The sequence below is a fragment of the Centropristis striata genome, chromosome 9, assembly GCF_030273125.1.
Source record: "Centropristis striata isolate RG_2023a ecotype Rhode Island chromosome 9, C.striata_1.0, whole genome shotgun sequence".
NCBI lineage: Eukaryota > Metazoa > Chordata > Actinopteri > Perciformes > Serranidae > Centropristis > Centropristis striata.
The window spans coordinates 18679524-18940289 of record NC_081525.1 but is presented as its reverse complement, the minus strand read 5'-3'; the positions used below and the strand labels follow the sequence as shown (position 1 = coordinate 18940289).

The 260766-nt window shown below is 39.5% G+C and overlaps 12 protein-coding genes and 1 long non-coding RNA gene across 23 annotated transcripts; 6 read left to right on the top strand and 7 right to left on the bottom strand.

Annotated features, from left to right (window-relative positions):
* Positions 1-3907: 3907 nt before the first annotated feature.
* Positions 3908-12208, bottom strand: spata18 (spermatogenesis associated 18). Its single transcript, XM_059341434.1, has 12 exons — positions 11863-12208; positions 10248-10353; positions 10036-10151; positions 9421-9539; positions 9197-9292; positions 8983-9117; positions 8298-8529; positions 8031-8189; positions 7769-7944; positions 6866-6989; positions 6681-6749; positions 3908-5598 (listed from the first exon to the last, which is right to left on the bottom strand). The coding sequence occupies exons 1-12, from the start codon at positions 11947-11949 to the stop codon at positions 5542-5544; spliced, it is 1476 nt and encodes a 491-aa protein (XP_059197417.1). The 5' UTR covers positions 11950-12208; the 3' UTR covers positions 3908-5541.
* Positions 12209-13334: 1126 nt separating this feature from the next.
* Positions 13335-17591, top strand: sgcb (sarcoglycan, beta (dystrophin-associated glycoprotein)). The gene is made up of 6 exons (XM_059341211.1): positions 13335-13376; positions 14723-14932; positions 15032-15217; positions 15332-15523; positions 15932-16063; positions 16520-17591. The coding sequence occupies exons 1-6, from the start codon at positions 13362-13364 to the stop codon at positions 16718-16720; spliced, it is 936 nt and encodes a 311-aa protein (XP_059197194.1). The 5' UTR covers positions 13335-13361; the 3' UTR covers positions 16721-17591.
* A 5254-nt stretch (positions 17592-22845) lies between these two features.
* Positions 22846-31053, top strand: LOC131977776 (uncharacterized). Its single transcript, XM_059341205.1, has 3 exons — positions 22846-22950; positions 23034-23110; positions 29425-31053. The coding sequence occupies exons 2-3, from the start codon at positions 23100-23102 to the stop codon at positions 30335-30337; spliced, it is 924 nt and encodes a 307-aa protein (XP_059197188.1). The 5' UTR covers positions 22846-22950; positions 23034-23099; the 3' UTR covers positions 30338-31053.
* Positions 31054-31098: 45 nt separating this feature from the next.
* Positions 31099-37772, bottom strand: dcun1d4 (DCN1, defective in cullin neddylation 1, domain containing 4 (S. cerevisiae)). Of its 5 annotated transcripts, none has more exons than XM_059341210.1 (11): positions 37642-37772; positions 36246-36316; positions 36071-36143; positions 35796-35883; positions 35484-35572; positions 35274-35344; positions 34805-34896; positions 34530-34638; positions 33908-34012; positions 33693-33795; positions 31099-32951 (listed from the first exon to the last, which is right to left on the bottom strand). In XM_059341210.1, the coding sequence occupies exons 1-11, from the start codon at positions 37658-37660 to the stop codon at positions 32896-32898; spliced, it is 876 nt and encodes a 291-aa protein (XP_059197193.1). In that variant the 5' UTR covers positions 37661-37772; the 3' UTR covers positions 31099-32895. The 5 variants fall into 5 exon arrangements, with proteins under 5 accessions (XP_059197193.1, XP_059197189.1, XP_059197191.1 ...); XM_059341206.1 differs by having other exon boundaries at positions 36104-36143; positions 37642-37767; XM_059341208.1 differs by having other exon boundaries at positions 35980-36143; positions 37642-37676.
* A 3776-nt stretch (positions 37773-41548) lies between these two features.
* Positions 41549-44672, top strand: ociad2 (OCIA domain containing 2). Its single transcript, XM_059341459.1, has 7 exons — positions 41549-41733; positions 41808-41892; positions 42943-42996; positions 43114-43161; positions 43244-43385; positions 44054-44128; positions 44345-44672. Exons 1-6 carry the CDS (start codon positions 41635-41637, stop codon positions 44124-44126), a joined length of 501 nt encoding a protein of 166 aa, XP_059197442.1. The 5' UTR covers positions 41549-41634; the 3' UTR covers positions 44127-44128; positions 44345-44672.
* Positions 44673-46980: 2308 nt separating this feature from the next.
* On the top strand, positions 46981-125952 carry fryl (furry homolog, like). 2 transcript variants are annotated; one of them, XM_059341516.1, is made up of 63 exons: positions 46981-47138; positions 52075-52144; positions 73229-73437; positions 74841-74894; positions 76128-76267; positions 76810-76906; positions 77640-77719; positions 79024-79104; positions 79216-79384; positions 80761-80853; positions 80961-81059; positions 81477-81578; positions 84397-84441; positions 87090-87193; positions 87569-87677; positions 87997-88083; positions 88168-88339; positions 88431-88563; positions 88645-88752; positions 88857-89094; positions 89217-89393; positions 89477-89563; positions 89651-89919; positions 90265-90469; positions 90619-90743; positions 90851-90908; positions 91004-91095; positions 91199-91371; positions 91491-91651; positions 91751-91861; positions 92759-92913; positions 93007-93106; positions 93202-93370; positions 94495-94763; positions 94863-95003; positions 95092-95260; positions 95365-95449; positions 96165-96277; positions 96789-96939; positions 97025-97128; positions 98226-98408; positions 98939-99140; positions 99479-99600; positions 99708-99895; positions 100865-100959; positions 101072-101667; positions 102144-102412; positions 102501-102641; positions 103966-104166; positions 104277-104438; positions 105774-105884; positions 106053-106229; positions 107525-107725; positions 109819-110010; positions 113456-113883; positions 116261-116468; positions 116612-116761; positions 116992-117090; positions 117912-117980; positions 120833-120850; positions 121685-121795; positions 122634-122827; positions 124007-125952. In XM_059341516.1, exons 3-63 carry the CDS (start codon positions 73318-73320, stop codon positions 124245-124247), a joined length of 9303 nt encoding a protein of 3100 aa, XP_059197499.1. In that variant the 5' UTR covers positions 46981-47138; positions 52075-52144; positions 73229-73317; the 3' UTR covers positions 124248-125952. The 2 variants fall into 2 exon arrangements, with proteins under 2 accessions (XP_059197499.1, XP_059197498.1); XM_059341515.1 differs by lacking the exons at positions 46981-47138; positions 52075-52144 and adding an exon at positions 65490-66060.
* A 721-nt stretch (positions 125953-126673) lies between these two features.
* Positions 126674-129273, bottom strand: zar1 (zygote arrest 1). The gene is made up of 4 exons (XM_059341521.1): positions 128555-129273; positions 127435-127527; positions 127090-127164; positions 126674-127007 (listed from the first exon to the last, which is right to left on the bottom strand). The coding sequence occupies exons 1-4, from the start codon at positions 129245-129247 to the stop codon at positions 126864-126866; spliced, it is 1005 nt and encodes a 334-aa protein (XP_059197504.1). The 5' UTR covers positions 129248-129273; the 3' UTR covers positions 126674-126863.
* Positions 129274-129388: 115 nt separating this feature from the next.
* Positions 129389-132768, bottom strand: slc10a4 (solute carrier family 10 member 4). Its single transcript, XM_059341520.1, has 3 exons — positions 132245-132768; positions 131775-131985; positions 129389-130405 (listed from the first exon to the last, which is right to left on the bottom strand). Exons 1-3 carry the CDS (start codon positions 132766-132768, stop codon positions 129884-129886), a joined length of 1257 nt encoding a protein of 418 aa, XP_059197503.1. The 3' UTR covers positions 129389-129883.
* Positions 132769-137358: 4590 nt separating this feature from the next.
* slain2 (SLAIN motif family, member 2) lies at positions 137359-158277 on the bottom strand. 3 transcript variants are annotated; one of them, XM_059341517.1, is made up of 9 exons: positions 157592-158277; positions 153132-153274; positions 143935-144102; positions 143669-143842; positions 143224-143577; positions 142998-143147; positions 141694-141780; positions 139083-139293; positions 137359-138167 (listed from the first exon to the last, which is right to left on the bottom strand). In XM_059341517.1, exons 1-9 carry the CDS (start codon positions 158074-158076, stop codon positions 138104-138106), a joined length of 1836 nt encoding a protein of 611 aa, XP_059197500.1. In that variant the 5' UTR covers positions 158077-158277; the 3' UTR covers positions 137359-138103. The 3 variants fall into 3 exon arrangements, with proteins under 3 accessions (XP_059197500.1, XP_059197501.1, XP_059197502.1); XM_059341518.1 differs by lacking the exon at positions 141694-141780 and adding an exon at positions 139719-139757; XM_059341519.1 differs by lacking the exon at positions 141694-141780.
* On the top strand, positions 137791-141066 carry LOC131978024 (uncharacterized). The gene is made up of 3 exons (XR_009394925.1): positions 137791-137928; positions 138074-138175; positions 140947-141066. It is a non-coding gene; the product is annotated as an uncharacterized LOC131978024 (long non-coding RNA).
* A 644-nt stretch (positions 158278-158921) lies between the features above and the next one.
* anapc4 (anaphase promoting complex subunit 4) lies at positions 158922-173169 on the bottom strand. 3 transcript variants are annotated; one of them, XM_059340673.1, is made up of 29 exons: positions 172988-173169; positions 172836-172913; positions 171901-172016; positions 171706-171811; positions 171491-171623; positions 171318-171392; positions 171199-171225; positions 171050-171094; positions 170679-170763; positions 169700-169807; positions 169442-169612; positions 168331-168395; positions 168143-168185; positions 166462-166538; positions 166268-166368; positions 166136-166187; positions 165968-166023; positions 165258-165304; positions 165105-165161; positions 163507-163563; positions 163328-163421; positions 163137-163234; positions 162086-162147; positions 161958-161996; positions 161764-161865; positions 160820-160897; positions 160566-160733; positions 159698-159821; positions 158922-159272 (listed from the first exon to the last, which is right to left on the bottom strand). In XM_059340673.1, exons 3-29 carry the CDS (start codon positions 172006-172008, stop codon positions 159033-159035), a joined length of 2418 nt encoding a protein of 805 aa, XP_059196656.1. In that variant the 5' UTR covers positions 172009-172016; positions 172836-172913; positions 172988-173169; the 3' UTR covers positions 158922-159032. The 3 variants fall into 3 exon arrangements, with proteins under 3 accessions (XP_059196656.1, XP_059196657.1, XP_059196658.1); XM_059340674.1 differs by having other exon boundaries at positions 173001-173169; XM_059340675.1 differs by having other exon boundaries at positions 173045-173169.
* A 3318-nt stretch (positions 173170-176487) lies between these two features.
* Positions 176488-248767, top strand: palld (palladin, cytoskeletal associated protein). 2 transcript variants are annotated; one of them, XM_059340677.1, is made up of 22 exons: positions 176488-176844; positions 180002-180991; positions 205652-205827; positions 206836-206902; positions 208082-208199; positions 208342-208404; positions 212148-212289; positions 212413-212436; positions 213232-213351; positions 214473-214923; positions 234533-235222; positions 235958-236102; positions 236403-236504; positions 237865-237903; positions 239482-239703; positions 240127-240276; positions 241092-241180; positions 242111-242243; positions 245060-245267; positions 245364-245529; positions 246104-246237; positions 247042-248767. In XM_059340677.1, the coding sequence occupies exons 2-22, from the start codon at positions 180003-180005 to the stop codon at positions 247200-247202; spliced, it is 4389 nt and encodes a 1462-aa protein (XP_059196660.1). In that variant the 5' UTR covers positions 176488-176844; position 180002; the 3' UTR covers positions 247203-248767. The 2 variants fall into 2 exon arrangements, with proteins under 2 accessions (XP_059196660.1, XP_059196659.1); XM_059340676.1 differs by lacking the exons at positions 176488-176844; positions 180002-180991; positions 205652-205827; ... (5 more) ...; positions 213232-213351; positions 214473-214923 and adding an exon at positions 226903-227036.
* A 2918-nt stretch (positions 248768-251685) lies between these two features.
* On the bottom strand, positions 251686-257259 carry cbr4 (carbonyl reductase 4). Its single transcript, XM_059341307.1, has 6 exons — positions 257150-257259; positions 255447-255609; positions 254873-254993; positions 253987-254123; positions 252953-253087; positions 251686-252846 (listed from the first exon to the last, which is right to left on the bottom strand). The coding sequence occupies exons 2-6, from the start codon at positions 255589-255591 to the stop codon at positions 252668-252670; spliced, it is 717 nt and encodes a 238-aa protein (XP_059197290.1). The 5' UTR covers positions 255592-255609; positions 257150-257259; the 3' UTR covers positions 251686-252667.
* Positions 257260-260766: the final 3507 nt, after the last annotated feature.

Genomic DNA, 260766 nt, shown 5'->3' with positions numbered 1-260766 from the left:
GAAACCTGGTCTCTGTGGTCAGCGAGAAAGAAATGGTTTCATCATTTTGCTACCAGAATACAGCTATATCTAAATGTAGAAGCTTAAAGGTGTCATATGACATTTGGAACATTATTATATCAGTAAATAACTATTTTCTATGTAAATATATAGTGGAGTAATGGTATCCTGAGCAGAGACTGAAGTCACAATATTGTAATCTGAGTTTCTCCTTTTTGTTTATGGTATTATGATTCTCATATAAATGCTTCTGCTGATAACGGCCTGGCTTCTGGCTTACACCATCCCACGACTGTTAGCTCTGTCAGAACTGCCGCCTTTTTTTTTTTTCCACTGGAACCCCTGCTAATAACAGGTCACTGCAGTAAGTGTGAGTTAACCCCCTTATATTGTTAGCTCTGTCCGAACTGTTGCCATTGTTAGTGTGTATGCTGCATTCACATTACCAGAGACAAAGCGTTATAATACTCTACAAGTCATTTTCACATGAAGCCAGTAACATATAGCGACAAACTCTAGTCTGTAGTATTGTAGGGAAGCTGGACTCTCTGGTGACAGTGAGAGAGGAGAACATCCAACAAACTGCTAGCTATTCTGGACAATGCCAGCCACCCTCTCCATGCAACCAGAGGAGCTTGTTCAGTGACAGGATGCTCCGTTATTAACACTGCTAATAGGAGCTAGTTTACCCTCTAACTACCTGGACCAGTGTGCTATTATGATGATTTCAATACAAAGGTTTCTGCTGATAACGACCTGACTTCTGTGATTACGCCATCCCGCCACTGTTAGCTCTGTCAGCACTGTTAGGATCATTAGCGCTGTTAGCCGCTGCAATTTCGGCTCAGCCACATCCATGTTTGCTTTTCACATCAGAGGTGAGGGCCGTGTGGAGCCAATCTTGGCCCAGATTCTGAATGTCAATCAAACTCTGAGGAGAGCCATGTAAAGGCAATCCCAGCCCAGACTGCATTTCATTCCAAAAGTTGTGTACAGCACCTTTAATGCTCTCTCTCTCTCTCTCTCTCTCTCTCTTTCTTTCTCTCTCTCTCTCTCTCTCTCTCTCTTTCTCTCTTTGTCAAAGAAAGGAAAATACCTACTAACTCAAGGTGAGTGTGTGGGCCATGACAGCAGAGATGGTGCTTTATTGCAGTGCTTCCCGCACAACCATTAATGATCTTGTTTCTCTTCTCCATCCATCCACACCCTGCAGTCACTTTGTCCATGACCACAGTTGACCACAACACACCTGAGTAAATAACCCCCCCACCAGGCTCACAGGAGGACAACCCAGCTGAGACAAAGTCCACAGGCTCCCTCCCACTTGTATCATGGTAGCAGGACCTGGCCTGTGTCCCAGGAGCCTGGACCTCTGTGAACCGCTGCAGATCAGACAAGAAGCTCATTGTGTGGGAATGTGATGAGGAGGCATCGCGGAAGTTTCCATGACATGGTTTTCTGCATATTCTACGAGTTTCTTTTCCAAATATATTCTCCAAGTCTCTCTGTATTCCTGATTCAAGTGTTAACAAAGGATTTTCTGTATTTTTGTACTTTAATTTGGATTTCGGCCTCCGGATAAGTGGCACATAACAGTGTGGGTTTATGATTACACTTAAATGACACTGAAATTACAACACATAGTGTGGTCCTCTCTGTGGGTAAAAGCACAAGATGACATTTTATGCAGTTCTTAGCATTATGAATACTTTTTTGTTGTTGACACAAAATCCCAGCAGCATATACTGATATGATGCTAATCACTGCAGCTGTATTTGTGCTGATATTAATCAATATCAGCACAAATACTGTTCAGCTGAGCATCATCACAGATAAATGAATTTCCATCGAACCCAAAAACCTATTTTCTATTTAATAATCCAGGATAGCAGTACATTAACAAGAGCACTATACCTCATTTAAAAGGCCTAAAATGCTTAAAATTGGTCAATTAAAGTCTGTTGATACATATTAGAGCATAATATGGCCAGAAATTACAGAAAAACACCATATTATGCGATGTCCAAAAACTGAAAAAAAGGTAAAATTTTAAAAGGCCTAAAAACGATACAAATGCGTCAATTATAGTCGGTTGGTACATGTGTTAGTATAGTTTGCCCAAAAATAGTGAGAAAACACCATATTATGGGATGTCTAAAAATAACCCCCTCAAAAAAAGTCATACTATAGCATGTTCATTTTTGTCAAACACAGTCAAATTTTAAAATGTTAGAAATGGGTCAGTTATAGTCTGTTAATACATGTGGTAGTATAGTTTATCAAAAAAATAGCAAAGAAACACCATATTATGGGATGTCTAAAAACGCCCCCCTCAAAAAAAAGTCATACTATATTATGTCGATTTTTGTCAAATTGTCAAATTTTAAAATGCCTAAAATGCATCAATTGTAGTCTTTTGATACATATTACAGCATAATATGGACAGAAATGACAGAAAAACACCATATTATGCGATGTCCAAAAATTGAAAAAAGTCATAGGCTACTATAATATGTCCATTTTTGTCAAAAAAAAGGGTCAAATTTTAAAATGCCTACAAATACTGTTGATACATGTGGTATTATAGTTTGTCGAAAAATAGCGAGAGAAAAAAACGCCATATTATGGGATGTCTAAAAATGACCCCTCAAAAAAAAAGTTTTATTTTAAAATGCCTAAAATGTTTAAAATGGGTAAATTATAGTCTGTTGATACACATTACAGTATAATATGGCCAGAAATGACATAAAAACACCATATTATGCGATGTCCAAAAACTGGGGGGGAAAAAGTCATATAGTATACATAAGTGTCAGTGAGTGAATCTGTTAGGACTGTTCTTAAGGACTCAGGGGTCACAGGGGCCTGCTAGAGTTCAGCTTCTGCTCTGCAGAGCAAATGTCTGAATTTAGATATTAGATATGGTTTGAAGAGCCAGCAGTATAATTGGCATGCCTGGTGAGGCAGACGGGTGCAGGACTGGGCAAAGCCTGGAGGCCTAATTAGATGGCTGAGAATGGCTGAAACATTTTACAAAGCATCACGACTGAGACGTTGCTGCTGGGATTCCCTCAAGGAACTCATTCAAATGTAAATTTGCTGGTGCATTCACACTTACACACAAGGGTGATGCACGATGACTAAGATGGCTTTTCACATATTTTAAATAGGCCTCTATCTGGATATAGTTTAGGCTTGTAGTATTTATTTTCAATGTATCATCTGTTTGATATTTTACACATAAATATGCTCTTTGAATGTGTACAGAAACAACCGTAAGTGGATGCCAAATCTTTTTCTTTTGGTTTTGCATGATATGATGCCTTGCTATATATTTTTGATGTTTCGTATATAATAACGTCATGTAATACCGTGTGGGGTGGTTATAATGTTTGAAAAAATTAACTAACTCTTCAGAGAGTTGGGTTGCAGAGACTCTGTCCTGAACCCACTGCACTGTTTTTAACTCTTGGGTTCATTTAAGTGATGGAGTCGCAGCACCATCTAGTGTTAAAGCGGGGTCAAAAAATGTAAATTGGGGGAATTTTTGTGTCTATTGTGGAAAAATAACTATAGTGGAATTCTTTGTCAGCCCGAAACACAAGAGAGAGCAACATTCATTGGTTAAAAAAATGGTGTGCTATATTTTTCTCCCTGCATGTGTTTAATTTCAATTGGTAATTGCATTCCAATTGCAGTCCAACATTGGATGCATATGAGTACATAACTTTAAACCATAATTTGTTTAATAGACATTTTACATTTTTTGCAAGGTGAAGCAGTGTTTCTAGGTACTGTCAGGTATTCCTACATTGCTGGTAAGGCTGCAGAAGAATAAAAAACATCCATGGTCAAAAAAGAAGAAGACACATTAACAAAAAAAACCATAACAGCTTGGAATTGCAGGACACTAAAGTTCTGTCATTTATTCTTTAAAAAGCAACCATAAAAGGCACAGAAAAATAATATATTCATCACACAACACAAATTCATCCTACACGCTATCATTTTGTAAATTCAAGAAGTACAGTACTATTGTTGACTATGTAAGTGATGGTGTACAGTACTGTGTAAAAGTCTTAAGCAGGTGTGAAAAAATGCTGTAAAATAAGAATGCTTTTAAAAGTTGAAATGTTAATAGTTTAATTTTTATCAATTAACAAAATGCAAAGTGAGTGAACAGAAGAAAAACCTAAGTCAAATCAATATTTGGTGTGACCTGCCTTTGCCTTCAAACCAGCATCATTCCTTCAGGCATTTTTTTCACACCTGCTCAAGACTTTTGCACAGTACTGTACATTAAGCTGGAAAAATAAAATAAATAGAACATATTGAAGTCATATTGAATGCATACAGACATTTCTGCAAATAGCTAGTGGTGCTATTCTTGTACACAATAACAGTATGAAAATATGTGATTAAAAAAATATTTTGAATGTAAAAAGCAAAACCATCTAAAGGTATTCAGGTCATAAACATGTCACGTTAAATGTTCCTAAACCTTATTTTATGTCAAAGAGATATCCAGAATACAAAACAACAGCACCAAAAAATAAAATCACAGCAACCACTGACACTAAAAATCACAATGACCAATGTCACTCAAGTACTGGAGGAGTTGGAATTAGCACTTATCATTAGCACCATATTGTTGTCCAACAATACGCCTAAATTATTCTGATACATAGACATTTTGCTAAAAATAAAAGAGTGAAGTAAAGGTTTAATATGTTTTCTACAGCTAGTGGTCAGACTATGAAAGTGCTACTGTGCAGGTCTAGATTTCCCCTGAAAAATGCACTTTTAAGTTTCTGATTATCACTAAAAATACCTACCCTGCTCCCCAAAAATTGCATTCCCATACAAAAAAACTGAACTCTCAATTACATTTTCAGGAACACGTATATTCTCCCAGATTACAGTCACAGTTTTAACACATGGATACGGAAGCCCTGAAAGGTAAGGTGAAAAAGACATTTCTGGGCATTGTTGGCCAAAACCTAAGTTTTATCTTGGACGTAAAAAAAGTTTCACCTTGAATTTCAGGGCTGGGTACTTGGTAAGGTTTAGGAAAAAAATATGGCTTAGGTTAAAAGATGTTGTTTGACGGATCCATCCACCTGACCTCCCCCTTACATGAAAATGTATTAGTTTTTGTGATAAAAACAAATGTGTTTTCCATAAAACATAATTGAGAATACAGCTTAGTTGTTTGAACATCATTTTCAGGAGGCAGGGTTGAAAATACTGTTAGTATCATCTATGTAAGAGTAAATATAACAAACTAAGATGACTGTTCAGTAATCTATATTTGCTTTATCAATATAATGTACTGACCTCTAGTTACTGTCAATTTCAACTACCCTCCAACAATGTAAACTCTGAGCAGCCCTTGGCTGGTACAATATCTAAGGATTTCATTGCTTTATTTGGTGGAAGCATAAGTGTAACCATACATGTGTAATCAGAAATAAAAAACTTTATTTCATTGACATCAAGTAAAGGTGTAAATTCTTGTCATGTTGACAGAGAGGCCAGAGTTCACAGATGGCTAGCTCTGAGGCGTTCAGGAGACAGGCTTCTTTTGCTGTTAAATGCCTATTTTTTAAAAAAAGATGACATTATTGATTATATTTACAAATATTGAGTCAAATAGATAAGGCTAGGATTTTCAAAGTACATACCCTTAAGGCCATGGGTGTGCATGCATGTTTTAAGTGGAAAAAGTGATACATCTCAGTTCGAAATTAATCTGAATTTTATTATTAGCATTAAAGAGTCAATATCACTATAACGTGCCTTTTGGTGTCCTTGTCAGAACATAGATGGTCAAACATTTACACACATATCAGTACAATGATAAGTCTCCTAAAATGTGTTTCCTTCATTTTATCCTGTTTTTTTCATTGGATGTATGTGATATTGGCATGTCCCACATACTGCTCCACTTACTACAGTGTGTGTGTGTGTGTGTGTGTGTGTGTGTGTGTGTGTGATCACTGGTTAAATGATACTATTTCAGAAAAAATGGCAAGGATATATTGTCCACAACAAGTTATTTGATAAAACGAGTAATTTTGATTATATATATATTCTATTTTCATAATCATATCAACGATGACTGACGCTCTCAGTAACATTTTTCCTGTCAATTTGTCTTTCTTTAATGGAGGCTGAAACAGTGGCTAGTTGCAGAATAAGTATTTATGCTAATATTTTGTAATTTTCATCACATTATGTGAAGCTGAATTGCTTATTGAGCTGAATGTTGTCAAGCTTAACATGTCCACCCTTTCACAGTGAAATATAAATAAATATAAAAACCTTTCTGAAATTAGGAATATATTTGCTAAACAGTACACAGTGGACGTGCTAACTGAGTCATGTTGCTAACTGAAGCTCCATCCATGCTAAATGAAATGCTAAAATTATCATAAAATGATCTGCCTATAGTTAATTTATAAAAAAAAAATTAAAAAAAAGTGTGTGAGCTTAACCAACATGCATTTCTAACAACATAACATCTACTTGATACAATAAATATGAAGTTCAATGAAAAATCTCAGCTTTTTTTTGGAAATGGGGAAGTCTCAAATGCACCTTATTGTGATATTGACTCTAAACCTAACAAAAGTCTTTCTGTATGTTTGGTTGCACTGTCAAATATTATAGAGACTTACAAGACTGCGAGTTGGGCTGAGAGAGCGAGAGCGCACAGGGCTAACACTCCTGCTCCGGCTTCTACTCCACTGCAAACACAAACACATCAGCAGTAAACACATGAGCCTCTCCGGGCACTTTCATTATTCACCAGAGCACACTTAAAATTAATTATGAGATGTTTTAAGTATTAAACAGTCAGTACCTGAGCACCCCTTCTAGTCACAGCCTCGCCCTTCACTACCACAGCATCTCCTTCCACCAAGGCTGGCCACACATGGTACATGACCAGAGGAGCCGTGAACTCAGAGTCATAGCTGCGACGATACCTGTAGGACACAGACAGGAGGGAAGAGTGAGGGAGAGCTGGGAGGATCCTTGTGTGTGTGGGTGACATCTACTGGTCTAAGTGATGTGCTGCACTTCATAGGGTCATGTTTTACAGTGATGTTTTGAAATGTGGCATGATACCAGTGGTGGAATGTAACTAAGTACATTATATTTAAGTACAATTTTGAGTATTTACATTTTATCTAACTTTATACTTCTACTCCAATACAGAGGCAAATATTGTACTTTTAACTCCACTACATTTAGCTGACAGCATTAGTTACTTTTCAGGTCGAGATTTAACATAAAAAACATGATCAATTTAGAAACGATTATGCATGTTTATAAACTGAACCACATAAAAGTATATTAAGCAGTTAAAATAAGCCCTATATGACAACAGTAAAATGCTGCTTACAAAAATATTTCAATAATAATAATCCACAGTATATTTTACATCATATACATACCAATCTGAGCTCTGCACACATGACATTCTGCATAAAGAGTACATTTACTTTTACTTTTGATACTTTAAATACATTTTGATGCAGGTACTCTTGTACTTTTACTGAAGTAAGTTTTGAATGCAGGACTTTTACTTGTAGTGGATTCATTCTGTAGTGTGGTAATAGTACTTTTACTGTAAGTAAGGGATCTGAAATCCTGCAGAGTAAACCTTTAAACTTAAACCACTGACTAGAAAGACAGAATGACTCAAAAGAAAACACATTTTAGGCAGCTTTGATACAGAATTTAGACTGTACAAAGTACTGACTTGTTGTCAATGTAAAGTTCTCCATCACTGGAAAAGGCCAAGTCAAGCGGGGGGTCCAGTGTCTGCATGGCAAAGGCCACCCTGCATGTCTCCCTGATTAAGGCACTGATGAGGACAAAGTCCACCTCTGGCGGGAAAGAGATCCGAGGGTTCACGTTCATGGCATTGATCACATCCTGGGGAGATGAAACAGACAAATACACTGCCTTTATAAGCATCAAAGTATATTAATTAGTTCACAAATGCTGCCATTGAGTCTTACATTGATGCTGGCCTGAACGTCATAGAGGTCCAGGTTTCTGACAATGTAGTCCACAGCTGCATCCTCCAGACTTTCAAGCCCAAAGTGGGATGAGGACAATGTCTTTCTCACACGCAGCTTGAACTGACGGTAAGCCAGTTTTGCTGTCTTAAAGGCTTCCTGCGAAATAACATGAAAAAACTACATTTTAAAAATCAACTGGTCCACAAAACAGCCAGTGATGCACAACAGATTTGGTACTTATCTCTACAATAATGACAGTCATACCACAACAGCAATGAAGATGATTTTCTGGACCATCTCTAAGTCAGCGATGTAACGTCGAAGCAGAGTCTGGGCCTCCAGACGCTCCACAGCATACAGGTCACTGAAGCGTGACACGAGGCGTGCGTAGCGGGAGGAGTTGGTCAACTGAGCTCTGGTGGGCGACTCACTCCTCATGGGGCTGGAGGAGCGACTGAGCCTCGGCAAGGGGCTCGGAGAACGGCTTCTCACCAACCTGGGAGAGGCAAGACAAGGCAAGTTTATTTGTATGGCACCTTTCATCAACAGGGCAATTCAAAGTGCTTTACAAAAAACATTAAAAGCATTTAAAAGAGACATATATTTAATGACATTCAAATATAGAAATTTAAGACTAAAAACAAGCAGATAAAATATTTAGGAAAAAATATAAAAGTAGCCTACATTCAAATATAAAAATTGAGAATTGAAAGCGAGCTGATTAAGGGACTCCTCTCGTTTAGTGATATGAGTAGAGAATTTGATTTAAAAAAAAAAAAAAATATATATATATATATATATATATTATATATATATATAATTTTTAAAATATTGAATTCTCTACTCATATCGCTAAACGAGAGGAGTTTAGCGAAAAGAGAATCACAGTAACATTGTTCTGTGTAGTGGTGTTTGTGTGTGTACATACAGGGTTTGCATGTGGACATACCTCTCCTGCAGCATGGCCTTATCAGTGCTCAGGTAGGACACTTCATCTCTCAGCAAGCGAATCTGCCGCTCATAATCATCAAGAGTCTCCAGCTTCCTCTTATACATATCAATCTGCTCATGTGCGGATCGTAAACTGAAACACAACAGAGGAGGACATGCTGCATATTGCATATAAAAAACAAATAATGGCAGTATTTCAGTGTATCACTCACTCTGCTTTCAGTTGCAATATTTCATCTTCAGTGGCCAGCAGAGTGGTTGCTGATTTGCTCTTTGTCTCATCCAGTTCCTTATGAGTCTCAGACAATCTGATAAAATAAAATAAAAATTCTAAAATGTAATAGTATGTTTCATTTATACATCTAAACATGAGCCATGCAAGCTGGGGCGGAAATCCCTGGTTCTACTTCTACTGTTTTATATTTCTTCGACTCACTCTGCTCTGACAGAGTCCAGCTGCAAGCGAGTGGAGCATAGCTGAGTGTCCATCTTCTGCATGTCACTGTCATGGGAGGCAGAGAGCTCCCTGATCCTCCTGTCCTTCTCTACTGACTCCTGGTAACAAATGACAATACAGTCCAAATGATTTACAGTAACTACAACACCAGAGGACAGTAATATGGAAGTTATGTGAATTTTCTATCTATGGTAAACTGTTACACTGGATGAAATATAAATTTTTTGATGGATAAATTTACAGGTGCATCTCAATACATTAGATTAGAATATGATGGAAAAGTCCATTTCCAATAGTTAAAGTCAAATAGCCTCAACCAAGTATTGAGTGCATATAGATGGACATACTTTTCAGAGGCCAACATTTCCATATTAAACATACTTTTTAAAATTGGTCTTTTGTAATATATTTTTTGAGACACTGAAATTTAGGTCTTCATTAAATGTAAGCCATAATCATCATAATTAGAAGAAATAAATAAATTAAGACATGAAATGTTTCAATCTGTGTAATGGATCTATATAATGTGTTATTTCCACTCATGCACCTGTATGAGTACATTTTGTTATTAAGCCTAGTAACAGATGAAGTCACCTGGATGAGCTGTAGACTGGTGTCGTCAGTAACTGAGGACCTCGCCATTGAAAAACAGGTCCCAAGCCATGGCAGAAGACGTGTTTTGAGAGTGTCCACTCCAGCATAGTGTCCACCTGAGTCATAAAAAATGTGTGTTGAGTAGTTTATGATTGACCATAACCTAGTCAACACGTTTTTAAATGAATACAAAGACCAAATGTAAATTTTACCCTCAGCGGCCGTGAGGTTGAGGATGGCGAACAGTTGGCCCTGGATCTTGGCTGTTAGTTCAATAAGCTCACAACATCTGTTTAGGTTCTGGTCACAGGAAATCACCTGGAAGGGTAAATATGACAAACTGTAACAAACAGTAGGCTAATGAAGAAAACAAAAGTAAAAGACAATAGGGCTTTTGTTATAGCCTAGCTAAAATTATAATGTTCTAATAGTAGAAATGTTTATCATGTTTCTATAAAAAGATTTTTTATTTTTTTTTTACTAAAGAGAAGAGACCAGATTTAGCACCCACAGACCAAAGGAAAGAGTCAGAAAATATCAGTGAAAAGCAACAGGTATTCATGTTTGCAACATAGCAAAATGTTTAATGTGCATTCATATATGTTTTTCAACCCGTTCTCCAATACAAAAAAATGATCAACAAAGTGCCCTTACATTCTTAGCAATAACAAAAACTTAAAATAACAATACAATAAAGGGATAAAATAGCAATAAGTCACTCCATCTTTAAACTAAATCTCCAGGTCCTCCTCTCTCTGTACATAATAACCACCTGTCTTCTACCATCATGTTCTTTCTCCTGTCTTCGAAGAAGAGGACAAAAAGAAAGAAAATTCCAACAATATACCTTGGCGCTAATGGGATTACTCCAGTCCAACACAGTCATGAAAAAAATTACTATTATTTTCTTCTATTTTTTGTTCATTTTAATGCCTGGTACAACTAGGCTAAAGGTACATTTGTTTGGACAAATATAATGATAACAACAAAAATAGCTCATAAGAGTTTAATTTAAGAGCTGACATTTTCCATGGTTTTCTCAATAATGATTATGGTTATTTTGTTGTTATCATTTTATTTGTTCAAACAAATGTACCTTTAGTTGTACCAAACATTAAAATGAACAAGAAATTGAAGAACACAAGGGTGGTCTAATAAAAAAATTTCCACGACTGTATCTGCCTTTCCTAACGATGTTCCGAAAAGATTGACCTCCATCCCCCTTCACATATGCAGTCAATCTTTTCAAATTAGGACTTTATCATTTTATTCTGTGCATTTGTAGTATACCCTACAAGACATCTCTGTTTTTAAAGTTTAGTGAATTAACTTCCTGTCCCCCTCCAACGCTCTGTCCCTGTGTAGGTGCCTAGAAAACTTTAACAGGAAGTGACAGGAAGTGAACCATCTCCATGAAGTAGAAGATCTTTGGAGTATTCCAACCGTAGCCATGACGACTGGCGTCCATAGCAACCAAACTCTACCGGGAAATCAATGTCATCTAAACAAGTGCATTCCTCTGCTGTGGTGTTTTAAGTTATTTCATGCATCATTCAAAACACTCTGCTTACACTGTATTATCCATGTAAAATAAAATTGCGTAAAATAAATGTTCATTTTTCGAGAATAAGTGGAAAAAAATCACCAGTCGACTGGAGTAAACAAATCAATTCATAATGTTTGCAGGACTAAAACTGAAACACTACTGTAACTTTTAGCCACTGCGTTAATTAATGAGATAAACCACCGTGCAACCGAGGCTAACCGAGGCTCTGATGAAGTGCTTTGGTCAGATTTAGGTCGCTCATTACTTATTGATGAACTTACATGATAGTCTTTGTGCCAGCTCTCAAGCTTGTCCTGTAAGACGCTGAAGGAGCAAGTATTAGTCAGTCTCCGCAGTGTGTCGGCCATGTCTGTCCGCAAAAAACTAATACTCGGAGGTGTGACTGGCCCGGGAGGAGGACGACAGCCGCCGGGGGTGTAATCTCTCCGTGCAGTGCAGTAAAAATTCCTGTCCTGGCTGCTTTCTCCACCTACGACACAGATGCCAAGCACTGCCTCAGTTGTGGCAACCAAGTGAGGAGACGAGCCGACAACCTAAAACCGCACAATGCTTTCAATAAATAACTCGTGACGGATAAACTACGAGCACGACTCTCTGTGTCACTGCCCTGCAGCTTCTGTTCTCCTGTGATGTAAATACGATTGTAATGTCATACTGTCAAACGACACCAAAGGCCCCCAGAGTAAACCCTGTGGCCCAGTAACGCAGATATAGGCTACATGATGAACATATCTTCTGACTAAGTGGCTGTGTTGGATTAAATCCGATTATATTTCAGTAGCAGGGAGTTTTGTCAGATTAAAGCAGATTTAGGAGTGCAACAAGTGGTCTAAATTACATGATCACATGAGTCATTTTATCCTGAAACAAAGAACAAGGAGCAGAGTACCGCATAGGTGCAAGCCACAGGCCTAGATGTATTGTTTTATTGCTAAACTATACTAATGCCCATTTCGGGACATAGGCCTATTTATATTTAATATAGGTATAATAGTAATAATCTTAGTAGTAATAATAATATAATAAAACAAAATTACTTAATTGTTAGTTTATTAACAGTAAGTAACCATAACAGGCAAAAAAGTATTAAAGTGGTATATATTTTTATTATCATTATTATTATTATTAAAAATATATTTATTCCATATTTATGTCGCATAATATCCATATTGTAAAGTACCTGTACAGCATTACCTTTTTATTTATTTATTTATTATCATTACTATTATTATTATTATTATTTCACACAATTCGCTGTCCAATTCTAATCTGCAGAAGCCACATTCAAAAGATAGATAATCTTATTATAATTAGAGCTGTGTTATTATTGTTCCTATTTAATAGGTTTGTTTGTTACTTTTTACCAAACACTGCTTATATTTTATTGTTAAATAATTGCATAGACTATAAATAATAGAGAGAGCTTGGATGGGAGTGTTATGGCCCGCTTGGCAGTTTACGTATGGAAAATATGAATGGACATGTTTTTCTATTTTGGGATCCTTCCGTCATTGGCTGGTTGAACTTGGAATATACCATCTTTTATTATCATAGAAACGTACTTTTTGGAGCAGGTTCTGTGCAAATAAAAATCGCCAAAGGTTTCTTCTTGTTCGTACTCACATTATATTTTTATTCATAAGCAAAACAATGAACCACTGACCCTTTAATAACTCACAACATAAAAGTATTTTCCGCCCTCTACTGTGAAAAGTGGTATGTCCCCTGTCACTCTGCTAGCAGGAGAGGGAGGGTCAACATGGCGTCTGAACAGGTCCGTTATGTTCAATATTTGTTGTTTTTATTGCATTTTACTCCGTCTTTTCAAAGGTGTTTGTCAAGAAAGCAATGCTGTATATTCTGGAATAACCTAAAGTTATAAATATAATCATACCGGGGGGTTTGTCGGCCCTATATGTAATAAATACCGGCCTTCGCTTTTATTATAGCTAACGTTAGCGTTATATGGTAATAAAAATGCTATTATTCTAGCAGACTAGATGTTAGACAGCAAAGTCATTTTGCTACTATAAAGAGCGTAGAAGATAAGTGATATTGAGGCAGTTGAGTGTCTTGTGTTTCTATTTTGCTGCTAAAATGAGTGCAGTTTATTTTTAGTTCTGGCCACAGACAGGCAGTCGAGGGGCATTTAACTGAGATACATTCCAACAGAGCAGAGCACAAGAAACACTGACAATAAGTCGGAGCTAAAACATAAAGTTTTATATAATTACAGACAGTTATTGTACATTGGTGGTTCATTTCATACACAGGGACTGCCACATATTTTTTAAAAGCAGAGACTATATTACCTTTTTGTGTATGATAATTAAACTGTAATTTGGGGGTAATAATGGAGAGGTGGATTTGATTTTAAATTCTGGTCTTAATATAAAACTAAGTATACATAAGGAAATAGATAAGTTTATGTGTAATTTAATGATATAATTAATTCCTAATGGTACTCCTTACTAGAGGTGTGAATCAGCAGAGGCCCCAGGATACGATTTTATTCCCGATACTTGAGTCAGGATACGATACTATTAACTACATTTTGTGTCCACAAAATTCAATTCAATCAAGAATTGTTTTGTCAAATAAGAGAAATTTTTATTTATTTTTTTATTTCCCCACAATGACAGTCAAACCCACAGGCCGACCAACAAAGGATTCAGTCAAACTTAATTTAACTGACATCAAACATGTATGGACGACAACAATTGCAGCATTTTCTCAAACTTTCCTCAACTTTAAGCTTCACTGCTAAGAATTTTTTTGAATGAAACATAAAATAGCCTAACTTTGCAGCGTTATTTCGACAATTTCCCGACACAATATCCTGACACTGTACCTATAGATTCCTTAGATCTTCTAGTTTCATATGATACCAGTATCTCCAGTATATTCCTAAAAGTGAGCCCGCTACGACATCCAAAAAAAAAGGCAAACACCGGCTATCGGAACACTAAATATCGATACTTGGCAGCTATGAATTGATATAATATTGCCACGCAAAATACCGCTATACTATGTTGAATCAATGTTTTCCCCTACTTCTACTCCTTACTGCAAAAAATATACATTTTAGTGTCACAACTCAGAGATTGTTTTGCCTTCCAGGAGAGCTCCAATGGGCCGGTGAAGAAGTCCATGAGGGAGAAAGCTATAGAGAGACGCACTATTAATAAGGAACACAACAGTAATTTCAAAGCAGGCTATGTACCCATAGAAGAAGAACGTCTTCATAAGACAGGGCTGAGAGGACGCAAGGGAAACATGGCTGTTTGCATTGTTGTCCTCCTCTTCCTCCTCGCCTTAATTAACCTAATTGTGAGTACTAGAATGTACTTGATTGCACATTTATTGATCATTATGTGTTGTTGCATGTATAATGGTCTTTTTAAATGCTATTATTTTACTTTCCCTCAGATCACTCTGGTAATATGGACAGTGATCCGTATTGGTCCGAATGGGTGCGACAGTATGGAGTTCCATGAGAATGGTCTGCTGCGCTTCAAACAGAAGGCGGACATGGGCATTGTTCACCCACTGCACAAGAGCACAGTAGGAGGCCGCAAGGACCAGGACCTAGTCCTTGTCGGCAACAATAATCCGGTGAGAAACAGAGTACACTTAGAGTATGTAAGGAATTTATCGAATGTGTGATTGATTGAGTTATCTTGTCTTCTGTTATCTTATTGTATCTTATCTTAACTTATCTTGTTCTAGGTTGTGTTCCAGCAAGGCACCACTAAGCTGAGTGTGGAGAAGGACAAGACCTCAGTCGTCAGTGATGTTGGCATATCTTTCACAGACCCTCGCACACAGAACACATACTTCAGCACAGACTTTGAAAACCACGAGTTTCATTTGCCTAAAGGAGTCAAAGTTCTCAGTGTTAAAAAGGCTTCAACAGAAAGGGTGAGTATATTGCTAATGATGTCTGATGGGTGTTGCAAAAGAATAAATAAACTAATTTATTATTAGAGACCATTTTGGAGTATCTTCAGAATAAGTATATGAATGTCCCTGAGTGTCCCAACCAAAGTTTGCAATTTGCCATTGCTGACAAAGTGTGAGAGAATGTGAAAGATAAGCAGGTGTGCAAAGCTGATGAATAGGACTCAAAGCTGTGTTCCCTGATGGAGATGTTTTTACAATGCAACAGAGCGAAAGCCGGAATTTTTAAAAAAAACTTGCCTTTACATTGTACTTTCGGCATATTCTGTGTCATGGCAGATTGATGCAAATATGCTGTTGTTTGTGTTAACAGGGCCAGGCAGCACAATTTTGACAATTTCAATTTGCATGTTTTTTCTCTGATTTTAGATCACCAGCAATGCAGCAAGTGACCTGAACATTAAAGGGGACAGCAAGGCCATCATTCGTGGAAACGAGGGAGTCAACATCATGGGCCGGACTGTTGAGTTTAAAATGGGTGGAGGCATCGAGCTCAGGGCTGTAAGTATGAAGTGTAGCAAGGTTTTCCACTTTGGTACAAATCCCCTTTTTTCTTTTAAAATGTAGATTTTTCAGATAATTCAAAGTCAAATTCAAATTCAGCTTAATTGTCAATTCTGTGAATAGTGAAGACAAGACAAGACATTTTTAACACTTAAAGTAAACAGTAAAGTGCACAACCACAACAAATAGAGACAAACCTATCCTAACACTAAAGTAGACAATAAATAAAGTGCACAGTGGATGAAGACATTTAAAAATAAACAATAAGAGAATAAGAGTTCACTGTGTAAATTTAGGAAGTAGCAGAAAAGTTATGTATAAGTTAGAAGTTATAATAGTGCAAGACAGTCAATATTAGCAGCATAAGTTTTTCTGTTTGACATAAGTGTGCAGAAAAAAAATCATTGCATGATTACGGTTCAAAGCTGTTATATCTGAATTTTCTGTTTGCAGGAGAACAGCATCGTCCTCAATGGATCGGTTATGTTCAATGCCACACGCATCCCTAACTCCGCAGGAGACGTGTATTTCGATGAAGGCATGGAGAGGTACAAGCTCTGCATGTGTGCAGATGGGACTCTGTTCCGTGTGCAGGTGAAATATCCCAACATGGGCTGCCAGACTTCAGATAACCCATGTAGAAGAAATCACTAGGAGATTTAACTGGAGTCTGCTTCTATATGTCCCTACAGTATGTCACCACTGAAGTTACATTACAAATTTGCATACATAAAAAACTCTGTAGGACATTATTGCACATAATAATACCTCTGCAGTTCACCTGACAAATTCTGTATTCCTCATTTTGTTCACCAAACAAGAATTGTGTTACAGATTATTGCCACTTGGCCAAAGATATGAACAAACTTGTAATCGCTGAAGTATTTTTATTGTTCTGCAGGTGTGCCAACTTTATCTAAAAAAAATCCTAATGCCATATCATTACATAACACTCCTACATTTCACATCATACTGTGGTATACACTGCTCAGTGATAGGAATTAGAAGCTACAGTGTTACTTTCTGCCTTACCGTCCAGTATTACTAAAATACAACACCTTGTAGAGGGGTTGTGTAAGATTTTATTTGTTCATTGTTTTTGGCAGCTTTGTTTGATTTTTTTCATGATTTTATTCACTGACAGGTATGAGACACTACATGATTACAGTGCTGTATGTAAAATTTAATTTTGGATAAAACACAAGATCAAGTGATTTAATAACACTAAAGCAGAGTAGGTCTCTCTCTTGGACTGTCTATCATGCACGTGCCAATGGATTCACAAGGGATGATACAGAATATCATATATATGTAATATTCTAATTTTGTTGCAAAACCTTTTTTACATTGAAATAATACAATATTGAAAAACAGAAGGAGAGTGTGTGCTACAGAATAATGCAAATCTCTTTAAAGTGTTGATAAATATCAGGAAAGTTTAAATCAGTAGTTTGGTTTGAAGCCTTTATTGAGTGGTTTGAATTTTGTGCAATATAATATAAAATATTTGACTTTTATTTCACATTGGATTGTCTTTTCTGTTTTATAACAGTGCTGATGTTGAAATGTCATAAAGTATTTGTTTTCAGAGTATAACAGACCTGATGTTTGTTGTGTATTTTTCATCAACTAAATGAAAGGAAAAAAAAAACAAAGAAAATGGCAATCAGCCTTATTTGAAAAAATGTCCAACATTTCATTGCTATGTTTGTTTCAATAAAGAAACATGTTGCCATGTGAAACTTCTTATCATTGGTTTCAGGATATGTCTCGTGTTAACATGGTCATTTAAAGCCATAAAAGCATACTGTGCCTCGTTATGCTGTTTTATTATCTAATAGAATGTGCAGCCGGGGCATGGTTCTCTTCGCCATAAACTTTCAGTATCATAGTTATGTGTCATACTTGAAGAGAGAAACAATCACAGTAAGACATTAACTCGACGTGTAAATGATTGAATAAATCACAGAATGGCATCTTAAGGGCAGGTGCATGTTTAAGCTCGACGCAGCAAAATTACTCTTCAGACTTTGATCAGAGCTGCCAGAGACAGTCAAAGTCAATACACTGGAAGTAGTGGGTGTGAAAAGACAGTCACAAGTTTTCCTGTCAGCTGGGTATAAAGTGGACACACAGGTGAGTGATGTTTTTTTAGTTATTTTGCTGTTAATATTATTGTACATCAGTGAATTCTATAATTTTATGTTAATTTGTTGCCATTATGAGCCATGTAAGTTTTGAGTTTTGTCTTATAGTGATTTTAGCATTTATTATATTGTTCATACACAGTGGTGGAAAAAGTATTCAGATCCCTTAGTTAAATAAAAGTACTAATACCACACTGTTGAATGACTCTACTACAAGTAAAAGTCCTGCTTTCAAAACTTACTCAAGTAAAAGTACAAAAGTATCAGCATCAACATGTACTTAAAGTATCAAAAGTAAAAGTACTTGTTATGCAGAATGGACCAACTCAGATTGTTTAATATATATATTCCATATATATTATTGAGTTGTCATTATTATTGATGCATTTATGTAAGCAGCATTTTAATTTTCTCAAGGTAGGATTAACTTTATCTTTTTAACATACTGTTATGAGGTTTAATTTGAACAAATGTCATATCACTCTAAATGTATGGTTTTTTTAATGTTAAATCTCGACCTGAAAAGTAACTAAAGCTGTGAGCTAAATGCAGTGGAGTAAAAAGTACAATATTCACTTCAAAATGTAGTTAAGTACAAGTTTAAAGTTACATTAAGTGGAAAACAACAAAGTACAAGTACCTCAAAATTGTACTCAAAAAAGTACAGTTCTTGAGTAAATGTACTTAGTTACTTTCCACCACTGTTCATACAACATTCTAATGTTAATAATTAATTTTTGAATCTCATATGAATCACTCATGATCTATGTGTACTCTCAGGACAGGGTGTGATGGCAGGGGCACAGGGGCCGTTTCTGGCTGCTGTGCTGCTCCTCGTCTCCTCTGGGCTCCATTGCTCCTCTCCCCTCCCTTCCTGTCCAGAGTCCTGCACTTGTCAGACAGGTCTTCTCTTGAACTGCTCCTCTGCTGGCCTTTCCTTGGTGCCCCAACACATCCAAGACTCTATCACTGATCTAGACTTGTCCCACAACCTCCTCGACTCTGCAACTCTCGACCGACCACATCCCAACCTCAGGAATGTATGGCTGGGAAACAACAGTATCACACATTTGTCTCTCTGCATACGGAGAAGCGTTTATGTCAGAGGTAGACACCTACATCGCTTGAGACCTTGGAGAGGACGCGGATGTGTATCTTGGGCCCCCACCCTGCAGCTGCTATCTGTTGAGAGGAATCAGCTAGAGGAACTCCCACAGGGTGAGTCAGTGTAGTATGGAAATACAGCCATATATAAAACACTGTCACAGCACCTGAAGGGTTTTAAAGCACAGCAGTATTAGCAGTAAGAGCACTCATTAGACAGAATTACCCCTGTTGATTATTAGACATTGGTTGGTCAAGGTGGAGATAATTTAACTACTTTATACAGTCATATAAAAAATGATTAGACCACCCTTGTTTTCTTCAATTTGTTGCTCTTTTTAATGCCTGGTACAACTAAAGGTACATTTTTTTGGAGAAATATAATGGTAAGAACAAACATAGCTCATAAGAGTTTAATTTAAGAGCTGGTATCTAGTCATTTTCCATGGTTTTCTTGATAATAACCAAAATAGATATCAAGAAAACCATGGAAAATGGCTAGATATCAGCTCTTAAATTAAACTCTTATGAGCTATGTTTGTTCTTATCATTATATTTCTCCAAAAAAATGTACCTTGAGTAAATGTACAGTTACTTTCCAACACCTGACAAAATACGTTCTGTATGAAAAGTTATAGAAACTAATAATCCTACATATTATACCACACAAAACTTATAGAATATAATCAATAATCAATAGAATTGCTATACTGAGGCCAAGTGCTTTTCGCAGCAGGGATTCGATAGAATTCAAGCCTTCAATCCCCCCCCCCCCAAAAAAAAATAATATAAAATATAAATATTATAAAATATAATATAAAAATATAAAAACCTAAGTTTAATATAAAAAATAAACTTAGGTTAGCCAAACAGAACCATAGAAATTGAATGAGAGTAATCAGTCGAATTAACATACATTGTAGCAGTACGGTCAGAGTGACAAACATTTTCATGTGTACTGTTCCCACTGCAAAGAACTGGCCATTGTAGCAGGCTAACTTCTGTGTGACAACATTCACCCATTTCTTTTAATATAGTCAAATGAACACGGAAAACTGCTTAATGTCCGTTTTACTCTCATTTTCTCTGTAGTAGGAACTCATATAGACTTGAGTTATGTAGTGTTCACAAAAGTGCATTGTGTCTCATAATGACCTACAAAACACACCCAATAGGCCTGGGTGTACACCCACAATAAACATATATTGCAATATCTCTAAGGTGTGTAAACAGGAGATGAACAAAGTCTTAAGGAATTTTAACCCAGATGAAGCTAAACCATCACAACCAAATTTTGGTTGTTTGAAGCATGTAGCCTATGTTCATGTGTGAAGGCAAAATGTGTAATGTGATTGGTTTAGGTATATTTCCTGTGCAGACTACATATATGACCGCACGTGAAGCTGCCATTCTCTTTATTTAGTGGCTCCCAGCTTTTGACCTCTTAAAATAAAGCATCATGGCTATGAGTTTGTCCATCTTGTGAATTTGAAAGGTATGTTCCTTTAAAAGGAACAGAAAAAAATGTGTGTGGGGGTGATTAAAGATTATGCATCTGATAATGAAGTTGCAAAGTCCACTCTATGCGCACCTTTAATTGCCCTCTGGAGTGCCATTGAGAAATGTCCATGAGTCAGACCTGCAAGGTGGGGTCAACTCCTTGGCCCTAAGGTGGTCTTAAGTCTACTAATAAATTTTTGAGTTGCGTGTGTTGCTGTTACTGCCCGTTCATTTGATTCTTGGGTATGAACAGACCCCCTATTGATATCCTTTATCTTTAGTACTTTGCTCCACTCAGAAATTATTAAACCTCCGAAGATAATGACACTGTACACCCTTCAGTCACAGTTTTTTATTGACATTCCAGTGGCTCAAAGAAACATGCAACTTTTCAGTTTCCGCCTGCTGCATAGTGTTATTCCATAGAATCCCTGTTGCTTGGTTGAACATATGTGTTTGAAAGAAATGCATTCACTATGGTTCCTTTAAAGGCATGTGTGGATAGCCCATTTACTTAGCACGAGCTGTGTTGACAGTCATAGACTTCTTTCCTGTTTGGTATTCAGCTCACAGCACCCTCAGTGCCTCTCTAATGAAGCACAGACCCACAGTGACTTACTTCAGCCCAGCAGTCTCAGGGAGATTGTCTCAGACTAGTGAAAAGGAGGAGACAGCTAGGAATGAGCGCCACAGAAAGATTCTCAGCCCCTAATTAGTCATATTGTAAGAAAGTTCACAGTGAAAATAAGCCAGAAGAATTTGGACTCATATTCAGGGGAAGGGGTGTTCAGTTATTTGGACATTTAACACATCTAGATGTCCAGAGAGAGAGGAAGAGAGGCCTGTAGTTGACAATATTCATTCTCAGCATTAAAATCACTGCAGTCCTGAGAATAAATTGACAGTTTTTCACCTTGTAAAACACAGTGAAGAATGCAAAGCAGTATAGGACTGAAAGAACAGACCAACTGTTATTACCATAGAAAACCTGTAGCAGAGTACATTCCTTGGTCTCTTCAGGAGCCATCCCATCATGGTTATTGTTGTAATTGTTATAATTATACCTCTTGTTTTCTACCATCCAGGGCTGGAAGCAAGTGAGTCCTTACAGGTTCTGCAGCTCTCCTTCAACAGGATCTCAATGCTACGACCAGGAGATCTTAGCCACCTCCGACAGCTAAAAGAGCTAAACCTACAACATAACCTCATCACAAGTCTCCATCCACAGATGTTCGAGGATTTAGCCCAGCTCCAGGTAACACTGGTCTTTGTATCTAACTAAACATGCACAGAGAATTAAATGTTCAAACAATAAACTCAATGATGCCACACATTCTGGCAAAGTTGGCAATAACCTTATAGCTTCAAACATTGCAGTGCAGTGTTTGAACCATTAACTGTCTTGCTTTCAATGTCAACAGTTAGCCTCAAAGTTAGCAACAACTTCCACCCAGGCTAACTTAAGGTGGACTGACTTTTAAGGTGAACCAGCTATTCTCATTTTAGTGACAAGGCACTCCCCCGAGTTGACCTTAGTGTGGTACATTCCCCATAAATATGCAGTTATATTACACTTGATACCATATGTATCTTTTGAAAGAATTTGAAAATTAAAAATGTAAATGACAGTTGTCAAGTTATTACACCAAGTTCTCAAGTTATTATTGATGTTTACAAATCAAGACTCAATACTCATGTAACAATGGCATTGCCTTCAGTACTGAAAAAAAAGAAAAGTATTCTCTAATCAAGATAATGTAGCTTTTAGTCTTAACATTTATTTTATGTCCTCTTCAAAGATCCTTGATCTGAGCTTCAACATGTTGACCAGCGTCCATCCTTTGATGTACCTTACTCTGCGGAATATCGGCACTCATGTTGATCTGGGTGGGAACAGGTGGCAGTGTGATTGCAGCATGCGCAGTCTCAGAAAGCGGATGGTCTATGACAGCAGCAGAGGCCAGGAGGCCTGGAGCGTGGTGTGTGCTTCCCCCTCCAACCTCTCCGACAGAGAACTGCTACAGTTGGAGGAAGATGACCTGAACTGTTTTAGTGCTGAAAACATGCCAGAGCTCCACCAAGATGTGACGGTCCTAAGTGGCTCTGACATAACGCTGTCTTGCACTATACAAGGTAACACAGTAGTAAGTGTCAAAAAAGTAAAACATAAAAAAGGATGTTGGTCAGTCTAATTTTTAATATTGTTTTTCTTGTAGATTCAAAATGGTGGACACCTAGTGGTCAAGCACCTCTGAGCCAACCTCAGGCCGGTCTGCTCATCAATGACATCACAGTGAGAGATGCAGGACTATATGTATGCGTGTCTGAAGAACATGAAATTGTGTCTGTGTTTAACCTCCAAATCAGTCAAATAGGAGGTGCAAGGAGAAAAAGTAGAAGTTTACCCAGAACCAGTCGAGAAATAATCTCACAAGACACGCAAAATAGCCTCCAAGAAAGGAATCAGAGAGCTACACAGCCTGACTTGCCCCTTGCTGTTTGTTTGTCTATTTTCATCACATTTCTGATAGCTTTTATCCTAGGAGTCGTAGCAAGACCTTGTGTTGATGGACTTTGGAGGAGGATCACCAAGAAGGAAAACTCCTCTGCAGCCAACTCTGTCTCCTCTGTAGAGCGAAGACAATATGACAATGAGGCCTACTTTAATGAAGAAGACCCAGAACACATCGGCCGTCACAGGGAAAGGAGAGTCACATTTAGCAATGTGGACTTAAGAGAAGACAGCAATGTGCAATATTATGATACCGTAGCAGGTGCCAATCAGGAAAGTATCATTAGTGATTCAATGACTGAATGTGAAGGTGGCAGGGACCTCAATGCAGGCCACACACACAAAACAGAGTATGAACACATTCCAGACCCTGATGAGCTGGAGAAGAGGAGAAGCATGTCTTCAAGTTCAGATTCTTCACTATCTGACAAAGTAATCAGTGAGGACCACATGACCCCGGACGACCACTCAACACCCAAGACTAATCAGCTGACAGAGAATTCTGTTCAGCAGAGAGCCGATTCCCCGGCAACTAGAAAAGAAGAGTTGCCACAAATTTCCATAGAGGGCACACACATAGAGGGTGAACTTCCTGGATTTTCTTCAGAGCCATTTGCACATTGGTCACCACATACAAATAACCCCAACCTAACAGACCCTGATCTGTGGCAGGAGAATGAAGAACAATTTGAATTTAGCGATTCTGTTCGAAGCACATCTGCAAGGTCCAGTGGTGTGCATGGTTCATTTAATGGTTCAAAACTGATTGTGGTACCCACTTCTAATAAAAAGACAGATGATTTGTCCAGCTCCAGTTCGTATGTCAGTGAGGATGAGCCAACACAATACATTGTGAACTCAGACCAAGAGGAGGAGGTTATCGAAAGTAACCACAAGAAACCTGAGGTCACTAATGCTGGCCTTAAACAGGATACTAGTTTTGAACAGCAGATCAATATTGTAAACCCTGTCCCTACTTCAGTCCGACTTAATCAGGGTGATTACAGATATGACACACAAAGGCCTACAGTGAGACCAGAAGACTCCTTATCCTCTCATTCCAGTGACAGTGATCAGAAGGACTACATAGTCAAAAAAGGGTTTGTACCCAGTTTGGTTACTAGTCATGGTAAGAACCTGGATACCAAAACATCTTCTCCAACTGCAGCGTATTCATCCTCTTCAAGCAGTGATAGTGAAGCAGAAACCACAGACCTAAAAGTGAAACAAAATAAAGGCAGTGTGAACAAGTCGATGACTGACCAAGAAACACTGTCAACTGACCTGGATCGCCAATGTATCCCTCAAATCAAAAGCCGTGTGACTATTAACGCTCCCCTAACAGCTTCTGATTCATCTTCAAGTGATGAGAGCATGGATGAAACACCAAAACACACCAAGAAGCAAGAGCAAGGACCACTAGGCATGTTAGGGCTTCCAATTAAGGAGTATCAGTCTGTAAGCCATGATGCCGTGAAACCACAACGGCCTACTCTAGATCTTGACCGTCCTACTCCCATCAAGAGGCGAGCCCCATTACCACCAACAAATTCTTTTTCAAGTGGTGAGAGTGCAGATGAAACGATAAACCACATGCAAAAGCAGAATCAAGGAATGACGCACATGACGAGTCTTCCAATTAAGGTATCTCAAACAGTAAGTCATGATTTTGACACACAGTGGCCTGCTCTAGATCTTGAGCATGTTCCTCGCATCAAACGGTGTCTAGATATCAAAGCCCCATCACCACCTCCGGATTCATCTTCTAGTAGTGACAGTGGAGAAGAAACAACAAACTACATGAAGAAACCAGAGCAAAAAGTCAAAAGTCATCTAGATATAAAAGCACCATTGCCAGGTACTGATTCATCTTCTAGTAGTGACAGTGATGATGAAACAATAGGCCATACAGAAAAGCAGAGGCATGCGAAGATAGAAATTACAGGACTTCCATTTAAAGAAACTCAAACCAGAAGCCGTGATCCGGACACAAGTTGGCCTCTCCTTGATCTTAAGCATACTACAAGCATCAAGAGGCGCCTTGATATCAAGGCACCATCCTCTGACTCGTCTTCTAGTAGTGACAGTGAGGATGAAACAAAACACCACACAAAAAAGCCAGGGATGGTGGACATTGCAGTGCTTCCATTACAAAAATCTCAAACAGGGAGCCATGATCCAGAAACAAGGTGGCCTGCTCTTGATCTTGAGCATATTCCTTGCATTAAACAGCGTCTAGATATCAAAGCACCATCCCCACCTCCTGATTCATCTTCTAGTAGTGACAGTGAGGAAGAAACAACAAAATACATAAAGAAACAGGAGCAAGGGGAGTTGTCTATTGCAAGGCCTCCAAGTAAAGTATCTCAAACTACAAGTTATGACCCACAAACACAGTGGCCCCTCCTTGATCTTGAGCATACTAAAAGCATCAAGAGGCGCCTCGATATTAAGGCACCATCCCCTGAGATATCTTCTAGTAGTGACAGTGAGGATGAAACAAAACACCACACAAAGAAGCCTGGGAAGGTGGACATTGCAGTGCTTCCATTACAAAAATCTCAAACAGGAAGTCATGAAAAAAATCCAGAAACAAGGTGGCCTGTTCTAGATCTTGAGCATATTCCTCACATCAAGAGGCGTCTAGATGTCAAAGCACCATCACCACCTCCGGATTCATCTTCTAGTAGTGACAGTGAAGATGAAACAACACACCACACAAAGAAGCCAGGGAAGGTGGACATCGCAGTGCTTCCATTACAAACAGGAAGTCATGATCCAGAAACAAGGTGGCCTGTTGTAGATCTTGAGGATATTCCTATTATCAAGAGGCGTCTAGATGTCAAAGCACCATCCCCAACTCCGGATTCATCTTCTAGTAGTGACAGTGAGGAGGAAACAAAACACCACACAAAAAAGCCAGGGATGGTGGACATTGCAGTGCTTCCATTACAAAAATCTCAAACAGGGAGCCATGATCCAGAAACAAGGTGGCCTGCTCTTGATCTTGAGCATATTCCTTGCATTAAACAGCGTCTAGATATCAAAGCACCATCCCCACCTCCTGATTCATCTTCTAGTAGTGACAGTGAGGAAGAAACAACAAAATACATAAAGAAACAGGAGCAAGGGGAGTTGTCTATTGCAAGGCCTCCAAGTAAAGTATCTCAAACTACAAGTTATGACCCACAAACACAGTGGCCCCTCCTTGATCTTGAGCATACTAAAAGCATCAAGAGGCGCCTCGATATTAAGGCACCATCCCCTGAGATATCTTCTAGTAGTGACAGTGAGGATGAAACAAAACACCACACAAAGAAGCCTGGGAAGGTGGACATTGCAGTGCTTCCATTACAAAAATCTCAAACAGGAAGTCATGAAAAAAATCCAGAAACAAGGTGGCCTGTTCTAGATCTTGAGCATATTCCTCACATCAAGAGGCGTCTAGATGTCAAAGCACCATCACCACCTCCGGATTCATCTTCTAGTAGTGACAGTGAAGATGAAACAACACACCACACAAAGAAGCCAGGGAAGATGGACATCGCAGTGCTTCCATTACAAACAGGAAGTCATGATCCAGAAACAAGGTGGCCTGTTGTAGATCTTGAGGATATTCCTCTTATCAAGAGGCGTCTAGATGTCAAAGCACCATCCCCAACTCCGGATTCATCTTCTAGTAGTGACAGTGAGGAGGAAACAACAAACTACATAAAGAAACAGGGGCAAGGGGAGTTGTCCATGGCAAGGCCTCCAAGTAAAGTATCTCAAACTACAAGTTATGACCCACAAACACAGTGGCCTCTCCTTGATCTTGAGCATACTAAAAGCATCAAGAGGCGCCTCAATATTAAGGCACCATCCCCTGAGTCATCTTCTAGTAGTGACAGTGAGGATGAAACAAAACACCACACAAAGAAGCCTGGGAAGGTGGACATTGCAGTGCTTCCATTACAAAAATCTCAAACAGGAAGTCATGGTCCAGGCACCAGGTGGCCTGCTCTAAATCTTGAGCATATTCCTGGCATCAAGAGGCGTCTAGATGTCAAAGCACCATCACCACCTCCGGATTCATCTTCTAGTAGTGACAGTGAAGATGAAACAACACACCACACAAAGAAGCCAGGGAAGGTGGACATCGCAGTGCTTCCATTACAAACAGGAAGTCATGATCCAGAAACAAGGTGGCCTGCTCTTGATCTTGAGCATATTCCTTGCATTAAACAGCGTCTAGATATCAAAGCACCATCCCCACCTCCGGATTCATCTTCTAGTAGTGACAGTGAGGAGGAAACAACAAACTACATGAAGAAACAGGGGCAAGGGGAGTTGTCCATGGCAAGGCCTCCAAGTAAAGTATCTCAAACTACAAGTTATGACCCACAAACACAGTGGCCTCTCCTTGATCTTGAGCATACTAAAAGCATCAAGAGGCGCCTTGATATCAAGGCACCATCCCCTGAGTCATCTTCTAGTAGTGACAGTGAGGATGAAACAAAAAACCACACAAAGAGGCCTGGGAAGGTGGACATTGCAGTGCTTCCATTACAAAAATCTCAAACAGGAAGTCATGGTCCAGGCACCAGGTGGCCTGCTCTAGATCTTGAGCATATTCCTGGCATCAAGAGGCGTCTAGATGTCAAAGCACCATCACCACCTCCGGATTCATCTTCTAGTAGTGACAGTGCGGATGAAACAAAACACCACACAAAGACAGATAGGCCAAGAGTGGTAGGAACTGCAGGGCTTCAGTTTCAAGAATCCCAAACAGCAAGTCAGAATCCAGAAACACAGTGGCCCTCCTTAGATCTTGGTAATATTACTCGCCTCAAGAGGCGTTTAGACATCAAAGCCCCATCACCACCTCCTGATTCATTGTTAAGTGGTGGAAGTACAAGCAAGACAGTGGAAGGGAAGAGAGAGGAAGCTATCAAAATACGTCCCCGTCAATCATCAAGCAGCTCAGATGAGCAACAGGTGGACATGAAAGATTTAAAATACCCAACAACAACAGTAGAACCAAAGCCAGATTCAAGATGGCCTCGACTGGATCTCAGCAACGCCCTCCATGTCAAAAGGCGTCTGGATATCAAGGCACCTTCACCTCCACCTAAGTCATCTTCAAGCAGTGATGACAGTGAAGGTGGGATTACAAGCCTGTCTGTAAAAGTGGAAAGGCCCAAAATTGAAGAGGGGATTACAAGGTATCAACCAGGGAGAAAGTTGCCTGAAATGAGTGTTCCCCCTGTAAAGAGGCGTTTAAATATCAAAGGACCATCTCAACCAGATCTGTTTCCTAGTAGTGCATCTCAAGGTTCTCGACAATCTTCCAGCGACAGTGAGGATGAGTCCAGGGACCAAACTAAACTAGGACTGGGAGTATCTGCCATATCAAATACCACTGAAAAGAAGTTAATCGGATCACAGAAGGCCCCAGTGATAAACATTCCTCACAATCCAAAGACGGACCAAAATGTCAAATTAAAAAATTCTACAGTTATTACAGATGAAGTTTGGGACAAAACAACAAGTAACAAGTCAGTCAGCACAACACCTGAGATAAATCCAGAACTTCAGTCACGGTGGGCCACAATGAATCTGGGTGTCTCCCGCTTCAGAAAGCGTCTTGAAATCACATCACATTCACAAGAACCACCAAATCTGCCTTCAACACCTCCACCTGACTCCTCTTCCTCTTCCAGCAGTGAAAGTGGAACTGGGAGTAAAAGCAGCAGCAGAAGAACAAAGAGAATAGGAGTTGGAATGCAAGGATCATCTCTAACCCCTGAAACCAAACAAGTCACTGTTTCTCTCAGTACTACACATCTTAGCAAGAGCAATATTGAGAATGACATAAACAAACATGGTGTTCCTGACCTGAGTCTTGGTGTCCCACGCATTAAGAGGCGATTGTATGTCAAGGCACCATTACCAGAGCCAAGTAATTGCCCATCTTCCTCCAGCGAGAGCGAAAAGGAGGTGGCAAGATACTCTGAAAATCAAATGTCAGATATGACAGACAATGACTCCCTAATCATGTATAAGCGTTTAATTATCAAACCTTCATCACCACCAAGTTATTCTTTCTCCTCCAGTGGCAAGGGTCAAAATATAGACCACACAAGACAAAGACTTCCCAGTCTGAGCTTTGACAAGCATACGAAAGATGTGGACCTGCCATCTGAGATAAGGTGGACTGCCGTCGGTCGTCAGCTGTCTGATCGTCCAATTCCCAGTATGAGGAGACATCTGGATGTAGGCTTATCGTCTCCAAAGCAGCCTCCACTTTCTAAGCCAGAACTACTCCCATCTCACTCCTTCAGCTCCTCCAGTAGTGAAAGTGATGACAACATAAAGCAAGACAGAGGGAAAGCAGATGTGACACTGATGCATAAACACTCATCTCTTGGTGCCAATAGTATGTCTTTTGTATCCAGCAGAGTTCTTGACAAGTTTGACACACCACCCAGCAGCACAAATGAGATTTTGAGGGCTGTATCTGTGGACAGTAAGGAAAGGAAAGGCCTCAGTGCCCTAAAAGCCATGTCTTCAGAGAGACGAAAGTGGGACACACTTGACGGGAAGTTAGATATAGGTCCATCTCCTTTATTTGATGACTGTGGATCACAGGGTGACACCAGTTTTAACTATCGCAGGTCTGAGAAGGACATTAAGCCTCTGGTCAAACAGTCACTAACACAATCGCACCTTTCCTCTACTCCAGTAGATGAGAGAAGAGCTACAGATTTGTTGTATGGAATTCCCTACTACAGGAGGCACAACATTGGGGGAATTGAACCACCAAAGGAGGCTCCACCTCCAATTCCATCAACACCACCGCCATATGAGGCAGTAGGTCTTACATGGAGATCTGCTCAGAGTAGCAAGAAACAAGAGTTGCAAGGCACCAGATCCTATCTGCAACAGAGCAGAAACACAAAGGAATCTGACCCACAAAACCTGGCAGTCAGTTTTGACTCCTCAAATGTGAATATTAGTGAAGTTTGAGTGTTTTATTTTTTATTACTGCTTCCTGAACACTGACAAAACAAGCAAATGAGCATTGTGGAATCTTAAATTAGCCAGCATATGACACAAATTTTGTGAATTATATTCAATTTTATTAGTATAAAAGCTTGAAATGTAATGTAAATATAAATGTATTGTGTGGAAATGTTGCAGAGTAACATAAAGAGCATCATTTTAATCTTTCAGATTTGCCTTATTTCTGTAAATTGCTTTTCATAAAGCATCATAAAGATGTCCTTTCTATTCGATATTGCAATGATAATCTGTATCATCTTAATGTAATGTTTTATTAAGACACTTATGAGACCTTAATAAAACCATAATACTGGACAATGCAGAGCTTTCATTTGTACAAAATAATTACATCCAAATAACGATAGCAATGGCAGCATTACTGTAGGATGGTACTATGTTTTTTTTAATCAACAAACTATTAACTCAAGAGCCAAAATATAAGCCAGTAAGTTAATAAACCCTTTTATTTATGTATATAGACATAGGTTATAGTGAAAACAGACATATAGACACTTACATAGTTTACATACATATATACATTTGGGACAAGGGTGTTCATCCTCCTGCATTGTCATGGGAGAATACTAAAACATTGATCTCTACACAGTATTTGGTAAGCAATCCAACAATTACCTCAATCTTAGATGTGATGCTGATGGTTGATGTATTGTCATGACAATAGAGGCTTTCATAGTTTCAGCTGCAGTTGATTTTAACGACATGAGAACTGATGTATTTTGTCATCACAGCAAATTTTAATGTCTGTGTATCATGACAGAGTGAATAAAATAAATAAAATCACATCCTGTCTGCAGCTACCTTAAGCTTCACAGCATGTGTAGGGATGTGTAAGATGGGGCAAATGCAGGAGGGAACTCCTGCTCCACCGTGAGGTTACAGGTGTGTTCCAGGTCTTAATAGACACAATCATGTTGTTCATCAGAATTAAGAGAACATGATTGTGAATATCAAATTAAGCACAAAACACTTGCACAAATTCCTGTACAAAACAAAAACGCGTTTTGAAAAATGTTTTCAAAAAATCTCATCCATTCACAAAAGGCTCTGTTGGAGCATGCATGCAAATATTAAATCTGACAATTCAGCATCACACCACAGCCAAAGACAAAAATTTATACAGGTGTTACAAGAACATTATACTAGGCGAAAAAGAACAGCATAGCATCATCACACAGTTCCAAACTGTCAGTGTCCATTGTTTTGATTAGATCCTACGGGTGGTACAAAGCAACGCTTTCAGCAAACCTACCTTCCAACTCAAGCCTTAAGGACCTCGTCCTGAGAGGGTCACTGGTCTTCCACTGTAGTTATATTAACACTGTCAGTGTTGGGAGAGATGCTACTAGTAAGAGGAGACTATCAGTGGACTAAGGAGGACAAAACAGATGCCACATATCAAGACAAAATGGACACCAACAAGCTCTATGTCAACTTATAACACAGCCCAAACAGTCTGAATTCATCCTGAAGTAATCCCTGACCACTCAGTGTGTCTGTATCTGTATGTGTGTGTGTGTGTGTGTGTGTGTGTGTGTGTTGTATGTGTTCTCACACATGTATATACATTTGGGTTTGTTGGTATGTGTGTGGGACACACAAAGTGACTTCCATGTTTTGAGGCACAATAATACTCTTACCTACACAACGTAGATACATATATCGATCATCAGACCGATAAATGCTGATCAGAGCACTAGTGGCTCACCGCTGTACTGATAAGAGTTAGTAAGCAGCAATGCTGATTTGTTTGGTGTTATGAGGTCTGAAGCCTTTGCAGGGGGGTTAGCAAACTGTTAGCATTAGCTGGAGCAAAACAGCAGGAAGGAACAAAAACTGGAGGGAGAAAAAAAAAATCACTGGCACAAATCAATAGTAAACAGCACAGGCACCAGAAACCTGCGATCAACCATTTGACACAGTGTGCTTCTTGAAGAACTCCTAATCCAACTCAGAATATGACAAACAAAAGTGCCATCCGTCCAGAAAAGCTCAAGTTCAAGTTCATTGCACAGATATATAATATTTAAATGTGCCCAGGTCAAAGTGACCCTGTTTAAGACTCAGACACAATGCATGAATGGTCACTGTTGGTTTCTCTGTGTTGAAGACAAGGGGTGAGGGGTGGTTCTCCCACACAATACCATTTTGCTTCAATCGTCCATGTATGATACCATGTTATCCTAACACAGACAGCAATATGACATGTCACAGTGAGAGAGAGCAATGCCACCGGGGATTGCTGCAAGCTTGCCCACTTTGCAACTTCGGTAGGTAACATAACTCCACAATGGCAGCCCTCCGCCTCCGCGCTCTGGGCAGCATGCACCCAGGCTGCAAACCCAGTGCCCCCACCCTTGCCCACCCACAGAACCCCCTCTTCTACCAGGAAGCACCCACAGTCACTGCTTTACCATTTTTGTATTGTTTACTTATTGGTTGTTGATTTTCATAGTCGTTGTTGTCACAGTTGTATTTTTTCCATTTTCCATTCTGCTATGTGCCTATGACATCTGTCTTTCCTTGTACCATTCCACAAACTCGTCCAACAAAACTGGCCCTGATGAGGAAATAGGAGAGTAGAAGTCATTAGAACACACTTATTTGTGTACATGAGGCACTGTTGTCATGTTCATGTGTAGATATGCAGTCACCATAGAGACAGAATAAGACAAAAACAGACTGTTGTGGTGATTTGGATGGTACATAACAAAATGGCAACTGTTCTTAATTGTTACAGGGCCATAAGGGGTAGTCAGATATGGAGACGGACGTCTAGCTGGGTAGCTATCTATCGCTGCAGTAGTCTCCTAGTGGAGTTGACTGAGGTTGAGGGACCAGACCCAGCACTGCTGCTGTCACCAGCCTGCTGTTCAGCTCATTTTCTGTAACTAGTGTGGGATGACAGTATGGTGAAACTGGCAAGCTAGCACGCTAACTAGCTAGACATGTGCTACTTAGCTTGATAGGTTGCTAATTCCACCATGCTTTCATGTTACATTGGATACAGAAAATGAGCCAGACAAAGTTGTCAGTCATCTGGTGCTAGTAATGTGCTTTCCTAGGCTATGGCAAGAGTGTGTAGATGAAGCAATAAGTTAATAAATGTTACTCTTCTACTCCACTGCTAGTTTGGTTGTTACTGCAGAACCTCACCTCACTTTTTATACAAAGTTGGCCCGCTACAACAGGTTGTTATGGAAATGATTAACATGGCCATCGCTCTGACCATCCTGCTATGTTGATTTGAATGGAAATGTCCGTTCAAGTTTAATTTTATATATCTTTGGCGTTCACTTACAAGCACCATCCTCATCGTAGTTACTGAGGTCCAGGTTGATTGTCCTGCTGAACTCTAAAACATTGCACCATTGGTCTTTGTTGATGACTTTGTACTTGGATTGCTGAGGAATAATAATCAAACATACAGCAACCTTTTAGTTTCAGTAAGCCTATTCAAGGCCAAACAGGATGATTTGTAGAATTGTAGAGGACATTTGTGAACGTGACACCTACCTCTAGAAACTGATTAAACACAGGAAACAGAGGCCACGTCTTTCCAAGAAGAAGCCCCAGCATACACTTGGCTGTGTTCAAGTCCAAACTCCTCTGATCCTTTTCCTGTCCAATCAAAACACACACACAGCTTCATGAACTCAATGAAAAATGTCAGCCACACTTTAAACAGAGGGCATGTCTAGTAACACCATTATCATCAATATTAGCCCAACACATAAACAGGCTGGATCCCTTAACCTACTGCTGTTCCTGTGATTAAAATATAACACTGACATCACAGCATCATGTTTTCATTCACCATCTTATTTAGTCAGTTGCTGTCCTTAAATCATAGTTCAATGTCTGCAGGAGAGAAAAGGCAGGCTATGTAAACATTTAACACACTCGATAAGTGCTTTCCAACTCCAAGTCAAACTGGAAAATAAACTTGACCTCCTCAAAAACATCAAGATTGGTGTGAACACTGGCTTGAATATGACCTTATAAGAATTTCAATCAGGCACACTTTTCAAACAACCGTGTTCTACAGGGATTGCACTGTTCAAATTAACTGAATTCAATTTGTTTTACAATTCCGTGTATGTGTGCATAGGAGCAAAAAAGTCTTCGCTTCACTCACCCGGGCAAAATCAAAGGCATATCTATAAATGAGCTTAAAACTGGTGCTGTCGTTTAGCACAGATCTCAGGTAGTCGAGCGAATTCCTCAGCCGCTCTGTGGAGTCGCACCTGACAACAGCAGAAAAGAGCCTTAGACATACTTCCCTACCTGATCTACTGAGTACCAAGGGCACTCTACTGATAGACATAACTACAGGCGGAGCAAACACAGCAGCAATGCAAAAAATCAATCTCGAAAACAGCATGCAAAAATACAAAAAGATAAATGACATACTGCAGCAGGCCCATGCCTCTGAGCCACTCCTGGAGAGTGAAATATCCCATACTCTGGGCATCCAGTTTCCAAGCAAGAACCAGCATCACCACCTGGGCACAGACAACAAGCTTTATAGCCACAGACATCCTTGAATAGAATATGTGTCAATCTATATTATCAATCTGTCAACTGAAACGACAACTGACCTCAATAACCCATAAAATAAAGAATGGGTGCATAGAAGGAGTAACCTTGAACTAAAGCTGCATATTTTGGTGAATAACTAACTACTGATATTTTTAATGCCAACTGTTCATGTTTATAAAACATTAAATGATGAGAAAAGCCCATTTGAGGTAACACAGCCAAAAAGGTGTCCAAACGACTTGCTTAGTTTGACTGGCGGGCAGCCAGAGATAGAACAAGAGTAAAAAGCAAGCAAACTGAGACCAGACAGATGTAACTGAAATGCAAGAAATCTGCTTACATTCTCTGGCTCCACTCCAATGTCCTCACAGAACTTCTCCATGCCCTCTGGGCCCACCACGTCATCACAACCTATTTCAGACAGACAAGTGTGAAGCCACATATAGCTTAAATCTCACATGTGGAGCTAAAAACCTAATGTCATTGATCAGTGCTCAAATGCTTATGAATACATGTGACGTGAGTGGAGCGATTGCTTGCACAAATCTACCTGCATATTCATAGAACCACTCCAAGCATCTTTTACTGGAAAATGTCTCCTCCTCGCGGATTTGTGATGTTTCATGTTTTCTGAAAACACTGCAGATGAAAAGAAGGTTTTAGTCACAAGCTGAGCAGCAACACTGTAAGCTCAGTACATAATTTCAAAGTAGTCAGTGGGATTTACAATGCCTTTTTCTATGGTGCCTTTCATAACTGCAAAATAAATATGTCATGCACTCATTCCTCAATAAACCACAATAGTCAAGGGCTCCTGCATAACTAACAGAATGAAACAGTCTTCAACAGAGGGATGTCACACCTGTCCTGGCGACTTTTCTTGGCTGACATGTCATCTCCAGCAGAGGGTCTCCTCTTTTTTCTAGGAGGCATGGCTCTGGAGCAACAAGCTAGGGAGGGAAGTGGAAGACAGAATGAAAGAGAGCTACTTATAAGCAACACATAGAGGATGCATATTTTATTTTGCTAAACATGCATGTACTCACAAAAAGTCAGCAGAAAGACACGTTGTTTTGGCAATAGCTGAATGCATGACAGTCTCAGAAATTAAAGCAATAACAGTGTTTTGTATTGAACTATGAAACATACAAGGATCTGTTGAATTATTACCTGAGGGGTGGCTATCCTGTCCAACGTCTTCTGTCAGGTTCTATCAAAACAGATACCACATGCTTGTAAGCAGGATACACATATACACACTCACACACAAACTAATATATATGGAATTTATAAGCTGCCAATGTGTATTTACCAGCCTGTGCAAGGTGTGGTGGATCTTATGAATGCTGGCCAGTGTAGTCAAGTGGGAATTCAGCTGAAAATCTGTTTTCATTTAAAAAAAAAAAAAAAAACATCAACAATTCAAACTCAGGCATAACACACAACCTTCAGCTCCTAATTAAACTAATACGCTTGGTACAAGTACATGGGTACAAACGGGTGACATCATCGTAGCACCAACAGGAACCTATGATTTTCATTTTTGCCAGGATCAATATATATTTTAACGAGCTGAACTTACTTTCGTGTATGTTCTACTTTCAAGGTTTGCCTTTCAGAAAACGACAGACATATATCTCATACGACTGAGGGAGTGACTCTCTGCATTCCTCGAAAGACATGCAAACTCGCTAATATTTGATCATGCATGCTACCTTCTCCCCAAATGTCATCTATACATTTCCGATTAAAAGCTGTCATCGAATCCGGATGCGTTTAATTTATTTCTAGAGGCCAAAAACAGCCAAAAAAACACACACTGCCGAGCAGATAGCACTAGCTGCATACCTAAAATAGCAGTGCAGACGCGCAACTTGCACAGAGTTTACAAAGTATCTAGAGAGTTGTGCGTATGGGTGTTGTAGTCCATTTCCTTCAAAGAGGCCATTGAAAACCTTGCTCTGGTTGCGAAGCCAAACTACAATTCCCAGGCTTAACAAAACAACTATTTCTTTCAGACCCCTCTACCCCCCAACATTTACCCCAACTGATTGAATGCAATTTACATTGTCTTAAAAAAATCTAACATCATATTCCTACTGGTACATAACCATTGCGCAGACGTTTTGCTGCAGCTGATGTAGGTGTCGCAAAGCCCGACAGCACTGCTGCAGCAGGCAATGAAAGATGTTTTACACAACTGCGTCACAATTTTCATTCTCTGTTATAGTCCGCAGTTGACCAGAAAATTGACCTATTTACAATGGCATTACATTCGTGCAAAGTTTGAGTAGAAACGCATAGTGTATCCTGAGTAAGGATGAATAGAAACAACACAACGCACAGATTACCATCGAAAACCTTCTGGATTTAACTAACGTCGGCTGCTTTCAACTCAGCATTGCTAACGCTACAGAAAAAATAACTTCAGCAAGACTGCCGTGTCAAATAAAACCTCCTGCATGTTCAAAACAACTGAAATTACACTAGCTATCCTTCCTTTGTTATCGCCCAAGACAGCACAGGCAAATACAAAGGGACCAGCAAATAGCACGGAATTCATACGTTCTCATCTAATCCTACAGAAACACAGGCTAAAAGTAGATGTAGAAACACAAAGCGTCTGTTTGCTTCTCTTCGGCAACCTCCTCAGCATCCGTGGAGTTCGTAATTTGATGCAGAAAAGCCTCTAAAACGTTACTACTTACTTGCCGCATCAGAGTGCATTTTTATGAAACATACAACTGTCTGTGGGAAGTCCGGAGACCGGCCAATAGGCGGGCCTTGTCAACGTAAACCACGCCCACAGACGATGATTGAAACTGGGCCTGCTTGGTCTCCGCCTTCGGCTGCTAACGATTGGCTGTTCAAGGTGTCTTGTCACAAGTAGGAGGAAAAATAAATAGGCCCCTCCCATAGTCAAACATGATTGGCTAGAATTCCCAAACAGGCTGCATTACCTCTGTTTCTGATTGGTCTAAAGGTTTTTATGAGCACGCCAATCAACAAAATTTCCTCGTGCAAGCCCGAAACCAGCCCACGATGGAATCTGATTGGTTGATTCAGTCACAAGTTGACCTCCCACTGAAAGCTGCCGTTTGGATTCGTTGGATGTCAACTCTGCCGGGCGGAGGTTGGTGGCGGTGCATTTGGCAGATGGTATGAGCATAAGCTATCAAAGCCAAAGCCGGTGTTTATCTGTCAGTGTTGGCGTTGTCACAGGTTATTAGATGTCAGTAGAAGGCTGGGATGTGCGCAGATCTTCTGTCTCCGAGAATGCCTCAAGTTACTGTAACGTTACAAAGTTTAGCAACCGAGAGCGTTTCATGTCAGGTGACTGGAAATCCTAGTTTGTAGTCAAAACAAACGGACACATTTAGCTGCAGTTATGCTGTTGGCCCCCAATTTGTTTTTGTTTTTTATATAAAGTCATGGAAACAATTATTAGACCACCCTTATTTTATCCTTGCTTTCCTGGTCTTTTAATGCCTGGTACAACTAAAGGTACATTTGTTTGAACAAATATAATGATAACAACAAAAATAGCTCATACGAATTTAATTTAGGGCTGATATCTAGCCATTTTCCATGGTTTTCTTGATAATGATTTTGGTTATTATCAAGAAAACCATGGAAAATGGTTAAAGTATATATATATATATATATATATATATATATATATATATATATATATATATATATATAAATATATATAAGTGTATATATATACTGAAGTGAAGTGACTGAAGTGATTTTTTCCCCTGGGTAAAACTAGCAGAAAACAGAGCATCAATGATCGGGCATTGAACATGGCTGGTGTTGGTTAAAGACTGATTGGTAAAAATGAAATGTTATGGATATATAGGTATATATAAATGTACCTTTAGTTGTACCAGCCATTAAAATTAACAAGAAATTGAAGAGGAAAGAAAGTGGTAAAAAATTTTTACATGAATGTATGAGTAACATTGAGACGTATTATGACTCTGTTTAACATGCCCATTAGTTTGCTTGTAAACCTTACTAAATCTTAGAGTATGTATCACAAGTTGGCTAGCACCCAGAATGCCACTATTTTCAGTAAATGCATTATCTTAATGGTGGAAGTGTGCAAAACACCTGCTGAGTAGACCACTGCAGTGACTGTTATGTCTGCTTGTACTGTACCTGTTGTTCCCTGCAGGAGTACAGCACTGTTAATTAATTTCATGTTTATTGTATAGGGACAAGCATGAAGCACAAACCAACACTACTTAGCATTTATGGCATAGGCTAATATGCAATGTCTGTCTCTAGGTGAGCCATTAATACAAACAAAAAAAACCCTCAACAACAAAGCACAAACTCAACAATAACTATGTACACCTTATTACTTTTGCAGTGTCGATATTAGATTAGATTCAACCTTATTGTCATTGCACAGAGTACAGGTACTTAGACAACAAAATCGACTTTAGCATCGAACCAGAAGTGCAAAAAGGCAGTAAAGTGCATATGTACAGTGATATATATAAATGTAATATACATAAATACAATAGGTTTTAGCAGCAAATAACAGTAGGTAGTGCAAATAGATAAGTATAAATAAAGTGGAGTAAAGGGTATATGAATACCCTACAAGGGATGAATACAGTGCTAATCAGATCAGTGCAGATATGGTGGAATGCATTACTTCTTTTTATAGGCCTTCTTTATAGTTACTCCGTTAAATTTCAGAAGCAATTATTGTATGTCTTATTGCACTAAATTTATCTGACAGTTATAGTTTACATGCAAAATAGTATGGTGGCTGACCTTTGACTTAACACTGACAGGCTTAAATATGCATGTGAGCCAAATGTATGTTTTTTGTTTTTGTCATGTATGTGTTCCTGTTTTGTCTTTTGAAAATTTAATAAACATATATTTAAAAAACAAAAAAACACTGACAGGCTGCAAGGCACTTTTCCACAATGTGTGCTTTGGTATACAAGAAAATACATACATTTGGATGAAGAAAGGTTCAATTAACCCATAAGAACCCATGGTGACACCCGTGTAACAAACACTTTAAATCTTCTATAATCTGCCATATTCAGCTTTATTCTTCACATTAACTCATTAAATCCCTAAGCGACGTAACTCAACACCCTGGTGTGGTGGTCATGTGACTTCTCCAAAATATGTGTGTGACTGGAAACAGAAATGTGAAAAGTAGCTAATTTTAAAAAGCTTATTTTTTGTTTCGAGGCTAAATTGAAACCCATTTAACAATTCTAATCCGTTAACAGGGTGTTCTTTATTGCATTTAACTTGTTCTGACCATATTTCCCAAACAAATTAAAGTCACAATTTTGATAAATGTTATGGAGATGCAAAAGAAAAAGGCGAATTTGTGTCTCTGTAAACAGAAAATGTGTCTATTTTTCCCCCATTTTAAAATAAGAAATATCATAAACATAAATACCATAAACACCCATTGCAACGTATATTTCACATCACAGATCTTTGAGATTTAGGGGTAGTATATTTTTTTTAAAACATCAGAAATGTGTTCTATGTGGTTCACTTATAGAACACATCCTTTAAGGATAACTGGGTCTGGGTTCTTATGGGTTAATAGTCAACAGTCAGATTAATAAAGGTGTTTCTGCATAGTGAAACAAGAGGAAGGGCAATCCTGTTGAAATGTTCTTTGGCAAGACGATTAATTTGTGCCAGTATCAGTGACACTGGCTGTGATATCATTGTATTTTTATCAGTGGTAATAAACCATTCTCTATTTTAACTTCTAATAGTCACGTTGCCGGTACCTATAATAAAACATGTCCATGAACTTTGTTACATGACTACTGGAGTGTGCTACTAATCACAGTAACATACTTCAATACTCTTTTCTCCTCTGTTATAAAGGATACATTACTATAACATGCTTTCATATTTTGCTTTAATCATATTCAATAAAATTAGAGTAATGTTAATATAAGGAAATATGTATGTTTTTGTATAATATCCATCTTGGGTGTGAGGCAGTGTGGTAAACTGTATGTTCAATGGGTTTGATTTCATAATGCAGTAAGCCTATGTGGGTGGATTTTAGACCTGAGTGTTGTACATCATTATAAATGTTTAACAAGACTGCCAAAAGCATGAAAACTTGAAGAGAAACTGATTGCTTCCATTTAATTTTAGTCTAATGTGAAGATTATCATACCCTACTTGTTCACTTGCTTATATAATTGGGAAATAATGTTTTACCTTTACCCATACTTGGTAGACAATGTTATGAAAGAAACGACTAATCCACATAAAGGTGTGTCTTACTTGAAGGTGTGGATAGGTGTACAGGGGTGAGCAGAAACTGGAAAATTGTAGGCCATAATGTGTGTCTTACATCTACAGATGAAGATTAGGGCCAGGTAATAGGAAAAAATGAAATCATTATTAAGTTCGAGAAAAATTGAAATACAACGTCAAGAAATAAATAATTTAATACAATATATGTCTAAAAAAACAATTTTAACCAACTTTAACCAATGTCTTATTTGATTCTTCAATAGAAAAGGCCTGTGGATTGTTTAAGGAGGCGGGGTTATAAACATAGGGAGGAGCATTTAAACCCACCCAGTTAGATTAGAGGCACTGCAAAGGAGGAAGTGAAGCAGCCAGAGAAAGTTGCGCAGTTCAGGTTAAAAAAAGAAGCTGGAATAATCTCCTGCATCATGAGCTCTGAAACAACTGGACAAACTATAACAGTGAAGACAGGGGAAGCAGAAGCTGCTGCTGCTGCCGGTCCAGCTGCAGTGAAAGGAGAATGGAAGGTGAGAGGCAACAAACAATGTGAGCCATTATGACCATCAGATAAGATACCTGACCTGTCCTTTTTGTCTTTCAGTGTCCCATGGGTGATCGTCACATCCACAGAGAAGATGTGAAAAATGTTTGGAAGGAGTGCCAAGAGGAAAGCTTCTGGTACAGAGGTATTTACTTCTATACATTCAACATATATACTCATACTTCTTTCCAATCACTGTAGCAAACAGCCACACCAACAGAAGACTCAAGGTGTGTAACCTCACTGTGCTGCTGGCTTTAGTATTCTTCCATGTGTAGCCTATTGGAAAACTTTAATACTAGAAGCAAGGGGCAGGGCTCATCTGTCAACACCCTGCTCACTTAGCGCGGCGTGTTTACATTCTACTCTGTGGAATTCTTATCTGGGGCCCCCAAAAACACTCCCATTTGGGTACACGTCAGACATTGTGAGTATTTTCTGTGCTTGTTTGTTTATCCTTTTATTCAGTAAAATATAATGACCATGCAGGTCCTTAAAGTTATTCCTCCTGATAATATCACGTGTAGGTTGGGTGGAGCTTGGCCAGGAGTGTCCTCAGGTCACCCTTTGCCAAACTGAATCCTTAAAAAATGAGCTGCTCCAACAAGTGTAACAAAAGATTTAAGATATGTCAGTTATGCTGCCCACACAGTTCTAATGCCACCGTCAGACCAGTATTACTATAGCAAGATGAAGGTTACTATGAGTATTGTGAGCAGAAGCTGTGAGCTAGCTTAGCTACGATTAAGAGTCCACAGACTAAAACAATGACCCCTGTTTTATGTGTCAACACTTTATTGACTTAAGCCTCGATCCCTGTCCTTCCAGTCACCGCCAGCCATGCAGCTGCTGCTCGTGTTCTCTCACTTTGATGATATATAAACATGAAACAGCACAATTTGTAGGGCAATTCCCCAGAATGAGAAGTCGGTCCCATTCTTTTGTTTAAATTAAGCAAAGGAATTGTTGACTCCTGATACTTCACAGGTCAAAGATCGCTGAGATTAAGCTCAAGTCAAACAAGGCAAGATCAATCCAAGACAGGGAGCGATTGCACCTTGGCAACAAGGCAAACTCAAGTGTTTAGTTAATCAAAAAAGAAAAAAACCAACCAGGCTTTGATCAGCTCCCACCATTGACTGTATTATTTGACTTTGTTCCCTTTCTCTCTTTCTTTTTTTCTTTTTTTTTTTAGCTCTACCCTTGTCTCTGGGTAGCATGGCTGTCACTGGAGGCCTCATCTACAATGGTAAAGCATTAACATTCAGACTCTGTTCATACACAAGTTCATTATGGCACACTTTAAGTATTCATTCTTGTATTCCAGTGTCCAATTTAGTTTAAGCTCAAGTTTATTTCCCTGCAGGCGTTTGGAAAGCATCAAAGCGATTTGGTCCATTTCCAAAACTAGCAGGTGTGTATCCGGTAGTTTTGACCTTCTAAGTAGCAATGCTTTAAACAATCACTGATCCTTTACTATGATTTTTCCCCTTCAGTTGCTGGGATCCTTGGTTTTGCAGTGGGTAAAGCATCTTATGTTGGAACTTGTCGAAGCAAGTTTCAGAAGATTGGCATTGAGGGTGGGCCAGGATTTGGACGAGGTTTTGGACCTTGGTCTGAGGGGGGTCGTGGACACAGGTAGGGTGTACGCCGAATTTGATGGTGGAAATGGTGGGACATTCAACATGTGAGTGTGTGCTGTGTTAAACTAATAAGTAACAAATGTACACTGACTATTCTAAAAGCAGGAGCGAAAATCTGAAGATATGACTCAAAAAGGGACGGTTCACCCCAAATATATATATATTTTTTTTTTGTGCGACCCATAATTCTCTGTGCCAGTCTAGATTGTTTTGGTGTGAGCTGTCAAGTGTTGGAGACATGAACAGCAATGTATTTTTCCAGAAATCATGACCAGGTTAATTAAGATAATTCACAGAACTTGTTATGATCAGTTTCATATACTAGCTTTACCAGACAGAAAATAGTTCCTACATTAAAGTGCTCACATCAAGATCTGTGGATTACTTTTATTAACCTGGTCGTAATTGGCGACTCACTCCAAAATAATCTAGATTGATAAATAGCATCTGTATTATTGATTTGGGGGTAAACTGTCTCTTTATCATAACATTCTTTGTACAACTTCCTTTTTTGTTCACATTGCACAAGATGCATGACTTTTTATCCATTGATTTGATAGTTAAATCTGTCATATTTGTGCTGTAACACTTGTGCTTAAAAATAAAATAAAATCTGAATAATCATAAATTAACTTGTCACTGATCAATATGTTACTCCAACAGATCCTGCCACCATGTGTGTGAAGAATGTAAGAAAAAAGCTCCAGATGCACCTGCAGAACAAGTGAAAATGTAGAGGTAAATTCATCCTATTGACAGAGTTATTGGAAACAGAAGTTGGCCAGGTGTTGAATACTAGTACTCAAAAACACATAAGAACACAAAATAAATTGCAAATGTTCCCAATAAAACCTTTTTCTGACACGGCAAACTAGACACATTTAAGTACTGGTCCCTATTGCCAGTGCACAACAATCAGAATGTGCTTTTTATGTATTCCGTTTTATTTTTCAGCCTCATCGGAAACTCTTAAGGATTGTCTGTCAGTGTGGATCTATGAGTTGCAGCTATAAACATCATTAAAACATGCATATAATTTGTTTAAAGTATATGTTTTGATTGTTTTTGTGTATTGTACTATACGTCACATTCATTAAGTAGAAACCATGATGTGCCACTAGGTGGAGCTACTACCCTTTCAGTCAAACATCTTTGTAATGTATTTTCAGGAGCACAAAGTCTCTTGTAGTGGGTGCAACATAAGGATAAAGTTGATTTCATAAATGGAGACAATATACTTTTATAACAACAAACCAGCAAAATAAATGTTGCTTAAAATATTAAACAAGTTGTCTGTATCACTTACTATTATTCGTTTTTAGCTTTTGCAAATGAGCAATGCAGATCAGACCAGCATAATGTTTTGTTTTTTTTAATCATTCTATGTATTCTAATTTTTTAGAAAAAGCATATTTGTCCCATATGTCATCTTTTTAAATGTAAATGGCAGTATGTTCTTAAATTAGTTCTGAACAGCAAGCAAACTAGTTTGGAAAGTTTATAGCACAGAAGCAGATCTTTGATTTGAAAACTGAAGTTAGGTGTTGAGCTTTTTTGTCTCAGTAAGAACTCGAGCAGTAGAGCTCTGAATGGGCTGAGCTGTCTGACTGACCTTTCAGGGATCCTGTAGACACCAGTACAATAGCCTCAATAGCCTTAATATAGATACATGCTTTGAGATGTCTAGGTTTTATGTGGACATAAATTGCTTCATAATAACTTTTTTGAAGGTGATTATAATAAGTGATGAATTATAATTTTTATGTAGTTTTCTTTTTTCTAAATACAACTGAAATATATTTCAGCTCCAGGATTTATCTTATCATCTTCTTTTATTGTTCAGGATTCAAAGTGAGCACTGACTTAGCATTTTTCCTTTGAGAGCTCAGTTCAATTACGGCTCATTATTCATTCGCCCTATGTACTTTAGTAGTTTCATACAGCTGTGTGAATCTAAGATTCATTCACAAAACTATGGCAAAAAAAAAAAAACCCAAAAAAACCCCAAGCCAACTTTTATATGGACCCTTCTGTGAGTCTGAAATAATGACTGATGATGACATGCTGCTTATCATAATTTCAGCAACTGTGCAAAGATTGAGAGTTCAGTGAATTGACCTTTGGGGTCTTGAATGCAGGAACTGAGATTTTTCTCTGTCTATGTTTTTGTCTATAAAAATATCTGTGTTATTTAACATCTTGACTGGAGCAGTCTCTGTGCTGCAGTCTAGTGAAAATGCCAGAAAACATTAGAACTATTGTTTGACGCCAGCAGAGAGCTGAGTTGTTAGAAAACAAAATAAAATAATTATAATTAAATATTAATGTACAAATAATGAATTAAAATAATTATACTTAAATTATCAAGTCATAGATAGCACTTAAGTGCAATATTCTAACTCTTTGTGAAACAGCCTGGCAGACTAGACCTGTGCTAATGATAATATATACTTTTAAATATCATAATATAAAAAAATAATATAAATGCTAGTTAAATAGGTGGTAAAAGATCTTGCCATGAGTTCTAAATTGTAGTTGTCTTTTCCATAGTAAACTTTTATTTTCATAACTTTTAGCATTTTGTGCTGTATAAGTGTGCTTTTTACCTAAAAGGAAGTCTTTATTTGAGCCTAACCCTAAGTCATTTTTTGTCCAAATTGTTTTTTTTTTTTTTACCTAAATCATCTCCTCATGACGCTGGCCACCTATGGTAAAATCGCCTACATCCTCAGTTGATCAGATCATGTGATTTTACCCCTTTAAGATCATCACTTCTTTGACAATTTGCCACATTCATAGGCATCAGATAAGAACCCAGCAAAGAAGAGCTAGAGGGAGATTGTTTAGTCATCAGTTTAGTTTATCAGTGTTTTATTGTTGACACTAATATTGGTGACACTTTACTCTAAAGTGTCTACATAAGAGTGACATGAGCGTGTCATAAACATGACATGGGATGTGTCATGAACATTAATGACACTTTAAAGTAACATTAATGCTCATGATACTTGTCATGTCATGTTTCTGACAGGCTTGTGTGACTCTTATGTAAACACCTTCAAAATAAAGTGTTACCATATCTTGCTTAAGTCACAAAGGCATGTTCAAAAAAATGCCTAAGTTATTTATTTCTCTTAAGTTACATAATTTACACACAGTGTTATTACTATACCAATAGCCATCCTTTGTTACATCCTTTTTGAGTGAAATGATCAATAAATGTCATATGTTACACTTTTGTTTAAGTTTTTTGTGTTTCCTGCAAAACTTAAACAAATGACGATATGAGGCCAGGAGCTATGTACTCACAGCATTCCTTCAAAGGTGGCTTTAGCCCACTGTACTGCAGCCGAGCCCGACTCCAGAGAGTACCCGCCCACCCAGTGCAAGTTCGGTGTACGCCGGTTCAAATGAAAAGTGGACCCATGAGAACGTCACCCAGGACGTCATCCAATCAACAGGTCTTTTTCTCCGGATTGCCACGTATTTGGTGAAATAGAAAGCTGTATTTTATGTAGGCGTACATCGTCACGGCCAATCAAAATTAAGGAGGCGGGACAAACAGGCTACCGTCTGTTCTGACAGTGGAGCTCTCCCAACACCGAAACAGCCTAAGAGAAAAAAATCACACCACTACGCAAATCCTTCCCATGGAGGAGGGCCAGGACGGTGAAGCTTGTTCGGCAAATGAAAAGAACGTCTGCAAGCTAGCTACCTAGCTCAACTACAGGGAGAGGAAAGAAAAGTTGTGAGTAACGTCAGCTTTACGAATATTGAAGTAATTGAGGACATGGCGGATGCAATCTAATGTTGTTAACGTTGTCTTACGCCAAGTTCCGTGATTAACTTTGCCGTTGAGGTTAACGTTAGCACTCCAACTGTGGTACAGAATTGGCAACCGTAGCATGCTAAAGAAGGAGTTTGGCTCCTCTGCTAGTGTGACTTAATCGCCTAGCTGCCCTGCAAGTTAAATCGTAAGCACCGTTTAAATTCATTGTCATTAGTTTTAATGCTTCCAAGTAGCTAGCTGGGTTGTTAACATTGCTATCGTACCAGAATATTGAACGTTAACTTAAAACGTTAGTTGATAACTGGCAGGTCAGCTAAACTGCTGCTGCTAGCTAGCCTTCTGCTCAACATTAGCAGTTTGCTCAATACAATATTAACACCAGGCTAGTTGCTAACTTAAAGCTACCATGGACGTTACCTTACCAGTGCAAGCCAGTTTTAACCTGGCTATGTGCCTTTTTGGTTGTCTTGGTGGTATTGATATTGACGTCAGACAACAAAACTATCATCAAAATATGTTTACCCGCAATATCCTATCAAAATAACCACGCACACACAGATAATTCAGTGAACCTAATGTTTTTAAAGCACTAGATACATTTGGGACTTACAGGAGTGAAATAAAGCTGTGTTATTTTGCCTTTATCCTAGAGAGCACATGTTTGTGTGAACTCCCACTTTGAAATATGGTGTGTTTGAAGGTATCAACTAAGCCATAACATGCCAAAGCATGGTGGTTCTTATACATTGGCACAACAGTGAGAGAACTGTCAGCTTTGCATCTAAAATTCCTCTGTGGACTTCATTCTCCTTGTTTAGAGTGCATCAGACACACAATGAAGCATTTGTTCGTTTTCTGTAGAGACACAAGCAGTGGCACAAGCACACAGACAGAGAGGAATCTGGTCGGTCTGCTGTGTGGCTGGAGGAGGAGATAGCCAAGCTATTTCAGAGGAAAGCACAGTGACAGAAGAAAAGTCATTTTGTGTTCAATCATGAGCCCACATGAGTGTGGACTATGCTATGAGTAGTGAGAACTTTGTTGTGCATATTTGGATTAAAAAGTGAGGTTATTAGAATGTGAATTCAAATTTAACTTTTGCTTTTTCTAACAGTGGTTGATTCTGCTGCAATGTACCATATTGAAAGGCCACTGCAGGGGTGCTGCAAAGTAGAACGCATAGTATGGGCATTTATACACAAGACTTAGCAATGTTGTGCTTGCCTCAGCCTGCTAGATCATTGGTCATTGCAACAGGCGGATCCCCCTTCATCCATGCCAGGATAAGCTTCTGATGGCAGTACAGATGTGTAGTGTATGCTCTTGAGCATGCACAAACCAGAGGGAATCCCCCTAGAATGCAGATGGCTATCTATTTGTGGTCATCTGGGGCATAATTCCAGTGAATTAGTGTGTTTGGTTTAATCTGGTAAGACATTAATGGCATTGAAGAGCATGGGGATGAAAAACCATGCTCTGTAAAACACCCCTACAGTGGCCCCTCACTAAGCTGCCCCCTGCAAGGATTAACTGTTAACTCAGCATTTCAGTGGTGACTACAAAAATATTATGTAATACAAAAATAACAAATTGATTTCTTAATTTGTGTTTTTCATATAACATCTAACTCTTTTGTTTTTGTGTCTCGTGGTGTGTTTGAACTCTGCAGCAGTGATCAGTTGATACAGTTTTTTGGTGTCACATTACCAGTGATGTGCATAATGGCAGCATTTTCTTCAGCAGTCGTTTTCTTTTTCCTTTTGAAACTTGCAAATGCACAAATATCTTGGCTGGTTCAGCACCTGCTTCTATGCCCCTTGACCTCACAGTGGTTAACCCGGTTCATAGGAAAATCTTGTTTGGTCCTCTCTAAACTATCTATCTATACATGTTAAAGGATATGAGCTTTCACTTATTGGAGCAGATTACAGCGGATGACCTCTTATCTAAACCTAGACTGACCAGTTGGATCCAGGTGTGTGGGTTTGCATTTGCACATGGCTAAATTATTAACTGGACAACTGAACAAATAATACATTGAGGAACTGCACACAAATTTGGCTGAATAATATATTGTCCCAAACCAATCCATCTCAATGGTCGCATTAGTTTGCACTGAGCATTAAACCCAACACCAATTGTATCTCAAGAGAACTTAAGATTGAACAGCATTGCTGTGACTTTTCATTCTGTTTGTGGGAAATTCACTGTGAAACCGTGAAGATAAGAATATTCATGAGTTGGTAAATGATTGAACGTGGTGATGGTGTTCCAAAATGGTTCCAAAAATGTAAATAAATTGGTTTGCTTTGTAATAGGTAGTATCCCACATAAATTGGGACAAAAAGATTATGTTTACAAAAAATGTTTGGTTTGCATTGATACTGTAGGTAAGACTGTAACTGGTCATTGACAGTCAATGACCACTGCGTCCATCAATGTGATTTTAAAAGCCCGCAACCTTTTCACACCAACACTGGGTTTGCAGGTTTGTGGTGGTGCTAACATGATTCACTGTGTACTTTTTAAAAGAACAACAATTCTGATATATCCCAAAATCGTGATCAAACTTATCCAAAGAAAAAGAGACAGTCCCTCAATAAATCGTGTAATATTGCACTCTTTTAAAATGTGTTTATTGTGCAAGGTGAGATCGCAATGATTAAAAAAAAGATATAAACAGCCTTACTTCCCAGTACAAAGTAAATTACAGCATAACACTAGTTACGCTGATTTACATGTATACAGCATTCTTTTCATTGAGTCAGTTGAAATACTTGGCGTGATGTAGCACACAATAAGGTCTGAGTCTAGCTAGAAATAACCCATAATTGAGCCCTGCTGAAGAAGATTATCCTTGGCTTTGGGAGAGAGGTTTTGGAGCATAATTGATGTTTGGGTCTGCCTTCGCCAAAGAAACCACCCTGCCTTTGCCCTCAAGACGGCCTCAGTGGAGTTTCCAGTATTTCTGCCATGTTTAGATCCATTGACGCTACAACAATAAGTCTTCATATTTTCCGGCTATACATGTCACCCAGAGCAAGATAAAGATAAGAGGGATATCTGTCGTAACATGCAAAAATATGTTTGTTCATACACTTCCCTTCCCAGTCGGAAGAAGCCAGTAATGTTTCTGCTGAAGAGGTAGTGATTACAACAGGGTCTGGCCTGTCATTTAGTGTTGGAGGGAGCCAGATATAGGCTATCCCTCTTTTGTCTAATTTACTGTCGCACTCGCTGCTTATTTCTGACTATAAGCGATTCAAAATTCTTCAAGACAAGTTCAGCGAATACATCACATTAGACACGCTTGTGTTTGTTTTTCTAAATTTTGATGTTCAACTGTGATTCATTCATAGGGTGAGCTTGAAGGAAACTGTACAGCTGTTGCAGGCTGCTGGAAATCGATATGTGGCAGAAAGCTGAAGGGAACACAGCGAAATGAGACAGGACAATCTTGCCTTTGTCAGGGCTCTTATTTCCTGGATGGACTATCTGCCTCCTATTTGCAGCATCCTTGCTGTGTGCAGGGTGATATTAGATGAGTCAAGTTAACCATTGATCGGATCAGTTCTTCTCCGCTGACCTTTAGCCCTTCCCGCGTGTTGCAGTTACATCAAAATGTACAATGTTTAGACTCCTTATCCTTGACACAGAAATGCATTGATTTAGTAGAAGAATTTTGGAGCTATGTGGAGATAAAAGATATGTTTTTGCACCACCAGAGAACTGCGTGTGTTTGAGAGCCTAAATATAGAGCAGGAGCTTAGTCTGTGGCTGTATTTCGCTACAGCATTCAGGACGTGCACAGGGTTTGGCTTACCCTTTTTCTGTGGTCACACTTTTTTTTGTTCTTTGGAGTCGCTTCGTTGGAACAGGAAGCCAGATGTATTATTCACAGGTCTGTCAGCGTGAGAAGTGAGTGATTGCATCTGAGAATTTTCTTTTTTTTACTGTGTTTGTGGTGGGTGGGATAAGGTATGTGTGATGGTATATTGCCGCGACATGGCTTTTGGGCCGTCGAGGTTTTTGTTTAGTTTAGTTTTGTTTTGACTTGATATCAACGGTGACCTGTTCTCACCATCTGTCCTCAGTGCTAGGGTGGAAGTTCTCACACCTCAACTTCTCAGTCTGGCTGCTGTGTGACTCGTTCTTCCTTCCTTTGTTTCACAGCAGTTTGATAATGGTTAAAGTTTCTCTTATTTATGTCGGTCTAATTCATGTACTGTACCCTACCCTTTTTATCTTTCTTGTTTTTAAAGTTATGAATATGCTACATTCTGTTCTAAGAACGACAGAAACAATTGTTTGGATAGGTGTGAGACTACCTGACTATAAAAGGAGCCCTTTTCAGCCACTGTGATGATAAACTGGAGGGAAAGTACAGTTTTGGAGGCTCTGATCGCTTACGTAACTGCCTCTTGGATGTAGTGGGTAATCTTCAGATTATTACTCTGCTCAGGAGGTGGCTTTAATCCTGTCCCCAGCACAGGGCAAACCAGGCTGAAGTCAACAGTCGACCTATTACTTTGCTGTGATCAAGAGTCTGAACCGTCCAACCGCACTCCGCCTTTACAGCTCAGTCGTCATACAGGAAGTTGTTCTGTGTCATGACTGAACAAACTTAAATAAATGTAGAATCGGATCTCTTGAAAGTAAGGCTGCAGACTGCCACTCAAATACATTATTTCCTGTGTCAGTAAGAAAGTTCAAAGCCAGAAATGAAAGATATATTTCCACAGATGCTGATTATATGACTGCTGATGTTTTAATGTTTTGTGACCAGTATTATGTACTTGGTAGTGATAAATGACCAAGATCATTTTTGTCTCTGTTTCCTAGTCAGTGTGCTGCTTCGTTGTTTAAGACATGGTTTCTGTGCTCTCTGTTTCAGATTCTTGTGCAGTGAACTTGTGGACCCTCCTTTCTCTTTCCAGTTCCAGCCCCTGCTCTATGGCCTTAAGGTACGTCACACGGGTTAAGTGGGCAGTGTTCCACGGTGCGGTGTGGTTTAGGTTTTACTGAGACTGCAAGCTAAGTAGTGTGGGAATGAACAGGGTGTTGGATTAATCTCATTGTTTTTCTTTTGCTGTATTCTGAAAGTAGAAATTTCAGTCTTTTCATGCAGGCATTTAGTTCCCAAACACTACTTTCAGTATTGCTTGGACAATTTCACTTCATTCTGCCAATAAATGTTGTCCATGCTGCAGTCATAAGGTGACAAATACCTCATTCTTCTCTGACTAGAGTTATGCAGTAACTCCATATAGGCCAAATGGTTTAAAGTACTTTCATTCCAGGATCTCCTTGTCAAGTATATTTGTCAGACCTGTAATATGGGACAGATTTTTAATATGGCTGCTGGTATGGCTAATAACCTTGTGACAGAAAAATAACAACTTTATTTATGTGCTATTTTAGTGTTTGCATATCATATTTAATTACATATTTAAGTAACAAAAGGAGATAACAGGAAAACTGGTAATCTAAAAAATTCAGAGTGAAATTCAGATGGTAAGATTAACAACTGATACACCAACATTCTTTGGTTAACTTCCCTCAAAGTACACAGAGCAAGCTTTTGACAAAAGGAACAAATGGAGTGTGTTTATATCAGATCAAATAACATTTGTGCTTTGTAAAAGCAGCAACCAGATAGATCTGATTAGTAGAACGGATGCTTGGGGAGTCTTCTGTCGAAGTGGGAGGATAGGTTGGGCTATTTTATGTTTTTTATTTTAGCTCTAAATGTTAAATACAATATTTGGAAAACTTTTAGTGGATCATAATAACAAAATGGCATTCTGGGTGAGACATAACCACCACAGTTATAAAGTAGGGCATGGATTTCATTAGCGTAGGTATTATGCTTGTGGTAGTTAGTTAAGTAGTGAAGTAACAACATGCTTATAACCACTATTCTGCTATGCATGTTACCCTCAGTTGAAGTCCTAAACATCAACATCCCATGAAAAAACAAGGCTAAAAAAAGTGGCCTGTGGTTTATTCATGTTGCTTGAGCAAGGAACTGTAAAGGTTGTGAAGTAGAATTGCACCGGTGTGTTCCTCTTATTGCTGTTTTTGCATATTATTGCGGCCTCTGGGAGAGGAGTGCCATTTCAGAATGATAATTGGTCAGGTCAGAAGAAGAGGATGATTTGGATGCAGGGTCTAGTCAGGTCACATTCTCACATTCTTCAGCAGTGACAACCCAGTTCTCTGTGGGTTGCCTCACAACTGTCAATCAGGACTGGCCGGAACCAGCTTGATCTCTTTGTCTCTGTGTCTGAATGTTGAACATTGCGTTTCTTGTTCCTGTTTGCAGATGAAACACCCTTAGAAACGTAGCTTGTAGGTTCCCTATTATGTTGATAAACAAAGTAGCACGAATCAAAGGGGGTTGTGTAGGTATGTTATAAGCAAGAACGAAAAGGATGTATGTTTCCTCACCCAGGTCGTTTCTGTACAAAGAAGTCCCCGTGTCTTTTCAAGTGGTGGTTTTGTTATGGTATACACAAGCATACAGTTTTAGATACTGTATATAAACTATTTCATTTGGGTTTCCATAATGGAATGTATAGACGTTCATCGGCTGAATTGCCAGAGTTTATTGACGGCAATCTGAGAGCAAGCTTTAGTAAGAGAATTTAATCTTGAAATTTGAAGTAGGCAAAATAAATTGGTATTACCATGTTGACTCTAAATACCTTAAATGCATAAGAATTTGCACCAAGGCAGTCACATACACATGAGCAGAAATGTAATTTCATTGCTTCATAATTTCAGGTTACACATCAGAGGCCTGCAGACGAAGGCAGGATTGTGGGCTATGGTGTGGTGGCTGTTTGCACCATTAGAGGGCAGTACAACATTGTTTTGGTATTCAGTTTGCCTGACAGAGCCCCCAAACTGTTTACTGACTTCCAAGTGGTCGAGTAGCAGTTCAGATATATGCATACCCAGAGTGATCAACATGACTGAAGCATTATTGTGCTGTCAGGGTACTGGCTGACCCTCCCAGCTGACTGCAAAACGGACTCTGACTTCTGGGCCCCAGCCCACTAGTTTTCCTGTTTTCTCCTGCTTGAAAGCAGAACAAGGCAGAAGCGGGTGGGACCCAGAATGGCATAGGAACGCTGCACATTGTTCCCAGAGCTTCCTCTTCCACATTCCTGGGCTGATTGGGATCTGGGCCTCCTGTGCAGGAGCATTGTTCTAACTCAACAGCACCACAGACCTGGCCCCAACAAACCACAGCTGCCTCCACTGACCATTGTGGTGCTCAGGCCGGGTGATGGCTATCTTTGCCTCATCAGTCATCCCTCTCTATCTCTCTCTCTCTCTCTCTCTCTCTGACTCATTTAGTGATTCGACCAGGATCTGCTGCCTCAGCTTCTCTGCATCTTTGCTTCGGCCTCAGTCTTGCATTATACCAATAAACATCCCATATACAACTTAAAGCAACATTTCTCGTGTTCTCTGGTGCCTGACGTGATTATGTTTTGTCTGTGGCAACATAATTGTTTAGAAAATATAGACCCAATATTTCACTCACCTTAGTAGTTTTACTTACCAATTGAATTGAGTTCAGTGTCGTTTTGTCAAAACCAGAACAGACCAGTTGGATAATAACATTGACAATCGGACAATCGAAGTTTTCGATGTGATTTTATGTATAATGATAATGGACACACTAATTTGCAGTAGTGTTGGTGACAGACTACCATTTTTTGAGATTGCTTTTTTTATTCGTAGGCCTTTCAAGTTGTTTCCTTTTGATTCACAACTTTTTCTGTGGGTTTTAAAGGTTGAAAATGGATTTATCAGTCAATGAATGTCATTTTATCAGAGAAAAAGTACATTTCGTTCAACAAAAAATTGACAGCTCTGGACAAATGGAGCGTTTTCAGAGTCCAGCCTTTTGCAAATGTGTTTGTGAGCCAGAGTCCAGCTCTAAAAAGCCTTCTGGTGGTGTGCCATCAAATCTTGCTGAGCGTTTTCTTTTTTTCCCAGCAAACTGGGGCTTGTCAGTAGATTTCAACAATTAGTGCTGCTCGCTGTGCTTTTCTGCCAGCTGGCCTCTAGAGGGCAGAGTTTTCACAAAACTGCTGCACTGCATTTATCATTGCATTCTACCACTTTGTGCTTACTCTGCAGGTAAGGTTTGGTGCTGGATAAATGCAATATGAAAGCACAGTTGAATAAATAACTACTGTTTTTGTATAGCGCTTTGAGAAATCACACAGGGGAAGAAATGGAGAATGGTGATTTTTGTTTTTCTTGTACTTCCTCCCTTCAGGCTCTCGTATACTAAAACAGTTACATCATCCCACTGAAATTTTCACACGCTGCAGTAGTGCAGGGGTGTAAGCACTTCCTTTAATACATTTCTGACCATACTTACTGGTCTTACACACAATGCATTCTTTTCTTCCCTTACTATCTTTACTTTAAGAAACAGTTGTCTCTGAAGGAGATGGTAGCTTGGGCATGAGGATATGTAAGAGAAATAATATCATACCAAAGCATAATGTTATCCACTTTACAGTGCTAACCACAATTGATATAGCACAAACTGGAATGGTATTATATGTCTGTTTGGGAAAGAGTCTCACATTAAAAGTTAACCACTATAATACTTCTTGACGGTGCCTTGACTGCATCTTTTAGTTTTTTTTCACCTCTTCTGTGAAGTCACTATCACATCCCTCCTGTTGCTGCAGATGTTATATGGATAACTTACAGTCATGGAAAAAAATATTAGACCACTATTGTTTTCCTCAAGTTCTTGTTCATTTCAATGCCTGGTGCAACTAAAGGTACATTTGTTTGGACAAATAGAATGATAACAAGAGAAATAGCTCATAAGAGTTTAATTTAAGAGCTGATATCTAGCCATTTTCCATGGTTTTCTTGATAATGATTTTGGTAATTATCATGAAAACCATGGAAAATGGCTAGATATCAGCTCTTAAATTAAACTCTTGTTAGCTATTTTTGTTATCATTATATTTGTCCAAACAAATATACCTTTTGTTGTACCAGGCATTAAAACAAACAAGAAATTGAAGAAAACAAGGGTCTAATAATTTTTTCGATGACTGTATTTACATATTTAATTTCAATAGTTTATCCCTTTTTTCTGTTTTTGTATAATGTCACTTTTTAATTTTATTGTTGTTATGCATTGTTATATAAAATTCAAACCGGCCTTACTGAGTTTTTTACCCTGTGGAGCAAAATAAACTTTAATTAATACACTTACCGCAATGAAACTGTTCTAATAAGTAACCAAAACAACAAGCTTTGATTTGACTTTCAATTTGTCGGGTGGATGTCTGGGCGGGACCTTAATACTGCAGCTCCGCCACCCACTGCTGCACAGACTCTGGCTCCAAATTATGACACCAGCACAAGATGGCAGTGCCCATATCCAGGATATTTTGGTTTATTTTGGTTTAATTTTTGTACAGTCCATAGGTCTTCCCATCTTTTATATAGAGTGCAAGACAGATGACGTCCACCTATCTTTTCCTGCTAGAATTAAATAATGAGTGTTGTATAAGAGTGGTATGGTGAGACTCACATGGGACTCAACCATAGGGTCTATGTGTGGCCACAGAACCAAAAATGAGTTAAAAGAGCCTGAAGCTGCAAGGCTGAGCTTTAATTCCCATTGGGTTCTATAGCACTACCAGCCCTTGTACATTACACACATAGTCACTTAATTCAATATTAATGTTAAAATGCCTAATGGAGTCTTCATTAGAGTGAGATAAAATTGTGCTGTTTTGTATTGTGCAACTGTGTTGTTGTGGTGCATACTTAAGGATGACTCAGCAGAAAAGGCTAATCTTAAAGGTGTTTTAACAATTAGCTGCACACTGGTGCTACAGTCGTCTTTAATTTTTGTTGAGTGTAACAGCTTTGTATTGCTATTGAGGACTGGCAATGTTGCTGCTTGGATGGCCTATTAATTTTTGCACTCAGTCCCTTAGAACAGCAAATTGATGATTTCTTTAGGCAGCAAGCTTTTATGAGAGTCAGCACAGTGTAGCTCTTCTCACTCCTTAGCGAGGGATATTTGGAAGGGTATGAGTTTGCTGCAGGTACAAGCTGTGCAGCCAAGCAGAGCACAGCAGTCTGTCATCACCCCGTTTCACAGACCCCATCACTTTGCTCATTCTGCTTCTCTTCATAATAGCTCTGCGCAGTCGAGCAGAAGTGAAAGCAAGGGGACGGATGCTCTTGTTATTTGAGTAAGTTAGTAACAAAGCATACAAACATTTGAGTTTGTGTATGAATGCTAACAAGTAACACCATTCCGACAGTGATAAGCGCTATCACTGAACGCAGGCGGGCCAGTGCGGCCAGCTCTGTGGAGCTTTCCTACTTTTTCTAGTGTCTGTCAATCTTCTTCCTCCTCTCCTGGTCTCTTTCACTGGTGAGCAACACAGGCCGGCAGGGTGTGGCTTGTATCGTCTCTGTTGTGATTGGCTGGTGGCCCAGGCCTGTGTTATCTACTGTGGAACATGTTCTAGTCCCACCCCAGATAGTGCTTGGCACTCAAACATAGCCCTGCCCACTCACAATTACATCACGGCCCATGAAAATGCCATGTCTGCTTGCTTTCTCTATTCACAGTGAGCAGACAGGTAATGTTGCAGCGTAAGAAGTTTCTCACTCTGTCTTAACTAACTAGAAGAACTGAAGCTGTTTACTGTAGCTAGTCAACGTGACAGACAACTTTTAGAGAGCCTGACAGGTAGTGTCTCTCCTGGTCTTTAAGGGGAGATCTCAGGGCCAACACATACAGGACTTGACAGAGAGTGGATGTGGAGCTGCTCCGTATAGGTAGCAGCTGGAGACGGGAACTGCCCTGTCTGCTTGCTTGTCTCTAAATGGGGTAGATAAAGCAGACCGGTAGTTTGTGTTGGGGAATGGCATGGCGCAGGCTATTGGACTACACAACAGAGTGAAAGACAGGAAGAGTCTTGTTGAACATGGAGTTTTTGAGAAGCCTGGTCCCGGCTGTCATCTCAGGGGAGGGGTCCATTGAACATGTGGGAGCCTTACCCAGGGAGACAGGTCCCCGGCTCCTTCGTATGAAACGATTGGGCCTGCTAGCCATGGGACAGACCATTGAAGAGGTTCCAGGAGATCCAATGATGACGGTAGATCCTGGTATCAGGTCCTCCACACCTGGCCGCAGGAACCAAATTCGCCTCAAAGGTACAACTAACTCACCCTCATATTGATGCAGAAAGGATCTCATGATTTGTTCATCTTTGCTAAACCCATTTCATGGGTGCTTTTTGTAATTTACATTTTTAGTTTAGTGTATGTTGAGCTTTGTTAACATTTAACCAAAGGTTGGCTTTATCACCACCCCATCCCCATCCCCTTAATGCGTACATGCTAACAAGTACATACATAGAATGTATAGATGCAATACTGTATACAGGCTGAGGTTGCACACGAATGGATTAGATGCACAGCAATGGACACTGACTATAGTGCTGCTGTTGGATTCAAATGCCACAGAATCTAATTCAATAAAAAGATCCATTATAAACTCCTCATGTAATGTGTAATTGGTGTACATTCAATCCCATGTCTGTTAAAAGCAAGAACACAACATAATGAACAGCTGAGAGTTACTTCATTAAAAATTGGAGTATTTCTTTAATATTAATGTCCAATACATTGCACAGAATGAAAAAAGTTTGTTTGTTTCAGATCTTAAAGTGGAGTATCTTGCACTGACAAACATCAAGTTGAATAATATTATGTTTTTTACCCTAGTTAGTGAGCCCCTCCCCAAAATGTGCCCTTCAGACATTTTTTAAGAGACAGCACTGGGTGTTAGCTGCTCCTCTGTCAGACATGTGTAGGTACGGTCACACCACACTGGCTAGAGGAAGTAGAATTTACATCATAACCCATATTTAGTTTTCTTGCCACAAAAAGAAGATGATGGTGATGGTTATTTCTTCAGTTGTTAAAAGTTTATATGATCGACATAACAGTGACTAATGTATATTTCCAAATTTAAATTTGAATCCATTGACTACCAATGACCAACTACAGTGTGAAAACATTGTTGGCAATGGTGAACATATCCTATTATCCACAAACGAGCTCTGCTTAACTAACTTTACTCAACACCAAATGGTAGAAAAAGTTATTGAACATCTAGCAAACTAAAGACTTGGAAATGAAAAGTGGATTTAAGATTGTCAGCCGGCCAAAAATTTCCAAATGCTAATGTTGTGGGCTGCCTGCTGGACGTGGACAGTGTAGTGAATAGGCAATTGTTTGCTCACAGGTCACTGGTAAACAACTGTATATGATGATGTTGTAAGCTGTATGTTTGCCAGCTTGCTTTGGAGTCTGGTGAAGAAATGTATTAAAGCTGCTTTAACATCACATAACCTGTGGTCAGTTCTGCTCTGTTTATGTATTTATATTTCCCCTTCTATATCATTTGGTTATACAGTATATAGGCATTCGATTTTGTGGGTTGTCTTGTGATGCACATGTTGAATACTTCTTTGATTATTAATGAAGAGTGTTGTAACACAGCTGGTGTTTTTTTACTTGCTTGTTTTGTATGTTCGTCCATACATGGCATGCATGCCCTTTAGCATTGGAGAATTGCTGTCATGGATGGTATCTACTTGATGTGGTCCTACATCATGCTGGACGGAGGTAGTGATATCTGAAAAACAGATAAATAAAATGCTTGTCTTGCTACAATACCACAGGAACTGTAAGGAACAGCCTGGACACCTGTATGCACGTTTTTTTTTTTCAACCTAACAACTCTGTTGAAACAGAGCATCTAATATTGATAGTATTCGCAACAAGTTTGAGGACTGCAAAGTTGTCACTTTTCCTTTCTCTCCTTTCACCTTTTTCTGCACCTTTTGTGTGTGTGCGTGCAAAGCCCTGCTCCAGTTGACATGCAGAGATCGGAGGAGGAGAGAAAATGACAGCAAACAAGTGATGGAATTAAGGTTCTAAGAATTTTTCCTGACCACGAGAGACGGTATGAAAAACCTGGATGACAATTTACTCTTTCGGTCAGGAAGGATGACATAGAATGACAGTTATTGATGTAACTAAGGGTCTATGAATTCTGGATGACTGCTTGAGTTGTCATCCAGATGTTTCATTCTGTCTCAGACGGTCAGGAAAAATAATATATATATTGTTTTTGTGGGTTTTTTAACCAAGGTATCAAATTGGCTATCAAGAAATGTTGAATTTCACTGGTATTGGTAAAGACTATTACAGGACATCCCTAGTAAACGTTATGGGGAACCATCAATGGAAAACTGTGATGCAATTTTTTTCCCCCATAATGCTTAGCTATTTCGCTGGCTAAGTATGCCCTGTACTGCTATAATAAATAGGAAAAAATAAACAAAATGTAATTAACATGAATATCAGATCACACTATCGTGGCCTGCCTTCAATGGAGCAAAAATTTGACAGTTGTTTCTAAAGAATGAGTTGTGCTGACAAGGTTAATCCTTTGGAGTAGGTCTACGATTGTGCCTATGGATACAGTAGTTAAAGGTTTACTGAATGTGTGTCCACATATGAATTATGTGTGCGTGCAGGCCAGCCAGTGTGCATCAGCAGTGGGGTGATGGCTTGTCGTCAGTATCTCAGTATGGCTTTTATGCAGTGCTACCTGTCAGAGCATGCTTGCTCCGTGTTTGCTCATGGCTAAAACATAACTCTCCCTTCTGCTCTACTTGCCTAGCCTCTGAGAAGGGGACCTGATAAGATAGCTAGCTAAACTAACCCACAATAACAATGAAGCTTGTTTGGGCTTTGGTTTGGAGACTTGTTGAGCTGTAAAGCCAGGTGCTTTTGTATATGTGTTTATGTTCAGCTTAGGCTGCTGGTGATATGTTGATATTTATATGAAAAACAGTGAGATCACATGTCCACAGACTGGATTGGGCATATTGTTTTCAAATCTTTCCTTTCTTTCTTTCCAACTAGGAAACATCCGTCATTTTAGACAATTCTCCTTTTTTCATCATGTTCGTGGTGGCAGGGGTCACAAGGGTGAGTTATGTAATAAAAGAAGTGATGTGATGGTAAGGAGAGGTATGTAAGGGATGGTATTCTGGTGTGTTCATACCTCAGCTCTGATTTAAACGCAGGGTTAATTATCCTGAGTGCCACTCCCTTGTTGCAGAACTGGCATAGCTTGAGTTGGCTTTTAAGGTGGTGCTGCTCTTTTCATTCTGTCATTTGTCTTTCTTCGCACACAGTGACATCAGCCAGTTGCACGACGTACAGCTGAGTTTTTGGGAAGGGTTTGATTGGGACAGTATTTGGTTAATGGGTGCAGCAGGTTTCCTGTTTGTGATTTGGGAGTGTTTGGAGCATGTGACTGTACATGAGTGTGCACTGGTGGGTTGTTCATCTGCTCTGAAGGTCTGGACAGCCTATAGGGTGTATCCAGACAGCCTGGATAGACTTATTCATCGGGTTTCTTAAATAGTTATTAGCCAACTGTAGTGAAACAAACCCCATAATGGTGCAGCTCAGTGCAGACTCGGCACTTAGTGGGTATATGGTGTCATAGCTGGGAAGACAAATGCTGTGAATCATTGTTAGTGCTTTTGCTCCAACCAGTTTTCCCAATAAATGCTCCTCTGTAGTGAACAACTTGAAGACAGCTAATTTTAAGAAGTGCTATGAGTAATGAGCTGACCTTTTTGTACCCGTTTTAAGATGAGTTTTAATTCAGATTCTGCTCTGTCATTCCTCAGAGACAATATGCTTTTGACCCAGGAATGACTCTTTGTTGAAATGAGTTGCCTCTTGATTTGCCAGGCAAATCTGAGAAATGAGTTTGTTCATTTTCCTGCTTGAGCAGAGGAAAAAAGGTTCTGTCATTGGGTTTGAGTGTGTCTGGTTTGTGCAAGGAGTTATTTATAAAGATGTTTTTGATTATTCACCCTCACACAGCTACAGAGGAAATTGGCCAGGAAAAAAAATGTGTGTCAATATGTGTGTAAAATGTTTAAAATCTAAATGTGCAGAGTTTGTGTCCTGATAATTATTACAAGAAAGTATGAAATTGCTGGTTCTCAAGGGAGTGTGTGTAAGTGAGGAGCTGTGCAGGCTGCAGAGTTGTGCTGCATACCCAGACTGCTGTGATGGATCTAAATGGCGTGTCCTCTGCAGCCCAGGCACCACTGGGGAGGTCAGGGATTGAATTACAGCTCCTATCGATTATTGTTCCCACCACTGCCCTTCAGAGAGGCCAGGACAGGAAATGCATCCTCCACCCTGTGGGCTCTTGGGAGGAGCAGCTCCCCTATACCGTCTGCAGCCAGGATGGCTAGCTGTCAATCACTGCTACTTTGTGAATGGAGCTACTATAACATGCCTTGGTTGTGCATTTAGTTGAGATTATTCAATCAGTGAGCTCCTCTTTCCAGGAAGTCGGTTATAATGTTGTTTATTTGAGGTCCTCAACTTACGTCAGCTGTGTTGGACAGTAGCTCTTAGCTGTAATGTTCCCAGAGAGCTGATGCTGTTGGTTATTCTGCTGCATTCCTCAAACAATAAAGCTGGTTTACAGAAAACAGCACCGGAGGTCTCTGAATGTTTGTATGTGAACTGGTTTGCTGATAAGGATGACAATATGTGCTCTAATTCTGTTTTTAAACATAATGTGTACACATTAGGCTTCTGCCAAATACGTCTGCCTTTCAGCATTTAGCTAGTGCCAGTTACAGTGTGGACTCTGTGGGACATAGGGCCTGGAATTGGGGATTTCTTCTTCAATTACATTTGAAATAACGAAAGTGTAATTGCCATATTTAAAGCTATATTATGCTATCCAGCTGATTTCTCGTGAGCCACTGCACTTACGTTGGGTACATAGACTGAGTCAAAGAAGTGGACATAGCTGTGGTGTCAACAATTGGCTTGTGGACTACAGTTACAGCCTTAAGTTTGCCATTTTGTTTGACTTTGGCCATCTTGGCTTTTTGGAGACATAAGTGACCATATTTGGACAAGAGGTTGGAGCTAGGAAGGAGGACGTTATAGGAAGTTATCAGCGAATGGTAGCATTAGCTAGATAGTTAGCAAGGTGCATTGGCTAATCAAATTTACATCCTCCTTAGAGTGTCTTTTAGACATTTTTAAGGCAACCAAAATGTTACAATTAACTTTTGTGAACTAAAAACCAACTGTGAAAGAGTCAAAGTTTTAACACAAAAACATGATGTGCTGTGATAGCAACCTGTCAACCACAAACTAGCTCTGCCCTAAAGCATACCCTGCTTGATCATCTATTTTACTGTAAATGGGACCATAATTTGCCATATGAATATCATGCTGTATTGAAGAAGACTTGAAACTCGCAAATGAGACCATGAGCTTATTAGGAAAATGTTTACTGAAATAATAAATCAATTGAGAAGTCGGGTAATTTTCTGGTAGACTTCTACACAATATGACTTATTTTTGCAATTGAAGCAGTCGCCTCCTCCTGGCCATTAGAAAGAATGCAGGTTTAATGCACTTTTGCATTGGCATTACTTTTGAGGCACGGAGATTGCCTCTTGGTTGGTTAATAGAACTTAAAATAAAAATATCTGCAGAATCGTGGTGGAGCAAAACAGTATCTGAATGAGGTAAATTCAAAATACTTTGGATAGAAAAACTGCATACATTAGATAACTGAAACAAAATATAAAACGCCAATGAAACAAAAATGTGCAAAGGAGTTCCAAACCTCTGGTTCTGTTGTTAATCATGTGGTTGAACACAGGAGTTATCTGACATTTTTATTCACTCTTGGACAGAGATGAAGCTGATATTGACCTTCTAACTTAACTCTCAGCAAGTATAGGCAAATTTCCCAATATTGCGATCTAGTCCTCTTAATATTTGAGAATGAAATCTGTCTTACATTTACAAGAATGAGACTTTTGTTGATCACCAAGAACCTTTCACATTGAAATGTCTCTCCATGATTTACAAACCGCATGTAACTGTATCCAAAACCTCCAAGATGTCATCTAATGAAATAGAGCAATATGTAAATTGCTGCAAATGTGCACTGGGTCTGTGCTTGTTTATTACAAGTTTCACAGTGAAAGCCTGCATCAGGGCAGCACCAGCCAGGGCTTGACAAAGCATTTGCTTGTGTTGTGTTTGTTTGCAATGAGCTCTGCCTCATTTTGCATAACTTGTGTAGTGGAGGACATGTGACAGAGGGAGAGACTGAGGGCGAGAGAGAAATGAAGACTAAACTAAAACAAGACAAAGAACAGTTGTCTTTTTGCAGCCTTCCCAGTGCTGTTAGCCTCCAAATATTTTGTTAACAAACTTAATCCTGCGCCTGACTACAAATTGCTTGATGTCATGTGGATCTGTTTTTAAGTCCCTGTGAGAGCAGGTAAAACTGCCATCAACAAAAGATTAAAATATCACATGAATCAGATGTCTGTGTCTCTCTCACACACATTCACACAAACTCAGTGGGATTTTTTTTCACTGATGCATTGTGTAGTGAGTTTGTGCATCATTCTGTTTGTTACTATGTCTGGTAGCTTTTGGACAGAGCAATGATGTAATGCCGATGACTCCACTGGGTGTGAACGGTTAGTTTAACAAATAGATTAACTTGGATCGCTATCAGCTGAGTTTAGAAACCATGAACATACCTCAGTGCAGCTAGAGTACAATTGACTTTGTTTTGAATATTGTTGTACATGGCACATTATTTAGGAACATTTTTTAAAATTATTTTAAGGCAGAGATTAGAATAAAGGTAGGAATACTAGTTGCGGTGTGTGCACCCCCCCATGTTCAGTTTATCCTCCCTTTTTTCTTTCTTTCTTCCATCCTCCCATTCTTTCCTTTGCCTCCTACTGCAGTCAGGGATGACGCATCAGTATTGCTGTGGAGCTTACAGGAAGTGTCGTTTTGATAGGCCAGGAGAGAGGCAGAACAGTAGCAGCTCTGACATGCGTATGCATTGCTGAGCCACAGCCAGAGAACACTCGCAGCATTTTGATGACATCACCCACCCCCACACTCTGCTCCCCCCCCCTTCTGTTTGCTGTTGAAACAAGCTCGCTCTCACTCAGAGAGAAAAGAGCAGGCATCAGTAAAAGAACAAGAGCTCACTGGGAAGAGGAGGGGCTGCTCATGAGCGAATGGAGAGAGAGAGAGCTTTTGGGGGAGGCGGAGGGTGGCTGACAGCGCTAGTGGGCTAGGACTGGCACACACACATACACACACACACACAGGAAGAGAAGAGGAGAGGGAATATTGCCGTGCATTGTTAAGACTTCTGTCGCGTACTGCTGTTTCTGCCCTATCTGGAGCAAAAGTTCTCACGCAGTTTTGTCCTTCACCTCTGGATTTTTTTGAGCTGAAATGGGGATGAGAGACTCTGTGGATTGGCAAGTGGGCATCGGGCGCTGGGGTGGAATACTTCTCTAACTCGCTTGGCTATGCTCTCTCTCCTCTTCTCCCAGCGCAGTTTTACTCTTCGGTGAACTAGGTGGCAGAGGAAACGAACCGGTAGCACTTCTTGGGTCTCTTTCTTCAGCAGCTGCTCACGTTGGCTTTCAAGATGCTGCGTTTAACTAGCACCTGTGGAGGGTAGTATCAAGTCCGGGGGAGGCGTATGAGAGGTGTATATTATTCGAAAAGAGTGGAATGTTTGGGTTTCATGAAATGAAAGTGACGGGAGCCGTGTAGAATTTATTTGTGCCTTTTTCCGGTGAAGCATAACTTTTGAGAGCCACCATGCTGAGCCTGCAGGATTCGGTCTTCTTTGAGATCAGCATCAAATCTCTGCTCAAGTCTTGGAGTAGCAGCTGTGAGTACATCGCCAAGCGTGCACACATGTTTACATACCACACTTGGCCACCAGACTTATCTACCACACACAGCCAGCAGACCTGTGCAGCGGTGTACATGCTTGCATGCAATCCAATCTATGCTCAGAGATTTCCTATCTTCTTCCTGTATAAGAAAAGCGGTTATTAATGGAGTTGTCAAGATGACTGATTATGTTTAGTCCAGGTTTAGCCAGGCTTGTTTGATGTGTGTGCAGGTGGCAGCAATTAACCTCCTTCTTCAGCAGAGTCTACCCTCCTCCCCCTGCCCATCATCATTCTACTGGCTCCTGTTTGTCCCACAGATAATGTTTCTATTGATGAGCATCTGCTGTTACAGGACACAGGTGGATTTAAAGTACTCTCTGCTGCTCCCAGCTTACCCTTTCCATCTTTGTCAACTTTTAAAAATATTTTAACATCCAGATCTCTTTCTTTTCCTCTAGTAGCTCTCCACACAATCCTCCTTATCTCCTCCTACTTTTATACCCTCCTCTTGCTTCCCTCTGGGGCAGCTAATGTTTCCCTACTATTGATCCGTCTCCTGGTTCCCTCCTATTATTAGCTTCCCATTTAGCCCATATTACATCAGAAATCAAAAAGGAGCTGCCTCCTCAGTCTCGCTGAAATGTAGTGATGGACAAAGGTGGACACAGCAGTTTGCCAATTGTCCAGCTGCTGCTGCTTCTGCTGATTCATCACTCTAGTTTACTTGCATTAATACTTATACATATACCCAACTCTGCTTTTTGTGTATCTCAAAAACACAGTTTCAATATTGTTGATGCATTAAAAAAATCATATCTGACTGCCAATAGGGGTTTCAGTTGTTGTGTGAGGTACTGGTACAATACATAGCTTTGCTGTGATTGAAGGACTTTAGCTGCACAAACTCCAACCAAACATTAGACTTGTCTGAATAAGGAATGTATGGTTTGCCTTTTTCAGGGACTCACATTGGTCTTACTTGGATTTTGGTATCCTCTATCAAAGTATCCTGCACATACAGTTTTGAGAGATTTTCTATCATACATTTTGATGAGAGCTTCACATCGGCTTTCTCTCTCCCTCTCACAAATGCACACACACACACACACACACACACACACACACACACACACACACGCACACAAACACACACACACACACACTTTGTGATAGCGGTTGGGAATGTGCTGTAAAAGTTTGCTCTAGATATGGCAGTTTTGAAGTCTGTTCTAGATATGGAAGTTTTGAAGTTTGCACTAGATATGCGCTACATGGTAACCAAAAGTGATTAGAGATAGAAGTGAGATTTAGTTTGGTGGTAAACCATGTATTGATTTATATACATACATAATTGTTTTTAAGAAATCTGTTCAGTTTTTAAGAACTTGTTTGACTTAATTTCAGTCATTTTTGCCAACCAATTCAGGACTGTACCAGAAAGTTGAACCTAGTTTTCTAAAGTATATCAGTGGACTGTGAATGCAGCACTCTGGTCTAGTGGCTAAAATTCTGCCAATGTTGACATTTATATATATAGAATAAAAAAGAAGTGATGAGGTTGGACTGAAATTGTAGCTTTTCTGTGTGGAGTTTGCATGTTTTCCCTGTCTTTGCATCCGTTTGCTCCAGGTGCTCTGGCTTCCTTACAGTTTAAAGCTATGCAGGCCATGCAAATAATAATCACTTCATTGCCCATAGATGTGAACGTATGTTTTAATAAAAATAAATAAATGTTACTTTATTCTTGCAGGCACTTGTTGCTACTGACACACACACACACACACACACACACACACACACACACACACACAGCGTCTGTATATATAATTGCCCTGTGATAGACTGGAGAGTCATCCAGGATTGTGCTTGCTGGAATATAGGCTTTAACACCCATGACTTTGAACAGAATGTCATTTAAAATGTGTATTTATGTATTTATTGTTTTATGTATGGTCTAATCATAATTCAAAGACGCATTTCTCAAAAAGACATAGAAACCATTGATTTAAACTTGGAAACCATGAAAAAACCCAACAACAACATGGAGGAGCAGTATACATTCCAGGACATATTGTATGTCTGCATTCTCTCCCTCAAGGAAATGCATACTTGAGAAATGAAAGTAATACATAAAAATGCTTGTACCGTGGACCATCTGATCCCTAACGTTGAAAAGGGGTCTGCATTACATATGTTCTGTTAACTTAGCAGCAAAACATCCACCTGTTGAGTAAACAGCTTTCCTCCATGTGTCCCTCTTTCTGATTACCGCTCCCCTCACCCCTCTCCCCCCTATCCTTTGCTGGTTGCCAGTTTTTCATTGGGCCTCTCAAACAAAGAGGGCCTAATTTCAGAAGCCTTTCTAAGCCGCAACCCAACTTCCATCTATCTAGTCTCTCTGTGTGACGATTTCCCCCCATGTAATGAATACAGAAAATGTTACTGAATGTTGTTGTTTACCTCGTCTTAAGATGTACTGATGTTCACTTGAAACACCCATTAATATTTTTAGTATTTACTGTTAATACATGTGATGAGGCCCTAATGCATTTTTGATTCATGATGGAGCATGTTTATTGGTTTCTCAAGCTAGCCCTGTAGTACAGATGTTTTTGTATCTTTTTTCATTTTTATTTGGAAGACATATTGGTGAACTAGTAGTAACTCGTCAGAGACTGAGCATGTTGAGACACAATGGCAGAATTGGCACTGCCACACCACATAAACATTGGCAGTGATTCCTTTGTCTCTATCTTAAAAAAAAAAAAAAAATGGACGCACTCACGGGCCTGCATTCCAGCAGTATGTGTGTGTTTGTGCTGTTGTTTCTGGTTGTCCTGACAGGGGAAGTGAGCAGGCGTTTGGGAGGGTTTTATTTTAACTGTGACAAGGTGGAGTCACTGCTCTAATAGTTGTGTAATCCTGCAGAGTGCTCCATTTCTTAAGCACAACTATGGAACTCTGGTAGAGTGGGGCTTATAGGCCTCTCTAAACAAAACACAAGCATTTTCTTATACCGCAGTAGCAGCTTGTCAATTCTTTCCATAAGAACTGCAGATCTTAACATCTTTTAGGATGTGCTGAATCTCATAGATACCAGCATTGGAGCAGATCTTAAAGCTTTCAGGCTAAGACGGACAACAGTTTTTTTTAGTGGTGTAATGGTAAACAAAGTAATGGTTTAGTTCATATCCCAGTTTAGAAGTCAATGTTTACTATAAGTTTGGGAAGAGCAAATGCACCAGGATTTTTTCTGGTGCAGTATCTTTTAGAGCAAAATATCTGTCAAAATACTGTTCTCAGTTAAGTATTGTGGTGCTGCACGACATCCTGGTCTACAAATTTTAATTCTACAGATTTAAGAAAAAAATGTTTGGCGCCAAGCCTCCGAACAAAAAATCCATGATTATTTATAGTTTTTGTTTTTGAAAACGAGAATAATGATGCCTCAGTGATTATTCCTTCCAATATTGTTAATCATATCGCAATTACGTTATCAGTCAAAATAAATGCAAATAGATTTTTTTTTCTCCAAATTGAGCAGCCCTTTCTTTTTCTTTTTTTTTTTACATTACTGCAAGTGTCAAGTGAAGCACACAATCCTCTTGCTGGGGATTGAGGTAAAATAATAAAAACTAAAAGATATGCATTGGGAGGAGTGTTTCAAATAATTCAATGTTGGTTATATTTTTGAATATTGTGAATACAGTGCTGACAATGTCTGACAGTAGAGCCACAAAGAGCTACAGAATAACACTGTACTTGAAATACGAGTTTTCTTACATATTATTAGTAAAGCATGCTTGAACTTTTTGCATTTAGATTTGAATTGAAAAAGATGACATGACCTTCAACTCAGAGTATCAGACATTCCTGGCATTAAACACTGAGGAGTTTTTTGTGTTTTTTTCACAGGTTTTTTTTTAATCCATTAGATTTGTGCAGTGGGGTCAGCTTTAGAAGGGAATCGTAGTTTGGCATGCCACAAATAGCTGGCATGTCTTAGGAAGAAAAAGCGCGCGAGGAGGACTAATGCATAGAAAAGGCGGCCTTGTCGTTTTTTTTTTCTTCTTGTTTTGTCGTTAAATTGAAAAGTACAGTGTTGGGGTATTCATTCGTGTGAACCTGTCAACAATCTAGATGGCCCAGGGTGGGAAAGAAAAGAAGGATGGAGGGGGTAGAGCAGACATGGCACTGATTGGATATTAGGAGCTGGCTATGTGACATCATTGGGGGTGTTGGTGCAGCACAGTAAACAAAGAGGGAAATGCTTGAAAGGCTCTCTGTGCTGCTGGACAACATGATCACAACACAGCTAACACTTGCTACCACACTGCCCCAGCCACCTCCCCTAACTTCATTTGCACTATAAAAAATATCATGACTATCAATTTCTGATTTATTTAATCATAACAGTAAATTACAGCACGCTTTAGGATTTTTTCATATTGTATTATTTTGTTTTTTGTTTTAATTTTAAAAAATGTAGGGGGTCAGAAGGAAGGGTCTAAATATGTATTACATTGTCAACCTATTTTACAAATGAACACTGAGGAATCAAAGACTCAATAAAATAAATAGCTAAATAAACATCAGTGTATATTCAGTATCTGTCTATTGCTGAACATTAAAATAAAGAATACATTAAAATAAAATAAATCACTATGTGACACCATTTCTAAATCACTACAAAACATAGTTTTCTGTATTATATGTTTGTATCAGCACATATATGAAAATATGCATATGAAAAAAGTACACAAAACCATCCCATAAAGCAGTCAGTTATTCATCTCAGTCAGCCTCAAGAGGTCTAGCTTCTTAATATATAAGCCTACATAGTATTTCACAACTTGAGCACATTTTCATATTTCTGTCATACAAAAAAGCTTCACATGTGAGGAAACATATTTTTTCCTGCACTTCTGCTCCTCAATGGTATTCAGACTACAAAGAATGCATGTGAGTGTTTCTGTGACAACCAGGAAGAAACAGAACAAGGCTTTTCCTGGGAGGGAATGAGGTAAAGGGTCAGTTCATGATTGGCTGGACTGGAACCATTGTGGACTGGACTGGAAGTTGCGTCCCAGCTGTAGCATTAATCTCCGGAGCGCTATTGAATGTTATGAAGCCTTGTTCCGTTAAATGGATAGCAACTTGGCTGTGGGAGTATGTACCTAGATAAGCATTTCATGATGACAATGCAATTTTCATGCATTTCATTAAATGTTTTGGGTAAATAGCAACTCGTATGGTGCTGGTACATTAGTGCTTTTTAAGGTAATTTATTGTTTGTGCGTGTGCACATACCTAGCTTTCATTCTATTAAACTCTTCATGATTAAACAGTTAAGAGTGACTGAATTAGATATAATAACCTTCAGTTTTCTTAGAGACTTGCAACTCTGTTTTCACCTCCTTCTTTCTGTATGATACATACTGTAAGGACTTGATTGAGCATTATAACTTTATGCACTCCCAACTCCCTGAACACCAAACCCTAAAGATTTGCTTACACTATTTGAATATGATGACCAAATGATCTGTGCCGCATGCAAATTTGCAGAGCTCTGGGTTCTTGTTGTGACCCGAGATGAATGTTTTTCAGGAAGCCAGTCTAAATGCTATTGAAGGAGCCCTGTGGACATTCAGTGTTAGTGTTTTACTTTCCTCACCACTGAACTTTCAGCCCTCCTTTTTGCTTTCACTCTGTAATTTACTTAGTTTAGACTGTTTAATATACTTTTTTAAAGGTGCTATAAAATTGATTAAGCAGCCATTCCTGCATTTATTTTACTATTCAGCAAGTCAGGATGTGGGAAATGTGTTCCAGTTGGCTCTATATGATGGTAGTGTGATAAATATTCCAGAAACGCCTGCCACTACTGTACTGTCTTAACAGCACAATTTGTCACAATACCGGCCACAGTTGATATTAAACCCAGGGTACATGTAATCCTGTCTTACCACAGTGACTCATTTCCATTTGCACCACACATTTTCTGTGGTAAAGGGGAAAAAAAGATAAGCAGTCCAAATAAATACAACCTTGATTCCAAAAAAGTTGAGATGTTGTTAAAAAAAGTAAAAAAAAAAAGATTAAAATGCTTGAAAAAAAATGGTTATGGAAAGTTTTTCCCCAACTTGTATATTTTTTTAATTAAAGAAAAATGATAGATATTGGAGGACAGATTTGTAAATTAGCCTGAAAATCATTGCACATTTGGGACAACTTGATCGATCTCTCAATACAGAAGTGCAAAGAAAAAGAAAACTGGCCATCTTCTGCACCATTATGCAAATTCTAAGTTCGTTTATATGGAAGTTTCTTAGAGATTTACATAACCCTTTTGTTATAAGCCTTTAGTGCAGTGGTTTTCAAAAGTTTTTTGCCCAATGCACACCAAAGTGCAAGCCAAAATCTCAAGGCACACCTGTATTCATATTGGTGAAAAATAGCCTATATACCACGTTATTACTCTGTGAATGTTTGTTTTTCTTTTCTTTGATGTATCACACTCCAATAATCAGCTACACACTGTATTTAGTATACATACATGAAAGTGGTATCCATCTTCTCATCTCACTCTTTGTAAGAAAGCCAAAAAAGGTATTTCTCAACATGTAAAGCTACTCCTTAAACTATCTTCATTCTATTGTAAGTCTGCTTGATTTTATACCAAACCAGTTTAGCAAAAAAAGCTGTACAGTTTTTTTCAGAACAACATGGTTAAAAGAGCTGGCTGTAATATTTACTTGCTGTAGGTCTAGACATGAACACAAATATAATTTTTTATGATTAATTTTGATAATTAATGACCTAGATCTAATGAGATTATGATTTTCCTGACGTTTGTTTTTTTTAAGGTGATTTGTGCCTATTATCGGCTGTGCGAGTTTAGAAAATGAGTTTATAATGAGAAGCTTTGACTCAAATGGAAGTTGTATGTTTTCTCTAGTCAGCACTAGAATATTTCTCTCTTGCTCTCTCTTCATCATCATTTCAATTTGCCACTTTAGGAAATGTCTGTGCTCCTGTTTGGATTAGAACTAGCGCATGACATTGCATACTTTACAAAAGTGGTGTTCTTAGTTTGACCCTGCTGCTTTCGACTCCCACTGTATTATTTCCTAACCTCTGCCCTCCGCCCTCTCTCTGCAGCTTCTGCACCAGTCAGCAGCAGCGTGAGTAGACGCCGTGCCCCCTCCTCGGTGACTCCACTCTCGTGGGAGAAACACAACGTTGCCGCCATGTCGAGCATCACCATCGACCCCGAGCTCAAGCCGGGGGAGTTTGTCATCAAGAGTCTATTTGCTGAGTTTGCTGTGCTGGCTGAGAAGAAGATCGAGATGGTGATGGCTGAACCGCTGGTGAGTCCACAGGGGGGTGAAAGCTAGTGTCAAGAAACACAGGAAATGAAATTCAATACACAACACGTGATGTGACACACGCTGCTGAGACAACCTCCTGTCTTTTGCAACTAACTGCTGCCTTGAGCCACTCCAGGAAAAACTGAAAGATGTGTGACGAAACTGGCAGGAGAGCCACATAAAAAATTGTTTATTATTAACAGACTGGGTGTCCATTGGCTCGCCTGTTCCTCATTCATTCCTTTAATTCAGTTCAGTTTCTGTCCTTTACGTGTGGCCTCCTGACAGGGTAATAACATCAGGCTGATAGAAGTCCTACCTCACTATTTCACAGTAAAATATCGGTGTTCTTCTCTCTCACTTGCTTAAACATCACCAGGCATGCTGCTTGACTGATAATAACCTGCTGTTTGAGCCCAACTCATATGTCGGTCCACTGATGTTATCAGCCAGTATTGGCCCATCACAGACCTATCGGTATTGGTATCTGTTTTCTGATATGTGCGAATATGATAACCTTTAACAGAACATATACATAATACATTTATTATTATTATTATTGGTTATTGTTATTATTGTTATTGTTGTTGTTGTTGTTGTTATTGTTATATTTAATAATTATATTCTATAATTTATTTGTTTAACCACTTATGATTCTGCCCACTTTTTATGGAGAATAAGGGGACAGGGAATATTTAGGGGGAGATAGCAGGTCAACTGAAGATGCCACATAGAAGTGGTGTACATCATCTGAAAGGTGTGGGCCTGAAGATGAATTTGAGATGTAGCTCAGCACAGCTCAGTTGTTCAATCTAGTCATGAATCTGTGATATTAATTAATTCATTACTTAATTAATAAAAATACTTAATAATAAAATAATCAAAATGTCTAAGGGTTTTAGAACATGATTATAGTAGTATGTGAAGGCCATTCACATTATTAATTGTGTCTCATAAGCTGTTGCAACAATTTTTGCACACAGTTTTGGTACCCGTAGAACCCATTGTCATTCAGATATCTTGAGGTCAGAGTTCAAGGGACCCTTACGAAAATGTCCGCTTCAGTTTTTAAATTTCGCCTGACTTGGTAAAGTTATTCATCCCCCTTCAAGACAAGATATCACAACATAGTTCCACTGGCAGTCGGAATGCTAAAGTGTTAAGACAGCAGCCTTCTGACTACTATTGCATAGTCAAATCTTCTACATTTGTGCCTAAATCCACATGGAAAAGCTCTATTTTCATACCCCCACACCAGTAATCAGACCTTTTTTTACCCTTTGAAATTGGTATCAATATCTGTCTCAATAACCCCATATCAGTCAGGATCTAATTACAACTCTACTGGGTTAGTAACACACTTATTCTTAACCTTTTTTCTCTCTCTCTCACCCCTATAACAGGAGAAACCCCTGTCCCGATCCCTCCAGAGAGGGGAAGATGCACAATTTGACCAGGTCAGTACAGCTATAGTAATGATGAAGAGGTCCATTTTCAGGACCAACAACAGTCCTCTTCTACCTCCTGTATGTGTGTGAATCCCCAGCTCCACCCACTCAATGGCCCGTCCGTCCCTCATCTGTAGCTGGTGCAGAACTCTATACAATAGGCCTGCCTGCTGCAGAATGCTTTGTTCAGCACAACACAAAGCCAACGAGGATATGGTGCTATAGATCCAGCTGTCCCTATTGTGAGTGAGGGAGAGAAAATGGGTATAGAGAGCGCAAAAGTGAGAGTGTAGAATCGCTGTGTCATCCTCAGCAGTAAATCAGCATTGGGTGCTGGAGTGTATCTGCCCGCCGCCATAAGGGCAGAGGGAGCAGTTGCATAACTCTCCTGCCTAGCATCTATCATCCTCCCTCATCATGATGCACTGGCCCTTAAATACACACAGGTTCACTTAAACAGTTCATGCATACTGACCACCTTGTCTCATGTTTTATGTATTGTCTGAACTATCCACTGTAATCCTAAGTTTGCTAAAGTGCTGATTTCTCACTTTCTTTATTTACTCGTTAGGATATACTCACAAGAATACAGCTGTTATTGAAGAGCGACATTAGATGATCTCTAACATCACCGTCGAGCTGTAAATGCAGTGCTAGTTTTAAAAAGCACAATCTGACATCTTGGATGCGATCAAAGTGCTGACGGAGTGTTGGGAAGACTTTATTATTTGTGTAGTAGGGATTCACTGATATATTTGCCGATATTAAATAAGAAAACATTTGCATATGGCAGTGGCTAGTGTTTATCTTATATGTTACTTCAATTTTGCACTGGCTTAATGCTGTGTTACTTATTTGTGGTTGGAGAGGCAATAAATAGCAAAAAAACCACAAGGTGAAAGGTCAAAATTAACAGTGCATGTCTGTTCTGTCACGTATGAACACACCAGAGTAGTGTAGCAGCACTATGATGTGCTCAACACTAAACTAATTGTAATCAATAGCCCCAATATGTCCCCCACGAGGTGCGAAATCCTCCGCTCTATACTAGCCCTGTTCAATTATTGAATATCCACTTTTAATCACTGCTTGTGGGACTACATTCTCTACATTATGTAATCCTTATTACAATATTTGACAGGTATAAATATTTAAGTTATGCATTAAAAAAAATAGGAGAAGAAGACTAGGTTTATTAGTAATAATGTCTGATTCTAATGCTTGTATGTTATTGTTTTCCAGTTAATAAGCTCTATGAGCTCAATAGCAGAACACTGTTTGCCCTCCCTACTGCGCACACTGTTTGACTGGTACCGGCGGCAGAGTGGCACTGAAGACGAGTCTTATGAGTACAGGCCTCGCTCTAGTACTAAGTCCAAAGGGTGAGTTGCTCATCTTGGTTTCCTTTTCAGTTCAAACCCTCTGAACTAAAGTAATTTCAGGGTGTTTTTTGCTTCTGTCAAATTTGACACTGTTTTTTATTGCAATATATTAGTCGCACACCTCTATAGCAGCAGCACAATGATGGCTAGAAGTAGGGAGAACTCAAAAATGTCTTTTGCGCAGTATAACACAGTGATAATGCCATAAATCATAAACAATATACACAAGTTAAATGTCTTTGATAATATATATGACAAATATTAGGGGAAAAACATGGAATCCATATATACAACATTTTTCCAAGTGCCCAAAAGTTTGATGATGGAAGCATGATTCATTCATGGACCATCAGAAATGTAAAGATCCAACAATAATTTCAGTTTTTATGGTTTCTGGCTGTAAAAAATGATGTAATTTTGGCAATTAATTTTAAAAGAAAATGTTCCTTTTAAATTGCTGGAAAGTTGTAGTGTTCAGAGGGTCAAAATGTACTTTGCTCAAAATCTGCTCGTCTATAACAATATTTTCTTCCTCCTTGTAGAGACGAACAGCATCGGGATAAAGATTACCTTCTGGAACGGAGGGATTTAGCCATAGATTTCATTTTTTGTTTAGTTTCAGTGGAAGTTCTAAAACAGGTGAGCTATCTGACACTCTGCTTTTGTATACTTATTTACACTGCCTATAAAATGCTTTTGTCAGTTGGGTTGCTGGGGTAATATGACTACTAATCATTTACATATAAAGGAGGAAATGCAGCGCACCTGTTTGAACTAATACTGACATGATCCTCCTGCTAGACCGAACTGTGTCTGTGTTACTGTAGATGTGAAAGTGTTTCTTTGTTACTGTTAATGTGATATCTGTTGAAGGACAATAAAGTCATAATGAGTACTCATAGCATAGCCTTCATACTTGCTCAATAGATGCAGGACCTTTTTATTGCTACCTATCATTCAAATGATCAGATATGCTTAACTGCCAGTGTAGCATTCACCTCAGATAAGAGTTTCTTTTATAGTTGTACTCACGATTTGCAGACTAAGAATAGTTTTTTTTAATAGGTTTTTTATTTTTTATTTACTTCTGTGGTACAGAAATGAACTGCAGTGTTGTTAGTGAGATCTTTCCCTGCAGGGGGACACAGTAAATAAATACAGTGGCAACAGACCAACTCCCAACTGAGTTTGCTTCTAAAGTGGACTGTCCAAATCTGTGCCACATTCTGAACTAAAAGCCAATCCCTGGAGACCAGAGCTAAGTTGTCCTTGGCTTTGCTCCTTAGAGGGGGATAATGAATGCTAGCAAAGAGAAAGAATAAAGACTATCAATGCTTCTTATAAGACCAATGCTTCCATGTTTACGTCACAGATTCCTCTTCATCCAGTGCCAGATGTTCTAGTACACGAAGTTCTAAACCTGGCATTCAAGCACTTTAAACACAAAGAGGGGTAAGTGAGCATCAATGCACAGATAAACACACAACACAGATGAATAACACATGAATAAGAAGTGCTGATGATAAAACACTCGAGTGTGGCGCTCTCACTGGTGGGTTTGGCCTTGCAGTCGTTTATTTATTTTTATACTATTGGGTGAATGCTCAACTCTGATTGGTTGTAGGGTGTCCACTAATTCCTCACAATGGCTATTGGCTAAGTAGTTCTAGTGAAACTGTTTGTTCGCCATTCTCAATTAATGTGATGTTTATATAGTATCAGCCTATATGTAAAATCTTGTAAAAAAAACTTTTATTTTGTATCACTTAAGCGATTGTCTCATATCCCATTCACTATTCATCTCAACATGACAGCTAGTCTGGTTTAACATACTGTCACATCATGTTTACTGTTTGTCAACTGCAATGGTATTGACTTTGAGTCTTGCTAGCTTCTATAAGCTCAGTGTAGTAGATTTATCTCCTGTTAAGTTATATCTCTCTGTAAAAGTCTGATTTTTAGACTCATCAAAAGACGTCTTATTTTTATACATTCCTTTAATGAAAGATGTTAGATTTTTCTGCATTTACTGCAGTCAGAGGCATTCATTTAAATCCAGTGACAGATGAGACTTCTGTCTCTCTGTTTGAACAAACATCACTATGAAGTGTAGGGGTATAGAAAATCATCTGGTGTCAAAATCATGTCAGAGAACAGATGCGTTTTGTTTTGAAACAAAATTTTGAACTGAGCCATGTTGGTTTTGAAAAAGCTGACTTCAGAATGAAACCGATAACCTATTTACTGGAGTATGTACATTTCCATTGTCTAACAACCTTATGAGATGGTAACACATTTTCCAAGTATTAGTCAAACCTTCAGTTGTTACCAAGCAAATGGAGATGTGGCTTGTGGATGTAGATTGCAAAAAACATACAAATATATATTGACTGTCTTAATTTTTTTTTCTTTGGCAAGTGACCATGGTATAAGCAGGACAGTGTCCTTGGACGTGTCCGTTATCAGAAATTAATGGACTGTGTAGAGGCAACTTATCCTTCCTGTTGTCCATTAATCACTGACAATAGACACCTTTGTTTTTTAATAGACCGGCTCGATGAGCATTGTGTCACTATATCAACTGTATTATTAATGACCATTTCATAAAGCAAATTCAACTCTCCTTTAGCAACTTGAGTCAAGTAAACACACTTACACTCTGCTGTTGTTTTGTTTTAATGTGTGGTCAGTCACGTAGCACAATGGCTCCCGTACCAAAGATTCCATTTGTTTAAAATGTGTGCTTGAATTGACAGGTACTGTGGCCCCAACACTGGCAATGTACACATCATCGCAGACTTGTATGCTGAGGTCATTGGTGTCCTAACACAGTCAAAGTAAGCAAGCTTAAAACTGGATAAATCTAAGTTATCACATTCTCATCATATTTGTGTGAGTGATATGTATATACCTTTTTCGTGTGTGTGTGCGCGTGTGCGTGTGCTCAGGTTTCAGGCTGTGAGGAAGAAGTTCATCACGGAACTGAAGGAGCTCAGGCAAAAAGAGCAGAGTCCCTATGTAGTCCAGAGCATCATCAGTCTCATCATGGGCATGAAGTTCTTCCGGGTTAAAATGTATCCTGTGGAGGATTTTGAGGCTTCTTTTCAGTTCATGCAGGTAAATTATGGTCATAATTATGTATATTTGCAGGAGTGTACAGTAAGTGTGGCTGATACGTGCGTTTGCTAAATTACACTAGACGTTTGTTGTTGTTTTTTACTGCTGCCCCTTTGTTCAAACTCAGCAGCTCTCCCTAGCAATGGCTCATAAACCTAGATGAGTTACGATCAAAGGTGAGCTTTGCCAAGAAGAGGGTGTATGCGTGTTTCCGGCTCTGCAAAGAGCTGTGACCGGAGCTGTAGCTTTTCCATTAATCTCTATACAGTGAACACACTCGCTGTTCGTTTAACACTGCCATGATTTCCTATTGTGTTAATGGAACATACCGTGGTTTATGTCCACCGCTCTGTTTTAGCACTTATCATGGTTTCTACCCATATGGTGTTCTTTTAGAGCCTCACAGGTATAGGATATTCACATTTTGTGCTGATATTGAAGAAAAAAATGACCAATTAAGTTTGTCTCATATTCAAGTCAATAATACAGTAAAAAATAAAATAAAATCCTCCCCTCAGTGATGCCCTCTATGAAAGGAAAATGACAACAACACGATACTGTGTGGTTCTTTTCTTGACATGTGAGCAATACTTTTTGGTTCTGCATCAGTAAGTGTAACGACACTTTCCATTAAAGATTAGTCAATATTTACTATGGGCATTTAATTTGTAAATGTAGTGTTGCTGCAGAAAAGAAAACTGTGCCTTCAAAACAAAGACAAACTAGAGCAGGTCACTTCTCAATAAATACAGTGTGAATGCTGGATGCTGAAAAGCTGACCCTATGCTGCAAATCTGGCCTTTCAAATTTGAATAATAATGTTGTATGAAAGATATGATAATATACAAAGAATATTTTACGTTTTGTTGAAAAGGTGACTGCGTTGCTGGTTTCAATCAGTAGGAAGAAGCAGTTGAAGTGCTATGAGCGAGTTGGAAAAGTGGGAAAGGGTCTTATTTGGATGAATGGGATTTAAAAGTTCAAGAATGCAATAATATCTGAAAAGTAGATGGTTAAAAATTACCAATGTTTGGAAGGTGTGGAATATTTGCTCAAAGTATGAACAAGTGGAGGAACACTTGAAAAAAAAAGCTTGTTTTTCATTTTGATGTAAAATGATGTATGAAAACTGTGAAAGTTAGAACAAGTTGAAGAGAAATTTAAATAAAGGCTTTCCTGCTGCTGTTCAGTAAGCCCGAACATTTCACCTCAAGCACATTATTGTAAAGATCACAGAATATCGAAACTTGAACTGCAATTGTGTGAAAAGTAGGAAGGATATGAAAGTGTTGAACAAACTCTCCTGTTTATCTCTGTTCCTGCATGAATCTGTGTTTTTCACACATTGCATACATGCTTTTGTCGCCCTTTTCTAGGAGTGTGCTCAATATTTCCTGGAAGTTAAGGATAAGGACATAAAACATGCTCTAGCAGGCCTTTTTGTTGAGATCCTCATCCCTGTCGCAGCCGTAAGTAACCTCTCAAACAATTTCCACTGTTTTTATTTGAGGTGAATTAACCCCTTTATGTAATTTAGTCAATTTGAGATCCATGGTAACGGCTCGTTTATCCTCAGGCGGTGAAAAATGAAGTCAATGTGCCCTGCCTGAAGAACTTTGTGGAAATGCTGTACCAGACGACATTTGACCTTAGTTCCAGAAAAAAGCACTCTTTGGTAATAATAAAATCATCCTTTTATTCTGTCTTCCTCCCCACCCCTGTCTCATTTTACTCTGCATCTTTACTACTTCCTTCTCCTTTTGTGTTTAACTCTTCCTGTATTTTGTCAACATTTCCACTGGCTCCAGCCCAGCCAGTTTATCATCATCACTATCATCCAGACATACCTGGAAATAAATACAGCCTTACTAGTCTTTGACCAAAATTGTCTTCAGAATTTATTTTTTTTCGTATGTGTCTAATATAGTACGTTTTTTATGTATGCTTCTAGCATTTTTAGATTTTATGATCACAATTTTTCTGTGGTACTGATATCATAAAAGAGATCTTTACAAAATGTGCTTACAAAAGAAATTCAAATTCTGCAGACAAAACTACTTTTTCTTGATGCTGACACTGTTTATCTCCCCAGGCTCTGTATCCCCTGGTGACATGCTTGCTGTGTGTTAGTCAGAAGCAGTTCTTCCTCAACAACTGGCACATCTTCCTCCAGAACTGCCTCTCGCACCTGAAGGTACTGCCAGTCTGAGCCTTTACACTCAATCCCTTTCAGAAAGTTTCTCTTGTGCTCTAAAGCACAATGACAGTATTCTTCAGATTAAAGTATTTTTAGGACACCATACTAGACAGTGCCTAATTCAATATTAACCTCAGAGGTCTTATGACTCCTGTTATGAAACAGTAAATTAAATTGTGCTGTTCTTGGTTACAATATGAAAACATCAATATTTACTTGTGTTAAAAATAACTAACATTTTGTTGTTATGATCCTCTGTTGTTAGCACATGCTGCAATACCACTGAACTGAACTGAAGTTGTGTTGCTTGTGTGCTCTGTGATTCTGTCTAAAAATCATAATGTACTTTCCCCTCCATAATCAACAACCTGATCTGCATAGGAATAGCACTTGATTTCATAATGTAAAAATAGTCTTGGTTTTAAAATGCTATGATTTCTCCTCAAAGCGGGCAAAATACATAATATAATAATAATAGCCCCTTTCATAGTGCCGTTATATGCCGGGACATTTACAGCTCTGTAAGGCTAAAAGCCGGCACAGATCTTTCCGGCAACATATCGGGACATTTGCGGGACAGCACTATGAAAGGGGCTAATCACTTCTGTAACCACATCTAATTTCACAAGGAATGAAATAAACCTATGTGTAGCATCTTTAACCTCAAAAGTAACCAAAATCTTAGCTGGTGCCTTCTTGCATATTATATGTCATCTCAAGTGCTGTTTTAACTCAGGTCTGTTAATGACTCCTTGTAATCCAATTACAAACAGATCAAACCTACTTTTCTCCTGTCCCTGACATCATGGAGCCAGCTCAACCCAGAAGCTCATTGACAAATTTTCTGACTGACTGACTGACTCAATGACTGACTCAATGACTGCCTTTTCCATTCTACATTGATTGCCCTCTGTGGAGATTGTATGATCTTGTGGTGGATAGATTTCTGTTTTGCGTCTCTGTGATGGTGATTTCCGATGGTTTTTGAGTGGCCGTCTGTCTTCTCAGTGATCTCATTCCAGCATTTCTCCCTCAACATTGTTATTGTTTTAGCTTCCCTTAATTTGAAAATTGTAATCAGTCATTCTTGTGAGTGGTGATCTTGATTCTGTGATTGAGATAATTTATGGCTTTGTGTGATGGCTCGAGTGTAGTAATGGTTCTAGTGATTTTAGGGCTTTTTGTCCAACCAGTGATTTTGACCCTGTGGCTGCTCTAAAAAAATGGTTGTAGGCCAATTTTATTTTAACCTTTATTTAACCAAGAGAGTCCCTTTTGAGATAAAGAGTCTTTTTCAAGGGAGAACTGGCCAAGACAGGCAGCAGCACAAATATGAACACATATGAAACAAAATGAGAATTAAATCTTAAAGGAATTAAAATGAACTAAAAATCAATCAATGAAATACTTAAATGTTCCATATTGACTAAAGTACATTTTTTGTGTCTTTTTTTTAATTTTTTATCATAAAGGGGGTCTAGGTAGTAAATGCACACCATCCATATTCAGTAACTTAAAACAAGCTGTCAGGACTTATGTAAGGTTGTGATGTCATAACTGTACTATATATATGTGCCGCTACAGTGCCATTACAGTCCGATTGGCCTTTTTTCAGAAGGGAAACTTAAAGAGACAGAACTAAAATGCAATGTTTTAGAGAGAGGGTGAAAACCGGTATATTCAAAAGACAGTATGAGAAAAGTAATGTTTTTCTTGAAAATTAAAGTATGCAAACATGTTCTAGTAGACACCCAAAATCCTAGTATGAACCCTAAAATGTGCATAATATGTCCCCTTTAAATTAGCTGTTAGGGTTATGGCTTAACTGTAAGGTAATCAGAATTAATACAAAAGTTTAAAAAAAGTTGTTGTTATTTTATAATTAACAGAGCACTATGCGATTCCAGAGTCTCATTACCAGGTCGTCAATTAGCAAGAAGCAAAGTCAAGAACTCATGTAGATCAAATGTATAGTTTGGATTTGAAAACCAAATTATAAGGAAAATTTAGATACACTATAGTTTTCTTTTTGTTATTAATTTGTGTGTAATATGCTTTACATGCACAATACATTCTCATTTCCATTATTTAGTTTTATTCATGACAAGAGTGAAAAATGTGTTCTAATTGTGTTCACTGAAACCTGATCAATATTGGTGGTAAAAGTATTTTACAAACTAATAGAGATTATAATTGATGCTATAATTGGGCTGCCCTACTTTATAGTATGATCCCCACAGGGTTAAAATGCAGCAATTTGAATTTTGAGTGTGCTTGACATGGATTTGAATGGACCTCTGATTTGGGTGTCGCTGCTTTTCGGCTTTGTAGGTGAAACAGTCACTTTTTTTTGTTTGTTTAGTTTCTTTACACTCATTTTCCATTAACATCTTTAAATGTCCTTTTCCTCATCCTTCTGTGTCACCCTTATATGTGTATTTTCTCTGTCCCACTGTCTGATTTCCAGACCACAGCACACCTTATTTTGCCTTTTACATTTTCACTTTTAAATTAAGATTTGGCTCACTCTGTTAAAATGTTTCACACCATGTCAAATACAAAACGAACTGTTTTTTATTATGAGCATGCCACTAATGAATCCCCATGTGGCATGTGAAACAGTTCATTTTGTTTCATTTCAGTAAAATAGTGTTGAGTTATGTACTGTCACACTGACAAGAGTAAAGATACTCTTGTCATATTTGTTTAGGTTATGTTTTTGTTTTTTTGTTTATAACTTGCATGTGTCCCTCCCCCAACCCTGCATTCTTTGTCTCCTGTCATTTGATCTTTTTCTCACGTTGGCTCGCTCCAGATGCCGTCTAACAACAGCATCCGAAAGCAGATTGAGACACTGCAGGTGAGTGATCTGGTGTCAGTGACCTGCCTGGTGCTACCATTCCTTTTATTGGTCCAGGTCCTGACCAGGATGTAGGCTAGTACAGCTCTGCCTGCTTGGCTAATTGGGTAATGAGTCATTCTCTGTGGTGACAGTGACACAGGAGCTATTGTAACCTGTGATGTTGCTTTAGGCTGTGTTGTTTATGGTGGTGATGGTGATGGTGTTTGTCTGATATCTAGTTATGTATTTGGATTTTTACTGTAGTTAGAAGTTTATGTTTAATAGGGAGGCATTATATATTTGTCTACTTATCAGTATTGGAAAATAATTGCTTTAAAATATTTGTCTGTTGTGAGGACCCACCAGTTGGGTAGGAAATATAAAAACTAAATATGTGATGGTATTGTAATAAACTGCAAAATCAAAAACACATAATAGTAACTATCAGGCCTGTCACGATTATTACTATATCAACTTATGGTTCAACATATAAAATTGACACTTTTTTTTCTTGTTGTATAATGTAGTTACATGTACACACTCGCTCTTTCTTACTCATACACACACATATACACACCCATAGAGTGCACTGCCTCTTAAAGGAGCCATGCCACTCTTTAAAGGAGACTTGTTGTGTGTTCAGTGTAAAGTAATGCTGCAATTGTTTGCCGAAAAAACAACCCTTCCCAAACAAGCTATTCCAGCTGTTTATATATTATTTATAATATATACAATAATATTTAATACTATATATTATGTATTAATTATATTTATTGGTTTGATTGTGGTTCATTTATTCATGTTTTTTTTACGTAGGATATTTGAATTTTTCTTTTACACATTTAAATGTTCATTGCTCTTGAAAAGCATGTACTTGGATTATTATGCTCTATAATTATATCAGCAGTATAAAATACTCTTAAAACGACATCAACGATATTATCGTTTATCGTGATATTTTCTGGGATAGTATACCATCCTAAAATTTTTTTAACATGACAGGCCTAACTCTCAGTGTATTTCTTGATTTAAAAATGAATATATTGATCAATGATTTGATTCAGCTTTTGTGGAATTTGGTGATTGTGCAGTGTGTTATGGCAGTTTTGTTTTTCTGTTGAAGATAGTAACACACTGGCTGGCAGCAGTCATACTGTGCTTTGCATATTCTCTATTGACATTTGGGCTAATTTTTTCTGGATTTCCAATGAAAATAGGGCTCTGTTGTGAAGTGGAGTCTCGCACTACAATTTCCCCTACTGCAATTTACACATTTACATGATGTTGAATGAGTTAGATTAGCACAGTCCAAACTAACAGGGTTAAATAAATGCACGAGTCACCATGTGCTGTCATGATTAGCAAAAGTTAACAAAGTTTTTGACCTGTTGTCAAAATAAATGTCAAACCTACAAGTCAATGTGAATACTTTTAAATAGAAACTCAATCATTAATTGACCTTCTTTTTTGTAAATCCACATGCAGATTTTAAATCTGGTATCACAATAATGTAAATTACAATTTTTTTTAAATATGCAGAAGTGCTAACCTCCAGCGGCCCTAGTTAACATTGGAGACCACATCTGTTCAGTCGACCTGTGATTTGTTCAGTTTCAGCCGGAAAATTTAGACCATTGGTTACAGTACAAAAAGTGACTGCTGGACTGTGGTTTGCAATACAATGTGACACTTTTTCTTTTTTCTTATATGTCAATTTACCTAATTTACCTAACCAAAGAAAGGGAATTTTCTCACTTACTATCAAGTTTTGTTTGGTTTATTTACCCTGTCTGCCTGTGACATATCTGTTTTTACGGTGTAGCATGCTAAAGCCAGTCCATGGCATGCCGTGCTTGTTAGCATGTGTTCTCACAGTGAAGGATAACTGTGGTAATCCGGGGCAGGGCCAGCCTCTGATGATCTCTGTCCTAAAACTGTGCCAGTGACAGCACGATTTTTTCAAAATCCTTGTTTATTTTTACATTTGTTTTGCTTAAGAATAGGTTTTTGTTGGTTAGTCTATCTTTAATATTAACATAGAGGAGTTATAAAAGGAGAAGCAGTGATGTAATTGGATAGAAAGGTTAAGAGGTATAGGCTGTAGGGGCTTAATGCTGTTTAGGCAAACCACAAACCTGCATCATGCCAATTAAGCAAACCTGTTATCTGGAAAACCTTGCACCGTGCCCACATCCCATTCTCTTAGCATGGCTTCTCACAGTATGAGCCTGAGCATGTAGCTCAACTATATAGATTTTTACCATAGCAGGAAACTTGGTTGGCCAGTCATAACAGTTATTTGCTATGACTTTTCTTAAAGACATTTTTTCTGGTTGACAATGACTGCCTCCATGCTCAACATTTCCTCCAAAAGCCCACAAACAATGTTGTATTTCACTAGTTTTACTGATGACTACATTTTATCATCTAAACCTAAAGCTTAGTGAACATCAGACCATGTGGACTCTAACTGTCCAGACATCAGTTAGTGACTTGTTACAAATTATGCACGGAAACTGAATATGATGATGCAGCTTCCCATTTCAACGTTTGAGTGGAGTTTCTCCAGAAAACAACAACCTGGTCTCACAAGTCTCACAAGGTGGGTAGTGACGGTGCCATGAAATTAAACTGAACAACTCATATTTTTCTTTTTACCTCCACAGAACAAAGACCCCAAAATGTCCCGTGTGGCACTGGAGTCGCTCTACAGACTGCTATGGGTGTACATTATCAGGATCAAGTGTGAGAGTAATACTGTCACACAGAGGTCAGTTGGAGTCTATACACACACACACACACACACACACACACACACACACACACAAACACAGGTTAAATTTTAAAAGCCTGATATAATAGAAAACATGATTTTATAATGTAATAGGTTGTGGGATCAGAATTTTTTTTGAGTGCCTGTATTTTTGTCAACACTATTTATTAGAGATTTATTATTGGAGCTGAGGTTGAACTTCCAAAGTTTGGAGAAAAAAACTCAGACCCTTGCCATAATGTATGCATTAACAGTCAAAAGTATTTAAAAACTAAAAACCCAAAGATGTCCCTTGTGATGCACAATTCTTAAATATTGGCCTTTGTTGTTCAGAACTTAATAAGCTTATAATATCCCCTTTTCCCCCACTAGTCGACTACTCAGCATCGTTTCAGCACTTTTCCCCAAAGGCTCCCGGAGTGTGGTGCCCAGGGACACGCCTCTCAACATCTTTGTCAAGATAATTCAGTTCATAGCTCAGGTAAGCATGGAGCACAAGTTAAGCATGAGCTAAACCTAAAGAAACACCATGTAGCAGCTGTGTGTAAGTGATACTTAACACCCAGAACATTTTTTCAATTGCGTAGCTTGTTTGCGCCCTCTCCTGCAACTGATTTTAGCTTTTGTCATTTTAAATATAGCATTTTTACTCATTTATTTATCTTGTCTGTTATCTGTATTTTGAATTTGTATTTCTGTATTGTCTGTAAATATACTCGTCGTCACTCTAAATGAGGGAAACCTCAGTGCCTTAAAAGTTAAAATAAATAAAGTGATTGCTGGTCTGTTGGCTGTTACAGGAAAGACTGGACTTTGCTATGAAGGAGATTATCTATGACCTCCTGTGTGTGGGCAAGTCTCATAAAACCTTCGCCATCAATCCAGAGGTAAGTTAGGACAAGACTTTAAGTTTGAATGTTGTTGGATTGTTGTTAGACTGTCTTATCCTGACCCTCTGTCGGATCTAACAGAGGATGAATATCGGTCTGCGAGCCTTCTTGGTGATTGCTGACAGCCTACAGCAGAAAGATGGGGAGCCTCCCATGCCTACCACTGGGATCATCATGCCCTCTGGCAACACCCTGCGTGTCAAAAAGATCTTCCTCAACACCACCCTGACTGATGAAGAGGCCAAGGTCATAGGTAGGTTGGATCAAAAAGTAGTTTAAAATATCTATGCATTATGTTATTTTTTCTCTCCTGGGAGTAAAATTACTCTGCTGGGTGTTTCCAGGCATGTCACTGTACTACCCACAAGTAAGAAAGGCCTTAGATAGCATCCTGCGACACCTGGACAAGGAAGTGGGACGCTCCATGAGCATGACTAATGTACAGATGTCCAACAAGGAGCCAGAGGACATGATCACGTAAGTAACCGCAACATCGATTCATTTGATTTGTGTTACTACTGACCTGTAGCAGGTTCTGATAAGCTGTTTGTACCACAGGGGAGAGAGGAAGCCAAAGATTGATCTGTTCCGAACGTGTGTGGCCGCCATCCCAAGACTGATACCAGACGGCATGAGCAGACAAGACCTAATAGAACTTCTCGCCAAGTAATTCACCTTTCTCCCAACCTTACTTCAGAAACATAGGTACACAATGCACTGTAGTTCAGGTGGGATTCCACATGTCTTCTAATGTGCTTCTCTGGCTCCAGACTGACCATCCACATGGACGAAGAGCTACGCGGCCTTGCCTTTACCACTCTCCAGGCCCTGATGGTGGATTTCCCAGAGTGGCGTGAGGATGTCCTCTCAGGCTTCGTCTACTTCATTGTCCGAGAGGTGACGGATGTCCACCCCACTTTGTTGGACAACGCTGTCAAGATGCTCTTGCAGCTTATCATCCAGTGGAGGCAGGCAGTGCAGAGCAGCAATAAGAGCCACGATGCACAGGTCAGTCAAGAAACTGTCAGCTGTTTTAACTTCACTACTGGTGATTTTTGTGTGTTATGTACTCTTTGTTCGTGGCTTATGATTTGTACAGTAACCTATATGTTCTTTTTTTTTTTACACAGGGCTCAAGCAGCGGTCATTCTCTGTCCCTGGAACGTACTCCTCTGTTAAATGTACTGCATGTGGTGGAGGGCTTAGCACTGGTGGTGCTTTGTAGCTGCCGCCCTGCAACACGCAGGCTAGCTGTTAATGTCCTCAAGGAGGTCCGTGCGCTGCACACTGCACTGGGCATTGGCAAGGTAATCATTCAACAACAAATAAGTCAAAAACTTTTTTGTTACTCTTTTTTCTGACATTTGTTCTGATTGTCTCAATCTTTCAGGCGGATGAAGAGTTGGCCATAGATGTCATGGACAGATTGAGTGCATCAGTGTTGGAGAGCTTCATACATCTAACAGGAGCTGACCAGGTATAAACACCTTTTCTTATTCACAGTATCATAAAACTTATAAAAACACTCTGAGACTCAGTTTGTCCCTGTCTGTTTTCCCTGTAGACCAACCTGCTGTACTGCCCCAGTGGGATTGATCTTCAGACCCTAGCAGAGTGGAGCTCTTCTCCCATCAGCCACCAGTTTGATGTGGTGAGCCCCTCGCACATCTGGGTGTTCGCCCACGTTACTCAGGGCCAGGACCCCTGGGTCATCAGCTTCTCCAGCTACCTGCGGCAGGAGAATCTGCCCAAACATTGTCCCACCGCCCTCAACTACGCCTGGATGTTCGCCTACACCCGCCTACAGCTACTGTCTCCACAAGTTGACATCAAGTATGTTTCCTCAAGCCTCTGTCTGTTTGTACATGGATGTAATTCTGTGATCTGCCATTGTGGGTGTTTTTATTATTAACTGATAGGAGAAAGTGCCATGAGATGATGACATTTGTGCTAGGATTGTGGAATGAAGACTCTGTACCAAATAATACTAGCTTATGGCTTGATACACGATAAATATATGACAGTGATGTAACATGCTGCCCCCATGTGAGGCCCAACAGAGGCAGGCCAAAGGCAGCTACCTCATTCTCTGGACCCACAGCTCAGTGTTGTTCAGCAGTCAACACATCTAATGTCATCTCATTAATCTCTGACCACTCCTCTCATGTCCGCCTTCAGTAGCCCCATCAATGCCAAGAAACTGAACAGTCTGAACAGCAGTGACTCCTATATTGGCCTTTGGAGGAACTACCTGATTCTGTGCTGCAGCTCCGCCTCCTCCTCCTCCATGTGTTCCTCATCCTCCACCTCTGGCTCCGTCCGCTGCTCCCCGCCTGAGACGCTGGCGTCCACGCCGGACAGCGGCTACAGTTATGATTCAAAGGTCAAGAGCACCTCCGCAGACAACAGTCCCTTCACACACATTTACAAAGTCTTGAATATACCAAAATGTCAGCAATTAACAATGAACAGATACTAATTTATTCATTTATTTTTTTCTACATTTCTGTTCTGTTCTATATGTGTTAACAGATTGTTGGTACTCCGTCCCCCTCCTCCCTCTTCAAACACATTGTTCCAATGATGCGCTCTGAGAGCATGGACATCACAGAGTCTCTTGTATTGGGGCTTGGCAGGACCAACCCCGTGGCCTTCAGGTAAATAACACTTGATCTGTGGTATGCTTCATATACCCTGCCTACACCTTGATATACTTTCAACATCTTTTACTTGTTTATTAACATGCATCTTTTCTATCCTTCAGAGAGTTGATAGAGGAGCTAAATCCCATCATAAAAGAAGCTCTAGAAAGAAGACCTGAAGTAAGTGCAGTTCATTGACACTAGGAATTATTTGTGAATTATTTCTGCCATAGTTAAAGTTACGGAGTAACAATGCTTCTCTCTTAACTCTGCAGAACATGAAGCGGCGCAGGCGTCGTGACATCCTCAGGGTCCAGCTGGTCCGGATATTTGAGCTGCTGGCTGATGCTGGTGTCATTAGTCAGATGTATGTAATCCATATTGTGGCCGCATAATTAGGAATTACTTTGCCATTTCATGACTGGTTTATAATCATAATAATCTTTTTTTTGTTACTTAACTTTCTACAGAGCCAGTGGAGGGCTAGATGGAGAGAGCCACTCTCTGAACAGTACGCTGCTTGAGTATGTTGATCTGACCAGGCAGTTGCTTGAGGCTGAAAACGACAAAGACTCTGACACACTGAAGGACATTCGCTGTCACTTTAGTGCACTTGTGGCCAATATCATTCAAAATGTCCCAGGTACGTCTTTTACTCGCTCATTTATATCAATTCGATTATTTGTGCTGAATGTCCTTCTGAAGTTAGAGTAATCATATTGTAATGTCTTAGATATTAATTGTGTGACTTGTTGTATACAGTACACCAGAGGAGGACCATCTTCCCTCAGCAGTCACTGAGACACAGTCTGTTCATGCTGTTCAGTCACTGGGCCGGGCCCTTCAGCATTATGTTCACGCCTCTTGACCGCTACAGTGACAGAAATATGCAGATCAACCGCCACCAGTACTGTGCACTAAAGGTACACAAACACAAATAAAGATAGAAATATTGAAATATGTTGTCTGGATAAAAAACAACCCATTCTTACAGATGACTAATAGCTTATTTAATGTTCCAGGCCATGTCTGCAGTGTTGTGTTGTGGACCTGTAGCTGACAATGTTGGCCTTTCCTCTGATGGCTACCTCTACAAGTGGCTAGACAACATCCTGGATTCTCAGGACAAGAAGGTAAGAGGAATGTTACCAATGAGCCTGCTTTGATCACTATTCACTGGGATATATTGACTTGCACACAAAGGCAATGCTTCCATGTTCCAACAAAAGAGCCCTTACCAAAGCATATCAAACCTCTAAGAAGACAATGAAATACAGTATATCCTAAAGTTTCAGTGGATGGGTGTTATGGTGTGAGATTTTCACTGAATAATTATCATGGCCAAAGGCATTAATGATAACTATTATCAATAAATCTATTGAAAAAAAGTATAATTAAATACTGCTGTCAGTCAGATTACTCTTTTACTTTGTTTGTTGTGTCAAAAAAAAAGGAAGTGAGAACGGAAATAAATTATTTAAGAGAAGTAATTGGTTCAGCCTGGCTGTACTGTAGGGCTTTCTGAGGTCAAAGCTATGAGGCACAGCTTCATATACCATGACACTAGTACCACATAGTGGTGTTCAGAAGTACTGCAAGAGGTCAGCGTGTTTTTGACTGATCGTGCAAACATAATGTGGGACATATCATGTGGTGATCCATATTTAGTGTATGCAAATTGTTTTTGTCATTGCATAGTTCATATGAGTAATCCTTATTGCAGGGTTGTTGCAGGATATTTCTGTAGAATAAGTTGCTATTCCAGCATTGGCAACAACTGCCTACACTGCAAAACAACCTCAAAAAAGAAAGACGGCATTAAAAAGAAAACACTAGTCAGTAATTGCAAAGTGTTTCAGTAATGTGTGTTTTTTTAGCCTTTTTTTCCTTTTCCAGCAACTGCCTTCCCTATATTTAACACTGAATAGCAGTTTTAAATACTGAGAATTTAAACGGTTAACTTGGTAAGGTTGTATAGTGACTGTTGGAAGACGTGAACCCATGGTTGTAAATTTATTTGTGGTCTCCAGGTTCACCAGCTGGGTTGTGAGGCTGTGATGCTGCTCCTGGAGCTGAATCCGGACCAGAGCAACCTCATGTTTTGGGCTGTGGACCGCTGCTACACTGGCTCTCGCCGTGTGGCCGCTGGTTGCTTCAGGGCCATCGCCAATGTCTTTCACAACAGGTATTACACATTCCCAGCTTCATCATGTCACTCATTCTTGTGGGTTTGTTTCTCCCTTTTGAAGCCATTCAAATACTGCTTTTTTTCTCTTAGGGATTACCAATTTGACACTGTGGTGCTGCTGAACCTGATTCTGTTCAAAGCGGCTGATTCTTCCAGGGACATCTATGAAGCCGCCATGCAGCTGTTACAGGTCCAAATTTCTGTTTCACTATTACCCATCTACACATATCAGTGCTATAAACACTGTTGTCCTTTATTCAATACAATATGTTGTGATTGTTTTAGATCCTGGAACCTAAGCTCTTCCGTTACGCCCACAAACTGGAGATCCAGCGAACAGATGGTATCTTGACCCCTCCCTCACCGCTGCCACACCTCTACTCTGTGTCTTACTACCAGCTGTCTGAGGAGCTTGCAAGGACTTACCCAGAGCTCACTCTGCCCATCTTCTCAGGTTTGCTGCATTATAATTTGGCACAGCTGCTGTTGTGATGGTAGCAGGGTTCTTAAAGGTCTAAGTTTTACTTGACTGTGACAGCAGGCATCTGCTCTTTGTCTGTGTGAGAAAAGCACTGAGATATTGTAAAGACCAAATACAGCACACGTAAGCCCAGCTGGCCGTGAGGACATACATTTCACCTAAGCCTCACCAGTTTGTTTTTTTTGTTTTGTTTACTGTATACTGTATGCCTGCATAACATTGCAGATGCCAGGTGTTAGAATTTAATTAATTTGTTACAAACTGCAATAATATTTTTTATTCTGTGTGCTTTTCAAAAAATGTAACTTAATTATATCGATGTTGAGATTGTGCTGACAGTCCATGAAATCAATCAGTTTCATAAACAACCATTTATAAAGTATCGAAATCGTGCAGCCTGCCTTATGAGTTGCATGTGAGATTGTCAACAGCCTCACAGCTGAACGCCAATGGCCACTTTGACTTAGGGTAGCTGCTATTACTGTCGGGCAGGCTGTTAACTGGTCACTCTGAATGCTAGAATACTGGTGTGACTATAAGTAGTCAACAGACTCCCTGTACTTTCACACCTGTAGTTGGTTTAATTTGGTTGGACCAAAGGACAAAATTATACGTTGTTGCATAGTAGATCTAGTTCAGTTCCAGTATAGCCCTCACCAACCTTGCAAGCAGCTTATTACAACCTATACTTTCTTTGGTTGTTATGCAGTGACCTCTTGAGGCCATAGGAACTATGATGGGAGCTTAGGAGAAAGTCAGGAGATTTAGTGTGAAGAGCGATAAAGTCCACATAAGAAGGCGGTCAGGGTCGATGGAGGGGCCAGACATACATAAACATCAGCACCTGCGTCATGTTCTGTATTTCACAATGGTAACCACATGTTTAAAACTGTGGATTTTTTCACATCATTAAATAGAACAGCAAAGCATAAAGCATTATGTTGTTTTGGGTGTCATGTTTACACTGACTTTTTACAAACAAACCAAGAGAAGCAGACAAAATCATACAAACTGACATTCATTAGACAGTTTTGGTGACTGAATGGCGAGGAATGTGCTTAAAACTAACAACCACCCTCTCACTGTCCCCACTCCAGAGGTGAGTCAGCGTATCCAGACAGCACACCCTGGTGGTCGTCAGGTCATGTTGCACTACCTCCTGCCTTGGATGAACAACGTGGAGCTGGTCGACTTCAAACCAACCGTGCGGCGACCGGAAGATTGCGGCAGCGGTGAGGACGACGAGGATGTGCACGAACGGGAGATCATGATGGTCAACAGCCGACGCTGGCTCCGTGGAGAGGGCTGGGGCTCCCCTCGCGCAACAACCATGGTGCTCAACAATCTCATGTTCATGACCGCTAAGGTGAGATAGCTAATGCACTCCATTATGCTAAGATTTATGTGAACAGGATGAGTTTGGAAATGATAATCCATTGATCATAACATGCTTTTATTCTTACAGTATGGGGATGAGTTTGCGTGGTCGGAGATAGAGAATGTATGGACTACATTAGCAGACAGCTGGCCAAAGAACCTCAAAATCATTCTGCACTTCCTCATCAGTATGTCAGGAGTCAACAGTGACCCCAGCCTCTTGCCCTATGTAAGTCACAGGATATTTCCATCATGTATGTGTCGTATCCCAATGTGCTGCTTCCACCTGTCTGAGCGTGCTCCATGTGTGTCCTCAGGTGAAACGAGTCGTGGTTTACTTGGGCAGAGATAAGACTATGCAGCTGCTGGAGGAGTTGATGTGTGAGCTCGAGTTGACCGATCCCGTTAGCTCGGCCGTCACTCACATGGACAACCCCCCCTATTACCGCATCACCTCTAGTTACAAGATCCCCTCAGTCACCTCAGGTTAATGAGCAGTATACATGCACCATTCACAGCTCCAGCTACGTCTCCAATAGTAAATCAGGTTATCAATGCCAGATGGTCAATGTTTCCGTCTGCTCTTTCAGGAACAACCTCCAGCAGCAATACCATGGTGCCAGGAAACGATGGTCATCATGACAGCAAGATCAAAGACTCCAACATGGAGGACAGGTACGAGCTGACATATAGCAATATTTTATTTGTTTCACCCTGAAAAAGTGATGTTATCCATCCAGCTAGCTATACTATCTGTCCTCCTGCCTTACAAGGGAAAACTTGAAGTAGTATGCTTTATTAAGCAACGGTCAAGAATAGAATTAAATATCTTCTGCTCTGCATTTTCACAATTAACAGAGAAAGATACAAAATGAATCTCCTCCTCTTTAATTTAATATAATCATCAGGACTTTCATCAGCTTTTCTTTTCCATAAATCCAGTTCACCAAACTCATCTTACATTTTTACAAAAATGTAATAATTTGACCAGCAAGCGAGGTACACATTTTGGAAAAAATGTTTGCTGTTAGACACCTTAATATTATATTATAAAAAATAAATACAGAAATTGAAATATATTCGAATTTCTGTTAGATATTTAATGAACATGTGTAGGAAATTGTTATTATTTTTTTAAATGTGCTTTTTGTTGTGGGAATTCAATAGCCAGTAAAGCATTGAAAATGCCTTATTCTGGATTAAAGTTAAAATATCTGAAAGTCTGAGACTCAAATCTGCTGTTTGTATGTGTGACATAATTCCTATGTATGATACTTTTAATTGAAAGATTTGGCTGAAAAAAAATGGGTTGGATTCAAGTTTTTGTCTGTGGGCAAAAAAACTGAAATGCTGGCAACGTCTTTTTAAATCAAGCGTGTCTATTCTGCAGTTATACTCACCTGGACATCTACAGTGGTCTGAACAGTAACCTGAACCGTCAGCACCACCGTCTGGAATCTCGTTACAGCAGCAGCTCCGGAGGCTCCTATGAAGAAGAGAAGAGTAAGAGCAAACTCTTTGCACCACTAAACTAAATATGACTTTTTTGTTTTATTTTATTTTACCTTTACTTTACCAGGAAGTCCCTTGAGATTAAAATGTCTTTTTCGAGGGAGACCTGGCCAAGATTGGTTGCCAGTTAAAGATTAAAAATGACAGTCTACTTAGCAGCTCACTCCCATCCGACTGCATTGTGTTGACACTACTTCCAGGATGGGTGCAATCTTACTTCCTCCCCAGTCTACTTTTATAAACAGCCTTTTGTTTGCTTAACTCCTTCCACACTCCCCCATTTTATTTTGATGTATTTTTTTTATATAGTCACAATCCATGGCAACATATCATAAAAACAGCAGAAAAGAAAAATAGGCAATACACGCATAATACATACAAGTCGGTACTAAATCCAACTCAGGTAAAGCAAGTGCAATTTTCAGTTACATGCACCATTTGAATTGCTTTAAATTTTACTTAGAATCCTTTCCATTAACATTTCTGGTTCTCCGTTCTCCAGGTGACTCCATGCCACTTTATGCTAACTGGCGTTTGAAAGTGATGGATCACAACCGGCCAGAGCCGCTCCCCTTCCCTCCTACGGGAGGCTGTTGGTCTCCTCTGGTGGACTACCTGCCAGAGACGAACGCACCTGGTGTACCGCTCCATAGGTACACTATACATCACCTTTACACTCTCTCTACATCATTATATTGTGTTCTTGCCTTAGGCCAACCCTTCTTTTATGTGTTTCAGGTGTAATATTGCAGTCATCCTACTGACAGACCTAATTGTGGACCATGGGGTCAAAGTGGAGTGGAGTGCCTACCTGCATCTCTTGCTACATGCAATTTTTATAGGTAACTCACTCTCTGAATGCCTGTATCGTCCCAAAACAGATTTTGTTTTGTTTTTTTTGGAGTTTCTTGGGTCCTGTGCCTGAATAAATGCATGTTTAATGCAAAATAAGCATATTCACATGAGACTATTTAAAAGGTACATACAAAAGTACCTTATAGTAATTTCGGTGGAGGATATAAAGCTCAACAGCATGGAGAGCCATAGTAGAGAGTCTTCATATATATTTTTATCTCGCAGTAAAAAGTCTCACCACTCTGGCTCAGCCAAACCCTTCCTGTTGTTTTTTTGCCCAGTCAAAAGGACTTTTTGGCATAAGATTTATACAGAATTAGTGACTACATGCGAGACAAAAATGTGAAAAAAAATTGGGTTTCTACATTCAACATCCAGAAATATCAAAACAAACTACTTATTTGGAGTACATAGTGTATCTGCGAAAAAAGCAATTACAACGAAATGGCTTAAGCCAGCCAGATACCCCATCTGTAGAAGACTGGCTGATATCATTTATGAAATCTTTGTAATGGAAAGGATCACCTTTCCATGAGGCTACAGGAAATTAAATTTGAGGGAATTTGGAAGTGGAAGTGGAAAATGTGTATTTACCTGAAATGCCCTGTCTTCGTTTAAATGTTTTCATTTATTTTTGTTATTATCTCAAATAAAAAACATCACTAGTTCTATTTTTGTGTTCTATATTTACATTTTAAATAAAAGCTGAAAATATGTATACCGGTAATTTTGTTAAAACTAACTTAAGATGACTGGGTGAGTTACTGCTGTTAAGTGCCCCCCAAGTAAAAAAAAATATATATAGAAGAATATATAAATAAAAAAAATTGATGCATACACATTATTGCATATTATAATCCATTAGTTAAATATATACAGTATAATATCCCTCTGAAAGCAGTTACAGTAGTATTTTCACTTTTGGTATGTTAAATACCGTTTGATCATAATACTTAATTTAAATTAAAAATAAAATAGACAATTAAAATTGAATAAAAATTTAATTGCAGGAAAAAAAGAAAAGTAGCGAGTGGTTTTCTTTGTTACACGATGTAATCCCTCTCTCTTCTGTGTCTCCTGCCAGGGTTTGATCACCAGCACCCAGAAGTGTATGAGCACTGCAAGCGTCTACTGCTTCACCTGCTTGTTGTTCAGGGAGGAAACAGCAGCGTTCAGTCTGTGGCTATGGTGCTGTTACGCAACAGAGACTACAACGAGCCGAGGGTCCTGACTGTGAAGCCAGTAGCTCCAGAAATCAACCTCACAGGTCAGTTCTAAAGCTGATTTACTACCAATTCTGTTTCTATTTGAACTTCTTTGTAATCAGGGTTGTAGCAGAGATGTATTTCTCGTTCTCACTTTTGGTATTGCCAGAGTAGATCACTGGGTGGCAGTAATGATCAAGCCCAACTCCTGCAGGTTTCCCTGTCGCAAAATGTCAATACTGTGCTCATTGTTAAATTGTAACTAATGATATACAGTCATGGAAAAAAATATTAGACCACCCTTTTTCTTCAATTTCTTGTTCATTTTAACTCCTTGTACAACTAAAGGTACATTTGTTTGGACAAATATAATGATAACAAAAATAGCTATTTAAGAGCTGATATCTAATATAAAATGGCTAGATATCGGCTCTTAAATTGAATTCTTATGAGCTATTTTTGTAAACAAAAACGTAATACAATGATTTGCAATGCCTAGTTTTTTAAAAGTTAAAGTCTTATGAAGTAGTATTTCTTGAGATGCCTTCAGATGCCACCCAGCAAAATGTGTACAATATGTATGTTCCTATAGGAGTGCAGGAGTTGTTGCCAGATTGTCAGCCGTCACCTATGACAGACTCAGGCCTCAGCACGAGCTCCACGTCATCCAGTATCAGTCTCGGGGTGGGGGGATCGGCCATGTCCCACCTCTCACCCTCACTCCTCAGTGAGGTAGATGCCACTGTTGAACAGGACGAGAAGGTCAAAGCTCTGATAGAGTTCATTACCTCAAGGTGAGAAGACCCTGTAAAAAAGTATTTTCCAGGACATTTAACCCAGCCACTGCATTATCTCACATGCTTAGTATGCATCAGTTTGAATCATACAGATTTGGTATCAACACAGCTGTACCATGTTTCTCATTCTTTTTAATAATTTGCTTTCATGCCTCCAGCAGTGTCTGAAAGGACAGGGTATTTTTTTTTATATTGCATGGTTTTGATTTTCGGGTTGGTGTCATATTGGCTCCTGTTGCCTGGTGTGATAATATCAGCTGATGTTTTGAGGTGTGGTGTAATTTCATAGCCAAGTCACATTGCCTGATGCGTGTGATGATGCTCTTGCCTTGTAGAAAGCGAGGCCCGCTCTGGAACTATGAGGACGTGTCGCCCAAGAACCCCAACATTAAGAGTGCCGACCAGCTGAGTGTTTTTGCCAGACATGTAGTGACTGTCTTCAAACATTCCCAGCCAGGTCTGTGTGAATCATCTGCTTATTGCCTCATTATACAGATTATTGCTTAGGATACAGGTATGATTAGGACACTTTTATCATATTTACCTGTATGTGCGTCCTTTCAGATTTCCAATTGGAATCCTTGCTGAGTGAAGTAGCCCTACAAACAGCTCTGTCTTGCTCATCTCGCCACTACGCTGGTCGCTCATTCCAGATTTTCAGGGCACTCAAGCAACCCCTAACTCTTGCCACGCTGTCTGACATTCTGTCTCGGCTGGTAGAGACTGTAGGAGACCCAGGAGAGGAGGCTCAGGTCAGTGACATTAAACAGCGGCATGGTCCTGCGCTGCATTGGTCCAATCACACAGCACTTTTGGTCATCTTTTATTTAAATTCCTATAGTATTGCTCAACCTGTTAAAAAATGCAGTCCAGAACTGCAACAACCACTGTAAAGGTACAATAGACCTACTGCATATCAGATGGAAAACAACCCACACTTCACGCACATTTTACAGGAAGTACACAGTTATGTACAGTCATGGAAAAAAATATTAGACCACCCTTTTTCTTCAATTTCTTGTTCATTTTAATGCCCGGTACAACTAAAGGTACATTTGTTTGGACAAATATAATAACAATAGCTCATAAGAGTTTGATTTAAGAGCTGACATCTAACCATTTTCCACGGTTTTCTTGATAATTACCAACAACAACAAAAGAAGAGATTTGTATCCGTACAGCATATTAATTCATTTCCACATAATGTCAAATATAAAGTGACACTGTAAACCAAGGGAGATGTCTGCGCATTGTACGGTATACAATGGTAACATCATTGGAATGAGGTTTGCAGAAACAAAAGGAGTTTTCTTGATCATAACCAAAATCATTAATATACTATTTTTGTTGTTATTATATTTGTCTAAACAAATGTACCTTTAGTTGTACCAGGCATTAAAATGAACAATTAATTGAAGAAAACAAGGGTGGTCTAATCATTTTTTCCATGACTGTAGATTAAAGATTAAGTGCCTGATTGCTTAAATTACCAACCTTGCATGACTTTCAAAGTTAAGTTTGTCCCTTGTGCAAAACTTTAAAAAAAATGTCCCTTAGCTCAAGGGTTCAGTTTATAACGGTGCATAAAGTCTCCTTGCCTAAGTGTTTAGACTTAGATTTTACAGTAGCTACTGTTATAGATAAAATGTAGAGATTTTATTGATCCACTGACGGCCAAATGTATACTCTAACAACATCCTTGGATGAAAATTTCTCTTTAGGGCTTTGTCATTGAACTCCTCTTGACCCTGGAGTCGGGCATTGACACGCTGGCAGACACAGTCAAAAACTATGACCTCCTCACTGCCTTAGCACAGTAAGTCCAACCACAGATAGCCTCTTCATATGTTCGACGACTCATTATTTTCAGTCTCACACAACCTGACGTATGAAGTAAATAAAACAATGGTTTGTCATTTTATTTGCAGAACGTCTGCCCGCGATCACTTGTTGGGGCCGAAGTTTGCTGCCAACAGGAAGAGCACAGGCCAGCTGAACCTGAACAGCGGCGGACTTTTCCATTACGCTCACACTCGCAGCAACTCTCTCCGAGCCAGCCTGATGGGTGAACGAAAAGCCGACAGACGTAGGAGTAACACCCTCGACATAGCCGACCGACTTGGTGGTAGCCACGGGAACCTGGCACGCACACGGAGCTTATCATCACTAGGTGGGGGAGGGGGTCCAGGAGGGGACGCCATCCCCCCCGTGGACCCGTCGAACCTGATGGCCACCGTGTTCTGGATCGCCGCCTCGTTGCTTGAGTCGGACTACGAGTTTGAGTATCTGCTGGCCCTGCGGCTCCTGAACAAGCTGCTGGGCCAGCTGCCTCTGGACCGCGTGGACAGCAGGGAGCGTCTGGAGAAGGTCCAGGCCAAGCTGAAGTGGTACAGCTTCCCTGGCCTGCTGCAGCTCTTCTTAAAGGGTTTCACCTCTGCTTCTACTCAGGAGCTCACCATCCACCTGCTGAGCAAGCTCATCAGTGTCTCCAGACATACACTGGTAGACCCCTCACAAGTGGCAGGTAAGCGTGTCGGACAGAGAGTATTATAATTAATGTGTTTCCATAATTTGAAACATTAGACTTCACTAGGCTGATCACTACTTAACGTATTGGAATTTGTTGGTTTGGAAAATATGGAATCCTTGAGCTACAGGTGGGGGGAAAAATGAATTATCTTTTGTGTTTTTGACTTATAAACAGGGGGAAAAATTGTTTTTTCCAGGATTATTTAAGTCTGTGAAAACAGGTACCAAAAAAAGGAAGTTGGACATTTTTCATCACCATATTCTTCTTTCTCACTTGCCTCTCAGGGCTTATGTACAAAAAAGTTAAAACCTAAAATTTGATGCAGTAACCCCAATATCGGTTCAGTTGCACAAAAGCTCTTTTTTGCATTTAGTGCTCAGTCCAATGCTCACATTTTTACTATCAGTTATATTTATAATAGTAATCTTTTAGACTTCTTTGCTAATCATGAGGCTCTTTGTGTTCTGCAGGTTTTCCTTTGAATATCCTGTGCCTCCTACCACATCTCATCCAGCATTTTGACAGCCCCACTCCTTTCTGTAAGGAGACGGCTGATAAGATAGCCAAGGTGTGTGCAGAGGAGAAGTCAGCCACTCTCTCCAACCTGGCCCACATGATGAGCCTGTACAGCACACACAGCTATTCCCGCGACTGCACCAACTGGATCAACGTGGTCTGTCGCTACCTCCACGATGCCTTCGCCGAGATAACCTTGAACCTGGTCACATACTTGGCTGAGGTATGCACGATGAAGATCAAACTTGTTGCCATTAGTCATATACACGATGAGATCAAACGAGTGATGTCTCCATCTCTGTCTCTCTCAGTTGCTGGAGAAGGGCCTTCCCAGCATGCAGCAGTCCCTGTTGCAGATCATCCACAGCCTGTTGAGTCACATCGACCTATCAGCAGCCCCCGTCAAACAGTTCAACCTGGAGATCATGAAGATCATTGGCAAATATGTTCAGGTGAGCCTTCACCTCACTTTCTGTGTTGTTTTGATCTAATATTGCAATCAGTTCTGTAGTGCTGTCATTCACATTGAAATTATAAATCGACATGAGAAGGCTGTGCCGTTTTTGTCTTCTTTTTTTTTTTCTGAAATTCAAAAATTCTGTTTAAACCCAGTATTTCTGCACACTTGAAGTTAAAGTTTTAGCCGTACTTATAATAATAGTTTACTAGTTTTGCAAGATAAATTTGCAATAAAAAAAAAGTTAAATATCTCGTTTAAATAAAGGTCAAAAAGTAATGGCAAATTATTACATTCTATTTTTAATTAAAAAGAAAATTCTGCTTCAATACATGTTTGTTTGCATTTAACCCTTTAACATTTTCTGCTGTATTAATGGAGAGGTCCAGCAGCATTATAACGTATTTATGATGACAAAACAAAAACAAATCATTAAATTCATCCAGTGAATTGCTTTATTCAAATTGTGGATTTTGTTTGACATTTTAAATATGTTAAATAATTGATTTAATTTCTATTAAAATACATTTATTTTTTTATTTTTTTATGCCATAAGTACAGCCCTACCGTCTTATGCAAGTTACTGGTCAGGTTATTAGTTAGTCTTATTACTTAATGACTTAATAGATAGGGTCATTTCCTAATAAGTGCATACTAATATTAGTAGTTGGTTAAATCATTTATTTATTTTTTTCCTGCAAGAAGCAGCACCAGGAAATTAACCCAGGTTCTCTGCAGTGGTGGAGAAGAACTTCACCCATGCACTACTTGGGTGCAGTTTGCCATATATTCAGTAATGGTTGTATTGGACACAGCCTATTTTCCCATACAGTCTGATGTATGTGAATATATTGTTTAGAGGCCTCTTTGATGCATCTACAGCTCTTATGGAAGCCTTTTAGCAGCCCTGACCCAGGGCACTATATGCATCTTACTCACATCTGTGTGTGACAGCTGTTAGAGCATTACTGCCTCAGGCCCATTCTGTACTGGCTTACTACCAGTGCTGCCTTTTGTAAAAGGCATTGTGTTTGTGCGTATACATTATACCCCTGCATGTGCATTGGTGTGCACTGTGACTTGTATTTGTTTGGCACCCTTTTAAGGTCCCCTGACATTAACATAGGCCATATATTACAGAAAATGGTTCAAAATACAAATGACCTCAGAGATTGCATCTATAGCTGCTGTGGGTAGAGGATGGTTCGGCCTTCTGAGGGAAAATATGAACATTCACATTCATAAATTCCTCAGAAACTCCTACACAGCTTTGATATCTCACAATGGAATCATTATAAGTCTGTGTTTGTGTTTTACAGAGCCCACATTGGAAGGAGGCTCAAAACATTCTGAAGTTGGTGGTGTCCCGCTCAGCCAGCCTCGTCGTTCCAGACGACGTGCAGCGCTCTTACAGCACAGAATCGTGCGGCTCTCCAGAGATCGCCTTTACACGCATATTCAACAACTCTTCAAAAGAGCTGCCCGGCAAAACTCTGGACTTCCACTTTGACATCTCAGAGGTCAGTGTCCTCCTACTCCAGTTTTTCCTCAGTAAATGTATTTCAGTTAATGTCACTTTAAGGATCTGCTCTGTAGTATTTTATCACTAACTGGCATTATTTGACTCTAGACACCAATCATAGGGCACAAATATGGTGACCAGCGTACTGCAGCAGGCCGGAATGGAAAGCCGCAGGTGATCGCTGTAACTCGGAGCACCTCCTCCACGTCTTCCGGCTCCAACTCCAACGGTCTGGTGCCAGTAAGCTGGAAGAGGCCTCAACTCTCTCAGGTACCTCCTCAAACACACAACATCCAACATTGTTTACTTAGTCAAACCAGTGTTAATGCGAATATTAGGAATTTGTTCATCATGATAAGCAATTGGTGGTGCAAATTGTCTAGTCACATGCCATTATACAGGGGCATCTCAATAGTTAATTAGAATATCATGGAAAAGTACATTTCCAATAGTTCAAGTCAAATAGCACCAACCAAGTATTGAGTGCATATAGATGGCCATACTTTTCATATTAAACATACTTTTTAAAATTGGTCTTTTGTAATATGAAACATTTTTTGAGACACTGAATTTATGGTCTTCATTAAATGTAAGCCGTAATCATTATAATTAGAAGAAATTAAATAACTTAAGACATGAAATGTTTCATATTGTGTGTAATGGATCTATATAATGTGTTATTTCCACTTTTTGAATTGCATTACTGACATAAGTAAACTTTTCTATGATATTCTGATTTATGGAGATGCACCTGTATTATTAGGGAAGACAAGGGCTCAATGAGAGGCCATGATTATAACATGCACAAGTCAAACTTCACAGTGTAAGAAAATGTACATAACATTAAATTAACCACCTCAGTCGAGCCTTAAGACTTTGGTTTTGTTTTGTTTTATTTCAGAATTTTCAGGTTTTTTTATTTCAGGTTTTTTAATCAGCAAATGGAAAATGTGGCTTAAAATGGGTGGCTGGAAATGCATCTACTGACTTAAGCTTCACCATATCCAACTTTCATCCATCTTTACATTGCTTTTGGATCCGATATCTGCCAAAATAATCAATTCAGCCAGCTAAGCCGCTCATGTTTACAGCAACTTGACCAGTCTCAAACAAATACCCATACTGTAGTCTTCTTTTTTCCAGAATATTGTGTTTTGAACCCACCCAAGCATAAAAACACATTGATTTTAAATAAATCCTTTTTTTATCAATACAAGACATCATAGTCACACTTGTACCAGGTATATAAATGAAACATTTTGCTACTTCCATCTTGAATATATTGTACTTGGTTCTTGGTAATTGGCAGTAATTTGACAAGTGAACTATACATCTACAAATTAATTAAAAATAGGTTACAGGGTTGCAGTCAAATTGACCCATTTCAAAGTCTAAGTACTGACAAAGTTTAAAAATCAAAAAAAAAAAAAAAAAGAACATAACAGAATGGTTAAAATGTATATTTTATCCACTCTTACTCTCCCACTCTGTTTCTTATGGCCCGTTTGTGTTGAATGTTAAAGATGCTATGTGCACAAAGAGTATGTGCTATGTTAAATATAGATTGTAAAACACTTTTGTCATCATGATTATGTTTTGTTACAGAGAAGAACCAGAGAGAGGCTGATGAATGTCCTGTCTCTATGTGGGCCGGAGTCTGGCATTCCCAAAAATCCATCTGTAAGACTCCTCTCCTACTCTAAAGCCTCTGACAAGGTCTCTGTAAAATCCCTGCTAAGGATGCTGTTGCTGTTACTATATTGTTTTTTGTTGTTGTGGATTTTGATTTATTTTATTTGTGTTTTGAAATTTATTTTTTGCACATACAACAATTGTATTTCACTATTTGACCACAAAACGTTTCCTTCCTCCCTTTCTATGCAGGTGGTATTCTCATCCAATGAGGATCTGGACTCTGCAGACCAGCAGACCAGTCTTATACCCACAGTGGAGGAGGTGGTCAGAGAAGAGGAGGCGCAGGGAGAAGACACAGGCAGCGAGCAGCAGTTTGGCGTCTTCAAAGACTTTGACTTCTTAGATGTGGAGTTGGAGGATGCTGAGGTGAGGAGTTACAGGGAATTTGACTCGCACAAGTTTGTGTGTGTTTGAGGTGAAGGAACCTCATTATACAGAGAAATAACGTGACCATTTTCTGTTTATGAAAATCTAAGATATTGAAGAAAATATGGAAGAGCTAATTAGATTAAATAATTTTTTTCCAAAACTTATTGAATTAAATATGCAAGATTACTGTGAAAACTAACCTCATGCCTCTTCGGGGACTTAAACATAAAACATTGAACTCCTTTCAAAATAAAAGTGTCTGTTGTATAAACAGACTTTTGCATAGTACTGTGCATATATATATATATATATATATATATATATATATATATATATATATGCACAGTACTATGCAAAAGTCTGCGAAAAAGCATGCAAACATGGGCAAAAAAAAAATTATATATAGATATAATTTTTTTTTTGCCCATGTTTGCATGTTTTTATACATACTGGAGTATGTATGAAAACATAGTGATTAATTGATCGTTAACATTATAGATGCTAGTTGCCCATCCCTAGTTTGCACCGATCTTTAAAAGTAATTTCAAATGGTGTAGAATGCAGGAACCGGATTCTAGCAGTTTCACACACTTTCACTCAAGCACTTTCATACTCAGCTTGGTTACTTTTCATCGCTACTTTAAACAAACTGTATTTACTTTTGTTGTTCCAGATTAATAACATTAATGTCTTGTTTGTCCAATGTGTGTCTTAATTGTCTTGACTGCTGTAGTAGAAACATTTTTGTGGTGTTTTTTAACTGTCTTAAGTCTACTAACATTCTTATTCCTTCTCTTCTCTTGCCACAAGGAGTTGCAGGTAAGTGTGTGGGCCAGGGAGCTTTTTAGAGATGGCGTTCTGTGCAGGGCCCCTGGTGTTTCTCAGTGTCAAGTAAAGTGCTGTAGTGCTCTTTGATTTAAAATTGTGGCTACTGTGGTTGTGAGCCCTTTTCTTTTATAGTCTTTTACATCATTTACCAACCCAAAATGTAGAGAAAAATCATCTCACCCACCCATACACTTACGTTTTATTTGTTTTTGTGTTTTAGTTGTGGAATGTTAACCCTTGTGCATCAATAGGGACATTTTTTGTTTTTTTAAATTTTTTGCATATGGCATACATTTTGAAATGGACATTTTATCCTCTAAAAAATGTTAGCACATTTTTTAAAGGGATGCACAAGGGTTAAGTACTTAATGTGTTTATCCTTTGCTTTGTTACCTCGTTTTTGTAAAATCTGCCCCAGACCCCTACTACAGTTGGCACTGTGACTCACTGCTGTTGTCCTGCAGGGGGAGAGCATGGACAACTTCAACTGGGGGGTGCGTCGTCGCTCCCTAGAGAGCATGGACAAAGGGGACACGCCGTCTTTACAGGAGTGCCAGTACACGGGCAGCACGCCAAGCCTCAACCTCACCAACCACGAGGACACGGATGAATCATCTGAGGAGGAGGTACTGAGCGCTAGCCAGATTCTCACCCGCTCTGGCCTTGTAAGTCTCACTCTAGTTAGGGTCTCCCCTCAAATCCAACCCACCATGCTCCTCACGCAGCCCGCTGGCATGCTGTGCGTGTGTGTGTGTGCGTACTGAGCTGGACCTGCTGCCAGTGTGGACAGGGGCTAGATGCTTGCTTCTTCGATGGTGGTAGATTCCCCCCTTCAAACCTCAGCCCCCAGCCCCTCTGCCTCTGACTGCTAGATTAATGCTGTTATCCTTTCTTATACGGTCATGGAAAAAATTATTAGACCATTGTTTTCTTCAATTTCTTGTTCATTTTAATGCCTGGTACAACTAAAGGTACATTTGTTTTGACAAATATAATGGTTTTCTTGATAATTAGTTTGGCTCTCAAATTAAACTCTTATGAGCCGTTTTTGTTGTTCACATTATATTTCTCCAAACAAATGTACCTTTAGTTTTACCAGGCATTAAAATGAACAAGAAACTGGAGAAAACAAGGGTGGTCTAATAGTTTTTTCCATGACTGTATTTGTTTTTATTTTCCAATTGGTAAGTAAAGATTAGGGAAATGCATTTAATTCGCATTGACTCAAGGTAAATCGCTGATAATTAATAGTTCTGTTAACAAGAAAAGAAGATGTGCATTTTAAGAATTTTATATAATTTCTTAAATTAATTTCAAGCATAAAATATGGAAAGTATAGTATATTGTTCAGTATAACAGCATGTTCCTTTTCATTTTCTGGCCGCTCATCTCTAACTCTCCTTTGCTTTGTTTCGCTTCGCAAGTAATTCCTTCTCCAAAGCTGCCAGTAATAATGCTATTAAATGCTTTACCTTGGCCTAATGGGGATGTTTTCTTTCTCTCTTCTTCTGCTCTTCTTGAACTTGGTAGTGCACGGTGAGAGAATGAGCTTTTGCCTTTAGTGGATATTTTCCCTCCAAAAATGTTTGAAGTTATCCAGTATTTCTCTGTACCACTAAAAAATAATTAGCATGTGGCATTAATGTGTGTGTTCAAACTGAATTTAATAGCTAAGTATAATGTGTAATTACTGTTATTGATGTTGGCATGAACTTACTTTTTGCCATAAGCAATTTTAAAGTGTTGAATCACTTGAACGAAAGACTAAAATTACTAAATGTTATGCTCTGCCTGATACAAAATGGACAATGTCTTTTGTTGTTGTTGAACTGCAAATAATAGGCAACACAAACCATTACTGTTAAAACTCTTTGGACCTACAAATAATATAATGACTTTGTGATGTTTGGAAAGTTAATTCAGTATGAAGTAACATATTAACATATTAATGTGTAGAATAAAGTGGGCAATTGTTCCTAAACTAATCATCAGGTCTAGTATAGTTAATATCAAAAGCTCATTTTTTATTATCAATTCAAACAGAGCACATTCTCCAAATATGATATACTGCACCTTAAGGTCATATAAAGTCTTAATATGTCAGTGCATTAGGTTTAATGAAAGATGTATGCGGTATGAATTGAGGACACATACCATTTTAACCCTCTCAACCCCAAAACCTGCTCCTCCTTGCCAAAATGACACCATTTATTGTAGCTTAAAACTGAAAAGACAGAAAATATTCTCAGTTTTTTCAAATTTCCAACAGTCCTTTTAACAAATCATGTGTAATAGAATACCTTTCTCAGGAAAAGTAACCAAATTTAAGCTTAAAATAGTGATATTTAATTAAAATCACTTTATTTTACAGTTAAGATTTCACCAGAAATAAACACTGTTTGCACTATGTTGTGTATGTCTAGATTCAGTTTTTTTTCTCCCAACTTTTGTTAAATCAATGTTCATGATCTAAGTTTTTTTTTTCTTTTTCTATGTTTTATGGCATTACTATTATGATATACTGTCCAAAAGACATGTAGCCATAATTGTGGTGTTTACATAGAGCTGCAGGACTTGTATATTGCAATGACAAACAAGGCCATAGACGGAAGCAAAAATAAATGCCCTAAAACTACTTGGGGTTCAGAGGGTTAATAAATGTTTGCATAAAACATGAGTTAAATATATAATCTGTATTGCATTTATACTGTGTCTCAGCAGAGAAACTAACCAGTTGTTATGTTTTTTTTCCCCCCAGCTTAACAGTGATTCTGCTACCGACGACACTGCATCCAACCACGTGGATTCCTTGCAACAGTCTCAAGAATCATCTAGCAGTGCCCTGACTGAGGAGGCCACTGTCCTGCCTTCTCTCCCCTCCCACCCTCGACTGGATAGCCCCATGTTGGAGATGACCCACTCAGACAGCACCAGCAGCCAGCTGCCTGAGGTGCGATCAATCGGGTGCAGCAATAAACTTTGGTGCTCGGGTGCTTTCTAGCTTGCCATCTTGCCTTTTCTCTCTGTTCAACCTTTATCTGCTTCTGCTTTACTTCCTGGCTTGTCTGTCATTGAGACAGAGGATCAGCTATTTCCAAGGAGGTTTAGATGGGGTAAAAGTGCTGGTTCTATAACCATGTCTGCCTGCTGTTTGGTGAAGACAGTGTGTACCGCTTTTGCAGCTTCTGACTCCTTCTCCTGCTGCTTGCTTTGCTGCTTTGCTCTGGGTATGGGTGCTGAAGGCGAGCTCTTGCTCCTTTTTAATGGCATATGTGGTGGGGCAATGTACTTGCTTGAATGATTTGGGGAGAAACGATAACAAAAGCTCACCTCAGGTTAGCTGTTACTGCTCACCTTCAATAACACAGCAACTGACCATTCCAACTAAATCCTCCATTAAAAACTTGTGAAATGGACGCCTTTATCTTCGGCAGAAGCATGTGTGAGTATAAGTCCATTACAAGTGGTGTGTTAACCTTAAAAATGCAGTTAACTGAAAACCAGTGGTGCTCTAGCTAATAAAGCTCCTTCAATTTGCTACCATATTAACATGCCATAGCATGTCTTGTGATGAACAGCTCTGCTACTGCTACTGACATTTATCACTTATACTAACAATGCTGAGTTTATTATGTTGTCTTGATTTGCATTTGCACCTAGTGTGGGGATGGTAGAATTTAAGTGAAATGGCCCTGGTTAACATTTAAAGGTTTTATGCATAACAATTTACATATATTAATCACTTTGTATTGCAAATGTATGAAAGGATTGTAGTGCATCGGATACCTTCTACAACTTTTTCAGTTGCTTATAACAGTCTGTGGACTCTGGACAGTTTTGCCAGGAAATTCCAGAGGAAATGATTTTGTTGGGATCTCACCAGTGCCTTGCCTCTCTCTGCTCCCCTACAGTGCCAACACTGTGCTACACGAGCTAACATTAACTTAAGAATGGAGCCCGCTAACATCAATACAGAATCCAAAAGAAGACTCGTGCAAACACAAAAAAAAGTTTTATCTTATGAAACCCGCCAGGCTATGAATAGGTGCATTTCCATTAGGTACTTTTCCCTCGATTGAGCCTATGGGTATGGCTTAGAAGAGAGGATCCAGCCAAGATCCGCCCAACTTCACCAGTCAGCGGCTCAGGTAGCGACTCAGAAAGTACCTGCCTCGGGTAGATACTTTCTGAGCCCCTACTGAGCGCCATTTTCGCGCTTGCGTGATTCATTTGCAGACTGGTGCAAACTGGACGCTGAGGGGTTAACAGCTCTTGCTCTGCTGAGTGCAGCTGGGAGAGACTGCTGCGGGAGGACTTGGCCACTTGTGAGTGCTTTGGGATGGCGCTACTCGTTAAGAAGAGTAACGTGTCTCCAATAACACCAGAAAAAGTTGCTGGATTTGTCGCTAGTCGCTTTTTTGAAAAAGAGTCGCTTGAAGGGTCTGAATAGTCGCTAAATATAGCAAAAAAGCGATAAAGCTAAGTTGGCAACACTACTTGCTGCGTCGATCTGTTGTCAGAATGTCGGATTCCATTGGGTAGCCGCTACCAAAGTACCTGTATGGAAACAGAGGCCGAGCGGAACTAACTAGTGGGTGTAGCCAAAACACTCAGCCGCTTTCCAAAAAGTACTCAGAAAGTACTCAGTCTAAACACACCTACCATGACCAGCGTTGGATAAAAACTTGGGTCAACACTGGCTGGTTGATTCATGGAAACTTCTATTGGTTTGCTTACTTGCTTATGTTGTTGCTAGCAAAATTCTATCTCAGTGGATATGTTGGTTGGCTAGCCAACCATACAAACTTATGTTTTATGATTGTGTTTTAGCCAACAATAAATGATAATGCACTAAGCAAAGTGTAACTATTGCTTTCTAATAGCCAAGAGTGAAGCAAGGCAGGAGCAGCCAACTAGCTAACTGTAACCCAAGCTAAGCTAAAGTTAGCCAGCTAGATAAAACGTAGCTGTTCGACATGGACCTAGTGTTGGTTGCCTCCTAATGCTAACCGATAAAGTAATTTGCAAACAGCAAACTAATTAGTGTCATGAAGAAACAGGAACATAATATCAAAATGATGCTAATCAGTCATGTTCACTCTCGTATATATATCCTGTCAAAGTTCTGGCTGATGCCCAGGATGTTCGCTCATGCCTACGGAGGATGTTTTTGCAGTTCACTGAGCCATGGTTGTCAATGACGAGGATTTTCTAAAAGAAAAAAATTTAAAAAATCCAAGTTACCTTTACATTGAGGGAGATTGGAAAAGTGTCAGCTCATAAATATTTATTTTAAGTATGTGCCCTACCCCTCTGTGACAATGCTTTCTACATAGGACTGAATGTAACTTTCTAGGAACTCAGTCTATCCGATGGTCTCAATATCAACCCAAGGACATCTCCCCCATCACAGCCCCAGCTCTTAGTGTAATGAGCCCTAGATAAAACCATCAATACTCTTACTCATTCCCTCCAGGATGGCCACGACCACTTCTAAAAGCTTTCTGTAATATAGCTGCTGCCTCTGTGATGTACTGGCTGTCTGCCACACTCAGTTTTCTTAATGCATTCAGCTTTTAAATAAAAAAACAAGGCGGGATAAAATCAAGTGCTCTTAATTAGAATCCTTTCTCTGTGCCATCTCCCAACATATTCCTCCTCGATGTGCGTGTTTACGTCAACATGGTTACTTTACATGTATAATTTATGTGGAGACGCTGTAACTGTTCTTTGCGCTAATGTAATGAAGTAGATTCAATTGTGGATTTTAAACAGTTCGGCTCACTTAGTGTGCCCACTGTTGATTAATGTTGTTTTGGTGAATGGTGAATTTGTTATGTCACTAAAACATTCTATCATTTATGTGTAGTTATGCAGTGCAAGTCATAAATCTGCCCATAGGGATGTTACAGTGTGTGTCAGGGTGTATATACTACATCTCATTTATCTGCTGTCCTGTTAGCTCTCACTGCCTGTCATTTCACCATGAACATTTTATTAGCATTGAGGTCAAGTTTTTAGAGGCATTTCAGTGATAGATTGATATTGGCTTCTGTTTATTGATTCTATTCTTTTTCTTTAATTTCTCATGAGAGACGTTGGCCTATAGAGTGACATAAAGAGCAATCTCCAAGGAAGTGAACCTCGTAAAAATCGCTGACTTAAGTCCCTCTTGTATAATTGAAACTAATATGTGTTCTCAAGTGTAGGCTAAAGCAGTCTTAATTCTGCCTCTAATAGAGGCTCAGCACTGAGTCTATGTTCTTGAATTAAGAGCTGCCCGTTTTATGACAACCAGGCAATCTAACTGTTGAAATAAAATGTTAATGTACAGTGTGTTTTATGTGTTATGTGCCAAACTGCCCCTGAGCGCCCCCTTCTGGTTCATGTTACAGGATGCTGTAAGCATGACGGCAGCGGACGAGCTGAGCAGTAGTGTGAGTGAGGACACAGGGTTTTGCAGTGCCCCCCCTCTGCCCTCTGACCCTTCAGAGCTGTGTGACCTCCCAGACTCACAGGACACTCAGGATCCACAGGATGCTCAGGAACCCCAGGAGACTCAGGACCCTCAGGAAGACCTGGATCCAGCCCCCCCTCCTCCGCCGGCCATAGACACTCCGCCGGGGTCAATTTGTGAGGAGGAACCCCAAACAGTTCTGCCTCTATCTCTGTCGCTGCCCATGCCACCGGAGACAAAGCCAGATCCAGATCCAGACCCGGACAGCACCTGTGGCTCCGGGTGGGAGGAAGATGTGACGCAGGCCCTGAAGGAGCTGGATGAGCGCTGTGAGGAGGAGGAGGCGGACTTCTCTGGCATGTCCAGGTGAGTGGATGTTTTGAATCAAACTGATCATACAGAGAATCCGAATGCATGCAATGTCATGATCTTCTTGTTCATTTTAATGCCTGGTACAACTAAAGGTACTTTGTTTGGACAAATATAATTATAACAATAAAAATAGCTCATAAGAGTTTAATTTAGGAGCTGATATCTAGCCATTTTCATGGTTTTCTTGATAATGATTTTGGTAATTATCTAGAAAACCATGGAAAATGGCTGGATTTCAGCTCTTAAATTAAACTCTTATGAGCTATTTTTGTTGTATAGTTATATTTGTCCAAACAAATGTACCTTTAGTTGTACCAGACATTAAAATTAACAAGAAATTGAAGAAAACAGGCATGGTTTAATATTTTTTTCCATGACTGTAGATGGACCAAAAACACATGTAGCCCATTGGTGCATCATTTAATATGACTTTAGTCTTGTATCGTTAACATTTCTGTACTGTCAATGATACATAGGACAGTTTTATATGCATATGCTTTGAGCCAGTAGACAAACCAAAGCAAGATATATGCATCACCATTTATGTGAATTTTAAGATTTACTTTGAAAAAAAATGTTTGGATATGGTAAAAATAGCAGAGATTCATAACAAACAGGAGGTGTAAGGTGCGAGCTGGAAAAGAGTGGTGAATATGAGAAGCCTTATCACAGCATCACCTGAAATAAAAAGGCGCCTCCACTGACATTAGAAGAATTTATTACATTTTTATGAAATATAATATCAGGCTTATGCATCACTGGTAAAAACAAGCAGTGTTGCTACATCACACAGCAAAGGGCACATATTTAATGAGCAAATAGGTTGTTGTCAGTGACATGGTGACAAGATGAATGGCATGAAGATATGTTGATTCAGCTAAGCAAGTGATTGATTGGTTGTGATTGCTTGACCACCATATTTGTTTATTAATCAGAAAAGCATGTTGCAATGTTGAGGGGAAAGAGAAAAGCTTCTGAGTTTTATCACCTCTGCTAAACAATTGGAGGGGTCATGGGAATTAGGGGTCCTCCTCTGAAGAAAAAATTGACATTATCTGAAAATCCACTCACTGGTGCAACCAATGAAAATGTTTAGTCACACTCTGGAGCCCTGTGAGTGAAACCCTAATTGGAACAGTCCTTTTAAGAAAGCAATGTCAACACTCCTATAATGCAGTACTTCTTACAATTATTATTTATTAAATTGATCATCTTTTACGGTTTTCAATGTTTTTATTGTGATAAAAAGCTGTGTCAGTTGGTCAACAATTGCTTGGGTGAAGTAGCTTCTATAGGTTTATGGACAACTGTATGTGGCGAGACCGGCCTCTGTGAAATGAACACTTTTGACACAGTCTGATGGGTAATTTCTTTCCTGGCACGGCTCCCTGGGCCGGAACTGTGAAGGTGGGCCAGTGTGGGCTGGCTCCGATCCACATAAAAAAAAAAAAATCCCTCTTGAAGGTGGGCCAATTCTGGCTTGAGGACAGTTATAAATTTAAGTTTTCAAACTACACTGAACAAACATGCAGACACACACACACACACACACACACACAGTCATGCACTAAATCTCTTACTAGCATACATCACTGTACTCAAGGTCTTTCACTTAGCTTAGCCACGCATGATTGATAGGGAAGCGTGTTAGTGGGGTGCACTCTGAGTGATTGTCTGAAAACAGCCAGACACTAACTAGTTTAGTGTTTTTCTGTGTGAGGATTTATGTGAGTGGGAGAGAGCAAGACAAAAACAACTCGGCATCGTTCTGCCACTGTGAGGTTGGGAGCTGGCTCTGTTTTGCAGAAGTGTGTGTGTGTATGTGTCAGTGTGTGTAGATGTCTAGCTCGTATAGAGCTCTCTGCAGTCCTGTGTGGGATGGGAGTGCAGTGCGCTAGTGCTGTTAGCAGTTGCAGCACAGTCGATCCGCAGACGAGGGGAGAGAGTAAGGGAAAGAGAAAAGAGAAGCGATAGTTGGGGTGAGGATGAGGACAGAGACTGTGTCCGCTACAGCGCTTGGCAGCGCAGGCTTTAGATACTTATATTCTGTCTGCTTCTTCAGGCTGTTTGGTCCTACAGGCCTGTGAGTATCTGAACGTGTGTGTGTGTGGGAGAGAGATGTTTGCATGATGCTAAAATGCTAATAGCTCATATGTTGTTATTGTGCTAGAGCACTGCAGTAGATTAGAGCTCTCAATATACTGCAGCAAAATCTGCAGTGAGGGAGGCAGAAACACAGCGATGCAAGGTTGTTTACTTGCAGCGAGTGACGCTGAGCATGTGTGTGTGTTTACATTTGTCCTTCAGTAAAGACTGAGGGGAGTGTAGAACATGTCGGATTGTAGCTTATTGGCCCCCGTGTGTGTTTCAGTCAAGATGAAGGTGACGCAGACTGCTTCCCAGAGATCCAGGCCTCTCCGCCCCCTTCGCCCTTCCTCTCTGCCATCCTGGCAGCATTCCAGCCTGTTGCCTATGACAATGAGGAAGATGCTTGGCGTTGCCATGTCAACCAGATGTTGTCGGATACAGATGGGTCCTCTGCTGTTTACACATTCCACGTGTTCTCCAGACTCTTTCAGGTAAAGGATTTCTAAATCCCTTTTTCTTGGGTAGTTTTTTGCATTTTTGTTTGGCAGGGTTGCTCTTTATCTCTGGCATATTCAGTTTTGTTTACTTCTCAGCAAGGTTTATTATTTTTATTCCAAATCCTTGTTTTATACAGGGCATTCAGAGGAAATTTGGCTCCATCACGCATGCATCTGTTCGCTTTCTCGGGGAAAGGCTCCAGCGAATGGGCAATCAGTTCCTCAGCTCCCTGGAAGTCATGACGTCTCGCTCTCAGTGTCCCACTGTGCTGCTGGATGCAGAGACGGTGAGGCTGTTCTGCATGGTTGTCTGCACTTACTATGATAAAATTGATTGAACTAAAATACAGTCATGTGGTTGCAGTTACTTTTAGTTTTGGAAAAATAGTGCTGCATGTTATGCATATTCCTCAATGTGTACATGTGTCCTGCTATAGATATTTTTCTGTCATGTACTGTGTATGTATTGGGTGTTGTTGTGGGTTAATGTATGTGGTGTCCTGTCTTGCTGTTGTAGCTGGTCTCTTGTGGACTGTTGGAGACTCTGAAGTTTAGTGTGCTGGAGTTGCAGGAACACCTGGACACCTACAACGCCAAGAGAGAAGCAGCTGAGCTTGTAAGTCACCATGCATATCTTTCACGCTCACCATATCTACTTTCCCATTCTGTTTGAACCTTTGTCCCTCAAGACACGTTGCCTCACATCCTCCGTCTGCCACAGCTGCAGTTTAACTTGCTGTGTCAGGATATGTGTGTGTGTGGGACTCTAAAGAACTGTCTTACAATGGCCCTTCATCTCAAGAGAGATGAGCAAAGGAAGCGTGTATAAATTGCCCTTTGTCCCTATGCCATGGCACCATTGAAATGCCAAGAGGACATGAAGATAAATAGCTGATGCTGTCCGAGATAAGTCCCGTTCTGTCTCATCAGCAGGGTAGACATTGAATCAGTGTTGGGTATGAGTAGATTTAGCTGCCGTTAGTGTCTGCATCACTAGTGACATCCCCTTCTGAAGGGATAAAAATAACCCTCAGCACTCCTAAATCAGTTATAGAAGGCCAGGCAGGGAGAAGCTGTGCGGGGTGGGAGGAGGAACGAAGGGGGAGGGGGATAAAGAGAAGAGATGAGATTGCAGAGGTTCTGGGATGCAGGGGCGCTAATTGAATGAGACGGCAACGGTCCCTGGAGGGCTAGATACTATCCCATGCTCTGGAACAGGCCTTCTTTAATTCGCTAAGTACAACACTCTTATTAGATCTCCTCCCAGACCAACCTTTATTGTATACATACACAAATGTAGATGCAGACGTCCAAGGGAGAAAAAAAAAGCTTGTGTACTGCCTCTGTTACCAATCTTCCTCAACTTTCATTAATCAATATTGTTTTTTTTTTATCCTGCCTCCTCTCTCACCTATTCCTGTCCTCCCAACCCTGTAGTGGCTGGAGAACTGCAGGAAAACATTTGGGGACAAAGACAGCAGCCAACGACCCAATACTCATGCACAGGTAGGCATGAACACTTGCTGTTGTTTGATGGCTGGTAATGTTTTTTGTAATTTGTGTTGGTCAGTATGGTTTTTCCGATTCTGGTATATCATTAAAGACTGAATTGACAAATTTTGTTAGAAGTTAAGTCTGTGCACGGAGATTTAAAGAGGCTATACACAAAATTTTGGCGCATATCGTTTGCCATGCACACTGCTCTCAACATGGCGGTGGCTGAGCCGGCAGCTAGCAGCTAACGGTGCTAACGCCACCGCAAACAGTCCTGACAGGGCTGACAGAACCAGCTGGTGGCTGTAAGGCTTACATGACAACTCATGGTTCTGGAGAACTTTATCAGCGATAACTGCCATATAAAAGTGTGCAGAGCGCCAGCAAGTGGCACACCAATTGAGATTGACATGCACTAACATGCACACAGCCGGACCGGCAACCACAACATTTGAACCAAGAACCAAAAAGCTGGGATTAAAACACACAGAGGGAGCGTGACTTAATGGTCAGGGCGCCATTACTCCAATGTATCTTCACATAGTAAATGTATACTCTGTACTGTACTGTTCATGTACAGCCCCTTTAAGGTCCAGCTGAAATTGAAATTGCATGTTTCTCTGTCTGCGACAGCATAAATATCTGCAGTTTAAATCACTGTTTTCTTTTGAGAAATGTATATTTACAATGCTTTGGTTTTATGCCGCTCCTTAGTTTTAGCATTTATTCATCAGAATACCATTAGTACGCTGTATACACAGATGGAAAACGTGTTTAGATAAAGCCAATCAAATGGCTTAATTTTAAACCATATTGCCATGAAGCAGTAGAATCAATTTTCTATCAAATGCAGAGCAGACAGTCACAATATAAGATGCAATGTCTGAACAACAACCACATTAGCTTTCCAGCTAAAGGCTCCTTCTTATTTAACTCACAAACATGAACACGCATCTTGTGCTGCACCATAGCTTGTTGAACAAGGAATCTCCATGGAGAAGTGCACTGCTAATGTCAGTTGTCAGGCTATACAGCTAATTAGCTGTTCAACTGCACAACAATTAACAGCATGTAAATATTCCTGCATGTCACTTTGGTCCCTCTAGATGCTGGACTGTTTCTTACTCTTCACTACCGCTAACAACATGATGTCTACCTATTACATCTAGGATACAGGGAAAGTTTGTGTACACTGTCTCTTGTTTCCATAGATTGTATTGACTGATGTCAATCACAAGGTACCCACACCTAAAGCACACCCTGCTTTACTGTCTATTTTACTCTAAACCATCATTTACAAAATGAACATCATGCTCTAATAAAAAATACTTGGAACCAGCCAATTTGGACCAAGTCAAGTCAATTTTATTTATATAGCCCAAAATCACAAATCACAGATTTGCCTCAAAGGGCTTTACAGACTGTACATGGTACCACACCCTCTGTCCTTTGACCCTCACAGCGGCCAGGGAAAAACTCCTCAAAAAAAAAACCTTTTAGCAGGGGAAAAAGAAGAAGAAACCTCAGGGAGAGCGACAGAGGAGGGATCCGTCTCCCAGCACGGACAGACGTGCAATAGATGTCGTTGTACAGGGCAGATCAACAGAGTAGAATAGAGTAAATAGAGGTTGAGGGGGGATAGGGAGGGAGGATAGAGAGACGTTTGAGAGGGAGAGACGGAGAGGAGCAGGAGTTCTGGGAGGGGCACAGCAGCAGGTGATGGAGCGCCATCATTGGCCAGTAGTGATGGTGAGTGTAGAGTGGACCAGGAGAGGAGCATTCCCATCTGGGGCCGAATCAGAGCCACGGCAGTGAGACCAGCAGGAGTAATGCCGAGCAGGACCACAGCTCGACAGCCTGTGAAAGAGAGAGCAAAGAAAAGTGCGAGTACTCTGGGAATACATACATTAATACACAGGTTGTGCCATAATCCTAGGGAGTGGACACACCCCCGTCCACACCACCACTGCAAGCACCATGCGGCCCTCCCCAACGACTACGGCTGTGTCGAGCCTCACTCACGCCGTACAAGCACGCTCAGTTTCGTTGGACCATAATTTCATTAAGACATTTTTACTGATGTAATGAACCAAGTGAAAAGGCTGTTATTTTTTCACGGACTTCTATATCAGGTCTTCTTTTTGCTACCAGTGGAGCCGCCCCCTGCTGGCCATCAGAAAGAAATGCAAGTTTAAGGCACTTTAACATTAGCTTCACTTGTCAGTCCTGGAAGTTGTCTCTTGTTGGTTCCCCTGCCAGCTGCTGTCAATCAAACGCAGACAATACCATCTTAAAAGGAGTATTTCTGATACTTTCCCAAATAACATTTTTTATTTTCTTTGATTGTGAAAAAAGGTATTAACAATACATTTTTAAAAATGTGACCAATATTTGCTTGGAAGTCATACTATATTACTTATCATAATTAAGTCAGAGAATGAACAGAGATGATATTTTCATGACAGACATACAGGTTTTCCATGTTTAACTCAACTGTCCTCCGCTGCATGAAGATTTTGCATGGTCTCACTCCCTTCTTCTTAGCATTGGCACCCACAGAAGTGCTGTCTTAGGTTAAAACACGTTTAAAAGTATATTTCCCCCAATCTCCTTCCCCCTTTTGTATCTTTTCTCTCCCTCATCATACATGCTGTTATCCAGCCTTTCAGAATAAAGGTTTCTGTTACTGCTGAAGTGAGCTCCTACTTGTTTCAGCTCTGAGGTGAAGATGATGAACCACTGCTCTTTGCCTGTCAGGTCACTGTGTCTCAGCTGCCATGTCAAAGCTCACTAATTCTTGGTCTTTCTCTCCTTCTGTTTTGTTTGTTGTTTTTTTTGTGTGACCTGCTCACCTTCTTGCTTAGCAAATGGAAAATCTAGCAGTAAGTGGTTCTCATATTATGGACTCTTAATAATCATGACATCCGGACAAAACACTGACCATCTCATCTCTCTCTGTACATACCTGCGCTGTTGGCAACCTCAGACTGTGCTCTATCACCCACCCCCCACCCTCCTCTGTATCTCTGTCTCTGCCATGATCGGTCATGTAACCCAGCACAACTCTCCCACCCACCCAATCATAATTTACTGTTATCCTGTATGGCAACATGTGCTTATTTTCTGTTGCTACCTCCAGCCTGGATAATCAATAATCAAACCGCTTTGTACTGCACTGATTCTGTCTGCAGATAGACTATGTCCGAACAGTGTAGAGTAACTAATGATATCAGAGGGGGTGGCTGCGTTATTAGTGGTAGAAGATGGGTGGAGAGGTCATATTGTTGTCAGGATTAGACTACTTTCATTTTGCATGTGTATTGTTCCATTCCCATATCTGTTCAAATTACCATTTTTTTTCTCCCTCCATGTTTTTTCCTGGATTAGGGTCTGAACTTTCAGTAATTTCTTCTTTGGGTCATTCATCTAGTCGGCCACACTGGTCACAGCGGCCCGTAGGGAGCGTCAAAGGAGGTGGTGATGGATAGTTTTCTAATTGAGATCTCACGACTAATTCTACTAGCGGTAGACTCACCTCTCGCTCCTTGGCCCCAACTGGATGGCACTTTGCTCTAGGCCATGTTAACCCTTTCATCCACTCCCACGTCTCTAACCCAGGATACCCATTCGTCTAATCATATGATCATCCGAGTAATTTAAGTGCAACTGGGCCATTATCCCGCCACGTGACTCTCTTAATGTTTCTGTCTCTGTAGGAGCTGGAGTTGTGTCGCAGGCTGTATAAGTTGCACTTTCAGCTGCTGCTGCTCTTCCAGGCGTACTGTAAGCTCATCAGCAAGGTGGACACCATCAAGAGGGAGGCAGAGGTAAGCAGAATACATTTGTTGTTTACAGTTATGGAAAAAATGATTGGACCCTTGTTTTCTTCAATGTCTTGTTCATTTTAACGCCTGGTACAACTAAAGGTACATTTGTCTGGACAAATATAATTATACAACAGAAATAGCTCATAAGAGGTTTTCTTCTTATTATCAGCCTAATGTATCTTTAGTTGTACCATGCATTAAAATGAACAATAAACTGAAGAAAACAAGGGTGATCTAATCATTTTTTCCATGACTGTATGTTTGTGAAAACTTTTGAAGCATAATCTCGATTCATAATTGACCAGTGCTGCCTAGTTTGACAGTTTGGTTAAAGTTTCATGAGTTGTACTAGACATGCAAGTCATTGTATCAGAGTCACTCCATAATAGATAAATGGTTGTGATTTGCCTGCCCAGGGCCAGGTCAGCTGGAAATCTGTCCGAATGAGAAAGAGACCAGATGCATCTGCCAGAGCAAATAAAACATGAGCTGTGCAGATTTGTCTGGTTTCCAGGCTACATTAAAATATTATACATAAATTAGCAGGAAGTTGTATTGTAAAAATCCAGGCATGACAGGTTTTTCACCAACACCAGAGTAGGTAAAGAAGTGATGGCAGAATAAGTCCTGCAGTCGATGTTACAGCTGCCTGAGCTGCATCTCGCTGGAGCTAATTAGATTAGCACTTAATGAAATTAAATGATTTCTAATATGGAGTGATGGGGTCCGCTCTTGTAGTTAATATTTGGTCTCTAGGTTTATTTTGCTGACCTTGGGTAAATTTTGCTGCGATATTCAGTGCTATGACATTAATGTTTTTTATGCGTCTGTTTCCAAGGTGACCAACATGTCTGAAGAACTCACTATCCTCGAGAGCTGTTTGAAGGAGGCAGAAACAGGAAATGACAGTCAGGAGGATGTGTGTATGTCAGACACGGCCCAGACCAACACCGAGACGGCCATCCAATCACTGATTGAAACTTTGAGAGGCAGAGACTTCAGCTCTGCCCTCACGCAGGTCAAAATCTTCAGGTAAGATCAATACAACTCCACACATCAACCACGTACTGTGCTAATACGATAAGTGGGGAAAAAAACAAACAATCAAGACTATTTAATAAGCAATTTTTATCATATCATTGCAATTCAGAGGTCATGAAAATATTCATTATTTACAACAATAAAATTCACTGCTTCGTTAGATCACACTGGGCTTCGTCTTGTGGAGTCTTCTTCATCCTTTGGATGTTTCTAGGCAACTCCATCATCAGCTGCTGTCAATCATCTACTATCGCTATCATGACTCATGCCATTGGCGAACTACAGACAAAACCCACTGTTCATTTCAGTCACAATGCTCCACAGTGTGATGCAGGTTATTGATAGAGTTTAAAATAGAGATTTTTTATTTTTTTTGATAGAGATTTAAAAGATGCAATAAAGTATGGGTATTTCTGCTCTGACCTGAACATGATTAAAAAACTCAAATACTGCAATGCATGCTGAGCAGATAAAAAACAAGGAAATGTGCACAACAAGATCAAAATTGCTTCAAATGCAATATAAAACCATTGTGTTTTAGGGCTGGACAATATATCCATTATGTCAATATGGGGATATGAGATTAGATATACTGTGCGTTCCAACACCCATACTAGCCATAACTACACATACCATACCATACCATACCATACCATACTATACAGTATGCCAGAAAAATATTTAGTATGTTAAGTGTACAAGGATGTCCTACTGCATCCAGTGGCATTTTGCAGAATGCAATCTGGCATGCTTTTCTGCCTATTCTACTAAAAGTAAAAAGAAAAAGTATGCGATTTGGGATGCAGCTTTCGTTTTATAGATTTTGGATCGGAAAATCAGAATATGTGTTGCTTTATCCTGCATTAAAGTAAAGTGATATTAATAATATTTTAGACCTATCAAAATGTTGCAGCTATTTTCATTATTTGCCTTTATCCACTTGATAATTATATAAACATTACTGATGCTTATCTATTGAGAATCCCATTGTGTAAATATTTTATAAAAGCACCACTAGCCAACTCTACAATAATGTCGCAATATCCACATCGAGGTATTTGCTCAAAAATGTTGTGATATTTTTCTCCATATTGCCCAGATCTATCACAAAACATAATCTCACAATACTCAAGTGTATCAATATTTTCTCACATGCTCCTTTATCTACAGGTCTTTGTGGCCAAACGACATCTTTGGCAACGAGACAGACAACGCAGTCCAGACACTTCTGCACATCTACTTCCGTCACCAGACTCTGGGCCAGACGGGCTGCTTGGCGGTGGTGGGCCCCAGCAGGGACCTGTCTCAGGCTAGCACCCGCCTCATGGAGCTCAACCTGCAGATCCGTGAGGCTCTGAGTCAGGCGCAGGCCTGCCAGCCCCTTACCACCATGGTCAGCACTGGACTGTGAAGCTGTGGTACTGCAGGCTGCAAGCCTGGACTAGACTGGACAAATATTACCCCCCCCTGCTCTACACAGACCTCACCTCAGCTGTAGAGAGAGGGTAGACAGTGAGGGGCTTCAGAGGAGGACAAGAGACTCCACATATAAAGGGCTAAAGGATGTGTGGGAATAACTGTGACTCTTAATATATATTATTACATGTATGAATGCTTAAAGCTAACATCTTTTCCCAGACTAAGCCAACTTGCAAAATTCAGTTGCAATAAGTCGTGTGGTGGTGTGCCTGGGAAAGAATAAGAGAGGACGCAGTGGGATGATAACTTTTTTCTCTTTTTTTGTTTCCTTTTTCGTTTTCTTTTTGCTGGATCTGACCTGATGGGTCTGTCATACCGAACGGCAGCCTCCTCGTTGGGGCCTGGTCCGGAAGATGGTATTGAAGCATGGGAAGGAGAAGTGTCGAATGTGTGAGGACACACCGTCAAGATTCATAAGCAAACACAGAAAAAAAATCTTGTTTAAAAAGTTTTCAAAAGCATGCTTGAAAGAGAGAAGCACTGCAAGAATATTTTTTTGAGAAATGTATTTTTTATTAGAGCTAACATCCTAGGTTGTAAATGTTAGGATATTTAACATGTAATTGTAACCCTGTGGGAGACGTTTGCCTTCAGGGAGTGTAAAAAGAGAAATATATCTGTTTATTGATCTGCTTTGAGAGGAGAGTCCCCTTCAACAGGTCTTCACGCAAAACTCACTCTTTAACCAAATAAGTAGCTGCCTTTAGAGACTCTCAACTGTGTGATATATATTGGATAATCTGGTATACGCTCACACACAAATGCATATAATTGCACACAAGTGCAGACTGGCTACAACTCATTATGGAAACATAACTTATTTTACTCTGTATATATTTTAGAAAATGTATAGTGTAAAACCAGTATTTTTCCCTTGTACTTTTGTGTAATGCACTGTTCATCCGAATAGGATGTATGTATAAAGCTAATGTGATGAGAGAAAGCCAAGACTAGATTTGAGTCATTTATGATCCGCTTCGCCTTCGTCATCCAATCACACAAACTCCTAAATTTCCCAAAGGCTGCCTTGGTTGTTGTTGGTTGTGGTCTTGCAAAGGGGGCTCATTTGGGACTAGCCACCTGCCTGCCTTTGTCTTGGCGTTGGCGTGGGAGATCTAATGTAGCCTCCATCACCTGTCGGACTGCGCCACTCCAGCCGAGTCATATGCATTCCTTCTCTCCACTGTGATCTTTTTGTTAGCACGGCACCCCAGCACAGGCTCTGCTTTAAAGCCTCATGAAGGGGGTTGTTTTTTTTTGTCCACGTAGGTTGATCACGTTGCAAAGCAGCGCTCATCCTCCGCTATATTTTTATCTTGTTTTCCGAGGGGGGAAATGGCTGTCACTGAAGCTGCGCTCTGCTTTCAGAATGGCCCTACTTGCTGCTGTGACTGCAGGACATTAACCATTATCTGAATGCTTTCTGGAAAATCTTGTCATGGCACATTGTAACAGTCACTGTACTCATTCCTCAGAGAGCTTTTTTTCCCTGCTTGTCTGGTACATTTGAATGCTGTTCTTAATTATTTAATGAATATATTATTTACCTGGAAGATGTTTTAATGTAGAGGTGCATTATACATTTCTTCTTGTTCACTCACATACCAGCCTTCTCTCTGGATAAATAAAAAACCTAATCATACAGTACAAGCTTGGTCTGTAGTTATTACAAGTGAAACATGATTCATGTTGCGATTTAGATTTCTTTTCCTAATTGGAATACTACAGGATACACCCTCCAAACAGTGGCAGTGGTTTGCTTAGGGGAAAGATACTCTACTCATTGTTTGGATTAAAAATAAGTTATACAGATCTAAGGGTGCATGTCATGTAGTCTGCTAGACTGTAGGTAAACATTTCTCAGAACAACTTAAAAGGGACAATCTGATGCATGTAAAGACTCCATAACAAGGCTATTGATTTATGGAAGGTTTGGGGGTATTTTGAATAAATTTGGCTGAATCATAAGACACTGGTACACTTCCTTATAAACATGGAGAGCTGGATCACTTTTATGTCTAGTCTCTGCAATAGCAATAAATTAAAACAAATTAGATTCAAAGTACACATGCATGAGGAAAAGCTCCAGTATTTAGATCAGCAGAAACCATCTGTAGTTCTTAATGATCCACCACAGACAGGTCAGGGTCCAGGTACAACAGCAGTTCTTGTCAGGGGGCTTCAGCAAAAGTTCAAACCCTATACAAGCTGCCTTAAATCTTAATCCTCAACTACAGAAGAAGGTTTCTGGAATTAATGTACCTTTAGGCATCGATATACTAGAATATCAGTTCCTTAATTTCCACCATTGACAAGACTTTAGTAGACAGTGGTTTAAGTGAAAAGAATGCTTCAGTACAGAGTGCAAGGTAGCCATTTATTACACTGTAAATGGTGTGGTGCTTACCATTAATTCCATCAACACAAAACAGGCATGAAATAAAGTCAAATTTATGTTTCGCATCCAAAATGCCATTATTGCATCGGCAGATGTCTCCCACAGGACATGTAGTGATGTTGCAGGGCAGAGTTCAGCTCCAGATGCTTCCTAGATGATGTATTTGAAGCTGAAAGCGCTTTCACAGGAGAGCCTCTTGCCTTTGCATCTGCCGCACAAGTCCTGTCTGTGGGGCCGTTTGGGGTCAACGTGGCGTTGTGTTATTGAACAGACACAGCGTGCTTTGTTGCAATTCTGGAAAAAAGAAAAAGGGGCTTTGGTTTAGGTGTGGCACATAACCCTTTTTAATTTACAGATCAAGTTAGAAAATGCTTACATGACATGTGATGTCCTCAACACGGTAAGGGTTGAAGTCCTTTTGGCATTTTCGACAGTACTGTTTGAAGTAAACCTGGAATACACAATCAGGGCAGGGGTCTCATAATGGAGCTATTAATTATACCACGGTTCATTAAAGTTACAAATATTGGTCAAGAATGAGAATTTTACATGCAAGTCCCATTCCTTTTACAATAACTCAGCCGTTAGATGAACAGTTTTCTCTCTCCAGGCTCCAGATAAAATGACAGTTAGCCGTTTGCAGTGCTGCCCCCTTATTTAGAGCCATTTTGGCTTGCAACATGAATTTGTACTGCCCGACATAAAGGCATGCAGTTCTCACCTTGTTGGTACCCTGAACACACCAAACATAGGCACTCTCCCATCGCAGATTGCATTCTCTGCAGTGATAATATCCATACTTCTGTTCCAGAAACTGATGGACAAAAAGGCAAATCAGTGAGTGTTCACTAGCTTCAGATGAAGGTGAAATGCAGATGTAATCCAAAGCATCAAAACTGGAAGGCAACATTTTCTGGTGTGGGCAGTGAATTGGTGATATGATTTTAAGACATCTTAATTGCATTTATTCATTTCAAAATTTATTTTAAGGCAATGTTTTTATAGATCAAGAAACTGTCCATGTTCCAATAAATTCTGTTAGCCCTGATTCGAAGAGTTTGTTTCACCATTCACCGTGTCAGTTTCAGTGAACCTAAAAAAAAAAATCCTCTGAGGAGTGATTTCACGAATAAATTAAGATAGATTATTGTGGGATCATCATATGAACTCTAGAATTAAATTTCCCTTTTTAACTTCTACCTTACGTGACTTGCAAGAGGAAATAATACATTTGAAACCAAGTAAATTTTGACCATTGAAAATATCCTTCATCTGGTGAGCATACTTTCTATGGGACTTGGTGTGAATCTACTTTGTTGCTTTAATGTTTTTTTAATTGTCAATTTTGAAGTTGCAACAAGTAGTTGACCAATAATCTGCTAATGGCAGAAAAATGTTTATTTTTGGATTTTCTATTTAAACTTTTAATACATTTGTGTTTGACAAAAAACAAATTTAAAAGACATCACCTTGGACTACTAGAATTAGAAAACCAGAATTGACATATTATAGTCCAGATAATTAATTGAGGTAATAAAAAAATATATAGGCTATAGTTTAGATTATATTTATATACAAATATTTAGGAAGTTAGAGGCAGAAATGATTCATGTTGCCATTTGTGGTTAGTGTAGAGAAGTTAGCATTGCAATTAGCATAAAGGCTAACAACTTACACTGTGGTTGGTGCACGAGTTCTGTTTTCGCTTAGTTAACATATGTAATTTATCAATTTTTTTTAAAATGATAAAACATAAGCTACAGGGTTATTATACAGCAGGAGGACGCAACTTTCCTCCAGCTTGAGGTGAAGGACCGCCCTGAGCACGTGATGCAACTCACCTGGAACCGCACACGCGCCTTGTCCATTAACCCATCTGTATTTGGCTGCACATCCTCGCTCTTCACTTTCTGTTTGGTCTTGGGCATTTTGCGCTGGTCTGGGAGCTTTGCGGTCTTTCCACCCTCACCCGCCTGCTTCTCTTTACCCTTCTCGTCGCTTTTCCCCGCGGACTCGGGCGGGTCACCTCGCGGCTCTCCAGTCTGCGCCTCACTGCAGGAAACTTCTTTATTGTTGTTGTTTTCGTCGACCAGGAAGGAGGTAACGCTTCTGTAGGCAATGGGTGAATACACGGCGAGGGTGCGAGGGTACCGCACCTCTCCCGCACCCTGCGGGCTGCCGGGAGCTGCGGGCTCCGGCCTTCTCCTGCGCCGGAAGTCCCGCTTCATGGCCAACAGGGTCCGCGGGCCGATGGAGCACTGCACCGAGGCGTCTCTCTTAGGGTTTACCTGCACCGCTACATCTTTGGTGTTCGCCTTCCTGAGCCTCGGGGTGAGTTTCGGATTGATTTGGGACAAGATGGACTTCAGCTGGGCGCGCTGGTGGTTGTTGAAGGCGTCCGAAGTGTCTCCATAGTGGGAGAGGTAACTTTTATATTTCCACCCCGCGTCTTTAGGCCGGGGGTATCTGCCCGTGTACGGGTTGTAAGATGAATAGAAATAGCTGTCGACTGGCTCGTCACCATACGTTGCCATTTTGTTCAACCGACCCACATTAGCAGGTGTAGCTATTTAAGTAGATTGGACAACAGGAGCTCTCCATCAGGCCTGATTACGGTCAGGTGTGCTTTTCCTTTCCTCTCTCAAAAAACAGCAGACACGTGATGAAGGTATGCATGTTTTACTTTTGTTTCTATACATATTTTAATTTTTTTCATACAGCTGTTTATAATATACACATATTGTACATGTTGTTCAGACTTAGCTCTGTTTATGGAGCACAGATAATGGATTGGCACTGCAATGAATAACTTGATATGTCTGTTTAGTCTCTCACTGTTCATTTGTGACACTAAACAATGTTTTGCTTTGATGGTGTGATTTGCTGATTAATGTCACTTTCACAGATTGAAGTTAAGCTTAGCTGATGCAAGGCAGTTACCCGTGAAACATGTTCACAGGTAACACAGCAATGTTTCAAAACATTAAATAACATATTAGACATGGATTGTCAAACTGAATGAATGAAGCTCATGACATAAAGCACCTTTTTTCAGCATGATAAACATTCTGGATTTCCCTGCATAGTCTCCCTGTTTTCCAGGTTTCCCTTTATGAATGACAACGATCAAAACGATGAAGCCACTTGTAGTGGTGTTTAAAATGTGCACATTAAACAGGAGTTGGATCAGGAGGACAGGGGTCCAACATGATGGTGTTTGGGTCGCTCACCGTCACAGCACCATAAGATGAATCAAAGTCCTCATCGTCATGAAACCTTTGATATGTTATATCCTCGCTGTCCCCCATGGGGTCTGGTTTGTGCAGGACCTTCTTCCTGTACATCCTGTAGGCCAGGATGAAGATGCCAGCCTCGGCTGCTTGGAACAGGGCGTACAGCAGAGGGAACATGTACATCCCTCCCATCAGATAAGGGGGGAAGGCCAGCTTCAGGATGGCTGTGCACAGCTGCACGTTCTGGCATCCTGTCTCCAGGGAGACCGACCTGCGACAGTTGGGCGGCAGCTCGAAGAGCACGGCCAGACCGTAGCCTGCGGCGTAACCACACAGAGGCATCAGCACAGCCACCACGTAGACTGAGGGCGGGATGGTGGAGAGGAGCTCCGGCCCCAGCATCGCTCCAGTCAGGATGAACAGCATCACAAGGGTGACCAGCAGAGACCACAGGGAGGCCTTGGAACACAAAATACTTCAGGATTAGGGATTTATGGACAAAAGAGCATCTTTTGCTTCTGTGCCACCCCAGTTAAAGACTTTTCTTCTCCTCATTTGAACAGAGGGTAAAGGGTGTCATATATTGTCAAGATTGCACCTTAATCTGAGGGCACTAGGGATTGTGAGTTTGTAATATTTACATGACCTTTTAATAGAGTCTGATCGATGCATTGATCAGCCCATCAGCCCGAGGCCTATCACATGCAGTCATGGAAAAAATTTTTTAGACCACCCTTGTTTTCTTTATTGTCTTGTTCATTTTAATGCCTGGTACAACTAAAGGACATTTGTTTGGACAAATCTAATGAAAACAACAAAAATAGCCCAAAGGAGTTTAATTTAAGAGCTGATATCTAGCCATTGTCCATGGTTTTCTTGATAATGATTTTGGCTATTATCAAGAAAACCATGGAAAATGTCTAGATATCAGCTGTTATTTAAACTCTTATGAGCTTTTTTTGTTATCATTATATTTGTCCAAACAAATGTACCTTTTGTACCAGGCATTAAAATGAACAAGAAATTGAAGAAAACAAGGCTGGTCTGATACTTTTTTCCATGTCTGTATATATCGGTATTGGCATAAATGTTATCCAATATGTGCTGATATTTAAGAATATTATGCAGGAAAACATGCCTGGGTTATATTTTTTAAATAACATAGTCTGTCTAGCAGAGTGTGCTCTGAATGAATCGAAATTGAATCTGAATCGAATTCTGGTAGCAAGCAGCACAGAATGAGACAATAAGCTGCTATCAGTGATGTCAACTTTATAATGTCATTCAACACAGGAGACAAGAGCTTAACGTCACTGTAGCAAAATACAGTTGATCTCAAGAAAAGTAACTTTTGCATTTGGAACAAAAAAGCCCAAGCAAACTTAACAAACTACTTTTCCCATAAACAGAAGGATAATGTTAATGTTATATATCTATGCACTATATCGGCTGATATATCGATATCAAAAATTTTGTTCCTTCAAATTGGTATTGGCAAAAAAAACCCCAGTATCAGTCAGACTCTGATTTTTCAACACGGCTGGAATCTGCATCCCTGCTCCCTAACCTAACTGTCTGTCGTGACTGACGTGTCCCTCCCTCATATATGTGGCTTTTATCAGAAAAGGGAGGGAGGAGCTCTTCCGGACACAGTGTCTCTGATGTCACTGTAACTGCGGTCAGCACCCCCCTCTATTTTGACAGGCAAGGAAAATTACGCAGTGCGCTTTTGTGCAGAGGTGCTTCTAAACCCAAACTACTCAGTCTAAACGGAACAAAGTCATCAAATTATTTAGTTGATTCATTCATGAAATTCCTCCTAAGTTACCTTTAAAACAACGTCGGCCACGCGCGTGTAGCGGTACCTCAGCATCACTCCTAAGCCAATGGGGATGAGCGTGCTGCACAGGGTCAGGATGATGGCCCCGAAGGGCATGAGGTTGACCACAGGTGTGTTGATCCAGGCCCGGCTGTAGATCCACAGACACAGCGGCATCAGCACGAGGGCCAGCAGAGTGGAAGATATGGTCATGACGATGCTGGGGAGAGGAGAGCAGAGACGCACCGTTAAAGCATGAGCGTGATCTTTGGCCATAGTGTTGGATTGTTTTAGATAAGTTTGATACATAAATCTCATTCACTTTAGGGAAGCATGTAGCACTTTAGAGTGCTACGTGCGTAAAGTTGACCAACGTTCCTGTTATTTCAGTGCGTAATTGGCTGAATAACAAGAAATCGTTTTCCATTTTCACTTGATAACTCACTATACTGTGTTTCTAGTGAGTACAGTATATGTACCTTAGATTCATCTCCCCGTGCACCAGCAGAGACATTATATTGGACAGGTTTCCTCCCGGGCAGCAGCCACAAAGGAGAACAGCCATCGCTGCCACATCATCCAGAGAGAAGGCTAAAGCCAGCAGAAAGGCCACCAAGGGCATGATAACGAACTGACACACCAGTGCCAGCAGCACCCCGATGGGTCTACGGATATGCTCTCCGAGCTGGCTGACATCCACCGTGCAGCCCAGCCCCAGCATAGTGAAGCACAGAACAAGTCCCACGAACACATTGATTCCGTGACTGAGCGGGGAATCCCAAAAGGCGGGCATCAGGTGCGGGGATTCCGTCGGCGGAGCGGCCATAAAGTCAGCTCCAGTCCTGAATGTGCTGCCTTCAAGGAAGATTGCATTACTGGCGACTAATCCAGCCATGGCGGTGTCCTCTGGGAAATCCACTACTTGCTTCAAAGAGTCCGACATAAGAAAGTCTATCAAGCCAGTGTTTCGTGCGTCGCCACCCAACAGGCTGGAGTTCTCCATGGCGCAACAGGAGGACAGAGGCTCGCCACACTCCGTCTGTGCCTCTAGGTGCTCGTGCGTAAAATGATTCCCCTAGTGGTGCACTGTCACTAATAAGAAAGAGCGGAGGATCCGGTGGTCGGAGGATGTGATGGTGCCATGGCACTGATAGTCTTAAAACGACTCACTGAGTCAGACTGGTGCCACGGATTGGCTCTCCGACAGACGCACATCGCTGGAGGGGAGTCTGCACACACTCTTAAGCCTCAGCGAGTGGGTGGGCCAATCAATAACGCCCAGGCTGCCCTTTTATACCGCGCTCCGCTCCGCGTAACGAGAAAGGTCCCCAAAATATCAATCCAATTTTTTATTTATTTTTACATATTTACAGTTTCCACTTTTTATGAAAGTACACCCAGCCCAACAGAGGATATTCTGTCTCTGATATTTTCTGTAGAAGTATAAAGGCCATGAGTCAGACACATGAAGCTGTAGTGAAGACAGCTGTTTGTCGAGCTTGAGTAAGCACGCCCTACATGAGTTAAAAGTGTGCTCATCTTTATATTAGTGCAGCAAACTGTGAACATCTGCTCGCCCGTTTCTTTTGTTGGCGCTGCCGTTTCTTCCATCAAGTGTGCGCATTACGCACGAGCCCTCATCTCAGACTTTCTGCTGCGCGAGTCTCATGTTTGGTTTAATAAATGGTTGTCAATGCAAATTATTAAAGCTGAAGAGTCTCAGGTTGTCTGCGTGAGATAAACTGAATCAGTCTCCACAGCTGCTGGAGTTACACTAGGTGCTTTATATCACTGTGGATATATCTGAAAATTCTATAAAAATAAAAAAAGCACTTTGTCAACAGGAAAAATAGTCATGATACAGCCTGAAGTATTTAATAATATACATAAGAAATACGATTCATCGATTTGTCAACTATTAAATTAAATGCCAAATGTTTCGACCATTGATTATTCGGTTTCAGTGAGTTTATCAACAAAGTCAAGATTCTGATGGCAGCTTCATAAATGCATATATAAATGTTAAATGACTTTCTGGAAAGTAATGGCAAAAAAGTACAGTATTTCCTTCAGAACGGTTGTGTGTCTCACCAAACAGAAATAGCACTAAAGTCAGTGACTTAGACTTATACATGTAGTATTTAGTTACTTTACACCCTGCAGTTAGCCCCTTATATGCAGAACAGATTCTGACCCCACAGCCTCTTTAATACAGTTTCTCGAATATGGCTGCAATTTAAGATTATTTAAATTATCGATTCATTTCTCCATTAATCATTTGGTCTATAAAATGCCAGAAAATAAGTCCAAGGTAATGTCTTGTCAGTCCAAAACTCCATTACATTCAGTTTCCAGAGAAAAGCAGGCTAATTATTTTTATGTCAATCGACTATTCAGATAGTCGACTCATATTTGCAAGATCATTAATATCTTCTGATTCTTTCTTGTGTCGGTCAGACCATGCAGTCATGCAAAAAAATATTAGACCACCCTTGTTTTCTTCAATTGATTGTTCATTTTAATGCCTGGTACAACTTAAGGTACATTTGTTTGGAGAAATATAATGATAACAACAAAAATAGCTCATACAAGTTTAATTTAAGAGCTGATATCTAGACATTTTCCATGGTTTTCTGGATAATGATTTTGGTTATTATCAAGATATCAGCTCTTAAATAAAAATCTTATTAGCTTTTTTCGTTATCATTATATTTGTCCAAACAAATGTACCTTTAGTTGTACCAGGCATTAAAATGAACAAGAAACAATGGTCTAATATTTTTTTCCATGACTGTATGTGCTGCATTTGTTAGATATTGTGGTCAATCATGCATCCGTGCAGCATCGCCGTGTTTAGGAACCTTGATTGTGGTTTAAGTCACTTTCATCTCTTCTGTCTGCAGTCCACAGGATCTGCTCTTCTGCCTGAAGCTCGTCGTGTATATCAGGGGAGGAAACAGAGTCCAGAGAGATTAAATGCACTGACGTCACATGTCTTCATAGGGATGGGACAGCACCCATCAGTGACTCAGGCTTTCATCTGTCTCCTCCCCTTCCCAGAGACACACCGTGTCCCCCATTAACCAACGGGTGACTCCAGGTGCGTAATGCAACAACTGTGTGTGCAGAATACATAATGTGCCAGATCCACCTTAAAAGCTGCATATTATAGGACACTGAGAAACAAGTGGACCATATATAGTCATGGAAAAAAATATTAGACCACCCTTTTTCTTCAATTTCTTGTTCATTTTAATGCCTGGTATAACTAATGGTACATTTGTTTGGACAAATATAATGATAATAACAAAAATAGCTCATAAGACTTTAATTTAAGAGCTGATATCTAGACATTTTCCATGGTTTGCTTGATAATGATTTTGGTGATCATTAATAATTGTTACTAATAATTAGTAATGCTATTTTGATTTTTTCAATAGTTTGTGTAAGATAAAAAATGATTTGTTCATAAATGATATAGTATCATAGCTGATAAGAGACAATTACATTCTGGTTAGTAAACTATTTATTAAAAGTTTATTGTTGCACTTATAACATTGTATATACTATATTAAGTATTTAATGATGACAATGATTTGTTAACCTGTAAGAAATTGTTTGTAAAACATCTATAAACATTATGATTTACTTTATAGATGCTTTAAGTATGACTAAGAAAGTTAATACTTTGTCAATGGGTAATAGTTGGTTTATAAGCCATCTATAAAACACACAATGGTTATAAAGTGCCAACTAATGCTTCTAATAATTAGTTAATGATTAATAAGTGGTTCATAAGTCATCCTTATATTAATTTGATAATAAAAGTGATTATTTGTGCACCAATATTCATCTAAAATATGTTTATGTGCTAAATAAGTATTTATTAACTTTTCAACAAGGTATATCCATCAGCAACTTCATGACAGCTGTCCAAATATTTATAGATGGTTTATAAAAGTTATTAACCATTAACAGGGTTAATATACAAATATCTGGTCCATCTAGCTTTATATTTATAAATGTTTTCTAAATATTTTTTTTTTTTTTTTAAATACTAAATAACAGGTATATAGTATATAAAATGTTATGTGTGCAACCAATAACTGTTATAACTAAAAAATTATTAGACTGTTTTCTTCAATTTCTTGTTCATTTAAATGCCTGGTACAACTAAAGGTAGCTTTGTTTGGCCAAATGTAATGCTATCAACTTGATAATGATTTTGGTTATTATCAAGAAAACCATGGAAAATGTCTAGATATCAGCTCTTAAATTAAACTCTCATGAGCTTTTTTTGTTATCATTATATTTGTCCAAACAAATGGACCTTTAGTTGTACCAGGCATTAAAATGAACAAAAAATTTAAGAAAAAGGGTGGGTCTATTAATTTTTCCATGACTGTATATAACAGCATTAAAATAATTTAACATTATTTATTTCCATAGCATTGTTAACCAGTAAAATAAGTATTTCCTCTTTATTAAGGATGGTTTTTATAAAGTGTTATAACAGGCAGACAAAGCTGACGTCTAGAGTCGTTTAAACAGTAGTTTGAGTAAACTTACCTTTAAATAAGCCTGATATATAAGTCCATTAATACACAAATGCTTGAATTAGATTTCCAGTCACTCAAACTTTTCATTGTCTTATCGGACGTGTAACACTGACTGATGGCTGTTGTCTCAAAATAATACAAACCCGTTTGTTCTTAAATATGCACAGGATGCAAAAAGTGCAAAAATAAAAGGAGAACAACTTTTTATCTTTTATTTGAAATGTGGCTTTACATAGGGAAACTGAATGTCATGTTTGTGGATATAAAAAAAAGTTCAATAACAAAAACTTTCACACAAAAGGTGTGGTATGTCTTTTTGCAACATTCTTTCGAGCTTCCCACTGAATTTGAGCTTTGACAGAGGCACCTCTCTTTAATAAATAGTTTCATTTACAGAATGACTTATTAGTTATAAATATGAAGGCGCATTTTTAAACATTTCTTTTTAAAGCAATTATAAATGTATTGATTCCATTACAAAAACAAACAGGCAAGCAAATCAGTCAAGCAGAAATGCAAAATAATATTGGCAAAAGCAGAAATTGGCACAAAATGATAAACGAACAAACAAAACATGATGTTCAAACTCAAGTGAAACTTTAAATTATAGGCACTAGTTTCATAACACCCACCACACCAACAACCAGAACAGCTTCCCTAACACTGGCACACCTTTCCATTCATTATTATAGCACAAGAGGTAAAAGCCAGCAAAACATATCATCTAGTTCTTTACTTTTTGATGAATGATATACACTGACAGAATCTGTTCAGGGAATTTAATGGACCACATCAAAGTTTTCTTGGTTTAATTGGTTGAATGAACTGGGACAAAATGTGTTTTTGAGCTTCTTTGTTTCAGGTAAAACTCAGATCGAATGTCAAGCTGTTCTTAAACGGACTCATTTTAGCACTTTAATGGAAATGTATAATCTTGGCAAACTGTGGTACAAGTCAGGGCCGAGGCTTTGGCCGAGGTGTCATTAATCAAAGTCCTGATTCGACGCTTTGAAAACAATAAAGGCTTTGGAGAGTTAGCTTGCAGTTGAGGTTCAAAATGTACTTTTTTTTTTTTACAACTGAAATCTTCAAACAAAATACTGATATGGATGTTTGGACATACATTTCTTTAAATAATTTGAATAAATAATTTCCAAACCAAAGTTGTGCATACATTCTGGCTGATTTCTTTTTTTTGTTTTTCTTACAAGAGGAAAGATTCTTAAATGTCATACCCACACCGAGGTGCTTTTACTGTTGCAAGACATCAACAATTCTCTAACAATACGGGACATTTCACCTGCACAGCATCATCATAGAGATCGCTCACCGACATCTGTAAAACACAGAGCATAAAGAGAGAAATGTGTGGAAACATTTCAACCTGAGGGAGGTGAAAGAAGACCAGGGGAGAGGAGTGGGAGGAAAGCCGGGCCATGAAGTGATATGAACTGTCTGACAGATGATTGCAGTCAAACCAAGGCAGGTGATGTCATGCGTCCTCTGCTGGCGGAGCTGGAGCCGGGCTGGTTTCTTTGGCATCTTGTGGGCCGTCAGCACTACATGCCTGACCCCTCCAGAGCCAGACCACACAGAGGAACATGGTGGGAGCTCCTCTGTGATATGATGTGGACACTGTCCTCTCCTTTTTTAAATTCTGACTTGTATATATATTTCTCTCTCTTCACTGTTAAAGTATCTAGGTAGATAAAGTGCCATGTTGTAATGTCTGCCTCCTTGTGTTGATAGTTTGATTGGAGAGCCCTCTGCTGGCCCGTTTCAGTAACAACCTTCTCTCCAGTTGTCTCCTGCGCCGCCGTAGGTCCGAGGAGCAGGAAGAGATCTGAGAAGGTAAGGAAACGCATTCAGGCAAAAAAGGTAAATACATTTTGTCTGCAGCTATATGGCAATGCCACACATCCTATGAAGTTAAAAAGCAATACTTTTAAGGTGTATAAATGATCAAATTGAACCATATTCCTAACCTTACAACCTCACAAACTGATCACAATCATGAGGAAGCTAAACATTTTATAATGTTTTTATAGTATGTTATTTATTAATTGAATTTTAATTTCCTTCATTTTTGGTAAACTTGTACACAGACAAAAAATGTTGTAAAATGACATTTTGTTATGAAAAATTGCAAAAAATATGTAAATCAAGGAATCTTATATATATCGGTTTGTAAAACGCTTAATTTTTTTAAGTTTAGGAATATGCTTCAATTTGATAATTTATACTCCCTTAAAAGTCTTGCTTTATATATATATATTTTTTTTATTTTTTTTATTTGTAACTTTACTTTTTGTCTATTTGAGTGCTTTTTTTCCCTTATTTCATTTATTGTATTTTTACATGTTATTTTTTGTGTCAAGACTTTTACGACATTCACTTTATTTTAATGTACATGTAAGTGGTTTATAGAATCATTTCTGTTTGATTACTAATGGTACAATAACGGCGTAAAAAAGCTTTCTGAAACATGGTCAAAGATGTAGATAATTTGCTCATCCTTTTTTTCATATTCAGTTGAAAGCTATACAAGACCGTATATTTTATGTTCAAACTGATAAACTTTTGTTTTCAAATCTGTTTTTATTTACATTTTACAGTGTCCCAACTTTTATGGAATGGGGCTGTGCCAATAAAAAACCCTTGAGGGGGAAAAAAAAACTTGTTTATGGCAGTATCTGCCAGTGATCCAGTTAGAGAAATTCAGAAAGTTGTGATGTTGTCGTGTGTGCGGTGTAAATACCTGCGCACAGGTTGGGCCAGTTTGCTGCGAGGCAGAGGGATCCCCCCTCCTCCTGCAGGAGCACTGGGCCGGGGCAGGCCGCTGCGTGGAGGAGCCAGGGAACGGGTCGGGGTGGAGGTGGCTGAACCGGGGTTGGATGTGGCCTTTACCGGTTGCCTCAAGGCCAGGGGGGACGGCGTGGCTGGAGTTCGCAGCTTACTGGGAGAGGGGACTGAAGACAGGCAGAGCAGGAATAAAGTCAGGTACAACTGGATTATGATAGCAAGTCTTTATAGATAATATGCTTTCATAGGTTATAGTCAGTAGTTTTACAATGAAGTAATGATCACATGATGCTAATTTACATATGGTATAACAAAACACGTCTACATACTAACTATGTAGGTCTTTCTTAACCACATCCACCACAAATGAAGTCAAACCTGTCACGATGCAAGTTTAGAAACTACAAAATAAACTTTATTAAAACAAACATAAAAGCTAATAAACTCAGGTTAAAGTTGTGTTGACAAAATGAGGTGATAAACATATACAGCAAATACTAGTGAACCAGAAGCACATAATAAAGCACGACATCAATACAACCACGGCGTAGAACCACAATCACAATATTAAAAACCCTCAGTGAATACTCACTGAAATCACCTTCTTCTCCAAAGCAACAGGAGAGTGGGACTAGACAAAGACGAAGACAACAGAGACAGGCCTTAATTCAGAGCTGGGAGGAAGATGCTGAGGATGGGCAGCAATGTGGTGTCTCTGACTGCCTGTTTGTTTTCTAACAAACTAGGACAATATGTGGCTTGTTACCAATGTGAGCAACAACGATCGCTACATGTAGCAGTGGATAGTGATGAGACAGCAGTTATAAATGTAATGTAACCTTTAGTGATTGTGTGTTTTTGCTGCAACCTGGATTTCATCAGGCACAATTTCAAAAAGGAATATCGTTATAGTTAACTCCATGCTCAACTGCCAGTTTATTAGGTACACCTAGCTAAAACTAATGCAGTCGAATAACACAGTCCTGCTTTAAAATGCCACTATCATGATGTTTATAAATTTCAGTTTCTACTAGTTATAAAGAGATGTTGATCCAATCATGTGATCATGTTGAAGGATGCAGTTTGTGATGCTGGGTGTTTCCATTATTCTGATAAATGTAAATGGGTGAATAAAATAAAATAAACACCTGTTATATAAGTAAGTATAAAGCAATACCCTTAAACAGCACTGCAGCCTCCAAAATGATCACTCAGTTAAATTAATTTTAAACTTTTTCAACAAAAGCATAATAACCTTTATAGCTGCACTGTTGTAGATTAGATTCAACTTTGTTATTGCACATTGAGTAAAGGTACTAAGACACTGCAGTTTAGCATCTAACCAGAAGTGCTCAAGTGCAGAGTTATGTACAGAACTAGAATATAAATAAAATGAGGAGTAGTTTGTGCATTATGTATATGAGAGTGTTATCGAGCAGTAAGTAAGTGGATGTGTAGTTGGCGGTGTTGGATTTTTGAAAGTAAGTATTATTATTATTATTATTATTAGTGATATTTGTTTTAGCTAGGTGTATCATATAAAATGGCAGCTGAGTGTATATATAGCAACATTTGTCTTTATAGACAAAAATGAGAGGCAACAAAAATATACATTTATGTTAACCACTTGTTGATAAGATCTAATTTTGGAGTGAACTATTTCATGATGCTACCTATCAGTATATAATGCTAACTGTCGTCACTCTTCCTTAACAGATCCTGTCAGACTACTAAAAATGTCAAACCAATTTATTTCTCAAAGAGTCCAAATTGTTTAGAGAAAAATTTTGTTAAAGGTTACCATCTTATTTCCTTGACAGGCAAATAAGCATCTCATATCACTGCAGAAGATGGCTGAACAAGTGACTAAATTGCTTTGAAATGAAAAACAGCTTATGCAAATAAAGAACGTCAAGTGCTCATTCCTCTGAATACAAAAAGATCCTACTTTGGCTATTTTGATTATTTGAAATAATGTGTAAAAAAAAACAGGGGAGTCAATAGAGCTAGAAAAGACAGAACTGGGTGTAACTGAATCCAAGTTAAGGTCAAAGATGAAAACATTCATTTTATGCAGCTGGACGGAGCTGAGTGACAGTAATGTGATTCTGATTATCAACCATGGACCAGCAACAGCACAGAATTACCGTTTTGACATTTCTGAGCCAATATGATCGAACTTCTATTTTCACAGAAACATGTCAACACAATCCTTGTATGAATCAACGGTGCCTTTAAATTCCTTCAGTGTGGAGGCAGACGTGGGAGTTCTCTAACTCAACCTTGTCTCTGCCAACAACCACCCTGCTCCACCTCTTTCTTTACTTTTTTTTTCTCACAGTGAAAGCAAAAACAGAGGCTTCACCTGCACTCAGTTACCTCAGTCTCAGAAATTATAAGATGGCAACTAGTGCATTGATGAACAATGTGGCAAATCCACTTACAATATAGCTATTTCAGTCTATACCGTCAGTGCACAGGCAACCAAACTATGTAATAAATCAAGCACATGTCTGTGTGTGAGATTGATCTCACAGCCTCCAGCTGGTTTAGGAGCAGGCTGTTACCTCGCAGGGCTGTTGGGCTTTGGAGGTGCTGTTTAGGTTTCGGGGAGGAGCGAGATGGGGTCGAGTATCTCGGAAGTTGAGCTCCTGCTAGAAAAACAGGGACATTTCAGCATGGGAGTGAGACTTCATTCTGCCTGAGATTCACAACATAACTTGTGGAAAAAAAGGGGCCGTTGAAGCAATGAAGGCCATAGAGGGCCGAGGTGCAGTTTGAGGCCACTAGGGGGCTCTACAGCCAAACATTCACAGGCAGCTTCAGTCAGGCAGAGGAGCAAAGTGCCCTGTCAGGTTGAACGGCCAATCCATCGGTCATCTATCAGCACAGCCAGAGAAACCAAGGCTGGTTTTGGTTACACATGCTTTACAGTGAAGAGAAGTCAGTAAAAGAGGCAGAAATGTAGGTGTCTCACATGCCCAGTGCAGCCAAAGCTCAGCTAGAAAAACACACAACTATCAGGACAGTAAACCTCTCAACTGTAGAATTATAGTATACAAATAAAAATGCATAAGGATTCGGCAGAGAATTTTCTGCTGTAATGTATAAAAGATCCAATTTCTCACAGCACATGAACTCCCTGCCCCTCAGGCAGGATAAAGGCAGTCACTACACGTTTAACCAGCTGAAACCTGCCCTTTGACCCCTGTCCTCTCTGTCTCTAGTAAAAGTGGATTACTGTTTCTGGATTTAGGACAACACCATTATCTTTATCTCCCATTACAGGATTGCATCAAATGGATAGGTTCAACCCACAGAGGTGGGATTCTAAGCTCTTAAAGAACATAAAACCTTTGCACAAAATGTAAAACAATGTTAGCTTCACTGATAGAAAGAGTCACTCTGGATTCCAAGTGTTGCTGGTGCCATGCTCTAATTCTGCAGAATGAGTGTGTGTCTTTGAAGTGAAAATTATGCCAATGCGATGGGAGGAAGGATGCGTGTGAACAAAAGATATTACAACTGAAAATGATCAAAGACAAAGAGGATCCCCAAAGCCATGACACTACAAAGCAGCACGGTCCTCGTACTGAAGGTGCAGCCACAAGGATTAGCAGAATTCCCACTTGCACAATGTCTTAACAAGAGATTACACAGCCCGTCGTGTTTCTGAATGTTCAGGATACTTGGAGAGCAAAACAAATATTAATATAATGTCAGCTGACAACAAAGTGATATCAAAAATGAATCTGAGTCTGGTAATAACTGTAATGTAAAGATTAATTTACAACTCTGGATGTTCTTTGCAGTAAAATGGATTCAAATACAAATATGATGTTTTTATGTGCGTTTATGTCACCAAACTCACTCGCAGACTGGTTCTGGTGTCGAGGAGAGCCACCGTTTGGCACTTGCAGGTTGGACTCGCAGCTGCGGCTGTTCTTAACGGGCTCTGGGCCCTGCGCCGCCGATGCTGCTGAGGAGCGTGTGAGGTTGGGAAGACTGCGACGTAGTTTTTCTACAACAGCAACAGTAGAGTGTTAGCTCAGGTAAAAATTACCAACATGTCGTCCATGTTTGCTAGCTCCATTTACCTTCGTTCTTCACCACGTTGGTCTGCAGGTCGTGCCCGTGGCCCTGCAGCGAGTGGCGAGGCTGCTGCAGGCGGCTGATGATGGGCTGAGGCGAGCCGCGGCTGTGGCTGTAGTCGATAGAGCGGGCAGGGGAGCGAGAGCGGGGCGAATTCCTGGGGGAGGCGCGGGGAGAGTGGCGAGGAGAGGGGCTGAAGCGGCTGGAAGGCAGGTGGAACGCAGGGTGCACCGCCTCCTCATCGTCCTCCAGACTGTGTGCATCCAACTCCTGGTCGCTGAAGGTGCTGCGCCGCAGTGAGTGGCAGGACGAACCCGAGCTCCGTCTGGATGCTGTCGCAGCGTAATCTTGTCTCAGACCTGATAACATAGACACACTCACAGTTACAACACACCATAAAGAAGCTGTTTAATCACAGAAAAGTGAGATGACACTGCTACAGGTACATACTCTCTTCCTGCATGCGTGCCAGTATCTGGACGTCAGTGACATCATTCAGTTTGTAGGTATTCGAGGAGCCCACTGAGTCCTCGTCCATTTCTGAGGTGCTCAGCTCACTGTCCACTGACGACTGCGGGCTCACCGCTGGAGGATTCCTCTCAGCTGCTGAGTTTCGCTGGTGTGCTGCAAGGAAATCATTTGTGAACACTTTAGTGACATATTCAATAACAACAGCAGCTGTTCTGTAACTGTTAGTGAACTATAGAGACTCATACCTGCGTTCCCGGGCATTAGTTGCTGTCTGACAATGGGCACTTTGCTGGGGGTTGAGGAGGGGGAGTTGAAGCCACTGCTGTAAGGGCTGTTGGCTGCGTTTGTGCTATACGGGCTTCCATAACTCTGCTGGTTGTAGGGGCTTCCATACAGGCTCCTGCGCTTGTTAGCTGCAGAGACAGAACAGAAGCAAAATATCAGTCAGTCCACAACACATTAGAAACTCAGGACAGATGAGCAGCAGTACAGTATGACAATGAAATCTAGCATTTTATATGAGATAAATGTTTTTGCTGCACATTTTCCGCCAGTTTACTTTACAGTTTTAGTAACTGCGCCCCAAACAATCCATGTCATAGTGTGCAGATCCATAACCACAATTTTATACAATAACAGTAAAAGACTAAGATGAGTCAAATCATTTTTCTTGAAATAAATGTGACGTTACATAAATTCTTGATATGATCAATAACTGTTGCAGCCATATTTGGGTCATTGCATGAGTATGAAATGTCACATCAATTCTGTATTGATGCCGCTTCCTCTCTACTTTATTACAGATCAGTGTGTAATATTGTTCTGGTTAAAAATGAGTTAAGTTGTCTCAAAAGAATAAAATGTAAGTATGCTGTTGACGAGTCAAAAAAAATCCTCTGAATTTAGAGAATTTGGCCAGCTCTTCTCATAGCTGCCAATAAGATTCTTCTGGGTCATTTCACTTAGTTAGGAACCTTCCTCAGTAAAAATACTCTTGGACCGCAGTATACGGTTGTCCCCAAAGATAGTGTTCCTTTATTGGAGTGAACAACAGATTAGTGATTGAAAAAAAAAATCAGTTAAATAATTTCTGCAGTATTATTGTCCTTCTACAGATGGATACAGTCATGCAGAAGGATCTCTGAAAATGTAGCACTTCTTTGAGAGGATTGGTGTGATGCCAGAGATTTGATCTTTTCTTTCATCGTCCACCAATGACCAATCATTATCCCCTCAAAAACCACAGAAAACAACCAGAACTAATCCGCTTTAAATGCCTTACTTAGCCAAGAACAAATACAGCAGTGACTGACTAATGGAATAAAAAACTAAAGAGTAAGCAGCCTAAAATGTCAGTGGTAGCAGATGGGTGAAATGTGGAGGTCAAGATAATGCATTTGTGGAGAGAAACCAATGACTGAGAACTTAACAGTCATTGTGTCACATGCCCTAGTATGTTAACATACTACATCTATACACTGTAACCCATAAAAGACCCTGACAAAGCCTGTTGCCCTTCCCAGTGTTTGACGACAACGCCAGCAGTGTCTGTTCACAGCCGGCACCTTTATGAAAGCTCTACAGTGTGCTGGCAGTCTGCTCGAGTCTCTTAAACCATATGCTGAGTGTGGGCCTGATAGAGAGGTCCTGCATCATCAGCCGGGAGACACACTTAACAATACATGGCATTCAATAAAGACACACAATGCAATTCTCTGTGAAATCCAGCAGAGCAGCAGTCAAAGGCTCCAGTCTGCAGAGTCCCTGTCTCAGTCATGAGATCAGACTCTGGACAGACTGCTGGTCACTGCTACAGTTTGAATGGTTACTCTCTCCAAGTCCACTTGTTTACACATCCCTCTGTTTCTTTCTCTCTCTATCTGACTGGATGTGTTTACACAGCTGGGTGGTGCCTTTTAAGATCAGCTACCTTCCTCTTTCCAGTCACTCCTGCCACTTTCTCCCTCCCCTCTCTTGTGCTCTGCACTCTGTCCTCCTGCATTATTTAGGAAATACCATCCTGTCCACTCTGCTGCCATCTGCACGGATCAACTGCTGAGGAATGTCAACAACACTGCAACATGTAGGTCTGTAACGCTGCGCACTTTAAAACTATGATGGCTTTGTTTCCATAAAAGGACTTGATCAAAGGTCGACAGATCAAAACAGTTAACCCCCAATATCAACAGTCCAGATTAAAATGTGTCTGTCAAGCCTTTCTTTTGACTAAACATTATGCACAAACACACCACTGGCTTTTATAGAACATATAAAGCAGAAGCCATGGTTGGAGTCATAATTGATTCTTTATTGAAATGGTCCACAATTAACTGATACTGAACATACAGGACTGGTGATTATTTAGCTATAATGTATTTTATTTATTCTTCAAGTGGTCTGTAATTGACTGATACTGATTTACTGAGCTGTTTATTTAATTATTTGTTCATTCTTTATTTCCTCAGTGTTGGGGAATGTCTAGAATTGGTTGATAAAGTATCACATTGTAAGTTGTATGTAGGGCGGCTGTGGCTCAGTTGGTAGAGCGGCCATCTTATGATCGGATGGTTGGTGGTTCGATCCCTGACCATGGCAGCCTACATGTCGAAGTATCCTTAAACAAGATACTGAACCCCAAATTGCTCCTGATGCTGCGTTCATCGGTGTGTGAATAAATTCCCAATGGTGGCAGGTGGCACCGTTTAGGGTAGCCTCTGCCACCAGTATGAATGTGTGTGGTCGCAAAGCGACTAGAAAATCGATATACAAGTGCAGGTCCATTACCATTACCATGTATAATAATGTTAAACATTCTTTAATAAAGTTATTTGTTTAAGAAAGCAGTTCTAAGTACCTTTGCATTGTCATATTGTTGCAAAAACAGTGCACCTAGAAAATAACATTTCAACTTTTATTTCCAACTCAAAAAGTCACTATATCAGCTGCCATACTGGAAATCTGTGAATTTTTCCCTTTAAAAATTATTATCGATTTCAAAAATCCCATATCAGTCAGGCTGTACTACTGACAAATGTAATGACATTTCTGGGAGTGCGAACAAACATGAATCATCTCTTGTTTCTGTAGGATACAAAGTATGCCTGAAATCATTGTGCCTAAGAACTTTCAGCCCTGATGTTTGGAGGACATTAGACGACTATGTGCCCTATCACAGCATCTCAAGCAGCACATTGTCACTAGAAAGAGACACAGACCAATCTAAAGGGACCTGCAGCACAGGGACCAACCAAAATAGACTGTCCTCAAATCCTCATGTCCTAAAACTAGAAGTCAAAAGAAAAGAGATGAAGTGCTGTTACTGTCAGTGATGCCGTTTTGATTTACTGTGATATCAAATTAGATTATCAGAACTTTCCGTCTTGGCTTTTAATATGTGGAAAGTTCAGGGTAGTTTCCACAGGGCAAAAAACAAAAATGCCAGCACACAACAGCCTCATACAAAATTACGGTCTGGAGGGCTTTAATGGTGAGAAAGAAATGGAAGACAACACTTGGAATTGAGGTCTGGTTGATATGAAAAAGACTTTAGGGCTTAAAACAGCTGCAGAGAGGATATCACAAGCGAAGAGCAAACAGAGAAGCTTTTGTAAATGAGAGAGAGAAATACCACAAAAAGGATAACACTGGCAGAGACATGCATGAGACTGTACAGTGCAAAGAAAAGTCAGAGCTTTTCTGAGCAGGAGTAGGGCAGGCCAGCTCTGTGACTGGGACCTCTCGGGTCCTGTATGTGCACTGGATCAACAGCTGTCAAAGCAGCAGTATGGAAAAAAAACTGTTGAATTGTTCTGCTTAGGCAACACATGCTTTAACTTCTTATCAGGATCATCTGACATGAAGAAAGTAGTGCTGTCTGACCAAGCCTCTCCTCCGTGTCGGTAGTTATATAATTGAGGCACGTCATCTGGGGATATGATTTATACAGGGTGTGGAGACAAAAGGCTCAGCCACTTTTGACAAACTAAAATGTGTTTAGAACCAGTGAACATCTTGTATGAGTGTGAACTTGCTGCATGAGGAGATTAGATTGATACAAGTGTTCTGGAAGAAAGTCGTCTGTTTGACTCACTTTTGCCTCAAGTGAGGTTTTTTTTTTCTTCTTTGCAATTCCTTTGACACAAACTCAAGCAACGCCATGGCAACAGGGTTTCCATGCTCCTGTTAGAGACCGGGTGTGAAGGAAAGTAGCTGGGAGCCATGAGGGTGTGTCTGTGTTGAGTCTCTGTCTCTTTTTATTAACAGACACATTTTCTCAGCATGTTAGATTTGCGGAAGTATTTTTGTGTGAAGACATAATATCCATTTATAGAAAAATATTTACTAATCGTTGATGTTTAATTTGATTTAAATGTTTAAAACCATGTGTCCAGTAAATCATAAGACTCCAAGGAAAATATTTTTGCCTTTACTGAAAGCCTTTGTGTAAGTGGTGATAACACTGGGGCCAACTGAGGATATAAGTGAGGGAGTGGGCTGGCTGGTATCAGTGACAGGAGGGATATTTTCAGGGGCTGAGGAGGATGACGTTATCCTCCTGCCACACCTACAGTGATGAGATCACCTCAAATAAGCACGCTTCCCTAAACCTCACTCAAGTGGCTAGTTATCTGTAGTATTAGTCAGCTGCTGGACAGACAGTGAGCTTTGTTCACTGAGGGTCCTGTGAGGCTACACACAGGTTTGGAGTTTTTGCCTGAGTATTAGTATGATTTGCATCAGATATAAGCGTAAAACTATAAACAAAACAAAAAAATTGTGGTGATAATTAAAGGCAAAAGAAAAATAAATTGTTCTTTGTGTGTTTTGATGAAAGTTGCATTGCAGATTCATGATTTATCAGTTATATGATCAATTATAATGGCGACCCAGACAGCTCTCATACCAGAATCCCTGTCCCTGTTTACATGCTCATAAGCATATCTGATCTGTAAAATGTGAACTAAAAAACATAACAAGGAATGCATGAGATATTACCAGCTGATAATATAATGACAAATTGCTGTCACTGACTCAGCATATAGCTGCCTTTCCCACAACCCTTTATTAAGGATGGGACCTGAGAAGTGGTTCCAAGTTGTCTGAGCTATCCGAATTGTATGCCACCAAACTTATCAATTCATTTTATTGATACCTGCATGTTTTTCGGACAGTTCCACATTGCAAAACAATGACGTCAAAGTCATGAGTCTACGCTGCAGGAAACTTGCAACAAGCATGGCTTCAACCGTTCTGCTTGAACTGTCCCTAAAATTATCATTTTAAGTAAGCGTGGAAACAAGGAATGCCCGGTTATTATCACTCCAACACACTATGCACCGGTGCCAATGCTTCCCAACTGAGCAGCACATCCGTTACCAAGGGTAAACATCATAAGTTATAATCGATACAGCACAGGACCAATCAATTTCCATTCCAGTCTACTATATGCATTTGTCAATGTGTCATTTATCTGCAGACAAAGCAGCCACATGCTTTAGATTCTACAAAAGCTTTTTTTGTGTTGAGCACACTGACATTATTTTAGAGTATTTAATTACTTTTTTTAGGCAAGTCCGCTGTTTCACTTGACTTTTGTGCTAATCAGGACTAAGGAACTACATTCTTTTATTGTTGTCAAAGGGAAATAGAATTGCTTTTATGGTACAGATGAAGAGCTCCAATGACAAATATTATGTAATTAGAAAAATACATACAAACTAAGCCCAACCAATATGGGACTCTCAAGACCAATACTGATACCCATTTTCATCCACCTTTGCTCTCTACAACTTTCTTACCATCAGGTGTTCATAACCTATAGGTGTTCATAACCTACAAGTACAAAAATGTCCGATTATTGGTTATCTTATCTTTACCAGCCATGAGAAGCAGGTAATTATTGGTTATTGGCAACAGCTGAAAATAAAACTTCCCTAAAACAACTGAGCAATGCAGATCCGCAAAAGGGCCAAAGTCATTTTATTTGGCAGCCGCTACAAAAAAATGTCACTGTCCTTGTATGAGGAGGTGACTGTGTGTCCAGGTGCTGTCCAGACTCTTACACAACAGAGCTGTGAAGATCACCATCTCTCCCAGTGAGCAACCTTCAGCAGCCTATTGCTCAACATGATCCAACTGTCACATGAGCATACCGCTGTCAAAATGGAAATGACCCCTCTCAGTTTAGCTGCGAGGATTTGAGGCCTGTCTTCGTCACTGAGGGACTCACTATAATTAGTGGCAGTCAAAAGCTCAGAAAACACACACAGGCCGAGCTGGAAGGACTAACAGAAGGTAGACCTGGGTGATACATTGTAGTTGAAACACTTTGTTTATGTGTGATTTATACTGTATGCATTTACAAGGCACTTTGTTTTATCAGTGTAAAGGAAAGAAAGTGAATTAAAATACAGCAACACTGCTGCACTACAGAGCTCCAACTACACACTAAGGGGTCCAGATGGGACTGTCACAGAGTCAAGTCTTTCAACATGAGGCGCGTTTTAGTGAGCTACTATGTGTGTGTCTTCGAAGAGAGGATCTGCCCAACACTGGTTGGCGGCTCAGGTAGCGGCTCAGAAAGCACCTGCCTCGGGTAGGTACTTTCTGGGCCGCTACTAACTAGTCGACAATTGTAGCATCCTATAATGTAATAATTTCCTGATAATGTAATTACGCCTGAAAATGTAATAAAATTTGCACTTAACTCGATTGAAAATGTAATAAAACCCAATAATGAAATAACTTCACCAATAATGTAAAAAATATCCTAACTGATAGAATTCTAGCTCAGATAAGCTTCTGAGCAGAACTGGAGACCCCAGGTAACTCTTCCCTAAACGAACCTCTTCACAGATTTCCAACAAATCACTACCTCATGAATACAACCACAAACCAACAAAACAACTTCCTGAAAATGTAATAAATTCCCAATAATGAAATAAGGTATTACATTATCGGTAAAAATGTTATTACAATATCAGATATTTTATTACATTATTGGTGAAGTTATTACAGTATTGGCTTTTATTAAATTTTAGATCAAGTTAAGTGCAAATTTTATTACATTATCAAGAAATTATTACATTATAGTGTGCTACAACACTGACTGGATACGGTTGAGGTGGGAAATGACGTGAGTAGAACTCGACACAACCACAACATAAAAACGCCATTTTTTTAAAGAAATAAGCAGAGCAGACTGAGACAAGAAAATCGAGAAAGAAACAATCTCCTTTCCTTCCATGTTGATGTCTCGTCTGTTTGGACATGCCGTGTCGGTCTGCTGTCAGCGATGAGTCACTGACGTCACCGTCAAAATTGTCGCTGAATAATCACGTAATTGTCGCAGAACTATTTACTTCACATTCAAACTAAAGTACCTGTATGGGAACAGAGGCCGAGGGGAACTAACTAGTGGGCTTAGCCAAAACACTCAGCTGCTTTCCAAAAAGTACTCAGTGGAAACACGCCTATGGACAGTGACAGAGAGAATGGAAGCGGGAGACAGGTAAAGGAACCCCGGGCAGGATTTAAACCTTCTCAGCCTTAGTGGCACACACTTTGCCAGTGAGCCACGGAGAGGCCCCCGGTACCACCATCTCTATGAACCTTGGATTTTGGAGGAGAATGTGATGCACGAGAAAGATGAAATATTTTGACAGATGTAAATATGAATAAATAAATAACGTAAGCATCTAGGTGCAATCACCATGGGACAAAACGATATGCACCCCATGGTGAAGTATAAAAACAAACATTTTTTTCCACAAACTTTGATGCGAAGGAGTAACAAAAGAGGAATACTGAATCTCCTTTACGCTATCAGCAATCCAAAAGCAGGATTATGTGCCGAGCTTTGAGTGTCTGACAATCACACACAAAAAGACACACAACCTTCTGTGGAAATTAATCCCTTAGCCAATGTGCTGTGGATTCGATGCTCAAATAACATCACCTAATCTGCATCTGCCAGGTCATAAAACCACAGCTTCCACCGTAGGGTTATTGATCATGCAGGTACATGTGTGTTGTTCATCTCCCCTTTAGACTAACAGCAGCTTATCTACACAGTGGAGCAGGTAACATCCATCTGTGCTTTGTTTGCAAGTGTGTGTAGTGGTTGTAACAGTTGAAGAAATAAATGGGTGCAACATGGAGCAATTTATTTTTTGTTTTCTTGTGCTTCAGAAATCAATAAAAGGAAATAGTGAGATCATTACAGAGGCCCTCTCCCAATAATTAAAGCTCTTAGTAAGGGCTATTTTTACATTTATGTACAAGCTCTACCTTGTTGGATCAATAATTCTACATTTGCCTTGTGTACAACAGTCAATTACAATTGTCCTTTCAAAATAATGCTACATTTTGAAATCAAAATCGGACAAAGCATTCACAACAAACAACTTGTTCCAGCTTTGTCTTTAGATTTCTGTGCAATAGCATGTAAACTGTGCTTCACTTGACTTTTGTTCTAATCACGACTAAGGAACTATATTCTTTTATTGTAGTCAAAGGGAACTGGAATTGATTTTATGATACAAATGAAGAGCTCCAACGACAAATGTTATGTAATTAGAAAAGTACAAAGATATATAAACTAAAACCAAACCAATATGAGACTTTCGACTCCAATACCGAAACCTATTTTAAATGGGAAAATTCACAGACCAATATGGCAGCTGATATAGTGAACTTTATGACTATGCAAAGGTGATCAGAAGGTTGCTTTATTATCGAACACCTATAAAAGAATATTTAACATTATGTGTTACTATACATACAATTTATGACATCGTCAACTTGTTGGAGATCTGACTTAAAGAATAAATAGAAATAAAATAAAAAGCTAATACCATTTTTAAGTCACCCCAAGCATCGTTTTCTGCATTACATATTTTGTAAAAGAATTTCATATTGGCAAATATTAGACAAAATACATACTGACACCTATAGATACCGATGTGCCTTCGATAGACAAATATCTGCCAATACTATTGATGAACTGATATATCAGTTGGGCTCTAAAACAAACTGACAGCAAGTGTCCAACTGACCAACAGAGAAGAAGTAGATGTAGAGTAGATGCTTGGAGACTTTTAACCAAACAACCAAAACAAAGTCTTTGTGAGGAATTTGTCCTCCTAAAAGGGACATTTGAACCACAAATAAAAATGCTATTAATCAATCTCGATAGTTTTTTTGTGATTTGCTGAGAGATTTCAGCCATAGAGATGTCTGCCTTTACTTGAATATAATGGAACTAGATGGTGCTGAACGTGCCCCAAAAAAACTAAAATTTGACTTTAGGTTGTCCCTTAAAGTGTGATATCTCAAATGAGGGATTAATTAAGTGAATCACTGATGTTGTTGCTGTGTCTACTACAGCTGCTGTGGTTAAGTTGACACTACATGGTGTTTCCTGTTCACTGGCGGTGTTTACCTGACATGGTGAGGTCCAGTCTGTGGATGAGGGAGCGCTTAGCTGATTCCATCTCAGGACTGGGGTTGTCGAGAGCTTGGCGGCACCACACAATAGGACTCAAGGCTTTCTGCAAGGGACTGTTCAGTTTGGCCTCATAGAGCCTGGAAAAACATGAACAGCATACAAAGATGACATGTTATATCGATGTTCATAAAACCAATACAAGCAATCATTACACAAAGTTTGTTCACTGTCGTCTCTCTCTAACGATGACCGACGATGACAGCTTACACCTGTCACCTCTCATATACTGTATGATGTGACCAGACAGGAAATGAGATTGAGGGGATAACAAGTGTTGCTGCGATGGCAACGACAGATAAGGTGGATAGGCAGAGAGGTATTTTTCTGACTGTGCTTGCTGACATCGAAAATGACTATTTGTTTTAATTCAGATCTATTTCATACTTAAATATTTGTATGTTGGGGTCCAATAATGATATAAAATGCTGCTAAAATTACCACCAGTTCAAAACTTAAGTAGAGGTGACTTGCAGATATCTTTTAAACTTGACTCTTACAGTCCACATGTTGCATACGCTAATTTAGCACAAACCTGGTCTCTGTCTCTGAGGTCTCATTTAGCAAAGAAAGGGGTTTGTTCAGCCTTTTAAGAGTGAAATTTAAGCCCATTTCAAGCACTGTCAAGGTATCAAAACCAAAAAACCTCCAGGCTCTCGAAGTCAGAGGACTTATCAAGCTATCTGACAAGTTAACATTGAATATGGCAAGTTAATATCAACAAATTGATGGTTCACGAGTGATTGCCTAGATGTAACATTAGATTATGTGAAAACAAGCATTTTTCAATTAGTATATTCTTATTCAAGCATATACCTTGAAAACATAACAGTTAAAATTAAGCATTTTCCAAACTTTCCAAATGACCCTGTATGAACCCTGAAAGAGGACAGTGCAGGCGTCAGCTCCTGCTGCAGCAACATTTAAGAATAAACCACTGTCACAAGCCTAAACCATTTGAACAATTCATTGGGTTCAGTGCATAGTCAGCTGTATTGATTAAAACTGTCAAGAACTCTTGATACTGATGGGAACATAAAGGTATAACAAAAGAGGCTACAAACTAAGGAACTGGCCACTACTTCCTGTTTGTCGGTTATGCAAGTGATACAAACGTGTGCTTATCCTTAACCATTGAGAAGAGGAGAGGAGAGAGGAGAATAGTTTCCACTCAGAAGAGAAATCTGAGTCAGCAGCTGTCAGCTCTGTTGCAGCCATAGAGAAAGCCTTTCATGATGAAAGCAGAAACATTACAGGCAACAGAGCGCTTGTGCAGAGAAATACAAGCCTGGAATCTAGGTCTGCACCTTTTCTATGTTTACCAACACAATGACCGTCATTCACATTTGCACAGCACGTAGTAAATCTACCGCTAACACTTCTTGCTTCATACGTGAACTTCCCGCTCTAAAAACAATGTCATGTGTCACATGCAGGAACAGGAGTGTGACAAGCATCTATTGATAGGCTGAGTGCTGCAGGAGCAGGCATCATGTTAAATCCAGTCAGATGCTCATTCAGGGATTACAGGAGTCTATGACAGGAGCTGGCGAGAGCAAGGCACTACTGGGTAATCCCAGATATCAATCTGATCCAGAGGGCAGACAAACAGCCAGGGCATAATGAGAGTGGCTCTGTTGGGCATGAGTGAGCAATGTCTCAAAGTAGTCTGATGTCAAAAGGCTCAGTCGCTGGCACAGGCACACTGCTGCAAGCAACTGAGGGAAGACTCGGTTTGTTCTCATGATAAGAACAATGGGTAGAACAAATAAACACTTATTCCGGTGGGTTATTATCAGTGTTAGACCACTGTTCCGCTTTCTCCTTCTCATTATTTTAGAGACCTTTTTTATCACCACACCTACGACTTGGCTACATGATATATCCCTTAAGTGCTGACTGCCAGGCCACTTTACTGCTGTCAGCTGCTGTGAGCTGGCGTCCAACCAAGCATGATCCACCTTTCTAATGGCTTTTGTTTCTGTCTTTAAGTTGCATCAGGAGCTATGCCCTAATGTCGCTTATTATAGTGTCATTATAATACAAGACGCCAATCAAACAAACAAATAAACCCTTTTTAACATGGACGGCAAGGACCATCGTCTGAGGAAGAGCCATCATTAAATTCATGTCTAGTCAGCAGCAGTGGAAAATAACTAAAAACATTTGCTCCAGTATTGTACTTAAGTAGTAGAGGCAGACTCAGCCTGGATTTCTTTGGGGATGATGCTGATACCAATATTTGAATTTCTGGTATCGATATATCCACCGATATAGTATATACACATTTAATGTACCGTTACTCTCTAATTTATTTATGTTATAACTTTAAGCTCTTGTCTCCTGTGTTGAATGGCATTATAGAGCTGGCAATGCTGATAGCAGCTTTTCGTCTCTCATTCTGTGTTTTTTCCACCAGATTGTAAATTGGAGAGCACTCTGCCCGACGAACTATGTGATGACATTTTTTCCAAATTACCCACACATATTTTTCTATGTTAAATCTGTCGACAAAGTTTTCATATCAGTGCATATTGGACAACATTTATGCCAATACCGATATATCTTTGATCGTCCGACCGATATATTGGTCAGATTCTTTTTGGTGCAAATTTAAGGTTCTTGCATTTTATTTGAGTATGTAACTTTTATACACCTTTATACTTCCACTCCTACACATCTCAGAGGGGTATGTCCTTTATATTCAACTAAATTTTGATTACAGTTTTTCATCCCCTTCCTGTCTAGTGAAAACAATGTATCTTTAATTGTGTTTATTTTGTTGTTTTTTTGTAATAAACTTTTTTGGATGGGCGTTTCCAGTGGCACACCTGGTAGAGCGCGTACCATAGAGGCCTTGTCCTCATAAGCAGGCGGCCCGGGTTCGATACCGACTCGGAGCCCTTTCCCGCATGTCTTCCCCTCTGTCTCCCCCTTCACTCTGTCCTATCAATGAAGCCCAAAAATGGCCCAAAAAATATTTAAAAAAAATTAAAAAAAGCCTTTTGGATGAGCTGGAAAATACATCATCACAAAGCTGAAAACTGGGCTGTTTCTGAGCTTGTGAATAAAGTTATCTGTTTAGAGACACTTGCTTCTTACAGGACAGCGATGCTACAAACATGATGATCTTATAGAATATGATGTATTGCTGTAGATTAAACTGCCTAAAGGTCTATAGAGGAGTTCAAATTAGCACAACCTTAAACATATACAGTAACTGAAAACTTCTTCCACCACTGCTTGTCAGTAATATTGATGCCTTACAAATAACTACTCCATGTCTATCTCAACAGATTTCTATAAGCCCATCTACAAAGTCTACTTGTCTGCAATCAGCCTTGTAAGGAAGACATGTGTAACTCTGCCTCTTCAAGGGATTTCCTTGAGTTGGGATGAGAGGCGAGATTAAGACAAGCAGCACAAATCCAATCAAACTCTGGAGTTTTAAGGTTTTAAGGTTTTAAGTATGTGTATGCAAAGCCACCTAACCCTTAAAAACCTTAAATGCTCAGCACTCGAGGAAATAATACAATTACAATGTAGTGGGAGAGGATTAAGAAGAGGAGTGTGGATGAACATGTGGGCTGATAACAGCAGACCAACATGATGTCATCCTTGTTCACAAGACACTCCAAACAACGCTTTTATGTTATCAACGGCCATTGTTTGTAATCCCTGTAAACAAGATGCTTACGATCAGCTTTTGGACACTGAGAGAGCATTTATTCCTGCATGATGACATGACAGTTCTATTTCACATCTCTTGCCTTCCTCACTTGGTGCTGCAGATCGCTTGTGGCTGTGTGCCAACTGGTGTGCTAAAGGGAATTCAGAGGAGGAATATAACCATGGCTACCTCTCCCACATGACTGCTGGGCAGGGAAAACAACTTTCAGTCTACACACTGATCTCCTGCCACCAATTGCCATGACAAGCCAAGCCTATCCGCCACATCACAACAACAAAACGGTTCAACAGATGATCAGGGACTCCACAGTCCTGACAGCTGAGAGCCTCAGAGGCCTGCTGAGCAGTCTCGAAAATATGCACACACTGTAGGCAAGGTATGAGGTAATGGACAGAGATTTGGCTATGGTTGTATGACAAAGCATGTCTATTACGATCATACAGTCCAAGAATGGGCTTGGCATCACTCACATGACTTGCCAAACAACACCCTTCAGTCTGTGATCAACAATGAGACTCCTTCACTACACATGACTTCAGATTTCAAGCTACTGCGAAGCTAAAGACGATCTTTATGCCAGACGTTTGTCGTAGTAGCTAATGTTTAGAGCAGCTGTGCCAAGGCAATTAAAGCTGTCACCCAGCTCTGAAGACACAGACACGGCTGTAGAGGCATGATACCTCCCAAAGACAAGCCTGTCACTCACCAGCTGTCCTCTTCTTCGTTTAGACAATCCATGTCTTCGAGGTCTAAGATTTCCACTTCATCTAGGATTGATGTTTCCCCTTCGTCTGTAAACCCCCCGATGCTGTCTGAATAAAGTGAGTTCATACTCGACACAGAGGCGGCAGCCGATGCCCCCTCATATTCATACGCCCTCCTGAAGCTGATTCCGTCGTAAGACAGTCTGGGGCTCAAACAGCGGCTGTTCTCCAGCAGCCCACCGTAGCCGCCCGTACCGACGAACCCCACCCCAGGGAAGCCGGCCAGCCCGGCTGCCATCCCCGCTGTCAGGGAAGACGGCTCGTATCCGTCGCTGAGGGGTCTGTGGTGCCCTGACATCGCTCCGGACGAGGACAACATCGTGGACCGACTCCGAAGCTGTTCATTTTGCTGTTCGAGTTTCTTCACCAAGTCCTGGAGCTTCCGCACCTCCAAGTCCGCGTTGATATTTGAGTTGATATCCTCCATAGCGGCTCCTCAGCCCAACAAAAATATGCGGTGGTCTGTGGTATTTTTAGCCGTTTTTCTGCCGACAGTCTCCTTGTTTTTGTTAACTTCACTATTATCTACGTGTTCAAGGGAAACACTTGACGTTCAACCGACTTAAAAAGCTAAACACCGTCATCTTCCCCGGTTAATCGTGGTTACGGGCAGGGTCGAAGCCATTTTCATAATAGTCGTCACCAACTGTGAAAGACCAACAGGCGGCGGCTAACGGACGTCACCGCGTTCAGTGTCGGGAGCGAGCACGTAACCAACACCTATTTCCACGTGCATGGGTAACTTCTTTACAAACGCGTGTATCATTATTTTGCTGCAGATTTTTTTATTTACCACGGAAGCCCATTTCCGTGGAAATTTCGAAAACTAACTAATTTTGAGATACTAGGTCATCAATTCGAGATAAGTATTATTTAGATGAACTTTTTCATCTTATCTTTAATCATTATTTTGCAATACGAAGTCATACTTTTTTGTTAGATAGTTTTCTCATTATAAATTTACAGCACGTTTTTTCCTTCCATCACACTATTGGAAACTGGGCTTTTTTTACCCATACATTATTGTGAACTGTGATTTTTATTATTTTGGATAACCAAATAATTATTTATTAATTTACTGTTTTAACTGTTAATCTATTTTTTCCCCAAATATATACTACATTAACATACAGTTAATGTAGTATATATTCCTAATGAACAAAGTGAATGGCATGGTGGCAAAAATGATTGCTTAAAATGTACAGATAAATAAAATAAAAAAGGGGGTTAACGAGGATATTAAGGGAAAAAAATCAAAAAATGAAACCAGCATGAACACAACCTGTTTATTTTCATATACAAACATTACACATATTTCAAGATGTTGTAAAAAAAAAAAAATCTTCTGCAACAAATAAAAAGTGTTGTTTCTGTGTCTCAGTATTAAGAGATTTCTAGGGCTTCCTCTGACTCCAGCTGCTCCTCAGGTTTTTTAAACACATCTCCTCCTCGCGCTACAGCTTCATCTTTGTCCTCCACACTCTCCTCCGCCTGCCCCTCGCTGGTCATAGTAGTGTCCAGCCCGTCCTGGTCAGCGCTGGCGTTCTGGGACTCAGCCCCCTCATCATCTTCATCTTCTACATCCATCTCAAAAACACGAATGTGCCGAAGATTGGCACTCAGCTGCCAGGAAAGGAGAGAAAAAAAAATGTTTTCAGTAAGTTAACTACATTCACTCAATGGTTTGCCCCCTGCTGGCAGAGAAAAACACAAAAAAGCACTGAATGGAACATTTGACTTGAATGATCTCTGAAACAAATAGGAATATTAGTGAAGTGCACTTCATTCACAAGTCACAAAATAAAAGTACTTATCTATAATTAATACTGTGAACTTTTGCACATTTGGCCAATATTTTGCACATTCCTGCGCAATTCTTCCCCTTTAAAAAACTGATATCTAGTATATATCTGAGTATTTCTTATTCATATTTTCTATCACACATTTTTCTCTTTTATGTGCACCAAAATATAAAGACAAATTCCATATATGTGCAAACCTACTTAAAAATTTCTGATTCTGAAGTCCGAGCTATACATTTGACTTACCACACAGGCCACTTTACGGATTCCATTGACAGCCACAAACTGAGCCTTCATGTTTTCCAGTTCACGCCACTGATTCCCCAACACCAGGCCCTGGCACGGGATGTTACTGCTCTGCTGGTCCAACCTGACAAAATGCAACATTTACATTTAAAAAAAAAAAAAAAAAAAAGCTTTTAATTTGGATGAATGTTAAATTTAATCATTGTTTTTTTCCCCACATTATTTCTTTACTTAGTGTTTATTAAATAAATTTAAGTAGGCTTTCATATTTTACTATACAATTTCTTTTTATATATTTTATTGTTTTAGTGTTGAGATTTTAAGTTTAGAAAAGGTTAAGTTATTGTTGCCATTTTTGTTTTTATGGTCTGAGTTACTTCAATTTTGCTATGTGAACACTTAAGGTTGCATGTTTATATGAAAGTTGTTTCATAAACGAGGTTGAGTTAATTTAATCCTCATCAAATGCTGCCTGAATTAATTTATTTTATTTTTAAAATAATGTTAATCCTACTCACTTGATTCTTACTTAGCTTCTGTGTCATGAGAAACAAACTGCACATTCAGACTGGTGAAAATTATTGTCATGAGTAGATACAGTCATGGAAAAAGTTATTAGACCACCCTTGTTTTCTTCAATTTCTTGTTCAATTTTTATACCTGGTACAACTAAAGGTACATCTGTTTTGACAAATATAATAATATCAACAAAAATAGATCATAATAGTTTAATTTAAGAGCTGATATCTAGCCATTTTCCATGGTTTTCTTTATAATGATTTTTGTTTTTTTATCAAGAAAACCATGAAAACAATGATCTAATAATTTTTTCCATGACTGTATATCCCTACAATAAACACACACACACCTCAGATGAGGCTCCCAGCAGAATTCAGTCTCACTGCCCAGGGCTGAAGCCAAAGGAAGCTGAGCCAGGACGCGCTTTCTGTTCTCCTCTTCTGATCCTTGCAAGACCACAGTCAGCATTTCATCGTCATAGAAACGAGCATCCAGGCAACTGTATACATAATTAGTCCTGAAAAAGGGAAATCATGCTATAAGTCATGGTAGCAACACATTTACTAGCTGATGAATTAGTGAAGAATGACTTGAGGCACTGACTGAGCTGCAGCGTTCTCATCTTCTGCATCGTCGAGATGGTGGCTGAAGTCAATGGCCAGGACACTGTTGGGGATATGTCTGTGCAAACACAACAAATATGGTTAACAGCAGAGGCGTGGACTCGAGTCATATGACTTGGACTCGAGTCAGATTCGAGTCATGAATTTGATGATTTTTGACTCGACTTGACAAAATGTAAAGAGACTTGCAACTCGACTCAACGAATAACTTGTGACTTCATTTAGACTTGAGCCTTTTGACTTCAAAAGACTAGCTACTTTTCCTTGCTACTTCCCCCAAAACCCAAAGATTAAAAAGTCTGTTACTAAGGACTGCTCTATCTCTCTTTGTGTAAATGTATGCATCTCTTGCTGTGTCTGACGTGTGCTGTCGGCACAACATCCGATCAAATTCGATCCATGTTATTTTGATCCGACAGCATCCATCCAATCAAAGTGCAGGACAACCAATGAAGAAGAACTGTCAAAAAACGGCTCCAGTTGGCAAAAATGACACCAAAGATGTCACGAAGTGGTCAACAAAAAAACTAATTGCAGTATGCAAAACATGCCGAGGTCGAAGATTACAGGCGGAGACGCAACAATTTCTAACTTCGTCCGACATTTGAAGTTGCACAAAGAAAGGTACGTTTTGAACGAATGCTTTCGCTAGCTTCTCAGCTAGGTAATTTTGCTAGCAGGATTGCTAGATTAGTGAGAAAAAAACATTAACAAATATTATTAGTCTGTTGTTAAAAGGACTCGAAACTCAAACTTTAGGACTTGGGACTTGACTTGAGACTTGTCAGACTTGACTTGGGACTTGAGGGCAAAGACTTGTGACTTGCAAAACAATGACTTGGTCCCACCTCTGTGCTGTTAACTTAACAGCACAAACTAAATGCACAAAGAAACTCACACATACACCCACAGTCACACACGTACCTGTTTGGGTCAGTTGCTCTCCGTAACAGGTAAAGCTTGCAGGGGGAAATCTCCGGCATGCAGAACACAACATGGTGCATTTTGGCTTTCTTGTCGTTCCACCTGTAGACGTCCAAGCAAGAAATATCGTGAATAGAAACCGATCATACTGCACAGACCATTAGACAACTCCAGGATGTTTCAGTTTTACGTACAAAGATGGAAGTTCAAAAAGTCGTGGAGTGTTTTCAGAGCTGGGAAGACAACAAACAAATTATGTAATCTCATTAATTTAGTCACATTTCGAATAATACAGATTATTGACAGAGACTTGTGATCATACCTCTCTGGCACGGTGTACAAGGGCAGAAAGACAGCTTGTTTTACAGATTTCCCAATGACTTCCTGTGTACAAATTACATGAGCAACATGTTAAATGAAACAATAATAATATGTCAAACACATACAAAGCAGTTACCTTTCATTAATAATGACTCTGTATTATGGCTGCAGTATGTTTAAAATGCTGCAGGAAGGCTTTTGATCTACACACAGAATGGGCAATAATGCTCCTAATCCCAACGCCTGTCCTGAAGCTACATTTCAGTGTTTATTTCCAGACTTTGTGTCTAAGGTAGGGCTGGGCGATATATATTGATATATTTTTAAATGTGATATGGAATTAGACCATGTCGCATACATCGATATAGTCAAATTTTTTTTCTTTCTTTATATATAAATGCTGCCCTTACTAGGATTTGTCATATTTAATTATTTTGTAATGTTCGTTATTCTTTTCTAACATAAATACATTTATTTCAGAAAGAGAATGGCCTATTTTATTTCATAGGCTATTTTTGTTGAAGATATTTTTTTATTTAAATGTGCACCATCTCAGCCTCAATAAGGTTATTAACTCTTGCACCTCCGGGTGTTTTGAATTTTGGTTTTTGGTTAATTTTCACTATGATTTTAGTTAGTTTTGTAACCACAAAATACAGTTTCAGTTAATTATCGTTTTAAAAACTCTTGTTTTTATTTCAGTTAACAAAAATGTTTTTTCAATTCTAGTTTCCATTATTTCGTGAACTGTAATAACCTTGCTACTTTAGTGTTAGGATAGGTTTGTCTTTATTTGATGTGCCTGTGCACATTTTACTTTAGTGTTAGAAATGTCTTGTCTTGACTTCACCGTGGGGAAAGTTAGAAACGTAATTTCAATTCCTTTGTATGTCTGCTATATGTGAAGAAATGACAATAAAGCTGACTTTGACTCTGACTCCTGCCTGCTTCTCCAAACTGGGGACGTGCTGACTGCCATCTACTGCAGGTGATACACTGACTATGGTAAAGTCCCTCATAGAACCCCACTTCAAAAAACTATCTTCACTCACTGCAGGTTTCTGTAGACACTGCTCGATCACATTCTCCATCATCCTCTTGACGTAGTGCAAAGATTTTTGGGGAAATGAAGGAAACAGCAACGGGCTCTCTAGAGAAACCAGTCAAACATTTTCTCTGTTAGTCATGGCTGTGGCGTTTAAAGTAAAACCATAACTAAATGTGAGTCAGGAACACAGTTTACCCTTCAGGTGTGTGCTCTCCTGTAAAAACTTAAGCCACTGGTTTCCCTTCGTGTTGGGCGGAGACACCAGGTCCTCATCCTCATCTTTCAGGTACTGCAAATAAAAGAGAAAGCAGAATATTGAAAGACAGCAGCTCCACTGAAAAACATGTGAAGTTATGTAACATAAAACCACTTACCTGACCAACTCGTTCCACATTGAAGTACTTCCCTTTACGATCAAAGAGTTCTTCATTCTGTTAAACCAGAGGGCAAATAAACTCAGTTTTAGGCAAGAACAAATGTATTTCATTGTTATCAGTAGTGTTGAAAAAGTATTCAGATCCCTTACTTAAATAAAAGTACTAACACCACACTGTGAAATTACTCCACTACAAAAGTCCTGCATTCCACACTTAAGTAAAACTACAAAAGTATCAGCGTCAAAATGTACTTAAAGTATCAAAAGTAAAACTAGGACTGCGCGCAGTACTGAACGGGCCCTCACAGTACACGCGTGTCGGGGCATGCTGCCGTCGGGGTTTGTGCGTTACAGGGACCAGTCTATACCACCCCTGTGAACTTCTTTGCCTTAAGTCTTAAGGTCTGGGCAGAGTGGCACTCATTAAATTAAACTGCCACCAGAGCGCCACCTAGGGGCCGATCAATAACACCTTCAAGGATTATCCTCAGGAGGGCATTGACAATAAGTATACCAAGTTTGGTGTTAATCCGACCAACCGATGTGGAGATATAAAATACTTCAATTTAAAGAGGGCCACCTAGTGGTCATCGCCCAAAATTTTGCAGAGAGCCTCAGGGGCTCATGGGGAAGTAGTAACCTGAGTTTCATGTCATTCAGACACACCAATGTGGAGATATGCAACACTTTGTGTTTTGTGTCGATAATAGCGCCACCTGCAGGAAGTTGTTATTTGATGACTTGAGTATTCTTTGGGTTATCAAAATTATTTTAATAACTTTCTGTTATGAGGGTCCATAGATGCTGTGTGCAAAGTTTGGTACAAAACGATGAAATTGCCTAGGAGGAGTTCAAAAAAGTAGGTTTGCGACATTTCGCGAATGGCCTATATCACGAGATTCAGCACAGCATTTGAATGTGCGATAAAGTATGTGGGAGTTATTAGCCAAAATGCACTTTCCTTTATTGTAGCGCCACCTAGTGGTGAAAATTCAGGATGACAATAGATTATAAAATTTTTCGCCAGGTGTGACTTATATTTAAAGTTTCGTAAGTTTTGGGGTATGTTCAGGCAGTGAAAAATGCGATCATTTGGGAAGAAGAAAAAAAATAATAAATAATCATTCGAAATACAATAGGGACCTCGCAGGTCGTTGCCTGCTCGGGCCCTAATTACTCTTTATGCAGAATGTGCCCACTCAGACTGTTTTATATATTCTAAATATATTATTGGATCATTTGTATTGGTGCTTTTATGTAAGCAGTGTTTTAATTTGGTAAAGTCAGGGTTCATTTAATTACTTAATATACTGTTATAAGATTTAATTTAAAAAAAAGTCTAATAACTTTAAATGTATCATATATTTTATGTTAAATTTGATCTGTAAAGTAACTAAAGCTGTCAGCTAAATGTAGTGGAGTAAAAGTACAATATTTTCCTCAAAATGTAGTGGAGTTGAAATAAAAAGTTACATAAAATGGAAATACTCAAGTAAAGTAGAAGTACCACAAAATTGTACTTAAATACAGTACTTGAGTTAATGTACTTAGTTACTTTTCACCACTGGTTATCAGTGTCATCGTGCACGATCTCACCTCACTGAAATGCTCAGACAGGAAGTCAGCAACAAAGGCAATGTCCTTCTGAGTCATCTAAGGGATAAACCAACATGTCAAATTATTTATTTATTACTTTTTATTAATTATTTAAGAAATCTCAAATCTTTCTCAGTCCCTTTGATAACTCACCTTGTTTAGTTCTGGTGGTACGTGCTCCTCACACATTCTGAGCATCGCTGCGTGGAAACAAAACAGCGTTTGAGCATAGAAATAATAAATATTTTTGCACTGTATGAATTAGAGGTGAGAATCAGCAGAGGCCCCACGATACGATATTATCCCGATACCTGAGTCTTGATATTATTGTGATTTTAAGCATTTTGCGATATGATGAGTATTGTGATACAATATATTGCGATTTAACTGTTTAACTGCATTTTGTGTCCCCAAAATAAATAAATTCAATCAAGAATTGATTTTTCAAATAAGAGAAAATTCTCAGTCTATTCATCTCACTTCAGTCTTTTTATTTTACCACAATGAGAGTCAAACCCACAGACTGACCAACAAAGTATTCAGTCAAACTGAACTGAACTGATATCAAACATGTATGGACGACAACAAATTTTAATGAAACATTAAAAAAAACTAACTTTGCAGCGTTATTTTGACAACTTCCCGACACGATATCCCGACGCACATGGTGCCTACAGTATATACCTGAGAGTGATATATACTCTTGCTACGGCCTCCCACAAAAATTGGAACGTTAAATATCGATACTTGGCGGCCATGAATCGATATAATATTGCCATGTAAAATATTGTGATACTAGGCTGTATCAATTTTTCCCCCACCTCTTGTATGAATGCAAAAAGAAAAGTATTTTTTAATCTTACCTACATACAACCACCGGAAAAAGGCTTTAAAGTTTTTCATACTCTTGTCAATCACCCTAAAGGATAACATAAAAGCAGTGACATGTTGAAAACAGCAGCACATACACAAAATGTGACAATACAAATGATACAAGAAGATAGTTAATTAAAAAAATATATTTAACTCACTGCAGAAGCTCATTGGCTTTCAGAGAAAATGAGCCCACAGCTGTGATGGCACCTGAGAACATAAAACGTACGTGGTTTTCGATGATTCATAGATGAATTGTTATTAATCATGCATCTTGGGGGACACTGTACCTTCTATAGCTGCTGAGTCCAGACCGAGGGGCTCAAACTTCTGCTTCCACAGAGACATGCCCTTCACCTCACTGAGGTGATACAGCAGCGCCTCCGAGCCACTGCAGCGAGAGAAAGGGAGGGAGACGTTTTAACAGAGAAAGCTCAGACAGCAGGCAGCAGGCAGCATGGAGCAGGAGTGAGGCTGAGATTACCTCTGCAGGTGGCTGATCACCAGCTTCTGGATGCTGGAATAAGAGGACTCAATAGACTGGCCGAGCTTCTTCAGGCCCTGCGGTGAAAGAAATAACGGCAAACAAACAAAATTCAGCTGCCCGGATCATCACCAGAGCCCCCTCCATACATCACATCACATTTGTAAACTTGATTTGTACTATGGTGTGCTTTTATGTAATTTTGTACTTGAATGGGTGATGTGTGAAGTACAGTTATTGCTGTAGGCTATTTTATATTTTTCTATCCTTGAAATGTTTTTTTTTCTTTATTGTTTTACTATTTATTCTGTTTGTTTTGAGACATGACTATGGTGAAACCAAAGAGGAATTTCCACTCAGTGGATAATAAAGTTTTCGTATCGTATCACATCACTTCTGTCCTTCAACATCTGCACTGGCTACCTGTCAAATACCGCATCGATTACAAGATACTTCTTCTCGATTTCAAGGCTTATCGTAACCTCACACCTCCGTACGTTTCTGATCTCCTTCACACCTACACACCCTCCAGGACCCTCCTCTCCTCCTCCTCCATGCTCCTCACTAATCTCCTGCCCGACTCTCTTCAATGGGGTCCGGAGCTTTGAACCGTGCAGCCCCCCGTCTCTGGAACCCTCTTCCACTTACCATCCGTGACATTAACTCTCTCCACCTTCAAATCACAGCTCAAAACTCACTTGTTTAGATTAGCCTTTTCAGTTTGACCTTGCCATTTTTACTTCTGCTCTGTTTGGTGTTTTAATGTAGTTGTTTGTTTTTATGTAGCTGATTGTGTTTTAAAATAGTTTGGGCAAGCACCTTTCCTACTACACTCCACAGAAGTTTGGTTGCTCAGAAACGTTTTGTTAGGATGGCAACCCGATCTGAGCCACATGCCTCATCTGTACCTCTTTTTCAGAAACTTCAGATACTTACTGTTCATGACATCAATACCTCTCAAATATGTGTTTTTATTTATAAGGTATATTCAGATCATGAAAACTTTCCAGAGCACTTTAAGCCTTATTTTAAATTTAATTTTCAGGTTCACTCCAACGCATCAATATTTAGATCTTCATCCTCCAAGATTTCTTACATGCAGAGGTCAATTGATTGTTAAATTTAGGGTCACCAAATTATGGAATACCTTTCCCATATGGCAAAGAACTCCATCTCTATAAACTGTTTCAAAAGATGTCTAAAAGCCCATTTAACTGCTGTTTTAAAATTCTAATTTACACACAAATACACTTTCATACCATGTTCATATTTTGGTTTTTATTGTTCTTTTTGTTATTGTCATTATAACTTGTTGTTGATGTTATACATATGTTTTTTCTATTATCAGTTGTTATTTGTTTCTTCTTTCATAACTATGACATTTTAGGTGGAGGCTTTAAATAAGCCCATCTGGGTTTTCTGCCTCTCCCTGCACTTTACACTATTTGTTGCTTTTGTCATTTTATGTAATCCTAACTCTGCAAATAAATAAACCTAAATAAACCTAAAAACCTTGTTTTTATCGAAGTTTTATTGCTGTGTTTGTAAGGTGACCTTGAGTGATGTGAAAGGCGCTCATAAATAAAATGTATTATTATTATTATTTAAAAATAAATAAATAAATATATATTAAATATATACTGAGAGAAGCATTTACACCACCTCCACCTGTTACTCTCACCTTGACGGTCAGCTGGTTCATGAGAAGAGCCTGCAGTTCAGGGCTGCATGAAGCCAATGTAAAGAAACATTAGAATCAAATAAACATTTTAACTAGCCCAACATATTTGCTACCATCTACAGAACACTTCAGGCATTACATCTTAGCAAAGAGCCAACACTAACCACAAAAAAGTGCTCTTTTCTCACCTTGACTGTCCCCACAGCAACAGCTCCAAAAACTCATCCTGGACTTGAGTGCTCGTGTTCTTTTCCTACAGAAAGAGGAAATAAGACATGTTTATTATTTTTAGGTGATTCAGCAGAGCATCTGTCAGCCGATTATTTTGAGATAATTGAAACTGACAGACAACTGCGCACACAAGGCCGATTAACAAAAAATATCTGCAGACACATCTTGTCAGTGTGGCTGCTGGAGAAAGTATTTAGCGGAACGCCATTCCACAGGCAGAAATCAGTTTCAGGGATCGAATTGTATTGTATGGGCGTCCCCAACACCCACTGCTACTCCCGACCAGTTAAACATTCATTAGATTTGTCATTTGGGATAGTTGTGGGAAGGATTTTTTTTTTCTCGTTTTCAAAACTATGCAGAAAGTTATAACTAGGGATACACCGATCGGACCGATACCGCCCAAAATCACTTGATTCTAAGAAGAAGAAAAAAAGTTTAATCAGATCCATCAGCCTTAACTATTACATATATGCTTCATTAAACTTTAGGCGACCTGCCGTAAAGAGAGGTGAGCAGCTTGTGCTATGTGAACAGTTGGTGTTATATTGAGGGTGATGTATTTCTTCCTTTAGGGGAGTAGGTGTTTCACAGTCTGATGATGCATGATGTAATTAGATGGCCAGGTTTAGCAAAGGAAAAAGACAGCATCAGATTAGTATCGCTATCCTTTCCTTTTCAAACAGACGGATTTAATATATATATATATATATGTATATATATATATATATATATATATATACACACATATATATATATACACACATATATATATACACATATCTTTAGAAGCAGTTGCGCTGCATATATTTAAAAAAAATGGTAAATGAAAAATTGCTTTAAAAAAGAAAAAGTGGTATCGCGTCATCCATCGTCATAACCTACAACTAAACACGGACTGAGCAGAGATTATGCAGTATAAAAAACATATTTGTTTAAGTTGTGCAAATTGTTAGATTTTATAATGTGCAAAAATAACAAAAACATGATATCTGCAATGTGAGTCATCGGCATCAGCATTGAAAAACACATATCAGTCAGCAACTACTACAAACCACGAATACTGACCTGAACAAACTTAGTGAGTCTGAGATCCATCTGCATGAGGATGTCCTCCCAGGCTTCACACATGCATGTGAGTGAGAGGTGCAGGTACTGCAGCAGGGTGGAGATGTGGGTGAACTTGCGGGCCATCCTGGTCACCTCAGGCAGACAGTCTGACAACAAGCCTGTGTCCAGCTGCAAGACAAAAAAAAACAAGTTAGTCTCAAGAGATGTGGACATGAAGGAAAAACAAATTTACAGGTTCCAAATCATCCGTCTCACCTGAATGTAGCAGATCTCTGGGTTGTTGTCAGCAGACCTGACTTGTGTGATGACGGACAGAGACTTGAGATCACTGGAGAGACTCAGGCTGCGACACGTTCCTGATACCTGCCAATGTCATTACAGTCAAAGACTTGATCACTTGATTAACTGTTGCATTCTTCCGATGAGTTTTGAGCTAAGTTTACATGAAAAGTCTGATCACTGGACTATTCATAGCCCAGAGAGGCCCCACGATACGTTTTTTCCCAAATAGTCATAATACAATATCATTGCGATTTTAAATATTTTGGGATATGGTGAGTGTTGCAATACACTATATTGCGATTTAACTGTTTAACTGCATTTTCTGTCCACAAAATTAAATTCAATCAAGAATTGTTTTGTCAAATAACAGAAAATTCTCAGTCTATTCATCTCACTTCAGTCTTTTTATTTCTTCACAATGAGAGTCAAACCCACAGACTGATCAACAAAGTATTCAGTCAAAACAAAATATCACAAAATATCGCAACACTATGCTGTATCAATTCACCCCCCCTCCCACTACACGACTGACCAGTGACATGAGGTCACACATTACACAACCTTCCATCAGGAGGAATCCTAAACTATGTTTTTGTTATTAAAAAAAACAGACACATGAAGTGTTCCAAAAATGGATGTGTACCAGGCGCTCCAAACTGTGGGCTGATTTGCAGTGATACAACAAGTTTTAAAAAAGGAGGGTTTGGGGGTGCTGTGTTGAAAAGCCTGTTTCCACACATCTTTACTATTTATAGCTCATCTCCTTGAGGTGTAACAACAACTTTTGTGCAGTTATTCCCTCAACCAATATCTTGTGTTTTCATTGGGTGTTAAACAGGTCCAGATATTTAGCCTGCTAGATATCTGGAATGTGTCTGCAAGGCACATGAATTAATGAATTATTTTGGAAGAAGCAACAGACTATTCTGAGGAGTGAAAGAAAGAGCCTTACCCCTGTTAGAGTGGCAATCTTGTACATCCCGTACGCATAGAGCTCCACAGAGCCAGAGTCTCCTCCCAGGACAAGTACATTCAGCCTGCATGGAAACAAAATGTGGTGATGTAATATTTTCAACTACAAGCAAAAAAAGAAGATTAAGATTATGATTAAGATTTCCTTTATTAGTCCCACAACGGGGATATTTCAAGAATTACAGCAGCAAAGTGGATAGCAAAAGACAATAAATAGTAAACAGCAGTATAAACTAGAAATATAAGAGGAATTAGCAAATAAAATATAAAAAGTATTAACAATTAAAACAAAAATAAAATCAACGCTGCATTTACAGACTCAGATATTTTATGCTTGTGTGCGGCTTTTACCTGACTTCTCCCATGAGATTCATAATCTCATCAGACTTTTCCTCACTGTAACACAGACAGATGAATACATAAGGCTGTTATCACAAACAGAACATACAGTAAACAGCTTATATCACTCTTATAAGGTATGCATAAATAAGCAGTCCCACCTGAAGATCTTTGATGTCGTGCTATAACTTGGGAAAAACAAAAGATTGATAAAAAGTTATTCGATCAATCCGGGAGCTGCTTTTTTTATATTCTGATGTGCAGTCAATGGCAGTGTTACCTCTTGGGGAGTGTTGGTAGTTTGGGAAGAAAAAGTTTGGATTCATCCTCTGAGTTGTAGAAGGAGTTGAGGGCACTGAAACACACAGAAACACACAAAAAACACATTGATATTATTCTAGAAAATCCAACATCTTTTGTGCAACAGGTTTGAACCCTGAGCCTCCAGCACACCTGCTCTCCTCCGTCACCTCCATCCAATGCATGCAGGTCACAGGGTTCTGCATTGGAAACACGTGGAGGATCTCTGCTTTCTCCACGCCACACAGGACCACCTGCTTGGTGTCTCCAAGGCTGAAGGCCAAAACTGAAGAACAAAGAGAGAATTTAAAAAATCCATGTTTCCATCAACAGACAGATGACTAAAACAGAAAGATGTCCTTCCTCACTTTTGCCATCAGGTCGCCAGGCGAGTGCAGTGATCTCCTTCCCGGTGTACTCACTGGGTGGTAAACTCCAAACACGCTGGAAACTAGCCAATCGATGTAGCAGCAGCTAGGGACACACATGACCCATAAAATACAAAACCATAAAAGATACATAAAGATAGCCATGTTTCAGGATTTTAAAATTTCTGAGCCTACCTCTCCTGTCGTGTTGGCCAGGGCAATTAGATCCCTTTTGGGAGACCATGCCATACACAGCACAGGATTAGGGAGCTGCTTCTCTCCCACTTGCCGGAAAGCAGGCATGTTGTGGGCTGGAAAAGGTATAAATAACAGTTGTTTATTTGTACAGCAAAATACACCTGCACCACCTGATCACGGTGTAGTTTCTGTTCAGATCACCACCACATCTTTGTTAGCACTTATCATTACACTACTCACCACAGCTTTTATATAATCTTGATCTGTATTTATATTTTTCATTCAAACTTTCTACTTTTTTCCTGTAATTTATATTCACACCTTTTGCTTCTGTTTTTGCTGCTGTGACAAGTGAATTTCCAAGTTGTGGGATCAATAAAGTATAACCTAGTCTAATCTAATCTATAATATTAGTAGGGTTTACAATATGCCTTTACATTGTAGCAGTGCTGGATGAAATGCTAGTTTTACTTATTTATTTTTATCAAAATAATTCAAGCATTTTCAAGCTTTTCCAGCACCTTATAGCTGTGGTAAATTGCATATTTATATACAGTCCATAAAGTTTACTTATCATTTGACTTTTTCCTCACATTAATTTAAATGTTATTGTCATTGCTATAAACAATGTGTAACAATGTTTGGAACTAAATTCAAAGCAGTTTATTCAAGAGTCAAGCACTTTTCATACCCTAAAAACATGTAATGTAATGTTTTCAAGGTTTAAACAGTTCTTGCTATTTTAATTTCCAGCACCGACACAACAACTACTATGACTACTACTTTGAGGTTTTGAACTGTGTTGTACAAAATCTGGGAGATGCAGCTGGCATGTATCTTAAATAAAAGTGTAAAGCAAGTGGATAACGTTAGCGACCTAAATAACAAAATTACCAAAGTAACTAACAGTGCTAATAATAATGTGCTCTCACCGTTCAGAGCTGTCAGATGAAGACTTTCTGTCCCAGTGTGAGAGATGATGCTAGCTGGTTGTTAGCAGGCTGACGGAGCTAATGTAGAGAAAACATATCTAATTTAACCGTGGTTACAGTACACAGGCGGCCAAATAATAACTGCAACATACCGGCGTGACATACAAATGCGCCAAACACTCTGCTCTGCCCTGCAAAAACTTGATTACATTTTCTTCATGATGTTTTTACAATTACACGAATAGCGCCATAGTTTCTCTGTGTGACCAATCAGTGAATAGCTACGGGAAACGTGAAGAGGCAAATTTACTCAGAGGGAAAATGCGATTCGTAAATGACCGAATACATTAATGTGAACTGGCGGTAAGTGTTTCTGAAATGTGTATTTTATTTTATACAGTCTATGAGTTAGATGTGTAGTTAGCAGTGGTGGAAGAAGTAATTTACGGAAGAGGATTGTGGCCAAGTAGGAGTAAAAAATAATGAGAGGAGGAATTTTCATTATGCAGTTCTAGAAAAAAGTCGAATCAACGGGAATAAAGTCGAGATGTCGAGAATGAAGTTGAAATACTGCATCGAGAAAAAAGTCGAAATGACGAGAATAAAGTAAACTTTGTGTAGTAACGCTAAAATCACCCGTACCACACTGTTAAATGACAGACAAGTAAAGTCCTGCATTCAAAACTTACTTAAGTAAATGTGCAAAAGTAACTACCTCAAAATTGTACTTAAGTACAGTATTTGGGTAAATGTACTTAGTTACATTCCACCACTGGTAGTTAGACACATCTATGTCTAATTACACTTCTGTCTATTTGTAATGTTAGAAGTATATAATATTATTGTGTTTATTTATTTAGCTGATAGGCTCTATATCAATGTATCAAGTGGAGATGACAGTAAACTCAATAGCTATATTTATGAATGAGTATGAGTGTTACTGCCCTCTTGTGGCAGACGTGAGGAACTGCTTCACGGTTAATTAGTTGGTAACGACTTCTGGTGAGTACTTAAAATAATGCAGTGACCAAACTGAAGCATGGCATGAATTAGCAATTAATTTACAATTATGAAATAATAGTAAAAATTTCTCCAGTGGTCTCAGTTAGAGATTACAAGTCAACTTTTATCATGTTAGCACAAATAACTTAGATTAATAATTAATACTTTGTTATCAAAATACTATATAGTTTTTCGTCACTCAAAAGTGTTTCTAAACAACAACATTACTATATGAGTCATATGAGCCTTCGAGTTGATTATTTATTGATTGACCTGAGTGTGTGTAACTGCCCTCTAGTGGTCAAGGTGAGGAAATGCAGCACATACACTTATCAAGCCAGCAATGATGCACACACTTAGCTATTCTGCTGAACATCTTCAATAGAAAATAGAAAATCAGATAGAAATGATCACGAAATAATCGCATTTTGAGAATAGGCATCAAATTAGACATAATGTCACCAGTGGAGACAATCAGAATAAAGCTTGGAGTGTTGAAGCAAACCATATTTGTACTTGAAATGGGTTAGAGCATTGGAGCACTGGTGCCACATCTAGATTTGTGCACTTTAAAGTTTGTGTTAAAGTGCAAGTAGTGATTTCGTCAAGTAAAGTATTCTTGGTCTCGGATACAAAGCTATCGTTAGCTACAGCTAGCTGCTGCGTCCATTAGCTAATGATTTTGTTTCATAGTAAAAGAGGAAGTTTTCTTATTTATTTATTGTTCTTTATGACATTTATGTTTTTGTGCAGCAGATCTTTTAATCAAAGACTATTTTTCATTGGTAGAGAATTAAAAAGAAACCTTGACCTTCATGAAAATACATACTGTCAAAGGCTAAAACTGGTTTTAAAAAAAATGGTTAAAAGCAAAACACAGTATTGATACAAATGTTTTGAAGGTACAGCAAGGGCTGAAAAATGGACATTTCAGTTATATTACATGGACAGACGCCTCATCTGCACTAATGATCTTTTCTGCTGATATTATAGCTGCAGCCTATCAGGTATGTCCTTCATGTAGTCCACCTGCTTTGTGTAAAGATAACACTGATCATTTTGGCAACACGGGCCCAATATGAAAAGAAAGTCTCTGGGGCATCCGGCAATATTTTTAAACACTATATATAGATAAATACTGTATGTTAGCCACACGTAAACATTATCTGTGATGGAAGGAATAGTGTTGTGGTGGGCACATCCAGTGTAAAAGACTGTTAGAAATTTTCCAGTACTATTCATACATAGATACAGATACTATTCATACATAGATCACAGCACAGATTCGTGTCTGTATGTTATAGAAGTCATCACTAAATAATGAAGTTATTTTTAATTGAAACTTTAGTATCAGTTATTAATAATTGGAGCATGGTGACGAGCAAGTAGAACTTTAGAGGATTACTGATTAGCTGGTGTGTGTGTGTGTGTGTGTGTGTGTGTGTGTGTGAGAGAGAGAGAGAGAGAGAGGGTGCAGCACAGATATTACAGTGGAAATTCCTTCCAAACGTATCACTGGCACTTAACTGTAATCAGTAGATTGATGAAGAACCAGAATAGCTCTGAGGGCACAAATTGTGATAGTGGCTCCGAAATAGACCAAGTGAGGCAGCGTGGTCCTCCACTGTCTTTGACCTTCTAACCCACTGCTTGTCTGTTGAGTTCAGTCTAACTCAGAAAGTTTAAAATTCTGTGGATCTGTGTTTTACTTGAATCTTTATCCATTTAAGCAGCACTGAACTTGACCAAACTTGATGCACCACAATGGATTTCTTTCAGCCGATACAATAACTAATAACACCTGCTCCTCATGGAGAATATGATTATACCATAGGATTATATGGGTTGGTTTGGTGACTCGTAAACCATATTTAAAGGTGCATACTGCCACCTAATGTATATGCTGCGCTTGTTAAGTCAATGACAGCAATTCAGCTTTGTATCATATGATGAAGTAAAAGGGCCACATTTAGAAAAAAATTAAAGATTAAAAGATGACATTGGGCAAGAGGTGGGGTGCACCCTGGACAGATCGCCAGACAACCATTCACACTGTCATTCACTCCTATGGATAATTTAGAGTCACCAATTAAACCTAAATTTGAATGAATCCACGCTGACACGGGGTGAACATGAAAACTCCACACAGAAGAATCACAGGCTGGAGTCAAACCGGCGACCCTCTTGCTAACCCTTCACCACCATGTAGCCTGGAATAATACATAATAATACACATTTCCCATTATTGGCCGATAACATATCAGCACAATATATATAAGTGGCATCTCAAGAACCTTTTTGGCAGCACTGGTCATTAGTCTTTGCTAAATCCTCCTAGTAAATAAGATAACTCAACATAGTTAAGACAGATAAGTGGGTGGTCTGGGGTCAACACATCCACTCAGCTGGACACTGTGGCAACACTCACAAGCTGCTGTCACATTCAGAGTCACTTTAGACGTCTTCACTAGACAAATCATAGCCCAGCCAGTAACGTATTCAGCAGGATGTTCGATATCTCTTCATTATCCAAACCTGTGGTGTTTCCAGTGGCCAGTGCACATTGAGAGCTTCTAAATGCTGCACGAACCCCCTTAATTGGCCTGTGAGTGCCTATTGTGGGTGTCTGGAGTCAAGTATTACAACTTGTGTTTTCCATGTTTAATAAATACTTGTTGTGTAAAAATGTCAGCATTGCCTTCTGTTCCCATGGACTACCTAACACTCTCTCTTCTTGCCAATATTCTGGCTGTGAAACCTGAGCCACGGGCCAAATATAACCCCACACAGTGAGCAGTTAGAGACCAGGACAGATGGGACAGCAGGCCACTGCAGAGGCAGTACGCAATTGGACCCTGAACCTGAGAGATCCTGCTGACTGTCCGACCAATAAGGCTGCTCTTCTGGAAAGAGACGCTTCTTTTTGGCTCTTTTTGATTCAATAAACAAGACAAACCTGGAAGCACAAAAGCAGGACAAAGCGTTTGGACAAATAGCCCACTGTAAGGTAAGTTTTCACTGTTTTTGTTGATACTCATAAGTATTGTATGGTTAGGTTCTTAACTGTTTATGAAGAGTATGATCTGAATCATTTAATGTAACAGTGCATGTGTTTTAAATGGTGTAGAGTATCAGTCTAATTCAAACATATGGCATTCACACCATGTTTTATTTAAGGACACGTTGATTCTTTCTCATTTTAAATAATTTATTTGCATTAAAAACAACAAACACTGTGAAAACGCATATACAAAATGCAGTAAATGTTTCCTAAACAGGGCCTATGAAATCTTGGAATAATATGAGTTAACAGCCTGTCAGTCAGTCTCAATGTTTCCACATTCATATTTAATCAGCACCTCACTGTTGTTTTTGTTCTCTGCAGATGAAAGAACATAGACAGAGACATGTTCTTTGCTTGTCTGTTTAATGCTTCAACCCAGCGACTGTCTGTCTGTGTGTCTGTGTGTCCAGTTATACCTAGTGAGTTTCAAGGACCTCTCTCCTCAGCTCGGGGTGGGTGGGATTGCACTGCTGTGAAACATAGCCCAGGGGATTAAAAATAACAACAGCTGGTCTTCAGGACGCCATGAGTGTCTCGCTGCGTCATACATGTGTCTTCACCAACAACTTCACAACATACTGTACGTGTAGAGTCAGCGTCTCGAGAGATACGAGCTTTTTAAATTCCATGTGCTTATAACCTAATTAACATCTGAGTAAAAATTAGAGACCAGTACATTATGTGTAAACTAGTATATAGGGATACATCAGGTGACTCGGGCTGTCTTGATATCAGATTGTGATAAAGACATCACAATATACTGTATATAGAAAATTTAGAGAGAGAGAAAACAATTATATTAGACAAATTAATCTTGTTTATCTGCATTTTGTCTCCTTTTTGGCAAATACATGACACTCAAAATAGTTGTAGTAAGTGTAGGGATGTGGAGAGAGATTCTGTAACCATAACGATACAAAAGGGGACAAAAAATAATACTTAATGTAGTGAAATGATGATCTGATAAACAAAAAATCAACAAAATTTAAGAGACACTGGATTATTATAATAAAATAAGACTTAATATATCTTTAGTCATCACAAAAGCTCAAGATACAGACAAGGGAGTTTACAAGATATAAAAACAGAATAAAAATGAGACGTATACATACATATTAAACATGCATTAAATATACCTTATATACTGCTATTTGGCATTTATTATTAATATTGCACATAGGGTTTTTTTTTCTTCCCTGAGAGTATATTGTTTTTTCAGATGCACACAACTTTATCCAGCAGTTAAATAGGTTGTTGTATGTACTAGTATGAGCAATAGATGAAAAAAATAATATATATATTATATATATATATATACATACATACATATGCAGAGGATATATATCAGTGGTGGAATGTAACTAAATACATTTACTCAAGTACTTGTACTTTACTTAAGTATTTCCATTTTCTGTAACTTTATACTTCTACTCCACTACATTTTAAGGCAAATATTGTTCTTTTTACTCCAGTACATTTAGCTAAAAGCTTTAGTTACTTTTCAGGTCGAGATTTAACATGAAAACATGATCAGTTTAAAATTAGACGTTTTTAAATTAAACATCATAACAGTATATGAAGTAGTTAAAATGAGCTACCTTAAGAAAATGAAAACGCTGCTTACATAAATGCATTAAAAAAGAATATTACAATAATGTATCTGGAATATATAAAACAGTTTGAGTGGGTCCATTGCATAACAAGTACTTTTACTTTTGATACTTTAAGTACATTTTGATGCTGATGCTTTTGTGCTTTTACTTAAGTAAGTTTGGAATGCAGGACTCTTACTTGTAGTGGAGGAATTTTAATGTAGTATTAGTACTTTTACTGAAGTAATGGATCTGAATACGTCTTCCACCTCTGATATTCACAGTATAGTATAAGGGGTTTAAAAGAGATATATAACAGAGAAAAATATATAGAAGATCTTTATATATGAGGTATGTTGTACAGCAAATATGTATTAGTATAAAGTGTTCTGATGATAAGTTTAAGTATAATAATATAAGTATGGTAATATTACAATAAAAGTACAAGTGTAATAATACAGTAAAATATTTAAAACTTTCTGTGGTTCGATCACGTTTTATCATTGTTTTTTAAATGATCATGGTTATTGTCAATACTGGTTGTATCACAACAACCCTAAATAAATGTGCTGTACATACTGTTAGTTGTTGTGCACATTTATTTTTGATTCTCTTGGTCTCTGTGCAGACACTCATCACTTGTTGACAAAATGGCATGGCCTTAGTTTGGAAAAAAGGTAATAGATAATTTATGGTATGAACACATGAACATCCATATGATTTTATGTATTAAAAAGATTTATATAGTTACATATATTTTCTGTATATTGTTGGATGTTGGATGGTCTTTTATAGATTGATGCAACTGCCTTACATAGAATGAGTATTTACATCCAAGCTGGATGGATCAGTCGATTTATTAATAATCCTCTGACAGAAAACATCCCAAACATCCCAAAAATATATATAATATATATAAAATATCACAACACACAAGTTTCAGACTCCTCCATTTCATATAGTTCTACATAAAATATATTTAAGATTTTTTTTCAAAAATGTTGGTCAGACAAAAGGAGAACAGTAGACAGTAATAACACAACAATATATATGTATTTATTTGCCATTTTATGGGGGATAAAAGTTACAGGAATACTCAAAAAACAATCTTCAGTCAAAACTGTCATTCAGCCTTAATCTCCATTAACATGGAGTAAAACACAAGTCATGTAGGTAGAACAAAGAGACAGAGTGATGGGGTTAAATGTCCTGACAGAAGCAAGGGCGAGGAAGAAATGCCAGTCATGTTCACTATGACCTCAGTGAAGGCCTTTGCTAATACCCACCAACTGCGTGCAGACAGCACTGGCCTGAGTCATCCTGCCAGCTATGGCTGCCACAGCCAATGTGCCTCTTTTGTGAAGTCTATATTTTAAGCTTGACTCCTCTTTTAGCTGCTTGTCATTTCCCTTTCTACTGACGCTTATCTCATGTACAGTATAAACTGTACCGTCTACCGTGTTAATGTGTGTAACTTGCTGGTGAATGACAGTTGATGTGTGTTTCAGGATGCAGGACGGGAGTTGGAATCAGCCACTCCCCATCTCTCAGCTGCTGAAGGACCCGGCAGGAGGCGGGACTTTGGAGGGCGATGGGGGTGTGTTTTCTGAGGCTTCCTCTGATGGGGAACTCTACCTGGACTCAGTGACAGAGCTGGATTCTGGAGATGGGGACTTTGCAGATCTTACTGCCTTCTTGAGTGCAGAGGAGATTAATCGTAGTCTGGACCTGGCCCTGGAGGCCTTTGGTGAAACTTTTGAATCTGGTGATCCAGGACCTTCTAAAGCTACATCCCAGGAGCAGGCTCTCCAACCGGTCCCCTCCCTCCCTGTGCCCCCCCAGACTACTGAAAACCTCACCATAAGCCCAAACCTGCAGCACCAGACCAAAACCCCCTGCCCAGATGACAGTGCAGCAATTGAAGTCTCTTCTAGTCAGAATGCCCCCCTCAGCAAACCCATACAGGTGTCCAGTGAGGCTCCAGCCTCTGTGGAGAAGGTGGTCCGCCACAAACCCATCCAACCAGTTTATAAGCAGGATAAACCCAGGCTGCTTCATGAGGGTCTGGAGCTGAATGATCGGGCAGGTTCGGCCACAGAGTTCTGTAGCCGAGCTGCCACGTTCATCGAGGAGCTGTCTTCCATCTTCAAAGGTTCTGCTCATTTGGAGCAGCAGGTGGAGGAGGACTCCTCCTCTCCTGACAGTGGCTATCTGACTCCAAGGAATCAGAGGCCAGTCCCTCAGGGCTCAGTCTCTGCTCCCTCTCTGCCACCATGCCAGCAAGAGGAGACGCAGCCAGCCATAAGCCTGGAGCCTCAGCCTGGAGGCCCAACAGGAGTGGCAGTTTCAGCAAGGTACCAGCACCCTGGAGCTCCAACCACACATGGACCGCTGTCTCCTCCATGCTTCATCCAGAAGCTGAAGAGTCAGGAGGTGGCAGAAGGAAGCCCCATCCGTCTGGAATGCCGAGTCATAGGAAACCCCCCGCCACTTGTCAGGTAATGTTTGGTCTTTGTGGTTGACAAAAAATCTGTATTATAAGTACTAGGTGGAACAATTTAAACCTATTAATTGTTTAATATTGCCAATATTTGAATGTACGCAGGGTAACTTAAAAACTGAGACATGTCTTCCTAGGACTTCCTTGGACTGACTTCTATGTTAAGGACTTGGTTATGGTTTTACTGTTGAAATCCAAAAGATGTGGCATTTATGCTCCCCAGTTCCCTCTTTTCTCTTCAGCGCAGTGTGCAACACTAGTTAACAATAGCTTAGATATAGAGTCCGCTAACGTCAACAAATACATAAAGTCCACGTAAGCTCAAAAAAGTTTACAGAGTGAAATAAAACAGGAATGTGATCAAAGCATCAGCAGGGGATTGGATTCGTGACTTTTGTTCGGTATTGGGGATCAAAGTGACCCTCAGCTGGCTTTCTTCCTATTAAAAAAAACGTAGTTAGCCTTTTTTTGTTTCCTGTTTCATTATACTAGCAAAATGCTATCTGAGTGGATATGCCATCTGGCTAGCTTGGCAAATTACTTCACCAGCTGACATAATCTATAATACTAATTTATGTATTATGACAAATGTTTTTGATTTTATCCAACAATAAATGATGTAATGTACAAAACAAAGGTGAACTAATGCTTGCTTTCTATTACAGTGATGCAAGGCAGGGGCAGCCAACTCGCTAACTTAGCTGTAGCCTAGGCTAAACTGAGGTTAGCCAGCTAGCTGCAACTTATACGCTCCATGCATCTGGCATTGGTTGCTTCATAATGTTAGCTGATGAAGTAATTTGTTAGTGTCATGGCTCAACATAATAAAACCTGAACATGATATCAACATGATTCAAGCTGTGTATCTTTAAGTTGCTGTTCTGGAGCTTTCAGTGGTATCACATGATCTTCCTCAACAGATGGTGTTTCCCCAGTTGTCATGGAAGTGAAGATATTAAATGTTCGTTTTCCTGACCACTTCATGGATTTCTCATCCATGTTGTTGTGAAAGGTTTCAGATTTGAGCTGAAACATATGGCTTAGTTGTGGGTGTTGGATTTCAAAGATACCTGCTGTTTTGTGATTATAATGTACCGCATTTTGTAGACATTAAACTCACACATTTAAAATTCTGTAGTATACAGTGACAGCAACATATCTTTCCATGAACAGCACCTCCGTTACTGTGGATTATCCAAAAAACAAAGGTTTTAATAGGAACTATTTCATTGTCCAATGACAACCGTTGACAGTGAACTTCGATTCGATTCGACTTTCGATTATCCAGAATAACTTGGACATTGTTTCTCATAGAATTGTCACAGACTATGGTTAGCAGACTAAACAAACAGGCTAAACTATGAGCAACATTTTCGCAAAAAAACTCAAACTCATTCTCATTAAACTGATAGAATAGCAGATATATAATGGGATCAAGATCATGATGGGGATGATTGAAATAAATGACTAGTGCTGTTATGATGATATCTAGCCATTTCCATGGTTTTCTTGATAATAACCAAAATCATTATCAATAAAACCATGGAAAATGGCTAGATCAGCTCTTAAAAGCTATTTTTGTTGTTATCATTATATTTGTCCAAACAAATGCACATTTAGTTATACCAGGTATTAAAATGAACAAGAAACTAAAGAAAACAGGGATGGTCTAATAATTTTTTCCATGACTGTATGTCTGTACCCATCTGGCTCTACTTAGTTGTTGGTTGTTTTTTGTTTTTTGCCTTTTCCTGAAAACTGCCTACTTTTCCTAGGAAGAAGTTAATTTATTTATCTGCTGAAGTAAAGTCATACACAGGTCAGGTAACATAAGTGGAAACTTCTGTACTGCTAACATTCAGAGTTTCAAGATATTGAATGAACATGATCCGAGAATGCGCTGAATGTGCTACAGTATATGAACAGACTTTTATATCAGAGTGTCGGTGATGTTGACCAGAGCAGGCATCAGGATTCAGCCTGGCTGACCTGCACGTTACAGATAAGGTGAGCTACATGGGAGGCCGCCAGGAGGTGAGAGTTACCCATGTGTTGACAAGCAGAGCACCTGGTTTCAGCTTTGCGGGGACTTCCACTCTGTGTCCATTGGTACCTGTGCCAGTTTAAACAGGGACACTGTCTAATTTATGCCTGGATGAACTGTTATTCCATTTGTGAGGACAGCTACCCTAGCCCCTGGTTATTTGCACCAGTTCATCAGCAAACTAAAAATACACTCCTCTCTTGTTTCTAGATATGTCAACCTCACAGCTCAGTCAACATGCTTGCTGTTTACTATAGACACATACCTGTACTCATTAAAGTTGCAATCTATTTGAATGTGATGATTTCAGGGCTGTAAGAATAGACTCTCTGCAGTGTATCTGTTCCTCTTTATAGTTTAGCTTTTATGGTGGAATTTCCAGACTGTCTATACTGATCACTTTTTAAACTACTATACCCTAATATTCAGAATAGGTCCTTTTTATTGTATTACTTCAATTAATCAGTATATTATTAGAAACCAATATGCCATTAGGTCTTACCTCGAATTTAAGTCAAAGTGCATGTAAGCAGTTAATGTCTTGCCTAAAGTAATAATACTGACCCCTCCAAAGGGTCCAATAAAGTTAAATAGGTTCACTTCCGTTAAGTTTTGAGCAAGCAATGTGTTTTTAGGTGTTTGTGTAATCAGAAGACATAAAGTCAGTGGCCCAGGAGGACGTGCATCTCCCCAGTAGGCTATAAGGGGCCTCCGCTGTGGCTGTATAAATAGTCTTCAGGCCAACAGGAGCCAGGCACAGGAATGCAGGCAATGCATTTTCAGTTACCAGGCTCCACATCTCCCCACACCTTCTTGGGGAATATGAAGGTAGTGTGTAGCATGTTTAAGCACAGGAAAAGAGGAGAGCCGACACACTGCGGCCATACTGACGTTATATAATAGAGAAAATGAATGGAGAGTGAAGTGGAAGTAAGAACTGTCCTTAAATATTTTGCTTTTGCTGCCCACTATTATTTCTAATTTAGCATACCTGACAAATGTTCCTTACAAAATGTGATCCTTATAAGAAAAATTAATTCTTGGTCGACCAACACTCAAGACAATTTTCTTAACTAATCAACTACTTGTTTTATTCAACAGATCTGTTAAACTGAGTTCCAACTAAAGAATCAACTAAAGAAATCTTAGTTGAGACCAAAACAACTGATAAGTCGACTAATAAACTAACAGCGGGCAGTCCTAATCTTAATGTTGTTCAAAGTGTTTTTACAGTATACAGTATTAACCAAATACAGATTTGTGAATCAGTATTTGTTGTTTGTTGGATTGTGTGTTTGGCTGCAGAGACGTGTACTCAGTATTGTCTGTGTGCAGTTAAAACAGTGCTGTCACTACCTGTGTTGGTTGTTGATTGTGGACACTAGATGGCAGCAAATTATATATTATTCAAAACAAACCTGAGCATCTTGTTGCAAATTATATAGATATAAAAGATATCCACATGGTGAAATCCTAAAAAGATAAAGTAGCAAACAGCATCTGAGATCTCATATTATCTTAAAACTCTAAGCCAATGCTTTCTCTGCTGCGACCCTAGTTGCATATGTTTGCATATGAATATAAAGTATAAATGAATACAGAATTTGATGCTACTGAGGACTATGTCCCTTAACTTAGCTAGATAATAAAGAAAAAAACACACTACACTGAATTTCTCGAGCCATAAAGACTACCACACATTCTTAGTATTTTTTTAATTTAAAATCACACATTTCACACTCATATGTCTAGGTTTCTTACATGTGTAGTTTCTTACTGACAAACCCCCAGGAAGCAAAGTGAATTAGTATGTCTGCTCAGCATAACTGCCTGTTATTTGTGCATAGCTGTGCCTAATCTTTCTTGCACATCTTTTTTTATTTGCAATTTTCTCATTTCAAACGTATCCTTGAAAGTTTGCACTTGCTTGTGTGTGTGTGTGTGTGTGTGTGTACAAGCATACGGATATGTGTGTGTTTCTCCTTTTTTTAAATACAAATTTTCAAAGGTTGAATTGAAATGGCTTATTTTATTTCTGATGATGAGCCCCTTTGATGCCAGTCCAACCAGCTGACACCTTCTCACCTCCTCGTTCACTCAGGCTAATGGGTTGGTGCTGAGCTGATGCCAGCATTTTGCACGGCCAGTGAAAGAGACATTCCTGGTGGTTGGGTGGTTGGGTGCTGGGCGCGGTCTCCCGTGGTCAGCCACAATTTGTCTCGGCCGGAGAGTCTTATGGTGCTGAGCGCCTGGTATTCTTCTGTACATCCTCAAGCTCCTCACACACAATGTTTTATGCAACGCTCTGCTTATAATGATGCATCTCTGATATTGGGATGCGTGTGTTCTATCCTTGTGGGAACCACTTTGTGCATTTTTGCAGCCTGAGATCATTTTGGCCTTTCTTTACATCTTCAAGGGGCTAGTTTTGGGTTAAGATTAGCTGTTGGCATGAAAGAAGAGGAGAATGTATGCAGTCAGTGTCAGACCCTTGTGTGTGTGTGTTTGTGTTGTCAAAGAGAGCATTTCTAAACAAAATTGATGGTGTGTGGTCTGGTTGTGCAGAACACCAAACACGCTGCGGGTGCTTGATGACTGATTTCTCACTATTTTACTGCATTGCAAAGCAGACTGAGAAAATCCATCTCCAATTGTGGCATGCTCAGCATGCTATTTTAGGCATTTTGTCTGATGCTCTTCCATGTCATTACACTAACTGCCTGCTGTGCAAACAAGGCATTTCAAGACTTGACTGTGAGTTGAATGAAGAGAGATGGGCAGTTATGTTAGAGAGCAGCCTCGGGTTCTTGGTTTCGGCCGTATACACAAAACCACAGGGGAAATGTTTGGAAGATGAGAGGCTGCCGATGACTTTTGCCATGAAACCTACATAAGGCGGCGTCTCCAACATCATTCCATAGATTAATGATGGAATTTGTTGTAAAATATAAACTATGATCCTTGTTTAAATTCAAACATGGTACCCCACTTGAGCTGATATTGATGTGCAGGATCATAGATGGCAGCAGGGACACAGAAATAAAAGGACACAAACACACAACATGTTATCTAAGTATTTATTCTGCAAATTGTCTTTGTCTGGGCAACTCTTATTAAGTGATCATAGTTTAACCAATATGTAGCAGGTATACTCTTATCTGTAGATAACCCACACAATTGTGAGCCAGGAGGTGGAGCTTATTATGAACAATATTGCCTTGTTTTGTTAGTTAGCGACATCTAGTGGCCGTAGTTATTCTGACAGTATAGGAGAAAAGGCAGAAGAAAAGCCAGAGAAAGGCCGTTAAGGGTGGTTGAGTCAACAAACAAAGGACTTTGATCCAAGACCACCGTTTGTGTCCTGTTGGAATCTAAAAGTGCCCGTTGTTATTTAAAGTAAACCTGTGAACTTCTCGCATAGATACGTCACCTTCTAAGTCAACGACTTTACTGCATCCAGTAGTTACAAACGGAAATATTAATGAGAACGCCTGATCTTTTTCCTAACCGTAACCAAGTAGTTTTTGCACCTAAACTTAACCAAGTATTTCCATTTCACGATGTTAACCATGTGTTCAAAACAACGACTGCACAACCATTTCACAAAGTTAAACTAAATGACCATATTTAATAAGACATACGAACTCCTTAAGGAAGACTGCTTTGTCTTGTTACAAAATATACAAAAAGCTTTTCCTTTAACAAACATGGTTCAGTCCTGGTGACTAAACCACTGGTGACCAACAAATTGTGGAATAATTCCTCCTTCTACAGCCAGAAGGGCCAAATCACTCTAATCTGAGGCTACAGGAAATGCCTTGTGTCACCTCCTGTTATTTACCTCCTCATACTTTATACCACATGCTACCTTATGTCTTATAATCATAGTTCCAGCATTTTCTGACAGATTCCACCCCTGTTCTTATTTTACCCTCTTAGCAGACAGACAGACGGACAGACAGACAGACAGACAGACAGGCAGACATCAAGGACCATTGAGATGCCAGATAATCAAAAAAGTTCCAGTTTATATGTTAAGAAATATACATGTTAAGGAAATAAAAAAGATTATTATTATTTCTTATGGGTTCTGTGTCTTGTTTAGGCTCCAGTTTTGGTTCCCTAGATGGTTTCTTATTTCTTTCTTGCCAACTTTTGGTCCTTTTGCACTAAAGTAAGGGAAAGACATGAGTTTGGCATACAGTGCCAGCCTTTCGGTTCAGAGGTAGTTACTCCACCAGCTAACAGTTACAGTAGCCCTTCCTCCTACATTTTGTGAAACAGACTTTAGTATGAGGTCATAGCAGGTGACCCACTGCTGACTCATGACGTAGCCTGACTGTAATGCTGACTGTTTGGCCTGTTTCAGGAAAGCCATAATTTTAAATTCTCCCTCATGGGCTCATTTGATCTCAGCAGGAGGAGGGGAAAGGAAAAAGCACTGGTATGTTTATACCTGCTTTTTTCGAATTCTGCGAGCATGATGTCATTTCATTTTTAAGCTCCAAATAATGAGGGAGCCTGGAATGACTGTGGGGGTGCACTCGTTCTTCAAATTAATACTATATGGGGACTATTTGACATAAACTTAACATTCCTGAAGCATAAAAACATTCACACAAAGTTTAACTACAGATTCTGTATGGAGATTTTACAAGTTGCTGTGAGGTAGTCAGTTTGACGTATTACTTAGTTCTCACCATGCTGATAACTGAACCGTGTTCATGATGGTGTGTGTACAAAGATGTGTTAAAGGCTCAGTATATTCGAGCTTGTTCACTGCAGGCCGCCAAAGAATTTCAGGAGGTGACCATAAATAGACAAAGCAACTTTAATGTAACATACATGACACTGGAGAGACTATACAGCTTTGCACCACTACTACGTCACTATCAAATCTGGCCTGATGCAGACTGTACACATGAATGCATCACAATATGCACTGTAAAACACTCAGATAGACACATGTCCTCGCTATTCCTCAGTGGTACGTTAATGGGAGTTGTGACGAATGGAGCTGTCCTGTCTGAGCCTCGGCGGTGGCCCCTGGCCCTCTCCTGGCCTGGAGACAGAGTGTGAAGTTTCACCTAACGAGGTGAGACTTTTCCTTCTCCTTTCCTGGCCTTGGAGTCGGGACCTTGACCCCTCATCACATACAGTAACAAAATTCACACTAATCCACTTATCCTATTTGTAAAACTATTTTACATGTGCTTGCTTCCACCATGGACATACACATTTTACAAGATAGCGCTGGCCACCAGGTTTAAATTGTGATTTATGTGTTTTCTATCGTTATTATATTTACTAATCTTGAGCAGTCAATTTTAGACATTAAAGTACCTTAAATACAAATTTGAGGAACTTGTTCTTTACCCTTGTCTTTTGATTCCCCTTTCTACTTCCACTGCCCTACATCTCAGATGGAGATATTGTAGTTTTTACAGTGCTATATTTATTTAATGATTTTAGTTACTTTACAGTTTAAGATGTATGCACACAATAGAAAGTATTCCATTCTAACTATTTTCAGATTTTTTTCCCAAATCATAAGTAATGTTTCAAAAATGAGTTCCACCTCAACCACTTACAACAGTAAAATCCATGAATGCATGAGCAACAGTAATCTAATGATATGATAAATAATAGTAAAAGGCTGTACTAACTACCTTCCCTTTTTAATACTTTAATTACATTTTCCTGATTTTATTAGCATACTTAAGTAACGTTTTCAAAGCAGCAATAATATTTTCACAGTGTGGAATTAGTACTTCTACTCAAGTAAAACCTCTAATGTTGGCTTTTTGCTTGGACGACACACAGCCAAAAAGATTTTGGGCTCATTGACAGCACCATGTTGAAATCACATTTAGTGCTTAGTGGGTGAGTCTTGTAGACCGTGAAAAAGGATTTGCCACTGCTTCTTTTTTATGTCCTAAAACATGTTATTTAGACTTACTCTTTTTGACACAATAAAAGAAGGAATGTTTTCATTCTACCTGTTATATCTGGCTAACCCAGATCATTACTAACTTAAGCAATCAGACAAGAAAGGGTTATATGAGAAAGGAAGTAGTGTAAGAGTAGAGCAAAATGAGATTTGTAGAGAGTTATATAAATGGATCAGTGACAGTTGAAGAAGTGGAATACCAGATTTAATATGAAGCATGTCTGTTGCGGACAAAGGCAGCAGTCATGCACGGCAAGAGGATGGTAATCTAAGACAAGTTCAACAGGAGGATGGGCAGAGGACACTCCATAAATCTTGACTCTGTACTAAAGCCTCTGCTCCACACTGACTGTCAGCAGGCCTCATTGGCAAACATGCACACACTATTGCTGGGGTTGGTCACCATTAACCAACTCCAGCGAGCCTTGCATGGTCAGTGACACATGAGCGCTCAGACTACTTTCAGTCAGATCACAGCAGCTCAACTTACTTGGGCCTCACAACAAATATGAGACCAAAAGCTTCAGTATTTCAAGAACAGGGCTCTGAAAGGTTGGACAGCTACACATTTGTTCAAGTGGACAAGGCATCATAGATCTGCTAATGCTCCTCTGAGGTAGTGGTTCCAAACCTTTTTGGTCTGAGGTATCCATACAGCTCTGTAAAGTCAACTTGTGTGCCCATTCAGCCAATATGCGTTCCAAATGTTCCAAAATCCATATTAGGTTGTTTTGGTCATCCATTTTACTGCTTCTACTATTACTTGGAGTGAAGCTGAATGTTTCAACTGTTTATCCATTATTTTAAGATAACTATTTCAACAGTTTTTCTATAACTTGAAACCAGAGGTGGAATGTAACTAAGTACATTTACTCTCTATTTGCTGATACTTTTGTACTTTTACTTAAGTAAAATATGAATGCAGGACTTTAACTTGTAGTGGACTAATTTCAAAGTGTGATATTTTTACTTACTATTACTTAAGAGATCTGAATAATACTGCTTGAAGCTAGCTGCTTTAACCAATAATCCATTTCTTTTAGCTAACCATTTCAGCCGCTAATAAGTCCATGCTCACTAGTTAACCGGTTTATCCATTACTTTTAGCTCAGTATTTCAAGCGTTTATTCATTAATTTGATTCTACATTGCGTATAGCTAACCATTTTAGCCACTTATTTAATACTCCAAGCTTACTAGTTCAACTGTTTATCCAACTGTAAAAAATGATCCATTTCTTTTAGCTAACCATTTTAGCCGCTTATCCAATAGTCCCTGCAAACTAGTTAACCGGTTTAACCATTACTTTTAGGTAAGTATTTCAAGCGTTTATCCATTAATTTAAGCTTACATTGCATACAACTAACCATGTTAGCCACTTATTTAATAGTCCAAGCTTACTAGTTCAACTGTTTATCCAATACTATAAGCCAGTCTTTTTTACTTTTAGCTAACCATTTAGCTAGCCACTTATCCAAAATTTAAACTAATTATTTCAATCATGTATCCATGACTTTTATGCTGCCTTTAAATGTGTTCGTGTTTACTGTGATTAAGAGAAGAGTCCATATTATCCTCTGGTATTCATGACCTGGGAAATGGATATTTTCTGAAAGCGAGTCTTAAACAGGATATCCAGTTTCATATTTGTGAGCTCATTAGATTAGATATTAGATAACTATTAAAAACATTTTTCGTGTATTTTTTGTTTGTTTGTTTTTTGTTTTTTACTGTTTCTTGAATACTTTTTGCTTAGAACTTTTAAGTCATTACTTTTTAGTTCCTTGTTTAAACTTCTAATTAGTTTTCATACACTTTTACATTACTGCAACATGTGTTGTTCTGATGTTACTGCTTACTTAATATGTGGTTATATTGTTTTAATCAAACCGAGTTCCATTTTCCAAATTAGTTAAGCTACAATCCTTCATGTCCCTCCAACAGCAGAGGTACAAGCACCCCTGTTGGGAATCACTGCCTTGAGTTCTGTCTGTCTCTGTTCTCAGTTAAGGTTTGTAGTTTTGAGTCATCCGGGCCTCAGGGTCTGTTCCACAGCTGGGCTGTGAACAGTAAGCACTGGGTTACATTCCTCTGTTCACCTGTTAAATGACTCTCTGCTATTCATCATGCTTGATAAGACATGGCCATTAGATTCAGCTTACAGTAATCTGCCTTTTGATGAGATATTTTAGGTTGTTATTTTTCCTGCATGTTGGATTCCTGCGAGGCTGCCAAAGAGCTGCGTTTGATGTTGAGCCCGATTCAATTACGTATCTTTGACAATATTGAAGTGGTGGAATTTAGTGTGTGCTGTTGTATGTGTTTGAGTCCGCATAGAAATAGCAGCAGACTCTCATGGTGTGTAAAACAGTAAAATGAGCGTACATGTGTTGTGCAAAAAGCAGAGTCTGTGCAGGGATGCTTGTTTTACGAGTATGGAGAGGTCAAATGGGACTCATAAAAACAAGCTCAACTCTTCCTTCCCATATGCATGTGACGGGATAACAGCTGGGTGAATGTTAAACTGTCTTACACAGAAACTCAAGATATGCATCTTTGTTCCTCAATGTTTGTCTTTTGCATATCATAAATATCCCTGCCAGTTCAATGCTGAGGCTCTTGATATCATGGGGAGAGACAGTAGAAGTGGGGGGTCTGCAGTATTCGATTTCATTCGGGGGGAAACGGGAGGAGGAAGAGAAGAAGATGCTCCATGTCTGGCTCATGTGTGTCAGATCAGACCTCAGATCTTTAAGTCCATAAATTCAGAGTGTGGAGGAGAGGTTACAGAGTTCAATCCCTGACTACAGCAACTTCAGCCTGTTGGCTCAATAGCTATTAATCTCCTCCAGCAGTATTTTGTTGGCAGTAGTCTCACAATAATTACTTATTTTCAGTCTTTGACACAGCAGAATTATAGGATGATACTGGGTTCAGTACTGTCTAATGTGCATCCAGTTTGTGAAGTATCTTATCAGTGTGTTGCTCCACCCTTAAAGACGACATCAGTCTCTCAAACCTTTGGCTCTAGAACTGCAAATATTCAAGGATACTGACATTGAGGTACACTACTCACCCACACACCAGGAGAGGGGGTCTGGCTGTATTGGAAGCAGACATTTTTGTGTGCTTGTGTGTTTGCATGTTTGTGGCAAGGTCGTGGGTGGCTAGTGGATCATGCACATTTTTTTTCCTGGTATATTTACTTGTCTGGGTTCACAGATGGTCAGACGTATACTGCTTCCTCTGTATATAACACAGGACCTGTGTAAATAACAGGATGTCAGCTTAACAGGACAGAGCAAAACTATCAAAAAGAGTAAAAATTGTTATCATAAGAGTTACTCTTTGAAAGGTATAGAGGTACAGTAGGACATGACGCAGAGCGTAACCACACATGTGACCACAAATCTGCTCCGTGTGGTTCAACTGTTGCATTAACTCCATCTAATTGTTGTTCCCAGAAAGTTATGATACATACCTTAATTTAGCGCTGACATAGACTGCTACGTGGTTTGTCTCCAGTGGTTTGTAATTACTTGGTATGATGATCGATGACTGTGGATGTGGAAGGAATAATACGTTTGAAAATTGATGAAATCTGAAGCGCAGGATAGGATGTAAACCTCCCTGTTCAGTATATGTGAACATATGTAGAAACTAGGGGTGCACCGATTGCAATTTTCTGGCTAATCACCGATCACTGTACACAATATTTAAAAAGCCTGACCTGCCAATTCCGATTTTGGCCGATACCGATTTTTTTATAACTCACAGCATACACCTTCAATGTTTGAATCTTATTTTATTGAAAAACAGTAACACAGCAGTATTTTCTCTTTAACAAATAAAGGAAATCAAAATGTCTGAGGTAGTTAATAAAATATTGAACTTAAAATAAATAGCAACAATTTACAGGACAAACTAACTGCAACCATAAATAAAGTGTCCTGAGTCTTTGGTTTCGTTATAGTACAACATACATACAACTAGGGATGGGCATCGATTTTCGATTATTCGAATAGACATTACATCATAAAAAATCGAATAGTTCATCATATCTGGAAGAAAAAAAAAGTTATATTACTGGCAGGGCAGGAAGGGCCATGGCCCTTGTGCCCTCGCAATTTGGCCTCGTGCCCTTGAAAAAAATATCTGCCCTGAGGCCATTGAGGCCTAGCTGTTTCTCCCCTCTGGCTGGCTACTCCATGTCCTCCTGGAAAGCATGTTGACAGCAATTAGAAATGACACAGTAGGATAACAAAGATTTTATAATACGGTATCTCCCGACTGTGAAAAATGTTATGTGAGGTGATTGCTCTCATTTAGCACAAGATTGATGCATTTTACTTTACAAGGAGATGTTTCTTTACCTGCTTGACTGTTTCGACTGAGACTCCAATCTTCCTCAGAAGTGTCATTACTAGTCCTTAAATTCAATTTATTATGGACTTAAAATCATTGTTTTATTTTATGGCCTTGGTGCCCTGGCTTTTGGCCTTTGTACCCTCAAAAAATTAACGACACAAAAGGCCAAGTGGCCTTGCCCCTAAAATGACGAAATTCCAGGCCTGATTACTGGTGCCTTCCGCACGGGGGCAGCGTAGCATTTGATGATACAGTGTGGCGGGCTAGATGCCAAGCTGTTGAAGAACAAACAAACAAGAGAGAGGGGGAGAGGGTTTTCAGAGTGTCCGGTGCCTGTTGTAAACAAACTAAGATCACTAAGTGAACACCTCCTGCAGTAGGACTTAACTGCCGTTAATGGCGGCTCTTCTTAACGAGCCGGCTGAGGGGAAAATGTACGTGGTTAGGCTTAGAAAAAGAATGAAAGGTAACGGAGTAATGTAGGCGACATAAAGTGTGACATAGAAATGCTTACAGCCTCTGGTCGTGTTTTTCAATGCTCTCGCAAACTCTTTTAATAAATAATTTATTAGGCTACGTATTCGCTAGCTTGCCAAAACCGCTGGTTAGCTTGTTGGAGATCATCTTAAGGATAACAGCTGTGACATTCAAGTCATGCGACCGCGTTGTAGTTTGCGATAGCATGACATTAGCTTTTACTTATGTCAGCTGCAATAATGATTCAAATACAATAAAAGTGGTGTTCATTGGTGAAGATTATGCTGCTGAACAAAATGTGTAAGCATCAGAAACATGTGTTTGCCACAGAGCTTATTTTCTGCAGTGATTTAAAATCCCATGCAAAAATCCCATAGGTGAATTCTCAGTAGACCCCATGGCGATGCTACTTGCGGGTTGGCCTACAAAAATACATAATTTTGTTTGCTCCCTATGCATTGGCTATGCACGGAAGTTAAGTTATGTAACTTTAAATAACAATGTTGACTTTTGGTTTCACATGGGACATGAATACTGGTCTCCTGGGTCAAAGACCTGTGCTTGTTTCACAAATCCACCATCACTCCCACTCAACCTAAGTGGACCTTGTCATTCTTTATACTTTGTATCTGTGCATACTTCATAACTACTATTGTTACTAGAAGGCGCCACTAACTACAGGTGTAAATATGGGTCATTTCAAGCTGCTGTAAGAACAACCTATGTGGTCATTTTAGTGGGGAGGACAGTCTCCCAAAAACATAAGTAATCTCACTGTTGGTTTCAACATTAATGACTCAATAAGACATCTGATCTTGTTGGCCAGCAGTCCACTTCCTTTTAGTAGAGGCTTCATGTTGCTGTTTAAATATCTGGACTCATTTATTTTATGTGGCTGATGTGTTTAATTTAGAACTCTTCTGGATGTTGCTTTTGTTGGTTCTCATGCTGGATTTATTTGACAGTTGGGAGGACATATTAGGATCACAGTATGACATCATGAGAAGACATAGTCTCTGTTTTTGTTAGTGTCATTTGGTCTCCTTGGAGCCAAAACAGAGGTTGTCATGACAACATGCCCCCATTTTTATGTGATGTCAACTGACCCGTGAAAGACCTTTTTAAACAACGAAATATTATGTGGAAGTGGGTGTTTGATTGAATATGCATGAATTATTTGTGGTGTCCATTTGTGAGTGAGTGTGTGTGTGTGTGTGTGTGTGTGTGTGTGTGTGAGTGAATGCCTGTGCACCTGTGTATGTTTGTATGTTAATAAACCCTTGATGTTGCTTGGCGGGAGAAATCGATTTATTTGTTGACTCATACTTTGGAAAGCTGCATCTATGTGCACATTATTTTTTCTCTCAGTCAGACAAAACAGTGGGTCTGAGGAGGCCGCTCTCAGTCACTCAGTAATTAATGGGAACATCCAGAGACTGTAAAAGCCCTTCCTCTTATTAACCCATGTTTTATAGTCACTTAGGGGAAGTACGGTGTGTTTCATGTTGTTATCGCTACAAATGGGAGGGAGTTTTTTTCACAAACCAGAAGAATTTGAATAAAAGAACCGCATGATTACAGTGTGTGTGCGCCACTGAGACAAGACGTTGTTAGGTGTGTGTTCTCATCGTAGATTTTCATGTTGTACAATCACACACTGAGATCAGACCTAGTAACAAGCACCACAAATACTCCCATCTGCTACATCCCAGTGGTATAGGCTCTCAGGCTCCTTCATTGACAGTGACCAAAATATCACCAGTGCTGTGTGTGTCGGAGCCTGAATGGAGCCCCCGCAGAGAGTGAAACACACCACACCCTTTCATTCTGCTGTGGACTGCGCATCAGAAACCAACCCACTGGCTGTAAACAAACCTCAAATACCAGATTTATATCTGCTGCCCAAGGTGAATTCAACCTTTGGAGTGTTTGGGATTATTATTATATGGTCTCTGTCTGTGTGTGTGTGTGTGTGTGTGTGTGTGTGCGTGTGTGTGTGTGTGTGTGTGTGTGTACGTGCGGTGGAATATAATTAGGAACATTTACTCAAGTACTGTACTTAAGTACAAATTAAAGGTACATTTCTTGAGTCTTTTCCTTCTAATCCTCTACATCTGGGAAACAAATATTGTGCTTACTTTTTACTAACAGCTTTTGTTACTTTAAAAATTAAGATTTTTGCACCCAAAACATAGGACTAGTGACATAAGTCTATTGCTAGAAAATGCATTTGTAACCGTTCTGATGGTTTTAAAGGGACCGTTCAGCTCAAAATCAGAAATACATTTGTTCATGTGTTTTTTTCTTCAGTTTAATGTAGGAACTATACTAGAAAGAAAATAGTTCCTCCATAGTCTGTGGATTATCTTGAGTAACCAGGTGATGATTCCTGGAGAGATATTGCTGTTGAGTTTTCCATTGTATTTCTTTTTTTCTTTTTGGTGCTTTGAGATACATAAGCAAAGTACCTTCTAGTTGTATTATATTTAAGAAGCTTCACAAATGTGAAGATTTGTTGCTTTCACTTTTTAATAATTGTAATGTATTAGTTATAATGTTTACTTTGGATTCTGGGTATTTTTGAAAGCATTTCTCACTATTTTAATTTTTTTGCAAACCAAACAGTCAATCAAATAATGGACAAGATAATCAGTATATTAATCCATAATGAGAAAAATAATTAGTGAATAGTTCTAAATTAGCTCCGCCTCTACCAACTCCAGCAGTAAACCCTTTTACATGAATGCATGAGTAAAGTAAAGGGTCTGAATACTTCCTCCACCACTGAGTGTACAAAGCATGACCAATCCCAGTAGCCACGACCATTTGTCTCGTACTTGCCAGGTGCTACCAACTCAAAGTGGTCTATTTAGATCCGGACTTACCCAAGCTATTTTTGTTCAGGCCTAACTGGTCTACTTAGTTCTGGCATGTGGTATTTATTAAGCAAGGGCCAGCATATTTGGTGCCCTCTCTTTTAGTGTCAAACTGTAGTACATAGTGCAGCACTGTCATCTTTTATCGCCACGATTCCCCCTCCAGAGATCAGAGCCCCAGAGGTTTCCATGGTGATGGGGTAGTTTGGCAGGTGCCCAGGGTTTGCTGCAGAGCTTTTGATGGTCAGCAGACTGTGGTGCGGACTTGTATAGGAATAGAAAAAGTTTGTTTTTTGTTTGGGAGAAAGATTCCATGAAGAAACAGCTAGAAAATGACCTGAGTTTGCAAGTTAAAATGTGTCACATGTTGTGATAAGTTTACTTGTGTCCTGTGATGGGTTTAGAGTTGTAGTGTTTTACAATCCTGGGGAAGGATTTATCCTTCCCATATAAGGAAGAGATAAACAAGGAGACCGCTGGAATTATATGAATGAATTCAGTGTGGGCAGCACTGAAACAGTTTTTGTCTTTTAATTGTGTCTTAAATGCATTTTTCGGCCCTTGTGTCTTGTGTGGAATTTGGCAGTTCAGGGCTGCTCCCTCCCTCTCAACCCTGTGCTCAGTCCGAGCATTGTGTGTACGTCTGGCTGTGTGACTCAGAGTGGCAGTCCCGGTGTGAGAGTGTCAGTGGCTCAGTGTGTGTCATGCTGTCAGGAGGAGAAGCTCGGTGTGCAACGTAAGATCAAGGAAATCAACAGTGACTTTGGTTAAACTAACTGAGAGCAGCACAACAGCTCAGGTAAGTCTGAACAGCCATCTTACTTGGTGATGTCATTTGCTGGTATACTCAGGTGAAAGTCTGTAAATGTTTTTTTTAATCATCTTCACAGTGTAGCCAACTGAGTGTTAAATATAGGAGAAAAATAAAGGAGATTAGTAGAATTAGGAAACACTTACCCTGAATGAAAGGACAGTCATGTGGTCAAAATCTCATTGAACCTATTAGCAATGTTCTCATTTTTTTATACTTGAGAAAAATGTGATGTTGTTCTCTGAAAGAACAGCTGATGAATAAAATGAATAAGAATCTATTTTTCTTTGTGAACAAAAAGAAAATCTAGTTTGCTTCATTTTAATTCTACTGATTGAAATAATTTGTGTGTGTGTGTGTGTGTGTGTGTGTGTGTGTGTGTGTGTGTGTGTGTGTGTGTGTGTGTGTGTCTGCACGCTCTCTCATGCATGTCGTGGCATCCCCATGAGTGCCGAGGTGTGTACATTTGTAACTCAGCTGCTGCATATGTCTGTCACTATTTCAGCTGAGTCTCTCTCTCTCTCTCTCTCTCTCTCTCTCTCTCTCTCTCTCTCTCTCTCTCTCTCTCAAACACACAGACTGACAGATAAGTTTGTTGATTCAAACTCCTGCACTACATACACTTCAAGTATTAGTACCTGACAGAGTAATAATAAACTTCTCCTAACCACAGTATGAATTTCACATTTTATATTAATCTCTGTGATGATTCAGACTGAACCATTTGCCTGCTTGGCACATTGACACTGAGGTCTGCTCTCCTGTAATGCATCACTGTACAATGTCTGTTGTTGGACAACATGAAGGACAATTTGCCAGTTTAGCCTACCCTCCCCCCTTGTTAAAATTCCTTGGAGGAAAGTATTGTTTATTGCATCCGGTCAGAGCTCTGACTGTCATCTGCAGCTGTCTGCTGTCCGGAATATTCCGGTGAACTCTGACCCATGCTCCTGATCCTGTGCCACAATGAACAGGGCTCCATCATCTGATGGCATCTGCTGCTTTATTAAGAAGGACTCCCGCATGTACTATATTTAATCAAGACATTTGTGGTTACATGCATTTAAAAAACATGAACCAGAACACTGACCTCAGACTCAAATCTCTGTAGATGACAGCACTCAAACAAATTGATGCAATTCATAAGATTTAGGGTAATTTCCATCTAATGTTATGTAGCTTCAGGGAGGTCTAAACAGTATTATACCAACATCCTTTTACAGCATTAAAACTGTATTTCATGGAACTGATCAATACTAAATTTTAAACTTTTAACAACCTGGTACACTACTGCTGCCAATATTTGCTAGGCAGTTAAGAATTAGACTAATAGACTAAAGCAGCACTTATCTTTTTTTTAGCCACTTAGTGTTAAAACTCTACAGCAAGCTGAACATCACACAAATGCTCAACATATAGTGGACTTATAGAGCTAATGCGTAAACAATTGCGTACTGTATTTGCCAAGTTACAACCTCCAGGCCTGAAAAATGAGCTAGCGCTTATGTGCCAAAAACTGCAGTTCTTCGAATGGCTACTTAACTGCTAAGATATTTCACTAAAAGCCAGAAATGTCAGCCTGCTCTTGGCACTAAAGAAAGATTCAGAAGATCATTAAAGTCTGTAGGATTCATCCTCTGAAGACCATGATCATCTACAACAGTTTATGGCAAACCATCCAATCGTTGTTGCAATATTTTAGTCTTGAATGACAGAACCCCCCCCCCCCCCCCCCTCCCTGTATCTTTCATATTTTAATCTCTTATAACATATCTGCTAGACTGGAACACAGAAACTCTACCAAACTTGCTCTATCAACTGTTGTATGCTTCAGTTTGCGCAGCGTTATTATGAACCTGGACAATCTGCTTTTAGTTTTTGGGCACTAAACACATGGAATTATCTGTAACACATTCAACAGATCAGCGAAGAAGTAAAAACAGACTATTGGACCAACATCGTCGTCCCTAGAGCCATGCTGGTAGCATAGCGGAAAAATATTGATCAAATGCATTTTCAAGTGCAGCTTTAATGCTATCAGTTAAAAAAGAATATCACATATGTCACATATATGTTTGGCATGTTAAGACGTTCCTACGTTCATTAAATTATGGTAATTTTTCATTGGGCAGGTAAATTATGCATTCAGTAGAACCAATATGGGCACCATTGCATTCCTGTAGGGCAGGTAAATTATGCATTATGTGGTATAATGGAAAATAACTGCAATAAGGAGGGTTGAGGTGGGGAGAAATATTTTGCAGCTCTGGTGAGGTTCTGCCTTTAGACCTTGTACTGAGCCTTGTAGAGTTGCATTCAGTGTTGGATTGAGTCAACATGCGTGGGAAAGAGGAAACCCAATGTGCTTCCCATCTTGTGTATGCATGAATTAGAAGATTGCTCTGTCCTGGATAATAAAACCAGCATTGCTTGCTATAGAGTTTGGATAGTTTCAGTTGACCTCTATTGTAGTTTGTAATTAGAGATAAAGACAGCCTTGATGCCGCTCTACTTGTCCAGTTGCACTTTGGTTGACTTCTGTGGTCCATAGCCTAGAAACTAAACACTGAGCAAACTTTAGAGTTAAAACAAAGACAAACTGTCTCAGGAAGTATACATACCCATTATTTATATCCCATATTGATTGTTGATTGGCTTGTGGGTGTGTTTTTTGCAAGCTTGTCACTCCTGCATCCTGTCAAGGTCGGTTTTTGTGACCGAACCCTCCTCCTTTTCTCTTCTCCTCGCTCACTGCGCTCTGGCCTCCGCTCGTTTGGGTTTGTGGTGAAACTGAGCCTGGCTTCATAAAATTTTCCATCAACAGCAGCAAATAACAACAGGGTCAGATGAGGAGAGCGTGGCCTTCAGCACGCTCTATGGAGAAGAGGGCAACAGGCTCTGGCTTGGCTCAGGTTAGTGGCAGGAGCACCATGAAACCGAGATCATCCTTCCATTATTATCCGAGACATCATCTGGCATCAATTGGCTTAACTGAGACGCGTATAATTGCTGTCTTACATGCTATCTTTATTCAGAGAGCTGGTGACAGGCTGGTTGATTGTAATGTTGGTATGATTAGTCACCATCTTGGCTGGGTGAATGAAGGAGTGAGGCCTATTTTGCATGTTCTGAATAGTTGAGTTTTGTAATGGTATTGTGTTAAGAGGAAATGGGTGTTAAAGCTACTTTCTGCCAAGAAATTTGTACCTTCCCTCAGTTTTCTCAAAGAACAGAGAGACTGCTATTCTAACACGCCCTGCTTCCCCTTCAAATGAGACTATTGATGGTTGAGTTCCTTTGCCTGCTGGACTGTATGTGACTTAACAAAGTCCCCGCTCCCCCACTAGAGAGAACACTGCATGCTGTTTAGGTCTATGTTCAGCACATTCCACAGAAATAGAGAGGGGATTAAATAAACATTACCGTCTGTCTCTAAATGAGTTTGCTCAGTAATTATACATAATGGTGGATCATTAAGGTTGATTAATAAGGGGGTTTTATTGTTGTGCTTGTTAGGAATGGTTTGTACTTACTAGTTTATGCTCAGTCAACCCTCAGAGGAGCTGATGAGTCCTGTGCCCTGCTCTGTGTTTCGTCAAACGGTGCCCAAACAAATGTACGTTTCCATTCCTTTACTCCTCCTGAGCAGATGGACTGTGTTTTAAATTCTGCAAGGAGAGCCTGGTAGATGTTTGTACCATAACCAGAATGGAAAACTACTGAAGACATTTCATAAATAGAATTTTTTATTTAATGCCTGAATTACAACTCTTTTTTTCAGTTTTGTTAACCTTCCTGTTATGTTGCTGGTCAAATTTACCCATTTCAAAGTTAAAAATCTAAAAAATAAAAAAAATTGTTAAAAGTATTTTTTCATAAAAAATAAAAATGTATTGTAATTGTAATTGTATTGTAATTTTTTTTTATCAATTTCATGTAAAAACCATTGTATTTTATATGTAGGTCTTTCCAATGTATATAAAACAGTTTTAACAATCTAAAAAAAGTTTAAAAAAAAAAAGAAATAATTAAAAGATTTTTTTTATAAAAAGAAAAAAAATGTAAATAAAATTGTAAAAAAAAAAATCAATGTCATGTAAAACCATTGTATTTTATATGTAGGTTTTTCCAATGTACATAAAAAAAAGTAAAAAAAAAAAAAGCGTGAATTATCCTCATTAAACCATGATCTGTGAGAGAACACCATTGCTCTAAATATTGATTGAAATGTTTAGTAATGGAGTTATTAATGAAATATAAACAATGTTTATTGTGATTTTTCAGTTTCTGACACTTTTTGTTGCCCCAGGTCAAATTGACCCATGAACATTATTGCTGTTCCTGAGAAACGAACATAACAGGAGGGTTAACATATGTTGTTGCATGTAAATAACATATTTTTTATTTCTTGGGATCTCGACAGATTCAGGCCACCCAGCGGAAAACATATCCCCCTGCTGTTTGTTGGCCTCTGTTCACTATAGTTACATACACACAAACACTCACATCCACAGTACCTCCAACAGCTTGAACATCCCCCATCCCAAAAACAATTGTTTAATGATGTCATGAGTTACAATAAGCCCTTTTCTGTATGTGTTTGATTTAACATTGTCCAAATGATTTTCCTATATTGAAGGGGATTTGTATTGTGCAGTCCACATCAAACAGATGTTTGGCTGTGAGATCCATATTGAACCATTTTGATTAATACACTGAGTGACTTAAAAAAGAAGTGAGGTTTAACCAACAAAAGAAACCTGACTTTCCCAGGCACATCACCAGCAGACATGGCAGTCACCCAAACAACTTTTTTTCTGCTTGACTATAATCCAGAAAAATGGATTTCAAAACCACACAGACATATTGGTTTACTCAAACAATCATTTTTTTCTCTCAATCACCAGCTGCTGTCAGTTCTATACCAAAGAATTTGGCTTGTGTCATATAACAAAGTCATGTTACACAGCATCCCTGTGTTGTCCGGTGGCGGTGGATTCTGAGGCTCCATCGCAGAATGTTTTCTCAAAAGCCACGAATCTTTTGGGTTTTTAAAATACTTTCAACTTTATGTCATTCGCCCTCAGTCTCTCTGGCTGGACTTAAAATCAGTGAAGTAAAAGTATTATCACTGGGGAAATAGACCCGCCTTAACATTGTCATGGAGGTTGTTCTATGCTACTACTACAAGTAGTAGTACTTCTATTTCCTAAAGAAATCTAATATAATTGAGTAAGGGCGCTTTCACAACCCAAAGTTTAGTCCTATATTAGTATTTTATTCCAACTTTGTAGTCAACTGTGTAGTTAAAAAAAAGTTATAGAGTCAGTATGATGAAGACAGTTGGAAACAAAAAAAAGTAGGCTCTACAGGATTTTTATTCCTTAGCATCTATCATGTTTTTTAATTTCCCCCCATTTTTAAGCTTTATATTATCACATGGCTTGAAAGATAAATGGAGAAATGCTGGAAAAAATCTCCTTGGGTGAGCATACCCCCAGACCCCACTAAGTTTGGGCTTAGCAAATGAATGTCTACAATGTCTGGCTCCGCCCCTGGTGTCATCCTATCCCTCTTCTGTCTGGATCATGTGTTAGATGCACAGAAAGCCACGACTCTTGGCCTCTTTTGCCTCTTTTGCCTCAAGGACGGACACACCAGCCGATAAGGTCTCCCTGCTCGTGCAATGAACAACTCTTCATGTCATGATCTGTTTCCTACCATTTAACACACCGGCGTCTGGCTGCATGATAGCGGCAGCCAAGTTTCCGTTGTTTCACTTCATCGAGTGATAAGACAGAGGAACTACCCCGAGGAGTGTATTGTAGAGAGAGTACAGTGTTAAAGCACCGTCAGAGAGAGCAGAAACTGAGTGACGAGCCTCTGCTCTGCTCCACCTGTCACTGCCACTGATGAATCGCTCAACAATGACAGAGCGTATAATTTTTCCTGTCTGACCCGAGCTGACTCATGTTCATTCACCTCCTGTTTTCTCTATTTGCCATTCACACATTCACTTTCCCCTGTCTCCGTCTCCCACGCCCACTCTGTCAGGTGTGAATCCTCCAGTATGAAGTGTTGTCTGAATATTTCGTCTGATTGATTGCTTTCTGGAAGAGGAGTTAGCCTGCTGTTTGACTGACACACCAGAGTGTAAAAAATCAAGTAATGGCTATGCAGCAGGATGTTGGGAATTTTTTATACAGCCCTCCAAGATAGCTGGAATGTCCTCAGGTCGGGCTTCTGGACAGAGAGAACAGCTGTTCTTCCGGCATTTAGAAGATTCCTGCCCCTCCTCCTGTCAATGCAGAGGTCGGGAGGTGAACAAGACATATATAAGCCCTCCCCTGTCTTAGGGTTCTGATACAGTGTGAGTGGATTGTGGGAAGGGATGGGAATAATGAATCGATTATCGATTAATGGTTGTTAAGAATTTGCTCGATCCCGTGGAATTTTTAATGGATCTGTGTATTTCTTAATTATAATTTTATCTATGACTGCGTATCAGTACTGAAGCTCTACGGCCATACATGAATAAGCCAATGAGCTGAGAATTAAGTTGGATAAAGCTACAGTTTGAAAACTGAAAGTTGCAATAACAATTATAAAACACAGAAACTAGCTTACCGTATCAAACCTTGCTAGCATGAATTACTAGGTTTAAATTGATCCAAAACTTATTTAAACACAAAACACTTAAACATGTAAGATTACTGTGAAAACTAACCTCATGCCTCTTCGGGGGGTAAAACACAAAAGATGTCCTTGACGTTATCTTTACAGTTTAATCTCAGGTGAGTTAGTTTTCTGATCCACAGGAAGTCTCTTTTCGTCCTTTCAAAATAAAAGCATCTGTTATCAAAACAGGCTTTTGCATAGTACTGTATACATATCTTTTATTTGACCCATGTATGCATGTTTTTACATGCTGGAGTGGATAAAAACATAGGGATTAATTGATCGTTAACATTATAGATGCTCGAGTTGGCAGGTTTCTTCCAAACGCCCCTTCTTAATTGTGGGTATCTTGATTTGATGTGTCATAATGCACTTTAAATAGAAGATATCACTGATGAAAGCAACACATTCCCACAAATCATGACATTTCAGGCCAGAATTATGTGTGTGTGACCCCTTTTTGATCCTGCACTTGATGTGGTAACAATCTGCTGAGGGGTCTGCTTTAATCATAACCCTGTGAAGAGAGATGAGACAGATGAAGATGCTTGTGTTGTAGACTCTCTCTCATCCCTCCTGGGTCCCAGATCGGGGAACAAAGCCAGTGTTAGCAGACCCCAGGGAGGTGGTACAAGGCCCAGGCGCCTGCCCAGACACACAGGCCTCTGATTGGAAAGAGGGAAAGGGTGTGTGTGCTTCCCGTAACACGGCGTCTCGCCAGTGCCTCAGGGTGGTTGACGTTTGGCAGATATGGAATCTCAGACATGCCCGGAGGGTGTGTGTGTGTGAATGAGTAGTTACTGATGTTAGTTGGATTGGCGGGCCTCCATCATGTTTGGCAAAGGTATATTTAAGTTCACACACAGAAGAAGAGTAATGGCACTTGCTTGTGTGATAACATTTTATTGAAAAGAGAGATAGATTTCAGTCATGATTCCTTGTTCTTCTCCGTCTGTAATATATATTTTTTCCTTTTTGGCATATTTATTTCTTTTGGCAAGTGTAAAGCAGTCACAAGGCAATGATGAAATAATATTACTCATATTTAAGACCCCTTTCTTTGTAAATCTCTGGATACAAAAGTTTACCGTAAAGTCTACACTCTGTTAAAAGACTTATTGTTAGGTTTTGTAGGAATGGTGGCCAAACTACCCAGATTGAAAATAAGTCATAAGTTTCTTTGAAGCACTGTCTAGACTGTGTAGCACTAAAAGTCACAATGAATTGAAGGCATAGTAGTACAAAAAATGAGTTTAAAGGGGACAGATTATGGTTATTTTCAGGTTCATACTTTAGCATTAGCATGGAGCTCCAGTACAGACAAAAAGGGAAGATTTTGGTGTCTTTGTTTTCGTTAACTTTCCAACTATAGTGTGGCTTTTCAGGCTCTCCTCAGTAATGCATATCAGTTGTTTGATTGGTTAAAGTAAAGTTGTGATTCACCTCCTCTACCAGGTGGTTCTGTGAAGGCCGTGAACTGCACAACTCTCCTGACATACAGATCTCCAGGGATGGTGACCTGCACACGCTGGTGATTGCTGAAGCCTTCGAGGACGACACAGGACGTTACACCTGCGTGGCTTCCAACAGTATCGGAGCAGACAATACCTCTGCTGAGGTTTACATAGAAGGTCAGATGTTTTCATATCAAAAAGTTATTATATTTTTACTTTGAAGGCAATTATATATAGCAGTTGAACTGCCAACTTCTCATTAATACAGTGTAAGTGAGCTTTCATGGTGCAGCAATGTTTTACAGCATCAGAAATAGGGCGTACAAATTAAAAATTTAATATCACCGTAGTAGATGCTTTTAATTACTGTAAATCAAGGAATAGTACAAAACTTTTAAACTGTAACTGTAACACATTTTTTTCATATAAAATGAAAGGAGAAATACCATAATGTTACAAGGACACAATTACCCTAAAAATAAAGGGACGACTCAGTTTAAATTACACTTTTTGCTGATATTCACATTTACATTTACTGTAGAAATACCCAAACACTGTATTTTTACGGTGAAGGTCTGGCAACCAGTATCTGTATTTTACCGTAACATAAACAGATTTTTTTTTTTTTTACAGAGTAGTACACTCAGAAGGATATTTGGAACTCATTTTATTACACTGTTGCCCATAAAGTTGGAATAATTTTGTTTACAGACACAATCCTCTGTTTATTCCTATTTTAATGCACCAGTCATCACTTTGCAGAGATTGATTAATAAAGCTTTGAGAGGATTTACACTTTATCTATCAAGAATAAATCACATTCCCACAATTAATTCATGGAAAGAGGTAAAATATATTATTATAATCCAACTTTATGAGCAACAGTGTATTACAACCCCAGATCCGAAAAAAGATGGGATACTGTGTAAAACAAAATGCGAGTGTTTATTTATAAAAATAAATAAAAGTTTATCAGTTTGAGGATAGAATACACTGTCTTTGTACAGTTTTGAGTTTAATATATGTCACAAAAGATTTGCAAATGATTGCATTCTGTCTTTTTTACGTTTTAAACAAAGTACCAATTTTTGGGGGAATTTGGGTTGAAGAATTTTTGATTGTTGATGAGGAGCCCCGTATCATAGAGGAATAACCATCACTGCCTTTGTTTTGTCCCCATTACAGGAGCCTCGTCATCAGACTCTGACGGGGAAGGAGCTGCGTCAAAGTCCAGATCAGGAACCATGCCTCAGTACGTGTGTTTCAGCATGAACTCTTGTGACCGACTGACCCAATGAACCTTGAACCCCTGAACAGGTTAACTGAGCCCTGAAGCAGCTAATCAGGTCTGCTGCCTTTAACTAGACCCTTAAAAGGCCCTTAAAGAGCCATAACCCCGACACAGTACACAGGCCACGATCTGAATAATGAGAGGTGCAGAGGGTTAATATGGTAAAATATCACCCTGTCAGGATTGTCCCCTGTACTTAGTACCAAATGTTAAACTTTTTACCCTTTTCCTGCTTTCACTCTCTTCTCTTACTTTTCTTTTCTTTTTGCTTTTCCATTAACCCTCCTCTTATGTTGTGGGTCAAATTGACCCATTTCAAAGTTAAAAAAAAAAAGTATTTTCTCATACAAAGAAAAAGATAGAAACTCAATGTCATGAAAAACCATTGTATTTTATATGTAGATCTTTCCAATGTACATAAAAAAAGTTTTAACATGCATTTTTTATGGAAAAAAACAAGTGAATTATCCTCATTGAACCATGATCTATGAGAGGTAAAGAACACCATTGCACTAAATATTGAGTGAAATAGTTAGTAATGGAGTCTTTAATTAAATATAAACAATGTTTATTGGGATTTTTTATTTTCTGACACTTTTGGATAATTAAACATGCCTTGGGTTAATACTGTTCCTGAAAAAAACGAACATAACAGGAGATAATGTAGACTTATTTTTTGCAGATCCAGATGTGTGCAGGAACTTTTGAAATGCTTCCTTCACATTACAAGATAAAGTTTTAGATTTTTTATGTTGTTTTTTAGTACAGAACTTACAGTACTACAGACATATTTTGTTTATTTTCGTGCTGATTTAGATCAACATCCATATTTAACTTTTTTTATTTGCGTTTCGAGGATTATGCAGTCTATCTGTGTCCTATCTGCATGCTTTCTCCTCCTCTAAATGTTTTTGATTATTATCCTCCATCTGGGCTACTTCCTGATTCTCGTTCTGTTTACACACTGAAGCCAAGACCACTGATATCATCTTAATTGCTGGGATGACAATTTTCTTTGATTCAAGTATCATATTTTAACTAAAAACATATCATGCTGAGAAATGCCCCTCTTTTTTTTCTTGGGAAAGTTTTTATTATGTGTGTTTGTGTGTGGGCGCTGATTTATGTTGTTCATTTCAGACTTCAGAAGAAAACTATTTCAATGTCCCTGACAATACGCTCAGCGTCACCCAAAACCCCCGAGGTCCTTCCTCACCGCTCCACTCTGGTCCAGTCCCTGTCTCAGCCCCCACAGCGGGTAAGCAGCTCCAGCACACAGGAGAGAAGATCCACACGAGCTCATTCACATGGTCAAAAAAGTGGAAAATTCCCTTCAATGACATGAACAGACTCCTCTGTGAATGGAATCCACCTGTTCTGTTCTTTTTATTGTCTTCTAGATGCAGAGCCCAGTGTCGTCACTGTATGCTGGTGAGGTGTCAGGTCCTCCTGTATTCACAAAGGTAAATCTGCTTACACAATAAATCACACAAACACTACATGGTCAAAAGTATGTGGATGCCCAGAATAGGGATGGGAATAATTAATCAATTATCGATTAATGGTCGTTAAGAATTTGGTCAATCACATTTCATTTTTATTTTATCTATGACTGTGTATCAGTACTCACTGAACTGAAACACGGCCGAGCGTTCAGTTCTGCGACCGTACGTCAATAGGCCAATGAGCTGAGAATTTAGTTGGATAAAGCTACAGTTTGCAAACTGAAAGTTGCAATAACTATAATAATAATAATATATAATATAATAATTATAAAACACACAGATATACAAGAGTATTAATTTGAGCAAAAATAGCTTACTGTATCAAATCTTGCTAGCATGAATTACTAGGTTTAATTTGATCCAAAACTTATTTGAACACAAAACACATCTTTACAGTATCATCTCAGTTAAGTCGACAGGAAGTCTCTTTTCGTCCTTTCAAAATAAAGGTTATCAAAACAGGCTTTTGCATAGTACTGTAGATATATTTATTTTGTTTTGCCCACGTATGCATGCAGCAATTAATCGACTAATTGAGCGTTAACATTATAGATAAGCAAGTTGGCAGGTTTCTTCCAAACGCCGATCTCTATCTCAGACATTTAGAAACTTAATCAAAATAATGACATGGTATCTCAAAATAATGAGAAACCTTTTCAAAATAATGGCTTACTTATCTCAAAATAAATGACACATTTTTTGAGATACCGTACTAAGTCATTATTTTGAGATGCTAACTTATTACTTTTTAAGTTTCCCATTATTATATAAAGTATTTTGAGAAACTTAGTTTATGATGCTAAATTAAATTGTACAAAGTTATCGTTTTGCGATACTAAAGTCATTATTTTGGGAAAGTTTCACATTATGTTTGCAGCACTAGTAAGTCATTATTCTGAAAAGACTTGTCATTATAATGATTTACACTGTCTTTTCTTTCTCTATCACATTGAGAAGCAGAAAAGCGCTTCCGTAAATATGTCATTAGAAAACAATGGTCATTAATATGCTGTGGAAGAAGGCTCCACTCATCTTGGTAGTTTTCAATAAGACTTTGCTGGTAATTCTGGCCTCAAAAGCATTTATGAGGTTGCGCTCTGATGTTGGTGATAAGCCCTGGCTTACAGTTGGTGTTTCACTTCATCCTGATGGTCTCTGAGGGGGTGAAGTCAGCAGGGCTCTGTGCAGGCCAGTCAAGTTCTTTCACACCAGTACTGGAAAACCATTTTGTTATGGACATTTTTGTGCATAGAGGCATGAAACAGAAGGGATCTTCCGCAAACTGTTGCCACAAAGTTTGTAACATTCCATCGTCTAAAATATGCTGTATGCATTTTTTTGTCTTAACCCTCCTGTTATGTTCGTTTCTCAGGAACAGTAATAATGTTCGTGGGTCAATTTGACCCTGGGCATGTTTAATTATCCTAAAGTGTCAGAAACCCAAAAATCCCAGCATTGTTTATATTTCATTATTAACTCCATCACTAACCATTTGAATCAATTTTTTGTGCAAACTTTTTTATGTACATTGAAAAGACCTACATATAAAATACAATACTTTTACATCACATTGATTTTTTATTTTAATTTGACATTTTTTCTTATATAACAAAATAAAAAAACAAAAGTCATCACACCTGCATTGTCACACTTTACAGATGAGCATTTTCATTTTATATTCTGATTGCACTTATTAAACCAAGCAGAAGAAATTTCATCCCGAAAAATACTTTAAACTTTCTTTTTCTTTTTTTACTTTGAATTGGGTCAATTTGACATAACAGGACGATAATTTGAAGTATAGGATCTAGCCCAAACCATAAAAAACAGCCCAGACAGATACATACTTACATACAGTACATCATGCATGCAGTACATACACACACACAGTACATACATAACCTGATACACATGTACTCGGCCCTCGCCTTCACATAATAACAGTATGCAGTGCTGTGGCTTTCAGCAGTGGGGGTCAGATAAAACACAAGCTCAGGAACACCCTCTTCCAGCTCAGACTCTTCAACACTTCTCCGACTCCCTCTCCCTCAGGCTGTGGGTCTTGTGATGGCGGGACTGAGACGGGCTGAGGCAGAGCTTCAAACAGCCCTGCCAAACCCACAAGGGTCAGGTCTCTTTCACTCTCATTCAGCCATTCAGGCACTAAATCATTTTCCACTTCATTACAAAAAGACATTTGTTTTTCTTCACCTCCCACCCACCTCCTGCAAAAAACTGTTGCAGGCTTTAATCATCTCAATGAGAGGATGTTCGCCTCGCACCGTGACGTCACCCAATAAACACACACACACTGTCAGACCCACGGTGTACATTTCACTCCCAGTCTTCCCAAATATACCCGTAGTTGAAACGCACAGTTACAAAGAGAAAGAGGCTGACAACATTTATTTACTCTGACACTGAGTGCCTCTTGTTGATGGATACACCAGTCATTGTTGTTCTGGTCCTGTTAACTAGTAGAGGAGACTACACAGTGTTGACAGTGGCTTCTGCTCTAATCAGCTCAGGTTTTCTTTAGTTCTGCGTCATAAGATTCACTGGACACTAGTGGTGAAAGAAGTATTTAGAACCATTACTTAAGTAAAAGTACTAATACCAAACTGTGAAATTACTCCACTACAGTAAAAGTCCTGCATTCAAAACTTACTCAAGTAAAATTACAAACGTATCAGCATCAAAATGTAAATAAAGTATCAAAAGTAAAAGTACTTGTTATGCAGAATGGCCCACTTAGATTGTTTTATATGTTCTAAATATATTATTAGATTATTATTATTATTGATGCATTTATGTAAGCAGCATTTTACTGCTGTCAATGTAGGGCTCATTTGAACTATTTCATATATTTTATGTGGTTTAATTTAATTTATAAACATGCATAGTCACTTCAAAGTCATGTTTTTATGTTTAATCCGGACCTGTAAAGTAACTAAAACTGTCAGCTAAATGTAGTGGAGTAAGAAGTACAATATTTGCCCTTAAGATGTTGTGAAGTAGAGATGTATAAAATGTGGAAATACTCACATTATAATTGAATTACTACTAGTACTAAAAGCTAACTAATACTTTAATCTTAATTATGTGAAGTCAATAGTTAAAACACTTTCAGAAGAAAGAGAAGGTGATCCTGTAACAATCCTACTAAGGACAGACACTCTTTCTTAGACCTTTAAAAGGCAGGTATTTAGCTACTGGCGATGATGAGAAAAACAAGACGACTTGTATTTGACAAACTGTCAAATCGAACCTGAACTTTCAGTTCATTATTTTCTAAATACTGAAATTACCCCAGCACTCAAAAATTTGTTTTTCTTATTTTTTGGGCCTTTTTAGATTTAGGTTTATTATTAAGTCTAAAAATGATTATTTGATTTAGTAAAATGTAGTTTTTTTAAGCTGTCAGATTTTGGAGACAGCTATTTGGATCAAAACACTCATTTAAAAAAAAGTGGAAACACATTTTTGAAAGATGTGATGCCCAAAAGTAACAGACAGATCCAATTGAAATGTTTCTTAACAATGTGTTATTTTCAAAGATCTCTATCTCTGTCTGTCCCATGATGTAATCCTGACACAGATTTACCCTTTTCATGATCGGTTTCAGTCTCTTTCTTATTTCCTTCACTCACTCACTCCTTTTTCTCATTACCCCTCTCTTACTTTATCCTTCTTTTGCGCAGCTGCTGCAGGATGCCCAGGCGTCCGAGGGCCAGGTGGTGGTTCTGGAGTGCAGGGTCCGTGGAAGCCCTCCTCTGCAGGTCAGGTGGTACCGCCAGGGAGAGGAGATCCTGGACTCGCCCGATTTTCGCATTCTACAAAAAAGTGAGACAGTCTTCTTTGTGAAGCCCATTGTATAACAGCTGAGTATTTTTTAATTATATGTTTTAATACATGCTGAGCAGAATATTTCTCTTTCTTTCCTGTCGATTACATCCTGTGAATCAGAGCCTCGGTCTGCAGCTGAGCCAGGTATGTCACACCAATTCCTCCCAGGTCTATTAAAATATGACTTTCAATTACAACACTGCTTTTATGTTCCCAACCGCAGTCAGTGGTTAAAATTAGTAATGGATTATTAGATGTGGCTGCAAATTGAGTTTGATGGTGTCATTATCAGCTGCAGCCTTTCACTTGGTTATGACTCCAGCAGATCATATCTTAATAAGTCTGCGTCTCATGGGACACTCATATCACATCTACCACAGTCACAGGGAGTCCCTGGGAAAGTCTGAGAAAACCCCACCACCCACAAACCTCAACACGTAAACACAACATGACAGATAAAAAATGACACAGCTGCTAATTTATGTCAGACATTTCTCACCTGTGTGACTCAGGGGTCATTTCAGGTGTAACGTTCAGGCTGTGAGTCACACAGACGTCCCTGAACATCTGTGCTTTAGTGTTTCTGTGCGTGTCTGTCTCTTATTCATGAGTAGTTGCATCCATGCTTGTTTGTCTTTCCCTGTTGGTCTCCTTATGTCCACCTGTGATGAGTGACTCACCAGTCTGGATGAAATGTCTATCACAAGTCTACTGTGTATAATAACTTGTCTTTCTCTATTATATCTCAGTATAAACAAGTCAAGTGTCAACATGTCTTCCCACTCCGCACCCGTGTAGATCCCTGTTAATCAATGTTAAGTCTTGTTATTCAAGACATATAAATCTAACTTTGAGGATTACAGACTGTTTGGTCATAAAGGATGTAATAATGGTGGGTGTTGGTCACTAAAGGTGTATTAATGGCGGTTGTTTTTTCAGAGGAGATCTGCACCCTGGTGATAGCTGAGGCCTTTCCAGAGGACGGAGGTCTGTTCTGCTGCACCGCGTCCAACCCGTACGGCTCCGTTAACAGCACAGCCCAACTCACTGTCACTGCAGGTGTGTGCAACACAAACAGACAGAGATGCTCAGCATGTTGTCATCATGCAGCAGGCATCACAGCTGAATGCTGAAGCCAATGTGGGAGTTCCTTAAGATGCAGTTCCTGTTTAACTTATAAAAACTGATTGAAGTCACATGAGAAACCCCCAAATTCTGCTTGTAATATACAATTAATATCAATACAAAGCAAAATGTGCCAAATGCTGTGTTCCTATGAATGCTTAGTTTTCATGTTAAATTCAATTTTAACCTATTATTAGGCCTCACAATGGCTGACACCCCAAACAATCATCCTCAGCCGACTCATTCTCATTCCAAACTCGTTACAGCATGGTCAGGACAGCCTGGCATCACTGGATGCATATCAAATTGTCATGCTCCACTACAACTGCAGTTTTAAACAAGAGGAACATGTTGTATTTTGTATATAAAACAAAACTACTTGGTTAAGTTTAGGAAAATCATGGTTTGGGTTAATGTAGGCACATTTATTATGTAAATTAAGTTACATAACTTGCATTCTACCCGAGCCACCAAATAAACTAAACACAAAAATTTAGTTTCTCTAAAACTAATTTAATTTCTTCTATTCTGTGTTTAAGTGACATTATTGGTTCATCCAGAAGTCTTTTGGGGGTACCAAAATTTGGATTTTCAAGCTCCAGTTATAAAGCAAATGAATCAGGACTTGGTTACAGTTACCACTGACAGTCCAGTAATTCTCTGGAGGTCTTGTGGTTTGGAGTCAGTTACTGTATGTCTCAACATAATGACTATTGACTTTTGTTGATCTTTTGTTGTGTAGTCTGTATGTTGGAGGGGTTGAGAGGGGTGAGTTGATGAGCAGCTCTTTGCAAACAGCAGGACACAAATATCCCTGTGTGTATTCTCACAGACACGTCTGTGTATGTACTGTACAGGACTCCCCGCACAGTTAAGGGAAAGGCTGAATAAACAGGAACTCCATCAGGCTGACTGGACCCAGCTGCTAGTTTAGATCAGCTGTGATGCATTCCTGTGTTTGTAATCTGTATCTACTGAGGTATGTGGTGGCCAGAAGAAAAACTAAACATTAAAGTCCGACATTTTCCCACTTTTCTTTTGTTTGTTTCCTTCAGCAGCCGAGGACTCATCCAGTAATGGCATGTCTGGTGATAGCTCCGGGTTTGAGGATGTGGCAGCCTTCCCCCCTCCTCCCCCACCCACAGAAATCAGCCTCCTGGAGCTGCCACCCAAGATGCCGCCTCTGCCCGGCGCTTTTGTTATCAAGGAGGTTGAGATCTGGCCTGGTGTGTCATCCCTGCCTCCAGTGCAGATGGTGGAGGATAAGGGGAAAGGGTCTATACAGAATGGCCAAACCCAAAATCCACCAAGCCTGCCTCAAGCAGCCACACCACCTCCACCACCCCCACCTCCACCTCCACCTCCTCCTCTCTCACAGTCTGACCCTACCACAGGTATCCCAGTCACAGCCCAGGTGGCACCAGACTCCCCTCCGTCCCCAGGCAAGCTGTCTCCACCCCCTGGGAAGGATGGTCTTCCGCTGCCTACCAAGCCCAAACCAAAGCTGTGAGTACCTGTCCTGTCCCCATGTGTCTGTGCCCAGAGGGCAGGCTAGTCATCAGGGAGAGGTTTGGCGAGAGACAGGCGGGGAGCCCTGTCTGTGGTGGAAATGATAGTGTCTCAGCTTTTTGAAAGGGTTAACAGGGAAATCCCAAGCCTTTTTAGAACAAAAGCATTCCCCTGCCTTTATGTTGGTGTCAGTGTGGCATCGTGTTAGCCAGGGCGAGTCTGCTCCATGCTTTCTATCTGTGGCTGTAAACAGATCTGTGTGGCTTTTGCTGGATGGCTCCTATTGTTTCTGTCTGACCTCAAACTGCATGCCCAGCCCCGGACAGAGCCATTGTTTTTATTTTTCTGAGCACCTTTCTGTGAGCTCTATAGGGATCAGGTAGGATGTCACTGTTATTAGAAGGGAGTTGGGCATTGAATGGCTTTATCTTTCAATGGTCCTGTGTTTTGCCTGTCTGCCGTGGACAAGCCTCTGGTGCATGATTTATTTATTTTTCTTGCTGATGCATTTGTTGTAATTTAGATATTCTTCTTTTTTTTTTAATCAGAGAGAATATAGTCGACATGGAATAATTGAACCAGGGAGGTTGCATTTACATGGTTAGCATCTACCCCCTAGGCTACCATGATGCCCGACTGGCGCCTTTGTGATGATAAATGACAGCAGACCATACACAAATAATTTTAGTGTATTCTCTCACTCTGTCGACTGGTTTGGAGATATTTATATCTTTGTTTAGCTTTTCAGTCGGTCTGTCAGCCGATTGGTCGGTGTGTTCCCCACTTGGACCCGGATTGAAATATGTCCACAATTATTTAAAGGATGGTAACTAATTTTGTACAGACATTCATGATTCCCAAAGAATGAAATCTCTCTGGAACTTTATTGTCCCCGGATGATGAAACCTTAAGTAATCCTCTGAATTTTCATGTAGTGTAAAATTTGGTGCAGGCATTCACATTCCCCAAAGGGTATATTGTAAAAACTTTGATCCCCTGACCTTTTCGTTAATTAGCAAATATTAGCATGCTAACCTGTAGGGCGAAATTAACCGTAATTTTCCAACAGTGCACTATTGACAAGACAGTTGCAGAGGATGGAAAACAACTGCCACAATGTCTGTGTTCAAATCTTTCTTTTTTCCCCTGGGTATAGGCCCTCCTTTTTTTACACCTCGATGCATTGATCAACCTTTTACCAGCCACAATGTAGGGTAAACAAATGATTAAAACATTCTGTCTTATGGCTGCCTAAAAAGCAGTGGGATAAGGAGTTGGGCTCCAAAGCAACGCAAACACATTGTCCTTCTCTTATACACAACTCTCTACATTGCTGTTGTAGCTGACCAGAAACCCGTAGGTGGGTCTTGCAGCATAGCGTGATCAACTCACAAGCCATCTGCTTGTTGTGCAAACCTTAGCAACTGTTGCTAACAGCAGACAGCCAAATGTTTTTGGGGAAAACTCAAAACTTGTGAAATTTGTTCTGCGTTACATGAATCAATCCACATACCATATTTTGCATAATACTGCATATTTTACTGTTGAGCCACACTTAATTCCCACAGGGGAAATTTCTTCACCACGACAACCACCAAACTGAAATAGTCAACATTATACCTGGTAAACATCAACATGCTAGCATCAGTGTTGCCAACTTTGCAAATTTGTCGTTATATTTAGCAACTTTTCAGAGCCCCCTAGCGACTTTTTTCCAAAAAGTGACTAGTGACAAATCTAGTAACTTTTTCTGGTGTTATTGGAGACTTTTACTCTTCTTAACAAGCAGTGGGTGCTGCCAGCAGCTCCTCCCAAGCTTGACGTTATTCCTCTCTCCTACAACATCCATTACATCACATGACAAATTATGCAAATTAGGTGATGACACCATTTTGCGACTTCTAGCAACTTTTAGGACAGCCAATAGCTATTTTCCGTACTAAGGAGTTGGCAACAGTGGCTAGCACTGCTGCTGTTAGCATTTAGCTTAAAGCACCAGTGTGCCAAAGAACAGCCTGACAGAGCCACAAGCATGGTTGTCTAATTTCTCTCTCAATATCCTCTCAATATTTTCCCTTGTAGTTTGGCAAAACTTGCTGAGGTGACTTTTTTGTAGATGTTTCTAATATTGCTGTGACAGTATTGAACAATGTGAGCAGTATATCCAGTCAAAAGCGAATAGCTACCAGTGTTGCTGTGCGGGTTTGGACAGGCTGCATTTAGACTGGAGTTTGGTTTCAGTGCAGTAAAGCTTGGTTCTTGCATTGCAAAGGCTATTTCTTCTGCATGTGCAGTGGACTTGATTCCTGCTGATGGATGCTAAAGTGCTGCATACCTGTTGACGTAAATGTTGTGACTTGTTAATTCTGTGCTTCCAGAGCTGAGAATAGAGAGGAGGAGACAGAAAATTACAGGTAAATATTTGGCTGTGTTGCTCTGGATGTGATTTGAGTGGCGCCACATGTAGCCTCATTATTCAAGCTATCATGGAAGCAAACACAGACACAACAGGAAAAATTATATAGAGCTTTCTGATGATTCATTTCATGTTAATTACTTTACATTGTTACCCTGTGGGATAATAAAGCAACTGTTAATACTTTAATTAATTACGCTAATTACGCTGATTGCTGCAGAATTTGCAGTTTTGCAAATCTTAGATGTGGCAAGAGAGATTAATAAACCAGTTTGACACATAAATGCATATTTTGTTGTGGTGTGCAAAACTGTAGTAACTAAAAATTGATCTTTGGGACAGGACAGATGGAAAACAAGTTTATTTTTATCTTTAGGTCAGACTTCAATGCTAGATGAATGAGGGAGTAAAACTGCTTCTCTCTGTTTATCCACAATAACACCTACCACACCACCAATCTCCTTTAAGTTCTATATCTATACAATGAAAAAGAACAACAGCCCTGCCATTAACCAGAGGTCATGTTTCTGCCAGACTTCACTCAGGTAACATGTAGGAACAGAGACTGACCACTCTCAGCCTAAAACCCCCGAGCTTATCATTGAGTTCATCATATCCTGTTTGTCGTGTGGCACATCCCGTACAGATTGACAAACTGTTTCTTCTCTGCTGCTATGAAACATCAACAGAGCACAGCAAAGCCTGCAGCCTTTGAAAATGTGCCTAGTTTGTTGCTTTAATTGCTTTTCTTACATTTTACTGGAGTTCTGTTTAATCAGCACCATGAATTTCTAACGAAACTCTTTGTTGTGATGCTATAAATTCAATCAACAGAGAGGAAACTATGACCGATATGTTGTATTTTCAAAATAAGGCAGTATCATGAATTAGGCTAATTGTTTACTGCATCTACATAAAGGCAGTGGGGATCAGGAAGGATGGGAGTTTTATTATTTGAGTGAGCAGTTCACCCAAGGCATGAGTGTCTAGACTTCAGTACTTATTGAGAATTATTTGTAAAGTTTACTGGATTTCAGTACATTTAAGCTTTTATTCCCAAGGAAATGTTATTTATATGTAGATATCCCCCAAATACAGAGCTTATAGCTGTTGGAGAGATGTGTTCATGTCGACAAATCTAGAATAAATCGTTATAAATCAAAGGAATAACAGGCTGGAAGCCTGTGTAAGGGATGGTTTTTGCTTCAATAACACTGAGCTGATGAGATGGAGGAAGTCGTTGTGTGACTTGGCAGGCAGGAGGGACTGCAGGAGACCTGAGCTGTAAAAACAGACCTGCTGTTCTTTCTGCACTGAAGGAAGAGAGAGCAGGGTTGGTAGGTATTTGGGTTTGATGCCCAGCGTTGATGTCAGACGTCAGGATAAGAATCAAAGGAAATTCTCAGGGGAGAGGCTGAGATTGGCTGGTTGGGTCTGAACCAGCCCTGAGGTTTGGAGAGAAAGCAGAGTTTTACCACATGGTAGAGAAAAGATAGATTGGAAATTGGCAGCACGACTCATTTTATGTTCCTCTGGAATGCAGTTTCTTTCACAGCGTTTTGTGACGTAATTCTACACATAGAAACAAATAATATTTGGTTACGTGCTATAGCTGGTTAAGTTGATGGATGTGTTATTTTCAGACTACTGTAAGCAGATAAATTTAACAAGTGACACCATGTACAGCCAGTGTATAAACTGCTCTGAGGATTAAGCATACAAAGTAAGCATATTGTGCTAAAGTTGCATATTTCTTATCTATGATAGCTAAAAAGTTATCCTGACATTGAAGCCTATGTGACTGTGTGAGATGGGAAATAGACTGAGCTTCCCATCCAGCCCGCAGAATCTGTATGAATTCTGTATGAATGAAAAAATGCATTTTGATATTTAGGATATCTAGTATTTTTTTCATATTAAAGCAACCCAAAAAACAATAGAGATGGAAATAATTTTATTCCAGATTATTTACCGAATCCAAATATTTGTCCACAACGCAGGTGCTAAAGACATAACACATCCATCTGTCGGCTTATTATTAACGGGTTCGCCTACGCAACCGGATGCCAGAATGGAGTCAAATGAACGGTTCCTATGATATCTTATGAAAATAAACCCATTCAATTTTACCTTGTTAACTGATGTCACAATTGCTGTTTTAGGCATGTGAAAGTCACTGTTTTAAACATGGGGTTACTGATCTGAAATGGAACAGCTTGTTAAGTCTGTTGAGGTTAGGAAAAAGTCGAGGTTTTGGGTTAAAATGCCTTCTTCCATACATAGGACATGTCTAGAAGTTTATTTACAGGTTTAATTAAAATATGTTACTTTTAGTTTCACTAAGGGACACAAACATTGGTCTCCTGTGTTGTGGATTAGGCTACTAAGGCCTAGATAAATGTTGTTGTTTTGTTATTTTTAAGTCCAGTCCACAGTGTCTGTTGTGGGGAACTTTGGGCAAATTTGCTGATGACCCCTGGTCTAAATAAAGATCTGAAACACTCAGGATACTACAAGACAAGCCATTATTCAACAAGATGAGACTTCTCAAAGTCAGGTCATTGCCACGTTGGACAGAGTTATTGTCTCCCGTGATTCAAACACACAATCCCCTTTGTTCAGGGCCTTACAGGGTTCAACTGTACACATGTGACCGTCTGTAAACCTACATCATTATATTCATTAGGCTGATACCACCTGGAGCTTATTTGTGTGTGTGCACTCATACACATGCATGCACATGTTTGTGAGTGTGTGTTGATGTATGAGGTGTCAAAGCTGGTGTCCAGTGTCAGCTTTTCCAGTATTGATAAAGGAACATGATTGCCTTGTGTGACATTTCATAAGGACGTCATTTTGGTGTAGTGACATATCCTTGAGGGTGCATGTGGTTTATGTGTTTTCACATTTTTTATATCCAGATTTTTCTACGGCGGTTATGCTGTTGAGCTCATGCGTTCCTTGTGTTGCTAAGTCACTCATTTACCACCAGGTTATGGGAAAAGTGATGCAATGAATCATTAAGGCACGATAGTGAGCAAACATTTCAAGAAACCACTTCACTGAGACTGAAAAACAAGAAGACAAAGGAGGAAACAGTCAAAAGTGTCAAGCTGGTGCAACACGTTGAAGGTGGGACCACAGTAATATTGACCGTGATAATAGGGGCAAAGCATTATATTATAGGGTGGGATAATGTCTGGGTGGGCGTCAAATACAGAGCACAAGTAGCAGAGGCAACAATTATCCTCGAACCATTCCACAGCTTAATCTCTCTTTGCTAAGACCAGGAATCAACTTTGACAGTCGAAATTGTTCTCTTGCACGGATTTCATTCCACAAAGTGCTTTTTATGTGTCAGTTGAACTCTCACTCGCAACGTGTCTGTGGATTGTACAGTGTGTTCATTTTTACTCTGTATGCTAAAATTACCAATGATGAAAAACAGGCACACATTGGCACTCAACAGGCACTCAATTTAGCCTTTTCTCACTTCACTGAGGGCCTCAGAATGATTCAGGTTCAAGTTTTTTGCCTTTCATATGTTAAAGAGATGCTTTAGTAATTACTGATTGACTGGGTAATCTCATAGGTTGGTAACATAAAGCCAGACAGTGAAAAGAGAGAGACTTATGTGTGTGAATTCAAACAAACCAGACCTACAATACGTGCAGTAAGCAGTGCCTGCACTTGATTATGAAGACTTTTGAATTGATATTTTAAGTGCAGCTAAAGTGAAAATGGCCTTGGGCAGGAAAGTGGAGGTCCATCTAATCTACATCTGCTTGTTTTAAGGGAGGAAGTGGAAAGTTTCAGACTGTAAGGAAACTACACTGCACACAGTGTGCAGCTGTTGGCTTTCTTATGTTCTGGAGTTATATGTTATGGAGTTATTGATACTCATCATTATGAATATTTTTGGACATTGATATATATTATAGTAAGCATAATATAATGCCTCCTCATTCCTCTCATCCTGCCTGTGTCAAAAAAAAAAACATCTCAGTATGGCATCCTGAAGAACATCTCAATTCCTAAAATGCACCTCAAGGAGAGAGGAGGCTTATAGAAGGAGGTTCCACAGGTGTATCCTTTGTGAAGGTCTTTTCGGCACCAGTGATATATAAAAGAGTTGTGAGACACAGTGCCAAGTCCCCAAAAACAGTGCTGGGCAATGTGACTGTGAATTTTTGACAAAAATCAGCATGCTATAGTGTGACTTTTTTTAAGGGGGGTCTTTTTTGGACATCCCATAATAAGGTGGGTTTTTTTTGCTATTCTTAGAAAAAACATACTACCACATGTATCAACAGAGTATAATTGGGCAATTTCTAGCATTTTTAGGCATTTAAAAATGTGACCTTTTTTGCATCCAGTTCTTTTTATACATCAATGGAACATTCATTTAATTAATGTCACTTTAAAATAAGAGCTCTGCAGCACAGATGTCTCATTTTTTAAATGCATAATGCCTTCACTTTTCCCTCCTCGTAGCATCTCAGGTAGGAGGAGAAGGTAAGGAGAGAAAGAAAGGAAAGGAAACAAGGACTGAAAAATGAGACGAGGGGCTAGTCCCAAACACACAGGAGCTTAGAACAACATTGTGTAAGTGACGCCATGTGTGTCACTTTAATGCTTCATGACTCTGCATACTTCCATGCTGCAGTGATAAATATGAGTAATGGTCTAATCCCCTCTAATGTGGCCTGTGTTGCATGCAGTTTGACCTTATACCTTTCAATCCCTGTCCACTGACATAATTGCCATACCACTGAGATTAAATGATTTCTGCAGTAGCTCCAAACCTCTTTAACCCAAGTGAGGCTGTTGTCAGGGGAACTGCAAACTGAAGGCAACAAACAGCTCTTTGCTAACAGCCATCATCAGTCTCCCACTGTTACACACACACAACTTCTACTTGTGTTTACAGTGTGAGGACGCAGCAGGTGATCTGTTGTTGCTGTCTGTGTCCCTCTGTATTTTTTTCATGATTCTTCAGGCCCGTTTATTCAATTTAAAGCAGGATGTATGTTGTTTTTGCATTGCCTTGCTGAACAAGGAGCTCTGGCTGCCAGGATTGGTCACATATCTGCGCTGTGACTCAGAGCTTCCTCTCAGCAGTGTGTTTGTGTTTACGAGGTGCAAGTCATGAACTCTCTAATGAAGTATTAACAATCACTTTCTTGTCGAGGTGTTGCTTGTGGTTTTACGGAAAGCGGGAAACATGCATGTTAAAGAACCACATATGGCGCTGGATACACACTGAGAACTTTGCTTGTGGTTCATCATCATCAAACGTCTAATTAAAAATAGAAGTAAAACACTGACTGCGGATCAGTTCACTAATGGACACCTTTGCTTCAGTGAACACACTCCTGTGAGAGGTGTTTTAGGATTAGCAGCAAATGGAAAGAAACAGAAAGTTAGTTGTCATCAGGGAGGAAATGAGATTGCGCAATAGAATAAAAAGCAAAAATGAAGTCACTGGAGCCACAAGGGAGCAGGAAAAGCAGATAATTTCACATCAACCTCCAGAGTGAGAGATGGGCAGTCCTTAAAAGGACATGGGAGACACAGGATTGGCTGAGACACCAGACCAGCTAACCACTGGATTGGTCGGTCGGGCTAGAATGACCTGCATGGAATGGAGAAACTTTCCAAATAAGGAAGAGAGTTGTCGGAGCTGACCTTCATAACACAGAGAGGGGGCTGGAAGCGAAAGGGGTAAGCAGAGGGGAAAAGGGAGCGATGAAAAGACACACAGGGAGATGAGGGGAGCGAGAGACCAGGGTGTATGCTTGGGAGTTGACAGCATGGAAACTAACAGGCCTCAGTGATCCCCTCGTAGAAAACAGACCGTGTTTCTCAGGAAAGAACAACCTGGTATGTTAAACACTGAGAAACACACAGATACACATTACCGTATGTGCTCAGAGTATCACATTGTTTCCGGATGAGGTCAATCAACCACTGATTAAATCCTGACCCCGGCTGTTGGTGCGAGCCGTGTATGTGGTATAGATTTGATCTCCTTTTAGACCAGGGGTCGGCAACCTTTATGAGCAAAAGAGCCAATGTTGGCCAAAAAAGGGAAAAAATGTTGGAATGGAGCTGCAAACCTTATTTCAAGCTATACAATGACGATAAAACAGCCTACTAAGTCTAAACTAGCCTACCAGCTTTACTAATAGGCTTTACACTTGACAAATATCTCAGGAGATTTGGAATCAAAAGCTAACCTAGCTAGGGAAACTTAAAACCAAACTTGAAGTTGGCAAAATTTAGAGGTTTAGGTGGCGGGCTGGAGACTTTCGTAAGCTATGATGTACATTTAAGTTGCCCAAAAACAAAGAAAAAATAATGTTTTAATGCCGTATATAAGCATTTTTACAATCAAAGAATACAAATTGATTTGGGTCTACACCAATGTTAAATTAAAATTAAAATGTCAACAAATATTTGATTTAATATAAATGTTTTGGTAACAGCCACAGGGAGCCACTGCATATGGCCTGAAGAGCCACAGGTTGCCTAGCCTTGTTTTAAACACACTGCCTGTCAGACCAACACACCACTTCTACTTGCAGATGTTAATTAGAGGCTGTAATAATGTATACACACCCTAATCTCATGACACTGCTGTCACCGGCTCAGGAGATTCACTCTGACTCGCCTCGAAGTGTCAATGAGTCAACATACAGGGAATGATTCACACCTCTAGAGAGACGAGGACCCTCTCCGACTTTTCCTCAATATACAGACACACAACTGCACACAGCACCCCACATCCCCTGCCTCCCATCTCCCATCAACACACCGTGACTCATCAGCAGTCTGGAAAACACACAGACTAAAAATAGAGGCGTTACACACAAAAATAGAAATGATGGATTCCCAAAAAGGTTTAGTTTCATCCCACAAAAATGAAGGAGAATATTCTTTTATTGAGAAACTGAATATTTGTGAACATATTTCAGTGAATGAAACCAGATCTGTGTGGTTGTGATTGAAGTGATTGCACTCAGTCTCTATTACTCATATTGTTCCAAAGGTCCAATATGCTGCACATGTACACAGAGTGTAGTAATCAAACCACTAGTTAAACTACATTTTAAAGCAACTTGCTGATAGTTCACCTGCATTTGTATTTGCACAATGATTAGAGAAGTTAGATTACTTTTTTCCCCACTTTTTTCATTTTTCAGTTAACTACAAGCTATAACCCTGACTCCAAAAAAGTTGAGACAACAATGTAATCAAAAACAGAATGTAATGATTATGATGCACATTTTCACCAATCCTCTATAAAGAACAGGTATTTAATGTATATGTATACACTTTTCAATTTCAAAGTTAAAGTCAAAGTCAGCTTTATTGTCAATTCTTCACATGTACCAGACATACAAAGTAATCAAGATTTTATTCCTAGCCATCCCACGGTGCAGACAAGACAAGACATTTCTGGCACTAAAGTAAACAGTAAAGTACACAGGCAAAACAAATAGAGACAAACCTATCCTAGCACTAAAACAGACAATAAATAAAGTGCACAGTAGATGAAGACATTTAAAAATAACCAATAAAAGAATAAGTAAAGTAAATTATCAGTGTAAATGTAAGAAGTAGAAGCAAAGTTATGCATAAATTAGAAGTTGTAATAGTGCAAGACAGTCAATATTAGCAGCAGAAGTTTTCTGTTTGACATGAATTTGATGTATTCTGTGTTTTTATTTACATTTTGCACAACGTCCCATCATTTTTGAAAATTGGGATTTCATTTTGTGTTATAAAAACAAAATAATTATTTTTTTAATGTTCATTCAGTGTGGTCTCATTCCAAACTTAACACAGAACAATGTTTTGTCACTCTGGGTGCGTCTGAATACGAACAAGGCACCCTTTAGCTTGTGCATGAAATGCACCCATCCACCTCCCGCAGGACTGAGGGAGAGCTAGGTGGGTTATAAAAACCCAGACTTTGACCCAGGAGACCCGTGATCGTGACCCATGTGAAACCAAGAGTTGTTATTTCGAGTCAACCCACATAACTGCATCCAGTAATTAAGTATAGGCTTGTTTTAAGTCCAACCCTTTTTACCTAAAAAACACAGATCCTAGATAACTTCTATCAATGTCTAATCGAGAGCATCCTCACCAGCTCGGACTGGAAATCTTACTGTGCAGGAGTGTAAAACCTTAAACAGAGTTATGTGCCTAGTGTGTAAGACAGCAAGTGTCAATCTCACAACTTGAGATGATATTTACAGCACTAGGCTTCTGTCGCGTGCCTCTGGCATTGTCAGTGACCCTACAGGTCATCCTGCTGCCTGTCTTTTTGTTCCCCTTTGCCCTGGCAGATGTTATTGTTCTATAAAATGCTCCAACTCTCATTTCGTGAAAAGTTTTGAATGCAGCCACAATTGATTGTCGATCTGTGCATATGAGGGCACTTGTTTCTTTTTATGTTATTCCATGTTTTTAAGTTATACTGTTTTAACCTTCCTCTTATGTTGGCTTTCTGTAATATCTCTTATGTTAACAGGTCAGTTTTGACCCATGTCTTAAATGATCCATAAAATACCCTCAAAACAAATATTTATCATCTAATTTGTTTCTTACCTCTGTGTGACCAGGCTTCTGTATCCATGAAAAGATTAGTTTCAATATCTTTTGTGTGTCAATTTTGACCCGTATTTATTTCACTTAATATTGTTTTTTAATCTTATATTATAACTGAAACAACACAAATGTTAAGATGGACATTTTATAGTTTCGTAAAATTTTGTTTTATTTTGTTTCAATAGAGGTTCCTGGCAAAGTCAAAAAGCCTTGATGCAATACACAAAAGTTGTGTGGTACTTTTAGGCATTTAAAACCTAAAACAGGTCTGTGCCGACCAGAACACAAGAGGAAGGTTAATGTTTTGTCTTGTGTTGAGCTCTTGCTTCCGCTTTTCACTGCGGTTATACCGCACAAGAAAGTCTCTCTCTGACATTGGGTCGTTTTGCTATAGTTCAACTTCTTCCAGTAACTTGCTTGCATGCTTTCCAAACACTGGTTACATAAAACTATTATGCTCCATATGCCCGTCATGTAAATAATAGTCACTGTTCTCTGTGTACAATTGAAGGGTAGATAATATTTCTGCATGGCCATAAAGAGTGCACAGAATGTGGATTTTATTTCCAGAAAGGGCGTTGTTTCAAATGTTACCTTACAATAGACAAATTTCATCTGTGTCACCTGAAACTGAAGGAATTATTTCGATGATTAATTTCTTCAATCTATCTTCCATTCTTTCCCCTCAATCATCCTGTCTCTGTAGTCTTTAGTCTGTAAGGAAACAATAATTTGCACACAAAAGGAGATATTATTTCTTTATCTTTGACTCCAAAAGCTGTTGTTATTTTTGGTTCCTGGCTCCCAGAGGGAAGTTCCTCGGTCACTCAGTGCAGTGTATGCTTTTATTCCGAAGGGGATTGGTCTCAGGCAGGCTCTTATTGTGAAGAGGAGGAGCTAGCAGACAGACTGACTCATGCGGAGAGAGAGTGAGAGAGCGAGTGCGTCTGTCACTGTCTGGCTGCTCTGAGCTCTATATATGCTCCTCATACCTGGCAGGACAGCACTGCGACATAGTTTACTCTCCTGCAGGGGAATATCAGAGCTGCTGCACACCGACACCACAACACTGAAGGTAAAACTTTGCTTTTTTGTAGACTGACAACCCATGTGAGTAAGATGTGAGTAAGAGTGAGTGGAACTCATCGAATAATGAGGGAATGGATAAAAGATTAACTTAAGGATGCTTTTCTGTCACTTTTGTACTTTGAGCTCCCAGGCAGCAAACTTTTGAAAAGAAAATTATTGTGTTAATAGTTCTTTTGTATTTTTAAAAAAAATATATATTTTTTATTGAAAAAGCACTTTGTCAATGAATTAGAAGAAGAAAGAGAAGACAAATGATTGAGGTAGAATAAGGACTATTTTTTTCCTGGTTTACCAGCTCAGCATGTTAATGTTTAAATCATATGTTCTCAGAATGGGTGTGTGGTTTTCTGAGAGGCTGAGTGTGATACCCATTCATTTGCTGGAGGCTCAGGAAAGGTAGTGAGTTCAGGCTGTGGGGAGAAAGAGAAGAAGAGCGGCATCATTGTGAGTTTTAAAGTTTTCTTTCTAGTGTTGCGTCTGTAAAGCAGACCGACTGTGTTTATGTGGCGAGGTTGGTTTGTTTGCAGAGCTCCTCGCTGGAGTCGAATGGATTAGTTAACACAATAGAGTCTGTTAGGTGAGAAAACTCAGGTCTTACTCATCTCTAACTCCTTCACTGACTGATTTCTTCTTCACTTTCTGCCTCTCCTCCTCCTCCTTCTCCTCCTCCTCCTCCTTCTCCACTCCTGCTGCTAATCCCATTTGATGGCAATGTCTTTCCCACTCCAATCCAGGGAAGAATGTCTTCAGCATTCTTGCTATAGAGAAAGAAAAAACATCAGTAAATCTCAGTATCACTTGGACAGAAAAGGCGGAGAAGTGGGGGAGAAGTGGGATGGATGGATGGAGGTCTATAGAGAAAAGCAGGGCTCTCTGATTGTACAGAGCCTTCTCTTTACCTACACTTGGGTATGAAATACGAGCCAGATAGAGAAGAAGGGAAATAATAGTAGGAAAAGAATGAAAGAAAGAAAGTAGGGCAGGGAGAAAGTGGGTGAGCGGAGCAGCCGTGAGCTGTTGGTGTGGCTGAAATAAGAAAAACGCTCTGTGCTACGTTTTAAAGAGAGGGGGAAAGGAAAACAGTCTGGTTCTGTTTTATGTGGTGTGTGTGCAATTAGAGCCGGAGAGAACGAGGAGAAAGGAGGAGGGGGTGGGTGGGGGGGCTGGGGTACCCGAGGAGGAGAGGGGTTGAAAATAAGTTAAGGACACAAGCAGAACAAAGGCTGAGTGAACATGTCAGCTGACAGGGGAGAAGTGGATGAATGGAAGCTGCAGGAGGAGAATAAAACGATTTTACGTATGTGAGACATATTGGATATCGTGTGTTGCCAGCAGCAGCAGCAGAGGCAGCAGCAGCCTGGTTTTTGGGGTCAGACAGCCTGTGAGATTATATTGAAATGTTCTCGGAAACTTGGAGTGTCTCCTTTGCGAGTCTGCTTTCTCTTGTGAGAGGAAGGAAGGAGTCAGGAGAGTGATGTGTGTGTTAGAGAGAGAGTGAGAAACAAATGAAGAGAGTGCATCATTTTACATTTGGAACAGTACAATTTACAATTTACATGGTTTTCTTGATTAGATTTTGGTTATTATCAAGAAAACCATGGAAAATGGCTAGATATCAGCTCTTAAAAAAACTTTTTTTTCCCATGAATGTAAAGTAACCAGCATACAAAAAATAAGTAACCAATCAGCCCAGATTACATTAGGCACATGATTACTTGACTAATGCTGAATATGTTTATTTATATAAGGAAGTTATTCCTCTCAGGGTGCCAGTTTTGTTAATGGTGACTTGACCAAAGTCCTGCAAGTGGCCAGTGATTAAAAAATAGCATCCCACATGCTGTAGAAAACACACAATACACATGTAGTCTGTGCCAGGCAGTGTTTGTAACTGGAAATAAATGCTAAATGCATTTTATTTGCATTGTTTTGAGACATTTAATTTAGCTTAAAAGTGCAATACTTTCCAATACATTACGTAATTTATTTCAAAAGCGGTGATACATGTTATTTCCAAGCAATCTGACCCAACCCTGCTTGTATTAGAGTTAAAATCTGAAGCGACAAAAGGACTCATTTCCCCAACATGACACATTTTCAGACAAAGATGACAACAAAAAAACTTCTTGGTATCTATCAGTCAGAATTCAGAGCTAACCTGATATCCAGCAGTATAAACAGACAGCCAGTCTTACTCACAGTCTGTCAGAGTGACAGTCAGTCAGACATCAGCTTAGTCACTACAGTCACATTGATTCCTGCTCGGGGGCATCAGACGAGTTTGCATTGACGCACTGAAGCGATGATGCAATGCTCGATGGATAATACAAGTGAGGAAACCGTGAACCAGGTGTGTGTAGGTGCAAGAAGAAAAAAACAAGAAACACCTTGTTTTTGTTTGATGAAAGGTGAAATGTTGCATTTCTCTCATGATCTCCTGATCCGGGTCACAGTTTGGGTCAAGCCCTGTGCGTGCAATGATCTCATGCAGTGTTTGTGTTGTAGGTGTGATACCAGAGCTCAATTTGACTATTTGGATATAAATCATTTACAAATGGCAAGGTCATGCTGTTGCTAAGCCACGGATGTTTGCAGAAACAAATATACAGAGGTGTAATGCAAACACATAATGGGCCTATAGCCTTAAATTAGCCACAAACACCCACTAAAAGTCTTTTTCCCCATTCCGCAGCCTCGATGCCTCATTTTATGCATCTAATCTCACTTGTTAGATGTTTATAAACACCTACAGGATTTTTAAAGAGCACAGGCATGTCCTTAGTTTCCCTCATGTTGTTGTTTACAGAAGGAAAGCCCTCATTACTGCTTATGTACACTCAACTACTTCCTGTCCTTCCCCCTTTGCCTGCTTCCTGTCATCAGCTGGCCGAGTCTAATAAAGCGGCTCCGGCTCTTCAGCCAGCTGCGGAGCTAACGATGGAACTGCGGATGCTCCCAGCTTGCTCCGTGGAACAGTGGACGAGTTCTCACGCAGCCCCGGTCGTTATTGTTCAGGAAGCACAAACAAGCGGGACCGAGTAAACACGGCCATTTAACATGTTGAGGTCTCCATTTATTGAAGCAAGATGCTGCTGGTAAAGACCCACTGAGTCTGGCATGTCTCAGGGCTGAGCTGACTGATTCATAACAACAGAAACACGACATTTACTGCTTAAGTGGTGAACAATTTAAAGAACTTCACTTAATTTCCATTTTCTGCTACTTTATACTTTAATTCACTATGTCTCAGATGAAAATATTGCACTTTTTGCTCCGATTCAGATGAATAATACAAAATATATTCAGAAAAAATATTGACAAGCTACATCAAAGTATGTAGAGTAGTTAAAATGAGCTCCTTCGTTACCAGCTGCAACATTTAAGTGGTGTACCCATTAATGCATCAACAATTATAATCCAATAATGTCATATATATATATATATATGCAGAACTTTTACTCGCAACAGAGTATAGCTCCACTGATTATTTCTACTTTTACTGAAGTAAAAATAAGTCCAAGAACTTCTTCTAAAAGCTGTTCCTGGATCTGTTTATTGAGCTTTTCTATGTAGAAACTGGAGAGACAAAGTTGCTCCAGAGCAGATTCCTCTTTGCCTTTTCTACCCCTCTTTCTTTTCCTCCCCACTAAACAGTTTACAGACAGGATCCAGCCCTAGGAAAGTATTTTTCAGGATTAAAAGGGGAACACATAACTGCTCTGTCTATTTATACCACCAAAAGTCGGTTCAATGAGGGAAAGAGACATAAGAGTAATGCTGTGTTACAGAATGACAGACAGTGGAGCTGGAGCGTTTTCTCTCAGCGGAGCTCGGCGCTCTGCGGGCCAGTTGGCTCCGACCGGCGCAGCAAAACACAGGGCCGTTGGCATGGCGACAGAGGAACACTTCCCTTCTAATTCGGACCCTCTCCGCCACAGAGACGAAGAATTAGAGACAGTGATGGACGTCTGTGCTGCTTCTCAAGCCATTTGTAGATGCATTATAATAGTTTACACAAGGCGCAGGTCAGGTTTTAGCAGCGGCCTGGCTGTTTTAGTGCACAGCTGGGATGAAAAGGCAGGAAGTAGTGTGCATACAGAGGCCTTGTCATGCACTCTGTGGTCAAAGCGGTCCGAGAGATCAGAGCTGGAGGTTCACAGAGTTTAGATGACCTACGCTTGATGCAAATCCTTAAGTGGGCCATAAAACTATTCATGCAGCTGCAAATTAAACAAGCTGACCTTTTCATGTGCTGTCAGATATGAAGTATGCCAAATGTCTAAACAAGAGGAAAATCTGATCTGAGAAATTAGATTAATAGATTCTATTATGTCGGGTTGTTTTCAGATGCAAGTCAAATGTCAGTACATGTTAATGCAGATGGATATCTTCATTGTGTAGCAACACAAACTTTTGATCATAGACTGTATAAAAGAAATGGATAGTGCCACTGTGACTGCATCCATTGATTTGTGGACTATGGTTTTGAAGCCTCAAGTTTGGTATTGTGGCCATCCCCATCTTGTTTTTTGAAGCAAGAAATAACTGTATTTGTGCGAGAGGGGGAAGCTTAGTTAGCAGCTAGTTCTAGCTAGGTAGCTAGGTGCACAGTCAGTCTTTGACCAAATGTTACAGTCAGCTTTAATAAAGTGAAAAAACACGGTTAGAGGGTCAAAGATCTTAGACGAAAAGCAACTTGTAAATCACAAGGTAGCCATGCCCCAAAGCACACCCTGCTTTATCGTCTATTTTACTCTAAATAGGACCATTGTTTACAAAATCAACAAAGAAAATCAAAGAAAACCTGAAACTAGTGATTGAGACTCATGAGAAAAATGTTTACTGAGGTAATGAATCATGTGAGAAGAAGGGTCATTTTCTCATACACTTCTTTACAATGTGACTTCTTTTTGCAACCAGTTGAGGCGCCCCCTGCTGGCCATTACAAAGAATGCCAGTTCAAGACACTTTTCAGACCTGGTGGTTGGTGCTTAGTTATGACACAATGTTAGACATTTGCAGTTTGACATTGTGATATATTGAAGGTTTATGTTTCTTTACATAGAAAGCAAAGAGCACCATTTAAGGCAAAGGGCTGATGTCAGTTAATACATTTACAGCATTTACCAATGTCAAAAACATAGGTTAAAAACTGTGAAGGTCTCTGAGGTTTTTCATGCTGAGGCAGTAAAGCAGTGTGCCGGCTTGAGAGGGATGAGGCTGTGAGGAAATTAAGTGTGTTTCCTCTCTGCTGGAGCAGACGGGCAGGGTGCTTTGTGCCTGACGCTCTGAGAAACACAGCCAAAAAAGGAATCAAACCGCTGCAGAGCGCTGCGAGCCTCGCAAGCTGCCAAACTGTTCCTGTAAAAGCACTCTTTTGGTTGAAGCCTGAACAGGAGAGCTTTGGAGAATGTAAAGAAAAATGTATACAGAGAGGGAGGGGGGGTGCATTGAATCGATTGTGTGCTCTTGCGGTCAGCCAGGAGAGCACCAGGTTACAATAAGCTGGAATGATCGCAATGAACAGTCTTGAATTAATGACTATTTATTTGGGCATGTGAAGTCTCCTCTGAGGGGAGCATACGACCAAAATAACTGGCTAGGACAGACTCATCAGTCATGTTGCTGTTGGAGTGTGTGGTGGATTTGTTACACTACGCTACAACTGTCAGTTTAGTGAAATACTCGCTGGTGTTGTTTGCAAATGTATATGGGGGGAAGGCAAGAGGGAGGGGGTCTTCTCTGCATTCTCACAGATGAAAAATAGTCCAAAGACTCCGCTGATTATTCAACATCTGGAACAGATTTGGGCACGTGAACTTGGTCCTGGTGGGATGCTCAGTATATTCTGAACAGGCTGCCTATGAAGAACTCATCAGTCTCACGTACACATAGCTGTATACTCTGAAGGTTTATAACTTCCCAAACACCCATGTCCTCCTCCTGATCCTCAAGGAGAGCTTCTAAGAGTTCACTTGTGTCTTGTGGTTTTCAAAGTTAGTCTTCTTTAAAAACCCTTCTGGTGCATGGAGAGCTTGTTTCAGCACTGCTACAAGAAACTAATATAAAAAAGTCTAACCTCCCTCTCTCCCACAATGACGTGACACAGTGAATCAACCAAGCCGGGGGAGACTCTGCACAGCCACACCTCTGTGAAAAAACACAATACTTCATCATCAGGACCCATCCCTGGCAAAATCACACCACAACATTACATTAGTGTTTTTCTTTCATCACAATGCCGTTCAGACACGAGCAACCACACCTCAGACCGGTTCATAGTGCATTAATGTAAACTCTGCACTGTTGAACAGAGCTGTTTTTCTCACTGCTAAACTTAATCTCTTGATTCCTTTACCATATACTTGATGTATTGTCAACAGGCTGGCTTTCTAACAAGTCTTTGTGAAAGGCTTAAGGCTGATAACCTATCAGTTGGTGCTGCTGGTGCAGCAGTTTCCTTCCCAGCACAAACACACAATTTGTCCACATAACACTGCTCTGCCTGAACCTCAGGCCTGACAGGCTGTCACCTTCAGAGCAGAGGGAAAACAGTTCACTTCAACTCCTTTTGAAAACTTTGTGCTGATGACATCCTTAAAATCCTTGATGTCTTTAATAAGGAACATGTTCACTAATTAATTGTTTTGTAGCTTGTAATAATGGACATTTGTCAGTAAAGGCGAGTCTCTTGCGTAGAACCATAGATTCCAAAATCCATTTTCATTTAGATATCTTGAAAATGGCCATGCCAGTCTTTCCTTGCCAAAATGTCTTTAAAACTCAGCAGGCTTTATAGTAGAAGTAGTATTTTGTGCCATTTATTTATTTTTTTAGTTAAATAATTATTTTTAATATTTATAAATGAAGGGGAAAAAAGCGAAATGAAGGTAGTGATACATTGTTTCGACTGTAAATTGTGATGTTATTCCTTCAATATAAATATATAATAAAAAAAATATATATACAAAATATATACATTATTATACTTATTTGTATCATGAATAAATACTTAATAGAAATAATATAAATATACCGTATATATATATATAAAATTATTATTATATTAATTATTAAAATAAATACATTACTATTTTTATTTGTTTCATAAATAAATATTTTTAAATAATTAAAATAATTCAAAATGTTAATTCTGACAGCACCAGTGTTCACTCTCTGGTGTTTCTTCCTCCCTCGGCTGTCTCAACACTTTTGACTGGCATTCTAATCTCTACATCGATTATGCTCACATCTGGCATCCAACATTTCTGCCAGTTGTGTTCTGACTACAGTTGGATAGAGACCAGGCTGTGGAGTCATGCATAAATTGACAACAGCTGCATGATTTTGTAACATTTTTACAAGTGTGTTACTTTGTTACAGCGCCCCCGCCCCCTGTAAAGAATGTAAATTCCTTAAGAAAACACAAGATGTCTTTAGTTTCTGATAACTGTCACTGATGACTGTACTTCTGCTTCGCAGAAACGCGTCACAGCTGAAGCAGCTGCAGGATCAGATTCTGTTGGAGCAACAGGAAGCAGCCAACTGGCAGCAGCAGCAGGAACAGCAGAGCCAGGAAGTCCCGCCTCTGCCCCAGCAACCAGCTCAGGAAGCGTCTCCACCTGCTCCACCTTCTCCACCTCTCCCACCTCCTCCCTCCTTCCAGGAGCTGGAGAGCAGCGCAACCATGCAGGCCAGCACCTTCAACTACGCCCGGCCCAAGCAGTTCATTGCTGCCCAGAGCCCCGGGAGCGGGGCGGGCTACGTCACCCAGTCCTCTGGCTCCTCAGGGTCCAGCCTGTCCTCCCCCCTGTCTCCTCCCACCTCACACAAGCCCTTCACCAGGGTCACCTTGCCCCCTTTCACCAAGGCCAGCAGCGTGGAGTCTCCAAGCTCTCCTTCCTTCCCGCCTCCACCTCCGCCCTTCTTCGGCTCCAGTAACCTGTCCTCTCCATCAGGCCCCGCCCAAGACTTCCCTCCTCCTCCTCCTCCACCTCCGCCTCCTCCGCCCATGTCCATGTCTCCAGCTTACTCAGATATGTCCTCGCCGTTCTCTTCCGTCCCTCCATCTCCAGCCTCCAGCTTCCTGTCCTCAGTGTTGCCCTCCACACCATCCTCCCCCGGCAGTCCTATAGTCAATGCCCTGGGCCTTCCCAAAGGCAACGGCACTGTGTAAGTATCAATGTCTGCCATGTTACATCAGTTCTATAAGTTCTTTCTGCATAGTGTGTCTCAGGCGAGTTGAGCTCCCTGTCAGATAAACCTGCTGGCAACTCGAGGCAGGATGTCTGCTAGATGGAAGATGACATGTTTACATTTTTATACAGCATGTTTACAGGAAAGCACTAACTAAAGAGTCATTTTAAACAAAACCTGCACACATAGACACAAACCTGTTCTCACGGTGCAGAAGAAAATACACACTCAGAGTGAAAGGTGAACTAAATACTAGTATACGTAGTTTTCGTATACGTTCCTCAGGTTGCTAGCTGTCAAGATCTATCACTTCACAGATTTTGACTTTGAGCTCTGCATATTGAGTTAGCTAATAATAGCTCTTGTTGTGTAGATAATCCTCTTCTGATGGCTATCCTGACGGGAGATGTTTTTTTCCTCCATCAAGGACATTCCACCTTAAACTCTTTGCCAGTAATTTTTCATCAGCCCCTCACTCTCTCCTGCACTCCCCCTCTCACCCTGGCATTCCTGCTGCAGTTGTGAGAGATAAGAAGACACATTGTGGAATGCTATAGCTGGACATGTCCAGATAAGGGTGGATGTGAGAGAGCCAGAGAGGGAGCAAAAGGAACCTAGAGAGGAAAGGGCAATTGCGACGTGTTGTGATAACGTGCATGCGTCACGGAGCGTGGCGTTAATGCTGACAAATGTTTCTGCTTTGTTTTGCAGCAAAGCGTTCCCCAGGAAGCCCTCGGTCACCAGGACACCCCGCGTGGCCTCTGACTCTGACATCCAAGGATCCAAGGACGCTGTCATCCAGGACTTGGAGAGAAAACTGCGCTTTAAAGAGGAGCGCATAAGCAATGGTCAACAGGTGTGTGTGTGGTAGTCTTTTAGCTTAATTTCATCACTGAAACTGTGTGTTTGCAGGCAATCAGAAGAATGAGCGTGTTCAGTAACACAGATTAACAATCATCCCAACAAGTTATGCAACTATTTATGAAAAAAGAGTGTATTTAAGCTTTTGTGCCATGCACCCTCAATAAAATCCATGTTTTCTCCATTTAAATTCCATCCATAATTAACTCAAGATACATAGCTGATGGTGTGTATAAGTGTGTGTTGTGCAACTCACACACTAACCCCTGCTGACCCCATTAATCCCTGCTTCCAGAGGTTAACCTATGAGGAGAAGATGGCTCGCAGACTGCTGGGTGCTGACAACGCTGCCACAGTCTTAAACACACAGGATACAGAGGAGGAGCCGGTCACGCAGGTACGAAGGCTCTTTATTAGGAGCCACACACCTGGAGGGGGAAATCACACACATACACACTCACCTGAGTACATACAGGCATGGAAACGTTTGAGCAACATGTCCACACCAGCAGTGTTTACCTGCATGCATACGACACAAACACCTTTCTATTTTCTTTTTTCTGTCCACTGATACTCATTCCTTTCTGATGACTGCTGGCTTTCCTTAACATGCTGTTGAATCAGAGCGCACACCCCCCACCCCCTGTCCCTGTAAACACTGTTGAAGAGTTATGAAAGCAGGGTATAAACACTGTAAAGTCCTCCAGAGCCCTCCATAAAAAGCTCTGTTTATGGAAACTGGTAGAAACCAGTGTGGCTGCAAACAGGCAGTGGAGTAACACTGTTTGAATGATCGTGTAGCTGTGAGCCACCAAAACTTTCTGACGAAGTGTCAGAATGTAGCACCTCCACACAGTGTTAGTTGTTCATTCACAGAGGAACTGGATTTCTTTTTTTTTTTTTGCACAAATGTTTGCTACATTTTAATCCTCATTATGACTTATTTCCACCCATGGAAGACACTATCTGTTAAAATTGTATTTAGATTTTTGTCTACAAGAAAAGTAATTTTCTGGTGTTTTTGGCGGCCCCTGTGGTCAAAAGCGGTAGTATTTGCACCAGCACCGCTTATGAGTAATAATATTTTTAGATTCATATTTTTGCCTGTGCTCTATCACTGTCCCTTTTTTCGGTCAGTTCTTTTCTTTCTGTTTTTGCTCATCAGCCATAACCACAACATATAATTATCTAAAAAGAAAATCTCCTGCTTCTTTAACTTATTAGCATACTATTTATAAAACCGCCTGTGAAAATGTAAACAAAGGCTCTTCCGGCTGCGTGCCGTAAATACTATTGAGGAATCAGACACAGACATACAATAACTCTAAAGAAATAACAAATCAACCAGTTAAAAAGTCTTTGTAGCTGCTTTAAATCAGGGCGGATGACAGCATGTAGACGGAGGAGAAACTGGCTCTGAATGACACACTGTCACACACTGATTAATTAAGTGAAGTCACAGTGCAGATGTAGTGAACACCACAAGAACACAAGTTGTGTCTGCAGTCTGTCATTAGGAGTGATCTGATTGGTTGTTGCACTGCAGCACTGCATGTCTCTGAGCACAAACTCTTGAATGCATCATGAGACATTATATTCTGATACCTTGGCATGTGAATTTGAATGTTCTGATTTGACAGCAGGTAAGATTGAACACGCACACACACATTAAAACACACAATAACTGTGTTTGCCACCCTGTGTGATGCTCAGTGACAGTGCAACACACAGACAAAACACCTTTTTTCTCTCAACAGGAAGACAAGTCATCTGATACAGAATTTTTCCCTCAAAAGGTGTTTGAAACCTTCGTTTCTCTCTGTCACCTTCGCTTAGAGCCTGACCGATATGGGATTTTTGAGACTGATTCAGATGCCAATTTTAGAGAACAAATTCACAGATTACCAATTTCGCAGCTGATATAGAAAATGTCAGAACTGGAATTAAAAAATAGACCTTTTTTTTGTGAGTTGTGCACCAAATTGGCACTGATATAATGATGGAACAGTACTCAGGAGGCAGCAGTCTTGAAACAAATAACTTTATTAAAGAATATTCAACATTATTAAACATTATAGATAAGATGCATGGTATTGTCAACCACTCCTAGAAATGATAACTGAGAATATTATGGTTAACTTAATATTAAATAAATACTTAAACTTCAGTAAATTGTTCAGGATCAAAGATAGGAACAAAGTATTTTATATATATATATATTAATGTTTACTTTTATTTATTTACCATATATAAATGCCTATAGATAAAATACTAATTACAAAAAAAGAACAGTTTATTCTAAAAAGGTTTCATATAGGAGAATATAATCAATTATATACACCAATACCACTAGATACTGATAATTTGGGAAATATTGGCCCATAAAATCTCCATAAATCAGTCGGGCTCTACATTCACTGTGTGTAAATGTTCACACAAAGTCACGCTTAAGGCTGAGCTATGTTCACTTTGACCAGAACAGGATCAGGCCTGGGAATGCTGATAAGGGAACAAATGGCACACTAAAGGCAGCAGTACAGAAGTTGTGTTTCTGTCCTTGTGGTTCAGTATTCACTGTGTTGTGCATTCACAAGCAGGTGTGTCTGTAAACACGACAGAATGGAAGTGATTGAGCGTGTGTAAGACTTGGTCTCTGCACCTTTTAGCATGTTGTAGCTTGATTGCAACACACACACACACACACACACACACACACACACACACACACACACATTATCTGTCAGCACGTTTACACAGATTGCACTTTGTTCTGACTGTGCTTCCATCACGCAATGCATGCTGTAATGTTAATCTGCATTTAAGATTTAACCAGCAATTAAGTTAAATCTTTAGAAAGTAAAGATAATTGAATATTATGCTGTTAGATTTTAAGAAACAAAGGAACATGCCGCAGCAGCTGCCTCGGTGCTGTTACTGCACAGGATAATACCTCAGGAGATCAGGATGGGCCACTTCTGTGATTGCTGTCGTTATGAGCGGCAGATTGAAGATAAATGCTGGTTCTGCAGCTGTTCCCCAGGCCTGTCATTATCTGTGTGATGTGTCATCGAACCACGCTGCTCTGCAGATGTTCTCCGCCTCAGCAGAGCTGCAGTGATGAGAGATTGATGGAGGTGGTGTGGGAAGGAGGAGTGGCTCATCTGGGCAGAAAGAATTAGAAAATTGGGAGAAAGTTGGTAGTTTGGGTGACAATGAAGACAGGTTAATGTGTGTGTATAGAACGTGGAACAGGGATTGTTGATAGCTCTCTGCATGCTCTTACATGTGCTTGCCTTTGCCACGTGATCACACAGACCTCATTTCTATCTCAAGTCTTTTCTCTTGTTCACTCTCCTTCTTCTCTTTCCTCGTAGGAATACAAAGTGTCCAGCTTCGAGCAGCGTCTGATCAGTGAGATCGAATTCCGTCTGGAGCGTTCTCCCGTGGAGGAATCAGACGAGGACGTGCAGCACGATGAAGACTCTGCCGGCCAGGGGGTGGCACCGTCCTTCAACCAGAAGCTCAAACACTACAAAGTCTTTGAGGGCATGCCAGTCACCTTCTCCTGCAAAGTTCATGGAGACCCCAAACCAAAGGTGGGGGATTGTTAATGAAAGAATGTCAGCAACCTGAATGATTTCTTGGTGATGATGCTGTGGCGATTATTAATAATAGAAGGATATTTGGTCATGCTGAGGCATTTATGATGGCTTGGCCTCGTTGCTTTGGGAGTTGCTGATGTGTGATGTTGATGATGGAGGGTGTAGATATTGTACATATGCTCCGTGTTGTGATAAGAGGCCTGGCCCGGGCCGGCTGCCTGGCGCTGTCCACATTAATGGCATGGTGATGACAGGCTTCAGAATGAACTGACGAAAAAAAAAAGAAAAGCAGAGAGGTAAAGGGCAAAGAGGGTTAGAGCCCTGCATTAATAGAATTTGAATATGATATGTTTGTTTTCTCTTAAACCATAACTTGTCTGATAGTTAACGTCTGTTCTGTCTCAACTTGTGTCACAGGTCTACTGGTTTAAAGATGGCAAGCAAATCTCCAAGAGGAGCGAACACTACAGGATCAGCCGTGACGCTGATGGAACCTGCTCCCTGCACACTGCTGCAGCCTCGCTCGACGATGACGGCAACTACACCATCATGGCAGGCAACCCTGAGGTGAGCAGACGGATGCAGAGCTCTGAAACACAACCTAAGATATTATACATACAAATAATAAATAATAGTCAAATACACAGTACACATACACACATATTAGATTATGACACATATTAATTTAGGAATTAATTAGTGTATTTATTTATTTTTTAAATTGTAAACATTTTTTTATTTTTTTATTTGTTATTATATAAATATATAGTTATACAATATTTTATTTCTATTTCTATTTTAAAAATGTTTAATGTTCATTTATTTTTATTATATAATAGAAATCCTATAGATATGTATCTAATATTTATAGAGTATGCTGAGGTTTCTTCTGTGATCTATGTTATTCTATATTGAGCTTTCTCAAACTATTTTACTGTGTCTCTCCTTGTCGCCTTGGTGCCGTAGTGCTGCTGTATCATCACAATTTCCAAATATGGGATCAATAAAGTCCATCTATCTATCTATTAAATGCAATACACACACACACACACACACACGCACACACACGCACACACACACACACACACACACACACGTGTTTGGCTGCTTCTAAGAAGATGTCAGCGCCCATTAGCGAGAGAATAATGAGTATCAAGATAATAGTCTCCAGCCTGAAGAGGAAGAGGGCGTTGAATGAGACGGGAAATCACTAAACCCTCATGAGGGTCAAAAGTCCACGCGTTACATTCTCAAACAGCCTTTTCCAGCTCTAACACTCACATTTTATTTCCTCCTCCCTGTCTGACTGCTGCTTTTGCTGCGGTGGATTGTCAACACCTCATAAGCTTCCTCTCTCTCTCTGTTTCTCTTCCACCTCACAGGGCAGGGTGAGCTGCACCGGCAGGATGATGGTCCAGGCTGTGAACCAGCGAGGTCGAAGCCAACGCTCCGCACCTGGACACATGCGCAGGTGAGGCTTCGCTGACTGACAGGAGACGGAGTTTAGAGACTAAACAGAATATGTTTCATTCACGAGCTGGAGCTGCTGGCTGGCACATGTGCTGCAGGCTGCTCACCATCTGCGCCACTGCTGTACTCACTCACACACACGTTTAATAGCATTTTTTTTTTCTAATGTCAAATGTTCCAAGAAGCTGCTGTTTACACAAATGTTTGCCGTGAGCTGGACCACAGTTATTTTCCTCATTGAACTGTCTATTTCAGGAAAGAAAAGCTCCATGTTAATGAGAGGGAACACCTGTTTGCTATCGTCTGTTTTTTTCAATGCTCTAATGGCGTTGTATATACAGTGTGCATTCATCTGAGTCCAAATATAGAAAAAATGCACAGAAGATCACAGGCGCTCCTCACAAAACACACCTGTAATCTGTTATCAAGATGAACACTCCCTGAGATGTTGTGAGTGAGAAGAGAGATGGAGATAGCAATCAGTGTCTCCCACTCTCTTTCTTTTCTCTCCCTGGTTGACGTGCAGGCAGAGTGGTGATGTCATTGCTATAGGGTAGAATCATAGGAACACCTATGGGTCCTGACCTGCTGTACAGGGTTGAGGGAGACTCTCATAGATCAAGAGAGAGCGAGTGAAAGGATGCCAGAGCAGGAAATAAGAAAAGGCCCCAAAAAGTTCTCAGATTCATGCTCTTGAGGAAGTTTTACACTCAACAAATGGCTTTGTGCAAATAAAATACCTCTAAAACCTAGAAATTGTTAATATTCTTTAACAAAAATCTGTCGTTTTCTGACAAAATTAAGATTTTTCAGTTAAAATACCACCTATTTAAAAAGATAAATAAATCTGAATGGAAAAATGCCTAAGAACATATCCAGAAGTGTATTTTTTTTAAAATCCTAAATGCTGTCTCTTCCCTCTCTCTGTCAGGCCCAGGTCCAGGTCTAGAGACAGCGGTGATGAGAATGATAATATCCAAGAGCGTCACTTCCGCCCCCACTTCCTGCAGGCGCCCGGCGACCTCATCGTTCAGGAGGGCCGACTGTGCCGGATGGACTGCAAGGTAAATACACGCCCCTCGCTACTCAGAGTGCAACCTGTGCCAACACGGGTGTACAACATGATTAAAGGGGGAAGGAAGGTCAGCGTGACGCCCTGTATTGGCTGAAACACTTTCCATATAAAACATTATTTACTGATGACGATAAAGAGATTCCTGAACATGTTTTACTGTGCTGAAGTTCACAGTTTAACCCTTGTGCTCCACTAGAGACATTTTTGTGTTTGTTTTTATCATTTTGACTTGTGGATAAAAAATGTCCCCATTGAAACACAATGGTGACATTTTTTAATCCCACAGCTATTACATTATAAAATAATGTATTTTATAATATCAAGCTTTAAAGAGTCTCGGCTTGAAATTTTTATTTTTTACAATTTTTCACAAAATTGAGCCATTTTTGCATATTTGTCCTATGGGTCAAACACATGCTTTTTTTTGGTTTCTACTAGGGTTATTGCCACTGGATTAGGAGCACTGCAGTGTTTTATGCACTATATGCAAAAAAACCAAACCCTTGCATTAAGCATACAGAAAAAAAAATCAATTTGGGTTTTGTTTTGGGGTTGTTGTTTTTTCATTTTAAAAAAAAAAAAAAGTTATCATGTAAATAAACTGGCATTTACAGGGTTAAAATTCTGAAAACTATTTTGGGAAGTCATACTATAGTAGTATTGGTAGTATGGGGCGTCAAAAATATGGCCAGAAATGACAGAAATATTTGGCACTTATAATCAGTTGGTTGAAAGTTTTAACTCAGTGAAAGTTGGAAATAATATTAATTTATAATTTTATGGCATTTTTTTAAAATACAGACAAAGGTTAAGATTTGCTGTACTTATCACGATATGGCTTTCCTTGGTAAAAAGATTCATATGAGAAGTCACTGGAGTGTGTTTGGTCAGACATCACGACATCACAGCTTTGAGACTTTGAGACAGTTTTAAAACTTAAAAGAAGAAAAAACAAATTATATGCTATGTTTTTTTTGGTCTGGTATGGCATGTCAAGCTATGACCTTTAATGTGAAGAAGACATTTTTTTATGCACCACGGTCCTTTTTAGGGGTTAGTCAGAATCTGGTATTTTTACTTTAACCCTCTTTTAAGCCTGTTGACTTACAGTAAATTTAATCTATTGTGATCACAGTCTAAAATAGCAGAATAGTTCATCTGACAGCCAACTTTTGCTTCAGCCTCCTGTGCTTCCAATCTGTAGGTGAACACAGTATCCAATCCACATTACTCTTTGATAAAGGAAAGAAAGAAGCTTTTAAAATAAGACATGCCTGGAAAGAAGAAAAATGCCCGCACCAAAGAGAATATGTTAATCATAGTAATAGAGAAAGCCATTTCAGATCCGCCCTTTAATTCAGCGCCTGTATTGCTTTCAGGGAGGCTCCACGTCTGCGCTGCCAAAGAAACATTTCCCTTTCCGTGCATTCCAGTTTCTTTAGGGAATAAAAACTCGCGGAGACTAGATGTTTCATCACTTCCTCACGTTATGAATGGCTCAAAGCAGACAGGAAGAATACAGAGGTGTCATTTTTCAGGGATTAAGTGGGATCAGGTTTTCTTCAATTATTTCCCCCCCACTACCACTCCCACCGCTCACGCTCATTTTCTCTCTTTATCTTCTTCGTCATCACCTTGGCTTCTGCCAGCCTGCAGCACTTAGAAACTCTTTGAAAGCTGGTACATGTAATAAAAATAAAACAGACCCACAATTAACTCACTATAAAAAGACTGACTTTTTTTAATGTTTGTCAGAAATAAACCGAGAGTCTCCATTCCTTGCCCTTAATGTCAAGGATATTTATAGCAAATATTTATTTCCAGATCATTTGTGGCTTTCCAAACTTTCCATGCTTAAAATGTCCCAACTTCTAAAAGCGTATTGGGACGCTTCCAGAAATACTTATCACTGCTGAGTCTGCTCTCTGTTGTGATCATGGATGGATTACTGAATGAGCCTGCTGGAGTCAACTACAAAGAGACACAAAAAGATCACAAAGAGGGGAAAAATTAGATACCGAATGACTACAAAGAAACATGCAACAACTTCAAAGAAAATACAAAGAGACACAAAACGACTACAAAGACACACAAAAAGATCACAAAAAGACACAAAGAAACTACCAAGAGACACACAATGTTTACAAAGAGACACAAAACGACTACAAGGACACACAAATACATCACAAAAAGACACAAAGACAGTACAAAGAGACACAATGTTTACAAAGAGACACAAAACGACTACTAGGACACACAAATACATCACAAAAAGACACAAAGACACTACAAAGAGACACAATGTTTACAAAGAGACAAAAAACGACTACAAAGAAACACAAAAAGACCAAAAAGTCACAAAACAGCTACAAACAACTACTAAATAAAAAAGAGGCAAAAATGTCACAAAGTCTATGTAAGAAAGGGGGGCGTTCTGCACGTCTTTGCCCAGGGACCCGTTGTTTCATAATTATGTCCATCCGTCCACATCCACATCCACAGTGGCACATTTTGCCAGTGGGCACAGTGATTGAGGTCATGTGTTACTTTGCAAAGAGACACTAATCTTTTCTCAGTTTATTCCCATGACAAAGCACAGAGGCGCCCAGGCTCCTCCAGACAAACACAACACAGACAGATTAACCAAACACTGCTGTTTCCATACTCCCAATAAACACATACAGCCCCCACAGAACACATGCAGCTAATATACTCATTTTGTCCAACACAAACAAGCACAGTCTGCTCCATGGACAAGCATTCACACGTTGAGTGGATTTTAATGCTGCTGTGTCCCACCTGCAGGTGAGCGGCCTGCCCACTCCAGACCTCATCTGGCAGCTGAACGGACAGACCATCCGGCCCGACTCCGCCCACAAGATGCTGGTGAGGGAAAACGGCGTGCACTCATTGGTCATTGAGCCCGTGACCAGCCGCGACGCGGGCATCTACACCTGCATTGCCAGCAACCGCGCCGGGCAGAACTCCTTTAACCTGGAACTCATCGTTGCAGGTAAACAGGGACTTACAAAGCATTGGTCAGAGCAGACGATACATGTTGGCATGTTTTGGACCAAGAAAACATCTCAATAACAAACTCTTTCCACAGCCAAAGAGATGCACAAGCCCCCTTCATTCGTCGAGAAGCTGCAGAACACAAGTGTGGCTGAGGGTCATCCTGTACGACTGGAGTGTCGTGTCACAGGGGTTCCCTACCCACAGATCTTCTGGAAGAGGGAGAATGAGTCATTCACTCACAACACAGACAGAATCAGGTAAATAAAATGTCTAGATTAAGAATAAAAATAAATATATATATATATTTTACTCTTTTTTAATTTATTTTTTAGATTTTTACATAAACAATATATAACAAGACAAAACATTTTTGAAAATACTGTGCTATAGTATAGTATAAGGAACAATAAATAAATAAAAATAAATATTACAAATATATTTTAAAAATTCTGAAAACAAAAAATACATTAAAAACTTTTAATTAATGGAAATAATACTCGCAAATGTATAAAAATATAAAAATGCATTAAATAAAAATATCAAACAAAAAAATTCTAAAAACAAATGGAAAAAATAAGAAAATAAATAGAATTTTTTTTACTTGCTTCACCCTGCATTTGCCCCAGGTTAATGACAACAGAAAATGTAAATAATAATAATAATAATAATATATTTTATTTATAAGCACCTTTCTAAACACTCAAAGACACTGAACAATAATTAAAACAAAACAAAACAGGAAATGAAAATAAGACAAGAAATTAAACAAAAACTAATAACTAACTTTAGTAACTTTAACTAAACTACATTTTTGTTAATTTTCTCTCCCAGCATGCACCAGGACAACTGTGGCTACCTGTGCATGATCATCCAGCCAGCCATGAAAGAGGATGCCGGCTGGTACACTGTGTCAGCCAAGAATGACGCCGGCATCGTATCCAGCACTGCACGTCTCGACGTCCACGGTGAGTTCTGACTCTAAAACACACACTGCTCATTAACCCTCCTGTTATGTTCGTTTCTCAGGAACATCAATAACATTCGTGGGTCAATTTGACCCGGGGCATGTTTAATTATCCAAAAGTGTCAGAAACTAAAAAATCCCAATAAACATTGTTTATATTTCATCAACTCCATTACTAACCATTTCAATCAACATTTAGTGCAATGGTGTTCTTTACCTCTTACAGATCATGGTCCAATGAGGATAATTCACTCGTTTTTCATAAAAAATGCATGTTAAAACTTTTTTTAAATCTGAAATTATGTATCACAATGCCAGTTATAATGGTGATGACTGCTGCAATGTGCCATTGAAATGTGATTCCAAATAAAGACAAAATGTACAAAAAAAACTTTTTTCTATGTACATCGGAAAGACCTACAAATAAAATAGAATAGTTTTACATGACATTAAGTTTTTGAAAAACATTTTTTTTTATTTTTTATTTTTTTATTTTTATGGAGCGATAAATTAACATGAGTCATCTCTTCTGCTCAAGGTCAGATTGACCATTGTACAGTATCTATGTAATATAAACATGCAAATATGTGAAATTAACCATTTTCATTTTATGTTGATTACACTTATTAAGCCAAGCAGAAGAAGTTTCATCCTGAAAAGATACTTTGAAAATTTTTTTTTTATTTTTAATCTTTGAAATGGGTCAATTTGACCCACAACATAACAGGAGGGTTAAATCAGACACTTCTTGAAAGGCTTTTCTCCTCTCTACACATTATTAACCCCTCTCTGCTCCACCCCTCAGCTCAGTGGCAGCAGCCTAACCACCCCAAGCCCAAGAAGGTGCGTCCCTCCACCAGCCGATATGCCGCACTGACAGAGAGAGGGCTGGACGTGAAGGCGGCCTTCTTCCCCGACTCCAGCCCGCTGCAGCCCGGCGGCCTGGTGGAAAGTGACGACCTGTAGAGACCACAGGGAGGTCACGCCCTGAAACATCCTGAAAGCTGCCCTTGTTCCCAGCAGACAAATACTTTATGACGGCGGCGAGGGGCAGAACATAACCTTTGTCCACCTGAGGGACTCTATCATTGAACTGAAAACCGAACTAAAGGGTCGGTGGGCAGAGTGAGCTGGTGCAGCCGTGGTTTTCATATGTTTTTATAGTATGACACAACCCATTTTATTTCAGCATTCATCGAGTTGTTTCCCTTTTTATTAACTGGACCTGGAAAATGATTGAAGTGTGGAAAGACTGTTCATAAATATGCTCTCTCAACTGTACGGTTGACTCTCTTTCGCAAAGGGTTGTCTGATTAAGTGCCTCTCATGACTGTTAAGATAAAAAAAATTAAACAAAGAATTACTATGCATGTTCAAGTGGTGCCATTTGATATACACAGACTAATACTGTATCTATACGTAGCACTCCACCAGCTGTTTAAAAATAGACATGCGGGAGAAACGGTGACTTAAGCAGAGGCTGAATGACTCAAAGCACTGTAGCTTTGACGAAGGAGATGACAACCTTTTATTATGTGGGCTTGTGTAGCACAGAGCTCAAATCTACAGTATCTGGTTGTAACTGCAGTATCATACAGTTTCAGTGTTGTCGTAGGTTAGCTTACAGATATCGGAAAAAGGCCGGACCTTACATACAGTATGTTTTTTTAGCAAAAGAATAAGGTTTGGGTAAAAGTACGCTGACACATGGATGAGATTTGTTTGAATTTAAGGAAGTTTGGACACATCAAGGAGGGAAAAGAGATGGAAAAAAGCAGGTTTTTGGGGACAGACATGAACTTTAATATAGTAAGTTAACACTTGATAGACGGATGTGAGTGAAAAAGTGAAAAATGGATGAAAACTTTGGCGATTGAGGGTCATTTTTGTGATTTTTTTTTCTTTGGTGGTTTATTTTAAAAGGGTGACTAGCAACGTTCTCACTCAAGAGAGGGTGCTGTGAAAGGTTTCAGTGTATTTGTCTCATACACACACACACACGCACACGCACTCACACACACGCACACACACACGCGCACACACACACAGATTGTCCATTTTATTTTTGTATAAAAATTTCCAACAATCTTGACATAAATTATATCAGCAACCTTTTGTTCACAGACAAAGCAATCCTTTCTGTATCATGAAGTTTTATAAAAATATTTACTGCCTTAAATCACTTTTAGGCTTAATGCAAACACGATTTCTTTGCATGTTATTTTTGGACACTTGTACAGTGCCAAAAGACTGTTTCCAGGATGTATAAAAACACTACTTTTTTCTAGTATTCAGGGGTAGAAATCACTCTAAGCTGGTAGAAAGTGAAAAGCAAGGTATATTTATATCTATTATTTTTGTCACCTCTGTAATACTATACAAAGTGGACATCTTTTTCTGTCTGTTCAGAGCTTGCATCAGCTGACAGTTACTGTGTTTGCACATTTCTATGCCAATCAATGCCTGTATATGGATTGTTCTCCTGATATTATTTTAGGTTATGAAAGTTAATAAAAATCAAACTCTTCAGAGACAGCGTGAGATGTTTTTATAGACTGGCAGGCGCTTCCTAAAACATTAAGAGAATGCCAAAAAACACATTATCAGCCAGAGTGGAAATTTTTGCTAAGAATGCTAATCAGAGTGTAATGTAATCCAATCCTTTAAAGGGATAGTTTGGATTTATTGAGGTGGGGTTGTATGAGGTCCTTATCCATAGTCTGTCTCCAGTAGATGGGGTCAGCATGCACCCAGTTTAGAGAAGCAGCCAGGAGTACTGGCACAGAAGCTAAGCTAGGTAGTGCTAACAGCGAGGGAATGAACCTTTTTAAATATGCGGATGACATGGCCCTGGTGGCTCACCTGACTGACACCACTGCTCTGGACCGGTATCAGCAGGCTGTTGAAAACCTGGCACAGACTTTTAACCAGCTCTGTCTTGAGCTAAATGTCCAGAAGACCAAAGAGCTGTGCTGTGGGGGCAGAAGAGAGTCAGCAACCGCTCTTTTTAAACCACTCAGCATCCAGGGTCAGCTGGTGGAGCAGGTTGAGTCTTTTAAATACCTTGGAACTGACCTGGACAACTGCCTCTCCTTCTCTCAGCATGCAGACACCATTTTTTTAAAAATCCCAACAGCGCCTCTACCTTCTGAGGAAATTAAGGACTTTCAATGTCAGCACACATGTTTTAACTCTGGTCTACCAGTCCCTCATTGAATCCATACTCACTTTCAATATCTCTTCCTGGTACAGCCTCCTCTCATCCAAACACAAGACCAAACTTTCCCGTACAGTTAACCAGGCCAGCAAAATCATTGGAGCACCACAAACCCCCCTCTCAGAACTGTACAGCCGGTCTGTGATCAGGAAGGCCACCCTGATCACAGAAGACTTTTCTCACCCCCTCCACCACTGCTTCCAGCTGCTGCCATCAGGCAAACGCTATAAGGTTCCACTGGCCAGGAAAAACATCTACAAAAAATCCTTCGTCCCCTCTGCAATAACCACCCTGAACAACAAAAAATGAACACTCTGTTGCTTTTAACAGCCCCCCCCCCCCCCCCCCCCCCCTCCTCCTTTTTAGCATGATTGTACACATTTTTGTGTTTTTAATGTTTGTTTGTTTCTTAGTGTTTTTTATATGAGCCTGTCAAAAACGAATTTCTGTCACTCGTGACAGACAATAAAGTTCTATCTATCTATCTAAGATGGGGGCCCACAAAAAAAAGAAATATAAATATTTTGTTTATGTGCGAGCTATAGATTTTGAATATTTTCACCGCTTTACCTCAACAAGGAACTAAAGCTTTTATCTATGGTCCAGACTAAATAAATAAAAACAGCAAAACATAATTTTACCAGAGCTGCTGGTCTTACACTGCCTCTTTTGGTTAGTTTGTTTGTTATTGTCTGACTTTGGTGTTTTAAGGGTAAGTTCAGATTCATCAAAATCACACAATAATGCAAACTAACTGAATAACTGCAAAGTAAAATGAATGTTTCTGTCAAAGGTAGTGATGGTTCGTTCGCGACTGATTTGTTTGAAAGAACACATTGTTGACGTGAACGAACCGAACCGAATCACTGCCCGAAAAGAGCCGTTCTTTTCTAAACTTCAGATGAGCTCTCCTCTATCCCATTCTCTGGCTGTGTCCCAATGTCAAGGATCCTTCCTTGATAGGCTCCTTCCTTCGGAGTCGGGTCCTACAGAGGCGAGGCCAGAATCCTTTCTATCACTGGTATAACGCACAAACGGAACAGCCTTCAGTGTGCATCGTTGTGTAATTGGAGGTCCTGCTTAAATTCAGTGCCCCAATTTCAAAATCAGTTCACAACATGGATGTGGCTTTGGCATCAGCTCTCTGACACATATTAGTGGAAATGGAAGAAGATGCTTTCAGGTTCAATCTCCACGATTTAGCAAGTAAAGGCCACAAAGTGGATTAAACCTGAATATTTCACTGATCCTGGCTGAATTTGGCCGCTACTTAGTTTCATAAAAGCAGCGGCGCATAATTCATCATGGAAATGTCTTCTATGATTTTGAGTACATTATGAGTACAGTACAACAGTTATTTATAAATAACAATAACGGATAATAGTGGACTGTCGGTCCCTGTAAACACAATAAACAAATGTATAACTTTCTGAATGGCATAGCAACCTATTACTTTGTACTTTGCACATAGTACATCATCAGACTGAGGCATATGAATTAACAATTAATAACTTTGGCGACTGAGATGGCATCAATTAACTTAACTGGCAATGTATCAAGATGACGTTTATTATCTTTTAGCTGAATATTCTGGCATTTGTTTATGGATATGGTGTGCTTGACTTTGAACACAAGTTTTGTAAGTTATGTGATAACAAATATTCATTGTAAACTGAAAATACTTTATTTAAATTCATATTGTGCCGCCGGCGTCGCTGTTTCTTCGCTCGCCATTTTTAAATCTCCATGCGCAAGGCATTATGGGTACACAGGGTGCACGGAGGATACACACATGCATCCTTGGAATTTGGTCAAAAGAAGGACTCTGTCGTCTGGAGGATCCTGGTCACTGGGACAGTCCTTCGGCAGATGTCGATGACGTAGTATCCTTCAAATTCAGCCGTTTGAGGACATTGGGATACAGCTTCTCTCTCAAGACCTTCTTCCTCTCCTTCTTCTTCTTGTGTTTAACCAGTGTAATAGTTGCATTACTGCCTTCTGCTCTGGAGCTCCCTCTGGAATGAACTAACTGGTAGCCTGACACAAGCGTAGAATGCAACGGGGATGTCTGACAGCAATGTAAAATTGAAAATATTTTAAATATAGTTAACACTTTTTGATGATAATTTTTTTAGATGGCTAAAATACATTTTGGTGCTGCCCCTGTCCACAGCAGCACATTGCTTATCTTCTGTGTCAGTACTCCTGTCTGCTTCTCCAAACTGGAGCGTGCCAATCGCCATCTACTGTAGGTAATACACTGACTATGGATAAGCACTTCACAACCCCACTTTAAAGAAAAATCAAAACTATCCCTTTAATAGAAAATACAGTGTTTAGCACATTTACAGATTAAAGAGAGATCATAATCGAAGGTGCTCATTTGGTAACAGCATGCTTCAGTGAATGGAGCAACCGACGCAGCATTTCAAATCTCATCACCGAGCATGACAGTCACCTCCAACCCCATCCGTCCACACTCCTGGTCCAGAGCTGTAACCAGACACTCAAAACATTCCCAGAGCTAAAAATACCCCCCACCTCCACCACTACCTCTAATTTCCTCCAGCTGCAGCCCAACATGCTGGCCCCTCTACAGGCCCCTCCAGAGGTGAGCTCAGGGGGCCGCTGGTGGGGGTGGGGGGTGAGGGGGGGACATGTGCTGGCTGTGAGGGGGTCTCCCGGGGGCGTCGGGGAAACAAAACACGAGCGCTACGATCAGTGGCGGGCGCTTTTCAGTCATGGAAAAAGACCAACAGCGTTCAATCCACTGATCAAATTTAGGACCTCAGGGCACGGAGGTCTGGACTGGGCCAGACACTCTGGAGTCAGCAGTGTTAGTCATGACCGAGTGTCACACACACACATCAGGCCACGCCTACTGTGGCTGGACGGAGTGACTCAGCAGAAAGACGGAGCAGCAGGACAGTAATCCTCCGACAGATGTGGTTTTCTGTCTCCTATGTCAACAACTTACTGCGTTTTTACAAGTTGTGCCAAGATTTTGTTTAATCTTGTGTTTCGCAGCAAGAAAAGTTTGAATGTCCACGTTTCATGTGTCAGCTGTTCCTCAGTTATCAGTAACACAGAGCCCTCCCCCCTCTTATTCTTGAAACAAGACTTACAGTTTTAAAGTAAAAATTACTGAGACCTTCATCTGCCTCACTGTCCTTGTTTTTGAGACACATACAGAGAATTCAGATCCACAGATTCCCTACATAGCCAGCTGCAGTCCTCCATCCACCACCAGCACCTGTCCTGTAATGTAGGGAGACTCCAACAGAAAGAGGACAGCCTGAGCTACCTCCTCCGGCTCGCCAAATCTCCCCAGTGGGATGGAGCGCACCCCGTCCTCCTCCTTCAGCCCTGCGGTCATGTCAGTGCGGATGAAACCTGGCAGTAAAGGGGAGAGGGACATGAAAAAAATCAGACTGATAGGATAAGAGAAACTTCACTACAAAAAGTGAAGCCAGTGAGGAGAGATGGAGTGGTAAAGTACCAGGAGCCAGCAGGTTGACTCTGACATTGCGTGAAGCGACCTCTTTAGCCAGAGAGCGTGTGAAGCCCTTCAGACCGGCTTTACTGGCGCTGTAAACACTCTGGCCAACGTTCCCTTTCAGGCCCACAACAGAGCCTACGAACAACAAACAGACGTCCATTAAAATCACTTAGTATGACAGAAATGTTTCAAAATTAAACACTGGAAGGACTCTACTACAGTATTTGATGCCATTATGTTTAACCCTCTGAACCCTAAGCGGTTTCAGTGCTTTTTTTGGTTTCTTTCATGTTTTACTTACTGGTGCCTCATCTTCTCACCAATATAAAATCCCAGCACCACTATGGAAACAATTAGGGCTTTAAATCAGAAGTACTTGAAATTTGTTGCCACAGTTACAATGCCATCAATTGCAAAAAAAGAAAAAAGAGAAACAAAAGTTGTATTACTTTGATAACTTACTTTGAAATTACAGGATCTGGTTAGTCCAAATGATTTGCTTCTGGCTACATTTTAAATGAGATATTTAGGTTCTACAAAAATGTATCAAATACCAGTACTTTAAGCGTTCATCCCACATGATTTGTTCAAAAACCATCAGAAATGTAAAAATCCCACAATAATTACAGTTTTTGGCTATAATAAATGTTGTAATTTTTGTGATTTTTTACAAGGTAAAACAAAAAACCCACTTGCCTTTCAAACACACCGTAATGTTATGGGATTCAGAGGGTTAAAAGACACGTTTATTTACATTAGTCCCGATCAAAAACATTCTACAGGTTTACAGACTGATGGATGAAGTTTTCGTTCATTCAAGGTAGCCACTAATTTAAATTGATTTCAGTATACTAATAAAATCACTGTACTCAATGGGCTATTACATTCAAACTTGTATGTAAAAGTCAAAAGTACAGGCCTTCAAAACTTCAGTGAAACTAAAGAAAGTAGCAATGATGTGCACTGCCACCTAGTGAACAAACTGAAAACACAATACTAATCATAGGGGCAGCTGCATTCAGAGCTGCCAGTACCTATGTTAACAATAGAAGCTCCCGGGGTGTGCAGCATGCCGCGCAGTGCAGCCCTGCAGCTCAGCATGGTGCCCAGCAGGTTGGTGTGAAGCACAGACACCATGTCCTCCGGCTTGGTCCTCAGTAACAGAGCGTCCCTGAACACACACACAGTAGTACAGGTAAGCCATTAGAGGTGGGAATCACCGAAGGCCCCACCATATGATTTTATCCCGATACGATATTATTGCAATTTTAAGCATTTTGAGATATGGTGAGTATAGCGATACAATTACAATACAATACGATTGCAATATATTGTGATTTAATTGTTCAACTGCATTTTGTGTCCACAAAATTAAATTCAATCAAGAACTGTTTTGTCTAATAAGAGAAAATTCTCAGTCTGTTCATCTCACTTCAGTCTTTTTATTTCTCCAGAGTGAGAGTCAAACCCACAGACTGACCAACAAAGTATTCAGTCAAACTGAACTGAACTGATATCAAACATGTATGGACGACAACAACTGCAGCATTTTATCAAACTTTCCTCAACTTTAAGCTTCACTGCTCTAATTTTTTTTAACGAAACGCCTAACTTTGTCTAAATGTTCGACCACTGCCCAACACAATATCCTTACGCACATGGTGCATATAAATTCCTTAGATCTTCTAGTTTCATATGATACCATATTCATGTGTCTCCAGTATATTCCTAAAAGTGAGCCCGATACGGCCTCCGCCGGCTGTCGGGACACTAAATATCAATACTTGAAGGCCATGAAACAATATGATATAGCCACACAAAAATATTGCGATACTATGCTGTATTGATTTTTTCCCCTACCTCTATAAGCCATAGAGTTCAGAGTTCTGTCAGGGTGTCAGCAGACACGTGGCCGCTCACCTGTTGATGCCAGCTGCATTCACAAGATAAGAGATGTTTCCACAGGTCTTCTGGATCGTCTCAAAGGTTTTCTGCACCTCCTGCTCCTTGGAGACATCACAGCTGAAGGCCACGTGGTCAGCTAGATAAGCATATACAGACAGTGTGTGAGTGTTTTAATGGTTTAATGGCTGCAGGAACTGTAGGTGTACAATTTCTCTATTTTATATCACAAAAGCATCAGATAATGTGCTATGTGTTTGCACTTGTGTGTGTGAGATGGCAGTAAAGAGGCATGCTGTCAGCATCAGATTTCTTTAGGTTGTACCTGCAATCCAATTTTTACCATTCATTTAATTTAATCTGGACTGGCTTCTGAAAGAAAACCATTTGTAGTAAGTCCAACTCAGGGAGGAAAATAATGTTCTTTAATATTTTCTTTAATAGTTTGCATTGTTGAAGAAGTAAGAAAACAGACAGTGCTTGAACAGTCCAGTCATGAGTGACCAGGCTTTCTAATCAATGTCAGTTCGTTGCATGTTTAGACGTTGCTTACTGCATGTTTGGGTTTATTTATCTAAGTACAGCTCTATACCTCCATGTAGGGATGCCACAGTGGCGCAGGCAGCATCTTCATTCCTGGAGACAACAGCCAACCTGCAGCCCCTCTCTGCCAGCAGGCGGGACACAGCCTTCCCGATGCCCCTGGAGCCCCCACACACCACTGCCAGCCGGGACATGATGACCCTGAAGCAACGCTGCAGGACAGACAGCAGCACTGCACATCAGCACAGGACATGACTGCAACACTGTATTTACAATGATATGCAAAATGCACAGATATTGAAGAAAAATGTAATATATATACAGTACTGTGCAAAAGTTTTAGGCAGGTGTGAAAAAATGCTTTCAAAAATAGGAATGTTAATAGTTTATTTTGATCAATTAACAAAACGCAAAGTGAGTGAACAGAAGAAAAATCTAAGTCAAATCAATATTTGGTGTGTTCAGCCTTTGCCTTCAAACCAGCTTCAATTCTTCTAGACATTTATACACCTGCCTAAGACTTTTGCACAGTACTGTGTATTTATATTTAGAATTCTTAATGTAGAGAAAAAGGGACATGTCCAAGTTTCTATGGTTCCAAGTTTAATTATTTTATAAATATTACCCAGTTAACCCATACCTCTTTCCTAATCTTTACATTGTAATTTGTTGACTTGTTCATATTATTTCAAACTGTTAGGAGGCTTTAGATCATACAAAAAATGTTAAAGTCAATCAACCTGATCTTTACCAAAACCTATGTCGTACAATATCGAGCTGAGGAACATACAACTGTAGAACCCTTGAGGATCATAGGACCCTTAGTCATGTTCCCATTCTAGGCCATATGAATCTGGTGAAACATGGATCCTCAGTCACATAGGACCCTTTGGAGAGCACTTACGTAGAACGGGGAACAAAAGAATCTGGGAACATAGGACCCTTTGTCATGTTTCCATTATGTACAATATCAATCTGGGGAACATAAGACCTGCTGCCATAGGACCCTTTCTCATGTTCTTGCTATGGACCACATAAACCTGGGAAACTTGGGACCTCAGCCACATAGGACCTTGATAACATATAATTAAAAAAAAGTATTCCTTTAAAGTACTCTGGTGCTCTACAGTACTCACAATTAAAATGAATAACTTTCAAGAAGTATCTGGGATTAGGAGCGCTATTGATTACAAAACAAAATTCACCTTCAAAATAAAGTGTTACCATATCTTGCTTAAGTCACAAAAGCATGTTCAAAAAATTGCCTAAGTTACATAATTTACACACAGTGTTATTACTATGCCAATAGCCATCCTTTGTTACATCATTTTTGAGTGAAATGATCAATAAATGTCATATGTTAGACTTTTGGTGAAGTTTTTTGTGTTTCCTGCAAAACCTGAAAAAATGAGTTAGGCGATTAGTATTTAAACAGGGTTACGACTTGACCCTTTGTGCTGTTGACATTATGTGCCAAATAAACTTGGGAAACATTCAGAAGTACCCTTGGAACGACCCCGGAAAAACAAGGCATAATGAAAATAATAATAATAATAAGATGACTTGTTTAGCATAACAGAGAACTTAATATTTTTTTCAGTTAATGTTATATCAACACAAATGTCTCAGTGAGGACAGTCTCTTCGTCGTTCTTGGTGTCACTTCGCTGTCTGCTGACGTTAGCATGTTTTCAGCTAAGTACACGTTAACTGAGATAGTATGATAAAGTTTATACCGCTAGCTGTAACTTACCTTGTTCTCGGCTGCTATTTTCAGACGGACAAAACTAGTTTGTCGTTAAATAAGTCTGCTGACTGGGAAAAGACGAGTAACAGGAGAGAGGTGGCTCAGGGACGCCGCCGCCATTTTTCTTCTCAGTGTTGTTGCGTTACCCGTTGCTAGGCGATAGATGGCGCAGTGGACACACAGAGCACAGTACTGTTGTCACTAGCGCCACACTGTTAAAATAATCGCCTAACTCATTTTTTCAAGTTTCGCAGGAAACACAAAAAAAATACCCAAAAGTGTAACGTATGACATTTATCGATCATTTCACTCAAAAAGGATGTAACAAAGGATGGCTATTGGCATAGTAATAACACTGTGTGTAAATTATGGAACTTAAGAGAAATAAATAACTTTGGCATTTTTTTGAACATGCCTTTGTGACTTAAGCAAGATATGGTAACACTTTATTTTGAAGGTGTCTACATAAGAGTCACACAAGCCTGTCAGAAACATGACATGACAAGTATCATGAGCATTAATGTTACTTCAAAGTGTCATTAATGTTCATGACACATCCCATGTCATGTTTATGACATGCTCATGTCACTCTTATGTAGACACCTTAGAGTAAAGTGATACCAATATAAGTGTCAACAATAAAAGACTGATAAACTAAACTGATAACTAAACAATCTCCCTCTAGCTCTTCTTTGCTGGGTTCTTATCTGATGCCTATGCATGTGCCAAATTGTCAAAGAAGTGATGATCTTAAAGGGGTAAAATCACATGATCTGATCAACTGAGGATGTAGGCGATTTTACCATAGGTGGCCGGCGTCATGAGGAGGTGATTTAGGCAAAAAAAACAATTTTGACAAAAAATGATTTAGGCGATTATTTTAACAGCGTGACGATATCTTGGTCGATGTTTATCAGAGCCTGTAAGCCTCCAAAGTACACATTAATATTTGTCCACAAACACCACAGTAACCTCACATTTTCTAAGTGAAAATTGTCAGTTTACTAGTCATTTAAATAGCCCAGTATATTTAACCCTCCTGTTATGTTCGTTTTTCAGGAACAGCATAATGTGTAATTATCCAAAAGTGTCAGAAACCAAAAAAATCCCATTAACATTGTTTATATTTCATGATTAACTCCATTACTAACCATTTCAATCAATAGTTAGTGCAATGGTGTTCTTTACATCTCACAGATCATGGTTCAATGAGGATAATTCACTCGTTTTTCATAATAAAAAAAAAAATGTAATGTACACTGGAGAGACTAACATATAAAATACAATAGTTTTACATGACATTGAGTTTTTTAAAATGTTATTTTACATTTTTTATTTTATGGAATGATGTTGATAAATAAACACTAGTCACCTCAGTATCTATGTAATATAAACATATGAATATGTGAAATGAACCATTTTCATTTTATATGTTGATTACACTTATTAAGCCAAGCAGAAGAAGTCTCATCCCACAAAAAATCTTTTAACATTTTTTTTTTTAACTTTGAAATGGGTCAATTTGACCCACAACATAACAGGAGGATTAAAAGGCTTGTAAAACGTTTACACATTATTTCCTTGTATATGTGTTTCAGAATTTGGATAAGGAAGCACACCGACAAATTACTGGAATTGCAAAGGTCACAACATCACATACATTTTGTTTTATATGAAGTGTTTGCACAAGTTCTTAGTGATGTACTTTTATTAGTTTGATTATTCCTATATGTCTATTCAGTATGGAGGCTAACATTTACTGTAGTACAGTGGTGGAATGTAACTTAGTACATTTACTTAAGTACTGTACTTAAGTACACTTTTGAGGTACTTGTACTTTACTTGAGTATTGAGGTGAATATTGTACTTTTTACTCCACTACATCTAGCTGCCAGCTTTAGTTACTTTTCAGGTCTAGATTTAACATAAAAAACATACATTTTAAGTGATTTGACATTCGTTAAAATTAAACCTCATAACAGTATGTTAAGAAGAAAAAATAATCCTACCTTGAGAAAATTAAAATGCTGCTTACATAAATGAATCAATAATAATAATCTAATAATATATTTGCGATATGTAAACCAATCTGAGAGGGTCCATTCTGCATAACGAGTACTTTTACTTTTGATACTAAAACATACATTTTGATGCTGATATTTTTGTACTATCAATTAAGTAAGTTTTGAATGCAGGACTTTTACTGTAGTGGAGTAATTTCACAGTGTTGTATTAGTACTTTTACTTAAGTAAGGGATCTGAATCCTTTTTCCACAACTGCTGTACTTTTTGTTATGTACCATCAGGAATAATTACAGATCTTTCTCAGTTGACTTTTTGAAGATTAGCTATTTATACTGACAAATGGTGCCCTACCCCACACACTGAGAGAAATAGGTCATTGACTGTTAATTGCAGTCATTCATTCTGTTTTGTGCTTCATGGCATCATTGTTCCCCGTGGAAATATATTTCACCAGGATAGGTGTCACTGGTGTAAAAAAAAAAAAAAAAAAAAAAAAAGAATAAAAAGCGAGTGATGTTGAGAGTGGGTGGCCTCAGCCTACACCTGGACAGCCCAGCAGACCAACACATTCTGCAGAATTGATTCGCTGAGGTTAAATCACACTCCATACCTGTGACACTGAGTCTTATGGCATAAATCAAATCCATGCTGCAGCAGAAAAACACAACCACCCCGGCTTAATTTGCTTAAATGTTATTACTCTTTACTACAATGTTCCTTAATAAACTGTGTCTGTGTATCAGAGAGAGAAATGGAGCTTGATTTGTATTCAGATCAGCTCCCTGATCACCAAGACATTATTCCCCTCTTTCACACCTTACTGATCTAATTATACTTGCCAACAGAACCGTATTTTTGCTCTCTCTCTCGAGTGCGCGCACACGTATGCACACACGCACAAACACTCAGACACACAATATTAACCCTATAGCTCTTCAGTCGCTTGGTTCAGACCTGCATGACAAAAACTTTAATTATTTTTTGATGATTATCTGGAACCACTTTCTATTGATTTTTGGGGCACTGCTGGGAGCTGATACAGCTGTTTAAAACTTTAATTTGAAGATACATCTTTTTTAGTCATAACATTATTTAAGCCATCTAAAATCCCAACAACTGGCATATTTGAATTTAGTAATAATGAGGGGGAATTCTCTTTCAACATGTATTGGTCATTAGGGAATCTCTTTGAAACATAAAAATGCTTTGTGAAATCTATTCAAGTGAGCCAACTACCTGACTCCTAGCTGCTCTGTTTTGTACAGTAAAGGCTTCAAGGGTTTGACCAACAATCCTTCACTGGATTGAAAAGGCTAACACACCCTGAGCTGAACATTATCAAGATATTCTTGACCTTGAGACTCTTAAACTCTTGACAGCCCTTGCAGCTATGAATACTGAATTTTACCCACACTTTTTCCAAACAGAATTTCCTACTCACGTGCATGTTATTCAAATACTGCTGCCAGTAAGTCTTGTAGCAAAGTAAAATAATGATTTAAATATTAATGTTCACATTTGCAGAATAATTGCACTTGCTGCTAAGTATAGTCCTATGCTCATACATTGGAATAACTTATTTCCATGGTAACCCATCC

What these genes read in the sequence shown, in the direction of transcription:
- slain2 (XM_059341517.1), bottom strand. Translation starts at nt 158,076, where the DNA reads ATGGAGGATATCAACTCAAATATCAACGCGGACTTGGAGGTGCGGAAG. An exon ending in GGCACGCATGCAGGAAGAGA is followed by an intron (nt 143,578 to 143,668) that starts GTATGTACCTGT and finishes CTATGTTATCAG; the next exon opens with GTCTGAGACAAGATTACGCT. An exon ending in CAACGTGGTGAAGAACGAAG is followed by an intron (nt 143,148 to 143,223) that starts GTAAATGGAGCT and finishes TTGCTGTTGTAG; the next exon opens with AAAAACTACGTCGCAGTCTT.
- palld (XM_059340677.1), top strand. Translation starts at nt 180,003, where the DNA reads ATGCAGGACGGGAGTTGGAATCAGCCACTCCCCATCTCTCAGCTGCTG. An exon ending in ATGGAGACCCCAAACCAAAG is followed by an intron (nt 239,704 to 240,126) that starts GTGGGGGATTGT and finishes CTTGTGTCACAG; the next exon opens with GTCTACTGGTTTAAAGATGG. An exon ending in TGTGCCGGATGGACTGCAAG is followed by an intron (nt 242,244 to 245,059) that starts GTAAATACACGC and finishes TCCCACCTGCAG; the next exon opens with GTGAGCGGCCTGCCCACTCC.
- zar1 (XM_059341521.1), bottom strand. Translation starts at nt 129,247, where the DNA reads ATGGCAACGTATGGTGACGAGCCAGTCGACAGCTATTTCTATTCATCT. An exon ending in AGGCGCGTGTGCGGTTCCAG is followed by an intron (nt 127,528 to 128,554) that starts GTGAGTTGCATC and finishes TTTGTCCATCAG; the next exon opens with TTTCTGGAACAGAAGTATGG. An exon ending in GTGTTCAGGGTACCAACAAG is followed by an intron (nt 127,165 to 127,434) that starts GTGAGAACTGCA and finishes TGTGTATTCCAG; the next exon opens with GTTTACTTCAAACAGTACTG.
- sgcb (XM_059341211.1), top strand. An exon ending in TCGCCTTAATTAACCTAATT is followed by an intron (nt 14,933 to 15,031) that starts GTGAGTACTAGA and finishes ACTTTCCCTCAG; the next exon opens with ATCACTCTGGTAATATGGAC. An exon ending in AAAAGGCTTCAACAGAAAGG is followed by an intron (nt 15,524 to 15,931) that starts GTGAGTATATTG and finishes CTCTGATTTTAG; the next exon opens with ATCACCAGCAATGCAGCAAG.
- ociad2 (XM_059341459.1), top strand. Translation starts at nt 41,635, where the DNA reads ATGAGCTCTGAAACAACTGGACAAACTATAACAGTGAAGACAGGGGAA. An exon ending in TCCATTTCCAAAACTAGCAG is followed by an intron (nt 43,162 to 43,243) that starts GTGTGTATCCGG and finishes TTTCCCCTTCAG; the next exon opens with TTGCTGGGATCCTTGGTTTT. An exon ending in GAGGGGGGTCGTGGACACAG is followed by an intron (nt 43,386 to 44,053) that starts GTAGGGTGTACG and finishes TTACTCCAACAG; the next exon opens with ATCCTGCCACCATGTGTGTG.
- dcun1d4 (XM_059341209.1), bottom strand. Translation starts at nt 37,589, where the DNA reads ATGCTGAGGAGGTTGCCGAAGAGAAGCAAACAGACGCTTTGTGTTTCT. An exon ending in AGAGGCATGGGCCTGCTGCA is followed by an intron (nt 34,639 to 34,804) that starts GTATGTCATTTA and finishes TGCTGTTGTCAG; the next exon opens with GTGCGACTCCACAGAGCGGC. An exon ending in CTACGATGAGGATGGTGCTT is followed by an intron (nt 32,952 to 33,692) that starts GTAAGTGAACGC and finishes TTTCCTCATCAG; the next exon opens with GGCCAGTTTTGTTGGACGAG.
- slc10a4 (XM_059341520.1), bottom strand. Translation starts at nt 132,768, where the DNA reads ATGGAGAACTCCAGCCTGTTGGGTGGCGACGCACGAAACACTGGCTTG. An exon ending in CACGGGGAGATGAATCTAAG is followed by an intron (nt 131,986 to 132,244) that starts GTACATATACTG and finishes TCCTCTCCCCAG; the next exon opens with CATCGTCATGACCATATCTT. An exon ending in TGGCCGACGTTGTTTTAAAG is followed by an intron (nt 130,406 to 131,774) that starts GTAACTTAGGAG and finishes TTGTGTTCCAAG; the next exon opens with GCCTCCCTGTGGTCTCTGCT.
- spata18 (XM_059341434.1), bottom strand. Translation starts at nt 11,949, where the DNA reads ATGGCCGACACACTGCGGAGACTGACTAATACTTGCTCCTTCAGCGTC. An exon ending in CTGGACTCTGTCAGAGCAGA is followed by an intron (nt 9,293 to 9,420) that starts GTGAGTCGAAGA and finishes TTATTTTATCAG; the next exon opens with ATTGTCTGAGACTCATAAGG. An exon ending in TCAGCCCAACTCGCAGTCTT is followed by an intron (nt 5,599 to 6,680) that starts GTAAGTCTCTAT and finishes TTTAAAAAATAG; the next exon opens with GCATTTAACAGCAAAAGAAG.
- cbr4 (XM_059341307.1), bottom strand. Translation starts at nt 255,591, where the DNA reads ATGTCCCGGCTGGCAGTGGTGTGTGGGGGCTCCAGGGGCATCGGGAAG. An exon ending in TGTGGCATCCCTACATGGAG is followed by an intron (nt 254,994 to 255,446) that starts GTATAGAGCTGT and finishes ATGCTTATCTAG; the next exon opens with CTGACCACGTGGCCTTCAGC. An exon ending in AGCTTCTATTGTTAACATAG is followed by an intron (nt 253,088 to 253,986) that starts GTACTGGCAGCT and finishes TGTTGTTCGTAG; the next exon opens with GCTCTGTTGTGGGCCTGAAA.
- anapc4 (XM_059340673.1), bottom strand. Translation starts at nt 172,008, where the DNA reads ATGCCTGCTTTCCGGCAAGTGGGAGAGAAGCAGCTCCCTAATCCTGTG. An exon ending in AAAGCCAATGAGCTTCTGCA is followed by an intron (nt 166,024 to 166,135) that starts GTGAGTTAAATA and finishes GTTATCCTTTAG; the next exon opens with GGTGATTGACAAGAGTATGA. An exon ending in AGTGTCTACAGAAACCTGCA is followed by an intron (nt 162,148 to 163,136) that starts GTGAGTGAAGAT and finishes ATTTGTACACAG; the next exon opens with GAAGTCATTGGGAAATCTGT.
- fryl (XM_059341515.1), top strand. Translation starts at nt 65,988, where the DNA reads ATGCTGAGCCTGCAGGATTCGGTCTTCTTTGAGATCAGCATCAAATCT. An exon ending in CAAGTCTTGGAGTAGCAGCT is followed by an intron (nt 66,061 to 73,228) that starts GTGAGTACATCG and finishes CTCTCTCTGCAG; the next exon opens with CTTCTGCACCAGTCAGCAGC. An exon ending in TAATTCAGTTCATAGCTCAG is followed by an intron (nt 87,678 to 87,996) that starts GTAAGCATGGAG and finishes TGGCTGTTACAG; the next exon opens with GAAAGACTGGACTTTGCTAT.